This window comes from Leopardus geoffroyi, chromosome B2 (genome assembly GCF_018350155.1).
Source record: "Leopardus geoffroyi isolate Oge1 chromosome B2, O.geoffroyi_Oge1_pat1.0, whole genome shotgun sequence".
In the NCBI taxonomy this organism is placed as follows: Eukaryota; Metazoa; Chordata; class Mammalia; order Carnivora; family Felidae; genus Leopardus; species Leopardus geoffroyi.
In genome coordinates, this window is record NC_059332.1 from 104425558 (window position 1) to 104669350 (window position 243793).

At 38.7% G+C, this 243793-nt stretch overlaps 1 protein-coding gene across 1 annotated transcript; it reads right to left on the reverse strand.

Annotated features, from left to right (window-relative positions):
* Nucleotides 1-123655: 123655 nt before the first annotated feature.
* Nucleotides 123656-231848, reverse strand: FRK (fyn related Src family tyrosine kinase). Its single transcript, XM_045499340.1, has 8 exons — nucleotides 230899-231848; nucleotides 181691-181812; nucleotides 145541-145704; nucleotides 143693-143861; nucleotides 138749-138907; nucleotides 128578-128759; nucleotides 127310-127475; nucleotides 123656-126921 (listed from the first exon to the last, which is right to left on the reverse strand). Exons 1-8 carry the CDS (start codon nucleotides 231267-231269, stop codon nucleotides 126710-126712), a joined length of 1545 nt encoding a protein of 514 aa, XP_045355296.1. The 5' UTR covers nucleotides 231270-231848; the 3' UTR covers nucleotides 123656-126709.
* Between the last annotated feature and the right edge of the window lie 11945 nt (nucleotides 231849-243793).

A 243793-nucleotide genomic window follows, 5' to 3' on the forward strand; every position in this document is an offset into this window, starting at 1 on the left:
TAGTATACACACACACACACACACACACACACACACAGACACACATTTTCTTCTTCTGTGAACTGAGAAGTCCTGGAAACAAGGATATCCCAATAATAACTAGCACATGTAATGCCCAGAGGTTTATTTCTAATACCATTCTCAAATAAGAGGACCCAGGGCTTCTTGGGAAAATGGTTGAATCTGGAATTCAGGTAGAAAATATACAGGATGAGCCTGAAACATCTTGTAATTCCAGAAATTAAGAAAGTACTTCAGGTAGATGATAGCTGATAGATAGATAGATAGATAGATAGATAGTAGATAGATGATAGTAGAGGTATACTAAAGTGACACAGGCTCCACTGAAAAGACTCTCAATAGTTGAACAACAAAATAGATAAAGTAGCATTGAGTTATAAGCCCAAGTATAAAACAAAACTCCATACATCCTTACTGATATAAATGATTGAACAAATTACTAAATGGTGATGAGACAATATATCACATACAAAATAATTCCACATAACATATATATATATATATATATATATACACATATATATAAGTATACTATAGTATATATATAATATATATATATATATATATATATATTCCACCCTCAAGAAGGGGATCATAACTCCTTTTAATTTTATGCTGTACATAGTATATATAGTAGAGAAAGGGAGGAAAGGGGAGCCTGATAAAAGTGACCTCAGCCGAGTAATGAAAGTCAGCATCAACAATAATAAGTCATGTTACTATTATGTATCCATGATGTGATGTGATGTGATGTGATGTGATGAAAATGGCACTTTATGCTCTGCCTCCCAAAAACCCACAGCCCCAGTCTAAAAATGAGAAAAACATCAGATAAATTCTTATTAAGGAGCATTGTACCAAATACCTGACCAGGATTGCTCAAAAGTATGAAGATCATCTAAAGAAGAAAAAAGAAAAGAAAGGGAAGGAAAAGGAAAAGGAAAAGGAAAAAGAAAAAGAAAATGAAAAGAAATGAAAAGAAAAAGAAAAAGAAAAAGAAAAAGAAAAAGAAAGAAAAGAAAGGAAAAGTAAAGAAAAAAAGAAAAGAAAAGAAAAGAAAAGAAAAGAAAAGAAAACCTCAGAAACTATTACAAAGCACAAACTGCACCAAAGTCAAATAGGCAAGGAAGGCTTCAACAGGGGAGAACTCAAGTTCATTGAAACAAATGGCAAGAGGGTGTGTAAGTGCTGGAATGAACTAGTGGAAAAATACCAGAAGACACTAGGGGAGAGATTGATCAATGGGATGTGTCAAGCACATTGAGTTATTCCTGAGTTTGCAAATGTTTTTCTCTGGGATTAGGCCATCTGTGTTTGCTAATTGGCCCCAGGAAGTTAGGTTCCTACCCTCCTAGACAGGCTAGGAGATACGGATGCCATCTCCCAGCTTATGTTTATATTTCAGCTTGTCTTCAGTTTCTATTTATATTATATTGATACTCAGTTTATATTTATATTTTAATGTATGTTTATATTTCAGAGATGGTTCCCGGGTCCTTGAGAAGGAGTCTATGGACTGTGAAAGTGGTAAGATATTTCCATACATCTCAAAGGAGTGGAGACATAATTTACAATTGCATGTCTCCTAAAGAAAATTCTCTTAAAAAAGGGATATCAGAGGCCTCCCATCACAGAGAACCTTGTCTAAAGTTTAGTTAAGTTAAGGAGAATGTTAAGGCCATCTTTGTCACTGTCAACGCCGAGAAGAACTTATGGAGATATGGCAACTAAATTTAATGTGGTATTCTGGATACTACATTAAATTTGAGGAACAGAAAAAAGATTTTTGGTGAAAAAATAAGAAAATGTCAGTAAAGATGGACTTTAATAATAATATATCAACCAATATTGATTGATTCAATACTGTGATTGGTTCATTAATTGTGACAAATGTACCACAGTAACATAAGATGCTAATTATGGGAGACATGAGTGTGGGGTTTATGGAAATCTTTCTACAAACTCAAAAGTTTTCTGTAATTCTGAGACCATTCTAAAATTAAAAGTTTATTATAAAATAGTAGTAAGTCGGGCACCTGAGTGGCTCAGTGGGTTCAGCGTCTGACTCTTGATTTTGGCTCAGGTCATGGAATTGAGCCCCAAGTCATCATGGAGCCTGCTTGGGATTCTCTCTCTCTCTCTCTCTCTCTCTCTCTGTCTCTCTCTCTCTCCCTCTCCCCCTCTCCTCTGCTTGTGTGCACTCTCTCTCTCTCTCTAAAATAAGATAAAACAAAAATAGTAATAACTCTGTATTATTCTGGACCTGACTTTCTTATTGTTTAAAGAATGCACTTGTTTCATGGCGGCCACAGAATAATAGGACATGAGTTGTTCTCCCTGTGGCAGACATTTGAATGCCTGTTTTACAAGCAGGAGCTCCGGAGAGAAACTGTTGTTCAGCGTAGGAAGGCTTTACGTGTAGAGTCCTTGAGGTCTTGTTTGAAGTCAGCATGAAAAGATAAACATCATCCTAGAAAGATCCTACATAAATTTTTGGTTTGTTAAATATAGGGGTGGAATATTGGCAAAGCAGCATTTTATTATCCATTCACCGCCTCCACCTTTCACCCTGCCTTAAGGACAGGCATCCAGGGACCCACACCACAACTGCTGCCCACGCTGATGCCAAAGGAATACTGGTGACTTTCGCCTTAGGAATCGTAAGCTCTAGGAAGCTCAATGAAGACTGATCCAGAGAAACTGGAAGGATGTCAGATTATGTTGCTAGATGCTAGCTGTAGGTATCCTACGAGGAAGCTTAAGGAAAGCAGAACATGCAACTGATAACTATGCCTAGAGACAAATAAACTAAGAAGTATTTGCATAAAGTGCCTGCTAGTCTGGGCAAGGCTTGATTGGGCTGGTCTGCCCCGGGGCTGGGCTGGGCTGGACTGCCTCTCAGCTCCTCCTGAATCAGTATCTCACTGATCACTTGAAAAAGCTAAAAGAGATGGGCTACATTTAGTTCACGGAAATTTTGTTTCTTTACTTGTTTGTTTTTAAGTAACAGCATATCTTTCCTTTCCAAGTTTCTCCTCTAAGAAATGGTGTACACATAAACTGTAATATTTTTAAAGAATCATTATATCACAGTCATGTCTCACAGTTACAGTTACATTGGTGACAGCATAACATGCAACTTTGACACCTTTAGCTGGAAGAAGTGTGGTTGAAGTTAATTATGACATAGTGATATATTTTCATACTGTTAATGGAGTCCAAAGATGCACAAGGGCACGAGGCAATTTTATGAAGAGACTGATATTTCAGCAATTCTCCTGTAGACTTCTGATACTATTTGGTCATAATTTGATTATAGCATTTATGACATTTTATTTCATAGGGGTTTTTTTTGGTTTGCTTTCTTTTTGTTTTGTTTGCCTCCTGCTCTGAATGGACTATTAACTTCGAAGAGTAGGGCAGCTCCTTCATTCACAAAATTGGTAATCAAAATGTATCTGTTGTTAGGACAAAATCAGAAAAATATGCGTTCTAAGTCAACATTATTTGGTATTTAATATTTCATGGACTCTCTGACCTATTTCTTCTTTTTATTTCCTGTTCCTCAAGCCCTCTTCTTTCTATAAATATGGTACCAAGTGAAAATATAATCTATTAGTTCCAATAATTTTTTAAATTAAATTTGATTTATATCCTGCCTCATTTCATATTCCTCCAAATGTTGAAAGGTAATTAATTATTTATTGTTTATTACACCCTCCTAATGTGCATGGAAGTGATCAGAATTAATTAAAACACACAGGCATCTCCATGAAATCCATAAGCACTTCACAGAGATCTTTTATCTACCTCTAATCATGCACCACTTAATTATTTTATAAGGACACATATTTGCTCAAAAGGCAACAGTCAGGGGCGCCTGGGTGGCTCAGTCAGTTGAGCCTCTGACTTCGGCTCGGGGCATGATGTCACAGCTCATGAGTTCGAGCCCCACGTCAGGCTCTGTGCTGACAGCTCAGAGCCTGGAGCCTGCTTCAGATTCTGTGTCTCCCTCTCTCTCTGCCCCTAACCCACTTGCATTCTGTCTCTGTCTCCCTCAAAAATAAATAAACATGAAAAAAATTAAATAAATAAAATTAAATAAAAAATTTTAAAAATGCAACAGTCATCCAACAGTTTTGTAAGAACACAAGAAAAGTAAAGTTCATTAAAACAGAATGAAATTACTATAGTACATATCATATTTATAAGTTATACTTCCAGGAATATTTCTAAAGCCTTTTGGAGATCCAAATGTTCAATGGTCACATTTCAAGTTTTCATCCTTCTCAGAAATTGCCATTTTGATCAATGCTATGAAGTTTCTTGTCAAAAAGAAATTGAGCAAAAAGGAATTTATGTGACAGAATATAATCCATGCGTTTTGCCTCCCTCTTCACCTTGTTCGTCGAGTTTCTTCACTTATACCAAGCGCTTACTCACCCAGCACTGGTAGAGAAATCACAATGGAAAATTATGAATTTTTGATTATTAAGTTCAAAATGCCTCCATCCTGGCTTTAGATAGGCAGGATTTGAATGGAATATTATCTAGCAGAATCAATTGGCACTCCCCTCTCTAATGTCTATATAAATGAGAGAAGAAAAGACGGAATAAGAACAAGGAAAAAGGGACAACCTTGTACTCTGCCAGGTACCCCAGGACAAAGAGAAAGGAAGTTGAAACTTCAGATGTGTTTGAGGAATTCAGAGCACAGAAAACCAAATAAAAGGGAAACCAAATTCTTCCTTTTCATCTTGATCTCTGACCTGACAGCAGTCTTCTCAGATTCCCCACTGAAAGTAACAGAGGGTTGCTGGGAAGCCATCCGACACCCCCACACACACATCCGACACCCCCACACACACATCCGACACCCCCCACACACACACGGCCAAGAATGGCAGAGCAGTGACACAGGGCTGGCTAAAGCAAAAGTCTCACAGTTGGGACAGAGGGACACTGCTACAGAACTTGATATAAACTGTCCGCGTAAGCACCAGATTGGGGTGCAAGACACCTGCACAAACCACTAGAAAGAAAAGAACAACATGAGAGGATTGAACCTCCCAGTGCATGACCATGGTGGGCACAGGGTACCCATGGACCGGATGCCCCTCCTCATCCACCAACACACCCTTGCATGGCAGAAAGTCTGGCATTCAGCAGTGCTTTTGCAGAGGAAAAGGAAGGAGAAATTTTAATCATCTAAGTTAAATTTGAAATTATTAAGAAAAGGTTTGAAACATTAGAATTTCCTCAGGAGATCATAGGTCAAATGTTTTTCCATCAAAGGGAATGAAAAGTCCCAGGAATATTAAGTTCAAGCACAGGTTTGAAAACAGAAAACTTAGTAATTTTGCCCATGAGCCTATGCTGTGAAAATTGTAGCCCAGCACTTATATGGCAATAAGAATAAATATTATGTTTTAGAAACACAAAACTTTTTAACTATTGAACTCTCTCTCTCTCACTCTCTCTCTCTCTCCATCCATATATATGGCTTTATTTGTTGCTCCTGACAATATGGCAAGGTAATTAAAGAAGAGGGTATTAAATTGTGCCCTAGAGTATCATGTAGGGCTAACAAGTGATTTCCCAAAGGGCAATCTGTTAATCAGTGGGGTGAGACAGACCTAGAACCTTGATCTTTGACCACAAGTCTGGTTCTCTTAATACTTTACCAAAATGTTACCTGCATTTGAAAGCTGAAAAAATCACTAGACAGAATTGTAAAATAAATTGAGACATATGCCATCCCCAGAGGTAAATTATGCTTCTGACCAACTCCAGTGGGAGATATCCTGGACACAGCTGTGCCAGGGCCAGATCTGATTAATCACTGCCCAACTAGGTGTTTGGATCCACTCATTCATGGACAGGCACAAGAGCAGATGTAATATTTTACTCCTCTGGGTTTCCAAGGACAAAGGAGTGCACAGAAGAATTAATCAAACAAACCCACAATGAATTATTCATTTTAAATAATATATACACATTAATAGAAAAGAATTAGCAAATATTATATGTTTCAACAATACTAAACATCTTGTCTCTAGAAACCCTAAATTAAGTATATAACTAAGTGATAGATTTATTAAAATTGTCTAAAATTACTGATATTCGGAGGCTCAACAATTTTTCAATTGTCACAATAGTCTCAAGGTACATGTGTCCAATTGTCAGAGTTGAATAAAGTTCTAACAAGGTACAATCCACTCCATCATCCAAAGATCAACTCTCTCTTTCCAAGCAGAAAGAATAAAAAGTATTTTATTGGTAAGAAATCACACTCCATAAGATCAGTTCAACCACCAAAAAGAAGTAAATCTGCATAATCGTAAAACTCATTCAGAAGGCCTCCTAAAGAAGAAACTGGCTTCCTCAAATTTGAAAATCCTACTTTAAGGGTTGGGGAGTCCCTTAAGGAGTAGAAATGACAAGATTCAAACAAGCTTCAAGAGCCAGCATATTCAAGATCTAGGGTTAAGTTTCTTTTCCTGGGATGGTGTTGAAGAGCACTGCCAATGTTTGACTTTGTAACTCTCTTTTATTTATTCTTTCTTGGAAGACCAAGCCCCTCCTTTCGTTGATGCCATTTCACTTTATGTATGTTCAAATATTCATTCAGGTGACAAAATCGAGTTTCATAGCCTTGAGGATTCTTTATGCTTACACGTTCCGGTTATCCTGCATTGATTTTCCAACTAAATGTGCAGAAGACAATCATGGTTTTCTTGGGTTTCTAGGGTTTCTTAACCCTAACATCTTAGAAGAATGTCATTGAAACCCACATACGCTGACCATGGCAATACTCGTGAGAATTCTAGTTCTGGGAGTAAAAGCTCATCATGTATGTGAAGAAGAAAGAAGACAATAACAAGAGAGGGAATGATGATGATGGTGGTGATAACAACAGTAATTGTACCCACATATATGCTTAGTTCTTAATAATTGACAAAAAAAAAGTGTTCACATATATTATCTCATTTAGGAGGAATAAACTATAGCCGTAAATCTAAGGACTGCTTAGGGTACCCAGATACCTCCAAACAGTACATGTTGCTTAATGGGAGAGAGAACACAGCTGAAAACCTGACGTGGTAACCTGCTCAACAACGCCTTAATCTGTGACCCAGGGAAAGTGAAAAACCCTAAGTGTAGAAAATCTAGTCCAAGTTCATCTGGGGGAAAGACATAGTAACCAGAGATTCACTTGCCAATCCTGGTTTAGGCAAATTGAGTGCACCAAGATTCCAAGCAAAAGGAATGAGATCTCTCAACATTGAGTGGAGTGTAATAATAGGACATGCAGGGCAAAATTACACGTAAGTACATCAGTTTGAAATGTTTTTTAGCTGCAGAGAGCAAACCCCATCCAACCCAACTACTTGCAGCTTTTATCATTTACCTAACTAGAATTCCAGAAGTAGGCAAAGTATTGGTTCAATCACTTAGCAAAGTCATTGTGGATCCAAGCTGGTTTTGTCGGTCATATTGGTTTGTCATCCCTGTACTTTCCCATTCTGCCACAACACAGCTTCCCCGACTTCAAGTTACCATTTTAGTCTTCCAGGCAAGAAGGAAGACTTAAGGGAAGGCTTTTTTTCTTGCTGTTAGTTTGGAATAAAATCGCCTCAACAGTTTCTGTGTGACTCATCGGTCAGAATGAGGTCACAAGACCACCGCAGACCAATTACTGGCAAAGGAGAATGAAATTATTAACTGATTTAAATCGAGTATCATTCATCCACTAGACAAAGAGGACAGTAGAAGAGTTGAGATAAAAACTGAATAAAGGAGGGGTGCCTGGTTGGCTCAGCCGGGTGAGGGTCCGACTTCAGCTCAGGTCATGATCTCATGGTTCATGGGTTCAAGCCCTGTGTCAGGCTCTGTGCTGACAGCTCAGAGCCTGGAGCCTGCTTCACATTCTCTCTCTCCCTCTCTCTCTCTCTCTCTCTCTCTCTGCCCCTCCCCTGCTTGTGCTCTTTCTTGAAAATAAATAAATAAATAAATAAATAAATAAATAAATAAACATTTTTTAAAAATTGAAAAGGGGAGAGGATGTGAAGAAAATTCTCTCCCTTATTCTTAGGACTGAAGTTTTGAAATAGACTGAGCTTTCTGACTCTTCCTTCTGTCTCCTTTCCCCACCCCACACTTGCTGTGTAATGGTGGCTAGCACTGCCCTCTAGAAATGCAGGACGGAGGCCTGCCCTGGCCCTCAGAGAAGTTCATGTTTGGGAAAAGTGCTCACACTCTGGATCACTTTTGGCAGCAGAGTATTTACTAAAGGCTTAGATCTAAGGTGTGAAAGACGGAAAAGAATTGAGGATGAACCCAATTTGGGGGCCAACAATGAAGCCAAAAAATGAAGATGGGGAAATAAGAGGAATAGACATTCCTCTTTCTTCCCCCCTCTCTCTCTCTCGTTCTCTCTCTCTTTCTCTCTTTTTCCCTTTCTCTCTCATCATCTAGACCCACGGAGACATGAAGCTCTCTGTCTGATTTTTTTCTTTATTAAAGTTCACGAGACACCAGTTACTTGGGGGCAAAACTCAGACCAAGGAAAATGGTGATTTTCTGCCAAGACTTCTGAGGCTTTGTAAGCAAAGAACTTACAGAAAAGAGTAAGCCATGTCGACAAGGTCCTGAGATTGAAGAATAAGAAAAAAAGTGAGTGAAAATATTTAAACTTTCCGGCAATTAGTGATAAAAATAGAAAGGCAAAATAATGCATGCACTCCAATAGTGTGCCGTCAGATCTGCCTCCATTATTTGTATTCTAAAGGGAGCCCCTTATGAGGCATTTTTTGAAGTCAAATCTAAAAACAGGAAAAATAACGTCTTTTAAGGCTTTAATCTGATCACAAACAATTGCGACTTTTCTCTGCTTTTGTTCTTTTGAAATATTATAATAGAATAAAATCAAGGGAAGTCATAGTCTGAAGTCTGTGGGGGGAACAAGAGTGCAATAATGTCCTTTAATTCTTTCTCTACCTTCCAGAAGTTATGTTGTACCTGTTACTTAAGATTCTCTGAATGCATAGCACCAAACAGTGACTCCATAAAATCAGTAAAACATACGCTGCTTAATTCCTGTCAGAGGCACCATCAATACAGGAATATATTACCATTCAATGAAGTTTCAACTGCCAGCTACCGAGATGACCAAGATAAATAGCCAGCGTCATCTTAATCTTCAAAGGTACTTGTTTCTACCATCATGAAAAATTCCTTCTCTCATGTGATGGAGTTTACCCTGTAAATTAAATCTCTCAAGTAATGGAAGAAATAACCCATGACACTAGTGAGGGAAATTAAATTAGAGTCACTAATAGCAGGTCAGCACAGTCTGAGCAGAGGTAATGGAAGTGACCACATGAATGATAAGCAGGTCTCTGTGAGGCTGTGACAAGTGTCTCCCGGAGAGTGTGATGAGCATTCATCTAGGTGGCAAGCAATTCACAGTCAAGACACTAACATGTTTATAGTGCAGCTCAGCCCCCATCTATGCCAGAGCATGTCAACCTTTCTGCGGAGGATGTTCTAATTCCCTCGTGAAGGCCATTAGGAAGAGTTAAAAACAAGGCTCCTTGTTTTCTGGGTAAATCAATTTCTCATCGCCTAGAAACCTTTCTGGCCAGAGCAAATGACCTTTAGAGACAATAAGAATCCCAGAACTATACTTAAATAACTTTATTTTCTAAAGGGTTAGAGAGAAACAAAAGCAAAATTGCTCTACAATTCAACAGTCAGAGGGTGGCTAAAGCAAATGCAGTTATTTTAGCTTAGCTGTGTAAGGCCTGGGGAGCATGGTAATGGCAATGACAAAATAACCTATTATGTGGGAAAGTCAAAATGGTACCTTGCCCTTTATAGGTAGCCCTCCTGAATCTCGGCTGTGATTTACTTTGGAACACCCAATCAAGATCACTGGACTCTTGATATAAACATAATAACCAAGTAAATAACACAGCTGTTGAAAATGCAAACATGAGCAGGAGGAGGGGTGGTGGGAGGGGCAAAGAGAATAGTAAAGAGTGACTTCTGGAAAACCACTGATGATCTGATGGCTGCAATGTAATCTATCCAATTAAATTTTTTTTTACTAAGATTTGAGATTATAAATGATAAGATCATCATAAATGACCATTTTGAAATAGAGAAAGGTCTATATTGCCTGCAATATTGTTTTGAGTATTAACAAACTGAAACATACCCTTAAATCATTACCTATGTGAACTTTAAGACACAGACCAGATGACCATAAGGGAAAGGAAGCAAAAATAATATAAAAACAGGGAGGGGGACAAAACAGAAGAGACTCTGAAACATGGAGAACAGAGGGTTGCTGGAGGGGTTGCGGGAGGGAGGATGGGCTAAATGGGTAAGGGGCACTAAGGAATCTACTCCTGAAATCATTGTTGCACTATATGCTAACTAATTTGGTGGTAAATTAAAAAAAATAAAATTTAAGAAATTTTAAAAAGAAGCTCCTGTAACAAAAATAATAAAAATAATAAAAAAAAATTTTTTTAAGAGAAAGAAAAAAAATCATTACCTATATGAGATGGTGAGGCTGCGATTGTGACAGTACAATGCTTGTAAGTATAATGTCTCTATAGTCGCTGATTTACAAAAAGAAGTCACCTTTGCATGCTCTCTGCTTTAGTCAGATAGTAATTAGGCATTGTTGGTGATAATATTGAGCAGTTTTTATTATTTGTATTAGAAAGAGAAAATTAAAAAAACAGCAAGGACAGAAAACCATTTGCCCCAAGTTAATTTCCTACTTTTAAAATACGAATATGTTTCTTGATATAAAAAGTAACATAAGGGGCGCCTGGGTGGCTCAGTCGGTTAGGTGTCCAACTTTGGCTCAGGTCATGATCTCGTGGTTTGTGGGTTCGAGCCCAGCTTTGGGCTCTGTGCTGACAGCTTGGAGCCTGCTTCAGATTCTGTGTCTCACTCTCTATCTGCCCCTCCCCCACTCATTCTCTCTCTCTCTCTTTCTCTCTCTCTCTCTCTCAAAAATAAATAAACATTAAAAACAAATTTTTAAAAGCAATATAAAATTATTTTCATTTTTAATAACTCAATCTCAGTACAATTAATCAAGAAGAGCACAAACTGATTTTGATAATATTATGCTTCGCTGGTACATGAAGTCAAGTCAAAAACCACAACACTAGAGTCAGAAAAAAGGAAATGAATGGCTAGTTGAAACAGTGTTTAGTAGAATAGAAAGCTTAACAGACTGTCATTTTGGAAAACACATGGTCTGCACAGTCTCTGAAATTTAGTAAACCAGGGAATGTGAGTTTCAGGGAACATGGTGAATTAATGGCCACACAGTATATGGGGCTGTGAGTTCTGCCTCATCCCCCTTCTAAATTCTCACGTCACTTGGTCAAAATATTTGTTTTGTTTCTCTGAGTCTTGTTTCCTTACCTTTAAAGTAAAATTATAAAAATTAAAACCTTACCAACTCTGTTTAGAAATTGACTTTTACGTGGGTTTCCTTGGGTGTACTCAACAGAGCACATTAATTTCACAGCTGACACAATTATCAGCAATAAAGTGGAACTGTGAATTTAAGGGCTTTGAAATGTGAAGGGGCTTATACTCAGCTCCAAACACATACACAGTTCCCCCAAATCCAACTGCCTGGTTCTTCTGCTTAAACAAATGAAGGAAGAAAGGGGTCCCTGTTTAACAAAGGATAACATTATTTCTTTGAATAATTCATTTTCAATTACTGTTCTGTTTTTATCAAAGTAGAATACTGCAAAATTGGGAAACTTTCAGATGTTGGTAGCAGTTTGCTTAAAATAACATCTCTTGCCTTTCTTTCATATGGTAACAATATGAGCCGAAGTTGGAGGCTTAACCGACTGAGCCACCCACATGTCCCTTGTAGAAAGAAATCTGAGCATGAGAGAGGTGGAAGAGGCATACTGTCACGTTATAGGGAGGGCCGTGGGGCAAAGAAGAGCCGGTAACCTCTAAGAGCTGAAAGTAACCCCCAGCCAGCAGCCACAAGGAAAAAAGGCCTCTGTCTACAGTTGCAAGAAACAGAATTCTACCACCAGCCTGAATAAGCTTGGAGGGCGACCCTGAGCCTCGTAGGATATTGCAGCCCCATCAGCACCGTGACCACTGCCTTGGGAGACTCCAGACAGAGGATGAAGTTAAACCAGGCCTGGGCTCCTAACTCACAGAAATGGCGAGAAAGACATTTGTGTGGGTTTAAGGCACAACGTCTGTGGTACCTGTCATGCAGCAACACAAAATTAATGCAGAGAATTTATGCTTACTTAGCCTGTTTAAGGGAACATGCTTTTTGAAAACTTTCAGCAGAATACATCAGTTAAGAAGATAAAATTTTCTATTATTAACTGTTTCTTAAAGTGGATTTTAAAGTAGTTCTTTGCCAAATTTTGTTGGCCAGACCTTTGTGAATTGGAAGAGGAGGATTAGATGGAAGAGAGGAAAACCCCATGACAATGATGGCAATAGGTGATGACAGTAAAATAGTGTTTAAAGCGTTGATGGCGGTGACGCTGATGACAAATAATTAGTATGACCATCGAGATTATAGCCTGTATTTATTTCCATGGGTAGCAGAGAGCCAAGAAAATGTTCTTATCATCAGTAAAGGAAATATCATTTTCGAGTCAGACATTGTTGTGTTATTCACTAGGTAATAACTGACTGAGCCGCTGGGCACCCCTAAACTTTGCTTTTAAAACTAGGCAATATAAATATATATTTTTTATGCATGCTTGGTTATGTATATTCACACACAACACACACAAACACTTCACACATATATATACCCATATCATAATATAATTGGATTATGGGTAATTTCCTCTTTCTCTGAATTTTTCTGCATATAAATTTTTTCTACTAAAAATATGTATGGTATTTATAATCGTAAAATGTTACAAAATAAATATAACTTTCATTCACCAATGTGGAAGAGGTGGGCTAATGTATTCTGATACTACTCTTACATTGATCACTTTTGCTAGGCATTCTTAGGTAAAAGAATGTGTCAAGTTAATACCATTTAACATAGAAACACACCAATTTTCTAAAAAAAATACAAAATTAACAATATTATCTTGTATTATTGTATAGTTCAGTATCTCAAATTTTTAGTTAACCTAACTGTGCAGCATTTTATACAAAAAAATAGATATAATTTTTCTGTGATATTGAGACAGCTGAAACAATTTGATGTTTCTCTAGTATGCATTAGGTATTATTACTTAATTGACTGTCATCCAGAACAGTTGACAGATTTGGCAATACCATGTGTACAGGGCACAGGCAAGAAAAATAAATGAGTAAAGCTGGCTATGTATTGAGCAATATGCCGTGATGAAGAGATCAGAAACTACTCTGCTCGACTGATTGTTGCCATGCGGAAATGAAGGCTCACTGAAGGACGGATATTCCAGTTCTTTGTGAGAAGACAAAAATCTGGATTTTCAGTTGCAATCTACCAATTTTTAAAACACTGTACAAGTCAAGCAAAACAATAGTGCTAACCTAATATAACATATTGCAAACCTGATCTAATCAGTGCTAGGCTAGCGTATTTCAAATATACCGTATTTCCACTTGGAGCAGCCAAGATGGTGGAAGAGCATGGAAGCTTTTTGTGTGTCTCGCGTCCATGAAATACAGCCAGACCAACACTAAACCATCCTACACACCTAGAAAACTGATTGGAGGATTAACACAACAATCTGCACAACCTGAACCACAGAATTCAGCAGGTACGCGGCACGGAGAGGTGAACTTGGGGAACGAGAAGCCACAAGAAGGGAGGTGCTTTTAGGGGTGGAGAGAGGGCAGAGACTGGGGGCAGGGGAGAATATGGGAAAAGCACCCCTTCCCAAAAGCAGCTGGAGAGAAAGTGGAAAATTGGAAACAGCCGCAGGGACTAAACTAAAAAGGGAGAAAGGAGAAAGGAGAGGGTTTTAAATGCCATTAAGACTGTAAACGAGGGGAGCACAAAGGCTGCAACTCCGCAGCTCAATACCTGGCGGTGCTCTGGTGGGAAGAGCGAATCCCCAGGAACAGAGTGGGGTCAGGGAGGTTCTTGAGCCACATGGAGAAGAGCGGTTCCACTGCTGGAAGGACATTTGGTAGAGACTGTTGAAGCCACCTGGCCCCAGCAGACCCCGGAAGGTGGCCACATTCACTGGTACTGGGGCAAGGTCATTGAGGGTGAAGCCTGGTGCCAGATGTGTGTTGTGATTTTCCATAATCCCTGAAAAGCTGCTGCTACACTATCTGGCGAACATTTTCTAGGGCGGGCTGGCACCTGGCCGCAGTCTCAGGGCACCGGCAGCAGCAGGGTCCAGCAAGCATTCCAGGGTGCAGCTGATATTCAACCATTGTTCATTCGGCCATTACTCTGTGAGACCCTCCCACAGAGGGGCAGAACGGGTCAAAGCCACAGTCCTTCAGAAGTAAGGAGTCGGGGAAAACAGCTGCATCTGAGACAAACCTCGGGAGAGAGGTACTGCCTGGGGTCTGGTCACAGACAGTGAAGAAGCGGGCAGTGGATGAAAGCTGAAGACAGAGGACCGGTGAGTGCTGATCAGAGAGAACAGAGTTCCCATACTAGAGACTGGGTAACTGGGTGATGCTATTTTCACTGCTCCGCCGCATGCACATATGCACCTACGAGCACCACAACGCTCCACCTCAGTAGGCTAGCAGCGCCATCTCGTGGAGAACAGAGCCATTACACTGAGGCCCCCCCAACTGGGCCAGCCTTGCTCTTCAAGAACACAACGCTCACTGCCTACTTAGTTTATGGACTATAAAACGCTTCAAAGTCTGACTTCTAGGGGAGACCAAAGTAATTTCAGTCCTATTTCAATCTGTTAGCAGGTCCATCTATTCAATTTTCTTCCTTTTTTTCTCCTCTTTTTTTCACTTCTTTTCTTTTTCTTAATACAGAAAGAGAAAAAATTCATTTTTATTTTCAATTTTTATTAAAAATATTTTTCTTTAATTTCTTTTGCTATATTTTTTGCTTTTATATAAATTTTTTTCAAATTCTATTTTACATCCATCATTTTATTTTAGTCTACTACAGTGTATTCACTTTTTCAAATTTTCAAATGATTTCCTTCTTTTTTCTCTATCTCTTTTTTCTCTTTTTCATTTTTTTCTTTTTTTTGCATACAGAAAGAGAAAAAATTCATCTTTATTTTTAATTTTTATTAAAAATATTTTTCTTTAATTTTTTTCTACTATAGCCTTTACTTTTGTGTAAATATTTTCAAATTCTATTTTACTCCCATCATCTCATTTTAGTCTACTTCAGTGTATTCATCTTTTCAAATTCTCAAACAATTTCCTTTTTTTTTCCTTTTCCCCCCTTTTTTTCCTCTAATCTGTCAAACCATTTTCAACACCCAGCCCAAAACACACCTTGGATCTAACATCATTTATTTGATTTGTTTTTGTGTATTTTTAATTTTAATATATTTTTAATTTTAATTTTTCTACCTCATTAATTCCTTTTATCCCTTCAAAATGACAAAATGAAGGAATTCACCCCAAAAGAAAGAGCACGAAGAAACAAGAGCCAAGGATTTAACCAACACAGATACAAGCAAGATGTCTGAACCAGAATTTGGAATCACAATAATAAGAATACTAGCTGGAGTCAAAAATAGATTAGAATCCCTTTCTGCAGAGATAAAAGATGTAAAAACTAGCTAGGATGAAATAAAAAAATGCTATAACTGAGCTGCAATCACGGATGGATGCTGCGGTGGCAAGGATGGACGAGGCAGAACAGAAAATCAGAGATACAGAGGACAAACTTATAGAGAATAATGAAGCAGAAAAAAAGAGGGAGATTAAGGCAAAAGAGCACGATTTAAGAATTAGAGAAATCAGTGACTCATTAAAAAGGAACAACATCAGAATCATAGGGGTCCCAGAAGAGGAAGAGAGAGAAATAGGGGTAGATGGGTTATGTGAGCAAATCATAGCGGAAAACTTTCCTATCCTGGGGAAAGACACAGACATCACAATCCAGGAAGCACAAATGATCCCCATTAGATTCAACAAAAACGGGCCATCAAACAAGGCATATCATAGTCAAATTCACAAAACACTCAGGCAAGGACAGAATCATGAAAGCAGCAAGGGAAAAAAAGTCCCTAACCTACAAGGGAAGACAGATCAGGTTTGCAGCAGACCTATCCACAGAAACTTGGAAGGCCGGAAAGTAGTGGCAGGATACATTCAATGTGCTGAATCAGAAAAATATGCAGTCAAGAATTCTTTATCCATCAAGGCTGTCATTGAAAATAGAAGGAGAGATAAAAAGTTTCCCAGACAAACAAAAATTAAAGGAGTTTGTGACCACTAAACCAGCCCTGCAAGAAATTTTAAGGGGACTCTCTGAGGGGAGAAAAGATGGGAGAAAAGATGAATATATATATATATATATACACACACACACACACCAAAAGCAACATAGAAAGGACCAGAGAACACCACCAGACTCCAACTCTAAAGCATCATAATGGCAATAAATTCATATCTTTCAGTACTCACTCTAAACGTCAACGGACTCAATGCTCCAATCAAATATACTGTATTTCTGACCACTAAAGTTTGTGGCCATGCCAATTACTTGCCAATTAAGATTTCATAAATCTTATCAACTACTCTGTAAAGATTGATTACCATATGGTCAATTTATATTTATAGAATACTTTGATATTTGCCAGTATGTGAACTACTGTTATTTATGGAGAATCAAGATTAATTTCATTAATCAGAAAGGATAAATAGATCCCTGTGAGAATCCTCCTCAATGATCCCCAAAGCAGTAACACATGCGCACTTCCCTTCAGAATTTTTAAAAAGAATTTGTTCAACCTCATTGAATCTTATGAGTATTAGCTTCTTTTATCTTAGTCATTTAAAATAGATGCTTACCATTAAGTGATTTCATTCTTATTTGTGTTGAAGTTTGAAATGCTACAGATAATGAATTAACATGGTATGCATGTAAGCCTCAAGGCCTAACCCTAAAACATACATATATCTATGTAATGCACACACCAACAAGGGAAAGACTATCATCATAAAACCTTATAAATAGGAACTTTTATGTCACATGAAACAGTCCATCGATCTGGCAATTTCTTTTGTTGGTGATTCATTTCTTCTTAGTTTTTTCTCTGATTTAATTAAAATATACTGATATACTGCCAATCCAAAAAAAAAAAAAAAAGGTATCAGTTTATAGATATTGCTTTAGCTTCAAGATCCAGACACAATCAGGAAATTGAGTCTGCTTGAATATGTAGCCTCCACTCCTCAATTAGCACTCATTCACCACATTTACGTATAGCAACTATTATGAGCTAACCCATGTCCATAGTGCAGCAGATAAAGTGAAGGACCTGATCTCATGATTCTGGCAAAATGAGACAGACAATAAATACTAAACATGAAAATGCCATAGAATAAATGTTCTGTAAACAATTAGAGTAATGTGATACAGTGACAGGGGTCACCTTAGATTGAGTAGTCAGGTAATAGGATATCTAAGCTCTTAGGATATCTAAGCTGAGACCTGAATTACCAAAAAAAAATACTCACCATAAAAAGATCAGAAGGAAGACAATTTTAGGAACAGAGAGAAGACCAAAGTCACTGGGCACCAGGTCAAGCGGGAGGGTGTTGAGATGTGGAATCCAAAACAGCGACAGAGATGGGTTCCTGTAGGACTTTGTAGGACGTGGGAGGGATTTGGAGTTTGCTCCAAGTGAAGGTGGGAGGTTAGATAATCCAATGTCTGCTTATCAAGATCTCCCTGCTGAGTCTGTGGAGAATGAATTATACAGAGGCAGGAGTGCAAATACAGACAAGGATTCCAGGGAGGGATAAGGATGGGTTGGACCAAGTAGTGGTAGAAGTGCAGGAGATATGCCTTCGCAGATGGGATCAATTTTACTTGCTAACAATTTGGAGGCAGAAAGTGAGTGAAAAAGAGAAAGTCGAGACTCCTCATAGATTTTGGCTGGAGCCATGAGGTGGGTGATACTGCTATTTGCCGAGGCAGAAAAATGGGAGAGAAACAAGTTTGGGTTAAGGGAAGGCAATCTGTTTTGGAACAAGTTCAACATGCAGTGCTTTGTAAACATCTTATGGAAAGCAAAATTGGCTGGATATCTGATTCTAGAGAGGGAGAAAAATGTCAAGACTACGGCAGTCACATAGGAGTCATCCGCAAAAGAATGATATTTAACAAAATGGAGCAGGAAGATACTACCTAGAGACAATGTATTGTCCAAAAGGAAAGAAAAAAAAAAAAAGTCCAGCTCAGACCTTGAGGTACTCCATGTTTTAGACATCAAAGAGGAGACAGAGAAGAGAATCCAGCAAAGGAATCAGATAAGGAACATCCAACTAAGTGAGGGGCGGGGAGCGGCGCTGAGGAAAGGAAGTTTCAAGAAGAAGGAGTTAATTCTATTGCATGCTGCAGTGAGGCTGATTAAGATACAGAAGGAGAAACTGGCCACTGGATTTAGCAATATGGGGGCGCCTGAGTGGTTCAGTCAGTTGAGCCTCCAACTTCAGCTCATGTCATGATCTCACAGTCTGTGAGCTCGAGCCCTGCGTCAGGCTCACCGCTGTCATCCCGGAGCCTGCTTCAGATCTTCTGTCCCCCTATTTCTCTGCCCCTATCCCACCCACGCTCTCTTTTTCAAAAATAAACATTAAAAAAAATAATAAAGAATGTACTGGAGAGTGAACTAGAGGTGATTTATCAGAAAAAATGACTATAAAAAGCAACTCTTTCAAGAAGTTGTGCCTTGAAGACAGGTATAGAAATAGGGCAGTAGCATCAGGAAAAAAATTTTTTACTTTGTTTTGTTTTACTGTATGCCATGCTGAGGTTACCTGGTGACCAAGATGCTCAAGTTCTCCTCAACTCGACTAAATTTCAGACAATCTTTTTCCTGATAGGCTCCTGACCTCCCTTTTCTGAGAGCATCTACTTAAAAAAACAAATACAAAAACAAACAAAAACTTGTAATTATAACTTCTTTCTCTGATACTTTGAGATGTAAATCTTTTTAAAAGCTTCTTGTCAGTTTCATAGGATGAAATGTCTTTCTCAAGAATCTAGCAACCATCCCTTTAAAATGTAATCAAGAAAGATACTCCCCTTAGTTTCTGAGGGGAGGTCATAGCCTAACTTTGATGGGGGCCTTGCTCCAAGTTGCAAAACTACCTCTTGTCATAAAGATATATGAAGTTTATTAGCAAACAGAGGTGACCTACGACCTCTTCCTAACATCCTCCAACACTTTTCCAGTTGTTCACCCTAGCCTTTAAAAATTCCACTATTCCAGGGCACCTTGCTGGCTCAATTGTTAGAGTGTGCTACTCTTGACCTCAGGGTCGCCAGTTTGAGCCCCACATTGGGGGTGGAGTTTACTTTTAAAAACATTAAAAAACAAAACCCTACTTTTCTTTGTTTGGGTGAAGTTGAGTTCTAGCCTCACTCTCCTATTGAAATGGCCTTGAATAAATTCTTCTTTATTTGTTGAATTTTATCCAGTGTAATTTTTGCTTTGACACTGATTCACCCTCTAATTCACTATCCACTTCCTCAACTACTGCATGTTCTCTCTTGCCCTCTGTCTGCCAGTGGGGAACATGGGCAGGAGATTCCAGAGGGAAGGAGGAGAGAGAGGAAGAAAAGTTTTTATCACCGCACCCAATCCCTCGCCATGAGGTCATAGGGGTTGGCTGTGCCCCACCCCTTACAGGAAACCATTGCCCTTTTAGGCAACATTTTCCACATAGCTCTCTCTCTGACTCCAAGTAATGGCTCACTCCCCCCACCCTTCAGGCCTAGGGACTAAAAGAAGTAGATGTGGGAATAGAGAGAGTCTTACGTCACTGGTACCACACTACCTGTCATGGTGTCCCTACTACGCCCTATCTATACCTGTGTAAATATTCTCTTTATTAATACTTTCTTGAATTACCCAATTGAAATGTACCATCTTCTTCCTATAGAGAGGCTAACTGACACATAAGCTAAGAAGAATGATCTAGTAATTTATGATGCTAAAGAACTACACGATAATTATAGGAACAAAGTCCTTGAGAAGATACCATAGAATGAGATACAGAACATATGTGGAGGGATTGACCTTTAACGGGAGTATTGCAATAGGAGAAAAGACAGAATTTGTGGGGTTAGATAAAGAGTAGATCTAACGGTGGGGAGATGAGGAAGTTCAAGTCTGTAGATGTGTGAGGCAAAGGTCACAAACTATGAGTGAGTCATGGTAAGGGTTTAGAAGCTTTTCAAGGAAGTATAATGTAGTCTTCATGAGGTCTAGAAGGATCGAAGCGTGTTAGGCAAGCAATCTACAAATGCAGGAGAACGCAGAGTGCCCTTTTGGGTCTATGTTCATGATTTTGATGGAGAGCAATCAGCAGATCTTGTAGTTCTTTCTCCCGGGCATGGATCAGACAGATAATTGGACTTAACTAGGGTTCTAGTTTGACTAAAAGTAGTCTGATATTTAAAAAAAAAAAAAAAAAAAAAAAAAAAACTAGTCTGATATTTGGAAGGAGATATAAGAGAGTTAAGTAGTTTTCAAGGTATTGAGAATAATAATACACCACAGAATCTGCCCTGGATACAGTGGAAGGTGAGGATCCCATACCACATAAGGATATCATAGAACAAATATAGATGCTTGTGGTCAGATAGACAAAGAAATGATAAAAGTCTGCCCAACAAAACACGTATTGGTATAGATTTTCTTGTTTCAGAATAAAAAATGAGCAAATTCACCTTATCTTCTAACCTGGGAAAGATGTGAAACCAGATAACCCCATATACACTTATTGATCGTTTGTGTTTGAACAGAAATGTGCTAAGCAGCAAAGCAGGGTACAAACAACTGCAATAAAAGAAAAAGAATGCGGGTCTTTCATTTTTGTGACTCCATCCAACTCCAAAGAAACAAAGACGAGGGGCTGGGCCGGAGGCTGCTGAAGATACAGGGTCCCAGTTACTTCCTTCCATAAGAACACTCAGACCCTGACACCACGACGTTCTGAACCTGCTTGCAACGGGAGGGCTGAGTAGAGGAATGAGGAAGTGCGAAGGCATTCTTCTGCCTTTGAAAAAGATGCCCTAAGAAAAAAAATCTCTACTTTTATTGTGTATGTGTACATGTGCACATTTTAAATGTATTTGTGTATATTTTATGTGCATGTGTATACATGCATTTCCATACACACACATGTGCGCACATACATATACATGCATACATACATAAAACGAAACAAAGAACCACCAGAATCAGGACTTTGAGATTTTTTTTTTCCATCCCCGACAAACAATGTTCAGTATACAGTGCTTGGATATGATGGAAAAGCAGGGCTTAAGGTGGTGTTCTGGTTCCCTTCTGCCGACTCACGGTCCCGTCCCATCAACACGCCTGCATTCTCAAGGCTTCAGCTTCCTCACTGGTAAAATAAAACACTAGATTAGATTTTGTGTGAATTTATTTCCATTCTAAATGCGTGGATTCTCAGTGAATTAATATGCAGAAATGAAGGAACAGTGATGTTGATAATGAATGACAACAGTTGGCACGTGAGATGTGGTTTAGGTGCAGGCTAGAGATGGGAGTCTTTGAGCAGACTGCGTGGGGGGGGGCACCCAGCGACACCACACCCTTGCTTGCGTGCTTGGAAAAGTTGCATGCCCTCGCTAAGATTCTGTTTCTCCAATTGTGACACTGGAATAGCAGTGACATCAGAGAGTCATGGTGAGCACTGTGTTAACACATACAAAGTACGAAGAATAGTGGTGCCTGGCACATAGTAAGCACTCGGTAACATTAGCTATTATTATGACCACTATTAGAGAGTATTAAGTAAAAAGAAGTTATGTATTATGTAGCAGTAAGTCTTTATGTGGTTATAAAATTTTAGTTACTGCTCAGGGTGGAAAAAGGTTTAATATTCTGAGTATGCGATTCAGTTTCTGCCTGGGCGGACCCTGTCTACCGCACACAAATTAACCTAACCCATTCCATGTGGTCTCCGCGTCCTCTCCAGCCATTGCTCAGGTCTATTCAGGTCAGGCCTCAGTCACAGTCCATTCTCGAACTTCTTTTCCAAACTTGTCTTCCCCAGTTCCAACCCCCTCCCCACGCCTCCACTGATTCTAATCACCTTGGAAATTTTACACAACATCAAAGCTCCTCATTGGAACTGGTTAGAAGATTATCCCCTATTTCAATTCGAATTTAGTGACCCCATTAGCCTTACAATGGGGTAGGATAATGTTATTCTATGATCCTGGATAGCTGGTATGGTTGTTTTTATAGCTAAAACCGCACGGGTGTTTCACTGCCAAATGCGATTTAATCTACTTCTAGCAACTGAATCCTGACGTCATACCTTCATTAGGTAAATGTATTGTACATATGTTTCTCCTTTTTCTTTAAGTAAATAGATAATTCCTAGGAGAAAGTCTGTGGCCTGTTGAGCCAATAATTTTCATTTCTTTTATAGCTTTTAGTCCACTCTGGAGCAATGAAAAGTAGTTTCAAAGAAGAGAAAGACAAAATTAGGTCAGATAGGTGAAGAAATAGCTGTTTATAAGGGACCTCATAAGTCATGTGAAGAATTTCTATATTTCTGGGGTACCTGGGTGGCTTGGTCGGTTGAGGGTGTGACTTCAGCTCAGGTCATAATCTCACGGTTCGTGGGTTTGAGCCCCGTGTCAGGATCTCTGCTATCAGCACAGAGCCTGCTTTGTATCCTCTGTCTTTGCTCCTCCCCCACTCATGCTCTTTCTCTCTCTCTCAAAAATAAACATTTAAAAAATGTTGTTAAGAATTTGGGTGTTTCTGATATTAACGAACATAGAAAACTGTGGTTTATACAAAGGAAATAATACTATCAGATTTCCATCTTAAAAAGATCTCACTGACTCTTCAATTTTGCATCCCATCTGCATTGATAGAGGTAACTTTGTACCTATAAGTGTGTGACGGAATCACTCAAACTAGGTTGCAGATGTCATTTTCATCCTGTCTTCTTCCTACCATCCCTTCCTGTTAGCACCTAGTAGAGTATTCAGGGAGCATTAATTCACTGATTTTCCCTCCTCTCTTAAAACCCACAGTATACTAAATATAGCACCAAGGGCATGAAGAAGTAGAAAATATGACTCTTCCTCAAAAATCATTTAAAATGTTCCTGGGCATAAAAGATATTTATTGAACTTCTATCACAGAACCAAACCGTCCTATAAGACAAATACGAATAGAGAACCATCACATAAGATGAATAAAACTAGCATGGGAGGTTCAGCAAGAATCTGGAATCTAGAATCAACAATCTCTTATGTCCCTTCTTTCTATCCTGATATGTATCATCAGATCCCTTTATAGCTTGAAAATATATTTAGGCATTGGTTTGAACTATATGCATTGTAGATCAAAAAGATTCTTCCAAAGAAAAACAAGCAAATGGACAAAGGTTATGACTGACAGAAAATTCATCACCTCTCCATTTGCCCCTAAGCCATGGCACAAAGGTCTTAGAGCATTAGATTAGGACCATTTACTCATTTATAATGGAAAGTTAGCAGCATGGGCTGAAAGGATACACAGAGAAGGAAATAGAACTGAATGATGGCTAAAGCCCTGGGGAATGAATATTCACAAACAGCAAATAGGAAGAAGAAAAAGAGCCATTCAGAAGAACAGAGAAGGATCATTTTTTAACCTAATAATGAAATGGTAATAACCAGTGGTTTGGCATATCATTTGCTTCCTTTGGAGACCAATTTTGACTTCTTATTTTTGACAGACTATATCTGTAACAGTTTTATCCAGTCATCAATTGCTATCTCACAAGTGAATATAATACATGGTACTTGATATAAAATGCTAAGAAAAAGAAAAGAAAAATTACTTTGTATATAACATTATAATATTTCTCAATGTTTGTAAAACACCTCTTGTACATTAAAGCATATTGTGACTTTTCTCATCTACACCCTTCACATGCATTCTTGCAACTCATACGAGACATCATTTATATGGGAATCGTGTTCACAGATCCAGCAACACTACTTGCGTAGCATCACAGCATCTACCCCTCAGGGCAGAAAGTGTACACACACACACGCGCACACACACACACACAGGGAGAGAGAGAATAATAAAAGGTGAGTGTATCTCTAATCAGCATATCTAAAATGTTTTGTTCAACCCAAATCATATTGCACTATAAGCCAATAGCTCTGGAAGCACTGTTTGAAATGCCAGCATTGGTGTTGAAGAAATCATTCTAGAACAGCCACAATAAATCTCAAATTGTAGCATACAGCCTCTTAGACACTGGTCATTTAGTCCTTCAGCATGGCATTCTGTTCCTATAGGGTGTCTATCTCTGTGCCCATTAAGTCCCTGCCTCCACTATGGATGTCATTTACAGCCATCATTTGGGGGCTTTCCAACCATTACTTACACTAATTTCAAATATCCCGGGACTTAGTCCAATGTTAAAAATGTATTGTTTTCTAAAAGAACCTCTTAATGAGTCATCAGAAGACTAATTCTCTCTAAAAGAATAATTATCTAGCCCAGGGGCACAGAGCAGAGGTTTGATTCCAAATAATAAAGCAAATTTAACTCCCCAAGCATAAAAGCTGTTGCTGCTTTTGAATAAAAGCACAATTTTGGATGAGAATCCAGTTACTAGCCCTCTTTATTTGACCCACTGGCTGATCACATCTGAATTCCACTGGAGAGACATAATATGGAACTCAATAAAGTATGAGCTTAACTTTTCTCCTTCCAATTCAGGAAAAGAAGAGCAACATTTGGTGCCCTTCTGATATCTGCAAGGCTTGCTATGTGGGCATATGAGGATTTCACTTTTTGTGTGAGATCCTGGAAGCATTTATCCAGATAGAAATAGAAATGAGAGATTCTAGATCCGTGACTGCAAACTGGAGAGTCAAAAGCCACTTGACTGTCACATGTGTTTTATACGAACAGCTCGGTGTTCTGGGAAAAAAAAAAATCTATTTGAAGGTCCTTAGATAGAGCACACATTTCAATCTCTAAATCTCCTCTGTACTTTATTAATTATACCTGCTCACTTATACAGGAGGTATTGAATTTGCAATGACCTGTGTTTGGTGGTGGAGGGTGGAGTACTTACCTGGGTTCTAGAAGAAAACAATGTGTGATTGCTACCTTCAGGTAGGCAAACCACCTTCAATCCCTGGAAAAGAATGAAGCCCTTTTCGCATCCAAGGCCTCTGTCTCTGACATTCAGTTTTCAAATGAGCTTCAATTTTCTTTGGTTTTAAATATTATTTAATGTTTGCTCTCACAAGGATCAGCTTATTAAAGAAAATCTGGAAAGATAGAAATGTAGGGAGGGTAATCTGCAACTTTATCAAATATAATCACTTTCAATATTCTGAGTTCTTTCTTTCTGCATTTATTTTCTGTGCATAAGTTATATAATTAATTGTATACAATAACTGTACAATCATATTGTATAATTTTCATCTTGCCTTCTGCATTTACTATCTCTTAAATATTTTCTTTAATTTTCTACCTTTCATGAGCAATACTATAATAAATAATATTTTTCATAAACATTGCTTTTTATTTACTAGGTAGACCATAGTTTCCAGCAGAAACAAAAATTTGGTTTGTTTCCAATTTTTCACTATATAAACTATATATCCCACCACACTTCTGAATAACACATTTTTCCATAGTTAAAATTATTTCCTTAGTATCAATTTTCAAAAGAGAGTAAAAGATCATTTTAAGGTTCTTAATAACCACAGATGGTCCCTGCCTTAACAATGGCTCCACTCACAATCTTTTGACTTTACAATAGTGAGAAAGCCATATACGTATGCTACAAACCACTTTGCATTTCGCATTTTGGTCTTTTCCCAGGCTAGCAATATGGGGTATGATTCTCTCTTGGGATGCTGGGCAACACCAATGAGCCACAGCTCCCAGACAGCTAGCTACTCGGTCTCTAGGGTAAACAACTGATACACTTACAACCATTCTGGACTCATATAGCCATTCTGTTTTTCACTTTCAATACAGTATCCAATAAATTACATGAGGTTGTCGACACTTTATTATAAAATAGACTTTGTGTTAGATGATTCTGCCCAACTATAAGCTAATGTAAGTGTTCGAAGCTCAGTGAAGGTAGGCTAGGTGAAGCTATAATGTTTGTGGCAGGTTAGGTGTGTTAAATGCATTTTCAACTTACAATATTTTCAACTTACACTGGATTTATCCAGATGTGACCTGTCATAAGTCAAGGAAGATCTATTTTAACACATTTCCATAGGCACTGAGCCATTCTCAGTGGCATATTCAAGAGATGCTAGATATGGGTGTTACTGAATGCTAAGCATCTTTGAAATATGATACATAAGCAGAGCAAATGCTTAATGAGCTATTTTTTTTTTATTTGAACTTCTATTCTACACTGTTCCTTAAGTTCCAAGAAGTGTATAATTGAGTGAAACCTCCCAAATCATCTGTTCTGACCCTTTTATTCAAAGATTTGGAAATTTCATGCTAGAAATATGAAGTGACTTGTTGGATTTGGCCTGTTTGCCTTTATTTTTAATTTAAGACCATTAAGCTTCAAATAGTGAGAGAGGAATGAAAGCATTTCTAGTTCGTAAGTTCTAGCTGATGGGATAAGCCAGTGGATTCTTTTATGAGGCTACCTTTTGTCTAGAAGCTCCTGGTCATGCCAGAGAAGCAACTATCACAATGAAACAAGCTATTTTTCCTGGCTGCACTCAACTCTAATGCTATTGTCCAAGTCACCTCTGCCCAGCTGTTCCCAACAGTTTCATTTTCCCCCACACCTCAGGGAATCCACCATTTGTATCTTCTGTCAGCATCCCTGGTTCCTGACCTGCTCAGTGTCTTTGCTTTCTGTTTCGTTCTGAATCTCTTATTCTCTCTTTAGTGTCCCACTACAATCTTGATCCACCTTTCATCTGGTTTCAGTACATGCCTCAGTCTTCTCTTCCATCCAACACCATCATCATCACTGACCTACAATGAAAACATAAAACACACTGGACTTTCAGTGTCTTTACTGTCTTACTTCATGAACCTTCTTCCTCCTTTCCGCTTAAGTATTCTCATGGCCCCACCATAGAATTCATCATCATCAGAAATTATAATACCAATTAACTTTAAATTAAAAAAAAATAATAAGGTCTTTGACCACTGCTCCATCTCCTTGTCTTTTTTCCCCTGCAATGCCCTCCTTTAACAGTAATTGCTAATCCATTGAGCTTGGAATTTTCATCACTTTCCATCAAACTTCAAATCCTTCATTGGTCAGTTTAGATCATATGACACAGCATCATAATTAAGTCTTTGCAAATATCCTCAAGTTACTTGCCTCTCCCCATCTTTCCATCAGCCTCAAAAACCCTAATCCTGTATGAACCCGACCATCTGCATTCTCCACACTTGCACCCAAAGAGCTGAACACTACTGAACAAAAGTGACACAAGCAAGTAATTGATTTCACCTTAAATGTATGGACATAAGCCTTCCCTGTCCATGCAACTGTGCACTCTTATTATGTGTCTCTGATCAGCTCATATTCTCCTTCTCTGAAACATTTCATACTTTATAGCTTTTCTTAAATCTCAAAAACCCCTTCCTCTTAGTCCCAGTTTCAGCTGGTAAATTCACTTCAAACTTCACATAGAAAATAAAAGCCATCTAAATCCACAATCACGAATCTACCCACAGCTGAACCCACCCTCTTACTCTTTGGTTCTTTTTAAAAGAAAATACATGTTATCAAATATAATCTCCGCACAACTTCATGAGGATTGCATTCCTGCAATTATCTCCTCTTTCTCCTACACTAGCCATCTCTTCTAGTCTCCTCAAACATTTCCATGAACATGCAAATATGCGGTTGTGTGTTAAACACAAAACAAAGCAAAAAGTTCCTGTAGCCATGCATCCTCCTCAGTTACTGTCGCAATTTTCTGCTTTGTGGAAACAAAAGCATATTACATATGCTTCAAACAAAACAGAGCACAATAGATTAAATTCAGAAACAGATATGAGAATTCAGCAGTCTTCCGTTAAGCCAGACTTTAGAGAGATTTGCAAAAGTGTAAAACAATGTCATTGTTCTCAGTACTTTTTGTGTTGATAAGTATAGTTATTTTTCATGAAAGTAAGTTATTGATGCTAATATGAAATGGATGCATTTTGTTATTTTTTTCATTTTGCTATTTTTAAATGAGTAAATATACACCTCAAATTTTTCTCAGTTTTAATTTCTGACACGGTACACATTGATAGATATAATTCACAAAAACAGAAGCCTCTGGGGGTTCTCCAAAATTTTTAGGAGTGGAAAGCATTCCAAAATGTTGGTGAAACCAAAATGTTTGAAAATTTACCTTTGGTTGAACTCACCCTCAGCAATACAGCTGACACATTATCCTCTTTGCTTTTATAACATCACAACTACTAATTGTCTGTATACTTCACTGATTTTCTCTTTTTTTATGAGATCCTCCTTGTTTACCCATTCTCTAAATTGCAGACTTACTTTGAGTTTTCTGATAGACCCTCCGTCTTCTCTTTCTATACTTTCCTTCCTACAAGGTCTTATTTGTTATCATGGCCTTAAATTCCATCTCTAAAGAGTAACTTACAAATTTACATCTTCACTGTATTATTCTCCAACTTCTCTCAGCTCCAGATTTTATAGACAATCACACACGGTATTTCCAAATGAACGTCTACCAATTATCATGTTCAAAATTTAATGCTTGATTCTATCTTCCCAAACCAGCCTTCCTCTGATCTTCCCATGTATTAACCTCACAGGCTGAAGACCTAAAGATCATTTTTAAATTTTCTTTCCTTCTATTCTCCACCCCCAGTCTAACAGCAAATGCTGTTGTTTCTTGCTCTAAAATACAGCCAAGAGCTTTCTACTTCTTCCTATCTTCACTCCCACTAATTTAATCCAAGTCGTCATCCTTTCTGACATGGTCCCCCAGCAATAGCCTCCTTCTGTCCACCAAATTTTGACAATTGCCCTACCTAATGCATTCTCTAGAATAATCACTCTATTATTCTTATCACAGCACGCTTTAATTCTTTTTGTGCATTTCAAAATGGTAACAATTTTTTGTGCTTTTTGTTTGTGGTTCATTTAAGGGCACGGCTCTTGTCTGTTTTGTTCGCCACTGTTTCTGAAGAGCTTAATACGGTGTCTGGCATGCCCACTCTATTTGTTGATCTCAACCGTCAGTCTACAGTGTCTTGGAAATCTCCTGTGGTGTCTTTCACTGGGTCGACTCACCTCAGCTGGAATTACATATCCTGGGATCCCATTCCCTGTGTGGTTCAGAGTGCCGGCTGACCACTGGGGAAATGTGAGATTTCAAAGGCGGAAGTGAGACAGTGACCATGATGCTCTGAAATCTGTGGGGAGTGCAAGGCACCAGCACAAGCTCACTCACGTTGTCATGATTTCATGGATCCCCTTGATACGGTGGTGGCTTCTTCAGCTCTTGCTGGCTCGTCAGTAACTTTGAGCCCTGAATGTCTGACAAGGAGCATTAGCTTTTCCTGCTGCTTACCTACATCATTGAGGTTCGAGGCGTTGAGAAAAGTAGATATGGGGGGAAGTTTGTCCTGACTCTCTGCATGGCTTCCAGCATGTCCTTGCCCTCCCACATTTCATATTTCGCTTTTCCACCTGACCACCAGCCCTGCACCCCTGCCGTTATTTCAGGCCATAGCAGATGCAGAGACAACAGCTTGCCAAAGAATTCTTCAGCACCTCAGACAATTGCATAATGCCTAAACCCCACAATAAATTCCTTCTGCCATATCGCTCAGAATTTCTGCTTCTTTGATTAAACCCCAGCTGATACTTCCCCTTAACAAAAACAAATCACAGATAACCCAGTTGGTCTAGACTGCTATCACCAATAAACTTAAGCAAATTGAAAACTGCAGAGAGAAAAAAAAAAGTCTCAAAAATCTCTCTTTATCAATTACTCATTTTCTGAGGCCCTCGGAGGTTTTTGCCGAATCCTAGAATAGAAGCAGTGAAAGATAAGAGTCCAAAATTCAAGTGTACAGGAAAAACTCCTTTGTAACCGGAATCCAAAGGACTTTTTAACGTTTTTGGACAAGTTGACAAGCCAGGAATATCTGCTTAGCTGCTTGTTTGTTTGTTTTTACTAAAACTGTTAAATTGGCACATGTTACGATGTGCGTGAGCATAGCAACAATGTAAGTCACGTAAGAGACTAGTAAGGAGAGAACACACGTTTGTATTTCTTTACTAGCTTTCTCAAATACTAAGCTCTGAATAGAAAAAAGAACTATAAAAATCTGTTGTTAGAATCAGATAGCTTTTAAAACCGACTGGAGTCAGGCTCACCAATGACCAATTTCACATCCATGTAAGAGAGTTTATGCTAGGGTTTCCAATTTGGCAGTCAACCAGCAAATATGCGCAAGCCTGCAATCCTTCACCAGTCACCCTAAGAAAGAGTTGTTCTCCAAGTTCAAATTTTCTGCCAGCTACTGACAACAGCACCAATTATTTTCCTTCCATATTCAATCAGGGTGGGTGGATAAGCCTGGGCCTCACTGACAGAACTATAAATTTGTAGGTTGTAAAGATTTAATGGAGGGACCCTGCCAGTGATGGCTCTATTTGTGACACAGACGCTCTCACAAGAGTTGATGGAGGTCTGGGGCTCAGGGTCCAGTTCAGTCCTTTTACATCTTATCATCCTCAGTTTTCCCAAGCTGCTCACTGTGAATTCAGGGAAGATTTAATAACAGTATTCCCAGAAATAATATCGAGTTTAACATTTTCCTGATATTCTATCAGTTTGGGTTTCACATTAGAAATAACACTATTAGCCTGAAATTCATCTCCTGAGGGGTCTTCTTACTTATTGTCATCTCCTCTGAAACCAATAAAGAGGGAATACCTCATTTTAGAAATGAACACTGAATTCAGAAGGATTAAATGCCCTGCCTCAAATCGCATAGGAAGTGGGACAGACTGATCCAAAACACTCTTCTCTTGAACCCGGTCCTTTTGCACTTCTGCCCCGTTGTTCTTTTAAGGACCTTCCTTAGTCGCAATTAATCGTTATTATCCTCAGCACTAGAGTTTACAGAGTGCCTGACACCCTGCAATGCCTTTCTGCACCTGCCCTCCCACGACAGTCCGCTGAAGGCTGAATATGTGTTTTCCTCTGTGTGGTTTGGCCATGGAGCCAATGCATCAAGGGAAGAGTAGGCTGCCATAAACTTGTCTGGGAATATGTCTATAGTGTATCCCGGAACAGGAAGATGCTTATTTATTATAGAGGACTGGGGTTTTAGCAGAAGTCATCGTTTTAATAATTACTGTTTACAGAGTACGTTCTGGCACCGTGTCCAGTACATTCTGTGTAGAAGAGCATCAGACAGGTTCCTGACCATCACAAGCCCACAATCTAACACAGAAGGAAAAGTGAACTGCAAGATAATATGCACAGCCAAGGTCAAAAAGCCAAATGGCAGAGCAGCCTGGAAGTAAACGGGAGTTTGGAGGAAGCAACCCTCGGTATAGACTGTGGAACTGAAGCCTTGTGCTTTAGTGAAAGAGCACGGGATTTGGAATCACAGCAAACCCACCTCTGCCACTGTGCTGGACCTTTCACAAGCTTATTTTCATCTCTGAGCCTCAGTTTGCTCACCTGTAAAATGAGTCTAATGACAGCACTTTGTAGTGAGGTTATCCGAATTCTCCCACTTGAACAGCCACATAAACTGCCTGGCATGGAGCAGGGGCTCTGCGGACCCCAGCCCTAAACATTCCAGGAGATGGCATGGAAACCCTCTCACCAAAAACTCTCAGTCCGCAAGGAAGCCTCAGACTGGCAAACTCCTCAGCAATATAGATGCAATGATCATTTTGGGATACTAGCAGATTTTAGAGACAGTTTCAGATTGCAAAACAAGAAGAAACCGGTTTGCTAATAGAGTCGGTGAGCCACAAAGTGTTGAGAGTTTTAAAAGTAGCAGCAGCTTAGAGCTGGGAAGGCGTTGACATCTGAGTGCCCACAAAGGTAGGAGGTGATTGCCCAGGAGACCACACCCGGAGATTGCTGTGTTCAGATTATAAACAAGCTACTGAGTAGGGGTTCGTTTGGATGCAAAAAGAATCACTTTGGCCCGTAGTCAAAGGGTACACTCAGAAGAAGCTGGCTTCCTAAGTGGACAGGAGAGCCAGGAGAACATGTTCTGTTTTCTCTGCGAAGTAGAGGGTGAAATAATTCTCAGTCTCAACCACGCTATTACTACGCAATTTCTACTTGGCCTTTACTCCAAGATGTCCTTACCTCGAAGGAAAAATATAAATGCCCACCTAAGCACAGGTTCATAGAATGGGTCCCAAGGAGGGAAGGTGTGGTAGGCGGAACACTGGCCCCTCAGAGACAGCTCCCTGCAAACCCCAGGTTTGCAAACCCCTGGGTATGCAAACTGTGCATACCTTACATGACCCGGCAGAAGGGACTGAGCACATATGGTTATATTACGGATCTTGTGATGATCGTGGAGTACCTGGTGGGCCCAGTGTAATTGCAAAGGTCATTGCAAGAAGGAGGAGTGTGTGAGTGAGAAAGGAGCAGTGCCAGTAGAAGCAGAGCCAGTGAAGGAGTTATAATGTTGCTGTGTCGCTGGCTTTGACGACGGGAAGGCCACACACAGCTGCTCCCCTAGAGCGTCCAGAAGGAAACAGCCCAGTGAGACCGACTTTGGTCTTCTGCCCTGCAGAACTGTGAAGATAATAAATTTGGGCTGTTTTAAGGTGCTGTGTATGGGATTCTAGGAGAGCAACGATAGGAAACTAACGGAGAAGAGTTCTACAAAATTGGGGTTTGGGGGATCCAGTTGTTACAGGGGAAACTCCTAACTCTGGCTCAAGGCGACTGTAAGTGAATCAGGGAAGGGTCTGCGCCTAAGCACAACTTCTGTGTTGGCTGTGTCTCAGCGGGCAAGGTCAGACATGCAGTCTGTTCCAGCTGGACAACAATGATGAAAACCTGTGCTGGGATGAATCCCCTGCATTTTTAGGATTTGAATGTGCCATAGTCATCCTGTTGTGACACTGTGATGTGTTCTGCTCTCTATGGTTGCAAGTGGTCCAGGGAGATTCACTCACACAGCCGGGCAGTCGGGGGCCATCCAACAAACAGCATTCTGTTCAGAGGACTTTTCTAAATTTGTTTCTTTTATGCTGTATACTATTCTTCTGTGTGTGTGTGTGTGTGTGTGTGTGTGTGTGTGTGGTTGGTTGGTTGAAACATTCACTGAACACTTACAATGTGCTGATGTTACAGCAGAGCAACCAAACGAAGCGGCTTGCGTTCTCCCCACTTTGCATATGTGGAAACTGAACATCTCAGAGGTTGACTTACTTGACTGCCACACAGCCAGCAGGCAACAGACCTGGGTTTTTGTCCAGGTTTGCTGATTCCAGTGGTCATGTACCCACGCTTTTCCACCTTGTCTGCGAGAACACATACTGCTCTTCCTCAGCCCCCTGTAGGTTCCGGCCTCTGTCTGCCTATTACTAACAGCTTAAACTCGGCTGCAAGGTCTGGGAGACAGAAGGTGACTCCTGCTCCTGACAGGGTTTGCCACTCTGTGGTTTGCTTCCTGGCAGTGCCGTTCCTGTGTCTGGACACCCCCAGACCCACTTATTTGCCTAGTACCGCTCCTGCCTTACCTGGTTTACCCGCCCCCCCCCCCCGAGAATGAACCTCCCCAGACAGGCCTGTGAAGGCCACCACAAGACAGTTCTGTTGGCTCCCCAAGATATACCCTCTGGCTCTTTGAATGAAAGGCAGACCTTTCCTGATTGACCACCTGCTTGCTTGATCGCCTGATGAAGAGAACTGTCTATCCATTGCTGCTTATATCCTACAATGGGGTAACGTTGTGTAAAAGTGGTTTCACATTTTTTGCTATTTGAATAATCATGCTACCTACTGGCAGAAACACCTAAATAAGTGAAGACCATGTTATACAGTACGTGACTAAGAAATTAACCTCTGGATTAAAAATACAATGTGGAACCCACGAACTATGATCCAGACAAAAATTTATCATGGACGATACAGCACTGCAGGAATATTATGCAGGAATATCAATGCCACTGATGTTGATGAATGACCCCACACCACACAAATGGTGAACTGCCATTCGAATGTCAAAATTTCAGGTTCCAAGGCAGAAACTATTATCTCTCTAACTAGTCTGAAGGACCCCAGAGCGCACATCAGACTCTCGAGTAAGCCATCATTCTGCTGCTTCAGGCTCACAAAGAGCTTCAAGGTTGCTCTTGCCTCACAGAGCATGAAATATTTCACTGATTATCACTTTGTGACAGATTTAACATTTTTAATGTAACGTCTAATACACAAGATGAATCTTCCACTTTTAAATTCACTAATAGAATCAGAGATTCCTGGAGCTGCAAGGCTCTTAAGAGGTCATCCGATTCATCCCCCGGCCTCCCGGCAAGCCCATGCCACTCTCCACATCACATGAAAATCTCCGCGATTGTAGCCCTTTCGGCGAAGATGATTTAACAAATTCTCTCCATGCCCACGAAATGTTAACAGCTCTCACTGTCAGGAAATTTTTTTTTTTTTTTTTTTTTTTTTTTTTTTGCCGTTAACCTAAAGGCCTTATGCTGCCTTTTCAGCACGTGGAAATGAAATTACATGTACTTTGATTTTATGGTTTTCAGTATTCCTTTTCCTCTCATCACCTTCCACAATAGTAATTTTCTTATAATTATCAATCTCCTGGTGGATTGCTTACAGTGGAGTTCAGGGATTGGATCCCTTTATACATGCACCTCACGTTTCTAACAAGATCTTAAAGCTACTGTATGTATTAGCTATGTACTAGCACCTTACCTGGTACCATTATGGAACTCAGGATAGTGGTTGCAATTCCCTCTTTAGTCTTCAGACACTGTCTTCCCCATTAGGAGCTGTCAGAACAAGGACAGAAATGGGAATGTAGACCCAAATATTAACCAAACCCATATATATTTGTCAAGCTCTTAGAAAAGACTTTCAACTTCTAGGCTATGCAACAGATAAACACCGAAAATTGTTTCCTTTAGTGAACCCTCAAAAGGAATCCCAAATGCTGTCACAGGGCAGGGCTTGTACAGCTTCAGATCTATCACAACCCACTCATCTATCACATACTCTGACGGCGAATATGACCCGAGCCTCCACTCAGGCAGTTGCTATAGGCGATTGAGTAAAATGGAAGTCAACTGTTTTAAAATCTACTTTTGACCATTCTTTTCTGACTTAAAAGTGGGCATTCTGGCTAAAGCACCCAATCTGATTTATGCAGTTAAGTCTCCAAGCTGGAGAAAAATGACAAAGTTTATATTCAGTGGTGCTTCTTTTAGGATGCCGTGCCGTTCCAAAAATGATGGAAATAACTTGCAGACATTTCTTCCAGGATGGCTACTTGAAAACTTAATAGGAAAAAAGAATTCAGAAACATATAAAGACAGGGACATATATAGAAATAAAAATGAGGGGCGCCTGGGTGGCTCAGTTGGTTAAGCATCCGACTCTTGATCTCAGCTCAGGTATTGATCTCAGGGTCATGAGTTCAAGCCCCGCATTGGGCTCCAAACTGGGTGTGGAGCCTACTAAAAAAAAAGAAAGAAAGAAAAAGAAATAAGAATGAGATAAATACTACCATGAGGAATCAATCTAGCTCTTGGGAAAGTCAAAACAAAAAGTCATAGGTTTAGAATTTGTCAGTAATAGATAACCCAAATCACATTAATTAATGAAGGAAAGCCTAAAAGTACATCTTAGAAGTAAATATTTCCCCAGAATGAAATTGGAAAAGGAATCTATAAGGTAATCTCTCATTCTTAAAAACTGAGTATTTAGACAATGTTTTCAACAACTGGTGTGCAGAAGTTGTAAAAATATGCTTCCAGTGGCCATTTCATATATAGACTCTCAATAGAAGACAACAAATTCCATTATACTAAAAATGTTGGGTTTGGCAATGACCTCTTAGATACAACACCAAAAGCATAATCCATGAAAGAAAAATTGGACTTCATTAAAACTAAAAATGTCTGCTCTGCCAAAGACAGTGTTAAGAAAATTAAAGGGCAAGTCCTGGAAAGTATTTGCAAAACACATATCTGATAAGACTAGTATCTAAAATATACACAGAAATTCTTAGGGGCACCTGGGCAGCTCATTTGGTTAAGTGTCCAACTCTTGATTTCAGCTCATGATCTCATGGTTCATGGGTTTGAGCCCCACACCCGGCTCTGCACTGACAGCACAGAGCCTGCTTGGGATTCTGCCTCTTCCTCTCTCTGCCTGTCCCCCTTCCTCAAAATAAATAAATAAACTTATAAATAAATAAATAATCCTTAAAACTCAACAATAAGAAAGTAAACAACTCAATTATAAAATGAGTTGATACACAGATAACACATAAGTATTTGAAAAGATGCATTATATCATATGTCATTTGGGAAAATGCATATTAAAACAACAATGAAATACCACTACACATCTATTAGGATAGCTAAAATCCAAAACACTGACAATACCAAATGCTGACGAGGCTATGGAGCAAAAGAATACTCATTCATCGCTGGTGGGAATGCAAAATGGTACAGCCACTTTGGAACACTGTTTGGCAGTTTCTTATAAAACTAAACATACTTTTACCATGCAATTCAACAATAATACTCCTTGGTATTTAGGGGCACTTGGGTGGCTCAGTCGGTTGAGCGTCCAACTTCTGCTCAGGTCATGATCTCATGGTTCATGAGTTCGACCCCTGCGTTGGGCTCTGTGCTGACAGCTCAGAGCCTGGAGTCTGCTTTAAATTCTGTGTCTCCCTCTCTCTCTGCACCTCCCCTGGTCATACTCTGCCTCTGTCTCAAAAATAAAGATTTTAAAAAATTTTTTAATACTCCTTGGTATTTATCAGAATGAGTTGAGAACTTCCACACAGGGAAGAAAAAAAAATCTGCATAATTTCTAAGACTTGGAAGCAACCAAGATGGCTTTCAATAGATAAATGGATGAAAGACTGTGGTACATCCACATAATGGAATATTATTCAGCTATAAAAAGAAATGAGCTATCAAGCCACAAAAAGGACTAGGAAGAATCTCAGTTGCATAGTGCAAAGTAAAAGATGCCCATTTGGAAAGGCTACAGAGGGGCACCTGGGTGGCTCAGTTAAGCGTCCGATTTCAGCTCAGGTCATGATCTCGCTGATTGTGGGTTAGAGCCCCGCATAGGGCTCTGTGCTGACAGCTCAGAGCCTGGAGCCTGCTTTGGATTCTTCCTCTCTCTCTGCCCCTCCCCATTCATGCTCACTTGCTCTTTCTCTCTCTCAAAATAAATAAACATTTAAAAAAAAATTTTAAGGCTACATAGTATATGTTTCCAACTATATAACACCATATAAAAGGCAAAATTATGGAGATAGTAAAAAGACCAAAGGTTCAGAAGGAGAAAAGAAGAGATGAATAGTTGGAGCACATTCATGAATGTGCATGAATAGGTGGAATTTTTAGGGCAGTGAAACTATTCGGTATGACACTATATAGGTAGATACATATGATTATACATTTTTCAGAACCCATAGGATATACAACACAGACTGAACCTTAATGTGAACTATGGACTTCAGGTAACACTAGTGTACTGATATTGGCCCATCAGTTGTAACAAATGCACTACACTAATGCAAGATGTTAATAATAGAGGAAATGGATGGGTGGTGGGAGGGAGTATGAGAAGGTATAATGGAACTCTCTGTGATTTCTGCTCAATTTTTCTGTAAATCTAAAACTATTTCGAAAAAAGAAAGCCTACAAATTTTTAAAAAGTCATTAGCAGCTAACTTAGAATAAGTAGTTTTTTAAATCATGATCTAACTTGATACAGAATAAAACTTAGACAACCTAGAAGAGTAGTGGTTATGATACTTCCAAAGAAGACTTTCTCAACCTCAGGACCATTGACAATTTTTCGCTAATAATTCTTTGTTCGGGGCAAAGGAGGGGGGCTGTCTTGAGTATTGAAGGATGTTTAGCAATATCCATGGCCTCTACCAACTAGATGCCAATAACAGGTCCCCATCCCAATTGTGACAACCAGAAATGTTCTAGACATTGCCAAATTTGCCTTGGATGGGGGGGCAAAATAACTACCAGCTGTGAACCCTGTTCCAATGCTATCTCTTCCAAATATCTATTATATCAAACCCACTTTCAACAAGAGCTGAGTTGCACATAATTGAAGATTCAGGTATCTACTTAGAGGGCAGATATTCTATGTAATTGATTAAAAGATTCATATAGTTTAGATCCCAGATAATCAGATGAAAGAGTTGACATTCTGTTATGAAAAGTAATTTGTTCTTGTCAGTTTCTGCTTGTGTTCTAGTCTTCGCTCCTTCCTCATCCTGTAGTGAAGTCATTTGTCCTCTTATGTAAGCTAAGTCACCCCTCAGTTTCCTGGCTCCCATCACACTTACCTTGCGGTCCAGACCAATGAATGGGCTTCTGTTTCTTCCTGAAGAACTTTTGCTTAGGATTCCAATGCTGAGCACAGCAGAATATTTTTCCACACTGCTGAAAATATGAACCTTCTTGATAGGTTTATGCATTATTTTCCATTTGAACACTAGAAGAAAGCTTTCCCAAGCAACTTTTTGACGATGTTGAGATTTTCTTTCTGATTATGACAAGCCAAAAGATTGAACTGTTTCCAAATTCCTGATCCTTTTCCTCTGATGTTCTTTATATGAGAGAAAACAAGGAAAACTCTCCCCAGGCCCCAATTTCTCCCTCAATTCACTTTCTTATCCTCTCTTTTTTTTATTTTCTAAGACCTTTCTTGAAGGAGTAGGTTATTTTACTGTGCTACATTCTCAATCCCTTTCGCTCCCCAGCCCATTTTGTCTGTCATTCTCTCCAGTTCAGTGAAACTGTCTCACAAGTATCCCCAGTGGCCCCTTGACTAAAAATTCCAGTGGCCAGTTTTCAGACTTCATTCTATTCAACCTCTGCTACTATTACTTTCTTGTCATCTGTGAAACTTTCTCCTTTCTTTGAAGGGTGGGGGGAGGGCTTCTAGAACACTAGCTTATCCTCTTTTTCTTCTCCAAATATTCATGTTTGATCTTTTTCATTAATTCCCCCTCCTTTCCACACAATTTATATGCCATCTACCTGGTTTCCACCATTAGTCGCTTTGAACTTTTTCATACACATGAGCCCTTTGGGTCAGCTCACACACTTTACTTGACCAACACCAACCTCATCCACTCCACCACCTCTGATACCAATTAATAATAAAACCACAAAGGAAAAAAAAAATCTCTGCTCCTCCTTCTCATATCTGCATTCACAATATGAATTAATGTTATCGTGTTTGCCTGAAATAGAAATGTTTTTATATGTATCTCTTCCACAACCATCATACACAGCCATCAAGTCCTGTTTCAAAATGCCCTGGTCCCTTCTTTTCATTTGCATTGCCTTGACATAGATCTCTGCCATCTCTTGCCTAGACTTTGGCAATAGTATCGCTACTTACCCATTCAACCTTCCCATGGTCTTTCTAATATGAATATGATCTTGTCAATTACCTGCAAATTGTCCTTCTTTGACTTCCTGTTACCCACTTCAAAACTTTTATCATGCTACAAAAGGGTCTTTCACAATCAGCTTCCAGTATATGTAGTGCACTTCAATCTCACACTACAGTGTTCCCCACCATGCAAACCAGGCTCTGGTTGAAATGCCCTCCTTTTCTTTCTTTTCCAGGAAAATCTCTACTTTTCATTTAAGAACTCAAATATTAACTACTCTATCAACACTGTCCTTTTCCTTGCAAAGTTTTAGTTGTTCGTCCCTTGTACTGCCACCATACTCTCCCCATACCTCTTTGTATGGTGAATATTGTCATTGTATTTTCCTGGTTGCTTTCTCCCAGTAGAAGGTGAGGTCCTTGAAGGTTATGTCTTTTCTAACTTTGAATCTTTCTGCCTAATGCAATATCTGATAATACTATCCCTTTAATAAATACTTGCCGACTAACCACATAAATAATATCATTGTTATAAAGTAAACTAATTTCTTTCCAGGTTGTTCTGGAAGAAGGGCATAGATCCAATTAATCAAAAATGGAACCGAGTTATTTAGTCATGTGTTTAAGATATGACAACCTGGGACAAAGTCAACTCTTACACTGCTTAAAATTGAAGACCACTCCCACCCACACAAATTCTATCAATAATTGAGGATAGGAGTTGAAATAAATTTATAATTTATTCTAGAACAAGATCCTAGACTTTGAAACATAGATGATTCCTTTCTGTGGAATCAGCAGTACCTACCAGATCAATAAATGCAGAAAAATTCTTACCTTGTTTTTAATTAACCTCTCAAAAAGATAAAATGATATAACAGTGTTCAACTGGAGAACTAATATATTTAAAATGTTCTTCTTCCACATAAAAGATAAGAGATTAAAAGACCAAGTCTCATAAACGGGTAAAATTTTAAGATGTCTAAGCAAATAAGGGGTTACTGATTTTGATCAAAAGTTTATTTTTTTGAAAATGTGATAAAATCTCCTTCAACTTCATCCTTCACAGATAGATGCTTTGACTTACTCATCTTTAGAGATCAGAGCTGATCAAGATACATGGAACAGAAGAAGGGCTTAGCGAATGTTTATCAAGTCCATAAACAAAAGAAAAAGAAGAAGTGATTACATTGTACATGTAAAGAAATATGTATCCTTCAAATGAGAGTATCAATATTTTGGGTCTCCAAAGATCCTTTCTGGTAGCTTGTTTCACTTTAACTTATTTTTCAATAATTCATTCAACAGATATTGAGTCCACATTATGTTAGGTGACATAAGTCAGTTACAAAAAAAAAAAAAAAGTACGGTATGATTCCACCTACATGAAGTAACTAGAATAGTCAAAACCATAGCAACAAAAAGTGGAATGCTGATTGGTAAGGGGGAGGAATGCTGGGGAGGGGGGTCTGGGTAATTATTGTTTAATGGTACAGAGCTCTGGTTTTACAAGATGAAGAATTCTGGGGAAGGATGACGGTGATGGTTGCACATTACAAGTGTATTTAGTATCACTGGACCGTACACTTAAAAATGGCTAAGATGGTAAATTTAATGGTTTTGCATTTTTCCACAACAAAAGAAACTGGAAAAAAAAATACTGAACCCTTCTACATTTAGGTACTTGTACTCAGCCTTGGCAAAACAAACATGAACAGGACGTAATTTCCATCTTTAAAAAACTCATACAAACTAGTAAGGGAAAGGAAAGAAGATCAATGCCTGAAACGTGGAACATTTTCCAATGCGTTCTAGAGAACACTAGCCTCTGAGATGCTGCCCCCCCCCAAAAAAAATGCCACATGCCCTGAGCGTGAGTGGAAAATGGTCAATACTCTGAGAGGTTCACGACAATAGGCAATTATACTCTGAAACATACAGCAGGGAAGGGTGTTTAAGTCCAAAGTTCCCAAAGCTAATGTGGTGAAAACTTTTCTTTGCATAATACTTATTAATACAGCAGCTTCACAGAGTACACTTTGGAAAGTAGGCAAATAGCATTCAAAAGTTCTATAAGCAGGGGAACTTAAAAGCAGAGAGGGAAAAAACAAAGGAGGGGCCTCTAACCCAGCCGAGTGGGGATGGAAGCAGAGTGGGGTGGGGGCTGGACAAGACGCTCCACAGGGGGAAAACGTCCAGACAGAATTCCAGGATGAGAAAAACCCACATCTATTAAATCTGAGGTAATAGCTCATACAGTCATCAAGACAAATTACATTTCCATAATTCCTAGTTTACCTTCCTTATTGGCCCCTGGGTATACTGTTAAGCTTTTAAAACTAAGAAATCACTTTGTATGAGAATATGAAAGCATCTGGCATTCAGTCTCAATTCTAGAACTAGTTTAGTTGTTCTCTGACAACTTTCACAAGCCAGTTCTTATAAGTGTACCTTTGCCCTGTCTCTGAGAACTGAATCCTCATAAGCCAAGTTTAGGGACTTAAACCCCATTTTATTCTTCGTGTCTCTGAACCTGTAATAGTGATTTTCCTTGTATCTTAAAAGGACTTTGACTTGCTTGTAATGACGGTGCCTTGACTCAGCAATTTCTATCCAAATTCTGTCCCTGGCCCTGCTGTCCAGCCCAAAGCAAGCTCATACTTTGCCACTGTAAATGGACATCTCTAGCCACCTGGGTGGATGTTTCGTTCCCATTTGCTTTGTTCCATTTGTGGATGAAGTTCCATTTATGCTCTGATGCTTGTGGGTCGCTCTGAAGCACAAAAATATTTGGTGTCTTATTTAACGTCTTGGCACATCCAGAGACCATCTGGACCCTCTGTTGAGGTGCTGTTGAGAACATCTCAGAGCCTATGTCACTCATGCCCACACTCACTCCCAGGGCTCTCCTCTCTATCCATTCAGCAGGCTCTTTAATGCAACCTGCTTTCTTTTACCTTTGAAAGATACTCATACCGGGGCACCTGGGTGGTTCAGTCGGTTAAAAGTCAGACTCCATTTCGGCCCAGGTCATGATCTTGCAATTCGTGAGTTCAGTCCCTGCATCGGGCTCTGTGCTGGCCTCGCGGAGCCTGCTTTGGAATTTGTCTCCCAATCTCTCTCTGCCCCTACCCCACTTGCTCTCTCTCTCACAAAATAAGTAAAAATAAACATTAAAAATTAAAAAAAAAAATAAAGGTACTCATACCAAATACCATCAGAGTTCTTCCTTGTCCCATTCACAGACTAATTGGGAAACTGTCATCCAAGCCTGCATTTCCTTGCTGAATTCCAAGAACACGTGTCTTCTCTGTTTTTCTGCGATTTTATTGCTAACTGCTTTGAGGAACTGAGAGAACAGGGAGAAAAGAACAAGCATGGGATAGTGACAATGTTTTAAAAATTGTTACAAAATTCTCAAAGTCATAGTGCTGACTCTGTAGATAATAATGCCACTTATTCATACATTGTATAGATCATCTGCACACATTCTCAAAGAGACGCACATATCCTACGTACCCCAAAACCAAATCTATGTAAATTAGTGTAAATGACTGGAGAGTTTCAATGCCTGAACCAATAGCAATAGAAGAAACAAGTTATCAAGAAATTGTTGCCAAATAAAAAGTGGCTTAATTTAAATATTTTTACTTCAATGGAAGTTTATAAAGTCTAAGTGTTCAGAAAGTCCACAACACATTTCTTATAAAAATTAAAGGAAAAAAGTTAAACCAAGCTGCTTTAAAATGCCCAGGTAGGTACCATGAATATAGTTACCTATCTGTGTGTGTATGAGTGTGTGTACCTTACTGTGAAGCCAGATTAAGATCTGGAAAAAGACATCACCACGGTACAGAGTTCAGCATTTATCCCTCTGTTATTATCTAAAACCAGAAGAACATGCTCGTGTTTGTTTCCTGCGAGGTTGGATTTTCATATGGGATGAAATCAACTAGAAGCCTGGGATACAACAGAAATTATTCTCTAAAAGCCAGGACTCTAGTAAACCAATGATTTTAAATCTACTTTTCCAAGGAAATATCTCAGTTATTAGGAGGCCTGTTCCAGAATGTTCTCAGTGTCCAATTAAATCCCATTATTTGCCTTTGGGCACAGAGAGTCAAATGATTCCATAACTGCTAATTTTCTAATGTTACTGGTGCTGAACAGAATTGATTTATCTAGACCGGTTCTACATAAGGACAGAATTTATGAGTTTTATATACCAGGCCATCTGATGAAAGGACAAATTTGGTAAGGAATCAGTCCATGACAATGAATTATAAAAACCAATGGCTCTAATGAGTATGATTGGATGGGGTGCATAAAGATCATCAAGATCATCTTGAAGATCTGGGACACCAAAGAGGAAAGCTACGTAATAGGAGGGGAGGTGAGGAAGCAATCACACCAACAAGCTAGATAGTATACATAATCATCAAGCAATTGAAGAGGCAGAAATATCTCCATGTTCTCAACTGGGTAAATTCTGGATTGAAAATTAAATTTGGGAACAGATTATTAATAACATTTGTTAGTTAAAATGCTTTCAAATAAAATTCATGTCAAAATTAATTTGCAGATGCAAACAAGTATGTGAAAGCTATAGGAGACCTTACTCCCTGGGGTCCATGTAACTCATAAGATTCCTATGGAGGGCCAAGGTATGGCCCTGATGGGATCCAAGCAGCCATGCGATTTATGTGGTTGGTGTACTTTATGCATACCTCAGTTCAAAATAATATGCTAAGTATAAACCCAAATTTAGATAATTTCTCTATTTTTCTTGAAAATAGAATGAAGATGGAGAGAACATCCTAAAAAGGATGCGTTTCAAGCTCTGAACTGAGAATACATAAACGCTGTTGATCAGTTTTAGCTTAGAACAAGGCTCATATGGAAGACTTTTAACAGCTTGGTATGGATTCCCTAGTCTTCTGCCTTTCAAGGAGTTTTACCTGAAGCAATACCTATTCGTGTGAACATCCACAAAACTCAACCTATAAGAGCCCTTTTGGGTAAAACTTTTCGCCTGTTTTCTTCCAGGTTCATAATGCTATATGTCTGGCCATTTGCAAGAGGATCTATGAAGATCAGGCATTTTAGTCTAACTTCTTGCACACATAATACTAGTGATATAGCAATAGTGCCATTACAGTAATTTTGCAAAGATGTCTCTCAAGTCAGTGCATTTATTTCTAGGATGAGGGTAGAAGAAAACAGTTTTGGGAAACCAAAGTAGCAAAAGGCGTCATTATTCACATGTCCAATGAGAGAGCTTTTTAAGGTTTGTAAATGACTGAGAGATAACCATATAATTCTGCAAAGAAAACTATGTACGGTGATGCCTAAAAAGAGAGAAAGGCAATTACTTTATTGTCAACTAGAGTTATAGGTTAGTGGAGTGAGTAGCAGTATAGATTATTATGTGCTAACACAGCTGTTTAGGAAATTTCTCTCATCCACTATGCCATTTTATGAAGGGTATTTAAGAAATTAAAAGGATTGACTCAGCTGAGGAAAGAGTAAATAATAATGGTAATAATAAGAGCAGCAACTTGTTAAAGGATTTGAACAAAACTCCTTTGCCTGGAAACCCAGCTCCGTCTGGATTAAACTCCCTGTCCATCTCTGACTACACCTGACCATGAACTGTGCTCCTGTCATCTGTTTTATGGACTCTGCACCCCCTTGCTCACTTACCCTGGCCACGTGTGCCTTCTTATTGCCCAACACCCTCAGGACCAATTACCTCCCTATCACATCTTCCTTGACACCCAGGCAGAGGGAGTTGCTACTCCCCCAAGCTCCCTTAGCATAATCTATTGTAAACTCTAGTGTAACTACGTGTGATGCTTGCGTCATTATTATTCTCAATAATTCCAGCTGAAGTGCAGCAAGTCAGAGGAAGACAGATATCATATGTTTGCACTCATATGTGGAATTTGAGAAACTTAACAGAAGACCATGGGGGAAGGGAAGGAAAAAAAGTTACAAACAGAGAGAGAGGCAAACCATAAGAGACTCTTAAATACAGAAAACAAACTGAAGTTTGATGGCGGGGGCGGGGGGGTGGTTGGAAAGGACGGGAAAATGGGTGATAGGCATTGAGGAGGGCACTTGTTGGAATGAGCACTGGGTGTTGTATGGAAGGGATGAATCACAGGAATCTACTCCCGAAGCCAAACCTACACTGTATACGCTGTACGTTAGCCAACTTGACAGTAAATTATAAAAAGTAAGAATAATAATAATTCCAGCTAAAATCTCCTCATTTATTTTCTCCCATTTCTCCCTTTCATTTGTCTCCTATACTCAATTTTTTCATGCAGTCCTGCATTCAGCCAAAACAAACTGACCCTAAATGCCTAGATGTTGAGACCTGTGTGTCCTCTGCCCAGTCAGCGCACAGCCCTCCCAGGGAGTGTGTGAAGGGCTCCCTTTCCATCCTTGCTGCTCTTAACCCACCCCCAGCCCCGCTCACCCCCCAGGAACCCACAAGTCCACTCATCGCTTTTAAAGTAGAGCTGCTGTCATTTCAATTTTCAAAAAGCCTTCTCTAAAGAAAAAGAAAAAAAAAATCAAAATTTCCCAGCCTAGCATAGAAGGCTGTTGATGATCTTGTCCTGAATTTTATACCTTTCAAACCCAGCCTAATTCATCTCCTCACTGCTCCCTAAACACCTGCACAAGTCCTCACTTTCATTCCTGCTTAGAGCCGCTTGCATCTGGGCTGCCCGGCTCTTTCTCTCACCCAGCCAGATCTTGATGCTTTTCAAGACCTCGCCCATAAAGCCCTCCTCTTCATCCACAGTCCAAACTAACCATTCCTTCTTCCGTGCTCACGGTGCTTTATCACTTCCCTTCTCAAATACACTTTCCAAACCTTGAAACGTGTTAGTTGATAATTAAAATGAATAGGTCTATATACCGCACCACCTACCTCTTTCCAAGTAAATGTTGTGTTTAAAAAAAGATTGGGTGTGGGGCGCCTGGGTGGCTCAGTCGGTTAAGCGACCAGCTTCGCCTCAGGTCATGACCTCACGCTTCGTGAGTTCGAGCCCCATGTCGGGTTCTGTGCTGACAGCTCAGAGCCTGAAGCCTACTTCCAATTCTGTGTCTCCCCCTCTCTCTGTACCTCCCCTGCTCATGCTCCGTCTCTGTCTCTCAAAAAATAAATAAATGTTAAAAAAAAATTTTTTTTAAGTTTGGGTGTCAAAATGGTTGTGATAATCACAAGAGATTTAATTATCCTAAAAGTTTAAAAATTAGATTTTTTTGATGATTACAATAAACAGAAGAGATTAAAGAAAGTATTTCAACACTAAAGTAATGTTAAGAATCAGCATTTAATTTCCATGGAGTTGCTGTTCCAACAGGGCAGAGAGCCTTCTTCCTAAGAGAAGTTCCTAAATCCAGGCATTCCCTTCAAAGACAGACAAAGAAAAAAAAATAGATATACATACACACTATTACACATCTATGTGTATGCTTTATGTATATATACTACATACATATTCAGATCCCAGGCATATAATTCATACCCTCTGGAAAAATCTCCACCCACCTCATCGCATGTCTATTAATGGAATCAGTCAAGAGCTGGGAGAATGGAAAGACAGATTCTTGACTGCAAGGCAGCCTTCCTAAATATCTCACTCTGGTGACTAAGACAACCTTACCATTCCCCTCGGCTTGACTAAATTTTAGACAGACTTCTTCCTGACTATAGACCCCTGACCTCACTTTCCTTAGATCGTTTACTTTGGAAAACTTGCAATTGTAAATTCTTTCTCTGCCTCTTTGAGATAAAATCTTTTCAGCCTCTTGCCACTTTTACAACCCAGGAATATCTTTCTCCAGGCCCCAGAGCCATCCCTTTGAAATGTAATCATTAAGAAAGATAGCACCCCTATCTCCCAGTCTCTGTGGGAGGATAGGAGCCTAACTTAGATAAGTGCCAATTAGCAAACACAGATGGCCTAATCACCCTGACAACCTCCCCTAACATCCTCCAGTACTTTTCCATTAGCTCTCCCCAGTGCTTAAAAACTCTCTGCCTTTTGTTTCAGTGAAGTTGAGTTCACGCTTTCTCCCCTATTTCAGTAGTCTTGACCCCTATTGCAATAGTCTTAAATAAAGTCTTCCTTGCCTGTTTAACTTGTCCGGTGCAATTTTTCTTTGACATGACAAGCTGAGCAAGCTAGTGCATTGCTGCTGACCATTTAAGTGAGGCAAGTTTCAACGTGTCATCCTCGATCATCTTTTGATAAGAGTTAAGCTGGGATGACAGGTTGTTAATGTTCCCCACCTTCATGATCCCATGGTCATATGCAAAGGGTAAATGGGAGAAAAGGCATCCTACTTACTGCTTCGGGGGATTAAATTCAATTGAAAAAATAGTCTTAAATAAATAAATGGAATTGTTTCTCTAAAAGAATTAGTGGTGTTCCTCTCCTCCCCTCTAACTTTTCACAGTAGAGTCCAGCTGTTACTAGAAACATCCACTTCTTATGATGATACTGTAATAATGGTTCACATCCAGATGCTTTGATTAAACTAAGTTTGATTTACTCTTGACTGGTTTTTACAGTTTAGGGAAGAGAATGACACCATTAATATATCTAGACAGCATAGGTTTGTGACAGCATAGGTCACAAGGCTACAAAAACCATGGGCAGCTTCCCTTGAACCAATAGCATATCCGTGCTTCTCAAATGTATTTTTTCAGACATTACTTTTGAATATTCCAACCCACTTTCTTCTGTCTCCTGTATCAAAGAGCGAACAGTAAGTTGTGAGAATAGGCGTGCCAATACTAATTACTAGCGATTTGCAGGAGCACAAGGATAAAACCAACAAAGAAAATGGAAACAAAATATATTCAGAGCGACATTCAAGAATTCACAAAAGACATGTTCCGTGAATCACTTTATGAAATGTATTTCGTTCAGATATACTCTCCCCTTTTAAATCATTCTTTGAATGGTTCTCCCTTTGGACATTTCAGGATAATTTAGCTACAAAGCACGACATACAAAGGTGACAATTTGTGATTTATTGCCTGGGATGCCAATAAGGTAAAATATAAAGGAAAGTTGGTTATTTCAGTTTGGGGAAGAAATCCACAAACGATTTCCTATACCTCTCATCTGATTTACGTGTTTAAATGGGGCTACAAACGGAATTCTGCATTGGATTAGGATTTTAAATTTTTAATGGTATTTCTTTGAATATGAAGTGAAGTTCTCATGGCAGGCTTTTTATCTTCTCAGAGTTCAATGCTAAAGACATATTCCCAATTCAAGTGAGAGCAATTTTGAAAATTTGAACCAAAAAATAATTATATGACAAAATATTAACAATGATTGTCTCTGGGTAGTAAAGTAATAAGCAATTGTATATTTCTTTTTCTTTGTTACTTTTCCTTTCTAATTTTCCTGTATTAAAATGAGTCAATTGTGCAATGAAAAGTTAAACATGCTCAAATAAGTTAGCAGACAGTTATTCATCAAAAAATCTATGAACATCTTCTAAAAATAGGACTCTTATAAATTGTCAGCTTCCATTTACTATTTAGTATATTAATCATGGTTATTTAGTATATTAAACTTGGTTAAAGTTGCTTTTTATACTAGATTCACAAGGCAATATTATTTTCTACAGAAAACAAGGTCTAGGGCTTGTTGAGACATGGTGCTCAGACATTACCTTGCGTTATGCAAAATGAGGGTGATTTTCAAGATAGGAACTGTGGACTCAAAAGTGGCTTAAAATCCCACAGTGGTTCTCCACTGTGCCCAGAATGAAACTGAACAGTCCTCCCAAGGGCCCGTAGAGTGTGGGTATTATAATAATGATAATAAAAACAGGTGCTAACATTCATTCAGCACTCTGTTTCACAGGTGATGCTAAGTACTTTGCAAGCATGAACTCATTTAGTCTTGAAAACTGCCCTCTGTTGTGGGCATTATTGTTCCCCTTTTCCAGATGCAGACTAAAGCCAGAGTGATCAAGGTGCCTCCAGGTCATTTGCCTGCCAGGATGAGATTAGCGTGGTTCAATAACAATTTTTTATTTTCTCCATGATTTTGAACCCTGGACCATGGTTACAAATGGAGGAACATGGGGCACCTCGGGTGGCTCAGTAGGTTAAGCCTCCAACTTTGGCTAAGGTCACAATCTCAGGGCTCCTTGGTTCAAGTCCCTGCATCCAGCTGTTTGTTTTCAGTGCAGAGCCAGCTTTAGATCCTTTGTCTCCCTCTCTCTCTCTCTCTCTGCCCCTCCTCCACTAGGGTGTGCACACACATTCTCGCTCTCTTTTAAAAAATAAACGTTGAAAACAACAAATGGAGAAACGTGGGCTCTCAGAAAAAAAGTTTTCTTATGGAAAAGAACCCTCTGCTAACAGACACCAATATTTATACTACTCATTCTTTATATTACCCTATATTTATACCAAAAGTTATAAACCTATTTGGGGGCTAACAGACTATTGATCTTGTCAATTAATTAACAGGAATATGTTAAAAATTTATATAGTTTTTCACTGTTCACAATATGCATCAATTCATTTACTCTTCACACCAACTACATGAGACAGGATTAATTTACAGAGGAGAAAACTCAAACTTAACAGATTAAGTGGTGTCTCACCGGCTATACAGCAGAAAAGCAGGAGACGTGATACTCAATTCCACGATCTTCTGACTTGGGTCGGTGTTTTCACTCTATTAAGTTTTAATATTAATATTTCTCTTTCATTCATTGTATTATTGTCAGTAACCAAGGAACAAAAGAATTACACTTTGGCAATGAAGCAGTGGTGGTCATTAGATCGCTCCACTTGTCAAAAGTGAGCTAATGGCATCCATCGAAATCACATTCAAGATGTCCCTCCCCCACTCTCCCATTGATCCACATCCCCAACAGGGCTTTGGAAACTGGAAAAGTCACACAAATGCCCAGTGGACAACGTGGAGGCCACGTTGCCCAGGGCAGCTCCTTCTCAAGTAGGAGCCAAGCATGGCATCCGTGATGGGGGAATTCAATTACCTCTCTGGGTTATATATATTCTAAGAATAAAAGCTATGACATCTTTAGGCCAGAGCTCCAACAAGGCATTTCAATCACAAATTGCAGGTTTCCACTTTGTCCGTCGGGTCTGAACACTCAGTGTGAAGCTAACCACCAAAGAAAGCCATTTGGGGAATAGCTGGACAGCAATGAAGTGCAGAGTGAGGCTGGAGGGACATTTTAGCAGCTCCCTTGCCTCAATCTCTCCGTAAGGGATTTTACTGCCTTAGTTCAAGGCCTGTTCCAAATTCAGGTCACCAGAGCCTCCTAAGTGCCAGCTGGACTGAGCTCTGAGTTTTCACGTGTGTCACTCACAAAGCAGCTACGGCAAAGTACAGTCAGAAGAAGATTTTATTAGTACTTGCCAACAATATGCAGTGCACTCAAAGGTACCAGAAAATGTAATTTTATAGCTGGTAGAAAACGAAAATATAAATGGCATGTGCCCTGAAGAATTTTAAAAGCACTACAAACGGAAAACCTCTCAGCTCTTCACTGGATCACGTAAGACCTCTGTTTACCTGGATCTGGTCTGCTTCTCTGACTTCCTCGCCCAATCCTCCTTGACCCCATGCTCTAGCCAAATGCATATTCTTTTAGTTTCGTGTCCTTTCCTGTCCCTTCCTTTACACAGTTTGCACAACTTGCGCAGTGCAAATATTTCTTAGGAGCTAGCACTCTTACATGACTCTCGTTTATGGAGCTACCATTATCCATTCCACACGGAGAAAATGCCCAGTCTTCCTCCATTCCTCCATATCTCCTGGGATCAACTTCTGTTACCCGTCTCATGAAATCACCATCATTTGTTCACAGGATGCTAAGCAGTTCACTGGACAGTAAGTTCCACTAAATGATCATTTCCTCACTCACGTCCTATTCATTTTCATAACTCCAAGACCTAAAAGAGCACCTAACCGTGAATGGAACTGGCTGAAATGAAACGGTGAGTAAATAAATCACATAGATCCTGTAGAGATATCACCCCCGTGGTTGAAAGCACAGGGCTGAAGCCAAAGTTGCTGAAGTTCAGAACCGAGATCTACCCCCTAGTAGCTTTGTGATGGTCAAATGGTCACTTCACCTCTCTGTGCCTGAGTTTCCTCATCCGTAAAATAAGCTACTGTGTGATTTCAATGAACAGCAATAAATGGAAAAGCACTTAAGACATAGCCAGACGCAGTATAGCTTCTTGACAAATGTTAACCGGCTTTATCATTGTGTTCCCACGACATGGCACTATGACATACTGGCCAGGATTTTGAGGTACACGATACAGCAGCCCCGAATTCAAATTATGCTCTGCCACCTTCTCGTTATGTGGCCTTGGGCAACTTGCTTGAGTTCCCTCTGCTCTGGTTTTCTTATCTTTAGAAAAGGGATAATAATACTGCCTATATCATAAAACTTGTTGGACAATTATAACTAAATGGAGCACATAATTAACATAGAGTCTGGCACACAGTGGATTGCTCCGGAAAAATAAACCACTCACTACTGTGGAGTTTTGTTTTTTACCTTAAATCAATATCAGTATAAAATCCCTTGGGTAGTGCCCCGGGACAGGCACCCTCACCTACCTGGCATTTTTATTTGTGCCTCATTCACTTTGGGAGGGCAGGATAAAGTCACTGAAGAAGTACAGAGTGTGTTATATTTTGGGCAAAAACAAGAGAAGTTAATATCCCTGGCTCTAGTTCTCCAGGAAATAGGATATACCGTTTGCTGCTTCTGAACAGGTTAGAACATAGTTATTTGTGCCAGTCCCGGCCCCGTTTGCCCTTAGATCTGTTTCCAATCTTTCCTATTGACTCGATATAACATATGTATGGTGAGGGGAAAACTAGGTCTTGCAACGGAGAGGCACTGGGAAAAGATCGGATGGTGAGAAAAAGAGGAAGAGAGAAGCCAAGGTATTTCTCCTCCTCCCTCTGTCCAGTTCCAACCAGAGAGGCCCATCCTGGTCCCAACTTTTTTTTGCAGTGACCCTGATCCCTGAGCAACAGGTAATAGCACCCCCTCTCTTTGTCTCCAACTTGGGGTAATGGTTGTTGTCGTTCATCTCGGCCTCCTTTTATTTTTAATGTTTATATTTCTTTTTGAGAGACAGACAGACAGACAGAGTGTGAACAGGAGAGGGCCAGAGGGAGAGGGAGACACAGAAGCTGAAGCAGACTCCAGGCTCTGAGCTGTCAACACAGAGCCCGACATGGGGCTCAAACCCACAAACCATGAGATCATGACCTGACCCAAAGTCTGACACTTAACCCACCGAAACACCCCAGGTGCCCCTCCACTTCCCTTACTGTTTGTATATAACTCTCAGCTCAACACATCACCAGTGAAACCAGTGCTTTCCATTAATTCCCTTGTGGTTTCTATTTTCACAGTTCAGCCCTGATTGATCCAGTGATCTTCTGCATTATTTCCCTCTCCTTTCATTTGATTGCTTTAGAAAGTGGTCCCCTTCACGCATACATACGTGGACGCCCACACTCTATGAGTGCTGTCACCTGTGTTAAAGAAACAAAGGCAGGTCTTCTGTGATCTGGAACAAACTGGTCATGTGAGTTGATTCTGAAGTGACTTTATCATCTAATGCAGTGGCTCTCAACTGGTGAATATTTTGCCCCTCCCCCAGCTACAAGGACCTGTGTCTGGAGAACTATTTGGTTGTTCCTGTTGGCAGAGACGGGGGTGCAGTGATACTGGAATTTTGTGGGTAGAGGCCAGGAGTGCTGCTAAATATCCTACAATGCACAAGACGAACCTCCCCCTCCTCCCCGCCCCGCCCCGCCGCCGGAATAGAACTCTCAGGTCCCAAGCGTCAATAGTTAATTGAGAGACTCTGATCTAATGACACAAAACTCCACACTGTCGTACTGCCGGATGCTTGTTGTAGTTTCTACTACAGGTCACAGAGAGACTATTCAGGATCCAAAGCTGTTGATGGTGATCACGTGATAGAGATCGTGCCCAGTTGTCAGTTGCAGTATACAATTCATATTTAATTGATTTGCATAAACTTGAACTTCACTACAGATTGCTTTGTTTATGTGCATACTGAGCAGACAAAGGAGCAACATGCATAAAAAGACAATGAATTTTCAGCTAGGGAGCTTTGTGTTAAATATATTTTTTTTAATTCTACCGCTTGATTTTCCCAGCCAGCCTGTGTAGCAAATAACAGATTTTTCACCAAATACTTAAAAACAAAATTAGGATTCTGGTCCCATGTGTTCTACTGGAATATTTGTAACATTTTCCTTCACGAGGCGGAAGCTGGCTAGGTGGCTCTCAAGCACATTTCTCTTCCCTGTTGTGTATTAACTCATCTGTTTTCATCTCCAGTGTGGTGTCACACAGAGTGGGGGGTCTGTGGCTGGGTCCCTCTAAACTGAGCACCGCAAGCTGTGTGGCCATAGGTGACCACTTCCTTGGCTAAGATCTCAGGCTCCTCATGGGTCGAATGAGGAAGGTGAGCTAGTTAAAAGCTCCTTTCCTGTTGTAAAACTGTATTTAATTACGCATCTTCAACACTCAAGTCACATGTTTGTATACCGGCTCTTTCGGGAGAAAATTTGTACAAATGTAATAAAAGTTTCCATCCGGGCCTTGTTCATTCAATACACAAGCCCTAATAAATAAAAGCAAAGCATAGAATGTTGCTAGACCCATGTTCTGTCCTCCAAATCCTGTTAAAATATGTATGTCTCTGAGAGGTGACAAAGGACAAATCTGTCATAAACAGAACCCCATGTCTGCTGCTCTCATTCTGACAATCTGGGGTGAGAATGTACCCCATGTTGCAGACACTGAGCTCCAAAAGACACCGACTTCTGCAATTACCCAGTGATTTCTTCTTCTCTGCCTACTGAGGGGAAACTAAAAAGTATATAAATCGAGTTCCCTTCCTAAGACAACAGCAAAAAGAGGCATGGGCCACTATATTCACTTGCATGTAAAAAAAAAAAAAAAAAAAAAAAAAAAAAAAAAAGTTGATTTTTTTTTTTTTTTTTCTAAAGAATGAGCTTAGCCTTAGAAGGAAAAGCCTCAGGGAAGCCTTGTCTTTATTGGCTGAAGCTTCGGAAAACAGCTGCTGACAGATGCATCAGATTCTTTCAGCCTGAATCCACAGGCAACCCCATTCCTTCGTGTCCTACCTATCTACCCTCCACTTTCTCGAGGTCTTGCCTGTCTGTCTGCTCTGATAACAATCTCAGTGAGGAGAGATTATGTCTCAATTCTGCTCTCCTTGCAGCCTCCACCACACCCCCTCTTTTCATTAAGTGTTAAATCAGAAGATAGCTGAAGGTGAAACCCTAACTCTTTGAAAAGCTGCAGCAAATCCCTCAGATTTCATTCCCAAGATATTCGTGTCCCCAAATGATCTCTACCCTCTTGGCACACCTCCACGAAGCTGTGGTAAGGGAGGAGTTAGAATCCAGATCTGAGCAGTCAGAGATTCAAAGATACCTCAAGGAAGAACAAAGTGGGGGAAAAGTGTTAATTTTTTGTGGTATGTTAATGAGATCATCAGTTCCTGTCACCTTAAAAAAGCCTAAGATACATTTCTCTCTCTGACTCCTCTTTCTTTTCCCTCTCCTCCTCCTTCACCATCCTCCTCCATATTTAAAGATGAAGGTTAATATTAAGCATCACATTAACAGTTGTCAAATCAATCATGATTGCCTCTGAGTTATGTTACACAGAGCAACATGCTTTATCAGAAATCAAAGAAAGGACAGTGCCAAAAGTGGATGAGCTAATGTAAAATCACTTACATGAGCACTCTGGGGACGGAAACTCGTTTAATATTTAATGTAGTCATTAACCTAAGAATGAAAGGGAGATGGTAATGGATGGTCCACTCCCTTTGCCTACGGGACAGGGTACTGAAGTGAGCTGTCCCTTCTGGGATCAGATCCACACAAGTTTAAAACCCATAAAGTGGGTCACAGGTGAAGGGAATTAGAAAAGACTCAAGTCTCCCAGATGCATTGTTTTAAGAGCACACTTATACTCAGCAGTCATGTCTGAACTTGGCCACACTGCAGGAACCAGAAGCCGTATCAATTGAATTGCTCAATTAGTTCGTTACGGCGACAGACATGCTGTCCCTGACACATGTGGTCAAACCACAGCAAATAATCAATTATTGAAAGAAACTATCTCCAAGAAGCATTAATCCATCAGGATATCGAAGGGTTTGTTTTTGTCTCTACTTAGATTTTGTTATCATTGAAGGTGTTTATCTGCTTGACAGCTACCCAGAGCTGTCCCTGAGAGTCCAAATGTCAAAACCAATTGAAAATGAAATGGGGGGGAGGGGGGGAGGAAATACAGGAAAACTCTGTAATAGTGAAGGTCATCTGAAAAGGAACTTTGTCTACATGTGAGCATTGTGTTGTAGGGACTGCTCGATTTAGGCACATCCTTTACACATTTTTTTAAATAGGTTCACTCTAAGCAAGGAATGCCATTACAATTGCTTTGCTTTCGCTCCAGCATTAGAGCTTGATAAGATACAATATACATTAACCCACACTTGTTGTTTTATTACACTATATTGCTTCTGTCACGTATTATCTTCTTAGGTGTAAATTTCCAGGGTCTCTGAGAATTCCACTCTACCAAGGAAATCAATTATTGTGTTTTCATGCACACGAGGCATCTTCGTCTCTACCACCCAGCCACCACCCTTTTTTCTTTTTTTACAAGTTAAATCTAAATCCTTTTACCCTGTAGAATTCACCCTCACTAAACTAAGTGATTTCTTAATCTGGGCTGAAGCTCCAGCGAGGCTGTCTATCTCAGACTTGAGCAGTAGATACAGACCTCTACAGACAGAGTGCCAAGAGCACCTAGCCCAGTAAAGTATTGCCCTCGACATCTACCTCTACATCTACAAGATATTTTTAAATTAGGGACAATTTTTTCGTATAGTTTTCAAGTTAACTTGTCCAAAGAACATTTCACTTCATATAAGTCCATTTGATTAAGTATACCAGCTGGGGTAATAAACAACTATTATTATCTGCTTTGGTTGAGATTGGCAAATATCTTTTTAAAGAGAAAAATTCTGTGCTGGTTCATCTGACTTCCCCCAAAGAAGTTAGTTTCAAAGAGCCTACAGTGACAAATAAAGACTTTTTAATTTTTTAAAAAAAATAGGCTACTGTTAGTTTTAATGAAACTTCTTGGTAGAATTGGCTTCTATCTGTCCTAAAAAGCTTCTCTGAAAGAACACAAGGAAAGAGGCAGCAAGAACACATTTGCCAAAGACTCCTTTAAAGTACTTATTAATTGAGCTGTTTGTATTTCTCTTCGCTTTCTCTCTTCTCTCTGAGGAATGCAGACCACTGTTCAAGACGAGAAGCAGCAGGGCCATCTACCAGGAAGGAAAACTCTAATGCATTCATTGCATTATCACAGGCATCAAAATATTACACAGGATTTGATCTAGATTTTCCACTTCTAGAAATTTGTCCTTAAGGAAAAAAATACACAGTGACTTGTAAAACGATGTTTATTACAGCACTGGTTATAATAATGAAATATTATGGGGCCAATAAAAATATACATATAAGAATATTTGATGACATGCTATACAAGCTATTCTTTGGGCCAAGAATGGTCTTCAAACTCCCCCCTCAACCCTTGTCCCTCACCCAACAAATTCCTGAGCTGACCAGTTGATTTCACATCACAGAATCTCAGAAGGGACACAGTGAAAAGCAGTAGTTACCTCTGATGGTGGCTACAGAATGGGCTCCAAACTAACTTGGTTAAAAGTCTACAATTAGCAGTATTTAGACCTTTAGAACCCACCATCTTTCATATTTACATGACTGTCTCTCTTTCTACCCCAGCTAATGACTTAGGGTTTCTCTATGGAGAGAGATTTTTTGCTAAGGATTACTAGACTTACCAGATTCAGCTGCTTGAGGACACTGTCCTGAAAAGAAGGGGATAAAGAAAGAGAGATATCAAACAGGAAAGGGCTTCATTCACCCTAGCAGATGATTGGAGGATTTCTGTCTAAGGGAAAGAACAACCAAGAAACCCCCCCACAAATACTGACCAGTTAAGGAAGCACAGCAAAATGCCCCATTTGGATCACCCACCTTATAATGAAGGCTACCAATTGGTAAACCCTACCTACATAAATGCACAAATCAGCTTTTTTTGGACTATAATCTTGAAAATGAAAAAGCAGCCAAGATTGTCATCAACTTAGGGAAACTTTTAAAAATGGTTCAGTTTAAAAAACAAAAAGTTCTAAAGGAAAAAACCCTGAAGAATAAGAGACATTGTAGTAAAGAGAAAAAAAAAAAAAAACGACTTTTAAAATTACAAGAATATCCACAGAGAAATAATAGAAGGTATTTCATTCATAAAACAAGAACAGAAGGATATTAAAAAGAGCCAATCAGAAAACACAAAAGAACTTTTGAAAATTAAAATTAAACAGTTTTTTTTAATCATTAATACAGTTTGAATATAGAATTAAGGAAATTTCCTAGAAAGAAGAAGAGAAAGGATGAAATATAAGAAAAGAAAACAGAAGGGGCGCCTGGGTGGCTCAGTCAGTCAAGTGTCCGACTTCGGCTCAGATCATGATCTCACGGTTCGTGGGTTCGAGCCCCGCATCGGGCTCTGTGCTGACAGCTCAGAGCCTGGAGCCTGTTTCAGATTCTGTGTCTCCCTCTCTCTCTGACCCTCCCCCACTTGCACTCTGTCTCTCTCTGTCTCAAAAATAAATAAACATTTTTAAAAAAATAAAAAAATAAAAATAAATTTAAAAAAAAGAAAAGAAAACAGAAGATTAAGCTAAGAAATCTAACATGCATTTAATAGGAGTTCCAGAAACAAAGATAAGAGGAAACATAACAAAGAAAATTATCAAAGAAAAATTCTAAGAAAACTTTACTGAATAGAGAATTAGACATTAAATGGATCTATCAAGTTCCCAGCATGAAAGATGGAATGAGACAACAGTAAAGGACATCATCATCATGAAATTTCAGAGCCATGGGGACAAAGAGAAGCTTCTAAATACTTCCAGAAAAAAAATAATCTTTTTATATAAAAAGAACAGTTTCTCAACAAGCCTCTAGAAGATACAAAGCAAAAGAGCAATGTCTTTAAAGTTCTAATTTCTAAAATCATTTTCAATTTAAAATGTAATATATAACCTAGCTATTTTCCAATAGGAAGGATAAAATAAAAGTTTTTTCAAATAATCAATTTGAAATTTTTACTTCCACACTGTTTCTGATGAATCTCCTGGAGGAACTGCTCCAGGAAAAGGAAAGTGTAAACTGAGAGAGAAAAGTAAGACATAGATCCTGGAAGTAGGATATTCAACACAAGAGAGAATACCTGAGAATCCCCAGAATGACAGTAGAAGAAGATTCTTTTTTTTTTTTTTTTTTTTAATGTTTTTTTATATTTGAGAGAAAGAGAGACAGAGAGCGCCGGGGAATGGCAGAAAGAGACGAGACAGAGAATCTGAAGCAGGCTCTGCACTGACAGTGCAGAACCCAAGGCGGCGTTTGAATTCATGAACCATGAGATCATGAGCCAAAGTCAGATGCTTAACCAACTGAGCCACCCAAGTGCCCCAGTAGAGATTCTTAAATGACAACTCACTAGCAAGTCTAGATAGAAACAATCCAAATAGGTGCAAGAAGTTAATACTGCCTGAAAGAATATTTCTTTAAAAAGAAGTAGATAATTTCAGATGCCTGACAGTATTTGCAGGGACCCTAAATTCTATCATAGAGTTTGGGGATGAATTGGTGATACACAGTGTAAGCCAAAACTGAGCATTTTTTAAGTGGAAGAAAACTCTTAACTCCTAGAAAACCAAAAATATTGTGCAAGATAGGAAATGTAACCCTAGCTTAATAGGTGGCTCAGTTGCAAAAACATTACATCGTCATGATAAAGTAACCACTGAAAATGAATCAATGAAAGTTGTGCTATGTCTACACTGGGAGGACTAGAGAGGGAGTGAATACATGTATGTAGGGGGAGGGAAGTAAGAAACCTAAGTCCTTACCTTCCACAGTAAGAAGTCAAATCAAACATCAAAATACACAAAATAAGAATATGTTTTAGTAAAATGGGGATATATTCCAGAAGCAGCAGACAAAAATATTGAAAATGGTCACTGAAATTCATTATTGGTGATAGGGAAGTGTGGGTGAGAGAATAACTACATTTTCACTATATGTCCTATAAAACTATTTGACTTTTAGGCTCACTACATGAATAACTAGAATGTAAATACAAATTTAATTCAACTTAATTTTAAATGCAAGCAAAGATATTTATTCCTCCAACAAATATTTGTTGAGACACTAGTATATGAGACAACAAACATGTATGGAGAGACAAGCACTGGATGATGCTGGAAATGCAAAGATAACAAGTCCTGGGGCGCCTGGGTGGCGCAGTCGGTTGAGCGTCCGACTTCAGCCAGGTCACGATCTCGCAGTCCGGGAGTTCGAGCCCCGCGTGGGGCTCTGGGCTGATGGCTCAGAGCCTGGAGCCTGTTTCCGATTCTGTGTCTCCCTCTCTCTCTGCCCCTCCCCCGTTCATGCTCTGTCTCTCTCTGTCCCAAAAATAAATAAACGTTGAAAAAAAAATTAAAAAAAAAAAAGATAACAAGTCCTGGGGCCCCCCCATCTTTATCCCTTTATAGCTATTTGACCTTGGGCACTTAATCTCACCATGTATGTGCTTCAGTTTCCACATTAAAAAAAGAATAGGATAGTTAAGTACGATAATGTAAATAAATCATGGCAAGCTAGAAAAGTATAGTAGTCTAATGAGGAGACACAGCATCCCAAAAACTTCAATGTAATTTGATCCTTTTTACTCTGAAATTACATACCCACTGAAATCAGAATAAAGAGAAAGAATCACATTAAACCCATAGGGATTCAACTACCTTCCATGAAAGCAAGGCTTCCAGCAAATGCCAAGCCCTGCAGGACTAGACTACATAAATTTCCAAGTTCCTTCTCCAAACCCATGGATGTACTGTGAAGATACAACTCCAAATAGATGTACAAGCAACTAATTGCTTCAGACTATTCATTGATTTGGAAAGTTAACAATTCTGTTTTAGGAATATTCTTTTAATCCTTTCTTTAAAAAAAAAAGTATTTATTTTGAATTTACTTATGTGCAAAAGACAATCTATGCCAGACCCTCAAATGACTTTCAAGAAACACAGATGTGGACACTGTCCAGAGACTATACTAAGAATTAGAGTAGATAAGTGTCCTAAAACTATAAATTAAGGGATTCATGAATATGACATCTACCCTATGAACATTAGAAAATAACCTGGATTTTTATATATTGAAAACTATGAAGTGAGAAGAATGGTTGAAGGAATTATTGATATCTTAATTGAAAAAGAGTCTAAATAGAGCTAATTTCAAATCTCTGAAATTGCTGTCACATGGAAGATGCAATAAGCATGTTCTGCATGTGTTAGAGTATCAAACTGAGAGCAACGGGGCAGGAGCAGGGGAAAGATAATAGGAGAGGGACTTTGGCTCATAATCAGCAGGAACATACAAATATGAAATTCGCTGCCCCGAGAAGATCTGAGAGCCACCACACTGGAGGTGTTCAATAGAGTCTAGAGAACATTTTCAAAAATGTAGAGGTAATTCTTGCTTAGGAAATGAGGTCTCAGGGGCACCTGGGGGGCTCAGTCAGTTACGGATCCACCTGTCGATTGCAGCTCAGGTCATGATCTCACAGTTTTTGAGATCGGACCCTGTGTGGGGCTCTGCGCTGATGGCATGGGGCCCGCTTGGGATTCTCTCTCTCCCTCGGTCTCTGCTGCTCCCTCACTTGCACTCTCTCTCTCTCAAAATAAATGAATAAGCATTTTTTAAAAAACGGAAGTGAAGTTTCAAACTAAGTGAACTCTAAATTTTCATTCCTCTTTAGGATTCTGTGTACGTTACAGATTACAAGCACAGCCAAAGTTCAAAAGAGAAAGAGAATTCCATCAAATGGTCAAATGAACAAAAAGAAAACAATCATACCAGTTAGTCATACCACTGGGGAATAGAAGGAAGGAAAGCGATCAAACAAGCAAACATATCAGCACACACCTAAAGTGTTAGAATATTTCCTTTTACATCTAATTGTTTCAGGATTGAGCCGATGCAGACATATTAAATTATAATGGAAACAGGTTGTCTTCTTACCCTGAGGGGGGAGAAAAAAAGCAAAGATGTGTTACGTAAAAATACTGGACTGGAATGCTAGCTAGTTAAAGACATTGAGCTGTAGAAAGATGAGCCACCTACTGAATCAATAACAGCATTGTAGTTAGGACCTTGAGGGTGTTTGCTGCCTTATTGAGTGGCTGGTTCCATTCTCTTTAACCTGTGACAGCTAATGGGACTGGACCCTGGAGCAGAATTACTACCCAATTCATTAATGATGCTTACCGAGCACCCACCAGTGAATGAGGCCCTGGAACATCCTTCTTAATGCCAAGCTATCTGAATGCGGGAATTTAGTATATGTACTTTTTACATCATCTGAACTTTCCTTCTTTCCTAAGCAACTCTTTATAATACCTGGCCACAGAAGCAGTATACAAAGACACTGGAACACTGAATTAGAAATCACTTTATAGCCTAAAACATCATCATTACATTTAGCCAATAAATTTGAAAGGCTAATAAGTTGAGGGAACTTCTAACACAGATTCTATCCATTTATGAAGTATGGTGTACAGCCGCAGGTAAAGTGGTCTTAAATCAACTGAAATATTTGTGAAATAATCATTTAAAAATGGATTTTGGATAGTAAAACTGACTGGTGAATCATAATATTAAAAGAAATGTTCAAGTAAGAATAACTTTTCATCTACAGTCAGGGTAAGCGATGGTAACACTGAAATGAAATACTTAATAGGAGAGTACTTGGAGATGAAATCTAGATGAGATAGCAGAGCACTGCTGTTAATGGCACTTGCAGATATATTTGAACTCACTTTTTAAATTGATGGTACCTTTGAATGCTACTGATGCAGCCAGAGTCTTCTGCCTGCCTGGCTTTCACGGCATTTTAGCATACTGATCACGCCATCCCCACCCCTGCCAAACGGCCTATGAGAAATTTATTTATAGCATGGCCTCTTGATTCAGTTATGGGAGAAACACAGCGGTACCAATACGGTCACTAAGCAATAATCAGCATATTTAAGTAGAAATGAAGTGAAAAAAGAAACAAAAGATAAAGTAAAAAAAAATAAATATCTGAGATACTGGATTTTTCATAACATCCAGGAATCTGAAGTTATAGACAGCTTCAGCATTTTGCAAGGTAAAGCTATGTTAAATATTGTTCCATCCTTCTTCTTTTGCTTCAGGCTAATTTTTTTTTTTACCTTGTGGAGACGCATAAACCTATAGTTGTAGAAAAACCACAGGAAACAAATCCTTAATAATTAGAGTGTAAGTATGCATGCTAGACTTTCAAAGACACCAAGCGGTATTTGTGTTCATCTGCTCAGTGACGGTAAGCGAGAAAGAGCATACACCAACCCTAGGTTTTAAGGTTGAACATCACAGGTTAAGACCATACATAATCTGCAGAGAGCTACACAGATTCAATAGTCCTCACAAAAGAAAAATGTTTTTATATTGTGAAAGGAATCCTTCTTCTAGAACAGATGCTATGGTTTTCTCCAGGTATTGTCTTGTGGTTTACTCTTGGTGGTTTACTCTTGGTGGTTTACTCTTGCACCAAAAATAAAACCCAAGGAAGAGAAAATACAGTTTATGCTCATCGATGACATTTACCTTATATTAAAGTGTTCTTTTCACTAAGATTACAGATAGCTTTCACAACACTAGAGTCAATATGGAAGTGAAATCAAACATTTTTGATGTTGAATCAAGATTTGGTTTAGTGATACCATTAAAACATTAAGCTCTAATTCTACAGAATTTCTAGAGAAAGCATGTGCTAATGGGAGCATGTTCTGTTTCATAAAATGTCATATGTGTAATCTTCACCATTGAGTACATGATCAAACCACTTTTGTTTGTTCGTTTATGTATGCCAAGTGTTTATGGTTCAAAGTTAGCTATATGTCATGGAACAAAAAGATGAGATAAACTGGGCATTGCTCTGACTTCCCAGCTGGTAGGAAAGTTTACATCCTAAACCATGGAGGAATGCTCTGGAGAGAAAAGTTTAGAATATGGAAGAACTTGTCCTCAGAGGCAGTGGAGGAAAAAATTTGTTATATTTGTTTTCCATCCATGGCTGCAAAGGGCATATAAAGAGATGAGAGCTTTTGTAGGACCCAGTAAAGGAACCATGAGTCATTGAGGAAAGCTAGATTCTTACAGAATCAGAACAATGTGTCTTTGCAGTAAATGAGCTCAACAAATTCTTTAGCGTTGGAAATTATCACAAAATATTATCTCTCGTTACACAAAGCTGTGGTTCATCCATATCTAAACAGTTGGATTAGATGTGATTGACATTCTCACAAAGGGCGTGGTCAAAGTAGAGGCGGCCTGCCAGTGAGGCAGAGCACGGAAAATGCCAAGTGAACCAGAAGAAAAAGTGGGGATTTTTGCTCATTTGTGTGTCAGTAGAACTTCCCCTGAAATGGAAACTTCCTGTCTGATCAGCCGCTTCTGCTAAGACATTCACAAGAATGTCTGTTGTCCACCCTTATTTTTCATCCCCTGCAGAGGGAAATATGATCTAAGTGATCCAGCAGTCATCAAAAGTCTCTGGTTGCACACAGGCAGACAGCAATCTCTCTCGACGCTACCTCAGTCCCTCCATCAGCTTTTACTCCTCCAGCCCCATTGTCGATTTGCCTACATCCTGTTCATCCTCCTTCCTTCGTAACTGAATGTTATCTATGCACAATCTCATTAATATTTATGGCTTCCATACTCTATGGAGTACCTGGGTGGCTGAATCAGTTGAGTGTCTGACTCTTGATCTTGACTCAGGTCATGATCTCGCAGTACGTGAGTTCAAACCCCATATCCGGCTCTGTGCTGACAGTGCAGATCCTGCTTGGGATTCTCTCTCTCTCCCTCTCTCCCTCTCTCCCCCTCCCCTGCTTGTGCTCTCTCTCTCTCTCTCTCTCAAAATAAATAAATAAACTTAAAATATATATGTCTATGGCCTCCAACGGCTTCCACCCACATGGAAATGCTGAAAACTCTCAGAGAAAAGTCTCTTCTGAGTCCCAGACCAATGCAATTGCCTACTAAATATCTTTACTTGAGAAGGCAACTCAAACCAAAGAAGCCCCATAAATGCACAACTAAAATCATACATTTTCCTCCCACGCCAGCTGCTTCTTCTGTTTTCTGTCTCAAATAGTGGTACCACATCCCCCAAATCACCAGGGAGTGCCTCTCTATCACTAACATCCAATCAAAAACAATAATACCTTGCAGACACTGTTTTAAATACGTTTCACATGGAAACATTTTTTAAGATATAAGTGACATAAACATTGCATTAGTTTCAGGAGCACAACATAATAATTAAAGATTTGTGTATATGGTGAAATGATTGCTACAATAAGTCTAGTTAACATCTATCACCATATACACCTATAAAATTTTTTCTTGTGCTGAAAACCTATAAGATCTACTCTCTTAGCAACTTTTAAATGTAGAATACAGTATTAACTATAGTGCTCATGTTGTACTTTATATCCCCATGACTTATTTATTTTCTAGCTGGGAGTATTTCACCCACCCTCCACTCTTCCCACCCTGGCCTCTGGCAACCTCCAATCTGTTCTCTATATCCATGAGCCCGGTTTTTCTGTTTGTTGCTGTTGTGATTGTTTAGATTCTCAGTATAAGTGAGACCACACGGTAGTTGTCTTTCTGGTTTATTTCACCTAGCATAATGCCATCAAGGCTCATCTTTATAGTCTCAAATGGCAAGATTTCCTGCTTTTTCATGGCCAAATATTATTCCATTGTAGACACACACACACACACACACACACACACACACACACACACACATTTAATCCTCTCAGCAACCCAATGAGGTAGATTCTGCTACTACCCCCCGTGTGACAGATGAGGAAGCTGAATCTCCAAGTTAAGTAGCTACTCAGGTCAGGAACTGATATGTAAAAGAACCAATTTTTGAGCCCAACCCATCTGACATTACCATATCAAACTACCCCTTTATACAACTCATCAATTCTACCCCTTAAATATCTTTCAGTTCTTTCCTCCATGCCCTCATCAGCACTGTTACTTCTTAGTTAAACATGTACCATCCAGACCAGGGATCTCCTAACTTGTTTCCTTGCCTCAAATTTTACTTCAAACCCATGTTCTTTACTGCATTTTCTAAAATGGGCATCTAAAAGTATTACTTCCCTGCTTTTAAACCATCACTGACTCCCCTTAACTGATGACTGTGTTTCTAATTTTTTTTTTTTTTTTTTGGCAGAAATCAAAGCCATTGAAAGTTAGGTTCCTAATTTACTAAATCATTCCTGGTGCTCTACTCCAGACACACCATATGTTTCCATTTCAATACCTTTCATTGGATTCTTTCATCTGCATAGAAGGCCCTTCTCCCACCTTCGCTAAGGCTAATTCCTAATTATTTTAAGACGTAAATTTAGGGCACAACACAGGAAAGCCTTCCCTGATTCCTGACTCCGTACGTGGCATCGATGCCCACTCCCCTGTGCTCCCACACACTCCCCTTTAAGTGTCTTAACACCTGCTCTCCTTGATCCCCACAGTGGCCAGGAGAATGGACCTCAGTGCCAGGCACCCTGGGTTTGACTCCTGGCTCTGTCACTTACCAGCTTTGAGACTGGGCATTCACAAACTTAGTCACTATTATGACTGCCCTCATCCCACTGTGGCAGATTTATCTCTTATCTGTCGTCCTTGACAGACTGTGAACCAAAGTGCAGAAGTATCTTCTACGTGTGGCCATCTCCAGCTTCTACTATAATACCTAGCCCATATCAGATGCTCGACTAAGATTAAGCTAAACTAAAAATAAAACACAGAGTCCTACTTCACATTGAGAATAATAAATATACATGGCTTTGTACAGGAAGTTTTTGAAGTAATTTCTAAAAGGGTTTGAATTGATCTATGAATGTAAGACATAACAGACTACAGAAAGATGATGGGATTGGCCTCACCTTTACCAGTGCCATTGGGGGAAACATATCAAACCGTCTTGCTCAGCTGACAACAGAATATAATATATCTGGCTTAGTGTAGCTATTCTGTGTGCAACGTTTGATGGTGCATGAACATCCCAGAAAGAAGCAATCAGACTGAAGAATAAATTTAGAAATGGCATAGCACAATCTGGTATTTCCTTTGCAAGACAACTGGTGATCCTGACTTCTACTTTGTATTTTGTGTCATACCATTATTCTAACAACCTCTGTTTAGGGCTTTTTTTCTCCTGTGTACCATCTTTTTTTTGTAATGACCCTCCAAATGGATTTGGTTGTATGTTCGTGATAGCAAACTGGGTAGACATTTAGCTTTCATCTTTATCACTTTAAAATCAGGGGTCCAGAAATATAAATACATTGTAATGAATTATACTTTATCCCATTACCATCCCATTTTAACAAAATCGGTTTAATTATGCTTTGGAGCAAAAGTTTAAAATTTATTCATTTGAGGCTTTCTCGCACACGTTGTAATAATTATTTAATTCTTAATCAAGTAAATACTGGTTTGCATTTGATATAAGTGTTCTAAATGCAGCCATGAAAAATGATAATAGCCACTCAGTCTTGCGTCCAAAGTCCTAAAAACAATTAGTCCTGAAAAGATTCTGCCGGCACGTCTAATGCAATTTAGTGATCTCTTTCTGTCTCTTTAAATGCTATGGTAAGGGGCGCCTGGGTGGCGCAGTCGGTTAGGCGTCCGACTTCAGCCAGGTCACGATCTCGCGGTCCGTGAGTTCGAGCCCCGCATCAGGCTCTGGGCTGATGGCTCAGAGCCTGGAGCCTGTTTCCGATTCTGTGTCTCCCTCTCTCTCTGCCCCTCCCCCGTTCATGCTCTGTCTCTCTCTGTCCCAAAAATGAATAAACGTTGAAAAAAAAAAATTTTTTTTTTAAAAATAAATAAATAAATGCTGTGGTAAGATTTTTTTTTTTTTCAAAATTTGTATCGTGGTGGAAGGCTACTGGCTGTCTGAGTTTGAAAATGCTCTGTTTTCACTTAACATAACTGTCCTAGGAACACCAGAAGGCTGCCACCAAGCAGCCCTTCACATATTAGAAGAATAGGAACCAAAGGGCAATTATCTCCGGGTGCCATTGCCAGGATGAATCATCCCAAATCATTTCCTACCTTTGGTGCTATGTGTCTCCACAAAATGATTTAGATTCCTAGGAAAGCAACTGGTTGACTCAGCTGGAGTCAGGAGCCATCTCTTTGACCAGAGGGCAATCTGGTGATTTGGAGGGTGTGTGTGTGTGTGTGTGTGTGTTTATCACACACAGGCCTTAGATTTCTGACTCGGGCTAGACCAATGAGATGTAAGTCCTAAACTATCACAGGAGATTGTGAGAAAGAGATTTTCTCTTTCTGCTGGAATCGCTAAGCTTGTAGGATATAAACCTGGAGCCACTAGTGGCCGTTTTGCCACTTTGTCACCTCTTGGGAAGAACTTCCCTTTCTTGAAAATGAAGACAGAACGAAGGAGTCGAGAGAAAGAAATCTGCTGTGAACGTCTGGGAGTTGGATCCATGTTTTCTGCCAAATAAATCATTAACCTTTTAGGGCTTTGGCACTTGGCTTCCACTGGAAGAGTCAGGGTTTTCTTGGGGGGGAAAAAAAACTTTGAATCTCTGAAGTATTTACACAAGTAGAATGCCACCCTAAGATTCTCTGTACAACCAATTTTGAGGGATTGTTACCACCTAATACCCCAATCAGAAAAGAACATCAGTGAGACCTCTGGACATGAAATAGACCCTAACATAAAAGGTCTACTTTACTAACTTGCTTCTTGATGAATCATTCAAACAGTAATGGCTCTAAAATGTATCCTGGCAGCAAGTAAGTAAAGGTAGATATTTATTTGAGTAAGGTAACATTTATCTCAAGGAAAGAAGATTCAGAAAAGATCCTAAATTACAATGACCAAGGTGCAAGAGGGATATTTTGGAGACTGGACTGAGGTGGAGGAGAGGGAAAGATTGGGCATCTTAAAAAAAAAAAAAAATACACCACAAAGGTCACCGCTGTTAACTATATACCTCTAGGAAGTGTGTATGTCTCCAAAGAAACGGCCTGTTAGTTTATGCCTCAGAAAAGCACATTCTAACGTTGAATGTGGTCCTAAATGATAAAGGTTTTGAGAGAAGTGAGAAGACAAGGAGGAAGTGATTAAGCCCTTGACAAATGAAATAACTTATAATGAGTTCCTTAAAGAATATGAATAACTCAGGCAGAAAAGCAACTGGTGCAAAACTCGTGCAGAAAAAAGGCATTCATTTGGGGGAGCCGTAAGTCACTCTTTGCTGATAATGACACCTCCCAATCTCAGCACAAGCCCAGTGTAGTGATATCAACATCGGAACCCTCCAAACACACAGCTCTTTCAAGAAAGATGATAGTGTTTAACACTGTATCTGTGATTTGTTTATTATTGGTTCCGAGAGCTAAAAGCAGAGAAGGTTTTGCAACTGAGCAGAAAGCATCCCAGTGTTACCTCCGCCCTCCCAGTAGTGGCTTGGTGCTTGTGGCAGCAGAATGCAGGGGAGAAAGACCCACCCCGCATTGAAAGCGCTGGGTATGCTACTGGAATCCAGCTGAGTCCAGTGTCCAGTCAGCCTACCTCTCCCGTCTGCTTTCCCTTCTTCCTTGTTTGTCCGGCATTCCTTTCTTCTTCTCTCTTCTCCTCCACCCCAAAGCCACAGAAACGCTGCTCGCATACCCAAGATTGCACAGGTGGTAAATAGAAGAGCCAGAATTCAAAACTAGACTGATTCCAAAGCCTCTGCTCTTTCCACAAAATGCAAACCTATGGTGGAAACTTTGAAAAAATTGTAGTGAAATATTGTACAACCATTACAATTGATGATGGCAGTCTCATATTAAAATGGCAGGGGTGCCTAGGTGGCTCAGTCGGTTAAGACTCAGACTTCAGCTCAAATCATGATTTCACTGAGACCGGCATCCTCCACTCTCCTGGTAGTGCAGAACCTGCTTCCAGATCTTCTGTCTCCCTCTCTCTCTGCCCCTCCCCTCCTCATGCTCTCTCTCTCTCTCTCTCTCTCTCAAAAGAAATAAATTTTTTAATGGGAAAAATAGGTTACATAACTATATGTATGTATATATAATAATTCATTTTTTATAATTACAATCACTTTTTAATATTACATGCATAGAAAAACCTTGGAAAGAAATACATTAAATGTTTAACAGTGTTTCTCCCTGGGTAATTGAATTGTGAGTGATTTTTTATTGTCTTTACTGTACAATTTATATATGCCAATTATTTTTGCTATAAATATTCCTTATAGTTAACAATTGTAAAGAAAGATACTGTACCCATTCATCCAACAAATGCTTATTGAATACCTAGTAAGTACCACTAGAGGCATAAAGGCTACAGAACTAGCACATCCCTGCCATCTTGGACGTCACTTTTCACTTTATTTCTACTTGACTTGGGTGGGAAAAGAAAAAGCAAACAACAAATAATAAGATGAATATATAATATCCAGGTGGTGATAATTCTATAGAGATATTTAAAAATGTGTGGATCACATTAGCTCACGTACACAGATTCTTTTTTGTAAAAGTACAATAGATTGCCAAAATCCTAAAAAGTAATTCAAATGCTTTAAATCATCCACTCAGTTATTTAATAACAATTTTTCTATATATCTTAGACAATGCCTAAGAGTCTTGAAAGTAAAAATAAATAAGATAATTATTGGCCTGAAGGGGATAACAGTGAGGTCAATAGCAAGTTGTATAAGAAGGGAAACAGATAGTCCTTGATAAATATTATGGTTGCACCATCTTTGGCAAAAAGATGCATTCAGAACATTCACAAAATAGTTTATTGGTGTGTTACCCCTCACCCAACTTACCAAAAGCACTGAGTTATGATAAGGTTGACAAGATATGAGGACAGCAGGTGACAAACACTGTACCATAGATACAGTGCTACAGATACATCTCTTTATCAATTTTGCTCCTTAAATTTCTTAGGATTATAAAAGTATTTCTCTTATAATTATAGAGTAGTATTTTTCAATGCTCATAGAGTGAAAAAATTGGGACTTAAAGAAATATTTCTAAAAGCAACAAGAAAACTATCCATAATTTTACCACCCAGAGGCAATCAATCACTGCTAATACTTAACTTTTCGTCTTTTGACCAAAATATAGGACTTGATTGTGTGAAGTGGAATATAGATACACAGGATGGTAATTTTTGTGAAAAGATAAGTTGGGGTCACATTTCATCTATCCAGTCTGGTTTTAATAATCTTCAAGCTTAACATTTTAATAGCAAAATTTTATTTCCAGTGATCTTCATTTTCCCTGTTTCCTAATCTCTTAATTCGTTTTCTTTCCTACCTGGCCCATAAGGTGACACTCTTACATGGTTTAAAGCAAAAGTGAAATGTTAACCAATTTCCAAAAGCGTCTATCAAGGAGGTGACAAGTGTAATGTTGATAGGTACAGAGTAGTGACGTGGCTGACAAGATGTGAATGCCCATGGCACTGCACTTAAAGATGACGAGCAAGTGACAACAGCAACAGACTGTGTGTTGACCAGCACAGAGGGGGCCAGGCAGCCTCCAGCAACACACAAGACAGGAAGATCAAGATGAAATTGTCAAAAGCACATAAGAGGAGTGAGCATCCAATGACAGAAAGCCATGTGTTGAGTACAAGAGCTCCCAAATTCTTCACCACAGCATATAAAGGAAATGACACTTTTGGTCTGGGTTTTTTTTTTTTCTTTTTCCCATACCTCTGTTCATCCCTATTTCTCTTCCCAATGTTTCATTCTCCCATATTTTCTCTTGGTTTCCTGCTTGCGCTCTCTGGATGCTCCTTACCAAGGTTCAGAGAAGTCCACACACCCTCCTCTCAACAGCAAACGTGAAAGCAGAGCAGAAATGAAGACGAGAAAGTCTCCCTCTTCGAGAGCACACAACCTAGCAGTTTCTGGAGTCGTTTGGCAATCCCTTTGATGATATTTGCCAAGCCCTGATTGTCTCTATCTCCTGGAATGACCCAACTTACCACATGTTGTCTGTCATGAAAACTTGTTTCTCCGTTCAAAAAAAGAAGAAAAAACCAGATGTCTTTCTATTGGCTCACATTTTCAGAACAAGTACTAGAGAAACAGAAGAGATTGATTAGGGGTGTTATGTTAACCACAATAGATTGCAATGCAGTTTGGCTAGGGCTAGGAAAAAAGTTTCGCTGCCATGGGGCTGTTCAATTTGAGGTGATTTGTATTTTGATCTTCACAGCAATGAGTGATATATGTATTAAAAGTGACCAGAACTGTAATAGTGTTGTATAGTGACAGATGGTGACTGCACTTGTGGTGAGCACAGCATAATGGAGACACTTGTCAAACCCCTATGTTGTACACCTGAAATGATGTAACACTCCATGTCAACTATACCTCAATTAAAAATAAATAAATACATTTTAAAAGTGAATTGAAGTTCTCCATTACTCTTGAGCAAAAGTGGATGTGCCGGAATGCTGGATTTACCCCCTGATGCTTAGGTTTCAGAGCTTTACCCTTGGAGCTATTTAGAAGCCCCTTGTCGCTGGAATTTCTGGAAGAAAACAATAACTTCATCATTGCAGGTCTAAAGAACTTAGCCTTTTTTCCCCTCTTTTTTTTCATTCAAATTATTATTTTTTAGAATGAAATTTGCAATAATTTGTGTTCTCCTGGGAATACTACAATGGAATTCTAGGAGAAGACAGTGATGCAGGCAGGCAGGGTCAGAGAACCCAGGGTTGGGTCCCCCAGGACCTGCCGAGAGGGTCCTTGGCTTCACACAGGAGCCAGAGGAAGTGGAAACAGAGTTTACTGAAGAGGGCGAGGAACAGACAATAGCAGAAGGAGTGTCTGGGATACTCGGAAAGGAAAGAAGGAGTCTCATCACTACTCAGGATTAGGGATTTATAATGGAAATGGGTCTAGGGTATGTGTTCTTCTTTGGGACTTTAGATGAGGATCCAATCAAAGGCAAGTGTCAGGTGAACAGGTGTGACTTTATAAGTCACTGAAGGCAAGGGTGTTGATGCCAACGTCAGCCAAAGTTTGTTTGAAGCTCAAGCTCCTGGAACATGTTCAGGATCTGGCTCTTCTTAGGTGTTATCAGGTGTTAGGGGCCTGGGACAAAACTCAGAGAATGAGTAACTTTCTTGCTTCCCCCTTGAAGCGGGACCATAGCTTCTCTGGCTTATTCAGGGGCAACATACGGAACATGAATAAATGGGGCCAACCAGTAAGACACAGAGAAGGAGAGTTTCTAAAATGGACTCCCTTCAGTTTCCACACTTCAACAGTGTTTGCATATATGGTTTGACAGACATTTTCAAAGAATTAAAATTTGGAAAACAGCCTCTGCCCAGTTTGCCAAAAAAGGATTTCACATAATTCCCCAATATTTTATGAACTTCAAAGAGGAAAGAAGTATTATTTTTTCAAATACTACAAAAATGTGCCCCAAATGAAGACGGACGAGGTTGTATACTCACTGAGTAGACAAAAGGTGGCAGAAGGGGCCACTTCCTCCCCACCAAAAAAAAAAAAAAAGGACCTGAGTGCAGGTACACGTGTGTGCATGTGTGTGTGCTGATTCACTCTCTTACCTAAATATTGTCTTCTTTTTGCTCCTCTTTAACAATCAAAATAATCTCAGTCTCATACTTTCTATTCCTCCTTGCCAGATAAATGCCCTTGTCAGATTCCTTTTGGCGACACTTAGGGCCAAGATGGTACGAAAGCAAAAGACTTTCAATAGACAAAGAAAGAAATCCAAAGGGAATGGGTTTACTGTCTTGGCCAGGACTGTCCTTAAAAGCAAACGACCCAGGACTCTGTGCTGATGTGATTAAATCTTGGCATATGGAAAACACCATGCACGTTTTACTTCAAATACCACTTTTTGTGGTGGAATTTGTTTCTAACACCATAATTATTATTTTATTTGAATAATGTATAAGTTATTAATTTAATGTGATAAAATAACCTGCCTGTTAAAATGTGTGATTTTAAAATAGAGTTGCCAAATTTTAAGCACATGTATGTTACTTCTTTACGATTATAGCACAAACTATTTCCTAGAAGAACTATATCCAATTCTTTAAGGGTGGATCTATAGGAAAGTATAACTCAAAACCGGACTCACTATAAAACCAGCCTTTCCAGAGCATATCTGAATTGCATGTTGCTGAATAGGATATAGTAAAAGGAGGAAAACACCCAAAGATAAAACAATGAAGAGGTGATACATTTTGTTTTTAATGAAGGCAGAGGTCTTTGGGCAAGTAAAACTTTCATTGACAAGCTCACTCTTGTGCGCCTTTGTAGCATGTTGTAAAAGGAGAAGGTAAAAAAGTATCTATTGTTTCCACATCCTGACAAAACGCTCATCTTTGCAATCCTACGGACACTGATCTCCGTGGGCCTCTTATGCCACCAAAAGAGTAGTTCTCTGCTGCCATTAGCACCTAATTGGCCCAGCAGCTAACCCAGAAGAGACCTTTCCTTCAGTGGTCACCGCCTCCCCCTCCCCCCCCCCCCGCAGTGATTTGCACCCACTGACACCATAGCAGCTAATTCACCTTCACGACCTGTCAGCTTCCACTCAGGTCACTTTAACTCTGCCTCCTTTGTGACATGGATCCGCTTTTAAAATGGTGATAATCTCGGAAGCTTTCCTCTTGGGATTCAGTTGTGATTATATAATCTGTCATAGACCCGAAGGAGTTCTAAATACAAGCGGACACGGAGATTTCACCAGGGATAAGGCACTGGAGAGCTCTTGTGTCAAATAACTTACTTGCTTCCCCTTAGAAGAAATTGTGGTTTTTTTTATTCATGTACAAAAGCATTCAATGAGGGCAGCATTGTTATCAAAAGGGGGAGTAGGGGAGAGCTCTTAGCCATTAGCCAAACATCATTTTCCAACTTACCCTCTGATCTAGGAGCTGAAATCAAAAGCACACACTTTGGAGTGAATGGTAATTGGAACACTAAGTGATTTGAACAGTGATAATTGGTGTGTCATTGCCCGATATAAGCAAAAGAGAATACATAAATAGGAATAATTCTGTGCTAGCCTATACAAAGCTCACATACTTTAAGCAATGAAGCTACAATTACCCATGGTACTGGAGCCCCTGGCACCTCAATTACATATGTTCCCTTCAACACAGCTCCAATTTCCACTCTCAGCTCGCAGTTAACTTTCTTGCGATTTTTTAAATGTAAGTCCTTCATGCCAGCAGATCTGTATACGTAATTTGGTAAGGAAATAGTAATCTTGGCCAAACGCCAGCCAGCATCTTATGCTGGCCTGAAACCAGTCATGCTGAAAACTGATTCTCACCTTGTCTTGCACAGGAACTACTGACATAAAGTATATTCATCTACACCCACCTGCACACCCACCCCATGGAGTGACAGACACATCCCCCACGCAGGCATCAATCCACACATACAGATAGGGTGCCGATAGAATAGTGCCTCCCACAGCCAGATATTTATTATAGATATGTATATGCATGCATGGACACTCACGGTCACATACTGATACATGTGGAGGTAGTCACACATATGCAACCACAGCTGTTTTCAATCAATAGGACAAACACAGCATTTCCCAAAATCTCTACCATGAGCCATTGCTCTCATGAAATATTCACAGCCAAAGAAATATCCTATGGACAAGACTCCCATAGGCAAATATCCCAGGGAACCCTGTGCAGTGTCCTTCCACCTCTTAGAGTTTCTCAGTGTGCGTTGACCAGTCTTTCATTAAAAGATCACATGTAGGGGCGCCTGGGTGGCGCAGTCGGTTAAGCGTCCGACTTCAGCCAGGTCACGATCTTGCGGTCCGTGAGTTCGAGCCCCGCGTCGGGCTCTGGGCTGATGGCTCAGAGCCTGGAGCCTGTTTCCGATTCTGTGTCTCCCTCTCTCTCTCTGCCCCTCCCCCGTTCATGCTCTGTCTCTCTCTGTCCCAAAAATAAATAAACGTTGAAAAAAAAAATTAAAAAAAAAAAAAAGATCACATGTAAATAAGTATCATTCAATATTTCCCCCCATTTAACTGTTCTTTTCCCGAAGCTTCTTCTATTCCTGAAACAATGAGGACAATGCTAAGTCACAGGTTTATTATTCATTATGTATTGAATAGAATGAATAAGTGGGGCAAAAGCAAAAGAAAAGAAAGAAATATATTCCTGGCTGTTGACAGGATGTGAAGGATACACAGAATAGGTAAAAAAAAAAAAAAAAAAAGAGAGAGAGAGAGAGAGAGAGAGAAAGAGAGAAAGAAGAAAAGAAAGAAAGAAAGAAAGAAAGAAAGAAAGAAAGAAAGAAAGAAAGAAGGCATTTATTATAAAACAGCATTAAATCTGTTCAAAACCCTATTTAAACCAAACAATGTTAGGGGTACCTGTGTGGCCCAGTTGGTTAAGCACCTGACTTTGGCTCAGGTCATCATCTTATGGTTCATGGGTCCCAGTGCTGCAACAGGCTCTATACTGACAGCTCAGAACTTACTTGTGATTCCCTCTCTCTCTCTCTCTCTCTCTCTCTGCCCTGCCCTGACTTATGCTTTCCTCTTTCTGAAAATAAACTTTAAATTAAATTAAATAAATCAAACCATTTTAAAAGGTATTTATTTTTAGAATCCCGTCCTATAACCAGACGCTCTGTATCAAAACCTAGTTTGTTTCTGAAAACTCTGTGACTAAGATTTATTGCAAAGAACCTACATTTCAGTGTACATGAACTCCAGTTACAGATGGTAACACACACACACACACACACACACACACACACACACACACACACCCACACACAGATTCCAGAGATATTTCTTTCTTCAAAGAAGAAAAAAAAAAGATGGGAGGACCACTTGCAGTGAAAATTCTGAAACTGACATGGAGTTCTACTGATATGAAGTATCAAATCTAGTTTCCCCCGGCCAAGGAAACAACATGAAGCAGGGCTTAGAATGAGTTTGCAGCAAGAGTCCAACATGGGCTTGAACTCACAAACCTTGAGATCGTGACCTGAGCTGAGATCAAGAGTCCGTCGCTTAACTGACTGAGCCACCCAGGCGCCCCAGCATTTTGATACATTTTAATAAGAGATTCTACTTTTTATTTGCACAAGCTGCAAGTAAGAAAAAAAAATGGATAACCAGATTAAAACATGTTCCTCATCAATTACACGTCCCAGAGCACCAGAGGTCACCTGTGGCCTCACATCCTTGTCACAGATTCAGGTCATGGGGATTAATCCAGCAAAGTTGCACACATGTGGTAATGAAATACATCACAAAAGGCCAACTGTAGCATCCATTGAGGCATTTCTCCATTTTCTGTGGATAAGATCTTGCTCATAACCACGTTGCACAGACCACTGAGCTAACGGCTGTCCACCAAAAACACACTGAATTATGAGGTTAGGTTATTCTGCTCCACCATGCTTGCTGTCTCCAAAATAATACTGAATCTTAAGGCAACACAATCTGTGGCCTTTGCCCTAGGCTATGAGTCTATGCATCTACAAAAAAAGAGCATGATGCCATCTCAATATCTCACTTTTGGTTTTAATCAGAACCTGATTCTAAAGGCTCAAGATTGATGGTGGTAAAAAGCAGGTCCATATAATTTGCTGTGCAAACTGAGATACTTTTGAGAGTGTAAAAGAAATCAACAAGATTGCAGAGCAATGGGTACCAACTGGAATTGTCTGGGGCAAGTGGAGACATATGATCATCCTGTGGAGAGGGGACTGGATCCCAGAGCCTAACCCAGCCTGGTACTTCCAAACAATGCATATGAAACTTCAGATCAAAGGCACTAGGTAAAATTTCCACTGTGGGTAGTCTGGGAATTCTCCTTACCGTTTCTAGGCTTTTTACACATTCCTGTCCTATCTGGCTGTGATCTTACTTCCAGACATACATACAAGTGAATATTGCAATATTTTACTACGTTTTAGTTAAACTGTCCACATAGTCGATTCAAAGTTCAAAAGGAAGATCACAAAAAATTCTACTAACAAACATGTTTTCAAAAGATGTCATAAGGTCAAAGAATAGCTCTTCTTTTTTCTGCTCAGCCTTTTTAAAAAGGGGAAGCCACAATGTTCTGTTTTTAGATCTATTCTGATTTCTATTCTAAAAATAAAAAATAAAAGGCATCACATTGAGAACATGTAAAGAATGAAAGAAAAAGTCAGGAGACTTACACCAAAGAATTGAAACCCAAGGTCATGAGCATAACAGGCTCTGTTGGCAGTGTGGGCAGCAAACCCAAGGGATGCTCTGAAGAAGCATGAATAAAATCAGGACCGTGACTTAATGATTTTATTTATTGGCTCTTGTTCAGGGGTCAGGTACTTGAGTTCAAGGTTATGGACTTCAGATCATGTATTTCAAAGTTCAGTCCTAAGTGTAGGACAATTGCCTTCATTGTGTGCCTTGACATGTTCCAAAAATTTTCCCTACTGAAAGATACATTCCTGTAGTTTTTGATGGAACCTGCTGACCCCTGGTACTCTGTTGCCTGCCATCTTCTGTAACAGTGGTTATTACTTGTCTGGGTCATAAGATCTCTTTTGAGAATCTGAAAGAAAAAAAAATGCATCCTCTCCTCCTTACCCCTACCTCAAAAAGAAAAAAAAAATGCATGTACTTAATATGTTGAATAATTTCAGGAGTTTTCAGGGATTTTGCCCACCCATAGACAAGTTAAGACTTCTGCTCCTTTAGGACTTTAGAAAAAATATGTTTTTAAAAATGAACTAGGGATTTTGCCAACTTGAGGGCAATATGTTCACAGGTTAATCCTGTTTTACAGTTTAGGTAATATATTTTAAACTATTACAGTATATTTTCATCTGGTAATTAGTGGCATCTTCAAGAATTAAGACACTGAAAATGTGAAAGGTAATAAAAGTAGGAAAGCCTACATTTGTAGATAATTCACATTAAAACTTTCTTCATTAAACCAATAATTATTAATCATTGACTATGCTTCAGACATTGCTCTATGCCCTGGGAATAGAACAAAGAATAAGTTAAAGACTATATCATCTAAGGCTTACAATAAAATGGTGAGGGCTTTGGAAGGAGAGCTGATTTTTTTTTAAAAAATTTATTAAGAACTTGCTATATGCCAGGCTATGTGATCCATCTATCTTTACAGCCAAGTATTCTTATTTAAATATTTAGTTATTTAAAAAGAATAATAATAATAAAAATAAAGAATAAAATTTAGTTATTTTTATAGTATCTTTGTTTTAAAATTGTGTTACAATCTTATTCTAACCCAGAGAGCCAAGGTCACGTTTGCATTATCTAGTTTTGCTTTTTTTAAAGCTAACTCTAGAAGGCATGTGGAGGATAGAAAGAAAACCAAGACTAAGGATTAGGGGAATACTAGTTACAGGCAGTTGTCTGAGTTACTGAAGGGTTGCACTAACACAATCTTGATATGGTTGGACAGGAAGTATATTTGAGAGACTGAACTTAGTGATTAATTAGACAAAGAGGTTAAAGGGAAATAAAAAGCAAGGATGGTTCCCAGGTTTCTGATGTAAGTGACTTGGAGAATGAAATTGTCTGAGATGGAAAATGGAAGAGAAGAAGCTTGGAGAAAGGGAAGGAAATGTGGCCAGTATCCAATTAAGATTCTTGAGTTCATAGAGCCAGTGGGATATCTAACAGACCACTGAATATATGGGTCTAGGTCTCAAGAAAGGGTTTTGAATCAGTGCAGGACCCCTCAAAGTGTCGCTCACTGATCCACAGTGTTCTCTGAGACACTTTGAAGAAACTCATGAGGTCTATTTAAATAATATCACGAAGACATTAACCTATTTGCCTTTTTCACTGGATTGGTATTTGCACTGATGATGCAAAAGCAGTAGTGGGCGAAAGTAACACCTTAGTTAAGAACAACTGCCAACTTCATTTTATTGGAAAATTTAATGGAAGGAAGTGGGCTGAAATGCACAAAAGGGCTCAGGCTAGCACCTACACAACTGTATTGACACTGGAGCATTAGAAAGTTTAGCATCCCTCAAAGATCAAAAGAAAAATAGTAAACTGGCATCTTAAGTATGAACCTTTAAAGAGTCTGTGGTAATATTTACAGGATATATTGGCGTCCAGTGAGTGTTGGTCTGATGTGACACTGTCATTCAACTAGAGCAGAATTTTTACAGTCAAACCTAGTACTTTAGGGTATTGGCAAGCAACACATAGTAAAGTTTAGGGAAATATTCCATTTCATGAATATTCCTGGCCAGAAAAAAAAAAAAATGCATCACTCTGTGTGACAGAAAGCAATACTTCAGGTCTTAAATTCATTAAGCTCCAGAGAAAACATTGCCTCTACTAAAGCCAAGTATATGTAAGTTTCTGTGAAGTTTTGTTTTAGAGTGTGTATATGTGAGTCGGTGTCTGTGTGTGGGTGTGTCTGCTGTTTGTGAAGAATGAGTTATCTTCTGAGTTTGTTCATCAAATTTGAAATATATGCAAAATCTTTTCTTTTTTTCCATTTGGACCTTTAGAAGTTTAGAAATACCTACGAAGCCACACTGCCTCCTCCCTTGCATGCCGGACTATCCACATTATCCATTCCAGAGAGGCAAGACTGCCAGGCAATAAACCCTCTGTGGAAGCAAGGCTATCACACCATAACAGCTCAATGACACCCTCTAGTGGGAACTCTCTAGCTATCATTTTGAGGAGGGGGAAAAATGTCTTCGTCTCTACTTCGTCTTTAATTGTAATGCATGGCATTTTAGAAATTAGACATTGTGTAAGAAAAAAAGTCTTTAATGGTGAATATATTCTTATTGGAAGACTGAATAAAAAACAGAAATTGAGTGTCTAAGACAGTCTTGGAATCCTATAAAATATATTAAAAAGCAAACTGACTTCAGAAAGGCAAAAGGAACCTCTTCCTCAGCTGTAATGACCCACTTAAAGCCCCAGCGATAATTTTCTCAGTACAGCCTGACTGCAATGACCAGAAACATCCTTCCTGCAGAGACATATTCAAACTAAAAGCAAGGAAAAGCCTATTATAAGCACAACTAAGCCAAAAAGCCTATGTGAAAAAAAGAAAGAAGAGAAGAAAGGAAGGTATTTTTGTATGTCAATACATCTTTGCTAGGGCAAAAATCCCAGGTGAGCTTTCTTTGGTTTGGATATAAGAGAATACACAGGCAAGCCGAGAAGAAAAGAGAGTCTGTAAGTCATTCTGTCTTGGGTAAAGGGTTGAAGGACATTTGTGAACATACACTTACACAATTTAGAGCATGATAAGGGAATAAACACATATTGCCATTGTGTATGTCACCATTGTAGGAGTCCATTGATCAAGACCTGGTAATCAATTCTCTGTAGTTGGGTCCATTACAAAAGCCAATATTGAAAGTTAGTCAAATGCCCTGGAACAGTACAAGACACGCTATCAGGAGTGAAATTCTTTGGAATACACTGTGGAGGGTCCACAAGACCAGCTGCAGGCAACTCTCAGCTACAAGTGACAAATTATCAGCCACCCTTTTGTGAGTGAAAACTGAAGATTTATATCAGAACCTACTGCATGTTTTTTCATTTTATATGTCTGAGTATTTCTACTCCTCCTGAGTGAATGTAGGTTTAGGCACTCAAAAAAAGATCCTTTTGTAAAATGCTCAAGTTAACACATAGAAATGTCTCAGTGACATAGACCTGATCTGATTCTTCAGACTCAGGCTTCTGGTCTCAGGTATGAAATCATTTCTACTCTTTTTTTTGCTGAATTTTACCTCAGTCTGGATGTGTTCTGTAACACATTTTATATTCTAGATTAGTGGGCAGACGGTCATCTCAATGCCGTGTAGCATAAGAGAGGAAACTGGTCACCACTTGAGTCAGAATATTTGGATTAGAATTTTGGATTCTGACTCTGCAAATAACAAGCTGTGCAGCCTCAACCAAGTCATCAAACATCCTTAATGCTATTTCCTTGGCTGCAAACATTGGGGAAATTGTCCATGACCTTCATATCTAATGAGGCTTACTGAAGGATTAACATCATATATGCAAAAGCACCAAGTATATATAATACTCTATTAGCATTTGGTTTTCTAACTGATTCTCATAACTTTTTCATTTTTTTAAGTTTTTACATTTATTTTGAGAGTGACAGAGCACAAGCAGGGGAGGAGCAGAGAGAGAGTAAGAAAGACAGAATCCCAAGCAGCTCTGTGCTCCACGTTGAGCCCAATGCTTGGCTCTATCCCACGACCTACCATGAGATCGTGACTGAACCAAAATCAAGAGTCGGACACTTAACTGACTGAGCCACCCAGGTGCCCCAATGACTTTTTCCTTTTTAACAGTTATCTTGAGTTTTATTTGTAGTTGTTTTTTATTCACCAAACAGGTATTAAAATAAAGGGTCTTTTTCAGTTATAAATGGAAAAAGATGAGCAAGGCTGGTTAAGTGCAGGAACTCAAAATTTTCAAAATAAGTGTATCTCCTTGCTGGTATGTGCCCACCATCCCTTTTCCCAACAAATTCCTGTTTCCCCAGAGGAAGGACCCCACATCGGTTTGCAACAGCAACACATCTATTCCATCTTACTACATAGATGTTAATTGATGCCCAAGAATCAATATAAATGGTTTGATTCCCTTTATCCTGAAACAGAAAAATCTTCCTTTGCCAGTCCTAATTAAAACTGAGCCTGGGTGGCTCAGTTGGTTAAGCGGCTGACTTCAGCTCAGGTCATGATCTCGTGGTCCGTGAGTTCGAGCCCCGCGTCGGGCTCTGTTCTGACAGCCCAGAGCCTGGAGCCTGTTTCAGATTCTGTGTCTCCCTCTCTCTGACCCTCCCCCATTCATGCTCTGTCTCTCTCTGTCTCAAAAATAAATAAACGTTAAAAAAATAAAAATAAAAAAAATAAAACTATAACGTAACAGTATGGTGACTATGGCTAATGATACTGCATCGCATATTTGAAATTTGCTGAAAGAGTAAATCTTGAAAGTTCTCATCACAAGAAAAATATCTTTGTAACTATATAAAAATGTATTTAAAGGCACTCAGAACTATGAAATTGGACATGCTTCCATACTTGGAAACATTTTGACTTCAAAAAAAGTTTTTTAAGAATATATGTCTACTGTGCTTCCTTTCTCACTAAGGCCCAACAGAATGGCTTCCACAAAGAAGGGTGACAGAGAAAGAAGAGCTGTTCTGCCATTGACAAGGTAATGACCAGGGAATACACCATCAATATTCACAAGCACATCCACAGAGTGGTTTTCAAGAAGTGTGCCCCTCAAGCACTCAAAGATCTCCAGAAAATTGCCATGAAGGAACATGAAAACTCCAGATGTGTTCATTGACATCAGGCTCCACAAAGCTGTCCAGGCCAAAGGAATAGGAATGTCCCATACCTATCCATGAATGGTTGTCCAGGAAATGTAATGAGGCTGAAGATTCACCAAACTCTAAACATTGACCTATGTACCTGTCACCACTTCCAACAATCTATAGACAGTGAATGTACAGAAATCAGTTGCATTCCTACACATCAATAAGGAAGCAGCAGAAAGAGAAATCAAGGAATTGATCCCATTTACAACTGAACCAGAAATCATAAGACACCTAGGAATAAACCTAACCAAAAAGGTAGAAGATCTATATGCTGAAAACTATAGAAAGCTTATAAAAGAAATTTAAGAACACACAAATAAATGGAAAAACATTCCATGCTCATTGATTGGAAGAACAAATATTGTTAAAATGTCTTTACTACCCAAAGCAATCTAAACATTCAATGCAATCTCTAGCAAAATAATACCAGCATGCTTCTTTTTTTTTTTTTTTAATTTTTTTTTTTAACGTTTATTTATTTTTGGGACAGAGAGAGACAGAGCATGAACGGGGAGGGGCAGAGAGAGAGGGAGACACAGAATCGGAAGCAGGCTCCAGGCTCTGAGCCATCAGCCCAGAGCCTGACGCGGGGCTCGAACTCACGGACCGCGAGATCGTGACCTGAGCCGAAGTTGGCCGCTTAACCGACTGAGCCACCCAGGCGCCCCAATACCAGCATTCTTTACAGAGCTTTAGAACAAACCATCTTAAAATTTGAGAAGAATCACAAAAGACTCCAAATAGCCAGAGTAATATTGAAAAAGAAAAATCAAAGCTGGAGGCATCACATTCCAAACTTTAAGTTGTATTACAGAGCTGTAATTATCAAGACAGTATGGGACTCTCACAAAAACAGACACAAAGATCAATGGAACAGAATACAGAACCCAGAAATGACCCACACGTGGGTAGTGAACTAATCTTCAACAAAGCAGGAAAGAGTATCTAATGGAAAAAAGACAGTCTTTTCAGCAAATGGTGGCGGGAACTGGACAGTGAAATGCAGAATGAACCTGGACCACTTTCTTACACCACACACAAAAATAAATTCAAAACGGATGACAGACTTAAATGTGAGATGGAAACCATCAAAATCCTAAAGCAGAAAACAGACAACAACCTCTTTAGCCTCAGCCACAGCAACTTCTTACTAGACACATCTCTAGAGCAAGGGAGACAAAAGCAAAAATGAACTTTTTGGACCTCATGAAGATAAACAGCTTCTGCAAAGCAAAGGAAACAATCAGCAAAACTAAAAAGCAACTGACAGAATGGAAGTATATGCAAATGACATATCAGATAAAGGGTTAGTATCCAGAATCTATAAAGAACTTATCAAACTCAACACCCAAAAAACAAATAATCCAGTGAAGAAATGGGTAGAAGACGTGAATAGACACTTTTCCAAAGAAGACATCCAGATGGCTAACAGACACATGAAAAGATTCTCAACATTGCTCATCATCAGGGAAATACAAATCAAAACCATGATGAGATGCTACCTCACACCTGTCAGAATGGTTAAAATGAACAACTCAAGAAACAACAGATGTTGGTGAGGATGCAGAGAAAGGGGAACTCTTTTGCACTGCTGGTGGGAAAGCAAACTGGTGCAGCCACTCTGGAAAACAGTATGGAGGTTCCTCAAAAAATTAAAAATAGAACTACCCTATGACCCAGCAATTGCACTACTAGGTATTTATCGAAAGGATACAAAAATACTGATTTGAAGGGGCACATGCACGTTTATAGCTGCACTATCAACAATAGCCAAATTACAGGGAGAGCCCAAATGTCCATTGACTGATGAATAAAGATGTGTTATATATATGTAATGGAATATTACTTGGAGATGAAAAAGAATGAAATCTTGACATTTGCAACAACATGGATGGAACTAGAGTGTACTATGCTAAGCAAAATAAGTCAGTCATATGTCACTCATTTGTGAAATTTAAGAAACACAACAGACGAACATAAGGGAATGGAAGGAAAAACAAGATAAAAACAGAGAGGGAGGCAAACCATAAGAGACCCTTAAATAGAAAGAACTGAGGGTTGCTGGAGGGAGGTGGGTGGGGGGATGAGCCAAATAGGGGATGAGCATTAAGGAGGGCACCTGTTGGGATGAGCAGTGGGTGTTATATGAAAGTGATGAAACACTGGGTTCTACTGAAACCAACACTATACTGTATGTTAACTAACTTGAATTTAAATAAATAATTTTTAAAAATTTTTTTTCAAAGTTTTTATTTATTTTTGGGACAGAGAGAGACAGAGCATGAACGGGGAAGGGGCAGAGAGAGAGGGAGACACAGAATCGGAAACAGGCTCCAGGCTCTGAGCCATCAGCCCAGAGCCTGACGCGGGGCTCGAACTCACGGACCGCGAGATCGTGACCTGGCTGAAGTCGGACGCTCAACCGACTGCGCCACCCAGGCGCCCCTAAATAAATAATTTTTTTAAAAAATCTACAGACAGTTGACGTGGATGAGAACTAACTGCTGATTGTCAAATAAAGGTATAAAACTGCAATGTGTGTGTGTGTGTGTGTGATGAAATATTACTTGGTCATAAAAAAGAATAAAATCTTGCCATTCACAACAACATGGCTAGACCTAGAGAATATTATACTAAGTGAAATAAGGCAGACAGAAAAAAAAAAAACAAATACCATATTATTTCACTTCCATGTGGAATCTAAAAAACAAAACAAACAAAACACAGACTCATAAAGAGAGAGAACAGATTAGTGGTTGCCAGAAGGGAGGGAGGAGCAGGGATGGGTGAAGGGGATTAAGAGATACAAACTTCCAGTTATAAAATAAATAAGTCATGGGAATGAAAAGTACAGCACAGGGAATCTAGTCAATAATATTTAATAAGTTTGTAAAGTGATGAAGAGTAACTACACTTACTGTAGTGAGCATTTCACAATGTATATGCTTATAGAATCACTATGTTATACACCTGAAACTAATATAATATGTCAATTACGCTTCAACTAAAAATAAAGAGCAATATGCAAATTTTAATAAATACCAAATTTTAAGTAAAATTATTATAATAAAAAAGTTTAAAAGCATTGTAACTTGAGCTAAATGCTTTAGAATAATGTTTAATATATATAATAATATTTGTAGGTAATAGTGTTGGTCACCCTCCATGAGCACATGAGGAGAAATGGAAAACCTCCATTTCCTTAAAATGTTGACTTCAAGCAGTGACTCTTGTTTTTGAGTCACAATTCTCTAGATCAGAGAGAGAATTTTAAATATTAACATTATAGTTATTAACCACACTTCTAATTTTAGGCATTTGTTTCAATTTCCTCACTAGCAAATCTTTTTACAAGAGTTGTACTGTGGAAAAAGATTGATAAATTTTATATTTGCCTTCATTCATTTTCCCTGAAGCAAATAACTAGCAAGAAGCTGGGAGGATGTCGAAATTATGAGAAACTCAAGCATAGTAAAAATCCAAGCAAAACTGAGTAATGGGAAGAGGGAGGGGCTTCCACTCAGAGCTGAGTGCAAATCCCTGTGCATCCTTTCGTTAACTACATAACCTCAGGCGAGCGATTCAATTCATTTTAATCCCTACAACCCTGGAAGATTGTGGACAGATTAAAGAGCAAGCAAATACAGGGGCGCCTGGGTGGCGCAGTCGGTTAAGCGTCCGACTTCAGCCAGGTCACGATCTCGCGGTCCGTGAGTTCGAGCCCCGCGTCAGGCTCTGGGCTGATGGCTCAGGGCCTGGAGCCTGTTTCCGATTCTGTGTCTCCCACTCTCTCTCTGTCCCTCCCCCGTTCATGCTCTGTCTCTCTCTGTCCCAAAAATAAATAAACGTTGAAAAAAAAAAAATTAAAGAGCAAGCAAATACAAAACAGTGGATACAAATTAAGTGTGTGGTTGGTGCTAAAAAACTTACTTTCAAGTGTTAATTATTTCAAGCCTGTTTGTACTTGCCTCAGTTAATGAATTCATGTCTATCAGTGAAGGTCTTCAAAAAAAATTGCCTCTAAGGACACCTGGGTGGCTCAGTTGGTTGAACATCTGGCCCTTGATTTCAGCTCAGGGCCCTGATCTCACAGTTGTGAGTTCGAGCCCTGCATTGGGCTCCTCGCTGACAGCACGGAGGCTGCTTGGCATTCTCTCTCTCCCTCTCTCTCTCTGCCCCTCCCCCACACTCATTCTCTGTCTCTCTCTCAAAATAAATAAACGTAAACCTAAATTTTTTAAATTGCCTATAAAGCAAATATTACCTATGATACAATTTTGCTTCCCAACAGCGCCTTCTTTTATCTAACCAGCATAGCTTAAGAAATGGGTTTTATTATAAAAAACGAAAGTATATTCACTTTGTGCAAAAATAGGGAGCAAAGTGATAATACATGGCATAATCAGGATAACAAGAATCACAGACTCAGTAGTCGAACTCCATACAGCAAATGAACAAGACTTTCATAAAAGAAGGTGCCGACACACAAGTGTGTCCTCTCAGATTGGTTCCTTCCTTGTTTGCATTAGGACCAAGCTGTGCAAATATTTCATCTGTGTTCTCACAACTTTGCCTTTCCCTCCTTCACCCCTCTTCCCAGAAACTATCCTAAGCAACTCAGTGCGGCTAACTCCACCTTCCTCACCCATCATTTTGATCCATTGCTGGACTTATTGCCTCAATGAAATTACAAGTAATGCTCAAAAGGTTTATTCTATCAGCCGAACAGCCCCAATTCAAACCCAACTCAAGATCTACCCTAAGGGGTCACTCTTCTTGAAAGTCATACACGTTTCGACTCTGGGGTATTTACATGCCATACTCTGTAAATGTCAGCAGAGTTAAGGAGATGGATTCCATTTTTAAAAAGTGGAAGTGCCAGGGGTACCTGGATGGCTCTGTTGGTTAAGCATCTGACTTCACCTCAGGTCATGATCTCACGGTTTGTGGGTTCGAGCCTTGCATCGGGCTCTGTGCTGACAGCTTGGAGCCTGGAGCTGCTTCATGGATTCTGTGTCTCCCTCTTTCTCTCTCTGCACCTCCCTCACTTGCTCTCTCTCTCTCTCTCTCTCTCTCAAAATTAAATAAACATTAAAAAAAAGTTTAAAGGGTCGCCTGGGTGGCTCAGTCGGTTGAGCGTCCAACTTCTGCTCAGGTCATGATCTCACAGTTCGTGGGTTCAAGCCCCGCATTGGGCTCTGTGCTAATAGCTCGGAGCCTGCTGTGGATTCTGTGTCTCCCTCTCTCTCTGCCCCTCTCCTGCTCATGCTCTGTCCCTGTCTCTCAAAAATAAATTAAAATGTGAAAAAAAAACTTTTTTAAAAAAAGTGTAAGTGCCAGAGTGATAATACATACTCATAAGCAACAGAGTAAGCCCCTCCCCCAAACAACAAAACCAAATAGAAAAGCACATCTCTTCCTCCCTTCGAGCTCTGCTTACACCCCTCTTGTGCAGAGGTTTTCTAGACACCCTCCTGCTGGCTTCATTCCCAGACATGCCCCCCTCTCTACAGCAGCCTCTCACTCCTGCCATGCTTAGCGCTCACTCTGGCTACATCTGTGGTCGGGGGACGGCTCTTGCAGGTGTTTCTGTGCCATGTCTTCTATGCTCTTCTTATGGACGTTTCTGTACGATCCCCCATTACATAGGAAAAAGTGGCTTGAAATTATACAGATAGAGATATCTCTTCTGCCTGCCATTGCTCTGACACATAAGAATTGCAGATTCCTAGGGGACCCGCAGATGGAGAATGCACCTCTTACACTGGTCGTTAATGTGCCCGGATAAATACTGGATGCCTGACCTAAAAGAAGTTTATAATCGAATGTGGCCAAATGTGTTATAAACAATAGGCAGCTGTCAACAAAGTCATTACATTTCAGTCATAAGTAGCATTTTCCTTGATGTGAAATAAATCTCTAGAAAGTAACCCCTCTAAGTGAAAGAACAAAGGAACGTAATATTTCCCCACTTCGTAGTTTGAAAAGCTGTGCACCGTCTTTCTTTCTGAATTGCCACCCCCATCACATTTGAGAAGAGTTGGCTGTTCTGTGCTTAGCTCCATTCATTTCCCTGACATCCTTTGATTCTGGGCTGGTTCCCCAGCCACCATCCTTCCTTGTCACTGAGGTCCTGCCAGTGCAGCTCATTCAGTAGCCATCATCACAGTGAACTATGTCCCAGCAGCTCCAGATGGAAGATGGGGGTAAACAGCTCCCCGAAGAGTGCTCTCCAATGCGGTGCCATCAATCAACTCGCAGCTGGGACCAAACCGCTCAGTGACTGAGCCAGCGACTTCCTGCCAACAGCATAGCACATTTCTTAGTGCCCAGCTTCCTTCAAGAGGGAGATGTCACGACTGCGTATTTTAGCCTTCAAGAAGCCCTCAGTACCTAATATTTATGCCCCACTTTTGGTGCCTGTGACCGTTAACATTCTTCATCTAAGTTTAATTTTTTTAAATTATAACAGATTTCCAAATCGGTAACTGTATCCCCTTCTACTTCCCTCTGGGAAGGCAAAGTCTCTTGTTTGCTGCTGTCTTTAATAAATCACAATATAGAAAATTAAACAATAGGTTATTTTACATTAGTTGAAATATGAAATTACTTCCATGGTTCATGCCCAGTTAGAGACGGTAGTAACATCTGCAGGCTTGTGACATGCAGCAGTGGTAAGTGGTTCGTTTTTTTCTGCAAGTAGCAGACGGGGGGTGGTCCTTCTTAAGCCAAGATCAAAATTGAGAGCGAACAGTTGGAACTCTGCAACACAAGACTTTTGGCGTCCACATCCTGCAAGATAAACATCCTTGTGACGACTGCCAGGGACGTTCCCTCTCCACCATAATGTGAGCAGGAAGGTGGTGTGGTAAGACACCACCACGGACTGTATGAGTGAAAAATAATCATCAGTGAAATAGGGTACACTTCATTTATAATCACATATTCCATTAGAAAAATGTTAGACTTAAGTTATGGCACTCGCATCTACCTAGTAGCATTATTTATGTTAGGCTGGTAAAAGTCATTTCCTTGGAATAAAGAATGTTATTTGCATCACTTGTTTTTAAGAAGGATAGCCTCCCCCCTCCACAACCGTATATAGTTTCTCTATTCTCTGTAACTCTTCTCTTCAAGATTTGGTGGGTCTCTCACGTCTCAACTTCCTCATTTACAGAGAGTAGGGGAGTTCTCCAGAGCTCTGCAAATCATCCTTTGCTGGTTCAATAAACTGATTTCCTTTCCTCCAGGTAGATAGGAAAAACCAGTCCACTTACACATAATGTCTATTTTTACAAACATCTTTCCAGTTCTGTACACACACACACAAGTGCGCGCGCACACACACACACACACACACACACCTACTTCTGGCTAATTTCTATTTCAAAGGTGCAAGGAAATTCTAGGGAAATTAGACACAATAGAAAGGGAATGGAATAAATTCCCTATGATTGTGTGTGTGTGTGTGTGTGTGTGTGTGTGTGTGTGTGTGCTCGCGCACACGAGAGATTCCAGGTAAGAGCAATGGCGTATAAATCAGTGAGCTGGCATTTAGTTGAGTGATGAGGAAGACAAAGGGGTCTATTTATGGTAACTTGGGAACAGTCCATGTCAGCATCTTCACTTTACAGGTGAGGAAATGGATGGCTGCAGACATGAAATCCCGTGCCTCATGAATTCACACTGAACAGGCTCAAGAGTTTGGATTGCTTTAGGTCATGCCATAGTATCAGCTGAAAGGAAAACATTATGAAAATCATTTAGGAAAAAAATCATTCTGTCAGGACAGTACGTAGTACAGGTTTTGTTCCTCGTACAAGTATCTACTGAACAACTCATATGTTCAAGTAATCATGTGGCTCATGAAAACATGATTGAGTCTCTTGCATCAAAGGAGAGATAAGCCCAAAAAGAACTATAACATAAGGCAGACTATAAATGCAAGATGTATGCAAGCTAACCTTAGTACTTACTGTCCCCACATCAAGGCAATAACCCGTTTGGTAAGGGAGATGATAGTTTGACAAGAAAGAAAGTTGGGAAACCTGAGACTCTTTCTATATGCAAACCGTTGAGGTTCAGGTCAATTAAACACACCACAAGATTCAAGTTTATGTATTCAAGTTTATATACTGTTTCCATTATAGATACTTAACGCCATATATAAAAATAATCTATGTGCAAAGTAAAATTCCAAAAATACCTTCTCAAAATGGAAAATGTGCCCCTCTCAGTGGATGCTAAGGCTTTTGTTTTATAAACTCCAAGGCTTTAGATTCTGCACAGAAGTGAAACTGCCCTGAAAATTGATCCCTACAGAAAACAGCATGCTCTTATTTTTAAAATCTTTACCAAAAGACCTGTAAGTTTAAGATTCTTCAAAAAAAAAAAAACAATGATGTGCCTTTGAATACCTCAGAATGAGAGTTTAGAAAAAGATGACCAGGTCTTGGTGTAGGGCATCCTTTTATAGGAATGAAACCAGCAGAAATCGTTTTCTCTTACATAATCCCTTTCACACTCTCTGACAAAAGATTGCAACACACTGTGTTTGCCCTTGTTCGGGAGGTATTTTCACACTTCCAAAAGCCGTGAAGTTGTATGACTTCTAATAGGCCCTGCCACTTGGACTTCTGCTGATTCAGACCACAAAGGCCTGGAAAGGTTGATAGACACCCCAGTGTGTGAGAACGCAAGAGTCATGTATAGACTGAGAGGATCTTCTATTTATGAAACATTTACATACAGCGTCTCATTTTATCCTCACACAGTTCCTGTGAGATGTCAGGCAAGTATCAGAGTTCCTGCCTCACAGATGAGGAAGCAGAGATCTTGACTCCGACTCTGGAAAAGGTCAGGGACAAAACTAGAACACGAGCTGAGGCCTCCTGACTGCCAAGCTTTTCTTTCCACCGCATCATATTTAAACCAAAGGCAGATTTGTTCGTGATAATATTTTTAAATCTTAAAAAATACCGGAGTCGTTAACGGGCCAGATTTTACATGAATGTATCAAACTGCTACAGAAGAGGTATGTATTCTCCTCTCGGCCAAGACATTTTCATTAAGGTAAGAAACCAACATATTTATGAATGGAATCCTCAACGAACAAGTTAATATGAAATACGCTGCTTATTATGAAGTACGGTGAAGAAATCCAATAGGTAAAAACAAGTATGAAAGTTGAACCACAGAATAAACTTGAGGCATAGCCCCCTGTGTAAGAATAGATTGACGGTTCCCACTAGCACTGGAAAATGGAAATTGCTTGACTTTTTCATTTAAGGGGGGAAAAATAGGATTAGAAGTGGACAAAGCTCTAGAGACAGACATGCTGCCTAGAAGCCCTATTGCTGTCTGGGTTTTCACTGCTGAAACTTTACAGACACCAGGAAAAGTAGAGCAGAAACGCCATGTAAATTATTGAAGTGGTATTTCTGAAGCAGCTGGGATAGTCTGTCCATAAAACATTAACATGACACTTCTGAGCTTTGACAGGTCGTTTGGAAGAGAAAGGGTAAAGAATCCACAATTCCTTTGGTGAGAATGGAGACATTTGTTCAGATAAAAACAAACAAGCACTGTGGCTGGTCTGCAAACCAGCTTCCACTGAAAAACAGGAAGAAAAGATGAAAATTTAAAGCCCAACACTGAAATGGATTAAATCTGATTGGTTCACTGTAATATGAACAGGCAGGATTAGGAGCATTTAAAGCTTTTCTTTCCCCCCTTTACTTTTTTTCCAGAAAGAAAGATGCCCTGCCACCTGAACTATGCTCAGCATTTAATTTATGCCTCTGGTAAATAATTGAGCTGCATGTCCTTTGTACACAGCACATTAATGTGTTTATCCATCAGGACCACAGGGAGATAAAGGATAAAAAGTATTCGTTTCCTCAGCTCGCAAAAGGATTGTTCCTTTTTCTTATAATGATTTTTCACAGTACTAGCTTACAGGTAAGGCCAACCTCTCTTGTATGAAGGCCACCAGGAAGGATATTGGCAAAGGACCGCCTGCCAGAGAAAGTGTCTGTCCTCCACCGAATAATCACCCCTAGAAACCAGAATCACTTCTTCCGATGCAGGCACCCAGGTTCCCCCAAAATTCCCATCTTTAATGAGAGCATATTTATTGCAGAAAACACACCATGATGCTCTGAGTATGAATTCATTGGTCCCTGGGCCCATTTCTGTGTAAGTAATCTATGCACATACAGACAAGCCAATCATGTTGTGGTTTCTCAAAGGAAAGTTTTATTTAATGCCAAAATATCTTCCTTTAGGATGCAGCCTATAAAAAAGGCAAAATCAGGGCATTTATAGAAACAAACTTGAGGACATGTGGTGAAATCATTTTGCAGATAAATGTTTTGCCACATTGGCATTAAAATGGGCAATAAGGCAACGTGAGGCTTCAAATTCTTCTTATACACATTTAAAAAGTAAGCCAAAGGAGAAGTCAAATTATAAATAAGTGGCTTAGTAGTGGCTATAATACTAACTACTAACATTCTATAGGGAAAATTTTTATTTTCTGCTGTGTAATTTTTTGCAAGCTCACTTAATTAAAAACATAAACTGATACACTCGATTTGATTCATGGTTTCTCCATTTTAGCATCCTTTCCTGAGAGTGACACTGATGAGGGAGCGTGGGGCGAGCTGAGGGCAAAATACAGACTGACACCCCCCCACCCCCCCCATCCCACCCCTCTAACCCCCCCCCCACCCCCCGGCTGCCCAGGTGGAATATGTGTGGCATTCCTCTGACACTCCTGGCTACTCAAGAACAAAGCAAAGGGGACTAAGTGCTTGCCACGGTGCGGGAAACTAAGGCAAATGAAAAATTAAATTCCCTTACTGCCTACAGCCCACTGACAAGTCCTCAAGACTGGCAGAGTGACCTCCCTCTAGGAGCTTAGCTGCCTCGATGATGACACTTTGCGAGGGGCAAAAGAGAACCTTAACTTAACATTATCCCAACCTTGAGGATCCTGTAAGTCTACTTCCTTTATCCCAACTGCCCCAAGATATACTCTGGCAATCATATTCCAAGCTTTTGGACCCCCAATATACATCTGAAAGGTCTCATGACTGAGGTTTTATTAAATGGTAATAAGTGGCATTTCCCTAGCAACAGCTAGCCCCTCAACGTCCTGGAAACCTTGCTTCCAAAGTTCCTTAGAGACTTACTCTATCCCTGATCCCCTCCCAATCTGAGGGTATATAATGAGTTCTCCGTCACGACCCAGTACAGCTCTTCCTGCCCATGGGTCCTGTCCCCATGCTTTAATGAAATTACGTTTTTGCACCAAAGACATCTTCAAGAATTCTTTCTTTGTCGTCTGCTCCAGACCCCATGAACCCCCCATCACCCCAAACTTCATCAGCACCAAAATAGATTCACGGGAGCTGCAATTGTTCTGTAGAAAGTAGCTCCAAAAATGTCATTGATACATTTCAGGTAGCCTTAGCTCTCTTAAATTACTTATTAGTAATCCAAAATTATTCCACTTATTTAGGCTTTATGTGGAGTTCTTTGTATTTCATGTTTTCTCTTCTCTTCGAAGCCAAAAGCAACCAGAAATGCTCATGAATTACAGATGCAGATGTAGGCCATGTTTTTCAAGATTATGTTTTCTATGTCATTTCATGCATTTGGTTTCCTGCTACAATATCACACTCCAGACCCTGGAGTCACAGCCATATATAGCATACTTATATGTTCAGCTGTGAGAATAGTTAAACCCCAAGGCAGGGATGACACCATCTTCTGGGTGCCAGTATTCAGATCCTAGGTGAACCCATCCTGCGGTTCCTGTGGACCACACATTCCAGTAGTGGTGTACTCCAGCTCCAGGGTTGGGTCTCCCTGTGTGCTTTCCTCGGCCCCTAGCTGGCTCTCTGTTCCCTCCCTTCACCCCTTCCCAGTTCTGTCCTGGCACTGGAGCCTTGTTTCACAACCCCAGTTCTTACAACGCTCTCTGCATCTCTCTACCACTAGCCCCATGGAGGTGTGTTAAGCTCACCCAGCTGCAATTTCGCTTTGCACATCTTGTTGGACCTTACCCTCACCTCTGTGCTACCTGACGGGATCCCTTTGGTGCCCGAGTTCCAGCCTTCTCCGATTTGGTGCTGACACATATATGCTGGTTAGGGCAATAAGTTCTGTGTGCACATCACTGACAGCTTTACATTGTGTCCTTACATTTCATGAAATTTCCCTCTATCGGGTTAAAATGGACAACTCCTTATACTTGGGACTGGAATTTGATGAACACTTCCTCCTCACATCCTTTAAGTTTTTTTTTTTTTTTACACTTTAGTTAATTGTCCTTTCAGGTTGGCTGACAAACTAGACGATCCCAATTCTTTCTAAGCCCACCTTTACATCCAGCCCTCTTTTGCTGCCCTTTTGTAGTCCTTATCCCATTCCCTTATGTTTTCTTGAGTTGTTTTTTTTTTAAGTTTTTTTTTTTATTTTTTTTTTTTATTTTTGGGACAGAGAGAGACAGAGCATGAACGGGGGAGGGGCAGAGAGAGAGGGAGACACAGAATCGGAAACAGGCTCCAGGCTCTGAGCCATCAGCCCAGAGCCCGACGCGGGGCTCGAACTCACGGACCGCGAGATCGCGACCTGGCTGAAGTCGGACGCTTAACCGACTGCGCCACCCAGGCGCCCCTTTTCTTGAGTTTTAATAGCCAGCATTACACATAAAATCCAGACATATATCCCACATATACCTGGAAGATTATGTTCTCTATTACTTGCAATTCATTAATAGATGTTGCAAAGCTTTTCCTGACATTTTTGTATGTAGCAGCATATCCATTCATCCAATGAATATTTCCCAAGCAACTACTATATGCCATACCTTGTCCTAAGCATTTAGGATGCTTCCATGAGCACAATAGACAGGGGTCCCTGCCGTAGCAGAGCTGATATTTTAGCAAAAAGAGACAGACAATAAACATAACACAAAGGAAATTATAGAGTAGTGAAAAAGTGATAAGCATACAGAAACAAAGGAAAGAGAGAGCAGTGTAATATAACTGAGATTGCTGAAGGGTGGGGAAGAAATATTGAGGGAATCAACTAGACTGATTATGATGCACATATAATGATATATGGAATCCACACATTATATATGCACACAGATGTATAAATGGGATCACTTTTCTGATGTCATACAGATGAGGGCATCAGCATAGGGCTGCTGTGGAAGATGTACAGTGTAATCAATAGCCAAGGCTGGCTTTCTGCTTGCCATTTTCATGGCACCAATTCTCAGAGCCACCTTGTGATCGCAGATAACCACTGTTCTCCATCCATCACATCTCCATTCCAGGGAAAAAAGTAAAAAGAAAGAGGCATTAAAAAGGCACCTGCAGCCGAGTAAGCCCCAGGGGTAAAGGTCTGTGTTTATATCTCACTAACACCTGTATCTAAAGGGAGATTGGGAAATATTTTTTAGCTGGGTTGATAGTGATTCATTGATATTGACATTCTTTTAGTGAAAAAAAAAAGGGAAGACAAGTGGATATTGGGTAGGCAACTAACAATTTCTGACACGATAGTTTTAATATAATGTTGTAATAGCCTCCCCTAAGAGAATCTTAAACTAATAGTATAAATTTTAGTATCAAGTACTTAGGTCCTTTTTTCTCTCTAATTATTGCCTTAAACATTCACACAAAGAACCTAAAGAGTCATTTTCTTGCTCACATGGCCGGTTGGCTTCTTGTCGAAGTTTGTTCTACTAGTTTGGCATTTTGTTCCTGGTTTTACCTAATTGCTTAACTATCACAAATTTTTTATATCTTCCTTTAGCAAAAAACATGGGAGGACCTGTCACATTACTGCCTATTGAATTTATAACTGATTTGTAACAACAAATATCACCACATATTGTGGACATTTTAATGGTTTTAGCATAACAATTATTAACAGCAGGCAAAGTTTCAAGTTTAGTGACTACCAGATAGTGAGACTTTTATAATTAAGGATCTCCTTAGATGAATTTTGTCTACTGGGAATCAGCCTTTTCTCAGCATCTCCAGCCCACCTGTAACACTTCCTAATTTTCTTATTCAATGTTAAATTTTTTTATGCCAACCTATTATTTATAAGTGTCATGATGTGATTCTTGTTTTACAAGTCGTTGGGGGAAAAAAATTGCTACCTAGATATATAAGACCAAAACAAAACCAATAGTTTTCTTTTTCCCATTTTGGAGGAAGGAGAGAGGAAGCCAACAAGTAAGCCAGAGCGAGAAAGAGAGAGAGACGTGGATACATAAATACATAAATGGGGATATAGAAATAAAAGTGGGGAAGAAGAAGGAGACGCAGGTGCAAACGGAGATGCAGATGGAGTAGATATCCCGACCACATTGGCCACGCTAACTAAACAAGCTGTTGGCAAAAGGAAGAGATACTACTGGTCCCACAGACAAGCACGACAAGACATTCTGGCCACTAAGCTCGCTCTTGACTTCTCAACTATTTGTCAAACAAAGACCAAAATCTTTTGTTCTACCTCAGGGACCTACCTCCCAGTGCCTCAGAGAGACTGATAAGAAAATGGAAAGAGTAAGAGATTCACAGAACTGGTGAAGGGGAGAAAGATCGATGCTGAGGGAAAGGGAAAAGAGAAGGAGTGGGGACGAGAGTGTATGGATGAGAAGATGGGAGGAGAGATCCAAGGAATTCTGGGGGATCCTGTAAAGTGTTCTTGTCACATCCCCTCTCCATTTAGGAAGTAAGTTGTTTGATCTTTCAGCTTCTCCTGATTTTTATCATGTCTTCTAGAGTAACCAAAAAAGCCAACTCTCAGAGAAATGGTGCTTCCAACAGAACAGCAGTGAACAGAAAATATTTCTGGAAGGCAGAAGAAAACAGTCGAGCCCACCCCCTCCAGATACTTACCTACTCCCATCTTCCACTAGCATCTTTTATTCCTCTTCTCCCCCTTGTTTTAAATAGCTGTACACAAAGCAGCTGTAAATAGAGAAGACAGTGGCCTGTGCCACTGTTCCTAGTAACTGAGATAAATGTCCCCCTTCCAAAAAGCAAGATAACGCCATGATTGAAGCTCCAAACAAAAAATCTAAGGCCATCTTCCATCTACCACCTGCCAACCTGCAAGGCACTCAACTTCCCTGAGCAAAGATGATAGCTGTAAAATGAGACTAATTATTTCAATGAGCAAATGAATTAGGTGTTAAAGCTCTTTTAAAAGTATATAATGTTATGGCAAATTGATAATTTAAAAAACAATGAAATGATGAGCCAAATAATGGTTTCCAAGTGTGTTAAATTCAATCCCTTCGCAGTCGTATAAGGTCTTTGAGGTTAGGAACATAAGAAGAGATAAAACTGAATGTTATCATAATTACAATCTCAGAAAAGCTAGAATAAAAGTTCTTGAAAAGTCATATTTTCAGGCTTTCTGTGTAGAAAGAAGATGGATAGAAAATTATAGTTATGTGAACTGAAACCAACTTGGTGGGTTTTATGTTTGCTTTTTCTTCTTGTTTGCTTCAAGAAATGATAGCTACAGGGTTACATTGATGCAGAATTTGCGAGCACAATCACTCAGGTGAGTAGAGAGGAACTATCATACATAAGAGGAGAATACCCAAAATTGCTTAAAGTATATTCTTGGAAACTCATTGTTATAGTACCGTATGTACAGGGTATTGCAGCTTCTCTTATGTGGTAAAAATTAAAAAAAAAAAAAAAAAAACATTCACCTCAAGTGTTTGACTATAATGACACACATTAAAAATGCTAGTAATTAGTATAATCACTTTTGCCCAAGAATGAAACACATGCAAGATTGTTTCTAGTGTATTTATAACTACTCACATCAAAGGAAGTACGGTGCATCGGCTGAGCTGTGTGAGAGACAGCATCCTGCTGTGAGGCGACAGTAGTTTGGATCCTTCCTTTTCAGGGACAGCGTGCCCCAGTTGGTATCAGTAGGGTTCCCCATTGTTATCACTTGTTCCTGCCTCCAGGACAGCTCCTTCCATGGCCCCCCACTGTGGGGCCCTCCATCTTGCAATGAGCCATCTGGAGAGGAAAGACTGGCCCCAACTCCCTCTGGAAGTTGTTAGCTCTGTCCCACAGTTGGCGCCCAGGGCCTCCAGGGAGTTGACCTCTTCACAGGCTTTCTTCCCATGTCAGGAAGCTGATTGTACCCTTTTCACCACACTGTCAGCTTCTACCGGTTCTCCAAATTACCGGACAAATCTCTGAAGCAGACGTGGGCTTCCCATGAGGAATGCAGGCTGCTACCCTTAGAGTCCTTCTTAACAAGCGTGAGGGCCTTGCGGTTTAATTTAAGGGGAAAGTGCCCCATCTTGTTTCCTTTGTGTCGCTTTTGAAAACAATTAAAATCTAAAAAACATAAAAAGAGAATAAATAACAGAACAAGCCAAATAAATCTCTCATTACTGTAGTCCGTGGCCATGAGCTTGGGAGTTAGAAAGGCTTCTGTGTTCCATCATTGACTAGTTGTGTGAACTCAGCCAAGTTATCTAACCTTGCTGCTCCTCAGCTTTTGCATCTATAAAAAGTGTGTGCGTGCGCACATGTGGGTGTGTGTTCAAAGATTCCTAGAGCTGTTAGGCGTTAGTGTAAACATAAAAGACATCAGAAGACCACTGGCGTTCCTCTGCCACATTTATTTATTAAAAGAACTTATTTAATGTCCCTACTAGGTGGCAAGACCCTATGTTAAGTCCTGGGGAGCAAAGGCAAACAAAAAACCTTCTTTCCCCTCAAAGAGATTCTTTCTATAAGAGTGATAAGAGGGTATATGGTCCTAAGGCAGATTTTAACAGCAATCCTTTAATTACTGAACTTCAGGACTGTAAAGTGTCGTAAATGACCCTCTGGTCCAACCCCTTACAGCACGCTTAGATTTCTTCCCTTTACTGTCCTTACTGAAGAACAAAAAGCCAGCTCCTTTGGAATAAGACAGATCTATATGACAGTCCCTGGGGAAAATTCAAGCTTCAACAAAATAATAGCATTTAATGCTTTGTTGGCTAAAAGGCCCCTTGCAAATGTGTGTTATCATCACCCTTTGCAAACAGCCCTTTTCAAGTTTACTCGCTTCAAGCTCCACCTTCTCCCCACTGCTGAGTATCATGAGCATGAGGTCTCCACTCTGTTACCTGAGTGTCATGGCACCTCTCCTCCCCTGTTAACCAGCAGGTAAGGGGGGAGATGATCTGAAGTAGCACTTGTATAAAAGAAAATATGCAATTTTGATGTGTCAGGGAACTGGGGTGTAATGGTCCCACCCTCCTTTTTTTCTGCAGTGCAGTTCTTTTCAAGACAAGCTTCTGTTTTCTTTTGAGCCCATGTTCTGTTCTTTTCTGTAGCACTAATAAGTGGTCAGGTCACCTGCCCGGGCTTGAACAGGGAAATCTTCATTAAGGCCCATTCCCTCTTTAGACAAGGCAGCCTATTAGAAACATCTTTCTTCTACTGAGTTCAAGGTTGTTGGTGTACCTTTCTTGTCACATATCCTGCCATCCCTGCCTGACATCTGTGTTCCCACCAACATGAACTGCTTGAGGTTCCTCACAACACACTCTACTCTTCTCTGCCCTGAGTCTCTGTTCTTGCCAGTCCTCTCTCTGGATTACCCCTCCCTTCTCCCTTTCCCCTTCCCCCTTCATCTGAAGATTGAGCTCAGGCCTGCCATTCTCCAGGAAGCTAACCATGACCACCCCAAACCCACACATACACTTTTATGTAGCTTTGCTCAGCTCTCTCCAAATTGCTCTCTGTCTCCAGCATTGGGCCCATTTGCCTATATTGTGATGGTCTTTGCACCTGACGCCCTGATTCTAAACTGTGAACCCTGTGAAAGCTGAAGCCATTTCTTATTCCACCTGATAACGCCAGTCTCTGCTACAGAATAGTCTCTCCAAAATGCTTGTTGAAAGAACAAACTGGTTTTTCTGCCTTCCTATAACCGTCACTCATTCCTTCTTTCCTTCTGCTTTGATCACGTAGAACTGAAAACAGGGCTAATTCCTCCTTGAAACAAGAGTCATTCATACATTTGAGCAGAGATATCATCTCATGTTGCATCATTCACATGTTCAATCATTTGTTCATTTGAGCAGCAAATATTTAATCGATAGCCTTGTACATGGCAAGTATTATTGAAGATACTATGGAAAAGAACAGATAAATGAAATGTAAACCCTATCATTAGGAAGAAGATAATTTTGGATAGTGTTCCTGAACTTCTCCATTGTTAATTTCAACCAACCACCAGTCTCATGTTTTTAAATAATTTTTAATTGGGCAACTTATTCAAATGGTCAAAATAAAATAAAATATAAAAGGTTACATTGAGCAACCTGATTCCTATCCTGTCCCTGCCTACTCCATTCCCACTCTGCCTACTATGGGTAACCATATTTTTAAAATTTCTTTTGTATTTTTTTGGAATTTTGTTTTGCAAATGAAAACAAATATGATTCTGTATTCTTATTTCCTCTATTTCATAGATAAAAGGTAGCAGGCAATATATACTATTATACACCTTCTTTTTTTGCTTAACAATGCATCCTAAAACTCTTTCCCAATTAACATATAGAGAGCTTCTTTATTCTTTTTCATAACCGCAAAGTATTCCATTATGAGAATGCATCATAGTTTATTTAATCAGTGCCCCCCAGTGAGGAGCTGTTTCCTCTGCCTCAATTTTAGACATTTCACATATCAAATTACAGATTCTCCTGAGCTGGACCCAATATTCTCCCAATTCATTAAACTAGTTTTATATTAGCTTTAAGGCAATCATGTTACCCTCGTAGCATCGTTAGTATGTAAGCTTTTCATCAAGTAAAATGCTAATCTTTTCCACATGAAGTAATATTAAGCCATTTCTCCTCCATTCTCACTTTAAATGATTTACTTTAGTATAAGGGGAAATTTTTATCACCATTAAACTTCATTTTGTTTGTTTCAATTTATCACTCCCACATTCCAGTATGACTTCTCGAATCTTAACTCTATTATCAATCATATTAGTGACTCCTCACAGATTAATAGCATGAACTGATTTGATAAGTGTGTTTTCTATTTTTATCCAAATAATTTATCTTCTCACTCTACTACAATAAATCTCTTCCCCAGAGGATGAGGTCTCCTTCCTCATTCCTACGACTTTCCCTTCTCCCTAGAACCTTGGCTTCATTCTTTCCAGGTTTCCCGGTTCCATGTTCTTTGGTTAGTCCTGTTCTCCACAATACTTCACTGTTTCCTCTCCACTCACACTATTCATATCTTACCCTCCAATCCTTCCCTCCCCCTTTATAGCCATCTTAAAGAAAATCCACCAGACCTTGCAAACATCCTATTTTCCTCCTTTCACAGGTAAACCTCTCAAGTGCACAATCTGCACTCAGGGTCTCTAATTCCTCCCTTGCTGTTCAGTCACCACATGAACATGAAACATGACCACCAATGGTACCAGTCACCTCCAAGTCACCAGACTTCCTTGCAGTCTCCACAGATTTGGAAATATCAGTGATTTGGCAACACGGGGCCCAGAAGTGTCCCTGACAACATCTGGCTGTGGCTGAATAGCAGCTACCTGCTCTTAACGGCCTCGTTGTTAAACCCACCACACTTTCTGTTGTCTTATCCCCGACCCAAGTCACTCAGTGAGCTTATGACCCCTGCTTTGAGGTAACAGACTGAGTTCTAAACAAATACACCAAAATCACTCCCTGTGACCCTTTCAGAAAAGTCATCTTTGCATAATATACATTTATTCCAATAATATGGCCACTGCTTAAAATATTTTAACAAGCTGTCTATGGTGCATTTTTTTTTTTTTTTATCTATGGTACATTCTTAGCACAATAAGTCTTTTATTTTCCTTGAGGGGAATATTTATTTATTTATTTTTTAATTTTTTAACGTTTTATTTATTTTTGAGACAGGGAGAGACAGAGCATGAACAGGGGAGGGTCAGAGAGTAGGAGACACAGAATCTGAAACAGACTCCAGGCTCTGAGCTGTCAGCACAGAGCCCGACGCGGGGCTGGAACTCACAGACCGCGAGATCGTGACCTGAGCCGAAGTCGGCCGCTTAACCGACTGAGCCACCCAGGCGCCCCATTGAGGGGAATATTTAAATTCATCTTTATCCAAAATTTATTTGAAAAGGCAAAAATTTTAATTTGGCTAATCATGCTTTTTGTCAAAAACAAAGAGTAAGTAATTAATATTGTAGAAAGTTTTCTCGTGAAATTGTTTTAAAAGGCAATTCTGAAAGAGGAAGGAAAAATATTATTTGAAAAATGGCATCATCCTTATTAAAATGAGCATAGTTTTTTAAGGAGACTACTTTGAAGATCAACACTTCTAATGTATATGGTTTGGTTTGTTTCAAATAAAGTCTCCTTACTTACCTAACTGGAATAATGAAATTACCATCCCCAGATTTCCTAAAAACATCCCTAATGGGGACTTGTGAATTTAGTACAACATATGAAATGATGGCACCGGCCTTCAGGCATGTCACAAAGAACTTCATACCATTGTTTTGTTTTACTTTGTTTTAAAACAGGAGACAGAGAGAGAGAGAGAGAGAGAGAGAGAGAGAGAGAGATTGAGAGGGATAAAGAGGAATTGGCTGCTCCCACAATTCTAGAGACATCATTTCAGACAATGAGAGAAACTAAGAAGCATATACACAATTTATATTAATGGAAAGACCTCAAAAGAGAACAAAACTGAGATGGCAGTGACCATACCAATGACTTCTAAAGGATTTGAAATGCCAAGATCCCTCCTCCTTCCCCTGACTTCCCTAAGGTGCAGACAGTGACAAAAGGCACCCCAGACTGTCTTACTAGAATTCCTGGGGCATTATTCTAGACTGAATTATGCAGACGCAAGAACATGTCATGTTGGGAGAAAGGGACTAGATCTTGAGGCAAGACAATAAGTCCTAGAGCGTCTGCATTGATTGAAATAGAAGTGATACTGAAAGTGAGTAAATGCCCTAGGAGATTGGTTACTAGGCACTTTTTTAAAACATCGATTTCTCAATCCTTAATTTCAGACAATATTGGCTGTTTCTTAATGCTAAGAGGCATAAGTGAAGATTAAGCACTGAGCCAGAGAGCAGCTTTGGACTACAAAGAAAGAAAATTAAACTCCATTACAAAGTGGCGAATCCAAGCAGTGAATCAATTAATAAATGGTATCTACCTGCCTAGGTTCCTGGGTTCCTCTAACACCTCCTTCCACTGTTCACCATGAACCCTCCAGGTAGCCTGTTATAAGCTTAATTTTGAACTCTGGTAGGCTGTAAGTTCCTTTAGAGGGAAAAGCATATCATATTTTTATATTCCCTATGACTCTGAAAACAGGATTTTCACATAATAATGGCTCAATAAATATGTATTAAATGAATGGATTTAATTTCCTTAAATAGATTCTTCATAGCTGAATGCAACGTTCAACTGAGCAAAAGGGCTGCTGTAAAGAAAATGAAATTGTGATAGATAATCACACATACATACATACACACACACACGGACACACACACACACAACCAGTTAAAGACACTCTACCTTGTTTTTTTTTTAATTTTTTTTAATGTTTTTATTTATTTTTGAGACAGAGAGAGACAGAGCATGAACAGGGGAGGGGCAGAGAGAGAGGGAGACACAGAATCCAAAACAGGCTCCAAGCTGTCAGCACAGAGCCCGACATGGGGCTCGAACTCATGAACTGTGAGATCATGACCTGAGCTGAAGTCGGACGCTTAACCGACCGAGCCACCCAGGCGCCCCTACCTTGTTTTTTTTAATCAGCATGTTGGATGCAGGAAGAGGGAGTCAGTTCTCACATTTATAAATGTGTTAGGCACATGTGCATAATCCTTTTGTAATATATAGTGATTGAATCTTCCAAATATAGATTCCTAAATTAACACATTTTTCTCCCACAACCAACCTGTTCACCTAATTTATACTTGAGGGCAATGGTACACATGGAATTTCTGATTCTTTCATGTGCTGAAAATAGTAAAGAAATCAGAAGATCAGGTGCAGAACACCCATGTTAAACACAACAGAAGATTAAGGATAAAGAGCACAGAGCTAGACTGCAAACACTCTAATGATTTGCAAGGACTTTAGTGGTTTTTTTAAAGGGAAAAACATGAACTGTTTTTTTAGGAAGAACTAATCTGCCACTTCTTCAGACTCTCCCCTTCTAAGGCGGGGGGGATGGTTGGATGATGCTACAGGAATGTCCTGATCCAGGTGGGAGGAAATGGCTTGCATTAGTGCATTGCTGAGAATAGAAAGACAGTGACACATGTAAGAGATGTGTTGAAGGGAGAGGCGCCTGGGTGACTCAGTCAGTTAAGCGTCCCACTTCAGCTCAGGTCATGATCTTGCAGTTCACGAATTCAAGCCCCACGTTGGTCTCTGTGCTGACAGCTTAGAGCCTGGAGCCTGCTTCAGATTCTGTGTCTCCCTCTCTCTCTATGCCTTCCCCATTCATGTGCGCACGCTCTCTCTCTCTCTCTCTCTCTCTCAAAAATAAAAACATTTAGAGATGTGTTGAAGGGATAATTGACAAGGATCCGTGCCTGATATAGGCAATGAGAGACAAGGGGGAAAAAAATCAGTGCAGTATCTAGGGCGTCTGGGTGGCTTAGTCAGTTGAGCTTCCAGCTTTGGCTCAGGTCATGATTTCATGGTTGGTGAGTTCTAAGCCCCGCATCGGGCTCTGTGCTGACAGTTCAGAGCCTGGAGCCTGCTTCAGATTCTATGTCCCCCTCTCTCTCCACCCCACCCCTGGTTGTGCTCTGTCTCTCTCTGTCTTTCAAAAATGAATAAACATAAAAAAAAAATAGTGCAATACCAAAGTTATTACCCCTTGGGATTGAGATAATGAGAATTCCATTGATATAAATAAGACTGATAGAATTAGAAGTAGTAAAGTAGATCCTCAATCTGCCAAGTCTAAGGTGACCATAAGATGTATCTTTTCTGTGGAGAAAAGAGCACCTGTTTTTAAGATTTAAATGAGATAATATAAAGCACTTATGACAGAGCCTGGCACAGGGCAAGTACAATCCAAGTCTTAGTTCAATGTATTAAAATATATACCTATAAGCAGTTTCAGATGTCAGAGGAGAATTTAAATATGAGGCCTTCTACTTAGATATAGATTCAAGTATCACCAACCTCTTTTCCTGCCTCGGGCCCTTTGTATTTGCTGATATTTTTCTCCTGTCCTTCAAATGGCTATTTTACTTGTCATCATTGATGTCTTACCTCATAGGCTACCTCCACAGGAATATATTTGCATATCTAAATTAGCTCCCTCTCCAAATCTCCACATCTGTCTGTCCTTTATGCCACCCTGGTGCTATCATAAATTTTACCACAAACAGTAATCTTTTTTTTCACTAGTTCACTAGGATACTGACTGTGCCCAGACACCAGGGTATAAGCTCCACAAAGACAAACACATTACCTCCTTTGTTCACCATGGAATCTCTAACATTTAACATGATTTCTGGCACCCAATGAGAAGCTGTCTCTATCGGGATTCGAAGTGTGGGCAGGATGAAGGGACGAGAGAGAGAGAGAGAGATGAGGGGGATGGAGAGAAAGAAAGAAAGAAAGAAAGAAAGAAAGAAAGAAAGAAAGAAAGAAAGAAAGAAAGTCACAAAACTAGCAACAGAAGGAAGCTGCTTTAATTCCAGATACCCAGGAGCAAGAGGAGGATGTGACGTTACCTGAGCCCAGTGGGAGCTGCCATGGAAGAGAAGGGGGCCAGCCAGCAAGAGCTGAAACAGAATAACTGTTCAGCAGTGAGAAGGGAAGAAAAATAATTACCCAAATTCACTTTCCTTCCATCCATCTATTGTCTAAATCCAACAAGAGGCCAGGGCAAGGAACCAGCGATGTAGTCTATGGAAATCAGCCTCCCATGGCACAGATGCAGCTAGAGAAAAACCTGAGGGCAGGCAGAGAATAACCAGCACAGTGCTCAGTGAACACTCACAGTTGTTCACTCTACATACAGATGATAGTTAAAGCAGAAGAGTAGATCAGGACTCTAGCAGAAGTGCATTTCGAGATAAACAGAAAACCTGGGCGCAAATGGGATACCCATTTCTCATTTAGGGAATGAGAAAAGAAAAAGGAAGTTTAAAAAAAGGAATATGACTTTTGCTGAGGGCCACCCCATTCTTTCACTGATATTTCTCATGTGCTGATTCTATAATGTTACTTGTGAATACTTTGAATAGCCATCTTTCCTATCCCACATTTCAGCTGAGACTGGTTTCTCATCCATTTTGAGGCTTATGGTTCATTTGATTGTATTAGAATGTAGAGTTCTGCTTTTGACACCACTGGTAGGAAAACAAATGACCGATAGAACAAAAAGAGGGGAAAAGTCAACTGACTGCAATCACCACAATGCTAAACAAATTACTCTCACTAACTTTAAAGGCAAACTTGGACAAGGTGAGGTAAGTAGATATGCACATATCCTGCTTTCTGGAAGAAGTCAGAAAGGCAGGGGAGTGGAAAAATGAAAAACATAACAGACAAAAGATGGATATCAATTTTATTTTTTATATATGTATTTTTTAAATTTTATTTATTTTTTTAATTTTTCTTAAACGTTTATTTATTATTAAGAGACAGAGCATGAGCATGGGAGGGGCAGAGAAGGGAGGAGACACAGAATCCAAAGCAGGATCCAGGCTTTGTCAGCACAGAGCCTGACACAGGGCTCAAACACACAAACGACGAGATCATGACCTGAGCCCAAGTCGACACTTTACCGACTGAGCCACCCAGGCGCCCCTTTAATTTTATTTTTTTAATTTACATCCAAATTAGTTAGCATATAGTGCAACAATGATTTCAGTAGATTCCTTAATGCCCCTTACCCATTTAGCCCATCCCTCTCCCACAACCCCTCCAGTAACCCTCTGTTTGTTCTCCACATTTAAAAGTCTCTTATGTTTTGTCCCCCTCCCTGTTTTTATATTATTTTTCCTTGCCTTCCCTCATGTTCATCTGTTCTGTGTCTTAAAGTCCTCATATGAGTGGACTCATATGATTTGTCTTTCTCTGACTAATTATGCTTAGCATAATACCCTCTAGTTCCATCCACGTAGTTGCAAATGGCAAGATTTCATCCTTTTTGATTGCCGAGTAATACTCCATTATACATATATATATATATATATATATACACACAGACACATACACACCACACACACACATATATATACATATATATATGTGTGTGTGTGGTGTGTATATATATATATATACCACGTCTTCTTTAAAGATGGATATCAATTTTAAACCTGAAAATTTTAACATAAAAAAAAACCTGCCAGTTGTTTTACCAGCAAAAAATGGGTTTATTTAGGAATAGCAGAGAATTGTAATCCAGGACAAGCCAGCTACAGGGAAAACCATAGGCAAGTCCAGAGACCAAAAGAGAGAACCACTCTTTTCTAGAGAAAAGCAGGGGTTTAGGAAGGGCTGTTACAAACTAAAAGTCCATTAAGAGTAAACTAGGAGCTGGAAGTATAGTGGTTTTTCATTGGCTTAGCTGCCACTGTCTCTCACTGGCTAGGCTATTGCCCAGAAAACTTCCTTCTTCCTGCTGAGGTAATCAAGTAGTATCCAGAGCAATTTCCCTCTCTTCCCATTGGATTTGCAATGGTGGTAGGGGGTAAGAGCTCCCCCTGCTGGCCTCCCAACTCCATTCTAAATGAGGTTTCTTTTTATTAATTTTCACAAAGGAAATGCTTCTCTACACAAAGGAGTAAGCTTTAGACTGAGTCATTCGAAGGGAATCATACCTATGGAGTACAGTTGTTACCTAGAGTACAATACCAACACAGAGTTAATTAGGACATTTGTAAAGGTCTGAAAATCCACAGTCCATGGTAGGATTTAAGTTTCTTGGCAACAAGAAGTCTCATAAGGCTCTTCCAAGCTTTGGTCTACTGATCAGATGTTTAAAAGAATATAGGGATTTTGTTGCTGTTGTTGCTGTTGTTGCTGTTACAGCTACAGAAACACTGCAATTGACAAAACTCAGATAGATCTTCACAGCAGAACTGAGTGAAATGTTTGTCCAGACATCAACGGGACTTATATTTTCAGTTTCTCTTCAGAAAGATTTACCATTGTCAACAGTACCCTGTTGTAGGTACCCTAATGTAAAGCATGATAATCTAAGCTTGAAACATTACATTTTTTACAAAAATGTAGGCACTTAGATAATTTCATATAAATTCTACCTAAAATATCTCTAGAAAGTTTCTAGAATAAAAAAAAAAAAATCTAGGAATTATTATTGAACTAAGAGATAGGATTATTAGTTCTCTGTTTTCCAGGCACACGGCAGTCAAGACTGGTTTCAAATAATCATCAAACCTTTGGAATTTAGTTCAAAAAAAAGCTCAACTACATGGCAGTGTAAGTAAACAATTTTAGAACTTCGAAGATTAACTATAATTAGAAGTACTTTAGCTCCATTTCACCCTTATATGCCCATAATATCGTCCTTCTGGTTACGGAAACTGCAGGATTCAGGCAAAAATACTGGGTCAGAATAAGGGTAAGGGTGAAATCATACTTTGAATATGGGACAGAGACTTGTTCCATTTTTGTTTGTTCCATTATCCCCAGGGCCTAGAAAACACCCAGCACATAATAAGCACTCAATAAATAGTTGCTGAATGAAAATGAATAAATGAATAGTCACTTTAACCTGACCTAAAATATCTATCCCCAAAATGGAGAAAAGCACTAAAAGTGACTCATCCTGGGACCTGGAAAGAAGACTTAGCCTGAGGGTAGCTGAATTTTATTTTAATGATAACATTTGTTTGACCCAAAGTTTCCTTTATGGTTCAGGAAGCTCTTCTTATAGGACCAGCCCATAGTGTGGCAACTCCTCAGTCCAAGATTTGACAAAGCATTTCCTATTGTGACATTCCATTTTCCTCAAATTATTAAGCCTTTGTCACAAGCCTGACAAACTGATATCAGCCATAGCAGGCTTCATGTATGTGTACTTAATTTTTGTCTCAGCACAGATGAAAATTGAGACAATAAAAATTTTTTTTTACCTGGCTTATGTAAATGAGATGATCCATCTTCATATTGAAAGAGCGGACCTAGGCCGGCCAACTCCATTTTTTTCTGTGTCCTCCATCTTGAGTGACTATGTCCCCGACATGGTCCCCTTTCCGGGAAAACCGCAGAAAGAAATTCCCGCTCAAACCTCAGACCACGCCTCCTTCCCTTGAGTCACTTCCCGCTCACCTGTTCAAACTTCCTGTTCAAACCACGCGGGGCAACCTGCGCAACTGGACTCTGACCTTTCCCCAGTCAATCGGCTAAGGCCACGACCATTACCCCACCAACTGCCCCTAGATCCTATAAAACCTTTGTGCTTTTGAAACGCGCTCTCTCTCTCCAGCATCTCACCGCTGCATCAGTGCAGGTAGGGGATTGAGCTCGAGCCAGCTCAAATAAAGGCTCTTTGCTTTTGCATCGGACTCAGCTCCCTGGTGGTCTTTGGGGATCACGAATTCTGGGCGTAACAATATTAAATTTGGTCTCTATTGATGCCAATCACAGGTACCTTCGTGATTCTACCTTGAGATAGAGGTATCTATCTGGAAGATATCTGGAAGGTACCTTCTGGAAGCAGGTATCCTAATGAATCAATCGGGAACCCTATCCTGTGCTTCTCTGCAGAAAGCTTTCCAGGGAAGATTCAGCACCATGTGCCGTTTTGTAGAAACAGAGTTGTGAGGAGATGACCAGGGGAGAACCTTTGGACTCGGCTTCAGGCTACATTCTTCACATTTACCAAATGGCTCCAGCCCCTCCTGGAGGTTACCAGGCGGTTACCCCTCTTGACCACCAGCCACTAGCTGATCTGGGTGTCAGTAAACCATGCGATCTTTGGTGTGCTCTTACAGACATGATTAACTTGCTACCTGCTGAGAAGACAGAAGCTGTGATTGTAGTTGTGGAGGTTTGGGTTATCCCATCCTTTTATTTATTCGTGCACACAATATATACTGATTACCTACTAAGTATTAGCACTATGCTAACATTAGGCATTTGCAATGTAGAAGCCAGCTCCCTTGAGACAAGGAAATCCTTGTCAACTGCAGGATGGGGGATGGGCTCTGTTCATGAGCATGAACTAGATGTAGCTTAGATTGTTCAGAATATTCTGTGTGCTGGCCATTTCCATACTCATTATTCCATGTGATACCCATATTTGAGAAAATTTTTAAAATGAGTTAGAGTCATTAATTAGTCAGTTCAAGGTCACAGAGTTAAGGAACAGGCCTCCTCCTCCGCATACAGAGTTCTCTGTACCAAACCTGATTATGCGCTACAGTTACTACCCTAGAACCAGCTCTCCTAAACCAGTGCTTTCTCTTATATAATATATGCCAGACTTGAAGAAAAATCTGGGGCAAATAAACACATTTTGTAAGGGCCAAGAAATTCCAAAATTGTCCAAAGAAAGAGACTAAATTGTAAGATAGGGATGAAATGCAAAGAATTAGTAGTAATTTGAAAAATATGGCTAATGAAGGTAGATAAAAACAGTTTAAACATAAAACTAATTTTTAAATTTTTGGTGAGATAAAGGGCCCCATAAGAACTAAGCCAAATCTCTGATGGACGAAAAGGGTCAAACGCTAAAGATGTAAAACTAAGTTCTTTCATGTCTTAAGAGAGGGATTAGAAGTTGAAAACCCTAATTAGAGTTTCTTGGACAAAGATCTCCTGAGCTTGAAGCTCAGACTAGAAGTCTATATGCTGTATACTGTTATGCCCAGAATTTGTGATCTCCAAAGACCACCAGGGAGCCGAGTCCGATGCAAAAGCAAAAGAGCTTTTATTCGAGGTAGCTCGAGCTCAGTCCCCTAACTGCACCTACGCAGAGGTGAGATACCGGGGAGAGAGAGCGAGTTTCAAAAGGACAAAGGTTTTATTGGGGCCTAGGGGCAGTTGGTGAGGTAATGGCTGTGGCCTCAGCCGATTGGCTGGGGAAGGGTCTGAGTCCTGTTAGGCAGGTGGGGGGGGGGGTGCTACTCAAGGGGAGGAGGTGTGGTCAAGGTGAAGGACACAGAACAAGATGGAGTCGGCCAGTTAGGCCTGCCCTTTCATATACCAATATTTTTTCAGACTACAGTATAGGTCCTTGGCATGCAATTCCCTTCAAAACCTGGTGTTAACATCCTTTTCCAACTTAGACCAACCATTCAGTCTGATTTTTCTGCATCTCCTGAGGCCTCATAAAGGCCTATGCAAGTCTGGGTTACCACACTGTGTTCTAGTGATTCATTACTTATCCATATTCCCCCTCAGATGACTGTTTTAGAGGACAGAGACTGAATCTTCATAGATTACATGTAGCGAGTACATAACCATGTGCCAGATACTGTTCAAATTGCTCTCTTCACTTAATTTTCAAAACAAGTTTGTGACCTGGGTAATATCGCCATTTTGCAGATAAGAAAGGAGATAAGAGAGGTTAAATAACATGCTCAAGGCTAGCAACTCTTAACCCAAATTTAGAATTCAAACCCAGTAAGTCTAGCTCCAAAGACTTATCACGTAACAACACAAGGCTTCCTCTATCACTCATATTTTTATTCCCAAACCCTAATGTGGTCCCTAGCTGGAGCAGATGCCCATTAAGTGTTGAAATAATGATTGAATGAAAGCCCAAAGCAGTTCCTCCTCCACTACTCCCCCACCTTTCATAGCGCAAACTTTCATAGCACAAGATTTACTGCCAATACGGAAATTAAATTAGATGGCTCTCCTTAACTACATAGTGACTAACTTGTAAAAAGAGACAAGCTCAGAAATATGTTATGTGGAAAGAAGATATCAGTCCAGAACTAAGTTCTCCACACATAACCCACTAAGTGGTTTCTGAGAGTTAGCTGTATTTGGTAACCATACTCAGATCTAAAAATCTCGAGATCTTCATGAAATATTCATGGCTTTATGTTTATGAAACCCTCTTTGCAATTCATTAATACTAACAATAATACCTTTAAATGAGCAAAAAAGGGGGGGGGGCTTATAAAATTAAGTGATTTGATTTGGCAAAGATCTGTCCGTAAATCTCTGGCTAAGACTGAAATGGGTACTATAAATCTGACTATATAGTCTCAAGAGGGAAGAGTTAGTTTTCTCCCACTAGCTCACCATCTCAATGTTTCACTACATTATTTCTTCTTTCTAATGCCCTTTTTTCTCCTTTCCCTCTTATCTCATTCCCACCCTCTGCCAAACAGAGTATGAAGTAGGGAAAGATAGGACAACCCCTGTGGGATGCATAGAGAAGAAAATTCCTAAATTTCTTTGAGAACATCCACCCTTTTCCTTTCTGCTACCCTTGTCTTTTCCCGAACCTAGTTAGTATTTATAAAGGTGTTACTGAACTTGCTCTGTAGGTAAATCAAGTGTTCTCTTAAATGGTCCCAGAGGCATATTTTCTCTTAGCACAGCAGTCTGTCAGAACCGTACTGGGATTCTAACATTCTATATTTTTTTTCATACATCTTACCCCAGAAACAATAAGACCAACAAGATATGAAGTCAACCTTCCACTGGAGTTTTTGCAGCATTAATAGAGTAATGCTTTCCTTTCCTAAAACCTTCTCACCACATAAGAGACCACCAGAGTTTAACTAAGTAATGTCAAAATGAAAAAGAAGGGGCTCCTGAGTGGCTCAGTCAGTTGAGCATCTGACTTCAGCTCAGGTCATGATGTCACCATTCAGTTCATGGGTTCCGAGTCCCGCATTGGGCTCTGTGCTGACAGCTCAGAGCCTGGAGCCTGCTTCAGATTTTGTGTCTCCCTTTTTCTCTGCCCCTGCTCCCCTCTCAAAAATAAATAAACATTTAAAAAAAAAAAAGAATCTTGTTTAAAAAAATGAAAAAGAAAATATAATTGTATCATTTATGCAGAAAAAGTACATGATTCTTTCTAAGTCTTCTTCACAGTATTAGAAATCTGATTATCATAATAGAATGAACCTGAAAGATATAATTCTTCTTTAGTCAACAAATTAACTTAAAATCATAAGATTGAACAGATAATAAAGTACACATCAACTGGCTTTCAGATCCACCAAAAAGTGTCAATGTGATTTATGTAGCCTTAAAATGTTAACACAAAATCAATATTTGACATAGTAATATATTTAAATGTTATGCTGCAAGTGCATTAAAGATTTAATGGAAGAAATAAAATTATTCTAAGTTTCCAAATTAAGTGGAGTTAATGCCACAAACAACATATCGTTTTCACTGTTTCCTAAACTAAAAGTTCTAAAACACAGTGGGGGGAAAATGTGCAATTTTTCACTTGCATAATAATCACTTAACTCTCCTATGATTGAACAAAAAATGAACTATGATTCGTTGTCAGTTTTGCAAGGTAGTATTGAAAATGTTTTACTTTTCATATTAGTAACAATATGCCTATAATTTTTTAAAATTAATTTCACAGAAGTCTATTCATACTTCTTTGTCACAAGAGTGAATAAGCAAAGAAAGCAAGCAATGACATGTAAAGAGTATGTCAATGCTTTTGGAATATAATTGGGCATGTGGGAAGATATTCAGGGTATACCATAAAAATACATATAAAAACAAGAACTGAAATATCAAAATCTATATATCAAAAAAGGAGCATTCATGAGGGCTCTTTACTTTGCTATTAAGTCTACTTTGGTGAGCAAAATTATTTTGATAATTAGCAGTTTGGGGAGGAGTGAACTGCATAATTGTGCAGTTCTCTGAAACTGTGGGGCACTGTGTTATAATCCATAGTCAATGTCTTCATTGCAGGTCTGAGCCTAGGTACCTATGATCAAGTGAGCTACCTCTACTATTTTTTTCATACAAATTAAATATTAGATGAGAATTTAGATTATTTTTAAGGTTCTTTTCTTTTCTTCCCCTTCCTCCCCAATCATAGCTCTTCGGCAGCAAGCTGGGCCCCCATCTGCTGGTCAGCTTGGGAACTTGTGTACTTCATTTATCCTGTTGCTTTGATTTCTGCTATTACTTGATGTTGGCACCCATTCCCATTTGTGCAACATTGCACATCTTGCAAGCTTTAAAATATTTTTAATATGCAGCCACAAAATCAGATCTTGAATTTTATCTTTGGTTTTTCTCTAAATTAAGAGCTATAAGTTTCTCTAAAATACAGGGGAAAGGCAATTAACTTGAGGCAATTTTATTTATGCCAAGTCTTTTCTTGAAGATTTGCAAATAATTCTGCAAGGATTTAAAGAGTCTAAGAAGCAGTTTCATTTGAAGAAAACTATCTCTCGAATGATTAAATACCCCTTGCTTTTTATTATTTTTCTTCTGAGTTTTCATTTCAAAAGAAGGAAAGAACTCCTGCGAGACCAGCTATATGAACTCCAAGGTGCCTACCAGCTCTAAAATTCTGCAGTTTTATGAAAATAGGTTGATGAAGATAATGCCTAAAAAAGATTTTATTGCAAAATCACGTCTGTCTGACTCAAGTCCCAAAACTTAGGGTTTGAACTAAGGATATTTTAAAGCCAAATAAGTACATTTCTGCATTATTCATAAGCTGATTAACAAGATAAATGAAGAAACATTTCTCTTAAGATTTTGATGGCATGTTTTCTTTTTTTTTTTTTTTTTTTTAATTTTTTTTTTTTCAACGTTTATTTATTTTCGGGACAGAGAGAGACAGAGCATGAACGGGGGAGGGGCAGAGAGAGAGGGAAACACAGAATCGGAAACAGGCTCCAGGCTCTGAGCCATCAGCCCAGAGCCTGACGCGGGGCTCGAACTCACGGACCACGAGATCGTGACCTGGCTGAAGTCGGACGCTTAACCGACTGCGCCACCCAGGCGCCCCGATGGCATGTTTTCTTAAAACAGCCTTGGCTTCCTTTATTTTATTTTTCTTTCACTTTTCCCTTTTATTCTTTCTTATGATTATATTCTTTGGGGTGGTTCAAATGTCCTCCCCCTGAAATATTAAAACTCCAGCTTCTTATCACCTCCTTGACATTATTGTACCGTGCTCTGAAATGGATTTCATAATTCATTTGCAATGAGCCATAGTGTTTCATTTTGAACAATTAGACCAAACATTCATATTCAAGGAAAATGAATAGATATTTTACTTGGGATTACTTGAATTTTTCTTTCTTTCTTTCTTTCTTTCTTTCTTTCTTTCTTTTTTTTTTTTTTGTTTGTTTCTCTAATCCAGTTAAAACTTATGTTTCCAAAGAAAAGCCTTCTATCTACTCACAGAATATTAGCAAACTAAATCAATCTTGGGGAAACACGTAAGAAAATTTCATCATGAAATCTTCATGAAAACAAAGTTAAGTGGTTCTGGCATAAGAGATGTATCCATTCAAAAATATTTTTACTACATTCCAGAACTTAATCCCTTAAGGTAAAGATATTTAGCTTAACAACTAAATATCGACATTATATAATGCACACAAATTCAGTGAGCAAGGCCAGAGTTATTCTTTCAGAATTATTTGAGTTGCAACATGTTCCCACACTACGTACTACCCTACTCCTGCTCCTACATACTCCTACTCCTAAAATAACCTCCAAAAACCATCCAAACAGCATTCAAATAAGATCTAGTCTCTAGAGCTGACTTTTGGAATTGCACACACTCGCCTCTGAATCCCACATTCACTTCTCCTCCTGTATGCACACTCCCCTATGGAGAAAAACCATCCAGGCCCTAAATGTCCTCACCCATCTCATGCTTGTGCCTCAGCCCACTACAGTCTCACTTTTGACACCACTTCTCCCGTGAAACTACACTTTCTAAGGACAACTGTGTTTCTAAAACCTAATGGAAACTTTCACTTTCTCTCTTCTCCGAGCTCTCATAAACGTTCAGTAGATTGGCACTCCTTAATTCTTGACTTTCTGTGATAAAACACTCCTGATTTCCCATCCACTTCTCTGGTTCCTTTTTCTTTGCCCAAAAATTTTTTTTATGTTTATTTATTTATTTTTAGAGAGGGGAGGCGCAGAGGGAGAGAGAGAATCCCAAGTAGACCTCGTGCTGTCAGTGCAGAGCCCCACACAGCACTTGATCCCACGAATCTCGAGATCATGACCTGAGCAGAAACCAAGAGTCGGTCACCCAACCGCCTGAGCCACCCAGGTGCCCTCCACCCAAATTTAAATGCCCCATCTCCTCAGAACTAGTCCTCTTTTTTTTCTCATGCTCTGCTCTCTTCCTGAGTGGTTCCCTACCTTTGCATGGATTCCTTGTAACAAGTCGTCTTCAACTTACGTTTGGCTTCATACGTCACTTCTGAGCTCCAGGTACAAATATTCAACTCTTCAATTAACATCTCAAGTTGGGTGTTTCATGACAACTCATCAGCTCACCAGCTTCTATGATCATTGTTCCCTTAAACTGCTTCTTTTCCACTGTTCCATATATAGTTGCTCCTAGAGGACACATGAGGTCATCCTTGAGACCCAATTATTCTTCACCCACATAACCAGTTATAAGGAACTGTTGGTTCAACCTCCAAATGTCTCCCATGTGTTCAGTTTTCTAGATCTCCTGCCATCCGCTCATCTGACTCACTATCGTCTCCTTCCTGTACAATCGGACCTCCTAAATTGTCCCCTCGTATCCATTCTCCATATGCTGGTGAAAAGAATATTTTAAAAATCAAAATTAGGTCATGCTGTCAATTTAAAAGTTTCAACGTCTGCCCATTAGGATTAATAATAATATTTTTTTTAATTTTTTTTTAACGTTTATTTATTTTTGAGACAGAGAGAGACACAGCATGAATGGGGGAGGGGCAGAGAGAGAGGGAGACACAGAATTGGAAGCAGGCTCCAGGCTCTGAGCCGTCAGCCCAGAGCCCGACGCGGGGCTCAAACCCGCGGACCGCGAGATCGTGACCTGAGCTGAAGTCGGACGCTTAACCGACTGAGCCACCCAGGCGAATAATAATATTATTAACTTGGACTACACAGCCCTCATTATTGGAACTGAACTTTCCAGGGCAGCCGTAAATTGCATCTTTCCCCCTCATTCCACATACTCCAGGCAAACTTGATTTCTTTTAGTTCTTCAGTTGTCCTGTGCTCTTTGTCTTTGCTGTGCCTACCTTTCCCCTGGAGCTAGCAAACACCTTCTCGTCTTTGAGACCGCAGTAAAACATCATGTTCTGCATTCCCCCCCAGACCTAGTGATGGGGATGTGTTTTATTCACTGCCACAGCACCCCACATTTCTCCTTAATGATACTCAGCACAACCACAGTTAAGTAATTACTTGTGTAATTTTTGTTGAATTTCCATGTGTAGCAGGATACTACTTTAAGATATTAATGGATGTTTTTCCCAGGTATTTTCTTTTATTTATATACTTTTTTAATGTTTATTTATTTTTGAGAGAGAGACAGAGTATGAGGGAAGAAGGGGCAGAGAGAGAGGAAGACACAAAATCTGAAGCAGTCTCCAGGCTCTGAGCTGTCAGCAGAGCCCGAGGCAGGGCCTGAACCCACGAACCACGAGATCATGACCTGAGCCAAAGTCAGACGCTCAACCTACTGAGTCACCCAGGCACCCCTTTCTATTATATTTTGGTCCTCCCATTTCAGGCAACTAGACCATGAGGCGCTTATTATCTAAGAAAAAGATTATTACAGTGGAAAACAAGGTCAAATTCTTTTCTTTTAAAATCCAAGGCTTTTGAAAGCAATCGGCCTTCTGATCCACCCCATCAAACTCTACTACCTTAAAAGACAAAAGATTCCAAGGACAGGGGAAGAATGGAGCCAAAGGGATGTACGATATACGTGAGGTTTGTAGGACCCTATTCTGATATGTGAGGAGGGGGAATCTGGGAGAAGTATTCCCAAGTAGAGCCCAGAAAGGAGGAAAGCGTTGGAGTACTTCCTGACACATGTCTTGGCACAAGAAAGAACAGCTCCCGGAGGTGGAAGCAAATGGAAATATGGGCCAAGCTTCTTTTGGACCCAGGAAGAACATGAAAATAGATGAGAAAGAGCTAAGACCAAGGCATCACTTCAGATGAGAGGAAAGACATTACAGGGGATGGCCACGTAGACAAGAGATAACCTGATACCAGCACTGGACAATTCCAACTCCTCCAAAACCTTAACATATCATAAGCACCCAGTACTTAGGAAAAACTCCTAGAAATAGCAGGATGGGCACATGGATGGTTCAGTTGGTTAAGCATCTGACTCTTGATTTTGGTTAGGTCATGATCTCAGTTTGTGGGATCGAGCCCCTCGGGCTCTGCACTGACAGTGCAGAGCCTGCTTGGGATTTTCTCTTTCCCTCTTTCTCTGCCCCTTCCCTACTTGCACTCTCTCTCTCCCCCCCACCCCCCAAAATAAATAAATAAACAAGAAAGAAAGAAAGAAAGAAAGAAAGAAAGAAAGAAAGAAAGAAAAAGAAAGAAAGAAAGATAGAAAGGACTAAGAAGTTATTTTCCTTGGGGCGCCAGGGTGGCTCAGTCAGTTGAGCATCCGACTTCAGCTAAGGTCATGATCTCATGGTCTGTGAGTTTGAGTCCCACATCGGACTCTGTGCTGACAGCTCAGAGCCTTGAGCCTGCTTTAGATTCTGTGTCTCCCTCTCTCTCTGCCCCTCCCCCACTCATTCTCTCTCTCTCTCTCTCTCTCTCTCTCTCTCTCTGTCAAAAATAAATAAAACAGTAAAAAAAAAATTTTAAAAATAGAATACCAGTAGAATACCTGGTAGAATGGAGGTTTTCAGTAGACAATGTGCCATTCAGAAATTGGCTGTCTCAATATCTAGAGAGAGAAATTGGAAATAAGAATTGCTTAAACAGCATAATGTTGGCTTATTTTTCTCTCCTCTAGTAGAATTTCTGAGGTCAGCCATCCAAGGCAGGTATGGCAGCTGCACTCTTATCAAGAACCCAGACCCTACTCAGACCCAACTATAAGGTTTCTTCATGATCTAAGATGGTTACTGAATTTTAGGCCTAAAGTGGTCAAAAGAGGGAAAGACAAGAAAAAGCTCATGCCAGTTGTCTCTCCACTTCTTATGGACTCTTCCTAGAAGTCCTTCTGAGCAATTTTCTCTTACATCTCCTTGTAACCCTTAGCTACAGAAAAGTCTAAAAAATGTAATCTTTTAGCTGGCCTCCAAGAAAACAGTTTCTTCTATTAAGGAGCAGTGAGAGAATGGATATGGGATAGGAGCTTTCAGACAATAAGTTTATTCTCAGGGAGAAAATAGGAAGGTAAATTGTGCACATAGATTTGTGAGCTGAGAGTCACATACTCCAATCTGTCTCCCCTGATAGATTGTAACCTTAGAGAAAGCAGGGTCTATTTCTCTCTTGTTCACAGTTTTATTCAGTTATGTAGCCCAATGTCTGTTACTCATTGGCAATCTACATTTGCTTACTGAATGAATAAAATAATTAAGGGAATGGGTAAATAAGAATACATGGCCTTTTACCACTCAGTACCATGTAAAATTTGCTTGATGTTCTTTTGTGGTATGACAGTGATTAGTGCTACTTACTGAGTATTTCTGGTGTTCTGTCTCTGGATACATGGTAGGATGACACATCCAATATGCCCTGTGTCTCAGTGAAGCCATGTGATTATGGTCAATGAGTTAGTTGTGAACAGAAGTGACAAGTGTATCTTCTGGGTACAAGGATTCAATTGCCAACATGAGACCCACCAGGGCTCTCATTTCCACTGCCAGTACAGCTGACAACGTCAGAGCTGGGGGCCTCTCCGTCAGCCTGAGTCTCTGACAAAGGTCACATGAAGCAGCTGACCTGCAGTGAGTATGTGGCATAAGCAAGGTCTATTTCCTAGATTCATAGACTTACTTTCCCCATCATACAGACGTAAGCTCTTTTAATGCAGCCGACTGAGGAAACATTTTAAATACTATAAAACACATTAAATTTATGTCATCGGTCCACAACCAGCTTGACCTCTGAAACAGTGAAGTCAATTTTTAAAAGTCAAGTTAAAAATAATCAGTTACAGGGGTGCATGGGTGGTTCAGTCTGGTAAGCTTCTCACTCTCCGTTTTGGCTCAGGTCTTGATCTCACAGTTGGTGAGTTCAAGCCCCACGTGAGGCTCTGCACTGACAGCCTAGAGCCTGCTTGAGATTCTCTCTCACCCTCTCTCTCTGTCCTTTCCCGCTCACACTCTCTCTCTCTCAAAAGAAATAAAATAAACATTTAAAAAAAATAATAGTCATTTCCAGTGTAAATAAAGATAGAACACTTAGATTAAAATATATTTTCAAAAAAAAATTTTTTTTTTCAACGTTTATTTATTTTTGGGACAGAGAGAGACAGAGCATGAACGGGGGAGGGGCAGAGAGAGAGGGAGACACAGAATCGGAAACAGGCTCCAGGCTCTGAGCCATCAGCCCAGAGCCCGACGCGGGGCTCGAACTCACGGACCGCGAGATCGTGACCTGGCTGAAGTCGGACGCTCAACCGACTGCGCCACCCAGGCGCCCCTAAAATATATTTTCAAGAAAAGCCTTTGCCTTAATATTTTAAAGAACACAGAAATAGAAATTTTAAAAAAATTAGTTGCATTTGAATCAAGATAAGTAACAGCATTGTAACAAGTGGCACAATTAAAAGAAGGTGGTTTTTTTTTTTTTTTCTTTTCTTTTTAAATAGGTTCCATGCCCAATGTGGGGCTTGAACACATGACCCTGAGGTCAAGAGTTGCATGCTCTACTGACTCAACCAGTCAGGCACTGCTAAAAGAAGTCTTTTTTATCCTTCTTGTTGCATACATAAATGAATCATGTATAAACACACTCACATGTAATTGTGCAATGTAAGTATTATTAAAGGGTATAATATAGAAATCCTCATTTCTTTAGAGACAAATACCTCACAGTGGCACCTTCAAAGTATAGAATCGGGCTAATCGGCTTTGTTTCCCACTTTCTGAATCTATTATTAAATGCAGATTTTGAAAAACAATTAAAAGCCATAATATCCTTTGCTCTGAAATTGTGTGGACCATAAAAGTTGAATGAGATTTGGTTAATATCAAACAACTTTACCTTTCACATATAGTACAACATAAGCTCTATTCTAAAATCTCAGAGAATTATTACAAGACAACGTTTAGCTTCTTCCAAGCCAAGCAATTTTAGTTTCTTTTAACCATTTTTCCCTAACATATGATTTCGGGGCTATTATGTTATATGACTTGAATCCCCTGCACAGAAATATACATAACTAGATCCTTAACGTATGTTTGAGATTTGTTACCCTTTTCTGGAAGAGCCAATTATTTTCCATGAGGATGAAAAAGATGTTACATTGAAGTCTGTTACTTCAGATGACTAACAGATAAACTACCCAGGCAAGAAGAGAAAATGGAAATAATTGGGTGTTTCTTTTCTTATAACTTAATCTTATAACTCCTATGTAGACAGTACCATCTGAGTGCAGACTGAAGTTAAACTTGTAACAGGCTCTGATATTCAGAATTTGTGTGCTATTTTTATTCTTCAATTTATGTCTAAATATAATAAATAATTTAAGAGATTTACCACCACTTCCTTAATATAAAAAAGGAAGAATCTTAAGGAGTTTAATGGGGCAGTGTAGGCAGTAAAAAGATGACACTATGAAAATTAAAATATTGCTGGAGCCATGGATTTAAAAGATTTATAAGTATTCTCTCTTCACCAAGCTTCCCACCAGCTTTTTTTTTTTTTTTTAATCCTACAACACTAAAATTTTGGATCATGTTGGAGACTATAGACCGAAACTTCTCCATAATGATGCCAAGGAAATACAAAAACATCTCCAGATGAGCCCACAGGCAATTCCAATATCCAGGTATAAACCTCATTTATTATTTTTTTTAAGAGTGGACTTTTCCAATGGGAGAACACAATAACACAATTTGAGTAAGTACCTACATTATCACCATTCCAGTTCACATAATGTGTCTTTGCAAAGAGTCCTAAAAAGTCATCACAAACACTGTAAGACAGGCTTTTGGTCCAGAAACCATATGCCCAACCAGACTATGAGAAGCCTTATGGCAGATAGGGCATATGCTTGACAAAGCCATGGATCACCAGCTGGGCCATGCTTCCTCAAGGAAGCTCCAGCTGTGTGACATTATGGCATCCTTCCAAGGGCAAGGGTTCCCTCTGGGCCATCAGAGAATCAAAAGAGTGTAGGCCCCTTGTGGTTGAGTTGACCCATGTAGTCCCATGCAGACATGTGTTGTGAGTACACGTTGTGAGTTGGCCTAGCCTGATAACTTCCCCACACTTGTTCTTCAGTGTCCTTTAAGACTCCCCCACAGCCCAGTTTATAGATTGCTGGTCACTTTGATTTTACTTTTTTTTGATGATACAATATTCAGGTTCCACAACTATTAGGAATCCATTCTGTGCCTCTTTTGACCTTAGGTAATGTAAACCTATTTCCTTTCTAACCTTCTTAAAAGACGTTTAATGGAATTTTGAATTTTTCCTATTGCAAAAATTCTTGGGCTTTTGTCAAAGGAGATTTGAAATACCACATGAAATGATGTACTCACATCCCTCACCACCACCTCCAAATAACTGAATTACATAAATAAAACATTACATAGAAAGTGCTTTGCTACAATTTATGGGAGGTAAATTTAACAAGAACTGGCTCATTGTAGGAAAATTCAACTTATCTTTTCCTGATCTTTTTATTCTATACAGGAAAAGAAATTTATGTCAGCTTAAAAAAAATCTATTACTGCTTCTCATAACTGAATCCATTATTTTTCTCTATGATCCATCAGGCAAAAACAAGAATAATAGATTGCTTTGACAGAACCTTGAACATAAATGTCTCTAAGAATCAAATGTAGTAAGTAAAATGGGTTTCAGGTGTTATTAAAACAAGAGAGGATAACCTCCTTTATATGTTTCAAAATCAGATCTTACTTAGAAATTTATATAAGACAAATTATATAGTAGTTGAATTTTCACAATTAGACTCTGACTTTAAATAAAGTTGTCTTATACATAGTCAATTGATTTAAATAATTAATGCTGACCTTAGCTTACAACTATTTTCTATTTATAAAAAAGTCAAAAGTCTCTATTATTGTTAGCTCTACATGACACATTTTAGTTTCAGAGAAGTTTGAATGTCTGTATATACACCTACTTAAGTCTCAGGGGATTTTCTCCTTAATGGATACCTACCCAGCATCTAATTTTATTCAGATAAGTCAACCTCCCAACTTGTCTCCAGAAAAAATGGTCACATTCCCAGCTTGAGTGGCACAACTTCTGCCAAGCCAATCAGCACATAACATTTACGTTAAGTCTATCATTCATCCAGGGAAGGGCATATGACCCCGATTTGCCTGAACATAAAAAGAATGGTTTTTATGCACGCTAAAAATGCATAGAGAGATATTTCCCATTTTCTGGATGAGGAGAAAAGAGCAGGGAGCCCAGCTGCTACCAAGCCATCTGTGACTATGAGAATGAGGACAACGCTGGTGACACAGGAGAGGATGGGAATAACATGAGTCCTGTCAACATCGCTAAAGTGCTAGCGGTCAGGTACCTAGAGCCCTCTCTACCTCCAGCCTTCCATTTGGAGCTCACACATAGTGCTTCATTCACTTTGAATGTGGGTTTCTGTGATGGTTTAAATATGCTCCTCTTCTGCTTTAAAGATGAGAAAATATACTCAAAATCTTGTTTCCTCATGACTTGTTTCATTCATATTACTTTATGGCAGAAGATCTTTGTATATCTCCTTGATTTTGAAACTACCTTTGAGAACCCTCCCTCATCATCTAATGAAGCACAAAATTTGATACACCCATTGCTTAAGAAGACAGTAACATTCTTACAAAGGTTAATGCCATTTAAGATGAGTAAAAACCCTTTTGTCTTACCAGACAAAAATACAGTTTCATAACCAAGGTCAGACATTATTTCTAGCCCCTAGATCTAAAACCAAGCTTGACCTATATTGTAGTCAATTTAAAACTCCAGCCTATATGTCAAAGGCCCATTTTTAAAAAATTATTCAGAAACCCAAGCTATAGCAATCCTACTACTCTCTTCTCATTTTCCTAAACTATTTTATACTTATTTCTCGATTTCGCGGGCTATTAGATGTTTCTCACATATTTCCAGAGATAATAACTCATCTGCCTTTCAATCTGATTCTTAACATTAGGAGATTAAAACTAACGTAGATGATTCTCAGATGACACATACTGAGGTAAAGAAAAATCCCATGATTTCCTTCTACAAAATGAGAGAAATTTTAATTCTTTTTCTCAACAGCTGCTTCATTATTTTATGCATAGGAAAAAAAAAATATGTGCAATTACTCCAAGTACAATCAAGTCATTTAACATGGCTTTACCATCATTGTAGTTACAGGATATTTTAAAAGAGAAAAAAAAATCTCAAAGCACAGGTCCTGCTGTGCAGCAAAGCAATCAGATTCCTTCATAATAACATCCTGATGGGATTCAGCAAACCGAGGAATAATGAATAACCACTTTAATCAGTAAACAGGAAAATGCTACAACAGTCACTGAGTAAAAATTGACTATCATCTGTTGATCCTCTTGATAGGTGATTCAAACAATAAATACAAATATAAGTATTTTTAAAAAGAAAAATAACTGGATTTAGTGTGCTTGATTTTGCCAGACAGTGATAAAATATCATCATAGACTGTCCAGCAGTGTGGGCCAGTCGATAAAATGAACATATAATCTTTTTCATAATACATGGCCAAGTTGACCCTATCACTTGAATGTGTCAAGGTAAGCTCTTTTCACAGTTGATTAATAAGCTTTATTTCTGGACTGATTATTGAACTTTTTTGCTACTTCATTATTTAATGTTCCTTTCCGTGTTCATCTTATGAAGTTATTTGCCTCTGAATATGAAAATTCTATTTCATAATAGTCTTCAAGTTTCCAGTGCAGTGTCTCAAAGGTTGGCCGTTCTTTAGGCTCTGCATTCCAGCATTCCAACATGATGTTGTAGAATTCTTGTGGACAGTTAGGTGGTTGAGGGAGTCTGTAGTTTTGACCCAACAACTGGATTACCTGAGCACCTGTCATGCCTAAATAATACAGAATGGGACCAACAAAAAACAAGTTAAAGATCAGGGTCTTAAATTCATAGATAATTATACTCCAGATTACAAAGCAAACTGATTTCCTTGGTGAGACTATGAGGTCTACCATCCCCTTCCCAGACTGCAGAGATTAAACTAAATCTTGCAGCAAATAATGTCTATAAGACTGCAATTTAAGAGCAAAGGATACAGAGGCAATAAACCACCTCATTAATGCAAATCATCGTCATCAAATTTTATCTATTATGCTCCCACAGGCACATGGTGTGGTCAGCCTCATAACTCTGCCCTCTAAGCCTGGGCACAGCAGTTAAAGTCACACCTAAGTAAGTGACCTGCAGCAGAAAGGCCCATTTCAGGATTAATTACTCACCACTATAAGGTATTTTGCCATAAGTAATGATTTCATAAAGAAGGATTCCAAATGACCACACATCGGACTTAATGCTGAATTTATTAGCACGAATGGCTTCAGGTGCAGTCCACTTCACTGGCAGCTTTACTTCGTGTTTGGATTCATAGATGTCTTCATTATCTACCTGTTAATGCATTAAGGAATCAAGCCACGTTCCAGTGATATATATATATATATTTTTTTTTTTTCTACCCTCATTCATCTGTAACCTGCTTCACATTAAAATTTAGAGGGAAAAGATTCAAAATGAGCTTAGGTCAATTGATGATTACAGTAGCAAATTCCAAATCTGGCTTATAAGCCTGAGGAATCTATGAGAAGTCATTAATGCAATGTCATATAAGGGCCTACTATGTGCTAAAAATAGCATTGGCAGGAGCACTCTACTACATATGAGAGAATTCATGTGCGATGGTATTTAGCAACTGGTCTTTAGCAAATAAAAAAAGAACAACAAAAAAATAATGAAAGCAAAGCCTGTCTGTTTTCAAACTTACTGCTGGTATTGAAGAGCCACCGAGTTTAATAATTACCACATTACCACTTTTTAATACTGAAAAGTAGGATCCAAATGATTTAAATTAATATATCAACTCACTGGGGTTCTAATTAATTTATCAAGAAAAGAGATGATGAATTCATGAAGATCAAAAAAGAATCACTTATATGTTGTGTTTCATGTTCCACATCCATATTTTTAGGGCACAATGTAGAAATTGAAAATGAGGAGAAAAACACTTAATACTATATCTCTTATATAAGTTTCTTTTGGCCTGATGTCATGAAATGAGGGGAGGGCCGGAATTAAAAAGCCACTGATTACTGAAGAATTCCGGCAGCATGAAATTTTAGTTGGCATAAAGTAAGCAAAGGGGGATGGGGTAACTATAGAAAATGTGATGCCTTTTGTAAGGAAAACAGAGACAGACAACCAGAGGCTTCCCGGTACTGAAAAATGGATCATTAATTCAACCACAAACTTAATCACATACTTTCCCATCTGTGTGGGCATCATTTTCTCTGTTTTTTCCTCCTTGGTGAAGAAATAGAAACAGGAGGTAGTTTATCTGTAAGGCTTTAGGCTACCACACAACTGTGGACAAAGATTGCGGACCACACAACTTGGACAAAGATTATTTTGAAGAATAACAGCAAATCTATTAGACTACTAGTATGTTAGTCTTTTAACCCATGACAAAACCTAAATAGAACAAAACAAAATTCACCTTAAAAACCCTTGCAAGTCCAAAATCTGCAACTTTGTAGATATTATGTTCACCAACAAGGACATTTCTGGCAGCCAGATCTCTATGGATGTAGTTCTGGGACTCCAAATAAGCCATTCCAGAGGCAACCTGTGCTGCCATGTCTACCTGCTGAGTCAGGTGGATTTTTGTTCCAGCATCATCTGAGCAATAAGAGAAAGTCAAAGGTTTACTTTGGAGAACATTTGAATTATTAAAGTGAATTCTGAGAATTACGATGAATGAGCTACCAGTGGGCTTAAGTGCCATAGCACCGATCTGTTGAGCAAGAAACGTAATACAAACTATTCATTTCCTGTGAAGGGCAACAATTTTCAGAGTCCAAACACATTCCAAGGCTGTGGCCCTTCCTCCCCTAAAGGAACATTACACTGAGAAAGAAACAGCAGTATCACATGATTCAAACACAGCTATAAATACCTGAAAGAGTCCAGGTATTGTCATTTTCCATAGCACGCACCACTGACTCATCTCTTCATGGAAATTATTTACTTGGTTGCCTCTAGATTTCCTTCAAACATTGCACAGTTTGTTTTAGTCCTTGACGCTATAAAATAATACTAATTTGCATGGCTGAGCCAATGAAAATTTCTCATTCTTCCATCATATTGTTCTTAGAAATTAGTTCAGTAACAAAAATGAAGACTCTATCGGTAGTTATAAAATGTGCGTGCATCATTTGTACTTCATTAAGCTTGATGCACTTTTTTCATTTCCCTTTTTAAGCCTGTTAATCTTAGAGATGGTTTCCTCATCTCTCCAGGCATGGACATGCCTTTGATAGACACAGTTTCTCCCACTACTCATAATCAGAAAATTATGCAGGAGAGTCAGTTTGGCCATTAGTAGAGAGGTTAGTTTTACTATGTGGGGACTTTGTGCAATGCGGTCAGCCATCCTGGATACTGTTTAGCTGCTATACTGGTTAGTAGATGTCTTCAGATTTCTGGAGAATTAAAAGGTCTCATATAAATCCAAACTATCATCATCCCTGACCGAATAAGCCAAATATTACCAAAAGTGTGTTGGATTCATGGTCAAGAGTCTTAGGCACAACTTCTGACTTGAGAGGCAACTATAGCTCAGGTGTTAGAAAACTGGCTTGAAGTTAGAGTACCAGAATCTGGATCAGGGCTTTCACAGGGCTCACATTTCTTTCTAACCTTAGGCAAGCCGCTTAACACTCCTGTGCCTCAGTGTTTCCATCTATATTGTGGTAATTGTAATTCCCTTATGGTATTGGTTGTTAAAATGAGTTAATACATGTAAGGCACTTAAAGCAGAGCCTGGCACCTAGAAAGAACCAGGTAAACCCTACCTGTTTTTATTCTCATTGCTGCTGCCTAAATGGAATTAAACAGTTTAAGCTTTGTCACGGTAGAGATACATACACATTACTCAAACGGAAATGTCTAAATGAAGACATGCACAAGGGTCTGGAGCTCAGGAGAGAGCACGCAGCTAAAGACATCAACTTAACAATCACAGTTGATGAGTAGGAGTTAAACATTAAAAGTGGGCGAGACTGCTGGGAAGTGACAGAATCATGAGAAACATCAACATTTAGGGTGGGCAGAGGAAGATAAATCTGCACGAAAACTGAGAGGAATCAGTTAAAAGAATGAAAGAAGAACCAGAAGAGAACACCCTAACAGTCAAAGGTTTTGAGAAGGTCACCACCATTGCCAAATTCCACAAGTAAGTCCAGCAAGGTAAGAACTGAATGCCTTAGTGGCAGGATGAACAACTTCACTGGAGATGGGGGACAAGGGGTTGAGGGCAGAACAGAAGCTGAGGACATGGAGACAGCAGGAGGAGATGTCAATTTCCAAACCCTAGTCAAGAAAGGAAGACAACAAAAGAGTTGGCAGTTGGCAGAGGAAAGTGTGAACCATGGGAAAGTGATTATCAAGAAATTCATGACTGTGAGGGGCTGTCAATGATATGGGACTTAGGGAGTTTCTGGTGTGCTAGCCATGTTCTCACTCTTGATTTGTGCAGTGGCTATACCATTATTTACTTGCTCACTCTTAAGTAATGATAAATTATGCTCTATGATGTGTGCTCTTTCTATAATGTATGCTATCTTTTCAATAAAAAATGAAATAAACAGAGTTGAGGAGATTTTTTTTTAACGGTGAAGACCTAAGCACAGTGTGTGTATGCATGTGTGTCGGTAAATACATATTTATTTTTTAATGCAAGCAGCATATTTATTTATTTATTTATTTATTTATTTATTTTTATTTTATTTTATTTTTTAGAGAGAGAGAGAGAGCACGCGCAAATGAGAGAGAGGGGCAGAGGAAGACAGAGAGAGAATCTTAAGCAGGCTCCACACTCAGCATGGAGCCCAACGTGGGGCTCAATTCCACAACCATGAGATCATGACCTGGCCTGAAATCAAGAGTCAGATGCTTAAATAAATGAGCCACCCAGGCACCCCTGCAACCAGTATATTTAAATAGGATATGCGGTGACACTAACTTCTCACTGATCCATTTGTCCTCTTCTTCCTGGGCAAACACAGAGGACTATATTCCCCATCTTCCCTAGCAGTTAAATTGGATCATGCCACTAGTTCCGTGCACTGCAATGCGTGCAAGAGAGGATGTCCGTCACTTACAGGCCTAATCCTTAAAATCTCCCATAGTTTTGTAGCTAAAAGAAATAAATTTTGAAATGGCAGAGCCACACGATGAAAGGAGTCTAAATCCCTACATCACCATCTAAGGAGTGCCACTCAGAAGAGCAGTGTGATGCATATCAAAAATGCATATTTTTACAGCAATGTGCAGAATGAACCTGGACCACTTTCTTACACTGCACACAAAAATAAACTCAAAATGGATGAAAGACCTAACCATAAGACAGGAAGCCATCAAAATCCTAAAGGAGGCGGGCGCCTGGGTGGCTCCATCAGTTTAGTGTCCGACTTTAGTTCAGGTCATGATCTCATGGTTCATGGGCTCAAGCCCTGCGTCAGGTTCTGTGCTGACAGCTCAGAGCCTGGAGCCTGCTTCAGATTCTGTGTCTCCCTCTCTCTCTGCCCCTCCCCCATGCATGCTCTGTCACTTTCTGTCTCTCTCAAAAAAAGAAAAAAAATTTTTTTTTATTTTTTAAATCCTAGAGGACAAAACAGGCAACAACCTCCTTGATCTCGGCCACAGCAACTTCTTACTTGACGTGTCTCCAGAGGCAAGGGAAACAAAAGCAAAAATGAACTATTGGGACCTCACCAAGATAAAAAAAAATTCTACACAGCAAAGGAAACAATCAGCAAAACTAAAAGGCAACCAACGGAATGGGAGAAGATATTTGCAAATGACATATCAGATTAAGGGCTAGTATCCGAAATCTATAAAGAACTTATCAAGCTCAACACCCAAAAAAAAAATAGTGCAGTGAAAAAATGGACAAAAGAGATGAATAGACACTTTTCCAAAGAAGACATCCAGATGGCCAACTGACATATGAAAAAATGCTCAACATCACTCATCATCAGGGAAATACAAATCTAAACCACAATGAGATACCACCTCACACCTGTCAGGATGGCTAAAATTAACAACTCAAGAAACAACAGATGCTGGTGAGGATGCAGAGAAAGAGGAACCCTTTTGCACTGCTGGTGAGAATGTAAACTGGTGCAGCCACTCTGGAAAATGCTATGGACGTTCCTCAAAAAACTAAAAATAGAACTACCCTATGACCCAGCAATTGCACTACTAGGCATTTATCCAAGGGATACAGGTGTGCTGTTTCGAAGGGACACATGCACCCCCATGTTTATAGCAGCACTATCAACAATAGCCAAATTACAGGGAGAGCCCAAATGTCCATTGTCCATTGACTGATGAATGGATAAAGAAGATGTGGCATATATATATATATATATATATATATATATATATATATATATATAATGAAATATTAGTTGGTGATCAAAAAGAATGAAATCTTGCCATTTGCAATGACATGGATGGAACTAGAGGGTATTACGCTAAGCAAGTCAGAGAAAGACAAATATAGGATTTCACTCATGTGGAATTTAAGAAACAAAACAGATGAACACGGGGGAAGGGAAGCAAAAACAAGATACAAACAGAGAGGGAGACAAACCATAAGAGAAAAAACAGGGTTGCTGGCGGGGTGTTGGGTAGGGGGATGGGCTAAATGGGTAATGGGCATTAAAGAGGCCACTTGTTGGGATGAACGCTGGGTGTTATATGTAAATGATGGATCCCTGAATTCTATTCCTGAAACCATTATTATACTATATGTTTACCAACTTGGATTTAAAATTTTTTAAATGCATATCTTTGTCACATCACTAAATTTTTTGAATTGTATGTTATAGCAGCTAACATTGATTCTTCAGTGTAAAATGAGATGTAAGCAAAACGACAAAACATAACTTAGTGTGCAGCATAATGGCAAAGCATTGCTGCCATGACAGCCAAAATAGCTATGCCTTTTTTTTTTTTTTCAACGTTTATTTATTTTTGGGACAGAGAGAGACAGAGCATGAACGGGGGAGGGGCAGAGAGAGAGGGAGGCACAGAGTCGGAAACAGGCTCCAGGCTCCGAGCCACCAGCCCAGAGCCCGACGCGGGGCTCGAACTCACGGACCGCGAGATCGTGACCTGGCTGAAGTCGGACGCTTAACCGACTGCGCCACCCAGGCGCCCCTAGCTATGCCTTTTGATATCAAATTAACTCGATACGAAAAGAAATGTGAAAAAGCCAAGATAAACTGGTGACTAGTCCTAGGCCAAGTGGTAGACAGTTTCTAAAATGGCCCCTAATATTCTCTGCCTCCTGGTATTTGGGCTTCTGTGACATTCCCTTCCATTTAATGTGGTCTGGACTACTGACTCACTTTTAACAACTAAAATATGACCAAAATGATGGGGTATCGCTTCCAAGATAAGTTATAAAAGACTATGGCTTCATCTTGCAAGAACTCTCCTCTCTCTTGCTCTCTCACTTGCTCAGTCTGATGAAGCCAACTGTCATGGCGAAAGTTGCCCTATGGAGAGGTCCATGTACCAAGGAACATAGGGCAGCTTCCTGCCAACAACCAGCAAGGAACTGACTTCCTCAATCCAACAGCCCTGGAGAAGCCAACTCCTGCCAACAATCACCTGAGTGAGCTTGGAAATAGATCAACTTCCCCTAGAGCCTTCAGATAACTGAAGCACCTGCCAAGACCTTGACTGCAGCCTTGCGAGAAACCCTGAGGTAGAAGACCCAGCTCAGCTGCACCTGGATTCCTGACCACAGAAAATGTAAGATAATAAATGCTTGCTGACTTAAGCCACTAAGTTTTGGGTAATTTTTTTGTGCACGATAGATAACGAATACAGGTTCATGTTAAGAAAATAATGTCAGTGCTATGCACACAGTTAAAAGCATGGACTACGGAGCCAGATTTCCTGGGTTTGAATTCTGGTTCAACTACCTTGGATAAGTTATAAACTTGTCCATCCTTCAGTTTCTTCCACTATCAAATAGAAATGATAATAATAATAATACTCATTTCATCAGGTCATTAGAGGAAAGAACTAAGTTAATATTTGTACAACATTTACAAAAATGCCTGGCATATAGTAAGTACTATACAGTGTGTTTTTTTTTTTCAACGTTTATTTATTTTTGGGACAGAGAGAGACAGAGCATGAACGGGGGAGGGGCAGAGAAAGAGGGAGACACAGAATCGGAAACAGGCTCCAGGCTCTGAGCCATCAGCCCAGAGCCTGACGCGGGGCTCGAACTCCCGGACCGCGAGATCGTGACCTGGCTGAAGTCGGACGCTTAACCGACTGCGCCACCCAGGCGCCCCCAGTGTGTTTTTTTTTTAGAAAAATAAATTGTAAATATATGCACCTCTCCTACCACTATCTCATTTGGTTTTTTAGTACATCACCTCATTTTATACTCACAGCTACATGAAGTAAGTGTTATTACTATTTGCCCCCTTTCATAGGAGTTTCTGCTACTTAGAAGAACAGGTAATAAATTGTAGAGTGGCGATTCAAGTTCAGGCATGTTTGAGGTCGAAATCTCATGCTCTTAAAAACTATTCTATACTCCTCCCTAAAACCTACGTTACACATGATTCCTGAGGACCTGAATGTTGGGGCTACAGTTGTAGCCAGCTGAAGGGTATCTTAGTAAAAACGCTCCTGTCTACCTCAGTCCACTTTAGTGAACGGTCCATGAGAATGATGAACAACATGCTGGAGCTTGATTTATTTTAAACAGTATGCATATATGCAAAAAAAATGCAGATATTTATTCTCTTTAAATTTCAGCAGGAAATACTGGACATCAATTACCCTCAATGCTAAAGTTTTTTGGTAAGCCTCTTCTATTTTGGAGAAATTTATTACAAAAAAATATTCAGCCAAGCTTAGGGTCTACAAAGATGGTTCCATAGAAAACTATGTATGTCATTTCAACTATCAAATTCAACATCTATTTCTATTACAGTGGGTATAAAGTTTTCACTGACCGGCACAATAGTGAAGGAAATCGAGTACTAACATATTTTCTACCCTGAAAGAGTAGAATGGCCTAGGAACTGCCCAGGGGAACCTCAGAACACACTTCTAATGCAACAGTCAGTTGTCAAAACTGATATAAAGGTTCACAATTCTGTGACAATTTACATCCGCAACAAGAAAATATTTTCAACTATGTTCCATCACTTGAGTCTTTCAGCTTATAATATGTATCATGATGGGCTGTTTAAACATGGCAGATTCATTTTAAGATCACTTTGTTGAATTTAAGCCCTCTTGATTGGGAAGCGATTGTCTGTAATGAGCATCTCTTCATTATTTCTCATGGCTACTTCATTATTTCTCATAGCAAATGAAGGCCTTGGTAAATGTGACCCTGATAGCCCAATCCACAATATGACAGGGTTTGTGCTCACCCCTGAGCAAAACACATTAACAAACCACAAAAATTCTCAGTGCCAGAGGAGTTCGTAATTAATAAGTGGATCTTGTCAAGCTGACACCAAGAGTCTCAAGACAAGCTCAACCCCAAGTCCTGATCATATTAGGTTTAGAATAGCCCCAGTTAATCTATCCATTAATTTTTTTTTCATTTATTCGGTCAACACATAATTAGAGCACACTTTCTATGTGCCTGACACTCTTCTATCATTAAAATAAAGAAAAATCTCTGTCCTCAGGGAGTTGTATTTGAGAAGATGCTAACAATAAGCCATATTAAAAAGTCATGCATTGGGATGCCTGGGTGACTCAGTTCAGCATCTGGCTCTTTTTTTTTTTTTTTTTAAGTTTATTTATTTTGAGAGAGAGGAGGAGAAAGAAAATCCCAAGCACACTCTGCAGTGCAGAGCCCGATGTGAGGCTCAAACCCATGAATTGTGAGATCATGACCTGAGCTGAAGTTGGATGCTTAATCAACTGAGCCACCCAGGTGCCCCAATCATCTGGCTCCTGACTTCGGCTTAGGTCATGATCTCACAGTTTGTGAGTTCAAACCCCACCTTATGCTCTACGCTGGCAGTGAAGAGCCTACTTGGGATTCTCTTTCTCTCCCTCTCTCTCTCTCTGCCCCTCCCCAACTCGTGCACTGTTTCTCTCTCTCTCAAAATAAATAAATAAACATCTTTAAAAAAGCAATGCACTATATGATGATTAACAGCTAAGAAAAAGGAAAACAAAAAAGCAGAAAAGAGGAATACAAAGAGACAGGAGAGGGAGATTAAATTTTAGAATTCAGAGGTTGACCATTGAAAGACTCACTGTAATGGGAATGTCTGAGGAAAGACTTTTCAGAAGTGAGGAAATGAGTACATGGGTAAGTAATGGGAGGGGGGTGGAATTCAGATAGAGGATGAAAAAGCACAAAGGGCCTGAAGCAAAGCGCACCTGGAAGATACGAAGAGCAGCAAAGGACTGTGCAGCTGACACAGACTGAACAAGGGAGACACTGGGAGAGATGTGGTCAGTGAGGTAATGGAAAGCTGGGCCATGTAGGACCTTATGGGTTATATAGAGAAAACCAGTGAGTCACAGAAGGCTTTGAGCTGAGGGGGGAACACAATCTGATTTACCTTTTAACAGGCTCTCTCCACCTCCTGTGTTGAGTGGAGACTGAAGGGAGCAAGAACTAAACAAGGAAGACCATTTAAGAGACTGTTGCCTAATCCAGGAAGGAGATGATGTCAGCTTAGACCAGGGTAGGAGTGCTGAGAGGTGACAAAATCCCGGATATATTTGGAAAGAACCCAGTGGGGTTTTCAGATTAGTTAGATAGAAACTGTGAGAAGTAGAGATGATCAAGAGATTAGGCCTGAGTGTTGACATTGTCAAAGACGGGAAGACCACAAGAGTAGCAGATTACTGGGAATACATAAGATCAGTTTTGGACATGGCTGTTTTGAGACTTTTTAATAGACACCTGGAGTAGAAAATTCCAGCTGTTCACAAACATTTTTTTTCCTCCTTGCAACCACTTTAAAGAATTGTACTTCCCTATTCCTTTTGACTTGATTTGACCAAATGAAAAAGGGCACAGAAGTTATCTCTGCATCTCCTGGTTGGAACTCGAAGAGCCAGAATGAGATTAGTCCCATCCCTTTCCCTGCCAAGGTGATCAAAACACCTGAGCGACCAACCAATCTATTTTGCACACATAGCATGAGCAAGAAATAAGTGCCTCTGGGATTTGGGAGAGGGGAGTGTTGCTGCATCATACCTGTGTTATCCAGAGAACGGTTCAAGTAGAGTAGTCAAGAAAGCAGTTGGATTTATGATTCTGAAGTAATGGAGGGATGTAGTTTCAGGAGTCTTTGATACATAAATATTATTTAACATTGAAACTGACTGTGCTTAGCAAGTAACTGGTGATGTTACAAAATTCCAAGAGGTCTGAGAGATAAGAGAAATCACACAGATGGGAGAAGAACCAACAAAAAAGATAGGAGGAAAAGCCATTGAGTGAAGTGTCCTGGAGGCCAAATGAAGAGGTATTTCCAAAGGGAAAGAGTGTCCATTGAAATAAATGCTAACAGGTCTGAAGACTGAGAATTGAGTATTAGACTTGAAACTGTGCCCTTGACAAATCATTTTTGTTAAGGATGGACCCGAGATAATGACTGTACTTTTGTCCCAGGGAATAAGGCAAAGGGGGCAATGGCTGAGGTTAGTTTTTCCACGGTGGCTAACATATTCTGATACTGTTAAATTTGAAATCCTCATGCAAAGGAGCTAGGCATAATTTTTAACAGCATTTAACAGGCCCAGGTCCTTTGTTCTTCCCTAGTTTTTCAATTTAATACCGCCAGCTTCACAAGTCACCCTGAAATCAGAGAATACTCTTATCTTTCTAATATCTTTGTTCCATTATTCTCACCTCCCTTTACCTCTGCACGTTCTATCAATCCCACTCTGACATTTCAGGAAAGCCATAGAAAAAGTCTCTTTTTTAAGCATGAATTATTCTCTCAGTACTTGATCTCCACTACTTTGAACATCTCATTTTAATACTCATTATATTGTTGCTTATTAAATTATTCATTTGCAATAAACATCAAAATTTCACAATGCCCTTAAGTCTTCTCTGACTACAGGAAGCAGATGTAGAAATAAAGCAATTGTATATTTCTACTTTTTAGTCTGAAAATTCTAATGCTGCCTAGCAGTGGAAGTATATTAAACACCAACAAGTATGATGTTAACACTGGCAAAGGAAAAAGAATGAGGGTACCTCTCCCTCTCTTTCCCCCAAAGTATCCCATGTTCCCTAATTCTGAGCCATAGAACAAATTGGCCCGTGACTTATAATGTTCCATTAGTTACTGCAGGAAACAAAGCATCACGCAAAACACCTATTCTTCAATTTTCTACATTACATTTACGTACTCTGATATGTCTGTTGCGAACAATTTGTTCTTCACTACATAAATATTTTCCCTCCCTTTGAGCACACGGTATATATCCTATTAAAAACTAGTTGAGCCATTCATTCTCACAGATATACACATAGTAAATATCCTTTGGGTTATAGAAGGCTTGCTAAATTGACATTTATAGGACTAGTTAAACTAAATCCCTCCTTTCTTCCTTTTATTAAGTCTTTAGCTTACTTTGGAGATATTCTTGCAGACTTCCATGTCTCATCAACTCTGTAATAATATAAATTGGATCTTCTAAAGTGCAAACAGCATAAAGCTGGATAAGCTTTGGATGTCTTAGGTTCTTCATTATCTGTGCCTCCCTCAGGAAGTCATTTGGATCCATTGAACCTGAAACAAGAAGAGGAGGAAATCACTTTCTGTTATTGAGGCATTCCTATCCTCACAGCAGTCTGGTGGGAATCACCAAGATTGCTTCCTGCTTCTCAGTAAAATAAGAGCATTGGTGTCACAAATCTTCAGATGTATCAAAGAAGAGAATCGGTCCACCCAGGGCAACCTAATAACTGATGTGTTGGTGCATCAAGGGTGTGTAATTTATGTGTTTTGACCTGTAGGTGAGGAGAGGTTGATTCAGGTCCATATGAGAAATGAAGGAAAAAGGAGAGACTGGCAGTCTAACTGATAAAACAAGGCAAGCAAATTAAGAGCACGAAAAGAAGGCATTCTATTAACATGAATGCTGGAGGACACTGAATGTTTAATTACTGCAGCCAGAGCTTTTTGGTCCAGGATCCAGGGAAGACTGATAGCTGCCCTGTCCTTGGTACCCACTGTGGGAACAGCTGGATAACAATCCTGAAGCCATGACATTCTGCCATATTTATGTCCTTAATTCTGTAGGGACATATGGTATAGGCCAAATAGAAAATATTCAAGGGCTACACCCAAAACTGAGTGTCTTTTTGCACTAGTCTTTTATGTCTAACTTGAAATTGATCTTCAACATTTTCTCCTATGTTAATGCTTCCATAAGTCAGACTCTTAACAGATTAACCAAATGATAAGGGAGAAGTATTGGGACCTATTTTGAAGACTCACCTACAATTAAATTGTATTTTAATGGTTCAACTCTTACCTTGCAAAGTGCCACGTAGTTAATAACAAAATCTAAGAAGAGGAAGGATACCTGGAGTTTACACTTTACCGATAATTTTCAAAAATCTTTCATTATTTTTAAAGATATGATGTATCAGAGGCATTGCTGTAATTGAAGGAATACTGTCATTTCATATCTCGGTATTCACTATGGATAGTGCAAATATCATTTCCACTGATGCTCAAAGAGACTGTCCCATTCATCAGTATCTCATGATGAAGACTTCACAACTGATATTTGAACCCAGGCATGGATAAGCTTTGACATTCTAAAATAGCAGTCTGACTTATTTATTAATATGAAGTCAAGACGAGTTCCATGTGACTTGCAGATCATTTCACATAAACCATTTAGGCAGTCTAGCCTTTGGTATTCCCTTGAGAGTCTAGAAGTTCAGAACACAGGCTTGATTAAACTCCAGATTCTGGTCAAATCCTAGCTCACTGGGTAAGCTTCAGCGAGTTACCAAACATCTCCAAACTTCACTTCTTCATCTGTATAACATGGCTAATAACCCTACTGATACCATAATATCATTATCAGGAAATTGCAATAACAGGAACATACATGTTCAATGACTGTAGGCCATTATTTGTATTGTTATTAATAAGCATATTCTAGGAAAAACCAAACAGATCAACTGTATTTTTTTCACAGACTGAGGAGAGGAAGGGGCAAGGACTTACTGAGGAAGAATAGAGAAAAATGACCTATTCTCATTTCCATCATGATCTTCTGTACTTCCTCAATTCCATCCCTATCATTGGAATTGGAATTATCTACATAATCAAAGAGGATTACAATTTCGAGTCATAGTGGCAAAATGGAGCTGAGAATAAAAGAGGCACCCAAACCGTAATGAAGGACTTTCTTCTTGTTAAATTTAGTTTGGCCTATGGTCAAATATGGATATAGTGGGATTCTTCCCACCACACCCTCAACATAATCTGATTCATTAAGTTTCCAGTGATAATAGTCACCATTCAGGCAATTTATATACACAATATGTTTCTACTCTAATGCTTTGGTAGCCATCAGATTTGTGAAATGCAGGACACTCGAATCATTGCCAAATCAGACTACCCACAAGACCTGAAAAACCACGGAACATCAGGAGCCTCTGCAGGTGAAGGCTGCTTAGAGCACTCCATGGCTACGCTGGTTGCAGCTGACCAGCTACACAGCAGAGACCCAATTTCAAGTCAGCTAGTAATGCAGCATTAAATATTAATTTTTGCCTGTCAAAGCTACTATGGGAGTTGATTTCAGGCTCGTCTTTATTGCGTGGTAGTCTGCTAAGCAATAAATAGCTGCTAAGATTGATTAATGGCCCCAGTGAAGTGAAGACATTTAACCAATCACCAAAGCTGTTTGCTGCTATTACACTGTAAATCAATAATAATTATTCCTGTTGGAGAGAAAACTATCGCGGCGCTTTTTTTTAATATAAGAAAAGTGATTTTTTTTTTGTTCTTTTTTGACCTCCAGAAGGCCTTCCTTGGAGAGCAGTGTTAGGATGAATAGCTAGCTACTTCGTTTTGAGAAAAGAATGATTAGATTGAACAATAAAGTTTAGGCTCAAGTGTCAACGAGATTACGATTCAAAATAATATATATGCAGTGATTGTGAAAATCTCGGGTGCTGGAATAGATCATTCTCACCTGGAGTGCTCACACGGCATCAGCCACTTAAAAGTGCTTCTCCATCACTTCATGAGGCAGGTGTAAATGCCTGACAGACGTCCTGCACTAGCGAATCTGCACTTCCGTGGACATCTGTCAGCATCCCCATTGAAGCTAACATTTATTAAGAACTCACTGCATATATTTTATGTACGTTGACTCAATTTGTCCTCATAAACCTCTATGAAGTAGGAACTATTATAATCCCCACTTCCAGATGAGGAGATTCAAAAGATTAATATATTGTCCAGTGTCCCAGAGGGCAGAGGCAAGGTTGAACTCAGTTCTATTTTATACTAAACTTTATGCTCTTACTATTACACCAGAGGGGCCCAGACTTTCTTGGTTCATGGCATCCTCATTGTCTCAGTAACTTTTTTCATGATATGCCCTTAAGCCAAAATGAATACCTAAGAGTTTTATTGATTATTTGGTTAAATCAAAGCAACTTTAAAAGTATTTGTGTTCTGGGGCGCCTGGGTGGCGCAGTCGGTTAAGCGTCCGACTTCAGCCAGGTCACGATCTCGCTGTCCGTGAGTTCGAGCCCCGCGTCGGGCTCTGGGCTGATGGCTCAGAGCCTGGAGCCTGTTTCCGATTCTGTGTCTCCCTCTCTCTCTGTCCCTCCCCCGTTCATGCTCTGTCTCTCTCTGTCCCAAAAATAAATAAACGTTGAAAATAATAATAATAATAAGTAAATAAATAAAATTAAAAAAAAAATAAAAAAAAATAAAAGTATTTGTGTTCTAACAACTTAATACCCATTTAAAAAAGTAATACAGAGAAATTTTTGTGTGGCTCTTGAATGTGATCCCAGTCACCACCAAAAACCCAGTTTCACAAAGATATGATGTCACCAAAGGAATGGTGCTATCCAGCAGCACCCAGGTGCTCAAGTTCTGCCATCAGGAGGCTTTCAAAACCCTTAAGAATTCTGGTTAAGTAAAGAATGAAGGTCCCCTAGAGAACTAATTTCTAGCCTCTAGTTATTATTCTTACCTATGTTATTAGATGTAGATATGAGGCAACTACAGTAACGCTGTACTTTCATAGACTGTCTCCCCTGGGGTGTGATGCAATAGTGATAGATGTGAGTTCAAATCCTAGCTCTTCCATTTACTGACCTTATAATAATAATAATAACAGTAATAATAATAATTAAAATAAAAAGTTTTTCTTGGTCACTTAACATGAACCAGACATTATTCAAAGCATTTCCACTAATGACCCAGTTTAATCTTCGTAATAATCCTGCTGGGTTGGCCTTATTAGTATCTCTTTTTTGCAAATGATAGAACTGAGGCACAGAGTAGTTTAAAATTTACTCAAGATCATATGACTAGTACATTTCAGGAAAGTTACTTAATCTTTTTAAATTTTCTTATCTCACTTTTAAAATGGAAGAGATAATGTCTGCCTGAATAAATATTATTTTAGTACACTCACTTTTAATTTCCAAGATAGGAAAAAGGAAGATGGAAGAAAAAATAGTTCCTACATTTCCAAATATGAGGTCTTTTAGATGGACCATTTTACCTTTTAACCATAAACAATTAGTATTTAATAAAATTGTTTCTCCCTGAAGATCTCCAAGGTTCTATTGATTTAAGTATTGTTTTAAGTACTTCCAGTAAAGTCACCTTTTTAAGAGTTTATTTTATTTATTTTAAGAGAGAGAGAGAGAGAGAGAGAGAGAAACACGTGTATGCGTGGGGGAGGGGCAGAGAGAGAGGGAGAGAGAATTTTAAGCAGGTTCTGCACTGTCAGCATGAAGCCCGATGCGGGGCTTGAGAACCGTGAGATCCTGACCTGAGCTAAAATCAAGAGTTGGACACTTAAGCGACTGAGGCACTCAGGCACCCCTAAAGTTAGCATTTTTAACGAAGGCTAGGAAAAAATGTGGAGAGGGACAATCCTAACTCCAGAGAAGAGATGCCTGGTTGAAATCTTGCATTGGGGATATTTTAAGACTTAGCTGATTCCAGGCACATGCTCTTGCCTTTAGAATCTGAAGCATGTTATGCTTTATGGTCACCTGGGCCAGAAACCATGATTACAGTACTTGCTTGGTGCCTGCATTGGCTGTCCTGTGACCTTGCAGACATTTACAGTGGCAAGTTGAGCTTATAAAAATTAACAAATGCTGGGGCATCTGGGTAGCTTAGTCGGTTAAGCATCTGACTCTTGGTTTCAGCTCAGGTCATGATCTCACAGTTTGTGAGTTCGAACCTCACATCAGGCTCGGTGCTATTAGTCTCTCTCAAAATGAATAAACTTCAAAATAATTTTTTTAATTAACATATGCCATTTAACCTTTGACATTCTCATTCTCATACCTGGTTTTAATGTTTTTACTGCTACTGGAGTGGTGTTGTTCCATAGGCCTTCCCATACTTCACCAAACTGACCAGATCCTAATCGCTTCAGAAGCTGTATGGAGTTGCGGTCTATCTCCCACTGGTCCACGGTTTTGTAAGACAAATCAAAAGGTGCTGGTACTTGTACCTGTTTCACAGAATAATTAGAAAAACTATAAGAAAAAGACTTAACAATTTTTTGGTTGAAAATAATAGTCTAGGCACTTTTAAAAAGAGAAACCATTTTTAAAACCAAAATATTGTAAATTTTATTCTAATTACATTAAAATGGAAAGCAATTATGGCAGAATCTGTATCATTACCTCTTTGAGCTGATCTCCTCCCTAAATCTTGCTACATGAGGCACCTTGCTGTCCATCTGCCCCACCCCACACCCAATGCCATCCCTGCCTGGGTCTGGCATGGTCTTCCTCTGCCTCTTTGCCTTCCTCTGCCAAGCCAAATCCTCCCAATGTTAAGACCCATTTGAAGTTCCACCTCATCCACAATTACTTCCCAAATTCTTTGGCCTGTAGCGTTTACTATATGTATCATATATTTTTGCATAATTAAATTTTTCATCTTATTTTGAATTCATTTATTTATTTGTTCGTTCATTCATGTACTTGTTCATTTAATAAATAATAATTTTTCAAGCACCAACAAAGTGCCATTCTGTAAACAAAGTAGGCAAGACCCCTGCCCTCTGAGAGTTCATAATCTAGTTTACTATCTACCAGAGGAAATTCTTAGCCCATCCACCAAGTCATTAGCATTTTGAGTACCCAGAAGGTCATTTATGCTTCTTTGTGAACACTTTTCAACAATATTGGTTAAACAGAGTATTTCCTAAGCCATACTTTTGTATCAGGTAAGCTATTCTTAGCATGAGCTTAACCATTCTTGTGGGGTCATTCATACCTATTCCATCCAACATGTAATACTTATACCAAAGTTGCATGTTCACTAGGCAGGATTTAAGTCAATGAATTCCCTACATACTGGACAAAAGTCTTCAGCTTCTAATTGTCCGTAATATTTTGGTCAGGCATCACCAGGAAGCTTTCAGTGGTCATCCAGGCATAAACCATAGGGCTGGCTGTCCCATGGACAGTACATGAGCCCTGAACTCAGACGGGGAGCTGAGGTTTTGCCCCACTACCATGTACGTCCACTACATAACTTTAAATCAACCTAGGTAAAACATGCAACAATTGAATACTGATAGATTTAATAAACTCTATAAATGTTGTTCGGCCTGGCCAAACTATTATAACAGTTACTTAAATGATATTTCTGTATAGATATTTCAGCCAGATAATGAGCCTAGCAATTTCATATTGATATCCTTGAATACAGAGCTAAATAAGAATTATATTCCAGCACTTTTTTTCCCTCCAGCCATATGAGTAAGTGCTCCAGTGTCAAGATACCAGATTAATTTCTTGGAGCAAAGGATGAATATTTTCTGGCTTCAATGAGTGCCTAAGACCAGGAGTTGGCAAACTTTTTCTGAAAAGAATGAGATAGTAAATATTTAGGTCTTTGTGGGCCATAAGGTTTCTGTTGCCACTATTAAATGCTGTTCATACAGAGAAAAATCAAAGGGAATTTTTAAATAAATAAGCAGGCTTATGTTCCAATAAAACTTAATATTTAAAATGTAAGTGTGGGACAGTATTGGCTCATAGGCCATGGCTTCTCTATCCATGCCGTAGGTAATCAAATGACTTTTTTTTTCTGAACGGACATATCACATGACTAATACTCCAGTATCTGAAGGGAAAGAGTTAACCTCAAAATCAACACAGCTTGAAAGCATTTTACCTTTAAGCATGGTTTTCCCAGCTGGACACACAGGCCATCCCTTGTCTTGGTGTAATGGCTCACAAATTCATTCAGTGTTGAAAAGATTCTTCTCTGGGTAAGGAAAAACCCCCCTTCATCCAGTCTTCTGATCCTGTAGTGTTTCACAATCCCTTCATCTAAAACTGGAACCCAAAATAAGTCCTATTAATATACTTCTTGCCAAAACCAAGAAAATCTACTTATTTTGTGGTGATAGTTTCAATGCATGGAATAAAATTTTCATAAATTCTGTTCATTTCTCAACTTTGTTTCAGAAAAGACTTCAGAAAGTTTATAAAGGATATATAGCAAAATAAAAAGGGAAAAGAAATGGGAAACCACATTAAAGGGAATAGAAGATAAAAATAACGGAGTGAGGTCACCACTAAAAATCTAGGCTTTGAGGCCTATTGAACTTGATTAAAACAAGCCATAAAATTGACTCTATCATTCTAAGCGTTCCTGCCTGACTCGGTCAGTAGAGCATGCGTTTCCTGATCTTGGGGTCGTGAGTTCAAGTCCCACTTATAAAAAAAAAATTTGACTCTATCATTCTGGCAATGCAAAGAGGGAAATATTATCAGTTTCAGAAATCACAGCGTTCATAAGATAAAATCACAAAAGTTGTTTAAAAATAGTTCAACTCTTCCTGGCACAGAGACCAGGGAGAATTTTCTCCCATGAGATCCTATGAAGGGGACACTGAAATAGAATAAAACGGTGTCCTCAGGACTATCCGACAATAACATCAGGAATTCTGCAGGGCCGCTTATTATTCTGTCTCTTAATGCAGGGTGATAACAGAATGTCCAAGCACAGTTCAATAAAAGCTACTCTACAGGGCCCAAAATAATGCAATTCATGTGTACAACATCCCAGCACTATTGCTTGATCCAAGGGCAAGTCTCGTAACAGCCAGTGGAATGAATGGATTGCATACCCTTTTTCAAATCATCTGACTATAGCAGATTTCTTGCTTTTGCCTGCCACCAACAATTCTCCCTTCTTCTTGTAATAGCACCCAATTTTTTTCAGAGAATCATTGCTCCTCTGAGAGCATGTGGTCCAGAGATTATCATTGTCAACCTTGAGCCAAGGAATGCACAATCAGAGCCAAGAAGACTCAATTCCAGGACTTGTGCTACAGAGCTGCAGGAAAACAGGAAGCAGTTGTTATGATTGTTGTTTTGGTTTTGTTTCTGTTTAACTGCTAGGAGATTGGACCTACAGGCAAAACCTTGCCCCAGGCAGGGAGAAAGCTTTGCCTGGGAAGTTCTTTCCTTGATATGGAAAGTGAAGCTTAGACCCTGGAGCCAATCACACTGGCTTTTCAGCTTGAAGAATCAGTCGCCTTTTTTACTTAAACTAGTAACTTTTTTACTTAAACTTTACTTAAAACTTTTTTACTTAAACTAGTTTTTGCACTTGCATTCAAAAATACTGACTAATACATTTCATAAGCTATTCTTTCACTTAGCCAAGTTATTGGTAAGTATTGAGCAGCATTTACCAGGATACAGATATTCTTAATTCCTTGCTAAATATAAAAATTATACTTTAATAATGGGTCATGCTAGAGCAGTGCTCTCTTGAAAGAAAAGAAGACTAAGAAAACAGCTCAATCCTAGTTTGGAAGTTTACTGAGGGCATGTCAATGACTAGGGCAAAGTTTTCCTCACAAGAGAATTGGCGCACATCACAATAGCTCAAATAAAAAACAGACAATATCACACGCTGCCAAGGAAGTAGAGTAAATGGAACTCTCACACACAGATGATAGAAGTGTAATTTTTACAATCACTTTAGAAAACCGTCATGCTCTACTAAAACTGAACACAGTCATACCTATAGTTTAGTAATTCCACTCCAACATATAACCAACAAAAGGTACAATATATACACCAAAACACATGTATAAGAATGCTTTTAGCAGTATTATTTGTAAGAGTCTAAACCTGGAAACAATCCAAATGTCCATCAACCATAGAATAGACTAATAAATTATTTTATGTTTGTCTAGGGAATCCTATGCAGATTTGTAAATAAACAAACCATAAATACACGCATCTACATGAATGAATCTCACAAACACAAAAATATAGTTCCCTTATTTAAAAACTAGCAAAACTATTGATATTAGGAGTCAGACTGGAATGTTGGTAAGATTCTCTTTCTTGACTGGATGCTGGTTTACATGCATGTGTTCACCTCATAAATGCTCATCAAACCAAACTTTTATAAATTGTGTATTTTTATTACACATGTCATACATCAATTTAAAAGAATTTTTTAGGGGCACCTGGGTGGCTCAGTCAGTTAAGTGTCTGACTTCGGCTCAGGTCATGATCTCACAGTTCGTGAGTTCAAGCCCCACATTGGGCTCTGTGCTGACAGCCCAGAGCCTGGAGCTTGCTTCAGATTGTCTCCCTCTCTTTCTGCTCCTCCCCCACTCATGCTCTCTCTTGCTCTCTCTCTCTCTCTCTCTCAAAAATGAATAAACACAAAAAAAAATTTTTTTAAGAATTTTTTAATGGTTATTTGCTCTAGTTCATGGACAAATAGAACATCAAGTCCCCAAAGTGCTACATCATGGCACATGCTGAATTATTTCGGTCTAGAAAGTTTTTAAGGTAAATGCTACCTAATTCTCATTTTGGATATCAAATTTTCTCAGTAAAGTATTCAAAGAACACTAATTTTAAGCAAAATAACTTTCTGATAAGCATTGTGAAAAACCTGGTTACAAAATGTCCTCCTAAATAACTGAGTTAATTTTTGATATAAGAATATAGGTTATAAGCCAGAAAAATACAGAGGAATATCAAACATAAATGAAAATTTTTTTGAGTGCGTGATGCTGAATTTGAAGGTAGCCTTTCTATTACATCAACAATACTAATAATGTAACCAACACACCACACAAGCACAACTAATAATGTAATAACATCTTTTGTTCAATGCTTTTTGAATAATATTGAATAAGAAAGACAGTTCCCTGCACCTAGATGAAAGCTCCAACAGAGCTTTTCTGATCACACTTAATTATAGGTTCAGCTTTCACTTAAAATCACAAATGCAGTCTCAACTCAAGCTTAGATTGCCCAGTCCAAGATATTAATCAAAACACTCTGCTATTCAGTTTAATAGCTAATCTGTCTGTTCAGGTGTACATCAGGCTGAAAGGCAGCAGTGGGAAAGGTAGGTGTGGGTGGCTGTCTTTCTTTCTCTGCCTAGAAGTGTTCTTTCCTCATGGCCTTGCCAGCCAGGATTTGAGTACCTAGGGTAAGAGCATAGAGAGGAGGAGATAAACAATGAGGAAGTTCTTATTGGACTGGCAGAGTCTAAATCAGCTTCAACTCTCAGCCTGGCAGACGTTCAAGCTGATTCTTCTGTCAAGAACACTTATGTAGCCCCCTCCCTCCTAAGATGCAGGTGTCTGCTAAGCCACCTCTGCCCTAATTGCTTTTCAGCTTCTGTTTCTTTAGCAGTTTACCCTCCACTCCAACGCTTACAGGTCCCCCCTCATTTTCTGGCAGAAGTCCTCTTGAGCAGAACCCAAAACTCCCCCAGACCATTTATCTACAGCTCCCTGGCACTTTTGCTCTTGTACAAGGTCCACTTATGGTCTAAGATAACACTCACACATCCTTTACCCCGACAGTTGCTGGGGACTGACTGATGCCATGTGGCACCTCTATCCTACTGCTACAGGCTGCTTTAGCCTACTCAGCCATTGGAGTCAGGCTCGAGTGTTGTATCTGACCAACCGGAGAGAGCGGAGAATAAACTCTCACAGTGGACTTCTCACTAGGTTTGGGGTTCCACTCATCTCCCTGGGAAGATCAGAGGGACTCATAACTTTTTCCAAAAGCAAAATGCCTTGATCAAAGCATTCCTCCCTCTTACTATTAGCACCCTTTTAAGATCACTAACAAGCTGAAGGATCCAATAGCTGCAATACCTGTCTTTGACCAATTTCTTGGTAAACTCTGGGTACGGTGATTTGGCATTGGATTTTACTTCCATTGTATCTTCACAGCTATAGTCAAAAATTCCATCTAACATTCTGTAATACCCACATTCATTGAATCAAATGCTATGCTAAGCACTATAGTACATTATCTCTTTTTATCCTCATAATAGCCATACAAGGTAGACATTAATAGGCCTGTTTTGTAACTCATAAAAGCAAGTAGTGATATTGCCAGGATTCAAACATGGGGACTTGTGATTCCAAGATTCCTTATAACTGGAGAGTTTCAGATAGTAGATCTAGTTGTCAAATAAGACACATCCAGTTCATGACCATAAAATCATGTCATCTGTTATGTTAGTATTACGTATAACAAATCTAAAGACTCCACCAAAAAATTGTTAGAACTAATGAACAACCATAGTACAGTTGTAAAATACAAGTCAATATAAAAAAACCTGTTGTTTTTCGATACATTGATAATAAACTATCAAAAAGAGAAATTAAAATAAAAATCCCCTGGGGCACCTCGGTAGTTCACATGGTTAAGTGTCCAACTTCAGCTCAGGTCCATGATCTCACAGTTCATGGGTTCGAGCCCCGCTTTGGACTCTGTGCTGACAGCTCAGAGCCTGGAGCCTGCTTTGGATTCTGTATCCCTCTCTCTCTGCCCCTTCCCCACTTGCACTCTGTCTCTCTCTGTCTCTCAACAATAAATAAATGTTAATAAATAAATAACATAAAATAAAAATCCCGTTTACAATGGCGTCAGCAAGAATAAACTACTTAGAAATAAATTTAACCAAGAAGGTGAAAGGTCTGTACTCCAAAAACTATAAAATATTGATGACGAAATTTGAACATACACATAAGTGGAAGGATATTCCATGCTCATGGATTGGAAGAATACTACTAAAATGTCCATACCACCCAAAGTCTTCCACAGATTCAATGCAATCCCTATCAAAATTCCAGCTGCATTTTTCAGAAATAGAACACACAATCCTAAAATTTGTAGGGAACCATAAAAGACCCTGAATAGCCAAAGCAATTGAGAAAGAACAAAGCTGGACTCATCACACTTCCTGATTTCTTTTTTTTTTTAATATAACATTCTTTTTTATTTTATTTTATTTTTTATTTTTTAAAATTTACATCCAAGTTAGTTAGCATATAGTGCAACAATGATTTCAGGAGTAGATTCCTTAGTGCCCCTTACACATTTAGCCCATTTAGCCCTCCCACAACCCCTCCAGTAATCCTCAGTTTGTTCTCCATATTTATGAGTCTCTTCAGTTTTGTTCCCCTCCCTGTTTTTATATTATTTTTGTTTCCCTTCCCTTATGTTAATCTGTTTTGTCTCTTAAAGTCCTCATATGAGTGAAGTCAAATGATTTTTGTCTTTCTCTGACTAATTTCACTTAGCATAATACCCTCCAGTTCCATCCACATAGTTGCAAATGGCAAGATTTCATTCTTTTTGATTGCCGACTAATACTCCATTGTATATATATACCACTTCTTCTTTATGCATTCATCTATCGATGGACATTTGGGCTCTTTGCATACTTTGGTTTTTGTTGACAGTGCTGCTATAAACATGGGGGTGCATGTGTCCCTTCGAAATGCACACCTGTATTCCTTGGATAAATGCCTAGTAGTACAATTGCTGGGCCGTAGGGTAGTTCTATTTCTAATTTTTTGAAGAACCTCCATACTGTTTTCCAGAGTGGCTGCACCAGTTTGCATTCCCACCAACAATGCAAAAGAGATCCTCTTTCTCCGCATCCTCGCCAACATCTGTTGTTGCCTGAGTTGTTAATGTTAGCCATTCTGACAGGTGTAAGGTGGTATCTCATTATGGTTTTGATTTGTATTTCCCTGATGATGAGTGAAGTTAAGCATTTTTTCATGTGTCAGTTGGCCACCTGGATGTCTTTTTTGGAGAAGTGTCTATTCGTGTCTTTTGCCCATTTCTTCACTGGATTATTTGTTTTTTGGGTGTTGAGTTTGATAAATTCTTTATAGATTTTGGATACTAACCCTTAATCTGATATGTCATTTGCAAATATCTTCTCCCATTCTGTCGGTCGCCTTTTAGTTTTGCTGATTGTTTCCCTCGCTGTGCAGAAGCTTTTTATTTTGATGAGTAAAATAGTAGTTCATTTTTGCTTTTGTTTCCCTTGCCTTCGGAGACGTGTTGAGTAAGAACTTGCTGTGGCCAAGATCAAAGAGGTTTTTGCCTGCTTTCTCCTCGAGGATTTCGATGGCTTCTTTCATCCATTTTGAGTTTATTTTTGTGTCTGGTATAAGAAAGTGGCCCAGGTTCATTCTTCTGCATGTCACTGTCCAGTTTTGCCAGCACCACTTGCTGAAGAGACTGTCTTTATTCGATTAGATATTCTTTCCTGCTTTGTCAAAGATTAGTTGGCCATACGTTTGTGGGTCCATTTCTGGGTTCTCTATTCTGTGCCATTGATCTGAGTGTCTGTTCTTGTGCCAGCACCATACTGTCCTAATGATTACAGCTTTGTAGTATAGCTTGAAGTCTGGGATTATGATGCCTCCTGCTTTGGTTTTCTTTTTCAAGATTGCTTTGGCTTTTCGGGGTCTTTTCTGTTTCCATACAAATTTTAGGATTATTTGTTCTAACTCTGTGAAGAATGCTGGTGTTATTTTGATAGGGATTGCATTGAATATATGTAGATTGCTTTGGGTAGTATCGACATTTTTTTAAAAATCTTTTATTTTTGCGACAGAGAGAGACAGAGCATGAGCAGGGAAGGGACAGAGAGAGAGGGAGACACAGAATCTGAAGCAGGCTCCAGGCTCTGAGCTGCCAGCACTGAGCCCTATATGGGGCTGGAATCCACGAACCACGAGATCATGACCTGAGCCAAAGCTGGACACCCAACCAACTGAGTGAGCCACCCAGGCGCCCTGGGTAGTATCGACATTTTAACAATATTTGTTCTTCCTATCTAGGAGCATGGAACCTTTTTCCATTTTTTTGTGTGTCTTCTTCAATTTCTTTCATAAGCTTTCTATAGTTTTCAGCATATAGATTTTTCACCTCTTTGTTTAGATTTATTCCTAGGTATTTGATGGGTTTGGGTGCAACTGTAAATGGGATCGATTCCTTGATTTCTCTTTCTGTCGCTTCATTGTTGGTGTATAGGAATGCAACCGATTTCTGTGCATTGATTTTATATCCTGCAACTTTGCTGAATTCATGAATCAATTCTAGCAGTTTTTTGGTGGAATCTTTTGGGTTTTCCATATAGAGTATCATGTCATCTTTGAAGAGTGAAAGTTTGACCTCCTCCTGGCCGATTTGGATGCCTTTTATTTCTTTGTGTTGTCTGATTGCAGAGGCTAAGACTTCCAATACTCTGTTGAATAACAGTGGCAAGAGTGGACATCCCTGTCTTGTTCCTGACCTTAGGGGGAAAGCTCTCAGTTTCTCCCCATTGAGGATGATATTAGCATTGGGTCGTTCATATATGGCTTTTATGATCTCAAGGTATGATCCTTCTATCCCTACTTTCTTGAGGGTTTTTACCAAGAAAGGATGCTGTATTTTGTCAAATGCTTTCTCTGCATGTATTGGGAGGATCATTTGGTTCTTGTCCTTTCTTTTATTGATGTGATGAATCACGTTAATTGTTTTGCAGATATTGAGCCAGCCCTGCATCCCAGGTATAAATCCCACTTGGTCGTGGTGAATAATGTTTTAATGTATTGTTGGAGCTGGTTGGCTAATATCTTGTTGAGGATTTTTGCACCCATGCTCATCAGGGAAATTGGTCTATAGTTCTCCTTTTTCGTGGGGTCTCTGTCGGGTTTTGGAATCAAGGTAATGCTGGCTTCATAGAAAGAGTTTGGAAGTTTTCCTTCCATTTCTGTTTTTTGGAACACCTTCAAGAGAATAGGTGTGAACGCTTCCTTAAATGTTTGGTAGAATTCCCCTGGAAAGCCATCTGGCCCTGGACTCTTGTTTTTTGGCAGATTGTTGATTACTAATTTGATTTCTGGTTATGGGTCTGTTCAAATTTTCTATTTCTTCCTGTTTCAGTTTTGGTAGTGTATATGTTTCTAGGAATTTGTCCATTTCTTCCAGATTGCCCGTTTTATGGGCATATAATTGCTCATAATATTCTCTTATTATTGTTTGTATTTCTGCTGTGTTGGTTGTGATCTCTCCTCTTTCATTCTTGATTTTATTTATTTGGGTCCTTTCCTTTTTCTTTTTGATCAAACGGACTAGGGGGTTTATCCATTTTGTTAATTCTTTCAAAGAACCAGCTTCTGGTTTCATTGATCTGTTCTATTGTTTTTTTGTTTTGTTTTGTTTTGTTTTTGGTTTCAATAGCATTAATTTCTGCTCTAATCTTTATTATTTCCTGTCTTCTGCTGGTTTTGGATTTTATTTGCTGTTCTTTTTCCAGCTCCTTAAGGCATAAGGTTAGGTTGTGTCTCTGAGATCTTTCTTCCTTCTTTAGGAAGGCCTGGATTGCTATATACTTTCCTCTTATGACCACCTTTGCTGTATCCCAGAGGTTTTGGGTTGTGATGTTACCATTTTCATTGACTTCTATATACTTTTTAATTTCCTCTTTAACTGCTTGGTTAGCCCATTCATCCTTTAGTAGGATGTTCTTCAGTCTCCCAAGTATTTGTTACCTTTCCAAATTTTTTCTTGTGGCTGATTTTGAGTTTCATAGCATTGTGGTCTGAAAATATGCACGGTAGGATCTCAATCTTTTTGTACTTACTTAGGGCTGATTTGTGTCCTAGTATATGGTCTATTCTGGAGAACATTCCATGTGCACTGGGGCACACTTCCTGATTTCTAACTATACTACAAGGCTATGGCAATCAAAACAGTATGGCATTTGCATAAAAATAGACACAAGGATCCATGAAACAGAAAAAAGAGCCCAGAAGTAAACCCATGCAGAAATGGTCAACTAGCTTATGACAGACAAGAAGCCAAAACTATACAATGAGGAAAGTTCTCTTTAATAAATGATGCTAGGAAAATGAACAGGCACATGCAAAGAATGAAACTGGACCCCTACCTTACACCATAGCAAAAATTAATTCAAAAATGGCTGAAAGACTTGAATGTAAGACCAGACACCATAAAACTAGAAGAAAACATACCGGGTAGCCTTGTTGGCATCAGTCTTGGTGATGATTTTTTGTATTTGTCACCAAAAGCAAGGCAACAAAAGCACAAATAAACAAGTGGGACTATATCAAACTAAAAAGCTGTAGAGAAAAGGAAATTAATAACAAAATTAAAAGGTAGCCTATAAAACAGGAAAAATATTTGCAAACTACATATTCAGAATGCATAATGAATTCTTAGAAAGCCACATCAAAACAAAACAAAGCCAGTTTAAAAATGGGCAAAGGACCTGCACAGACATTTATCAAAAAAAAAAAAAAAAAAAAAAGACAAACAGGGGTCCCTGGGCGGCTCAGTTGGTTAAGCCTCTGACTTTAGCTCAGGTCATGATCTCGTGGTCCACGAGTTCGAGCCCTGCATCAGGCTCTGCGCTGGCAGCTCAGAGCATGGAGCCTGCTTCAGATTCTGCGTCTCCCTCTCTCTCTGCACCTCCCTTGCTTGCATTCTGTCTCTCTGTCTCTCTCAAAAATAAACAAACATTAAAAAAAAAAACTATTAAAAAAAAAAAAGGCAAACAAATGGCCAACAGGTACCAGAAAAGGTGTTCAGCATCATGAATCATCAGGAAAATACAGATCAAAATGACAATCAGACATCACCTCTCACCTGTTAGAATGCTACTATCAAAAAGATAAAAGATAATAAACACTGGGGGGTATGGAGAAAGAGAACTCTTATGTTGTGCACTGTTGGTGGGAATGTTAAATGGTGCAGCCACTATGGAGTTTCCTCAAGAAATTAAAAATAGAACTACCCTATGATCCATCAATCCCACTTCTGGGTATATATCCAAAAGAAACACAATCATTATCTCAATGTTCACTGCAGCATTATTCACAATAGACAAGGTATGGAAACAACCTAAATGCATTGACAAATGAATGGATAAAGAAAATGTATACAGCATTAAAAAAGAAGGAAATCCTGTCATTTGCAACAACATGGATGAACCTGGAGGGCATGTGCTAAGTGAAATAAGCCAAACAGAGAAAGACAAATACTGAATGGTCACACTTAACATGTGGAATTTTTTTTAAAAAGTTGAACTCATAGAAACAAAGAGGAGAAAAATGGTTGCCAGGAACTGGGGGACAGGGAGAAACAGGGAAAAGGTTGGTAAAGGGTACAGACTTTTAGTTATAAGATAAATAAAGTGTGAGGATCCAAAGTATAACGTGGTCAGTATAATTGATAACACTGCATTGTATAATTGAAATTTGCTGAGACAGTAGAACTTCAACGTTCTCTTACAAAAACAGAAAAAGTAAATATGTGAGGTGATGGATGTATTAATTAACTCAGTGGGAGTAATCCTTTCACAAAGTATATGTATGTCAAATCATCATATTGTTCACTTTAATAAATATCTTACAGTTTTGTCAATTTTTCTTCAATAAAACTGAAAAAAGAATCCTGTCATCTGCATATACAAAAATCTTGTAGTTTTAGTTTTTTTTATATAATACAGAGTACATTTAGGTCCTCCCAAAGCCACATAAGTTTTCTTCCATTTCAATTTTTGAAGTTTCTGCAACACATTCTTGTACCCTCTGCTCTGTCAAGTTACCATTCCCACTGAACATGACTCTTGGGACAATGTTAGTTGCCCTGTATAATCATCACCAAGTAGAAGGGTTTTATTAGGATATAGAGCAAGGCTCATAACAATTCTTATTAATGGATTAAAAGGTTAACAAAAAAACTCAAAGAGAGCTGTCAACAATATTAGTCCAATTCATTTCTCCACAAAGTAATAAAAATATTAGAAGTAGAAGGGTAGCTAAATATAAAGCATACCTGAAATTTATATAAATGATTGGCCTCAAAAATTCAAGCTTTGCCATTTATCAAAAAGAAAAGTACACAAATTATAGCTGAGACCTCTAGCAAGCCAATAGGTCTATAACGGGAAATGACTGGAAGCAATAAAAAAATTCCCCTCTTCTGAACAAGACAGACAATATCTAGTTTCAAACTGAAGTGGACTATGTGGAAATTAAACGTAAACAGGAATTTGTTCTTAATGCACAACAAAAAATCTAAAAGATCTCCAAGCTAGAGGCTAAAGTCAATAAATGACTGAAGAGTTAAAGTACTCCTTGTGATTTTCTTAATAAGGATGCAAATCACAACGATTGATATGTGTTTGGCAATTGTTATTGATTATAAAGAAAGCCTAAATAAATGTTTGCCAACTCTGTAAAGGTTTCAACTCGAAGCTGTAAAAGCCAATACTTGAGAGATCCAACACAACAAAAGTAATTTTGTTTAATAGAAAAAGCAATAGAGGGGCGCCTGGGTGGCTTAGTTAGTTAAGCATTCGACTTCAACTCAGGTCATGAGTTCGAGAACCATGTCGGGCTCTCTGCTATCAGCACAGAGCCTGCTTCAGATCCTCTGTCTCCCTCTCTCTCTGCCCTTCCCCTATTTTCTCTCTCTCTCTCTCTCTCTCTCAAAAGTAAACTTTAAAAAATATTTTGGGGCACCTGAGTGACTCAGTCGGTTGAGCGTCTGACTTCGGCTCAGGTCATGATCTCACAGTTTGTGGGTTTGAGCCCCGCATCAGGCTCTGTGCTGACCGCTTGCTCAGAGCCTGGAGGCTGCTTCTGATTCTGTGTCTCCTTCTCTCTCTGCCCCTCCCCTGCTCACGCTTTGTCTCATTCTGTTTCTCAAAAATAAATAAATGTAAAAAAATAAATAAATTTAAAAAATAATACAATAAAAATATTTTAAAAAAGAAAAAAGAAAAAGCAATAAATTGGGAAATGGGAGACCCAGGTCACAATTGAACTTGAAAATGACCAAAAACACCTCAATCTTACCTGGCCTCGGTTTTTCCATTATTAAATTAAAAAAGCTGGCTTTAAGAAATCTCCAAGTTTCCAATTGTTTCCACCTTAGTGATCAAACATGTCTGACTGTTGATTTCTCTCCTTGAATTCCCATTCTCCTTAATTTCTCTCCTTGAATTCCCATTACTTTTTGTAGCCCTTTGATAAAACAAGTAATTCTCACCTCAGAGCCCTTAACACCACCTTGGATGCTTTTCCTACTAATCTTCTTGTAGCCCGCCTCTTCCTTCAGATCTCAGTTTAAATCCTCAGAACCACCTTTGTCCCCCGACCCTATTGAATGTACCTCTCCCAGATCCCTCTTATCACCTTGTTTAATCGTGATAGTATTTATTTAAAATAGATCCATGATGGCAGGGACTCTGCCATTTTGATCCAAAACCTAATCAGAGCTTGGCACAGAGTAACAACTAACATAAACATCTGCTAAATGAACGAACAATGATTCACTAACTCTTGAATTTGAAGTGAAATATAAGCTTCTGAAATGTCTGCTGCAAAATTAAATAGGTAATTATACAAATATTTCAAGATAAGACTTCCCTGGAATTTTCTTTTTAAAGGGAGGAAAACACACTTGGCCCCAGAATATACATACTGTTAGAGGACAGACATTCATATTTATATCCATTTTTTTTTTGTACATAACACAGAAATAACTACTCCATCCCCCATATCCAGAATGGATATTTATATAAGGTTCATTCAAGTTTTCAACCTAAATAAGACTAAGAGACCATATATATATATATATATATATATATATATATATATATATGGTTATGAATATATATATAATATACATGATTTACAAATTAGACCACAGAAGCTACATCAGAAAAATTCAATATATTTTAGTCTGGATGAAGGCACTTTTCATATTGTATTTTTGAGTAATCAAATCCAAAATATATGATTGTTTTTTAAAAGTGGTTTTAATGTGTTAGGTGAGCCCCAAGTCATCATTTCTAATAAAGATTGAATTCACAGGGTCTCAGAACTAGGGAGAAATGAATTTTCTATTCTTTTTCTGGTTTGCTGTGATCTTTATTATTGAGCCAAACCTATTTCAAATTCCAGAGACTATAAGTGAATGATAATGTTTGTGCCATTCTTACTGTGAATGACGGAGTTCAGACTAGTTAAGCATTCTAAGTAGTTCATCTGCAAAAACCATAAGGCTAACTATAAAATATAATGAAGCCATCAATCAACAAACTCAGGAGCATCATGACTGAATGAATTTAGCTAAAAGGCCAGGCATCCTGAGTTTACATCTTGACTCTCATGTACGCTGTTTGACCTAGGGGAAAATGTTTCACCTGTCAACAGATTAATCTACCAGAACATGTCCAAGAATTAGGATATATTGCAGAGATGTAGGTAAGCATGTAGAAGGAGCAGACTAAAGGATTGTTGACTGTTGAAAGAATTCAACTCTTTCTTCCCACTAACTTCTGTAAGGACTGTGGCATAGGTCACGTGATTATTTGGCTACCTTCACATCCAGAGTAACTAATTGTGGGGGAATATGTGTGATATAGATGGAATCTTATGATTTCAGTCCTATTTGCCAGACTCAAATGCTTTTCTTTTTTTTTTTTTTTTAAGATTATTTACTTTGAGAGAGAGAGAGAAGGAGAGAGAGAGAGAGAGAAAGAGAAAACCAGCAGGGGAGGGGCAGAGAGAGAGGAGAAAGAATCGCAAGCAGGTTCTGTGCTGTCAGTGCAGAGCTGGATGTGGGGCTCGAACTAACAAACCGTGAGATCATGGCCTGAGCTGAAATCAAGAGTGATGCTTAACCAGTTGAGTCACCCAAGCGCCCCAAAATGCTTTTCTAAGTGGTGGATGGCAGATACAGAAGTCCAGCTTTCTCCTAATGGCGAGATCCTAGTTGATATGGTCTCTGATGGTAGAAAAGTGTTTGCTGCTACACAAAGCAGTGCTGCAAGCTTTCATCTAAAAGCACTTTCAAGGAGTTCTGTCCCCATCCTACCACACCACTAACACATGATTCAGTACATATTACATCATTATGAAATCCAAGATATTCCAAAATTAGGTTTTTTAAAAGACACAACCTCCAGAAATGAACTTCAGAATGCAATATGAATGTGAAGTTAGAGACTGCAACACACGAAGACAACCTAGAAGCCCAGTGAAAAATACCAGTAAAATGAGTAGTTTGGCATCTTATAGGCAAACAAATGGTTGATTGAGCAGATTTTCATTTTTCAGCTGATCTTCTGGCATCATCTGGGCACAGCCTTATTCCTCTTGACTGATAATAATCTGTTCCCATACTGAGTAAAACAATATGATTTAGTTGATTGAACAAAGGATTGAAAATCAAGAACTCACTGCCCTAATCTTATTCCACCAGTGATTTGTTCTTTGACCTTAGGCAAGGAATTTCATTTCAGTTTCCTTATCTAGAAAATGAGAATAATGATCTTATCTATAGACCCCCACGGGGACCGTTTGAGTGTCATTATTCACAAGGGATGATAGATCCATCTAAATGTGCAATGTGTGAGTACTATATTAGAATATCAGTACTATCAAATAGCTTTGTCAACAAAAGAGAGCCACTTAGAAAGTAAAATTTTCCACTCCTTGCACAATAATGATTATGTTACACAGTGACCACCAAACATATTAAGTGAAGAAATTGTTATTAAATCTGTGTGAGAGAGCTCCCGTACTTGCAAACTCCTGCTTATTAGTACTTTTCAAAACTATTATGAAGATAATCACAATAACTCCTCCGATACCATTGCCTCAGAAATCATGCTGACATTGGTCTACACCAATAAGTAAATAACATTCAATTGACTTATTATATCGTATCCCTATTAAAACAGAATTCAAGACACACACTCATTGTGCACTCTATTTTGTTCTACAGCAGATACAGTAGGATCCCCGTATGAACAGTTTTGAAAGGAGAAAGTACATCTATCTTAAAAGATTTTAAAAAGTATCATGCAGAAGAGTTGTTATCTTCTTTTCTCGGAAAATAAAACACACACAATACAACCAAAGGGAATAAATGGAACTACTTTTTACGCATATGACTCAATTAGTGCATCCCCAAGGACTTTTGCCTTCCAGCCAGGCATATTTCAGAGTGCTGTGGACATTGGTCAGTAAGTCTATTAAACTGGTAGGTTGAGCTAAGTGAAGACCCATGAAGAAAATGTCTTCATTAGCCGACTCAGAAAAATTTACTACAAGTGCTATTTGAAGATACACCCCAATACTAGGTACCTTTGTAAATCAAAGACTACATAATCCGTTACCCTAAACTGTATGTCTGTCCAAATACTTATGACATTTTTTTTTCAACGTTTATTTATTTTTGGGACAGAGAGAGACAGAGCATGAACGGGGGAGGGGCAGAGAGAGAGGGAGACACAGAATCGGAAACAGGCTCCAGGCTCTGAGCCATCAGCCCAGAGCCTGACGCGGGGCTCGAACTCACGGACCGCGAGATCGTGACCTGGCTGAAGTCGGACGCTTAACCGACTGCGCCACCCAGGTGCCCCATGACATTTTTGAGGAAAATGTTGGTCTTATCCACAAGACCCTTATGATCCTTCTAAAAGTAAGCCAAACTCCCTTTCAAAGCTGGCTCTTAAATTTTCAGAACAGAACACTAATTTTATTGTTTACACATCTTAAGAAGATGAATATCAGGGGGTGCCTGGCTGGCTCAGTTGGTAGAGCATATGGCTCTCGAGCTCAGGGTTGTGTGTTCAAGCCCCACATTGCGTGTGGAGCCTACTTTAAAAACCTAACTAACTAACTAACTAAAATAAAAATTTTAAAAAGATGAGTATCTCTTTAAATTAGTAGTACATAATCGTAACATTGGATATGTTGCCAGATGACTGGGAAGTATCTCCCACAGTTTCACGTGAAAATGGCTTTTTGCAGCATCTGATATTGCAGAGAAAGTCTCCAGGAAACAACTTGACTCTTTATTCCTCTCAGGACTCTAATGTCTCACTCAATATTATATCTGCAATAAATCACCAGGAATTTACATGCTCAGATTATATTATCTCAGTTTCCTACAGAAAATCTTTCACTGGGTTAAGATTTAATATGACATGTGAGCCAGTGCTTCCACTTTTCAAAACTTACCCTAAGGAAATAATCCAAATATTGACATGCATGTATTTAACTGTATCCCTGCTTTGTTCCAGAAAGACTCAAAGGCTTGCATAAATTATCAAAATAAAATAAATTCAGAATAAGTGGATGAAGGAAATAGGACAAAAGGTGAAGGAAAGGACGATACTCTAGGAACAAGGTTGGTATGCTTTATGTAAGAGGTGCTTTTTACATTCCAATCCATGTTTGCTAGATACGCACCAAAGATTCAACTCTGCGTTTCTGGCAGCTCACAGCCATGAGGGAAACAATTCAGTTACCTGATTCCCTGAAGAAAATAGTAACTGTTACTCAAAAACAAAAACAGAAAAGCAAAGCCAAAAAAACCACAACCATTCCTGGAATCGAAATGAGAAATTTCTCATTTGGTCCTCACAAAGAAAACACAGAAAATGAAAAAAACAAACAAACAAAACAAAACAAAAGAAACAAATAAACAAACAAAACACAGAAACTGTCATGAGTAACAAGAGCAGCAGCATTCTTAATATAAATACACCAACACATTGCAAAGGGGTGGCTCTGACAGTGTCCATTAATGTGGGTCCATTTTCAACCTGAAATTCAATGAAAGCATTTATATGGGAAACTAAATGCAGTTAATCATCCAAAATAGGAAAAGCTATATGTATAAGGATGCTCACTGCAGCATGTGTATAGCACTAAATGACTACTAAATTGTAATAGCTCTGAAAATTGAGAGTTAAAAATATAATCACAAAAATTATGAAGGAACAAGAAGAAACATAATGTGCGAAGGAAATAAGTGGGGTACAAAATTAAGAGAATAGTACAATTGCAAACATGAGGATACATCTGGCAGCTTACATATCCTGGGGCCTTTAGCGCTAAAGGAACCCTACTGAGGTCCCTGTGAAAACCATAATTGCATATGGGAAAAGATGATTAAATTTGCCAACATGAAAAGATTGCCAGATTTGTGAGTATTTTACATCCTCTGTTTTCCAAACCAACGGAAATAAAGGTACAGTGACTTTAAAATAAAAATGCATACATAATGTTACCAGCTTTTTTAGAGAGGCAATATAAGAATTAACCATGTAAGACAATGTTCACACATTTAGCTCAAGACTGTCTATTCTGATACTTGATAGTCTTTATATAAAGACCCCCGTGAATTCATTTCTCTTTGAACTTAATGCTTAAAATCATAATGCATCTCTTCCTACATTAAGCCAGTGAGAAACACAATGTGTTCCCCTTTTTGCCTTATCTGCCAGAAAACCCGTGGCTAAACTGACTTCTAAACTGTGATAATTATCTCCCATTAGAGGCTCAGCAAATTCTATTTCTCTGTTCTTTTTCATTGGTTTTGTCTTTTTTATGTTTTGCTGTGTTTGACACTGTGTTTTGGTAGTGTAAGCCAACTTAAAACCTTTTGTAGAAGGAAGCAAACATGCACAAATGAAATGATAATCAAATGAAATGGTGCATCTACTAAACATAAGAAGGAACTTCTAATGGAAAAAAACTGTCCAACAATGGAATAGGCTAATTCTCTAGCTTTCTGATCGTGGGAAGTTGGAAGCTCCTTTACAAATTATAAAAAAACTCCTCAGGGGCACCTCAGTCGGTTAAGTGGTTAAGCATCCGACTTCAGCTCAGGTCATGATCTCACAGCTCATGGGTTCAAGCCCCACGTGGGGCTCTGCGCTGACAGCTCGGAGCCTGGAGCCTGCTTTGGATTCTGCCTCTCCCCCTCTCTCTGCCTCTCCCCGACACGCACTCTGTCTCTTTCTCTCTCTCTCAAGACTAAATTTAAATAAATAAATAATAAAAGACTCAGAAAGAACAATATTAGACTAGTCTCTGCAAATTATAGTAGTCTGTCAACAAAAAGAGAATGTGATATGGGAAAGACAAGACATTTTAAAATTGATTTAGTCTAAATCCCTCTTGTACTGATTGGGCAAAGTCCAAGTTTCCAAAATAAAATCGCTACTTGTTTGCAGGGCTGGAAGCCAAGTCTAGTCATCTGGGGTGTCCGCAAATGACAGTAGAACAGCAAAGCTTTCAACCACTTATTTCCTGTTTCCTGGCTTGTTTGTTTAACAGAGTAGTAATTTACTAATTTCTCAGGAGAATGTTTCAGATCTCAAAGGTTTCTCGAAGGTATCTTTCCTTCCCTTCCTTGTAAAAATTCTCTCAAAACCCTCAGGAAGCTTTCCCCATTCTGGAGAACTCCTCTTCTCCCTGCTTTCAGTAAGTAGCAGACGTATTAATCTGAGTGAACATCTAAGTCACTGTGGAATGTAGTGAATGATAATTAAAATACCCTGAAATCAATGTTTATCTTCTTGTGAAAATGGGAAGGACTTCTTGTGTATTAGCTGATTTATTTATTCTCATAGCAGAATATGATCTCCTTCCACTTTTTTCATGGTGCTTACATATGCATGACAACTAATGGTAATTTGCTCATTATTCATTCACATTTCCAAGAGACAATAGCTCTCATTCTCGGAAATTTCTTCATATTGAATGAGGACCCAGGATATAGGATATGTGCCTGCTGTGCACTTCAGATAAGTATTTGATGATAGTTACACAAGGATCTGTCTGGTTACATTGCACTTGTCATCCTTCGGTGCATACATACTTCAGGTCACGTTCAGGTAAACACTCCACAATACAGACACACCATCCCCTAGTCACAGGCTGCACTTGGAAGGCTGGTCAATCATCTTCCTAATGACTCACCAGCTCAGGGGTGAAGCAGGTGAACAACTGTGAACACTCAGCATGATCCATCGCTACTCCCAGAAAAAGTTCAAAGCGCATGATCCAGGGCCAGGTGCGCCAACGCCTCCATCTTTCTGTGCAAAATGCAGCGCTTTTTGTGCATAATAAAAAGAGCAATTGGATTTTTATTGAGCATCTGCCTTAAGCAAGCAGTGTGCTCAGTGCTTTTTTTATGTAATATTTTATTTAATCCTCCTAACAACCCTGTGGGATATGGATATTATTTTCATCACATTACTGAGGAGAAACTAAAGTGTACGAAGAGATTAAGTAATTTGCCCCTGGATACAAAGCAGGTAAATATTAGTGCCATGAGCAGGTGATAAAACCCTGAACGCCACACTCTTACACCAACTGATCCTTACACCAACTGTCTCCCTTGATGGCCAGGCAGCTCTCGAAAGGCAACGCTCACTTTACTTGCTCTGGAAGCAAGTGAATTTGTTTCTACTTCTTCATCATGAGATGATGATAATGCTGCAGATAAGGCCTATTTCTGCAATTGACATCTTTTAAAGGGAAACATAGCTTGAACATTCCCTCCTTGAAACATTGCACTCCATCTAATACCATGATTATTTCTCATTTTTACTGCTTCTCAGGCTTCTGCCCCTCCATCTGCTCCTTCGGCTTTGCTCTGACCCAGGACATCGCATAATCTGTCACAACTTGTTCTTGATGTTACTGCAGACATTCGGCTTCCAATGACTATAATGAATATGCGGTGACTCCCAGTATCTCTCTGCAATGCTGCCTTCACTCTTGCCTTCTAGATGCCTCAGGCACCTCAAATGTACCAAGTCAAAATTTTAACTCCCATTATCTTGCTTCCCAAGTTTCCACCCCAGCTTGAATACTCTCAGTGAATGGTACTGCCGTCCTGAAACCCAGATGGTTAAACTAGAGATGTGGGGGTTACCCGTGTGCCCCCTCTCTTCCTGACTTCTCATCTCTGACTGAGCATTGCACCCACCACCACCACCTCGTGGACCGCCCCTCCATTTCTCTCTCCTGGGCTACTGGAGCAAGCTCCAACACTGCTTTCCCTGTCTCCAGCCTCACTGTCCATCTGCCACAGTCAGCCGAGTAGCCTTCTAAAACCTGAATCTGAACTTGCCATTCTCCTTTTTAAAGCTCTTCAAGTGTTTCCTATTGCTAAGTTCAAATGCCTCAGGAGAGCTTTCTGCTGCACTCTATCTTCAAGGTTTAAATACGCATCTATAGTTACCTGAATGCACCATACTGTTTCCTTTTTTTTCCTCCCCACCCTCCCCAACCATGCTGGTTCCTTTGTTTTTGCTTTTTGTTTCCTCCCTGCCCCCCTCCAACCATGCTGGCTCCTGTCTGTGCATTTGCACAAACTGTTAACTCCAACTAGAATGCTATTCTATTTATATATTAGAGCTAAATTCATGTTTCAAGGCCCTGCCCAGGCATCTCCTACTCCGTTAAGCCTCTGGCCTAAGCAAGCAGAGCAGCTCCCTTGGTCCTTTGTATCTCAATTCTGTTATTGAATTCATTCCACACTATTGTTCCTATATATTGTTGGGGAGCAAGAATTCCTGTCCCCTCAAATGTCCTTCTAGCTGGACTAAGAATCAAGTTGACATGAGACAGATTAACAGGAGAAAATCAAATTTAAAATAAGCGTGCATATGGGGAGGGGAATCCACACAGGGAGATTCCAAAGACAGTCAAGCAAAATCAAGTACATACGTCATTCTGAACTGAAGAGAAGGGGATTGGGGTCTGGGACTGCAGAGGAAAGAAATGCATTTGACAGGGTGATAAGAAGAGCAGATGTTTGGTAATTAGATGTTTGCCCTGCCATACAGATGGGTCACTCAGATAAAATGTATCTTTGTTAATAGCCCTTATTCTGGAAAGGCCCTAATTTAGATTCTTCTGTATGCTTGAAGGAGGGACAAAAGTTTCTCTTGAGCCCACAGGGTCTAAAGTGCCTTCAGCTCAAATAATCCGTATGCCAAAGTGGCACACTCAGTGAGGGGGAGGGAAGCTGTCCTGAATGCCTTCAATATTTACACTGTACCTCTTCTACTGGATCTTGAGCCTTTGGGCTGCATTTATTGATATGAGGCATGTCAATGAATCATTCTCTGTTGGCCCTTGCAATGGCTTCCAATAGGTGCAACATACCTCCCCATCACACTGGCTTAGGATGCGGCTATGTGATTCCTTTGGAGTGGGGGCAAACACAACGTATGGCACTTCCTAGCAGAAGCTTTACACAGTCTGAATAGTTTGCCCTCCTCTTCTTTGCTCCACCCCATCTTCTGCTCTCCACCCTGAGAGTGTCATACCCAGACTGCCCCTGCTCCCTCGGCCTGAGTCCCAGAATGAAAGATACATGGAGTTGAACACAGGTTTGGTACCTCTGACAGAGCCTCACCAACCAACAACCCTCCCGCAAATGAGTAAACCACTGAATTTAGGGACAAAAACTGACTAACAGAAGACATTTTAAAGAAAGCAGCATGATTTCTGAACAATATTTAAAAGATGTCAAAAGATCCAATTTTGCAGCTAGCCACCCTCACACCAACTTGTGTTACCTTGGACAAGTAACTTACCCTATCTGTCCTCTAATCCCTTCAATTGTACAATGCGTATTTTGACTGGATGATCTGAAAATCCTTTCCTGTCCAAATTCTAACTCTACTATTCTAGCAAGGGACTTTATAGAAACACATATAGTCATCACAACATTGGAATGTGGTGGAGAAAAATGATGATTTCTACCTTCTGAAAAAGAAAAACTAAAACCCAAATTTAAACAGATGGAACCTAAGAATTCTGGAGGTTGATCATTGTGACAAAGGCCCATTCAGGGCAAAATGGTGAGTTATACGTGGTCATATGTGATGATAAATGTGCTTGACTTTTGAGGCTTTGCCCTGTTCACTGGGCATCCCTCCCACCCTGATAGCAGCTCCATTATCACACCTAATCCTTGCTTTTTACAACCTAAATTACCAAAGCTAACAAAACAAAATGCTGAAACTACACCGCAAATTTCAAAGAGATGAGAACAAAACCAGTGTCTTCTTAGGTCCATCCCACCTAGCAATTAGCATACTTTCATGGTCCTGTTGTTATATCGCAACATGCTAAATAGTCTGAAGGCTCATTATTGCTTAGGTTTGAATGCTAACAACAATGGCAGATATATATATTGCTTGCCTGGTACCAGGCAGTGTCTCAAGTACCTTACATGTATTGTAGTAACTCATCTAATCCAAAGGACACCACCAAGAGGTAGACGCTATTTTTAATTTCCATTTTGCTGAACAAGGAACAGAGGCACAGAGAGGCTGAGTGATTTGCCAAAAGCCACCCCGGTATAAGAGGAAGAACCCAAACCAAACAACCAGGCTACAGAGCTCATAATCATAAACCGTAATACCTTTAATGGGAGAATCCAACTGAAGCTCTGATGACCTCATCTTCCCAGCCTAGATATTCTTAGTGTAAAATTATACTTCCATATTTCTTTCAAATTGTCAGTGTTAGAAGGCAATTTTCATTTCTACTCCAATCCATCATTATTCTGTATAGGAAAACAAAGTGTTTTCCTTGATTTCAACTGTTTGCTTCCTCTTATAGAAACCAGAGTAACACAACAAATATATAGATATCTTTCTGCAACTCCCTTCCACTGCCAACTAGAATGTATGCTTCATGAGGGCAGAGACAATCTTGTTTGCCATTGTAGCTCAGCCTTCTGATTGCTAAATGCACACAGTGGGCATTAAATAAGTATTGAATGAATGAGTGAATGAATGAATGAATGAATGAAAAGTTCCTGAAGGCCTGGGTCATCATTTTGTTCAGGATTATACACAGAAGAGATATACAGAAAATGATGCTTACTAAAATTATATAATAATAGGAATATAATTTTTGTTTTTCTCCCTTTACATTTTTGCCTCTTCCATATTTAACTTCCAGAAAAATATTTTTAACAGCATCTGCAGGTGATAAGGAGCTAACTCTGAAGAGAGAAGGGATTTAAGAAAGTCTCTGCCCCACTAACACAAATAGGAAAATAAATTTAGTACCTGCCATGCATAGGCTTTTAAGACAACAGAATACTTTCTCAGATTGTAGCTCCTGTGCCAAAATTTCTAACAACTTAATGCAAAGCACGCTTCTAAAATGCATTAGAAATGACTTCATGATTGATGTGATGCTGATAAATAGTTATAAAGTAGCTAAAATACATATATCATTTTAAATATGTAGTTTAAAATTAAAGCTACTAACTTATTAAATTGGATTGTATTTATTTCATTCACTTACTACATCATGAACACATTTTGTGTAACTATCACCACATAGTAACTAGATACCTGAATCATTAAGAAAATTTAAACCTTGGTCAATTTTTTGAAATTAATAAAGTAAAATTATTGCCAGTCGGGGGTGTTTTCATTTATAGCATAGATTGCTAAAGATATTTTAAAATTGTAAACTTGTTTTCAACTAAAATCAGGTATTCTTTGCCATCCTATAAATTAATGAGTCTTGAAAACTAAAAACAAAACAAAACAAAAATCTCTTGTATTGTTTCCATAATGACATGTTATTTCCTGATGTGCCACAAGAGGGGGCAAAGCTCCAAAGCAAGGGGCTTTGACTGAAAGCCCTCCAACGGCCCAATGTTGTAAAGAATATAAGCAGACAATAGAAGCCGGCATCGTGTTTTGGTTTTAAAATAAAGGCAGAGGTATAGCATTCAGCACTGTAGACAAAAGTCTTTGTTTGTATAAACACCATATGAAATACATTGGTTGGGCTTAATTCTACAGGATTTTTTCAAATACTTTTTTGTCACTTAAGAGTAACTAGAAGAAATTGATTACATGCTTAATTTGATTTAAGAATCAGGCAGCCTTGAGATGCAAACATTTATTTAGTTATTGTTTCCCTGAAGTATAAACTGGAAGAAAATGCTCAAGACAAGTGGAAAAGAGAAAGAATTAGAAGGACTGTGGGTCACAGACTCATTTCCGAAGCCAAGATTCATTTCCTACGCAATCCAGAACTCAACACCATCTCTTCTCAAATGTTCTTCTCTTTGCTTCCTGCTGTCTTCCACTGCTCGACTTTTCTTTTAATCTTTCCTCTTTTTCCCACTTTGAGATCATTACGTTTATATGTTATCTGGGCCCAAGATCCAGGGAGACCTAGGTTCAAATCTCAGTTCTGGCACTATCATGCTATTCAAAAATAAAACTCATATTGAATTTATCATGATCAAATTTATAATATATACAGTCTACTACCTTGATAGTTATTCAAGCATATGGGTAGTAATGGATGAATAATTTACAGATCTCTACCTTTTTTGTCAAAGGGTTCAAAATAATTCCTATCTCAATCTAATGAGCATAATCTGATTTTTTTCAGAGTAGGAAAGTTCTTAACAATGCACATTATCTGAACAAAAAAATTAATTTTGTACATAGTATTTTCCATTTACTTCTACTCACTATTGGGTAGGGTTGACTGTTGTCTCATTTCCCTGTAATGCCTCCCTTATTTTATTTATTTATTTATTTATTTATTTATTTATTTATTTATGTGAGAGAGAGAGAGAGAGAGAGAGCGAGTGAGTGCATGTACGAGCAGGAGTGGGGCAGGGAGAGAGGGAGAGAATCTCAAGCAGGCTCCACATTCTGCATGGAGCCCTGACTCAGGGTTTGATCCCTCAACCACAGGATCACGACCTGAGCCGAAATCAAGAGTTGGACACTCAACCAACTGAGCCACCCAAGCGTCCCTGCCTTCCTTTATTAATCCAGGAAATAACTGTTCTCTTCTCTCGGTTCTAAAAGTATTTTGCATAAAACCGCTTTCTATGCATAATAATCAAATGCTTGTGATAGTGTGAGCTAGCTGTCTGTACAATTATGCCACATAGCATACACAAATTAAAGTTTTATGATGAATAAATCAATGAATAAATGATTTTTAAAAATTCAAAATATTCCTCCCAATATTTTTTAAATTTGCTTGTCTACATAAAGAAAAGGTGAGGTGAGAAAAAAATTAGTAGCAAACTATTAAAACAATTCAACCTTTAGTAAACATTTATCAAAAAAAATTTTCTACATGCAAGACACTATGCTAAGTCCGAGTACCCTGCTTACAGAAAGTTAAAAAAAAAAAAGGGTTAGGAAGAGAGGAAGTGCAAGGCATGGTCATGTAATAGCTGGTGTTCATCTTGCAGGAAGCACAGTTTGACTAAGAAGAGTATGAAAGATTAGGCTGGAAGACAGCCTTGAGCAGTACTATGAAGGGCTGAAATGTCAAGGTAGATAAGAATTTATGGGGTATGCAAAGGAGAGTTATCAAAGGCTTTGACTCTGCTAGATAAAAGAAACTAATGAGATACAATAACCAAATGCAATGCATAATCCTTTATTGCATCAAAACGCAAATAAATAAAGACGTAGCAAGGACATTTGGAGAGATTTGAGTATATACACTATAATAGATGATATTGTTCTATCACTGTGAAATTTCTCAAGTTTAATGGTATTATAGTAATGTAAAAGAGTGTCCTTATTCCTAAGACATACATATTGATACTAAAGTTTTTAAAGGGAAGGGATATGATCTCTGTAATTTCTATATATATGTCTATATAAAGAGACATATGAATGGGCGCCTGGGTGGCTCAGTTGGTTAAGTGTCCAACTTCAGCTCAGGTCATGATCTCATGGTTCATGAGTTCGAGCCCCACATTGGGCTCTCTGCTATCCATGCAGAACCCGCTTTAGATCCTCTCTCTCTCTCTCTTTTCTCTCTCAAAAATAAATAAACATTTAAAAAGAAAAAGAGGGATATGAATGATGGGAGAGAAAATAAATGTCACAAAATATTAAAACTGGTGAATTTAGGTAAATGTACACAGTTATCTTTTCAACTTTAGTAGTAAAGTTGGCAGGAGAAAGAAGGAATACTTTATATGGTGGAGGTTTTCTTTTTCTTTCTGTATTTCTTTCTTCCTTTTTTTTTTTTTTTTTGGTCTTTTATCAGTGGTTAAATTTTATTTCTTTTTTTCTTTTTAATTTTTATGTTGATTTTTAGTGTAGAGAAAGAATTCTTAACTCAATTTTCATTCTTTTGAAATTATTTTTTTCCTGGATGCTGGCAGAATTCTTTGTTTATCTTTGATACTAAATTATTTTGAAAAGATACACGAGGTAGGCAACAATGTGAGTCTTCTTAATTTACAAGCACAGATTTTTTTTTCACCTCAGGAAAATTTTCTTCTACCACATATTTAACTGTTGCTTGCATTTCATTATCCTTATAAATTTCAAGAAATGTCTCCAGTTTGTGCATTATCATCCCTCACAAATTTTCATCTGTTTTTCTTCTCTGTCCAAGAGCACCTCAACTTTCTCCTTACATTCCTAAAGTGGCAATTTTGTTGTTTGCTATCTCCGATCTATTACCTTTTCGTGCTGCTTTTTATGGCTAATTTCATGGAATTTTTATTTGCTTGAATTTTATAACTGCAAATCAAATGCTTTCAAAAAAATTTTCTGTTCCTTTTAGTGAATATCTCATGAGTATGAGTTTTCTCTACATCTTCTGATTATTGTTTATCATCTCTTATACTATCATTTTTTCCTAAACCATGTTTTATAGAAAAAGAAATGGTTCTCTAATCAAGTGATTTTTGGAAACTCCGGGTTGAAAGTTAAATTTCTTTGCTGTAGGCTTCTAAGACTTTTATGTGCTTTGTCGAGTCAGGGCTGAGGGAATGTTTTTCAAATGCATTTAACTCCTAAATCTTCTGTTCTATGGACCACTTCTGGCCTATCAAAGACTTCACATTCTGGAACATAAGTTGGGAAAGGTTGTTATTGCGTATACAGAATCTCATTACTTCTATTTATTTTTCCCATTATACTCATCGTTGAAAAAAAAAAAGCTTGGCATTTCAGAAGAAAACATATGCACTGGTCTTCCTCTCCATCCAATTCAATGAGTGTACATTTCTTTCTCTTAGAGCACACACAGGAAGGCTGCTAAAGCACCAAGCCTCTGAACATATTGCCAGTGTTTAGCAATTGTTCAGCCCTCGTGGCTTTGCTGGAAGAAAGGTGGATCTTCTCTTGCCCCCTTGGCATTCCTGCTGACAAAGAACAGAATTCAGTCCTTTGTGATCATTACGGACTGATGCTTGTCTCCTCCTCAAATTCGTACATTGGAGCCCTAATCCCCAATTGTGGTGGTATTAGGAAATGGGCCTTTGAGAGGTGATTAGGTATAGGTGAGGCCATGAAGGTAGAATCCTCATGAAGGGATAGCGCCCTTATAAAGGAGAGGAAGAGACGAGAGCTCACGTGCAAAGCCTCTCTCTCTTTCTCTCTCCCCACCATGTGAGAATATAGCAAGAAAGCAGCCGGCTACAAACCAGCAACACTCATCAGACATCGAATCTGCTGGCAGCCTGATCTTGGACGTCCAGCCTCCACAACTGTGAGAAATCAATGCTTGCTGTTTTACACCACCCAGTCTATGGTAATTTGTGATAGCACACAAAACCGACTAAGACAGTAATGCTGAGTTGTTTGTTTAACCAGAAGAATGCGTGAAAAACACAATCACAAGAGAGCAAAGTTCTCGTTCCTTTCTTTCTATGAGGTTAAATTCACTCAGTTTGCAACACACTATCATTGTCTGTCATCTTCCATCTGTACAACATTTGCTGTGCTGCAAGCAGCTGTCCCATTTGGATGCAGAAAAGGAGGGGAATACACATGGTTGCCAAGGGAAAGCCTGAATCCCCTGTCATTCTATTCAGGAGGGCAATGGCTGCCTGGATTCCTGGTAGCTGCATGTCCTGGCTCTCTAAGACAGAAACACACACTGAGCACAGGTCAAATCATCCCCCCTCCTCCTTCGTCGCTAGCCCTGATCTGATGTGAAAGTCAAAATCTGCTCCTGCCACTTATGTCAGATCATCTACAGTCACACTGAAGTCGGGAGAATATCTACCCAGAGTCTGACAAATTATCGATTGAGAGACTCAGTTTCCAGAGCCGCTCTGATTCTGGCTTATGTATGTTCTTGAATAGGAAACAGGAGGATGCTAACTCAAATAATTCTTACCTAGCCACTACCTCCATCTAGAAGTATAAAAATGGGACAAAATAGAAATAAGAATACATTTAATGTGGCAACTAATAAAATGAAAAAAAAATAACGGAATGGAAGACTTCATGAATTACAAAAAGGAAACAATTTCACCGACCTCCACATGACTTATCAACTTCCTACTTATTTATTTAATATCTGAAATGTATTATTATAAGGTTACATTCAAAAAGCAATAATATGCATCATTTCTTTTATTGTGTTTTCCCCCAAATAGCTCAAAATATTCATACAGAGAGGGTTTTTTTTTAATAAATAAAACAAGGTAAGCAAAACCAGAAAAGAAAATGTAGATAAGTTAGTATGTAGTATTCACAGACAAGTGAAAGGAGAATGCTAAAGAACTGTGACTTCTAGAAATGTTAGTCATAGATTTTCAATAGAGAAGACTTTTCCATGAGCCAGTGCTCTAGAGAAAAGATTCTTTGTCTATGCATCTCTTTGTGTCTGTATATGTACAGACATAAACACAGATATATGCACTAGATAATAAAATGTTAATTTAACTTTATAGAGTATTTAAAACATTTGAGATATAATTTATCAGTAGTAGTGTTAAGAAAAGGAAATGTTAAGAAATATCATAACTCACAAAAAAAGCCACTTGCTACTACAGGCAATGATATTTGCAATTAAGCTGGATACAACTAAATTATGACTTTAATTAAAAGGCATTTTCTAAGATGGCACCAACATGTTTAAAATTTAATATATTTTATATGAGATACTGGAGTTATTAACATAAAAATTTCTTTCTGCAGCATGTGCACTTTTTAAAAAGCAAAACATCTTTAACCGATATCAAAATGCTCCCAGAATCCATAGAAGTTTCATTGCATAATAAATTCAAGGAGCAATCTTTTCTAACCATTTAATATGGGCTCCTGCTTGGGAGATACAATTGTATTTACATTCATGGTTAATAGTAATAGAACTGTTGACACACTCTTGCGGCCACTATGTCCACATTAATTTTAAATGAAGAATGAATGGATAGCTCAGGGGACTGGTAACAAAACACACAGCCTTTTGCCATTGGGCCAGCAACACATTAGGACGAGTCAGCAGATCTCAAAAAGTTTGGGTGCAATAATGGCATCTCAGTGGTCAATGGAAGTGAGTTTGGGTCTGACCCCTCTGCCAGCAGAGAGACAGAGGCCACAATAGAAGTGATGTCCTTTTCCAATTTTGTCTGTTCTACAAAAGCCTTATTACCTGGAAACAACTAACCTGTCAAGGTTAGAAATAGTCTGTCTATGGGGCGCCTGGGTGGCTTGGTCGCTTCAGCGCCGACTTCGGCTCAGGTCATGATCTCACGGTCCGTGAGTTCGAGCCCCGCGTCGGGCTCTGTGCTGACAGCTCAGAGCCTGGAGCCTGCTTCAGATTCTGTGTCTCCCTCTCTCTCTGACCCTCCCCTGTTCATGCTCTGTCTCTCTCTGTCTCAAAAATAAATAAACGTTAAAAAAAAAAATTAAAAAAAAAAAGTGCCCTGCACAGCACGGGGCACATAGTAAAAAAAAAAAAAAAAAAAAGAAATAGTCTGTCTAAAGTAAGCCTGAAGCACAGCAAATAAGAGGATTATTTGTGATCTTGCGTGGTCCAGATTTTAGAAGTTTAAGAAAGTGACAATGGTCTTGCTTGTCTTTGTTCCTGGTAGACTATAGGGTAAAGAGGTAAGTATTTGAGCCTCTACTGGCTTTACAAAGTATATGGCAACTATGGAGATAGAGGAGAAGAATGTACCAGAAGCAAAAAAAAAGTGTCTGTCTTCTGCCCAACGAGTTTATAATCTAGTGTGAGAAGCACATATTTACCTACAGTGAAAGAGTTACTCATAAATATAGATGAATCTTTGAATAGGTAAGTTCAATGTGAAGGATACACACAAGGTCAACATGAAAGGGTACGCATCTTCCCTAATGATGCCACTGTTGTTCTCATTACCTTTTGAATTACCATCAGAATTAATTTATAAGACATGCAGAAATATTGAAAAAGTTACAGCACTTTGTTTCCATGGTATCACTCAGGTTACTCATCCATATTATTCAGAAAGTTGCTTGAGATAATTCTGGCCACTTTCAAGTATCAAAGTTCCCCTCAGTGAATGAACACAGAGTTGCCCCAGCTAAGGGCCTTTAACAAAAGTGATATCCTTTCTGTAAGACACTTTTACCATCTGTGCAATACTTTAAGCAATGGCATTCTATTACTTTGAAAAGTGGGGCACCTGGGTGGCTTAGCTGGTTAAGCCTCTGACTGTTGATCTCCACTCAGGTCAGAATCTGACCATTCATGAGTTCAAGACTCTCATCGGTCTCTGCACTGACAATGCAGAGCCTGCTGAAGATTCTTTCTCTCTCTGCCCCTATCTTGCTCTCTCTCTCTCTCTCTCTCAAAATAAATAAATAAATTCTAAAAAATGTATTACTTTGAAAGGCAAAACATGTATTTGGTCTAAGTTTTTCAGTATATTTACTTTAAAATTAAAATATATCCCAGGGTGCCTGGGTGACTCAGTCAGTTGAGGGTCAGACTCTTGATTTCAGCTCAGGTCATGATCTCGCAGTTTGTGAGTTCGAACCCTGCGTCGGGCTCCACACTGACAGTGCAGAGCCTGCTTGGGATATTTTCTCTCTCTCTCTCAAAACAAATAAATAAAACTTTAAATAAATAAATAAAATTAAAAATATGTCCCTACAGAGGCCTATTTTATATTCTGAAGAAGGGACTTCATAGTAATCACAAAGTATCATAAAAGTCATGCATATTCCATGGGACCTACATGTTCACTGTAATGGAAATTTATCCTAGAAGCACTCTGCTCAAATTCAAAAACAAGTCAAAAAAGAGATAGTGGCTACTTGTATGTCCACCATATGTCCATTGCTTCAAACATCTCTAAGCTTTCTTCCCTTGGTCTTCTCCCCTCTCTCCCTGTAAGCCATCTCCTCCTATATACCTCATTTTGACTAAAGTCACATTGTTCCCCCATCACTCAAGTCAGAGGTACAAGAGTCATCCTAATTTTTCTGCATCCTGATTGTACCCTACTTCTGATCAACTACCAACTCCCGTCGGTTCCATCGTCTAAATATTTCTCACTTCCGTTTCCTACTCTCCATTCGCCATACCTCTGCCCCGCTTCAGGCTGTCATCATTGGAGATAAGCAGGACTCTATAGTAAAGAACCCTAGGAGCTGTTTCTTGATTGTGTGGTGAGGGCCCACTGAGCCGGTTTCACTATCACCCCCTATGGCCAGCAAGAGGGACTGCACCCGACCACAACTTGCAACAGGCCCCATGGTTTCCTCAGACAAAAAAATGAGCTGCAGTTTCCCACAGTGCCCAAAGCCCATATGTGCTGGGATTTCCAAATAGCCCTGCAAGTAGTTGATACCCACACTCAGATTGCTTAGCACCAAAGCAAAGACTGCTGTTGTGAGTCCTCAGTGATTCCCACACTTGCCTCATAAGAAAAGGAGAGCAACAGAGGGGCACTGTGGTTTCTGGGGATACCCTGTGCCAGGGCAGAACCTTGGTGTGACCAGCTGAGCTTGGGCCCCATTGGTCCTCTGTGCAGAATGCTGATGAACTCTGCTGCCTTGCACCTGTGATTGCAAACAGCTGCAAGGGATGCCACCGTATTTGTCCTAACACTCCTCAGACTATCACCTGCAAAACTCATCCCTTCTCCATATACTCTGAAAGGTCAGACCAGGTCACTTTCTGTCTAAAATTTCCCTCTGTAGAACAAGATCCAAATTCTTCACGTGGTCTACAAGGCCCTGAAAGGTCTAGCTCCAACCTTCCTTTCCAGGTTCATTTTCTGCCATTCCTTCTCTCCTCTTCTCCATCCCTGCTACACACACACACACACACACACACACACACACACACACCAGGCATACAACTCCATTCACTTGCCTTGCCAGGAATAATCATTCCCACACTGCTACCTGGTAACAATCATTGGTCCAGAATACAAATGCTTCCTCCTCTGTGAAACCTTCTTGCTCCCCCTCAGAGACTGGGCCCCTGCCTCCACTCCTCTCACTAGACAGCTGTACCTTCCTGAAGACTGGGTCCAGGGACTGTGCCTTGCTGCCTTTGTTGCCCTTCACCTAGCAGAGGCCTGGCACATGGTAGGCACTTGAATGTTGTTGAAGAAATAAGCAAATGTATAAATAAATGATATCAACTTCTAAATGCATCTCCCTTAATATTGCTGATGAGCTTTTTTTGCCTCGTGTCCTCAATGTAGTCATTTTTCAACTATCTCCAATCTGTTATCGTTTGCTCTTAAAAGGGTTTCATTGACAATGAATCTGGAATTCTCTCTACAACTTTAGAGGTTTTTATATGCAGAGTTGCCTAAGGTAAAATTACAAGTGCAATGCAGAATCTCTTCTGAAAAACCCACCTGCAGCTCAATTTTAGCCTTCAAAGTGTATTTTCCTTAAAGTGTACTTTAAACAGTAATATAAATGCTTACAGAACTCCAAACAGCAAATTAATATTAATGGTAATAACAATAATAATTCCTCTGAAGTACTTGATTGAAGTCAAAAGATAGCCCAACAAGTTGACATGCAATCGAAATTTTATATTTTTCATCAGAAAAACAATTCACTACCAATGACAAATAACAGTAGGGCTACTAAAACTACCTGTCATGCATCTAATGAAGACAGATTCTCTGGCTACCACATATAATATGTAATATCCAAAAGTGCAGCTGTAATTCACAGCTAATTAGTGCCTTGCTGTTAGGAGAAGTGTCATGGCCCTAACTCTCTTTCCAGATCTACTCAGACCTCATCAGAGCCGACAGCCATGCAAGGATCACAACAAACCAATTAGCACCCACCCCAACCTTGGGCCGCTGCTTCGAGCCCGCCCCAGCATCAATAAATCATGCTTCTTCATGAAGCTCTTCTCTGACAGCTGCAAGCCATTGCCGCCCAAGGAATAAAGACAATACTTCTAAGGAAAACTCACGTAGGAAAGACAGAGATAGAAAAGGGGCATTATTGGCCCTCCTTTGGCAGCATAGCAGTCAGCAAAATTGAAGACCATCAATTCAGGCTGATTAAGGGGACAACTGCACTAGAAAATAAATCTATGACGGGTATATCTGAAGGTCCTTAGTGGTAATCAACAGTCAGTAGTTGGGTTGTTTGTTTGTTTGTTTTAATGTAGACATATTGAAGACCTTTTCTTTCCATTTTTCTCTTGGATAGCCCTCCTTCCGGCTAATAAGAAAATTTTCCTTTCAGTAGAATATAATGGCCTGCATTTACTTTGTCCCCCAGTGAATACACAGCAATCAGATAATTCATTTGAAAGACTCTAAATTGTTTGACTTCATTCAAAAAGAATCCATAATGATATGCTGGTTTCCGAGCAAGGCCTACAAAGCTTCCTAAATCCATAAGCAAGCGCTAGAGTATTCTCAGCACATAACAGCCAATATCCTTGTAATTTTGTTCTAAGCCCGTAAAGCTGTTTTGTTCCATAATATTCTACTTAGAAAGTGTTCAGAATAGTCACTGTAGTCTGGGCATTATTCAAAGATATGACTCAAGCAATTCTACTTTTAGTTTGTTTTCCTCATAGAAATATTCTTCTCTGTGTTTAATGCTAATCTAAAACATTTAATCTCGCTTTTAGCCAAATAATGATTACCTAATTTTACATATAAGTATTGGGAAAGCCAAATAAACAAACATGGATACATTTAAATGAGAAATCCTCTTATATCTCTTCTTATCATTAAGCATAGAGATTTCCAAAAGACATGTTTTTCTTCCTCTGAGTAAGTATTCTCATGGAAAATTTCAAATATTTATCTATAAGGATGTCCACTATATCGTCTTTCATAACAGCAAAATAACTAAAAATAATGAAAACATACAAAATATGAAATAGATTAATACCCGTTCAATAGATACCCATTCGATGGAAGATTGCAGGGTTTCTAAAAATAATGATATAGACAAATATTAAAGGACATGCAAAAAATATTCAAGAATACTGAAAGAATAAGAAAAATGGAGCCTAGAACCATTGTGTGCGTTTGTACACATACAAATAGGTGTGTATATACACACACATATTTATATTTATACATATTTTTCTGTACAAGATGATCTCAATTTATTTTCTGAATATGAGTGTGCGTATTTGTTTAAATAAATATGTTTAAAGGTTAAGCACAGAAAAAAGCTTGCCAGAAAAGCTATTCAAATATTAAAAATATATCTTCAGAAGGTGATATTTTAGATTATGATATCTTAGATTATTTTAGATAGTTCATATAAAAGTGTTTATACTGCTTTCATAATCAGAAAAAAGTTATTATACCTAATAAAATATTCACTTATGTCACCTGGGTATATATAGGTGTGCACTAGTATGAAGTCACAGGCTGATAGGGCATCAATTTTGAGTGGCTAATGCCCAACCTATATCAGTCATTAAATTCTTTGATTATTACCTTAGATAGAAGCAAGATTGGAAAGGTCAGAGGCTCATCCTACTTGGGTACATTTCAAAAATAGTAACCAGAAGAGCATCCTCTAACTAAGCAGGGGTGGAGCTGGAACCAAACAATTTGAGAACACCATATTAACTTGATGCCGGAATAGGGAGGGGCTGAAGGATGGAGCCTCTGGGAAAAAAACTGCCTCAACACCACTGTCCTTAATCCTTTCCAGCTCCAATCCATCTGCCCTAATATTTGGGACTTCCTGGTGTGAGGAAGAAAACTGGGGACCAAACACACATAGTCTGGCCTGAGTTCAGGTCCAATCAAAGTTCCTAGGACACGTGGGCTCAGGGCCTGCTTCTCTACTGCACCATGAAGGCCATGCTGACTTCCAGCTCAGTGAGCCAGGCAGACACAATAAGATATGATAAACATTTACCACAGGGCCAACAGGGATAAAGGAAGGCAAAATCTCTTTCCCCAAAAGGTTTATGTCTAGTTGGAGAAACAGAGTACACTTTAAAGGGGATAATATGGGGCGCCTGGGTGGCGCAGTCGGTTAAGCGTCCGACTTCAGCAAGGTCACGATCTCTCGGTCCGTGAGTTCGAGCCCCGCGTCGGGCTCTGGGCTGATGGCTCAGAGCCTGGAGCCTGTTTCCGATTCTGTGTCTCCCTCTCTCTCTGCCCCTCCCCCGTTCATGCTCTGTCTCTCTCTGTCCCAAAAATAAATAAACGTTGAAAAAAAAAATTTAAAAATAAAAAAAAAAAAAAAATAAAGGGGATAATAACATACAATGGGCCCGGACAATACAGAGGTCAGAGCACAGCAAGGAGAGAAAAAGTCTCATGTGACAGATGAGTCTAAATGGTCTTTAAGAAAGGACATTCAATAGCTTTGCAACCTACACTGAGAGACAGATTCATGAAAGCAGAAACATGCATATTAGCACCTGTAACTATTAAAGATAATTCTCAGGCCTTTCCTCCTTCCTAAGACAATGTAAAGTCAACATGTATTTGACTCTTTAGCTGAAAAACTACATTTGACCAAATTTTACAAGTCATGGGATTAACCAAATGCATTTGTATCCAACATTTCAATTCATTTTCTATCGACCAGGCAAAGACAAATGAAATGCAAAAATTGAAACTGTATTGTGGAAAGATCAAATTTGACAACAATGTAGTTTCTACTTTTTGCTTATCATTTCCCTAGAAGGAGAAACCCCTAGATAATACAAAAGTGAGAAAATGCAGCCAGACCTATTTAATCTTCATTTCATATGGAAACTTCTATCCATAGTTAGAAACTGTTTGTTAATTTCTATATTACTCTTGGGTAGTTCAGATTTAATTTTGGTACTTACTATGAAAATAAGAAATAAGGCAAATTTCAAATTAACCTGTCCATGTTCACACAGCAGGTTCATGACTACAGACTCTCAAACCCATATTTAGATCACACAAACAATGCCCATACCTGAAAGGGCGAAATCTCCTTTCTGGCTTTCACTCTCTCTGACTAGAAAGGCACCAGTCTGGTTTTCTGAATATAATAATTGTTTTTCTGCATCTGTTCTCTTGATTGCTCCAAAGAACCACCTAAAAAGAAACAGATGTAAACTTTAGTTAACCAGTCAACCATTATTTTTTAAAGAACAGGAAGTTTGGCAAGAAGTATTCTAACATCAGAAATGTTTACTATTCTTTAGTGAAACTATCACAGGTATAAATGGTAGCTTTTGATACTTGAGATGATTTTTCTGGATGTCTGTAACCCTCACCAGGACTCTTTTAAAAATTATAAAATAGGAATTTGGCTGATGCCTGCTACCACGTCCCTACTCACATCTGCATTCTGTCTGAGAGGTCATGTGTCCTCCTTCTGTCAAATCCAAAGCCTCCAGGGTGGGCCTGCCATTTGAGCCCGCTGGGTTCCATGCTCTACAATTACTCATCATCACCATCAAACTGTTCGCTGCCTCACCCAACACTTTCTAGGTGTTAGGAGGCAAACATTCCAATCAAAGGATTCATACACTTCACATTAAAGTGTAGACAATTAAAAACGTAGTTTTCTGGACATTAATTCCCTCCCCCCATCCATTACTACCTAAACCTACCATAAGATGCAATGATTTTGCATGTTTAGGAGGAATTTATCAAATATAAAGGAAATTTTCATTGGTGGAGAGATTATGTGAAAAAGATACTTCCATCTGGGAAGTGTCTTCTTAGTGCCACCCCCACTTCTTATCTTTACCCTCCTATCCTGAACATTCCAGAAATATGAGTCAGATGCTGAACACACAAATGTGTGAATGTGAGCAACCCTGGCAAAGGATTATGGATTTTAACATGAGAGCCAGTCTAAGATGCATATCAAGTCGGTAGACACCAATGTAATGCTAAGAGGAAGCTGAGAAAATATGCTTTTCACTAATGACCTCCCACTCTAGGGTCAAAAAGTTGAACTTTATCATCTAAGATTTTAGATAAAACATTTATGTGTTCAGGTATCATCTTCTTATTTTTGTTAATGTTTATTTTTGAGAGAGAGAGACAGAGTGCAAGTGGGGGAGGAGCAGAAAGAGAGACACAGAATCCGAAGCAGGCTCCAGGCTCTGAGCTGTCAGCACAGACCCCGAGGCAGGGCTCAAACCCACAAACTGTGAGATCATGACCTGAGCCAAAACCGGGCACCCAACCGACTAAGCCACCCGGGCACCCCTTCAGGTACCATCTTCTAAAATGTAGACACTCAAAGAGAGAAAATATAGGCTTGAAGGAAGAAATACAGGCTGTGTGAGGAACTGTAGGCTGTTAGAGGATATACAGGCCATCAGAAATTGGCTCCAATTGGTTTGACATGTCATGGATAGTGGGGAGTATGAGTGCACGGAGGGTGATACAATTGGAAGGAAGAGGGGAAAGGAAGTGAAAAGAGAGACCTTAAACTATAATCATTACCTGACAAAGCCAAGGTATTTGTTTACCATTTTGCCAATCAAGTTTCTAATTACACAGTATTAATTATACCAGTCAGGATATACCGGGTTTCATAGGAGTAATGAACAATGCCAAAAAATCTCCATGGCTTAAGATGACAAAGATCTGTTTTTCATTCAGCTGCATGTCTACCAAAGGTCACTTGGGGCTCTACTCTGTGTCTACCTCTATGTCTACCAGGGCATTTCCATCTCCATGCTTCCACGATTGCTGAGGCAGGAGATAAAACATGTGGCAAATCACAGGCTGGTTCCTGGAGCTTCTATTTAAAGCTTCTACATAAGAATGAAGCCATTGCAAATAAGTCATATGTTTGTGCCCAAATGCAAAGAGAGTAGGAAATGCAATCCCACTGTTTCCCAGAAGGCAAGAGAGCTGGAATCATTTGGTAGACTACACTAATGACTGCCACACTGATTCAACAGCAAGGACCAAATTGATGTCCACAGACTATTGTTTACCTGACTGAAATTATAGAAGGCATGGAAACATTCCAAGGGGCTATGTAACGAATTCATAGAAAAATTAAAAAATGCATGCTTTTCCACAACTGCAGAAATAAGTCAATAGAATAATGGAACAACAACAACAAAATTAATTAATTAATTAATTTAAAAAAAATTTGAACAGACCCAAACACACAAATTAGAGGTAAAAGAATGGATAATTCAGGGGCACCTGGGTGGCTCAGTCGGCTAAGCATCCGACTTCGGCTCAGGTCATGATCTCACCACCACTCATGAGTTCAAGCCCCACGTCGAGCTATGTGCTGACAGCTCAGAGCCTGGAGCCTGTTTTGGATTCTGTGTCTCCCTCTCTCTCTGACCCTTCCTGGCTTGCAGTGTCTCTCTCTCAAAAATTAAAATAAACATTAAAAAAAATTTTTTTAAGAATGGATTATTCAATAACAAATGCCAGTACCACAAATAATCCATATGGAAAAAATTAATTGATGCTATCTACAACATACAACATAGTCCTACATAAAGACCTAGTGTAAAAAGCAATCTTTAAAACTTTCTGAGGACACCAGACTAAGGAAGTTTTCTTAAATAAGAGAAAAAGAAAAAGACATAAAAACCTTAAGGGAAAAAGTTGATAATATTTCTTACACTACAAAAACTTCAACAACTGCAAGATTACCATGAAACAAAATTAAAATACAAGCCACAGACCTGGAGAAAATATTTGCAAAGTATATAACCAAGAACAGGGATAGTGGTCAGATTACATAGAGACTTATAATCAATATTTTTAAGAAAAGAGACAAAACAGTAGAAAAACTGGCATAGCATAATTGTACAGTTCACAGAAAAGGAAAACCCAATTACTAATAAAAATAAGAAAAGAAGCACAGTCTCTATCGGTGCCAATAATTAGGAATATTAGGAATATTAAATATTAAAACAACAAAATGTCACACTTCGAGCTGGACAAAATTTAAAACTTTTACATTCAGGTATTGGAAAAAAATGTGAAGCAAGAACCTTCATACAGTACTAGACGCAACATCATCTGGTACAACTACTCCAGAGAGCAATTTGACAATATCTAATAAGGCTACATATTCCTATACTATTCAATTTCACTTCTAGATTACACACCATATGTGCTCAAGGAAATAAATCGTGACAGCATTCACTGAAGAATTCTAGCATTGAAAAATTGGAAACAATCTAAATGTCCACTGTAAGGGAATAGATAAACAAACTTGGTTATAGATATAAGACAGAATACCACACAGTAATTAAAGCAAGTAAATTGTTCAGGGACAAAAGGGAGTTGAAGAATGATACATACTCTTACAATGCCATTTACATAAAGTTTAAGCCAACACATAAAAAACACTACATATTTTTATGGACAGTTGAATGCTTAATGAAAGCTAATAGTTAATAAGTAATAGTATTTTTTTAGTCCATTTCCAGAAATGGCGACATTCTTCGCACAAATATCTTAAGCACATTAGCAACATGGGTCAAATATACTGATCAACCCCAATGCATTTTCCTGATTCTGAGTGCATTAATTATGGCGTCAACATTAAAATGTTTGCTCTAAATGTAAATATTTAAACCTTTACAAGAATTATAATTTATCTAGCAGATTAAATTCTTAGAAGTATGATTATGCCTCATATATCTCATTATTTTCAAGAATAAATATTCCATTATATGTTTTAGATACATACATTACATTTGTATTTTGGATAATTAATTCTGTAAATGATGTATTTTCTCTGCCCAATATATGTATAAACATAAGGAATCTACTCCTGAAACCATTGTTTCACTATATGCTAACTAATTTGGATGTAAATTTTAAAAAATAAAAAATAAAAATAAAAAATATATGTACAAATAAGCAGTTTTTGTAAATCAAATGGTTAAAGATATAGTAATTTTACACCATTTATAGAAAGGAACTCTGCAGTAATTTTTTTTGAAAAATCCTTTTATATGTCACCAATTTTAGATTCTTGAATAATAGTTTGGTACACTCATTTTACAAGGCAAATCACACCGGCACTGAATCCACAGTAACAATGAAATGCATGTAAATATTTGATTGGATCCATCAACTCAGTTAATACCTGGAATTTTATTTGGCCGGCTACCATCAGGAAGTGAATATAAATAAAACAATTGTTTTCTGCATGTAGTTGCATTACAATGCCATCTTTCATACTCAGTGGTGATGCAACCACTGTAAACTGAATCGTAAGATTATGTGCTGCAGCACAGACTAATGGGAAAACGATAGTTCTTTCCACCATCTGCACATGGGAGAATTGTTCCTTAATTTGTGGTTTGAGCCCATGGCAGAACTGTCATTCTCCGTTCTGCACATTAGAGTCCCTGTTGGCCCCATCCTGGAAGGTCACGCACACCCCAGCCCTGCGTGTCCGCCACAGCCACTTTCAGCTGTAGTTCTTGTGTGCAGTAAACAGTGAGTGCAGAGAAGGGATCAGGATACCCTAGGACGGATCAGGGAGAGTCTTACAAATCAGCGATCCTCCAAGTGTGGTCCCTGGATCGGGAGCATCAGCATGCAAACTTGTTAGAAAAGGAAATTTGCAAGCACGTCCCGTATCTACTGATTCAGAGACTGCGGGATGTTGCCCAGCAATCTGGGTTTTAATAGATCCCCAGGTGCAGCTGACGCACAGTAAAATTTGAGAACTACTGAGTTATAGGAATAGTAAAAAAAAAATTAAAAATTTATATGAGACAGCTGAAAATAATAAGTTAGAGTTTGGTTTACATGGGAAAAATTACCCAATAAAATGACACTACACACAGTCGGGCACACACATTTCATTGATCTTTAATGCAACTAACCTGTATTGCTATGCCATACTTGCCATGAAAGAGATCTTGGTTAAGAATAACCAAAAAGGGGAAGGAAATGCTTCAATGAGATGAAAATGGAGCGAAAAGCATAATGTCTATTTTGGATGAAAGGAATATGTGATTGAAGTCTAAGGTTTATTTTGTAAACATTTATCCAGTGTCTATGGTGTGTAAATTCTGTAGCACAGACACAGAAAAATCTGCAAGGCATACTACTGGGTGAAAAAGGGTAAGCTGCAGAGTAATCAAAATATTAGTTTTATTTATGTCTTAAAAACCAAAAATTACATGTGCTTACTGCTCTGGAGATGAGTGAACAATAACAAAAGTGATGGCCAAAAAAAAAAAAAAAAAAAAAAAGAAAAAAACTTTCACTTTTTACTCTGCATTCTTCTCCATAATTTGGATATTTACAATAATATATTGTTTTATATTATTTTGTAATTCACTTAAAAAATTTAAGAAAGTCATTCAGGAACATGCTGTAAAAACTACATACTATAAAAGATCTGAAGCAGAAACTTTGCAGTTAGAACTGATAGCAGAAAAATCTCAAATCAGTATGAGACAAGTGCTTACGGATGAACAGTGAGACCAAAGGAGGAGCAAACATTACCCCAGGGTTCCAAATATGGATGGCTGAAGAACAATGCGCCCAGCAACACATTAAAGGCACAAGACGATAATGATTAAGAGCTACAGCATCTCACTGGGAACGTTAACTTCCCTATGCCTGGATTTCGTCATTTGTTAGTGAGAATAATAGTAACTGCCCTGTAGGTTTGTTTTGAAAGTAAGAAAAACGATGTATGTAGAGTGTTTGATGCCTGGACGCATTCTTGCCTGATAAACAGCACCTATTTTAAGAAAACTAATTTAAGGGAGAAATTATGTATTTGGCTTTAGACATGTTAGGTTTGAGGTCATGATGAAACATGAGTAAATATGGGAACGTGATCTCACTTCTCTAGATGTGTTTGTATCAGAAGTTTCCTTCCAAGTGATTTTTCTGTCCTGCCTGTCCTCTCTGGACTAGGACACGCTGCCACCAGGTGGCAGTAGGCCATTTTACTAAGTCAAAAAGGCTAAAGCTATAGTGTCATAACTGGAGGTTCTTTATTTTACAAAAAAAAAAAAAAAAAAAAAGACAAAATTAGGCTTAAAAAAACAGAATTTATGCATTGTTACCTAATATCAACATATTAGATAATGTAGATGTCAATCAAAATTTAAGAAAATCAGGGGCGCCTGGGTGGCGCAGTCGGTTAAGCGTCCGACTTCAGCCAGGTCACGATCTCGCGGTCCGTGAGTTTGAGCCCCGCGTCGGGCTCTGGGCTGATGGCTCAGAGCCTGAGCCTGTTTCCAATTCTGTGTCTCCCTCTCTCTCTGCCCCTCCCCCGTTCATGCTCTGTCTCTCTCTGTCCCAAAAAAAATAAATAAACGTTGAAAAAAAAATTTTTTAAATAAAAAAAAAATTTTTTTAAGAAAATCAACATGTAAACAGATGTGGTGCCTCCGTCAATATTTCTTCATTTCCTCTAATAGTCTTATTCTGTCCACTCTGCTGCCTTAGTGACTAGCACAAAGTAGGTATCTAGCATGCTCATAATTCCAATCAAATGGTGATAGTCTCCTCCTACATTTTTTTAAGTAAGCTCTATGCCCAGTATGGGGCTTGAAATCATGACCCCAAGATCCACAGTCACATACTCTACAGACTCAGCCAGTCAGGCACCACTCTTCCTATATTTGGAAAAAGAGAAAACCTATTCCCAATAACTGCTGGCTAACATTTACAAAATTTAACATAAAATTTCTTTTCCCAATGCCTCCCTTACAGCCAAGACAGCTGGCCTTACACCACAGTAAACAGACCCTGAAAAAAACAAGTTTGTAAAACCAGCCCCAGACTACTACTGGTATCCTCCCAGAAACTGCAGAAAGGGAAATGGGTAGATCAGCTTGGCCTATCCACCCATGAGGAAAGTCACCTGGAAGGACTGCCCAGGTGGGAACTCGCGGTTAGGTCTGTCTTTTTGTTGTCCTCACAGTTACACATGTGACAATGGAGAAAACCACCAATCATCTTCACCAGTGTGGCTTGGGGGACATCAGTGACACTAACATTTTTGCAAAACACCTACAGTTTGCAGGGTATAATCATAATCACATTTATTCATTTATTGTGTCTAAACGTAAGGCTTGGATCCATGGTCCCTTGAGTTATGGCAGTTCCATAGGACTCACCTGCATCTATCTGGGTTTCAGCAACACTGCCAGGAAAGCCTCTGTGCGGTTCCTTCCTCTCCAGGTAGTCACATCCCTCCCCTTCCTTAGGCTCAGCATCCCGCTTGGCACACAGCAAGTGAGCCCTGACACTCTCTTCCCACTCACAAGCATGAGAAGGGCAAAGAAAAACATAAATAATGCTCATATGTATTTTGTTATTCATTCCTTCCTTTTCATTTCCCTCATCACAACCTTTCTCCAATTTGTCATCACCACTTAGATTACAGCAATATTTTACTATTTGTTCTCTTTAATATTAACAGCTTTTGCTTATTGATCAGGTACAGGGAGCCAGGAACTGCTGCTACAGTGTTGCATGCATTATCTCAGACTCTTCCCCCTTGCTCACGCCCCCACCACTAGATTAATCATTTGATAATATGACCTGGTACATTTCACCAATGCATACACATTAATAAGTTGTTGGGGGGGGGGGGGTGCCTGGGTGGCTCAGTTGGTTGAGTGTCTGACTTTGGCTCAGGTCATGATCTCATGGTTTGTGGGTTCAAGCCCTGTATTGGGGTCCACACTCACAGCGCAGAGCCTGCTTGGGATTCCCTCTCCCTCTGTCCCTCTCCAACGTGCACATGCAGGTGTGCTCTCTCTCTCTTTCTCTCAGAATAAATAAATTTTAAAAATTAAAAAAAAAATAATAAGCTTTAAGGGTTCCCTTTGCTTCTGGAATAAAATCCTTACTGATTTGGAATTTCAGTCTGTCATCAGGACACCAGCCATTTCCTGCACAGTATCTTCCCCACCATCAATCCTTTATTTAGATCTAGCTAAACTTCTAGTCTTACGGTTATTTGTACTGGCATCACTTAAATTTGCCTGCCCAGAATCCCCACAGTATTCACTGACTACCCTTCTGGTGGTTTTGCATGTAGCACACAAAAGCTATAGCTCCTTTTTTTTTTTTTTTTTTTTTTAAGATTATTCTGTGTTCACTTGAGGCTGACGACCTCCTGGGCACAAAGCCTAACTGAGAACATCACATACGCCTTTTAGAATAGTTAAATAAATGCCTGTTGATGAAACAATTAATACATTGTACCTCGATGTGGGGATTTTATATGTCTTTCGGTTTATACTGAATGTTGAACTAGATAAAGCCTGTGTGTTCATGTAATCTTTTATTTGTGCTTGCCACATAGTTCTGGTGTGTTAAGTGCTTAGGGGAGAAGCCTTATCTGCTCTGGGCCAGATTCGAATGTTAATTGGCCACACACCACAAATTCCAATCTGATCACAGTCTTCTCCAAAAGAAAACATTTGCCTATGAACTTAAAGATCGAAAATGAAGCTTATTTTTCTGTCCTCCAGAACACAAGCCTATCAGGGCTGCACACGTGTAAAGAATGCGTGACAAAGTGATAATGCCGCCTCCAATATCTGAGGTAGGACTTGCGGTCACATGGAAACCAGGAAGCTCCTTGCGTGGATCATATGATAAAGCTTTGTTGTTGTTGTTGTTGCTATTGTTCACCTGTGTAGTCATCATAAAAGGGGAATTTTGAAGGAACTCTTTAGAGAGGAAGTAAGATGAACTAATTGGTACTTTCACCAGTGGGGAAAGTGTAGTGCTATGTGTTTGTAAGGATATGATTATTACCTGAACCCACTTCCCAGTACTAGTAATCAAAAACTTTTAATGACTCACTTGAATTTTTATAAAGAACATAACAAAGTTCAAATAGGGAGTCAATCTCAAGGTACTGCTTTGGTTTCACAACCGTCTTCTATTTGTGTGAAAGGAAATGGAAGCTGACATTGATTTCTCTTTTAAAATAAAAAATAAAGTGTGGGCATATATAATGATATTTCCAATCATCAAGCCTGAAATGTAAGTGTAAATTTTAACCCGTCTGCTTTGTTTTTGTACAACATTTGTGATAGTTTGTCCTAGAAACTAGAGAAATATGGATTAGAGTCAAAAAAAAACATTAGTCATGGGGCACCTGGGTGGATCACTTGGTTAAGTGTCTGACTCCTGAATTCAGTTCAGGTCATGATCTCCTGGTTGGTGAGTTCAAGCCCCGTGTCAGGCTCCGTGCTGACAGCACAGAGCCTGCTTGGGATTTTTTCTCTTTTTTCTCTCTGTCTCTCTTTCTCTGTCTCTCTCAAAATACATAAATAAACTTCAAAAAAAAAGCATTAATCATTAAGAAGTTTCCATCTTTGTCACATCCAAAGAAAGTAAATGCAATTGATTTTATAATGCTCAGGAAAATGCCTTACTTCACAAAACACCACAAATGTTCACTGCAATTCTTTATTTGAATAAGCTTTTGGGTAGTAGTATGACTTTTGAATAGTTACGGGAGGACTGATTTCAGAGGTGACTGCTCCACTTAGTTTCCTACCAAAAAAAACCCCACTAGTTATCTCCTCTCATGAAACACTTCCTTTCTCACTTCCAAGATAAAAAAAAAATGAAAGGAACTTTTTAATTCACTTAATTTTAAAGAATTTATTTCCCAGTGTCATGAATGATATTCTCCCATCCCACTTCATTTAAACCACTGAGTATTCTTGACAGATCTACAAAATATGGGGCACCTGGCTGGTTCACATGCCAGTACCGTATGTGACTCTTGATCTCGGGGTAGTGTTTTCAAGCCCACGTTGGGCATAGCGCTTATTTTAAAAAATAAAAAATAAAGATCTATAAAATAACTTGCTCTTTGGGATTTTTCATAGAATAAACAAGATCAAATGTTGAGTCTAGTAAGCCAATAGTTCATGTGCCTACCTTGTTCATGATTGGTTAATAATGATATACTCTAGGAACTAGAGGGTATTATGCTAAGTGAAATTAGTCAGAGAAAGACAAATATCTTATGACTTCACTCATAGGACTTTAAGACACAGAACAGATGAACACAAGGGAAGAGAAGCAAAAATAATATAAAAACATGGATGGGTACAAAACATAAGAGACTCTTAAATATGGAGAACAGAGGGTTACTGGAGGGGTTGTGGGAGGGGGGATAGGCTAAATGGGTAAGGGACATTAACAGGCATTCAGGAATAAATGATCCTGAAATCATTTTTGCACTATATGGTAACTAATTTGGATGTAAATTAAAAAAATAAAATTAAAATTAAAAAAATTATATACTCTATATCATCATGTACTTCCATTAAACCCTTTACTCTAAATAAGATAGTAAACATCTTGAAGGTATCTTAACCTTCTTATTACCCTACAAAGTGATATTAATATAGTTTTCTAAATGCTTCATATGCTAAAATATGTCATTAACATTCATTTCATACTAACTGTATGGAGAACAGATGAAGAATCATAAGAACAAAAGAAGGGTATATTTCTTTTCCTTTGAAAATTTCAGAGTATCAAGGGAGGGATAAAAGATCATTTCAACTGAGTAATAAATAAAAAAGAAAGTGACAGAAACAAAAGCATTTAAGTGCTAAGGGAACTACAATCCAAGAAATAAAAAACCAACAGTGTGTCAATAATGGAAGACATCTTAAAGAAAATAAGGATTCAGAAAAGATGAGAAATCCAAAGAAATGAAGGGCAAGGGTATGTCACAGGTGAAGAACCAGCAACATGTTCATGAGTAGATTGGCTTGAAGGACAATGAGGAGGAGGAGGGTCAATTAAATGAAGAAGAAACAAAACCAGTTCTTTAATGTTTATAGGCAATTCCATGTAGAAACAACCAACTCTATGTGGGAATTAGATCTTCAGCAAGATAAGATATTCCATCGAAGATTTAACAGTAAAGAATTTTGAGTTCTGGGCACACCTGCAAAAATGACAGGAAAATCTGACCTCTTCTTTAAAAAATTGTTTAGTGAACAAATTTAAGAGGTGAAAATGTGGAAGGTGAGGAAGGGAGAGCAAGAAAGAATTATTCTATGGGAGGAACACAAGAGAGGTGATCAGAATTTTAGAGCTAGAAATAAATTTTTATGAGGGACCCTGGGTAAGCCTCTGAAACTTATTGTAAATGTGTTTTACTGAGCATGTGCATTCTCTGGGAAGAGTCGTGTTTATTAAATTCTCAGTGATGCCTGTGACAGAAACTACCCATCTCCTTCAATAAGGCTAAGTGGTTTTTTTGCTGGTTCACGAAAGAGCTGGTAACAAAGCTATAACCACAGCCTACCACCGTAAAATCCCTCCACTCATTCATTTTTCATTCAACAATTATTTACTGAGCACTTACTATGTGCCAGGCATGGTTCCAGTTAGTAGAAATATAGCAGTGAATGGAACAAACAAAAAGTCCTGTTTTTATGGAGCTCAGATACTAATGGGGAAACATAGACAATGAATTAAAAACATGCATAATTATACAGTGTGTTTGAAGGTGATAAGTGCAAAAGAGAAAAAAAATGAAGCAAAGTAAGAAGAAAAGAGACTATATTTTAAAACTCACTCTTAGTCAGCAGCAATATGTGGCAGGGGGAATTCCAGAGGGTTTTTCTGTGTGTTCCTAAAGTCAAAGTAACCAGAATACATTCAGCTGTGGAGAAAAATTGGATAGAATCTTTGAAAGGAGTAGACAAGTGAGGATGGTAATCCACTCTAGGATTGAGACAATATTCAGATTTCCCAACTGCAGCTTGGCCAATATCTATTAGCATTTTTTTTTAGTTAAGAAATAAACAATATCCATCAATTTCACTGATTATCACTGATGTTCATGGAAATGCAAAACACCAGGAGCTACAAGTATCCTCCAAGGCTCTCCTTGGGCGTGATGGCTCTTTAGCCAAAGAAAAGTGAGCAATCTGTTTAATGGGAAGAGCATTCTTTTCTAAAAAATAACTATACATAGAATAGAAATAATATTTCTGATTATAAAGGAATAGTTGAGGTAGGATTTCTTTCTAGATATCTCTTAAGTCCATACAAAAATCAAAATGCTTAAATGAAATTGTCTTCCACGTTTGGCAAACGTACAATGAAAAACAAAGTCTCTATTGTCTTAACCCATACATGACACAGAGACATACACATATATGTGGATGAGGATGTATGGGTGTGTGTGTGTGTGTGTGTGTGTGTGTGTGTGTGTGTGTGTGTCCACAGCTACCATCACAGATGTGCACTAGTCCCACTGACTTTTTAGGGGTTTAAATGAAGCAGGTGTCCCAAGACAGACAAGAGGTGGGACAGGGCCCACAAAGATCAGAATGGGCACACACATTTTCTTTTTCTTTCCTTTTCTTTTTAATAATTTAATCCTGTGCACCCAGCTACCAACTAAACTTTGCTATCATTAATCATTACCAATAATAACCCTAGTATTAATAACTGAAGGTTGTTTATAAGCCACATAAATGCCACCCAGTGGACTTAGAAATGGTAGAAGCTGAACATATCCACAAAGCGGCTTGTTCTTAACAAAAGGAGAGCCAGAAATGGTGCCAGAAAAATACACCTTTTGTTTTCAGTGTCAACAAGCTATTTGTCAGGAAACAAACGGAAGGCTCTGCCAGTACTGGTGGATTTTTCTGAAACCTAAAAATTAGTTTCCGACTTGTTTTTACTTAAAATTAGAGGAAAGCAATTGCCCAAGTACATCCCCCACTCCTCAGAAGTACAATGGGGAAAGGCTGCCCAAGAGAAAGGAAACAGTCCCTCCCCACCCACCCTGCCACACACATCCCATCACTTCTCAACCTTCTCTGGGGCCTGTTTCTCAAACTTTGTTAAGAAAGCACAGGAAGAGTGCGTACGAGACCATGCTCTCAGGTCTGAGGTGGAGCTCTGGGTGCTGTAGCTTTTCAAGTGCCTCACAATTCTCTGGGAACCTGGTACTGCGTTTGAAAAGCACAGCTCTTCTTTGAAAGGAAAGACATTCTCTCATGTCTGCCATGTCTCCCACCCAAAACCTTTGTTCTCTCTGGTCCCTTCTGTCCCACACTGGACCCCACTCTCTTATTTTCAACCTGACCAAAATATTATAAATTCAGTCCAAACTTTGTGTAAAATTTATGAAGTGTAAAGCTTTCAGTACAGTTTAGAGTGGAAAACAAGTTCAAAAACATCAAAAATCTCTCTTCCTCGAAATTTAGTATCACTTACCCTGAAGAGGGAATTCCCCCAAAACTTCTTTACCCTCAGGTCCAGAGCTCCCTGTGTTGTTGCCAAGTCTACTTTCCCTTCCTCTCTCCTCTGGACCAGGCTTTTACAACAAAACATCCCTGGTTTTATATGCAAAGCAATTGAGTTCCTTATCCCACTCAGACTCCAAACTAGCATTCTCAGCATCCTTCTGTGTATGTACTCTAACAGACATTAAATTGTTCTGCTCCATAAAGGCCCATCCACTCCAAGTCCTGATTCTCAACAGCACAAACAACCAGAGCTTTGAAAATAAAATTTTCTCTAGCAAATTAAATCCTTAGGCAGAGCACCTCTCAAACCACTCCCCACAGCAGAGGGGAGCAAAAGAAATTACGCATATTCTTGCTGTCAAGAACAAGTACACATCTGAGGATAAGGGTGAAGGGGCAGAGGTTTTTTCTTTTTTTTCAGTTATATTTATGTTTTAAAGAATGCAGTTTTGGGGCACCTGGCTGGCTCAGTTGGTTAAGCGTCCGACTTTGGCTCAGGTCATGATCTCACAGTCCATGAGTTGGAGCCCCGCGTCGGGCTATGTGCTGACAGCTCAGAACCTGGAGCACTCATTCTCACGGCAAACCTTAAGGCAATCAGAGCAGGTGCTTCAATATCTCCATTCTGTGGAGTTAGAAACTAGAGCTGAGAGAACAGAATAAGCAGTGCCAGTGTGCAAATGTGCAAAGCAGTTACGTGTGACATCTCTAAAATTGTGCAGAATATGCAGTGGGAAGTATGGACTTGTCCTCACATTGTAATTCCACTCCACAGAGTGGGTCAGAAATATAAAGAAACCATTGCAGAAAAAGGAACACCAGGGTGAAAACATTATAAACAGGTATCAAAAATAGTTTCACCTAACTTCATAGAAACCACCCCACAATGTGACCATAATAAAAAAATAGGATTTGGGGGGCATACCCCTTTCACTGTGAGTAGATAAGCTCTCTTTTATAATATCTCTCAGAGAGAATGCTAAACAGAGTAAACCATTGGTTTGCACTAGTGTAACAAGTCATATATTTTCATTTCTCATTTTTAAATTTCTCTTCAACTTCATTGATTTTCATGAAAAAAAAAAGAAAATCACACAGAAGATTTGCCTTTATTCTTTTTAGCATTTTGTCTGAAAAGATTTTATGTAAAACACAAAGGATGGATCGCTTTCAATACATAGTAAGAGCCTAATTCGTTTCTAAAACTGTTCCCATAGAAAAACGAAATATACTTTTAGGAAGTTAAACACTAGTTACTGTTTGTTATTTAGATATAGGCTTAGTTGCATAAGGATCAAAATTTGAAAATTAAAAGCAAAATAAGATTCAAATAAATATTTAAATAAGTAAAACAGTTCTAGAGTTGTAGATGATATTACAAATCATGAATTATGAAGCTTAGTTTTTCTAAACTGCAACAAAAAAATGTGATCAGACATTTCAAAAGTAGATCAAATTATCATTTATTCTTTCTACAGAAAATGGTGTTACTAAATCAGTGTCACATGGGGAGCCAATCAAAGAAAATGAGTCAGAAATATAGGAGACAAATTATAAAAGGCAGTTTTTCAATATATCACAATTGTTGTGTTTATTTTTTGTCACCTTGTTTAAATAATTATAATGATTTCTTCTTCTGTTCTAAGTATTCCCTTTCTTACCAAATTCTGTCCATATAGTTTTGTACTTATTTTCTTAAAGAGAACCTTCTCCTCCAAACCATATTAGCTGTAGACTCATGAAACCTAGATCCATCCAGGTTTAGAAATATTTTCTTAGAAAATCTCAATAAGACACAATTTTTCCATTTCCTTGAGTTTCAATATGTGCACTCGCAATAGACATGTTGAAACTTTCCATTCATATTCCAAAGTGGAGAGAATAGCATAATGACCAACTTTTATGCCACACACACTCAACTTCAGTAATTATCCACATTTTTCTGATCTTATTTCTTAGTATATATTTAACTGGTCAGAATTCAAATGATTTCCAAAATTTAGTTGGAAAGGTGGAGTGAAAAAAAAATAACGACTAAATAGTTTCATGTTCGTTTTTTAAAATACTTTACGCTCAGTTTTTTTGTTCAATTAATTTTTTTTAAATTTTTTTTTCAACGTTTATTTATTTTTGGGACAGAGAGAGACAGAGCATGAACGGGGGAGGGGCAGAGAGAGAGGGAGACACAGAATCGGAAACAGCCTCCAGGCTCTGAGCCATCAGCCCGGAGCCTGACGCGGGGCTCGAACTCCCGGACCGCGAGATCGTGACCCGGCTGAAGTCAGACGCTTAACGGACTGCACCACCCAGGCGCCCCTTGTTCGATTAATTTTTAACCTCAGATCCTCATTCTTTAGAAATTAAAAGGATGGATTTTAAAATGTTTCAAATGTTGAGAAACATCACACCTAAAAGGGAAAACACGAAAATAAACATTTATTGAAGTCTACAATAAGCTATAGGAATAATAATAAAAAAAGACTATTTGATTAAAGTTTATATTAAAATTGGAAAAATACACATATAGGCTAATATAAAAAGAAAAAAAGCCAAAAGTCAAAAAATATACCTATCCCTACCATACATCATTTTGATGTCAGACAACTGAAGAAACATATTTTAAAAGAAATGTGAGGAAATGTTTTATAATTGACATTATGATCAATATGTCAATGGTGCAGACAAACTTTCACATATAATGTCTGATAAGGCAGAAACTATGAAAAAAAAGCCTATGCAGTGTAATTACCTGAAATATTTAACTATGCTCCACATTAAAGTGCTAAAGGATTTTCTGCCTCATGATTTCTCTATGCTGACTCAATCTTCATGCCCCTTATATGTAATTAATTGAGATTAAATTTACAACAATTGTCATTTAACTTTTTTTTTAAAAACTCCCTTCATAATAAAAGTAAGTTTGCAGAATCTGTATACAATAATGCAAATCTTCCTATTGCTTTCCAAAGCAATTCCCTTTAAGAGGATAGAAAAAAAAAAAAAAAAAGAACAAACTAAACCTAAAAGACATGAAGAAAACAAACAATAAAAACAACAGTGGAAATCGCTCAAATAAAAAACAAAAAATAGAAAAATTCCACAAGGACAAAAAATTGATTTTTTGAAAAGATTAATAAGAGGTATAAGCCTCTAGCAACATTATTTAAGGAAAAAAAAAAAACAAGTGATCAATATCTTCAATTAAAGAGGGGACCATCACAGATTCTCATAGACATTACAGTAACAATAAAGGAATGTTGTTAAAAACTATATGCCAATAATTTTGACAACTTGGATGAAATAGACATGTCCCTTGATAAATACGTCTTACACAAACTAACACAAGGAGAAATAGAAAATCTTAATAACCTTAAAGAAGGTTGTTGCAGAAATTGTATCCACTATTTAAAACCTTCCCAGAAAGAAAACCTCACATCTCTGTGCTTCATAGATGAATTCTACCAACTTTTAAGGAAAAAAAAAATATCAATCTTATACCCAAGCTTTCCCAGAAAATTCAAGAAAAAGAATATGTTCTAATTTATATTAGGCCAGAGTTACTCTGGTATCAAAAGCAAAGACATTTCAAGAAAACTACAGATGAATATCTCTCATGAACACTGATACAAAAATCCTTAAAATGTATTGTAAATCAAATCTAAGGATCCATAAAATAAAAAATATATCCTAACCAAATGATGTTTACCCTAGGAAGAAAGTTGATTTATATTTTAAAATGAATGCAATTAACCATGTTAATAGATCAAAAATAAAAACTACATAATCAAATCAATAGATGCAAAAAATGCTCTTGAAAAATTCAACATCTATTTGCTATTAAAAACAAAAACCTTAGCAAATTTGCAGTAGAAGAAAAACTTCCTCAATCTGAAAAAGCGCAACAATGAAAATCCTTCACCTAAAGTCACACTCAGAGGCAAAATAAAAATAGAACAAAGATAACTAGCAGTTATATATCCTAAAGGAGACAAAGTTTGCTTTTAGACTCCAGGCTACTATCTACTAAACTATCTACAAAAACAGAAAGCCAGTAATTCTCAGAAGAATGTAATAGAATTGAGGATAGCTACAACAATGCCCTGCACACAACCAAAAATTAGCAGTATTGCAAAGAAACAGGGAGGTTGCTCCCTGAAAATACAGTCAATAGAAAGTAACTCCAAATAGGCCCAGGTGTTGGATTTTTAACATGGGCAGAAGACTTGAGCAAACACTTCACAAAAAGAGACCTAGGATTGGCCAATATGCACAGGAAAAGGGACTGAACATCATCAGTCATTAAGGAAGTGCAAATTAAAATTACAGTGAGATATATCATTCCTAAGAGAATAACTAAAATAAAAGACTGAGAAAATTAAGCATTGACAAGTTGTAAAGCTTCTCTTGTATGTTGTTGTAAGAGTGCAAAATAGTACAAACCCTTTGGAGAACTATGTGGCAATATTTTACACAGTTAAACACACATTAACCCTATGACAAAACAATTCCACTCTCGGGTATTTACTTAAGAAAAATGAAAACATATGTCCACAAATAGACTCGCACAAAAATGTTGATAGCAGCTTTACTCATAATGGGCAAAAATATCAAACAGCCCAAATGCCTATCAAGAAGATGCAAAAACAAATTTTGGTATGGTCATAAAATAAACTAGTACTCAGCGCTAAAGGGCAAACTAATGATAACACTCGACAACAAAGCTAAATCTCAAAACCATTACATTGAGCAAAAGCAGCAAGACAGAAAAGTAAATGTTGTAAGACTGCATTTATATTAAGTGTCAGGATAGGCAAAGCTACAGTCCAGGGGCAGGAAAAGGGGGAGTGTCTGGAAAGGGACTATGAGGGAACTTTCTGAGGTGATGGAATGTTCTACATCTTAATTGCTGTGTTCAATATATGGGCATAAATATTTATCAAATTTCATCAAAATGTAAGCTTAAGATCTGTGTATTTTACAGTATGTAAACTGTACTTCATAAAATTAATTTTTAAAAAACTATACTATGTGGCTTTTATAGCCCCACTATCTCCTTAGTTAGACTTGAAAATAACTAGGTTGGCATTTGCAAAAAACATTCAATTGGAAGATCTAACCTCAGAAATCTTCCTTTCATAAAGTTTGTGTCTGTGCTGTCAGGGGGCACCTGAAAATGTCCTCCAATCCTTTCCCCCATTATTAGACTGCTGCATTTGAATATAACTGCTTCCTTTAGGTCCTATTCTCCCTTAAGGAGTGGGTGTGGAAATGTGAGTCACCTGAGGATATGAATATTTGCTTCCCAGTAAGATATTTACCTCTTTAGAAAGATCTTCTGGGGGCGCCTGGGTGGCGCAGTCGGTTAAAGCGTCCGACTTCAGCCAGGTCACAATCTCGCGGTCCGTGAGTTCAAGCCCCGCGTCGGGCTCTGGGCTGATGGCTCAGAGCCTGGAGCCTGTTTCCGATTCTGTGTCTCCCTCTCTCTCTGCCCCTCCCCCGTTCATGCTCTGTCTCTCTCTGTCCCAAAAATAAATAAACGTTGAAAAAAAAATTAAAAAAAAAAAAAAAAGAAAGATCTTCTGAAGAGAAGACTTTCACTCGAAGGACAGAAAAAATTTTACAGGAGAAATTGAAGTTAGTGAGGCCCCGGAACATCTGTCAAATGATACCACACAGACTGCCTCTGCTTCATTTTTTTAAAAAGATATAGACTGACATAATTTTCAGATGACTAGCTAAAGTTCAAAGCCTGGAGTAGAGAATGTAAATATCTAATCTGCAATACATTACGTAAATTTAACTTATAATTAACTTTAACTTATAAGTTTGACCTTTAAAAAGACCAGACTCATTAGAAGACCCCAATACCCAAGGTATGTGGTTACATCTTTCCTTATTATTGTCTATTTCTCAAAAGTGTCCTCACCTATTACTAACCTTTCATGTGTTATAATCCTTTGTTAATATGAGTCATCTACCATTGGTTCCATCCAGGATGGTAAACACTCTTATGAGAATAAGCTACAGTTCTGTTTATACTTGACTCCAAAGTATGCCAATTATTCACTGTACATGAGTATGTTTCACATATCACAAGACTTCTGGCCTCCATTTCCTCCTTGACATTTCTGTTGGATGCCCCTCATTCTAGTAATCTACCAATAATGCTCCAAGGCATGGAGAACAGGAGTCCTATCTTTCCATGCTCTGCCTTCCTTCATGAAAGTACCTACAGAAGAGGCACTTTGTGCTTTTCTATAATGCTAGAGCCATCAAAAATACTTTTTAAAGATCCCAGCTATTGAGACTATGGCTAATTCATCCATGTATTCATTTACATAGTTTTTAACTTTGGAATGAAGACAACTGATTTCAGTTGAGAAGTGTGCAGCAAGCAATTCCTAAGTAAAATGCACTATTATAAAAAAAAAAAACAAAACAAGGAGAAAATCTTCAGGATCTAGAGCGAGGCAAAGAAATCTAAACTTTTTACCAAAAGTATGATTCATAATAGGAAAACATGATAAACTGAACATCAGCAAAATTCAAAACTTGTGCTCTGTGAAAAATCCTATTAAAAGGACACAATAAGAGGGCACAAAAGCAATCTACAGACAGAGAAAAATACGTCAAGTATCTGGAAACCACATATGTAGGGCTGTTGTCTAAATAAATAAAGAATTTTCAAAAGTCAACAGTAGAAAAACAAATCCATTAAGGAAATGGGCAAGGGTGCCTGGGTGGCTCAGTTGGTTAAGCATCTGATTCTCTTTTTTTTTATTTTATTTTAATGTTTTTAATTATTTTTGAGAGAGACAAAGTGTGAGTGGGGGAGGGGTAGAGAGAGAGGGAGAAACAAAATCTAAAGCAGGCTCCAGGCTAGCAGCAAAGAACCCGATTAAGCTTTTGATTCTTGATTTCTGCTCAGGTCATGATCTCATGAATCGTGAGATCGGGCCCTGCATTGGGCTCTGTGCTGACAGCGTGGAAACTGCGTGAGATTCTCTCTCTCCCTCTCTCTCAGCCCTTCTCCTGCTCATGCTCTCTCTCAAAATAAGTCAACTAAAAAAAAAATAAAATGGGCAAAATACATAAAGAAATTTCAGGGCAGAGGATATGCAAAGGATAAAGAAACACATGAAAAGATGTTCAACATCATGAGCCGTTTAGGGAAATGCAAATGAAAATCCTGAGATATTATTACCACTTATCAGAATGGCTAAAATAAAAAAGAAGGTCAAAACCAAATGTTGGTGAGGATGCAGAGAAGCTGGATTGCTCATACATTGCTGGTAGGAATATAAAATGGTGTAGCCACTCTGGAGAACAGTTTGGCAGATTTATAAAACTAAATGTGTGGGGCGCCTGGGTGGCGCAGTCGGTTAAGCGTCCGACTTCAGCCAGGTCACGATCTCGCGGTCCGTGAGTTCGAGCCCCGCGTCGGGCTCTGGGCTGATGGCTCAGAGCCTGGAGCCTGTTTCCGATTCTGTGTCTCCCTCTCTCTCTGCCCCTCCCCTGTTCATGCTCTGTCTCTCTCTGTCCCAAAAATAAAAATTAAAAAAATAAAATAAAAACTAAACGTGCAGCTACCATATGCTCAGCAGTTGCACTCTTGGGCATTCATCTCAGAGAAATGAAAACTTAGATTGACACAAAAACCTGTATAAGAATGTTCACAGAAGCTTTATTTGTAATAGCCAAAAATATGGAAATGACTCAGAGGCTCTTCAAGGGGAAAATGGTCAAAAAGTTGTGTAATCCATATCATGGAATACTACTCCATGCAATAAATAAACAGCAATAACAATAAAAAGGAACATATTGATACACGCACAATTTTAATGAATTGCCAGGAAATTAATTATACTGGGGGGGGGGGGAGAAAACAATCCCAAAATGTCTGATTCTATTTAGAACGTTTCTGTATAGAACGTTCTATATAAGGTTCTTGTAAAAAAAAAAAAAAATTAAAGTAGCAATTAGTAATTGTCAGGGGTCAGGGCCAGGACTGGAGGGGTTGGGGTAATGGGGTGGTGAGAAGCAGGGTGGGGGTTAACTATAAAAGAGTAAAAGGGAAAAAAGTAAAAAGAGAGATCCTTGTGGTAATAGACTGCCTACAGTATCTTTACTATTAAGAACAACATACTGGTTCTGATACTGCAGGATAGTTTTAAAAGATGTTATCATAAGGCAAAGGGTAAAGGGTACACCAAAACTTTCTGTATTATTTCTATCAACTGCATGTGAATCTACCATTATCTCATAATTAAAAGTTTAATTTTAAAAAAGGCACTAATGTCTACAAATTGCTCACTCTCTTATAACTCAGAGTGGAATCAGTTATCCCACTTGATTATATTTCAATGTGCTTTTTTGTTTGAGAAATAAAAGAGGAAGAAAGAAGAAATTAGGTTTATTTTATCTATGCGGCAAGCATTAATGGTTGTAGCGATTACAAATTAGTATGGCACCAGATGCCAAAATGCCAATTGTGGCTTATTTAAAAGTAATCAGGGACACCTGTGTGGCTCAGTCGGTTGAGCTTCTGACTTCAGCTCAGGTCATGATCTCACCGTCCATGACTTTGAGACCTGTGTCAGGCTCTGTGCTGACAGCTCAGAGCCTGGAGCCTGCCTTGGATTCTGTGTCTCCCTCTCTCTCTGCCCCTCCCCTGCTCACATTTTGCCTCTCTCTCTCTCAAAAATAAACATTAAAAAATTTTTTTAATAAATAAATAAACATTTAAAAACAAGAAATTAAAATTAATCAAATGATTAGTTGTAACTGAGCTCCTCCTAGTCTCAAGGAACATAATCTGAATAGCAAGCAAAAATAACATATATTGGCAAAGTAAAAAAAGAAAGAGAAGATGAGAGGCAATAAGTCTCATGACAATAAGTCATGTGAAATGCATGGTGTCACCACTTTAAATAGGATAGTCAGAGAAGACCCCACAGAGCTGGTGACATTTGAGCAGAGAATTGAAGGAAGGGAAGGAGCAAGCTCAACAGACATCCAGTCAAAGAATATTCCAGGCAGAGGAAAAAGAAAATGCAAAGTCCCTAAGGAAGGAACATGCCCAATGTGCCCCAAAACATGCAGGAGACCATTGCAAAGTCGGTGAAACAGAGAGTAGTAGGGTCCACATCTAAACTTTCAGCTCCATGAGGGCAGGAACTATATCTTTCATCTCTACTTGCAATGATTAGCCTAAGGCTTAACATAGCAGGAATCACTACATAAACGCACTTGCCTAAATTATCAATAAATACTATCAATAAATACATTGATAAGTGAATTACTGAATGTTATGAGTTGAATTCTATCCCCCTAACTTTCATATGTTGAAGTCCTAATTGCCTGTACCTCAGAATGTGACTTTATTTGCAAACAGGGTCATTTCTGATATAATTAAAATGTCATATGGAGCAGGATGATGTTGGTTAATATTAGAAATCCTGTTAACCCCAATCTGATAAGACTATTGTTTTTATAAAAAATGAAAATGTGGAGACTCAGACACACACACAGGGAGAATACCATGTGAATATGAAGATAGAGATGGGGGTGATGATTCTACAAGTCAAACCAAAGATCGCCAGCAAGCCCCTAAAAGCTAGGAGAGGGGCATAAAACATACTCTACCTGATAACTGTCAGAAGGAACCAACCTGCCAAGATATCCATCTCAGCCTTGAGAACTGTGAGACAATACTACATTTCTGCTGGTTAAACCAACCACTTGGAGGTACTTGGTCACTGCAGCTCTAGCAAGCGAATACACTGAATTAACGTTTTTTTCTGACAGAGCCCGTACACTATGTCAAGGAAAACAAAAGAGATCCAATTTTTAAATGGTCAAAGGACTGAAAATTCATGAGGAAAATATAATTCATAAAAATAAAATAAAAATTTGTTACTGTAGAAAAAAATTTTTTTAAATTGTGATTTCTGGTTACTAGAAAAGATGATACTAAGTAGTGACTATGGTTTTAAGAGAGTATAAGCATTCTGTGTTGTGTCCGTGGAATCCTTTGAACCCTTTTGAAAGAAATTTGGTAGTAAACATGAACAGTCTTAAAACTGTTCATTACCTTTGGCTCCATGATTTGATTCTGGGAATCTATCCAAAAGAAATGACACAAAATCTGGAAAAACCTTTATATAGAAAAATACTTATTGCTATGCTATTCAAAACACTATAAAAATTTAAAATGGAACAAAACCCAAGTGCTATTAAGAGAAGAGTTAAATTGGGGTGCCTGGGTGGCTCAGTCAGTTGGGCATCTGACTTTGGCTCAGGTCATGAGCCCATGTTTTGTGAGTTTGAGCCCTGCATCAGGCTCCCTGCTGACAGCTCAGAGCTCAGAGCCTGCTTCAGATTCTGTGTCTCACTTTCTCTCTGCCCCTCCCCCGCTTCACACTCTGCCTCTCTCTAAAAAAATAAATAAACATTAAATAAAATCTTTTTAAAAAGAGAAGAGTTAAATAAATTATGGTACATTCATTGACAAGAATATTATAGAAATTTGAAAAATTAATATGAAGACTAAATAGCACCTTAAAATGCATAGTACTAAGAAAGCAGAATATATACACTGATTACTTTTAAAAACAAAAGACCTGTGCATATGAAAACTTAAAAGATATTTTGATATTTGTTATATATGTACATCACTTGGCAAATGTTTTTAATAATATTCAAGATTACCAGCATAAGACAAAATATGATTAAGTGCCAAAAATCCTTAGGAGAATTTCCAAGAAGAGAAAAATCACATCTAGCTGTACTGGTTAAGAGGAGATGTAATGTAGCAAGTGGATTTGTATAGATATATACAGACATAGAATATAGCTAGAGAGAGAGAGAAAGAAGAGAGAGAATTCCTAAGATACTGATATGGAACAAAGGAAAAATTTCTAAAAGAAGATCCACATCAAAAATGTGGAGAGTTACTATCTCTGGATGTTTAGATGAGAGGAAAGTTTTCTTCACATTTTTCATTATTGTCTGAAATATTTTGCAGTGAGCATTTATTAGTTCCCATAGGAGAAGAAAAAAAATCCCACAATCAGAAAAAAAGTAAACCTATGTCCATTTTGAAAAAAAAAACAAGGGGCGCCTGGGTGGCGCAGTCGGTTAAGCATCCGACTTCAGCCAGGTCACGATCTCACGGTCCGTGAGTTCGAGCCCCGCGTCGGGCTCTGGGCTGATGGCTCAGAGCCTGGAGCCTGTTTCTGATTCTGTGTCTCCCTCTCTCTCTGACCCTCCCCCGTTCATGTTCTGTCTCTCTCTGTCCCAAAAATAAATAAACGTTGAAAAAAAAATTTTTTTTAAAAAAAAAGAAAAAAAAACAATACTAACATAACCAAACAAAAACCAGAAGGCAAAAAACAAAACAAACAAAAACAAAACAAAACAAAATCCCAAAAACCAGAAGGCAGTTTTGCTTCTTCCAGAACCACATCTCCAATCAACCTCTCTCCCTGGGGTGGTACTGTCTCAATCCTGCTGACTCAGACCATGGAGCCAATTCTCAATACCACCACATTTTAAGGAAGAACTAGTATCTACAGAACAAGTACAGCAGAAAACTCGAAATTCATGGCAGTAGGCATAATAAACTTGTTTAATGATGCGGCATTCAAAAAGAAATCTTTAATAGGCATGAGGTGTATTGATGAATATGCCGAACCTACTCAGCATTGTTATTACATCCCATGTTTAAGCACTTTACATTGTTAATTAATGTTGGTTAATATTAGAAATCCTGTTAATTACAACTAAAATGTCAAGTAGCATTACAGCAAACACATATTCATTTATATTTCACGCCTGTGTTTAATTTCTTAGGGGAGGGGGAAACATTTGAGGTGCAGAGGGTAATTTTACATGATGACAATACAGAGTTAACTCATTTGTGCGTGTGTGTGTGTTTAGAGCTATTTTTAGATGTGCATATACGTCATTGAATTCATTAAGAAAAATATTCTTTAAAAATATAAATAAAAGAAACATAAATGCAATGTCAAGGATTTTGAAATGTCTAGAACTGAAATCTAGATACCTGTCTATTAATAATACAGACTTTTGTTGATGTTATTAGAAGTACCAGAGGCTATTTTGTTCAACTCCCAGATTTTCCCTTCTTGCACTCAACATCCTTGAGCAAGAAAGACTATGTTCTCAAGACCATGCAATGGAACACAGGCTACCACTTACTAATGACAATGCGTTTGAAATGCCAAACACAGATGAAACATCAACACAAGCTAATTAAAAGGCTACTTTTCAATTCCAAAGTCTAAGTGAAAAAATATTTTAAAAAAGTTCTGTGGCCGAAGTAGAAGCCAAGGAGAGACAATTGAGAAATGAAGTCATTAAAGTAATAATGGAAATAGGGGATCCCTCTCAATGAGATAGGAAGCTGCTGGAGAATTTTGAGCAGAGAAGTAATTTTAATATTTTGGCATTTAAACAAAATGCAGCATTTGCCTGCTGGGTTGAGCACAGACTATATTTAGAGCAATAGTCAAATCAGAAAGGCCAGTTAGAAGACTCTCACACTAACCCAGATTGAAAGATTAAGGTGGGTTGGCCTAGGTGGTGGCAAGAGTTGGTGAGAGATGGTTGACTCATGGATATATATTAAAAATAGAGACAAAATGATGTGCTGATTGACTAGAAGTGAAGTATGAAGGGAAAATGGGAGTCAGGGTAAATCCAAGATATTTGGCCTGAGCAAATGGAGGCAATTGACAGAGCAGGGGAAGGCTTTATGGGGCAGGTTCATCAATGGAATGCAGGAGCTCAGTCTTGGAGGTGTTAGAAATGGCTAGAATTTAGAGAGTTACATTTAGATACAGTGATATCAACTAGACCATTGAATGCATGTCCCTCAAATTGAATGAGACGACCAAGAAAGTCAGGACAGACAGGGAAGAGGAGTAAAGGTTAGAGGACTTGGCACTCTTAGTGTTCAGGGAGAAGAGAAGGAACCAGCAGAAATGTTTCAGTTGAGCTCTTTGATAAGAGCAGCTTCCCAGAGTGGAAAGAGTAAAAGTCTAATTGCAGTCAGTTCAAGAGATGGTCAGCAAAATTCAGATTGTGGGGAACTCTACAGGCAAAGGAAATAAATTTCAAGGAAATAAACACAGAGGAGGGATCCATGTTAAAAGAGATTAAGTAAGACAAATTAACCAACTATAATGGATGGATGTTGTTTGGATTCATAAACAAACCATAAAATAAATCCACAAAAATTTAGATTCAAACAAAGGATCAAAAAAGTTTATAAGAGTAAAGGAAATTTCACAGTGACTGAATATTTGATGATATTAGGATTTTTTTTTTAGGAGCGATCATTATATTGTAATTAAGTTAATTTGTTAAGAGTTTTTCATGTCATTTACAGGTATCTACAAGAAGAATTTATAGAAAGAACTATATGACGTTTAGGATTTGCTTCAAAACGACCCAGTGGTGGGGTAGGAGTAGGGGTAGGAAAAAGGAATATAAGGATGAGATAAAACTGCCATGTGTTGGTAATTGCTGAAGCTGAGTGATGAGACATGGGTGGGAAGAGGGGAAGGGGATACTGTTTTTTTATACTTCTGTAAATGTTTGAAAATTTTCATAGTAAAAACATTAAAGGGGCACCTGGGTGGTTCAGTTGCTTAGGTGTCCGACTTCGGCTCAGGTCATGATCTCATGGTTCATGAGTTCCAGCCCCGATTTGGGCTCTGTGTTGATAGCTCAGAGCCTGGAGCCTACTTCTGATTCTGTGTCTCCCTCTCTCTCTCTGCCCCTCCACCACTCTGTCTTTCTCCATCTCTCAAAAATGAATAAACATTAAAAATTTTTTTTAATTTAAAAAAAAATTAAAAATGGGAGATAGAGAAAAGAAAAAAAGAGACCTAAGTACAGGCAACTTTTTCAAAGGTCGGCTGTACAGAAGAGATTAAAGTACAACAGCCAGAGTGGAAGAGGAGTTAAGCATTGTTTTGGGGCACCTGGATGGCTCAGTCAGTTAACCGTCTGACTTTGGCTCAGGTCATGATCTCGCAATTTGTGGGTTCAAGCCCTGCATAGGCCTCTGTGCTAACAGCTCAGAGCCTAGAGCCTGCTTTGGATTCTGTGTCTCCCTCTCTCTCTGCCTCTCTCTCTCTCTCTCAAAAATAACATTAAAAAGTTTTTAAAAAGTTAAAAAAAATTTTTTAAGTTGTTTTCAGGAGTGAAGAATGTTAATTTTGTTTGCTGCTACATGGGTTTCCAAGAAGAAATCATTTAATTCTTTACTAACTAGAATTTAAATTATATTGGTGAATTTAAGAGAGGTCAATAATTTTTATAAGAAATCAATACCCATTATTCAATTTCAGTTGAACCCACAGCGTGCTTAAGAATCAGGCTGGGGCGCCTGGGTGGCGCAGTCGGTTAAGCGTCCGACTTCAGCCAGGTCACGATCTCGCGGTCCGTGAGTTCGAGCCCCGCGTCGGGCTCTGGGCTGATGGCTCAGAGCCTGGAGCCTGTTTCCGATTCTGTGTCTCCCTCTCTCTCTGCCCCTCCCCCGATCCTGCTCTGTCTCTCTCTGTCCCAAAAATAAATAAACGTTGAAAAAAAAATTAAAAAAAAAAAAAAAAGAATCAGGCACGTTCTTACTGGGACCTTATGAAGATAAAAAGCTTCTGCACAGCAAAGGAAACAACCAACAAAACTAAAAGGCAACTAACGGAATGGGAAAAGATATTTGCAAATGACATATTGGACAAAGGGCTAGTATCCAAAATCTATAAAGAGCTCACCAAACTCCACACCCGAAAAACAAATAACCCAGTAAAGAAATGGGCAGAAAACATGAATAGACACTTCTCTAAAGAAGACATCTGGATGGCCAACAGGCACACGAAAAGATGCTCAACGTCGCTCCTCATCAGGGAAATACAAATCAAAACCACACTCAGATATGACCTCACGCCAGTCAGAGTGGCCAAAATGAACAAATCAGGAGACTATAGATGCTGTAGAGGATGTAGAGAAACAGGAACCCTCTTGCACTGTTGGTGGGAATGAAAACTGGTGCAGCCACTCTGGAAACAGTGTGGAGGTTCCTCAAAACATTAAAAATAGACCTACCCTATGACCCAGCAGTAGCACTGCTAGGAATTTACCCAAGGGATACAGGAGTACTGATGCATAGGGGCACTTGTACCCCAATGTTTATAGCAGCATTCTCAACAATAGCCAAATTATGGAAAGAGCCTAAATGTCCATCAACTGATGAATGGATAAAGAAATTGTGGTTTATATACACAATGGAGTACTACGTGGCAATGAGAAAGAATGAAATATGGCCCTTTGTAGCAACGTGGATAGAACTGGAGAGTGTGATGCTAAGTGAAATAAGCCATAGAGAGAAAGACAGATGCCATATGGTTTCACTCTTATGTGGATCCTGAGAAACTTAACAGAAACCCATGGGGGAGGGGAAGGAAAAAAAAAAAAAGGTTAGAGTGGGAGAGCCAAAGCATAAGAGACTCTTAAAAACTGAGAACAAACTGAGGGTTGATGGAGGGTGGGAGGGAGGGGAGGGTGGGTGATGGGTATTGAGGAGGGCACCTTCTGGGATGAGCACTGGGTGTTGTATGGAAACCAATCTGACAATAAATTTCATATAATGAAAAAAAATAAAAAAATTAAAATTAAAAAATTAAAAAAACCTAGGGAAAAAAAAAAAGAATCAGGCACATTCTTGGGAATGCAAGCTGGTGCAGCCACTCTGGAAAACAGTATGGAGGGTCCTCAAAAAAATAAAAATAGAACTACCCTATGACCCAGCAATTGCACTACTAGGTATTTATCCAAGGGATACATGTGTGCTGTTTCGAAGGGACACATGCACCCCCACGTTTATAGCAACACTATCGACAATAGCCAAAGTATGGGAAGAGCCCAAATGTCCATCGATGGATGAATGGATAAAGAGGATGTGGTATATATATATATATACACAATGGGGTATTCCTCGGCAATCAAAAGGAATGAAATCTTGCCATTTGCAACTACGTGGATGGAACTGATGGAACTGGAGGGTATTCTGCTAAGTGAAATTAGTCAGAGAAAGACAAAAATCATATGACTTCACTCATATGAGGACTTTAAGAGACAAAACAGATGAACATAAGGGAAGGGAAACAATAATAATATAAAAAGGGGGAGGGGGACAAAGCATAAGAGACTCATAAATATGGAAAACAAACAGAGGGCTACTGGAGGGGGTGTGGGAGGGGGGATGGGCTAAATGGGTAAGGGGCATTAAGGAATCTACTCCTGAAATCATTGTTGCATTATATGCTAATTCAGATGTAAATTTAAAAAAAATTAAATTAACAAAAAAAGTTAAAACTTTAAAAAAATGAGTCTTTTGAAATAAAAATAAATAAAAATAAAAAACAAAAACAAAACAAAAAAGAAGAATCAGGCATGTTCTACACTTGCTAATGTTTTCATTCTTTTCTAATATGACCACAGTCATTACTCAGTCCTACACACCCATCAAGAGAACCTACAAAAAACTTCTACCTAATAATATTGATTGAAAATTCTGCTTCAAAGTTATAATCTGATAACATTTTATTAGCAAACTATTGTGCATAATAGTTAATAAACTTGAATTAAATGTAACAAATGTCTAAATCAAAAAAAGGAAGAAACAAGGAAAACTGTCATATAATTCATGTAGCTACTCCTTAAAATCAAATTCTCTGACTCACTGACCTTTAAATAGAATTACTGTTAAATGTTTTCCTTAATTCTCCACTCTACTGATTATTTTTTTCCAATATTGGTGGTTAAGCTAACAGGTACTGAGTTTTTGTGTTGCAACAACTAGTGAATAAATAGTGAGCAGGTGAATATCTGTTTCTATGGTTTCTGTTTACAGTAGAGAACATTCACATTGATCTTTGACACTTGTTACTTTGCTTTGTAATAGAAATTTAAACATTGTCTTCTCCTCCCTTATTCATATCCTTAGTTTTCTCCATCTTGTCCTCAATTGAACTATTCTCTTTCCTTTTTTCTGGCTCTCTTTCTCAAGGATCATTACCTCTAAGTTTCATTACACATGATTCCATTTCAGTTTTCCATTCTAGGAAGTGTCTGGATAGAAAAGGAACATGCAGGAGATCTATCTGCTCTTTTTTTAATAAGTTTGTCTGAACAAATACTGAGTTTCTGAAAATAGATCAGCAATTTAAGAAGAAATAACAAAGTTTCCTTTTTTGCTGGGACAAAGCCTCTTTCCATGACAAATCCTCGAGGAACAGGGATCGTTTTCTTCCCTCTTTCAGCAGTGGCTGAGATCCCATTAGATAAGGTAAGCTCCAGGAATGCAGTGAACCTTGCCAATTCCTTGGGTTGCCCTCTGCAAATATACTTACTTTCTGCAGGATCAAACTAAACCATTCATTACTTATACTCGTACTTCTCTACAATGGCACAAAATTATAGCAACCAAAAGTTGCTAAAATTAATGTCAAATGGATAAAAACATAGGTTTCAAAAACAGGTTGAGATCATTTTTCTCATAATACCCACTGCACTAAACTGAATCGTGAAGTGTGCTGACTGATCTCTGTCAGGTATGACAATGTGTTTAAAATGTTAAACCAAAATGCTTATTGACATATTTTATATTCCCAGAACCATTGAGCAAAGATTCCTGGGAGATACTCCTTCTTTGCATTTGAAGATTAATTTTTGTCAAATTATTTTCAAAAATCAAACAAACTGAAAATATTCCTTTGAAAAAGATTTTTTTTAATGGTACTTTGTCCATTAAATAAATTAAATAGTTTCACTAGATAAATACCAGTCTACTTAACTGTAAATGTAAATGTATAGATAAGGTGAACAAAATAAAGTGAGCTCTGTCCTAGGAAAAGACATCACGGGAACTCTGCAGGAGTTTATGTAAGCCTTCTCAGTATGTGTTCACCTATTTATTTTTTTTAGCTCCTCAAAAGCGATTTCATATTCTGCCTGTGAACACGTCATCAGAAAAAAAAAAGTTGTTTTTATTATTATGAACACAGTATTTTTTAAAAACTATTAAATTAGCAAATAACAAAGCAAGCCTTCAGGTTTCCCTAAGGGGGAATGTCAGACACACCCAAATGTGTCAGTACTTTTCTTTGTGAGACTTTCTAAATCACTGGGGGCCAAGGAAGGCTATTAACCTCTTTTAATTCCCTACAAAAGCCTTGTTTTACCACCTTGCCTATACAGTCAATTTTCCATTACAGAATGTTAAAGCCTTCTTATATCACTGTGAAGTTGCTTTAACCCAATTTGTCCACAGTACAGGAGGTCAATTCATTTTTAGGTCCCAGAAGTCATGTACTTGGTTTTATTTTTTGTACAATAAATATATGTATTTTTGTCAGTTGTTTTCTTTTTGCCTTGTGAAAGATAATCAACACTGAAGTGTACTATATCACTGGATGGCAAAAAGAGGGTAGAATGAAGAAAAGGGTTTAAGTCACTTTGGTTGACAGTAATTGGCATTTTATTTTTCTCACTGTGGACCCAAAAGTAAAGCCTGAGTTGAAAAAACTCATCTTGTTATATAGTCTCCTCAGTATAAATGTTTATGTAACACAAATATAAAAGCACAGGGATAATTTTTTAAACACAGTTAAAATAACATAAGCCTAGAATCATGAACTTTCCTACGTGCCCACATTTGTCCAACTTATTTCCATTCTCAGCAAGGTATCTGTATCTAGTCTTCCCTCAACTACAAACCAGGCCATGCTATTATCGACCTGCTCACCAATTTCCTTTCTCCTACTTTCTCACAGTCTCACTTCATTTAATTTCCTTAAACACCAGCTTTATACTGGTGTTTACCTTTGCTCATTTTTGCTCATGGGATCTTCTGTTTGTTCCTTACATCTTCTTTTGCGATGTTTATTAAAAATTCATCCGCTCTTTTTACCCACATTTTAAACCACTGAGTCCCCTCCTTCCCTTTGTTTCAATTCTTCTCTTTGTTCCTTGTGTGTTTCTCCTCAAATGCATGTGGGTCTCACACAGGTTTGAAGCCCCTACTGAGGGCACTTTCCTGCCTCACTCTGCAGATCAAGAGATAACCAGATTGAATTACACGTGCACAAACACACACTGACTACAATTCTGGAAACAAGTAGAAAGGGCGGGGAAATTGTGTGAAATTCTCCAGCAAACAAAGATGTATGCCTGGTTGAAACAGAGAAGGAAACAAACAAGGTAAGAGGCAGGAGAGACACCACCAACTAGTGTTAGAATGAGGGGGGAAAAATTGGGAGCAAGATAAAGGAGTGGCTAGGTAGAGTTTCGGCCAATAGTTGTTCATTGTAATCTACCCAACAACCTGTCATGCTGCCTTAGAATTAGTCTCTCAACTAAACTCAGAAAGACCATTTAAAAATGTATTCTTAATTAGTATATAAAGATACAAAATTACTTTTTCTTTATAAGTTAAGGTTTTAAAATATAAAACATGTCTAGAATGATAATTATTATTTATGTAATAAAGTAGGTTATAATAACAGACCCCTACAAAACTCAGTACTTGTTCTATAGTATAAGAACCAAAAGGATTCTAAAAAAAAGGAGAGAGAGAAAAAGAAGGAAGAAAATAAGCCAGACTTAAGGTCAAATACGGTTATTGTGAACAAGCATTTAACTGGACTCTGAACTTCATGGTACTTAATTAAAAAAAAAAATGTGATATGTAATAAAATTCTTATCTGCTATAAGGAAGTAAATCAATTTTTCAAGAGAAACAAACAAACTGTGCCTTTGCTAACTTTATAATACAGATTTGTATGCTTTTTTAACATGGTTCCCATTAGAACATTATAAAACCTATAACCCCTTATCCTAAAAAATGTACAAATATACATCACATAAATTTCTTTTCTTTTTAAGACAGAGAGAGATTGTGAACAGGGGGAGGGCCAAAGGGAGAGGGAGAGAAAGAATCTTAAGGAGTCTCCATGACCAATGTGGAGCCCAATGAAGGATTGATCTCATGACACTGAGATCATGACCTAAGCCGAAATCAAGAGTTGGATGCTTAGGGGCGCCTGGGTGGCGCAGTCGGTTAAGTGTCCGACTTCAGCCAGGTCACGATCTCGCAGTCCGTGAGTTCGAGCCCGCGTCAGGCTCTGGGCTGATGGCTCGGAGCCTGGAGCCTGTTTCCGCTTCTGTGTCTCCCTCTCTCTCTGCCCCTCCCCCGTTCATGCTCTGTCTCTCTCTGTCCCAAAAATAAATAAACGTTGAAAAAAAAAATTAAAAAAAAAAAAAAGAGTTGGATGCTTAACCAACTGAGCCATCCAGGTGCCCCTACATCACACAAATATTACACAGCGTTTCAGAGGATTCATGATTGTCTTAAGCCTATCTCTAAGAGTCTATGGTCTACAAGTTAAGGATTCTTGTCATTGAAATTTGAGGGAAGAGTATCTTCAAAATCACAGTGTATAATGACAACAGAAATTGCAAAAGCTATATGTTTTTATATCTTTCTTATTTATGTTAGGGGGGTAATATTAAAGGATAATTCAGTGAAAGTAGTTTTATGAGGAAGGTAAATCATGAACTATATATGTTCAATCACAATATTTGTATGTGGCCTTTTGGCCAGCATATTTGCTACCCTTTATGTCTCATGACCTAAGTGACTTCTAAGCATTTAAGTGTTTTGCAGAAGTATGGAATTTATAATACTCAGATGAGAAAATCCGATAGCTACTGTTTATCATTCCCTTACTTTATTTTATACTTTACTAACCTGCATGCCTACCCAAACAATATATTATTTGTTTTTCCTTATTTGTAGACTTTATAAAATAGAATCTTATTATATGCAATGTCTTAAAATTTTCTTTTCACTCAACATTATGCTTCCAAAATTCATCCATGCTGTTACATGCCACTTAATTCATTATTTTCACTATTGTCTAATACTCTACTGAATAAATAAACCACAAATTATCCCCTCTTATTAATAGGCATTTGGGGGCACATTGGTGGCTCAGTCAGTAGGTAAAGCATCCAACTTCAGTGCAGGTCATGATCTCAAGGTTGGTGGGTTCAAGCCCTGCATCAGGCTCTGTGCTGACAGCTCAGAGCCTGGAACCTGCTTTGGATTCTGTGTTTCCCTCTCTATTTGCCCCTCTAGTTGTGCTCTGTCTCTCTGTCTCTCTCAAAATAGAGACAGAGCACAAATGGGGGAGGGTCAGAGAGAGAAGAAGACACAGAATCCAAAGCAGCCTCCAGGCTCTGAGCTGCCAGCACAGAACCCAACGCGGGGCTCAAACTCACGGACTATGAGATCATGATCTGAGCCCAAGTCGGCCGCTCAACCAACTGACCACCCAGGCACCCCTTAAGTTAGGATTGTGATGAGAGAGAGCACAGAGTTCAAAGTGATTCAGCAGCAAACCCAGTATCTACCTGTTTTCCTATAAACCATTGCATAATACAGATAAAAGACATTGAGTCACTTTTGTATTGCTTTTATCTGAAACATCACTGTATTCACTGTACTATAATAGCCTGAAGCTAAACAGAGGACTATCCTACAACTGTAATATACAATAGAAGACAGTCAGGGCTTACCTAACACAATCCCCATCTGTCTTCTAGAAAAATGCAAAGAGGACCACGTATTGCTTTTTGTATATAAAACATTACTGGAATAAATGGATCTGAGTGCATTCTTTTTATTTTGTAAAATAGTACTGCTACTATGCCATAGAAAGTATTAAAAATGTAGATGCAAAAATAAAATAAAAATGTAGATGTAAGGTATATAATTAAGTATTGAAGCATTTTTAAGGAGCTGTTAAATTGACTCAGTATTTCCAAGTAGGTTCTTCTCATTAGGCCTCCTTAACACACTATTCTGTATCTCTCCTTTCCTTCACAAACTTCTTTAAAAGTTACATATATTTGCTGCCTCTACTTTAAGACCTAGAATTAATTCAATCTTCCCACATGACCCAAAAACTTTAGGTGTATGGCACCAAAGAGAAAAACTCATTAATTTTTCCAACAATTTTGGGAAGGCCAAACTGACCACACTAAAGATGAACCCTCAGCCTATGCCCACTCTACCCCACCCTCCAAATGCCAAATATCCAAACCCACCAGAGGATGTTGAAAAGCTACCGCTAACTTTGATGCCCTATGGAGGATGAAACCTTCGGTAAGTCCCAGCCAAACAGACACAGTCCTTAGGACCATACATGCTCTGTTCAGAGATGTAGGCAACTGGGTTCCACTGCCTCTTTTGATTTTGCTTTCCCTTCGCTGAATTTCAGGAGGTACCCAAGTCACGTGTGTAGAGCCATGTAATATAATACTCTTTCCTATGGCTCAGCCCAGCCTAACCCTCCCAGAGCAGAGTCCTAGACAGAACATGAATTTCCTCATTAAACTCTCTTTATCTCATGACATCATCCATAATTACTTTATAAAACTTCGTGTTAGTGTTACCAGTAATCTCCAAGCAATTCTAATAGTTTTTACCCCTTTCTTGTTACTCTGATCTTTCTTTAGCATTTGGCTGCAAATCTCTTTCTTGACATTCTATCTCCCTGTTTTTTTTTTTTTTTTTTAAATTTTTTTTTTCAACGTTTATTTATTTTTGGGGGGACAGAGAGAGACAGAGCATGAACGGGGGAGGGGCAGAGAGAGAGGGAGACACAGAATCGGAAACAGGCTCCAGGCTCTGAGCCATCAGCCCAGAGCCTGACGCGGGGCTCGAACTCACGGACCGCGAGATCGTGACCTGGCTGAAGTCGGATGCTTAACCGACTGCGCCACCCAGGCGCCCCTCTATCTCCCTGTTTTGAAAAATATGCCCTTTGTTTTTTTTCTACTTTCATGAATTCTTGACTGCTTCTTTCAGGTGCTCTTCTTCCTTGGATTAGTTAGGTTTTGCTTCAAAACAACTATATAGTTAACTCACAAATCTAATTTGGGAGTGATTTGGAACAGGCTCAGCTGATCTTAGCTAGGCTTGACCATGAGTCTCCAGTCAGCTAGAAAGTCAGGTGGGACAAATAAGGCCTGTCTTCACCTGGTCTCTCACCCTCCAGGGTTTTTACCAGGGATTTTCTCAAGGTAGCTGCAGAACTCCAAGGGCAATAAGAAAGCAAGTCCCAACATGCAAGCACTTTTCAATCTCTGTTTTTGTCACATTTCCTATTGTTCTATTGACCAAAACAAGTTAATTGGCCAAATTGAGAGTTTGTGTGGGAGGAGACTTCCCAAGAATGTGGATGCAAGAGGGTGTGAACAAATGGAACCATTACTGTAATCTATACACTCACTGCACTTACCAAAACCATGAGCATTTCTAAAGAATTGATCTTCAGCCCATTCTCCTGTTAGTTAGATTCTCACTGTATGGTTCTTATAACCCTTGTGAAGTCTATAATACTCTGCGATTCTTATTCCTGTCACATCTATAACACCTCTTATAATGCCTGCAAAATTCCATCTTTACATCCATTATTCTACTAACAAGAAATACAAAATTATAGGAAGAACAAATTATGAATTCTTCCTATGAAGGTAGGAAAAATTAGGAAAGGGTCTTATCAGCTAAACCCTAAAAGAATGGTGTGATTTTTTTTCCCCAAAGCAGGACTGATCCACATACTTGCTTCTTCATTCCATTAAATAATTATTTTTTGAAGTGCAAGCTACATGACAGTCTGTGCTGCCCTTATGGCATGTATCAGCATCTGTCTTATACTAGCTGAGAAAGAGAAATAAAAGCCCCCTGACATCCAAGAGCCGGCCTGGCACTTATAACTAGGCCTTGGTGTTCTTCTGTTGAACATAAACATTCTCATAGAACATCAACATCAGACGAGGCCACCCTGTGACCATGATCAAAGGTCCATGATCGACCATGGAGGCCATGGTCGAGGCCTCCCTGTGACCATCAAGTCAAAAAGAAGATCAGATCACTCTTAATCACATCTGAATACCCACAAAAGCATGGACATTGTCCAACCACAAAAATGACCAAATATCTACCTATCTTGGCTAGTACAAATGACTATTGTTTCTTTACCAATTGTAGCCTTAATCTTGAACTAGTCTCCCTCCTTCTCAACAAAATTTATTAAAATACCCAATCATATAGTTATCCTTACCTCCTGACAGCACTCAATCCAGAGCAAAGCCCTGCTTCTTTAAACTCTCTCCAAACTTACACCCCAAACTCTATAATGTATCCTTCCTAACATGCTCTTACTGAGATGCTCCACTGGTGTCCATGCTGTGTTCTCCTTCCCTGCAATGAGTAATAAACCAGTGCAGGTGTATTCCTGGTGGTCTTTGGCTGGCGGGCACTATACATTCTTGATTTATTTGTCTTACCTCCAGAGACTGTTAAAATTCTGTGGAGAATGAGCACTGTCTTATCCATTTTGGTATCTCCCACTGTATAAAAAGAATGCCTTTAATAAAATAAATATACACAAAATGTTTATATTTTGTGAATGGATACATGAATCCCATAGACTCCATCTTTCTCAATCACTAGAAATGCTGAGAAGATTTTGGAGAAAATGTTCTGAGTCCTACTTCACAGAAATGACACAGGCATCCCCCAGAGATGACTTCCTGGAAGCGACTTTGCAAGCAGGACAATTCTGGAGCTTGCAGGATGATGTCCCTCTTGCAATGAGAATCTTGGTATGTCGTAATTGATTAATATTCATAAATAGAAAAAAGATATATGTGAGATTGGAAGAGCATTAAAGTGACTGTAAATCTACCAACAACACTGGCTTTCCAGAGGAACCATATGGGATTCTTCTGAATCGCCCAAATCATGCTGCCAATGTGGTATGCAACATTTGTGTTAATGGAAATATTTATTTTGATATAAGATTTTAAATGCCTTTCAAAATAGATACCTAATATAAAGTTTAAAACCTCTTAGTATTAGCATTTCTTGAATTACAAAAGTTTTTAGTTATAGCACTTCTTGAATTGCATTCTCATTTTACCCTTCAAAAAGCAAATAATTCATAAAAAAATCTCCAGCTGAGAAATTTAGTTTGAATTTAAAGGTACTACAAAATATTCCGTATAAATAAAAAAGGAGACATAAGTAAAAACATTAAAGAATTCGGGGCATCTGGGTGGCTCAGTCAGTTAAGTGTCAAACTCTTGATTTCCGCTCAGGTCATAATCTCATGGTTTGTGAGATCAAGCCCCACAAGGGGCTCTGTGCTGACAACATGGAGCCTGCTTGGGATTTTCTCTCCCCCTTTCTCTCTGCCCCTCCTTCGCTTGACTCTCTCTGTGTCTTAAAATAAATAAATATTTTTTAAAAACACTAAATAATCTAACACTAAAATCAATTCAATTTTTAAATAGCAAATAAATCTAATTGAGAAACTTTGGAGAAAAAAATGAAATCATGACAACAAGATCACACACAAGAGACAGTCCATATGGAATCTGAAATTAGTCAAAAAAGCAAGAAAGGGTATAATACAGATCACATGATCTACATTTATATCTATAAGTTTAGCAAAATTCTTGTTAGGTTGATCTTCAAAAAAAATCCACATAAACTAATACTAAAGTTATGGGCTTCAGGAAAATAGCTCCATAAGGAGGTCTAAAATAGCATTCAAGCTACTATCAATCTGCATAACTATCTTCCCCCAGAAAAATTGGTCCAATCTTTCCAATACTAACAAGTGTTAAGAACTCCCATTAAAAATGGGAATCAGAAAATGCTGCAGAGAAATCAGCAGTTAATTAGTAAGAAAACCAGTAAAAAGAACATATAATTATTGTGTTTGATAATGTTTTAGAATGTGACAGAGAAAATCTATTAATATTCAGTAAAAGCATCAAACTTTCAACATGCACAAACTGAAAAATATTTCATATACATAATAATTTGAAATTATGTATGTTAAGCATAAAAACTGAAATTATAAGTCTGGCCCTACAACATTAATTTCGTAAATTGGGTTTTGGTTTTCTATCCATTTAAGAGCTCAGGCCAATAATTCCTTTACTCTAAATATAACCACAGTATAGTTTAATATGCATGTCTGTGATTTTAAAATACCATTTCAATGAGATTCATAATCTGTTTCTGGTTTGATAGTCATTCTACACTATGGACAATATTCAAATCAATTTGTGACCCCTAAGTATTTTTCCCCCAGAAGTAGATTAGAGTCATTAATTTCTGGGACCTGGAAATTATACTCTTATGACTATGAGTCTAACCAAAAATTGAGACATGAACAATTCATTGAGAAAAGAATGCAAAATGCCCAATGCATGAGTGAGGAAACTCATTAGATATTTCTGGTAGGTAAAAAAACAACTCAGCAACTGTTAAGAATAAAAGTTGGTTTTGTCAGCTGCTCTTTAAAAGATCTGAGATTTATAGATAAGCAAACATTCATTTAATTATTCATTGACCCAGCCAATGTTCATGAGTGCTTATTGTGCACAGGTACCACACTAAGCTCTGGGACCCAGGGCAATGGCTCCTTTCTCCACCTCCCACACCCAAAGTGCATAGTCTTGCAGAAAATGTATAAGCAATGATGATAAATGTTAAAGGCTCTAAGCAGGAACACCAAACCTAGTTCAACACGTCAAGAAAGGCTTCAGGGAGAGAAGAACAAACAGAATGAGACTGAAGATGCGTGAAAGTTGCTCAGGACAAGAGGAGGGAGAGGTTTGCAGGCAGGACAAGCCTGACCACGTGGATGAAGCCCAAGACTGCAGGTGATAGAAAGTATGGAAAAAAGACTAAAAGATGTTCAGCGTATGAAACCTGTTCTAGGGAAAGAATATTGTGAGCTGAGGCTAGAGTGGAGATGCACAAAGTATGATCTATTTAGACAGAAGTAAATGGGGAGCCATGCAATTCGATAATAGGTAACATTTATGAAGCCCTTATTATATGTCAGGTTCTCTGTGGTGTATGCTTTTTGCACAAATAATCTCATTTATGTTACATAATGACCTTACAAGATAGATGTCATTTTCATTCCTATTTTACAAATCTGAGGCAGAGGGGTCAAATAATTTGCTCAAGTCATGACAGAGCCAAACTCCAATCTAGATCAACTGGTTGCACAGCCTGTGTTCTTAAGCACATAAAAAGGGCAATTAACATTATATTTCAGTTGAAACTCAGTGCCACTAACATTTGGACCTAGTTAAAATATCCAGCAGAAAAGTCCAAAGATTGCTCCGATTTTTATTTGTGACATAGTGGTATCTCATTGTGGTACTGAGAGTTGGAAAACCCAAAGGGAATTTTCTGAGCTGATAATCAGGCAGAGTTAGTTGAAGTAAAACCTTGTTTGTTTATTTGTTTGTTTGTTTTCTCTTGGGAGCCTCAAGACCTAGAGGACAAGACATAATAGCAGCTTAACAAAAGTTAGCCCTACTTTACTATATAGAAGTTTGTATCTACCTTGCCAATGTCAATTTGGTGAGAAGCTTGACCTTCATTTATCAAAAAAAATAATACCAGGAAGGGCGCCTAAGTGGCGCAGTTGGTTAAACACCCTACTTCAGCTCAGGTCATGATCTCATGGTTCGTGGGTTTGAGCCCCACATCAGGCTCTGTGATGACAACTCAGAGCCTGCTTTGGATTCTGTGTCTCCTTCTCTCTCTGCCCCTCCCCCCCCCCCTCTCAAAAGTAAATAAACATTAAAAATAAAATAAAATAAAAACAACATCAGGATGTATCTACAGAGACAAACTAAACATTTGAAGAAATTCTCTTGAACAAAAACCAATTTGAAAAACCAACAGAATATTTTTCTTTCAAAAAATGAATTTGATTAAGTTGAAATCTAGGTTCTAATCTTTAGGATTGAAGCATAGCAGTTTATGTGTTATTTCACTCACATAAAAATTTTTCCATCATTATTAACTTGTTGAAAACCTGAAAAGAAAAATCAATACTGTTACTAGAAAAGAGTTTGAATGGCATATTGCAATTGAAACTTTCAAAGTATTATCAATTTTCTTAGAAAAGATTAAGGAGCGCCTGGGTGGCTCAGTAGGTTAAGGGTCCGACTTCAGTTCTGGTAAAGATCTCATGGTTCATGGGTTCCAGCCTCACATGGGGCTCTGTGCTAACAGCTCAGAGCCTGGAGCCTGCTTTGGACTCTGTGTCTCCCTCTCTCTCTGCCCCTCCCCCGCTTGCACTCTGTCACTCTGTCTCTCAAAAATGAATAAACATTAAAAAAAAATTTAATATATATATTATATAAAAGAAAAGATTAAGAATTGGGTGCCTAGGTGGCTCAGTTAGTTAAGCCTCCAACTCAATCTTAGTTCAGGTCTTGATCTCAGGGTCATGAGTCTAAGCCCCACACTGGGCTCCAGGCTGGGCAAAAAGCCTACTTGAAAAAAAAAAATAATAATAATAAATAAAATAAATTAAAAGAAACTAAAAGATTAAGAATTATTCCTATTAACTTTAATGATTCCATACCATGTCACTTGATTACTTCTCAAAGATAACTTGAAATACTGTAATCAAATATTACCATCTATTACTTTAAACTATTAATTACACTTAAATTTTGTGATTTTAATGCAGTTTAGTTGGATCCTCTTTTCCTCACTTCTATAACTTTGCCATTATTCTTATAAAATTTATTTTAATTTAGCAGTTACCTATCATTCGTCCCCAAAATGGTGACAATGTACATAAAAATTCGTTATATAACAAATTATGAGAAACACAGTTATGTTAACATAAACATAATAGTTATACTAACATGAAAAACCATATTATATCTGAGATGTAATGTTTTATAAATTAATTATTTTGTCACCATATTGTTATTTCACAATAAAGGATTAGGAGAGAAAACATCATAATTCTATTGGTAATACAGTCACTTACTAATACATTTTTCTAATTAACTTATTTGTCCTAAAATTCTTATTTTGGATTTATCTGAAACATTTACTTTGATAAACAGCTATATGTATTCTTATAATACATTTTACTTTTATATGGAAACCTCTTTTTCACTTAGCTTCTAAAAGGATGGTATTTAAATATATTTTGTCTTAGTGGGGAGAAACTGAAAATGAATAATTTTCATTTTCCACGTATATCCATTTAGTCTTCCCTGAAAACTATCACAAAGGGAAAGAAATAAATGATCTGGAAAAAAGAACAATTATAGGATGAATTGCCTGTCGGTGATTTTCTAGTGATTTAAACTACTCAAAGTAGATATGTCAGATTGGTTTGTGAATATTACGATGCCTTTGGTATAGCCACTGTGGAAAATAGTATGGAAGTTCCTCAAAAAATTAAAATATAAATATTGTATTATCAAAAAATTCCACTAATGGGTATTTACCCAAAGAAAATGAAAACACTAATTTGAAAAGATATGCACCCCTATGTTTACTGCAGTATTATTTATAATAACCAAGATATGGAAGCAATCTAAGCGTCCATCAATAGATGAACAGAGAAGAATGATGGGGTGTGTGTGTGTGTGTGTGTGTGTATATATAATGTATATTTAAAATGTACATATAAAATGTATATATAAAATGTATTTATATATATATATACATATATAAAATGAAATATTATGCAGTCATAAAAAGATGAGATCCTGCCATCTGAGACAACATGGATGGACCTAGAAGGTATTATGCTAAGTGAAATAAGTCAGACTAAGCAGACAAATACCACATGATTTCACTCATAAGTGAAATCTAAACAAAGCGAAATGAAAAACAAATGAAAAAATAAAAAAAACAGAATCAGACCTATAAGTACAGAAAACACACTGATGGCTGCCAGAGGGGAGGAAGATAGGGGTTGGGCAAAATGGGTGCAGGGGAGTGGGAGATACAGGTTTCCGGTTATGAAATGAATAAATAACAGGGATAAAAGACACAGCATAAAAATATAGTAAATGGTATTAAAATGGGGACATATGGGGACAGATGGTAGCTACACTTGTGGTCAACAGAACATAATATATAAACTTGTCCAATCACTATCTTGTACACCTGCAACTAATGTTACATTGTATACCAAATTATACTCAAAATCTACATATTCTGATGCCTTTATGTATGTATGTATGTATGTATGTATGTACGTATGTATGTATTTATAATAATTTTAATTTTTAAACCACATTGTTACTCTACCTTTAACTAACAAGATCAGAAGGTGACTTCATTTCTCAGCTGAGAAAGAAGTCTACGGATACCTAGTTTGAAAATAACTAGGAACACTATGTACAACTTGTATTGGATAGTTATTAAATTTAGCAGTATTCAAATAACCAAATAATGAGGCTCCAATTCTATTTTTAAATGGTGGGGTAAAAGAATTCTCTTCCTAAGAACACACCATTTTATTTCTTAGTATTTTCTTCAAGCCAAACAATGGCAATGACCGTAAGTTAGATGAAATTTTGACATAACTCTAGTTGACACATTAACAAGGAGCACAATTAGGAAAATATGTCCTAAATGGATAGAAAGAAGTTCTCTTACCTTTATACTTCATAAAATTCTAACACTTTTATTTCATAGCATAAACTACCAACAAAATTATAAATTACAAATATTTTTTTTCAAAGCAGTTCATAACATGATGAATAGGAGAGGAACTGGAAATAATCTGCCTTTACATGGCAATAATAGAAGGAGAAGAAACTTTTCACTAAATGCTTTCCCACACTTTTATACACACTTAACAATCAGGCAAACAACTTTTTAAACCCCCTGTAGATAAATGATGCTACGTGCAAATTACACAATTGCTGATTATTTTGCTTTTCATCACTATATTGCATTAAACTTTTTTACAATAAACTCATAGAACTTAAAGCCATTGTTCTTGGCTTGAAGATTTATGTGTAATTTCCATACCATTATTTTCTGGATGAACTTTATATCTCTAAAAACACTGCAAATAAAAAATATAAAGGGAGTTCTGAGTAATCAGACACTAAGAATAAGGGTTTTGAGAAATTCCATGTTGAAATGTTGAAGAAAAACACTCATCTATGAAAGAATTTAGGAATTCAAATTGAAGATGAGATAAATACAATGATTCTTCCTAGAGACAAAATAAGTCATTAAGAACGGGTTTATTATATCACTTAACGTAAGATATTCAGAAAAGGTAAAGCACTTCAAAGTTGAATAACAACCAAGTATTAAATTGTTTATCTTTTAACAATACTATAGTTCTTTTTTTAACATCTCTACTTCTTAGTATTAAAAAAAAAAAAAGCCAAATGCTAAAACTTTCAACTGGTTTGCCCTGACACTAATAACTCCAAAAGTATTTGCATTGTTTTCTTATTATGACAACTCAAGAATAAAGACACAAACAAATGAATACTAATAGGCATTGTGTTTAACTAATCTAATTAGAAATTAGATGACTTAATTTTCACTGGTTTCCCATTGTCTCTAATCTCACATATGTAAATGTAAATAATAATCTTAATACCATATTCTGAGCTCATTGTAAAAAAAAAAAACAATAAACAAAAAAACCTACATTAACTTCCACAGTATTTGAAAGTAAAAAATGAAGTATAACTTTGAAAAACTCAATGAAAAAAGACATTAAAAGACATCTTTGTGTAACTCCCCAAGTATTAAGGCACTGTGTGGGCCACTCGGACACTTTCACTCATAAGACTGTTAACTGCTTAATTGTTAAGTTAAAATCACCACTACCTGAAATGGACTACAATTCTAGAGGTGATAGCTCCCTGCACTAAAAGTATTGAAGGAATTTAGCCTTTTGGTGGCAAGCACTCTCATTAACAACCTAGGATCATAGATGAAGGCCATGGTGTACACTTGAAAGAAAAGAAATGGCCTGAACTAACCAGGAGGCCCAGTGGCAACATCTGGGCAACAAGTTTTTATTCCAGTGGATGAAGATCCCAAGATATAGGTTGGTAGTGACACATTGGAACACTGCTAAGAACAAATTCCAAGAGGAATGAGGTCAGGAATTATGTGCATCAAAGAAAAGTATTCTTGGTTACAGATAGCCCATAATAATAAAAAATAGTTACAATATTTTAGTTGTCTTATTTTGTGTTTGTTAGGCAAATAGAATCCAAATAAGCAAGGACACTGTGCTTGAGCCTGTTACCCAGAAAGTTATCACTTTTGAATTGCTTATTTTATTTCAGTTTAGTTGCTTTCCTCAGCATTTATTGTCTGTCAAGTATGTAGCTAAACCACTACATATGAAACATTAAGAGCTCATGTTCCACAAAAAAAAAAAAAAAAAAAAGCTCATGTTTCCAGACAATCAGAGAATCCAGAGTTCTGTGTGAAATCAGGGACCTTACAGATGAGCAAACAGAGATCCTAAGCAGTAATATGAATTGAATGTATGTAAAATTAGTACATTATGGTTTTCAGAGAATGGGTCCCTCACCTCTTTGGTTAAGTTTATTCCTAGATATATTATTGTTTTTGGTGCAATTGTAAATGGGACTGTCTTCTTAATTTCACTTTCTGCTGCTTCATTATTAGTGTATAGGAATGCAACAGATTTCTATACATTGATTTTGTATCCTGCGACTTTACTGAATTCATTTATCAGTTCTAGTGGGTTTTTTTTTTTTTGGTGGAGTCTTTAGAGCTTTCTATATATAGTATCATGTCATTTGCAAATATAAAACTATAAAACACTGATAAAAGAAATTCAAGATGACATGAAGAAATGAAAAGGCATTCCACGCTCATGGGTTGGAAGAACAAATGTTGTTAAAATATCTCTACTACCCAAAGCAGTCTACACATTCAATGCAACCCCTATCGAAATACCAACAGCATTTTTCACAGAACTAGAACAAGCAACCCTAAAATTTGTATGGAACCAAAAAGACCTCCAATAGCCAAAGCAGTCTTGAAAAAGAAAAACAAAAATTAAAACAATATGGTACTGGCAAAAAGCAGATACATAAATCAATGGAATCAAATAGAAAACCCAAAAATAAACCCACATTTATATAGTCAATTAATCTTTGACAAAGGAGAAATGAAGATACAATGGGAAAAAGACAGTCTCTTCAACAAATATTGTTGGAAAAACTAGACAGCCACATGCAAAAGAATGAAACTGGACCACTTTCTTTCACCATACACAAAAATAAATTCAAAATGGATTAAAGACCAAAATGTGAGACCTGAAACCATAAAAATCCTAGGAAAGACCACAGGTAGTTATCTCTCTGACACTGGCCCTAGCAACATTTTTCTAGATATGTGTCCTGAAGCAAGGGAAATAAAAGCAAAAATAACCTATTAGGACTACATCAAATAAAAAGTTTCTGTACAGCAAAGGAAAAAATCAACAAAACTAAAAGGCAACTTAGTGAATGGGAGAAGATATTTGCAAATGACATATGTGATAAAAGGTTAGTGTCCAAAATTTATAAAGAATTGATACAACTCAGTACCCCCCCCAAAATCATTCAATTAAAAATGGGTAGAAAACATGAACAGACATTTCTCCAAAAAAGACACACAGATGGCCCACAGACACATGAAAAGATGCTCAACATCACTCATCATCAGGAAAATGCAAATCAAAACTACAATGAGATATCACCTCATACCTGTCAGAATGGATAAAACCAAAAACACAAGAAACAACAAATGTTGGCCTAGCTGTAGAGAAAAAGGAACCCTCTTGCAGAGCTGGTGGGAATGCAAACTGGTGAAGCCACTGTGGAAAACAGTATGGAGCTTCCTCAAATAACTAAAAATAAAACTATCCTAAAATGTAGTAATCATACTACTGTGTACTTACCCAAAAAATACAAAAACATTAATTCAAAGGGATACATGCACTCCTTTATTTATTGCAGCATTATTTATAATAGCCAAACTATGGAAGCAGCCCAAGTATCCATCAATAAATGAATGGATAAAGATATGATATATGTATCTGAGATATATATATATACATATATCTCATACATTTATGTAATGGAATATTATTCACCCATGAAAAGAATGAAATCTTGCCATTTGCAACATGGATAGAGCTAGAGAGTATAATGTAAGTGCAATCAGTCAGAGGAAGACAGGTACCATATGATCTCATTCATATGACATTTATGAAACAGAAGAGCAAAGAAAAAAAAAGAGAGAGACAAACCAAGAAACAGACTCTTAACTATAGAGAACAAACTGGTTGTTACCAGAGGGGAGGTGGATGGGGAGATGGGGGAAATAGGAGATGGAAATTAAAGAGTCTGCTTATCATGATGAAAAAAATAAATAAATAGAATGATAAAAATATTAGATTATGAATTCAAGGCTCTAGTATTAATATTCTAGTATTTATTTGTCTAGTATGCATATGTTTTGCTGAATTTAAAACATACATAATACCATGCATTATCATACCATATCCATAAATCATATAGTAGTGAAAACATAAATGCACATAAGCAAGCATTTGGTGAATAAATAAAGATATTTCCTATAGATTATCACAGAAAATACATGTTCAAACAGATGATTTTCTCATTTGAGAAATGATCAGTTCCATTCATCAAAAGTCTAGATTTCAATTCATTTCTATTTAGGCATAAAATAAGACCCCCCCCCCTTTTTTTTTTTTTTTAACACATATAGGTTCCTAGTGTTGGAAAGAATGTCAGAAATTACCAACCTTCCTTTTGTATTTGTATTTGAGTTTGGAATGCAGCAATACTGCCTGATTGGCACTTCCTTGCCATTTTATTCCTTAGGCCAGTAAAGGATGCTGCAATTCTCATAAAAAAGAGAAACATATGAGAAAATAAGTGAATCCTCAGTGGTTTCTCTACCAAGATACATTCCATAAAATAAGTCCTGGGAGACATTCCCAGTCTTGGGTTTCACTGGAACCAGGCAGTAACAAAGTTAGGGCCAGTAACAGTCCCCAATTGCTTCTCAACCCACCAAACCTCAAGTATCCATTGTCAAGACTGTGCTTTATCTACTTTATGTTCAGCCACCACTAGCATAACCTACCCCTCCTCCACTTACCACGCCTCTACTGTGCCTGGCACTTGCATGGATGGATGGATGGGTGTATATAAAATTTTCCTCTGTGGGTCCACCATAATCATAGGATTTTTTTTCCAAATATCAGATTAGTTGTTACCTCCTCCTCTGGGGAAATACAGCCATTATAGTTTTTTGTTGTTGTTAAAACTTACTAAATATCTATAGCTGGTCAGTTTCTAATCATAATAAAACCCCCAAACTATCACAATTTGGGTAGCCTAAGTCCATATCTGGAACTCAAAATGTCTAGTCATGATTTCACTGGGAAAATGCAGTGAAAAATTAGCATCTTCTAAATGTTACCCTGATGTTAATTGGCTCTGTGTGTGTCTAACAGAATGAAAAGGGATTAAATTAGAGTTAGGGTTGGGCGTTGATGCTTCAAAAGTTTTAAAAGAGAGAGAGCTGGACTTTAGATTTGAAGGTGTGATTTATATATATGATATACCTGCAAATGAAATGCAGTTCTCTTTTTAAAGTGAGGCATATTTTACAGCCAAAGAAAAGGTAGAGTATTAGATGCACCATTTGTTAATGTTGATGAACACCCAGGGCCCACGGGTATACATATGGTAATAGAAGTCATTTCAACAACAATTACCTGCCAGTTTCACTCTTAACAGTAGAGGTGTGTTTCAATTAAAAGGTTCTTGCCAGTACTTCCTCATACTTTCTGGGTAGCTCTTTGGAAATTAGGGGGTTGCAGATAAGAAGGAAAACTCATTACCCGCCCTCAGAGAGTTGAGAAATAAAGTATGGGTTTGTACTACTCACGGCTCTGCCTGCAGGCTCCTGTCCTCAGCCACATAGTTAGAAGGAATATAGCCCTGCAGCAGCTGCCCAGAGCTATCTACCCTTTTCTCCAAGTGCCTGGCGAACCACCAGCCCTCCTGGGAAGTGTCCAGGACTTGGAGCTTGTCGCCCGCGAGGAAGCTCAGGTCCTCTGCAGTCCGAGCCTGGTAATCAAACAGAGCCACAAAGTGGTGACCACGGCTTCTCCTGAGCTCCTGACTCTGTGACCTGCAAGCATCAGGGGAGCAGTGGGCCACTGGGTTCTCAATCACCACCGGCTTGTCGGCCTCCTGGAACAGGCATGGGAGACAGGGCTTCAAGTACGTCAAGAACCTCACACAAATGTTGCCCATGGTGCCCTGGGAGGGAGGAGAGGAGAGGGGCTTCTCCCTCTCCTTTCAGTCTCTGCAGATCCACTCTCTTCTTCCACCGGGCAACTTGGAAGTCAGCACCAATTCCCCTGGCTTCGGAGAGCGTGCAAAGCCCTGTTTCACAACAATGGGGCAGATCTGCTTGCGGCGAGCCCCGCTTGGGGACACTCACCTGCTTGCTTTTTGTGGCCAGAGCGGCTGCCCTAGAGCAAAACTGAGCAGGAGCTGGGCAGCCGCTCAGGGAAGATGCCTTTTCTTCTGGTCTGCTTAGGAATCCCACAGCAAAAACAAAATTAAGAGGGCTTTATTTAGACAAATGTCTGGGAACAGAAAAGAGTCATCTTGCTTTACGTCCCAAGGAAAAGTTAATACGAGAAAGAGGTTAACACCAGGTAAGATCACATCTTGCCTCTTCCAGGAGCTCTCTCCCTGCTTCAAGTCCGTCTCTGTGGTTTGGCCAGTCCTGACCTCCGCTGCTCTTTCCTTTTTGCTAATGATTAACCAACCAGCTGAGGTTACTGCCTTTAACATCCTGAGCTATGAGCAGACTGAAATAATTTCTCCTTACTTCCTGGTTTCCTTTCGTCTGTGATTTAAAAGAGATTCCCAGCCTCTCTACCTCTCCTTTCCCACACCCAAAAGAGACCAGCGCCCTCATCAGGGAGCCCAACTCTTAAAGCAGCTGCCAAAATCCATACTCTTGGACAAACAGACTAGCCCAGGGAGGTTTTTGTCTTGCTATGTTCCCAGCACAGATTTGTTTCCCCCACATAGATGAGGAGGATTATTTTGCCGCCATAGGGGAAATAAAAAGGCTAATTAAAGTGTTTAGGTATTTGTTATTGGACAAATAGCAATTGGGAAAGAACCATTGAGTTCCTACCTTTTTTCATCACTATCAATAGATTTTAATAGCTTCAAAATACATTTACAGTCTGGAAAAATATGACAGCAGCTGACTAAAATGCTGAGAACCTGAAACACTGCTTTTTCCCACAGAGCCATTTAATTTCCCATCTCTTATGTACTATTTCTGAAACACACACACACACACACACACACACACAGACTAGGGGACAAGGAGAGAGAAGGAGAAGAAGGGCCACATGTGTGCTACTGCAGGGGCTCTTTCTGTTCAACTTTGGCCTCCAGGTCTACATGAGTTCTTACTAACTTCTTTGGCAGGACCTCAGGAGCTAGTGAAGCTGAGATCAGGACAGCCATCCTGACAGGCAGTGGGGTTTGCTCTACTTCCCCTTATCTGGGAGAGCCGTCTCACAGATGTGTGCCCTGGATCCCAAGTACAACTGGGCAAAGAGTTTGAATGGATCAACCCTCCGCCATTTTCACTAGTAGAGAGCACTCTCAACTCATTTATGATGTGTCACTTGTTTTCATATAAGGCACTTATTAAAAAGGTACACTCTAGGGGTGTCTGGGTGGCTCAGTGGGATAAGCGTCCGACTTGGGCTCAGGTCATGCTCTCACAATTTGTGGGTTTGAGTTCTGCATCAGGCTCTGAGCTGACAGCTCAGAGCCTGGAGCCTGCTTCAGATTCTGTGTCTCCTTCTCTCTCTCTGCCCCTCCTCTGCTTGTTCTCTCTCTCTCTCTCTCTCTCAAAAATAAATAAATAAACATGTTTTAAAAAGTCCCATTCTAAAAAACAATCTCTCTAAATGTTGGCAGAGCCTTGAACCTGGCTAACCTAGCCCCAGAGCAATCTCAAAATTCCTGTTCTTTGTCAAACAGCAAGGCATTTTTAGTAATCAGAATAATCAAACTCAAGAAAAAAGGAAAACAGCAACAGGGAACCATGGTTTCAGCTCCATCCGCTCTAGGCTTGTACTAAAATCAGGCATTCACGGTGGACAGATCACTTGGTTAAGAACAAGATCTCAGGTCACATTCCCAGGTTTCTCTGTCTTCAGAGTGAAAGTAGAAGTACCATTTTAGCAGGAAAAGAAGAGCCAAAAGCTGAGCCAGTTTTGGTTGTCTGTTTGTGATGTGAGACCCAAAATATTATTCTGTGTATAAAAAGAAGAGAAAGTGGCAATTACATAATATTGAGAAGCCATAAGAATGTTTGGTTTCAAACACAACATTAATCGTAAAAGTGAAGGATTCTGTCAATGCCCCTAAACAGAGGCATAGGATGCTACAGTCTTTCCAGAGACATCTACATGACCCACAAATAAAATGAGATTTGGAAACAACCAGAGAGAGGTATTTAGAGCCAATTTGTAAGTGGCATTTGAGACTTCAAAAATTTGAAGTTTTTCAATTTGAATATGCCTCCATTATGGTTATGACAAGGCATTCTGGAAGAAGACAAAGTGGCAGATGTGCACACGCAGTCACTGAGCTAATGAATGAAATGGGAAGAGCGGCTGACCATCCAAAGATGTCAGGTGAGCAATGGTCTGAGAAAGCAGAGCCAGGAGTGGTTTCCTTGTGTTAACAGAACCAGAACTCTGCAGCCCCCCAAGCATGAAGCCTTGAAGTCATCTTTTACTGTCCCCCTGGTTTCTCTAAGCTAATCAATCACTAAATTCTGCTCAGTCTTTTCATTTATTCCATAAATGTTTTTTTATTCCTTCTGAATGACAGCTGGGTACTGGACCAAAAACAAATAATAAAAATAGAATATTCTTCCTTAGATTATTCCAAAGGTATCCTAAGCAGTGTCCCTTACTCCAGCTTGTCCCCTACCTCTGACTCACCTGCATACAACTCCCAGAGCCATTTTTACAATAGTAATAATGCTGGAGGTGATATGTGTGCTAGTAAAAAGCAGCTATCAGGTTTAGAGGGCTTTCTATGTACCAGGCACTGTGCTAAGAATGTGACAAATGGTATTCATTTAATTCTCAGAAAATAAAACAATAAAACCTATGAGAAAGGTAGTTTTGTTGTTGCTGTGGTAGTGGTGATGGTTGTTTTTCAATTTCAAAGAAGAAACTGAGGCTTAGGGAGATTAGGTAACTTTCCCAAGCTCACATAGCCACCAAGTGACTGCACCATTAATAACATCCTGGTCTCCATCTGTTTCCAAACGCTGAGATTGTAACTTCTCACTTTTGATGACTCCAAAAAGAAGCTAATGTCATTCTTCTGTGTAAAATCCTTCTGAACCCTCCAATGTGTTTGGAATAAAGCCTAAATTCTTTAGCAGGACACACACAAACGGGACAATTCTTGTTTACTTCTCCAACTTCATGGCCCTTCACTGTTGCACTCAAACCCTGTGATGCAGGTTCCCCAAGCAGCTAGCTCCTGAAGCCCTCTCTCCTGCACTTTTATTTCCCCCTTTCCCTACTCCCTCCCCCCATCATGATTTCCTTGTGATTTTCCCAGGCTGGATTCCATTGATACCTCTCCCACAATAGAATAGAGTCTCCTACTCTGTGTACCCCCAAAACCTGACACACACTTCTACTTGGTTGAACTGTTGAATTCCACTTGGTTCTCTTGCTTGTGTGCTTTTCCCCATGAGAATCATGTTTCCTTCTCTGAATCTTCAGTGCCTTGTACAGCATCCAGTATGTAAGCAGTAAATACTATGCAAGTATTTGAGAAAGAAAGAAAGAAAGAAAGAAAGAAAGAAAGAAAGAAAGAAGAAGAGGAAGGACAAAGGAACACAGAAGGGAGAAAGGGAAGGAAGAAGGGAGGGAAAGAAAGAAGAAAACAAAAGGAAGGAAGAAAAGAAGGGAGGGTGGGAGGAAAGAAGAAAGAGAAAGAAAGAAAAGAAAAAAGAGACACCCCACTGGAGTCCCACTCTGGGAGCCCAGAGGAGAGTGTGACTTTCTGTCCTTTGACTCTATCCCTCTTTCCTCTCTTATAGTTTCCTGAATGTCAGATTCCTTTGCTAGCCTCCTAGACCAGTTTTCTTTCCTTCAGCCAATCTCCCTCCCATCCTTGGAACAAACTGCTACCATGATTATCTTCTTAAATTACTCTCCTACACAATAACCTTCATCAGATCTCCACTGCCTGGAGGATATGACTTGGAATTTGAGGCTAAAGAATTTGTATTTTACCTGATTTTTATCAGATGTGCCCTTTCCATACCCTCCTTCCATGACGGCCTTCCTGTAGCCCTCCCACTCAACCACATTGCTTTACTGTGTCTCCTAACGTGTCTTGTCCATTCCCACCTCTTCCTACCTCCTGTGTCATTCTTCTGCTTAATATTCCTGTCCCTCCCAATAGACTCCTGCCTGCATTTTGAGATCTTAATAAAAGTCCCACACCTCCTCTAGCCCTTCTGTGTCCATTTCTGCCAACATAATTTTCCCTTCCCTCAAGTTTTTCTAGCTTATGCAACCCCCATACCCGGCACCCATACAACATGAAATGAATTTCACCATGCTCCTGTATCCTATTTGCTGAACACTGCAACAGAAAATCCCACAGCTATTCAATTTTATACCAGTAGAAATTAATGTTCTCCAACTCCTGCTAAAACTACTGTAAATTGTCCACCATTCTTCTCAGGGTCTCTGTGGATACCCTCTTTCTCTGATGATGACCTTGCTGCTGACATTCACAGAAATCCCCAATATATTCAGCATTAACCAATTCAATTTCCTTTTCTTGCATCAAAAAAATGTATCTACATCTGTAAATCCTTGCACTTTCTTTCCTCTTCAGACAAAAGCTTCTACAGCCCTACCCAAGTTCCAGTTTATTTTTCCTTACTAATAGAACCTTACTTTTACAGAAGCAAAAGCTAGAGACTACATTTCTCAGCCCTCCTCACAGCTAGGAGTGGCCAGTAAAAAAGTAAGCAGAAGTCCTCAAGTGGGGTTTCAGGAAAGTGCCTTAAAGGATCTGGACTTAGCTGGGAGGTCAATTCTTTTCCCCTTTCCTCTTTTCTCTTTCTGCTTGCCTGGAACTCAGATGAGATGGCTGGGCCTCCAGCAGACATCTTGGACCATAAGGTGACCTTAAAAATGTAAAGAGCAAAAAGATAAAAAGAAGTTGTATCTTAGGAGTACCTACCTTCAGACTTGTTTGCAATATGGGAGACAAATTATCTGTTATCTACGTAGGAGATAATTCTTTTGACTCTTTATTATATGTACCTAAGACTGATTCTAATCAATATGCTTTCAGTGACAGAAAAGATGGTTAAATCTCCTGTCCTGTGCTCTTGGTATGATTTCTTTGTAGTATCTGATCCATCAATTAGCTCTCTTCTTGCCTTTCTTAGTTGGTGCCTTCCTCAAAGCCTATAATCAAGCTTAAGCCTCTCAAGCATTAAAAAGAAAAGAATAAAAGAAAAAGAAAACAAAAGAAAGGGGGGAAAAGGAGAAAAAAGAAAACAATTGTTAAATCCTTTCTCCCACTGTAGGTACCACCCTGCCTCTCTCCTTCTTTCTTCAGTCACATTTCTCAGAGAATAGTGAATGTTCCCTCTTTCCCATTTTTCTCTTCCTTTCTCCCTTGGACTGTAATCTGGCTTCACCTCACGCCACATCAATCAACTTGGTCCACTTGATGTCACCAACATCTTGCATTTGCCAAATCAAATCACTCCTTTTCCATCCTCATTCCATTTGACCACTCTTCACTGACAAAGATTGTTGTTTTAAGCCCCTTACAACTCTGTTTTCTTGATTTTCTCCTTTATTTGACAATTCTTTTCAGTACCTTGCTGGTTGGTCTTCCTCCACCTATCCCTCAGAATGAATGTTAACTGGGAGCCTTGGCTAGAAACCTTCACTGGGTATACATACCACTGTGTGGCCTTGCCCTCTGCATCTATGGCTCTAATTGCTGATAACTCTCAAACCTCCACCTCCATCCCAATTTGATCTGTTGAGATACTAAACTGTATAATTATGGTCGATACAGAGTGCAAAGGCATTTCGATTCCAAATTAAACAGATCCAAAATAACATTCATTATGATTCTCTCAAAACCTTCCATTTTTATATTTTCTCTGCCTCAGTCAAAATCATGTCAAATTAGAATCTTAAGAAGCACCCTAAACTCCTCTTTTTTCCTTACCCCCTTAGCTGATCAATGAACAAATCCTAAGAATTAAAACTGTTTAGCATCTGCTCTCATTATCTACTTCCTCTCTCCCCTGCTGATACTACCTGAACTTAACACATGTTTGGTTCTTTCTGACTCTCTAATAATCTTCCTCTTTCCAATCCTGTGCTTCTCCAACCATCCTTCATTCTGTAGGCAGAGTGTTGCACCCTTTTAAAAATGCTTTGATGAAGAGAAGAATAAAGTAGGAGTAATCAGTCTACCTGGTATCCAAGATATTACATAGCAACGGCAATCAGGATGGCAATCATAATCGTCAGAAGAACAGACAAATAGACCAGTGAAATAGAATAGAGAACCCAGAAAGAGACCCACACAAATATGTCCAACTGATTTTGGACCAAGGTGGAAAAGTAATTCAATTGAGAAAAGGTAATTTTTTCAAGATGGCGCTTGACCAATTGGACATGCACAGACAAAAACAAATGAACTTCAACCTAAGTCTTATATCTTACATAAAAATTAACTCAAAATATATAATGAACTTGAATATAAATTGTACAACGATAAAATTTTTAGAAAGAACATTTAAAAGAAAATCTTCAGGATCTAGGGTTACACAAAACATTCTTAGACTTAACACCTGAAGTACTATCCATAAAAGGAAAATTCATAAATTGTATTTACCAAAAGTAAAATTTTTGTTCTCAAAGGACCCTGTTAAGGGGAGGAAAATATAAGCTACAAACTGAGAGAAGATATATAAAATATTTGCAAGTCATGTATCTGACAGAAAACTAATATCTAGTCTACAAAGAGCTCCTCAAATTCAACAGTAATAAAACACACACTCCAATTTGAAAATGGGTACAAGATATGAACAGACATTTAACCAAAGAAAATATACAGATGGAAAATAAGCATATAAAAAGATGTTCAGCATCATCAGCCCTCAGGAAAGGCAAATTAAAACCATGATGAGATTATCACTACACACCTATCAGAATAGCTAAAATAAAAAATATAAGACAACCAAATGAGGATGGTAAGGATATGGAGAAACTAGATCACTGACATACTGCTGGTGGAAATGTAAAACGGTACAGTCACTCTGGATAACAGTTTGTCAGTTTCTTAGAAAACTAAACACGTAACCACTGTATGAAATAGCTGTTATACAATTAGACATTTATCCCTGAGAAATGAAAATTCATGTTCCTACAAAACCTTGTACACAAATGTTTCTAGCAGCTTTATTCATAACAGCTCCAAACTGAAAACAACCCAACCGTCCTTCAGTGGGTGAAAGGTTAAACAAACAGGGCTATGTACATACTGTGGAATACTGTACAACAATTAAATGGGCCAACTACTGATATACACAGCAACCTGGATCATCTGCGGGAAATTATGTTAAGTGAAAAAAAGCTGATCTCCAAAGGTTACTTATTGTATGATTCCATTTATGTAACAACATAAGACATCTTGAAATGGCAAAATTATAAAAATGGAGATTCCATTAGTAGTTGCCAGGGGTGAAGGAGCAGGTGGAGGTGAGAAGGGAGTGGATAGGACTATAAAAGGACAACAGGAGGATTTTCATGATGATGGAAATATTCTGTATCTTGGTAGTATCTATGAAATATCAGAGTTGAGATACAGTACTATGGTTTTGTAAGATATCATTACTGAGGGAAGCAAGGCAAAGGATCCACAAGATCTCTATTATTTCTATCAAATACAAATCCACAATTATGTCAAAATTAAAAGCTTAATTTAGGGGCACCTGGGTGGCTTGGTCTGTTAAATATCCAACTCTTGGTTTTGGCTCAGGTCATGATCTCATGGTTTCATGGGTTCCAGCCCTGCATCAGGCTCTGTGTGGAGCCTGCTTGGGATTCTCTCTCTCATCCTCTCTCTCTGTCCCTCCCCCATTCATGCTGTTTCTGTCCCTCTCAAAATAAATAAATAAACTTAAAAAAAAATAAAAATAAATAAAATCTTAATTAAAAAATACTTAATTTTTAAAAAGGCCTCTCATTACTTTGAGGATAAAGGCTATATTTTACAAGGCATGCAAGGCCCAACATCACCTCACTCCTGCCCAACTCATTCTATTCCACTCTATATCACTCAGAGTTCTTAGCAAACCAACTCCAGCTAAGTTTTGCTGAACAAGAACCTACTGAAATAATTTAAGTCGTTCTGAGTCAACAGTAAATTTGAAGGACAAGGCTTGTGGAAGCCAGCAGAAATACAGCTGTGTGGCCATGCCCAGAGTCTGGCTACAAGGACAACAGGTCAGTGAGGGACTACTGCCATTAAGGATACTGGGCACTGCCACTGGCTCCACACTGTCCGTTCCACTACCACTGGATATTAGATGGCACTGTCCTCTCCAAAGCATCTCACCCCAACTCCAATTGTTAGGGTTCAGAGAGACCTTTCAAAATGGAAGACGGGACTTTGCCTTCTCAACTCATACAGTGGAAGATTCTCCACACATAGAAAAGAGACATCCTAGAAAGCCATACAAAATTAAAATTAAAATCTTCACCCCATATAGTTTTCTTCCAAACTCTTGCTGTGGGCTCATATAAGTCTTAAAGTCCCCAAATGTGCCTTGCTTCATCACACACATTAACCTTTGTCCAATCCTCCTTTTTTGCCTGTTATGGCTTCCCCCCGTTCCTCTCCCTTTTTGTACCCTAGTGTCTTCCAACGTATTGGCCAGATAAATATAGGTACTTGTATAAGAGTCAGAGAAAGTGTCTCCCTCCTTCATTCTTTTCTGACCTGTTTATTAAACAGAATTGACCACTTCCTCATTCATGTTCCCCACCAGATGCGATAACCATTTCTACATTTAGCTCATACTTGTCTCACCCAATAGATTCTAACATACTTATTGTAGCCTTCATTAGTTTCCAATAACCAACACAGTGCCTAACATCTAATAGGTACTCAATAACACATGCTGAGAGTGAACATCATTCATCTAAAACACAGACTATAATATCTTAAGTCATTTAATATCTGTTTATGTGTAATTGTGTTGTTTCCCCCAAGCACATTGCTCTGACCTTGAAGATAAGTGCGTGTCTCGCATTTCTTTGCATCTCAATCTAGAAAGCCATGCTATACAGAGGACCTCCCGACTTCCACTCTTGCTCTGCCACAATCTACTCTCCAAATGGCAGCCAAAATAATCTTTAAAGTATAACTCAGGGGTGCCTGGCTAGTTCAGCCAGAAGAGCATGCAACCCTTGATCTCGGGGTTGTGAGTTTGAGCCCCATGTTGGGTGTAGAGATTACTTACATAAATAAATAAACTTCAATATATATATGTCAGATCTGTGTTTTTCAATAGCTTCCTATTCACTAGAAATAAATTCTAAACTCCATAACTTTAGGAAAATGCCCTGCCGGCCTATCTCCTGCCTATACCTTCCAATGTCACCTCCCCTTTCTCCTTCCTTGGCTCTTTGTGGTCCATCCACAGTGGCCATATTTTTGTTCTCTGAGGAAACAGCCAAGGCCTTTTTCTGACCAGTAACCTTTTTTACGCGCCATTCTCCCAGCCAAGAACACTCTTGTTCAGACCCTTCATGCAAATCTACCTTTTAGTTCTTAGCCTAGATAATACAGCCTCAAAGAAAGGTAACCCCTCTTACCCTCTTAGGTACCCCTCTTAGGTACCCCTAACCACTGAACCCAGCTTCTCTTTTTGAGTGTGATATTGGTTGAATTGTGTCTCTCCAAAGAGGTATATTGAAGTCCTACCTCCCAATATGTCAGAGTATGACCTCATTTGGAAATAGGATCTTCTTGGCAAAACTCAGGTTCTTCCTTTGGCTCAAATATAGCCTGGTGCCCTGGGATCTTTGATATGTTTGATCTTAGTCTCCATCAGTCTCTCATTTAGTTATCTTCAGCGGGACCAGACACTGGCCCGACACAGGGCAAAACAACAAGAATCTGTTAGAATGAACTAAAGAATATGAAATAGATTATGGAGAGCTCAGTTTATATATGAAGAAAATGATGATGAGGAGAAGGGACAACATTAATATTTGAAGCACATGGTGACAACTTAATTGTAAATTTATCCCAGTCTTCTCAGCCAAAGAGTAGAAATGTTCAGATTAGAGAAAGAGGATCAGACATATTTGCCTTGAAATCTAAGAGAAAGCTATGATTATCATTAGAAGCCAAAATGGACTCAAAAAAAAAAAAAAAAAAAAAGAATGGGTGCCAAAACTTCAATTTCTTTCTTCATATAGAACTGTTATTATAAGGGAAAATCTTTCACATGCAGCAGCATTTAGGAGATATCAAAGCAAACGCTGTATCTTATTTTATTGCAAGTGGTGGTAACCCGCTAAAACTATCAAAGGACATGAACTGTGAGCAGCCCAGCATGCCATAACTGAAGCATCTTTCCTGACCAATGACAATGGACTACTTTAGGCATCAGCCAGCACTGAACACTGGACTCATTCCGTTCTTTCCAGAAAGTGTGTTTTCAATTTTAAAGAGCATAACCAGGAAACCCTATTTCTCACAGTTCAGAAACAATGCCTTTTTCCTTCAGTGAACTACTCGGGTGAATTTCTTTACTGATATGAGTTCCCTTGCTTGCAAGAAAATTAACTCAGCTTTGGAAAAGAAAAAAAAAAACTCTTTAAAGCTCTTTGTTTCATTCTTTGGCACTATAAAAGACATGAAATGGGCATAGTACATCTAGATTTCATAAGATATGGAAAAAATATTCTAAAGAGATCTGCAAAGGGGATTAGATAAAGAACTTGCTTTCCAAAAGAACTGAATATTCTTATATACACGATCTCATAGGAACAGCTGATAAGCCTTTTCTAAAATGGAGATAGGTATCCATGGTTCACCCAGGTGGTTTGTCCTTGCCTGATACTTCATTATCAAAGTTCTCATCTATCCAGCAGCAAAATTATTGTAGCACAGGCACAGCTTCAAGATACTGCACTGCAATAAAGCAAATATGACAATAAAGCAAGTCAAATTATTTTTTTTGATTTCTCAATGTATATAAAAGTTGCATTTACACTACACTGAACTCTATTAAGCGTGCAAGAACATTATCTCTAAAACAAAAAAAAACTTAATTTGAAAACTTTATTGCTAAAAAATGCTAACCATTATCTGAGCTTTCAGCAAATCATAATCACTGATCACAGATCACCATAACAAATATAATAGTAATGAAAAGTTTGAAATAGTGTGAGAGTTACCAAGATGTGATACAGAGACACAAAATGAGCAAATGCTGTTAGAAAAATGGTGCCGATAGACTTGGTTCATGCAAAGGTGTCACAGACCTTCAATTTTTAAAAAAGGCGCTATATCTGCAAAGCACAATAAAGCAAAGCATAATAAAATGCCTGTATCTGCAAAATTCCAATAGCATTAATAAAATCCTAACCCGGGGTGGGGGGGAGAATATTGTCATATGTCCAATCAGCATTTTCCAAATAAAGAAGATATGCAAGAGGTTTATTTCTGTTACTCAAGGTTGTAATTTTTTTTTTTTTTTTTTTTTTAGAGAGAGAGACAGCTTGAACAGGGTAGAGGAACAGCGGCGGGGGAGGGGCGGAGAGAAAGAGAGACAGAGAAAGAGAGAGAGAGAGAATCTGAGAATCCTAAGCAGGCTTCATGCTCAGCACAAAGCCCGACATAGGGCTTGATCCCACGACCCGAGGATCATGACTTGAGCTGAAATCAAAAGTTGGACGCTCAACTGAGAGCCACCCAGGCGCCCCCAAGGCTGTAAAAATTTTAATCATTACCAAAAACAACAAATGTACTGGCTCTGACTTCTGACTTATATGTACATGATTTTATATAGAAACAAAAAGATTCTTATAATAAACTTCCCAGATTTAGAATTTTCCAATGTTCATGCCAAGTAATTGGGCAGAACTTCAAGAATTTCCTGTTCATCTGGGCTTTTTTTTTCTTTTCTTCCTTTTTTTTTTTGTCTCTTGATAAGTGGTATACTTTGCTTTATATATATATATATATATATATATATATATATATATATATATGGGACTACCCCTAAATAACCACAATCAGGTTTCTACTATTCACATTAATGGTTATTGTTTAATTGTCCTCATGTTTTTAAACATTTCTTTTCACTTGTTTCTTAATTTAAAAAAATCTACTATCCCCATAAATTCCTACTGTTTAAAGTCAAGGTTAAAGAAATATTTTGGTTAACTTCAAACAAAACCCTCCAACAAATTTTCAAAAATAATGAAAGACTCTTTAGGAAAGTTAGTTATTTTTTCCCAAATACTTGGCATTTTAACAACTAAGCTCATAATAATTATGTTTTAGCAATGTTTATATTGAAAATCCCCCGTTAAATCATTTATATGTATAGCTGTATATGGTACGGCAATTTACAGACATGTAATTGGTGTCATTGGTGTCTGGGGCCTTGAAATATAATTTCAGAAATGTAA

What these genes read in the sequence shown, in the direction of transcription:
- FRK (XM_045499340.1), bottom strand. Translation starts at nt 231,269, where the DNA reads ATGGGCAACATTTGTGTGAGGTTCTTGACGTACTTGAAGCCCTGTCTC. An exon ending in AGGAGATTTCGCCCTTTCAG is followed by an intron (nt 145,705 to 181,690) that starts GTATGGGCATTG and finishes TTTGGGTTCCAG; the next exon opens with TTTTAGATGAAGGGATTGTG. An exon ending in GACTTGCAAGGGTTTTTAAG is followed by an intron (nt 127,476 to 128,577) that starts GTGAATTTTGTT and finishes ATGCATTAACAG; the next exon opens with GTAGATAATGAAGACATCTA.